This window comes from Hetaerina americana, unplaced genomic scaffold (assembly GCF_022747635.1).
Source record: "Hetaerina americana unplaced genomic scaffold, ioHetAmer1.1.p SCAF_6, whole genome shotgun sequence".
In the NCBI taxonomy this organism is placed as follows: domain Eukaryota; kingdom Metazoa; phylum Arthropoda; class Insecta; order Odonata; family Calopterygidae; genus Hetaerina; species Hetaerina americana.
Window position 1 is genome coordinate 16,744,176 of NW_027287205.1, and position 288,358 is coordinate 17,032,533.

At 40.0% G+C, this 288,358-nt stretch overlaps 9 protein-coding genes and 1 long non-coding RNA gene across 12 annotated transcripts in view; 5 read left to right on the plus strand and 5 right to left on the minus strand.

Moving 5' to 3' along the window:
- Positions 1-8,566, plus strand: part of LOC139695120 (lysophosphatidylserine lipase ABHD12) — a 19,468-nt gene extending 10,902 nt beyond the window's left edge. For all 3 annotated transcript variants that reach the window (XM_071593760.1, XM_071593761.1, XM_071593759.1), the window contains 3 exons: positions 687-848; positions 3,628-3,755; positions 7,764-8,566. In XM_071593760.1, the coding sequence (XP_071449861.1) occupies positions 687-848; positions 3,628-3,755; positions 7,764-7,803 (330 nt within the window). In that variant the 3' untranslated portion in view covers positions 7,804-8,566. The remainder of the gene's footprint in view (positions 1-686; positions 849-3,627; positions 3,756-7,763) is intronic.
- Positions 8,567-19,393: 10,827 nt separating this feature from the next.
- Positions 19,394-24,279, minus strand: LOC139695107 (RING finger and CHY zinc finger domain-containing protein 1-like). The gene is made up of 4 exons (XM_071593740.1): positions 23,893-24,279; positions 23,586-23,747; positions 23,348-23,503; positions 19,394-19,677 (listed from the first exon to the last, which is right to left on the minus strand). Exons 1-4 carry the CDS (start codon positions 24,046-24,048, stop codon positions 19,504-19,506), a joined length of 648 nt encoding a protein of 215 aa, XP_071449841.1. The 5' UTR covers positions 24,049-24,279; the 3' UTR covers positions 19,394-19,503.
- Positions 24,280-32,136: 7,857 nt separating this feature from the next.
- Positions 32,137-63,429, minus strand: LOC139695262 (tyrosine-protein kinase transmembrane receptor Ror-like). The gene is made up of 12 exons (XM_071593956.1): positions 63,363-63,429; positions 57,782-58,052; positions 54,620-54,867; positions 54,112-54,184; positions 53,208-53,489; positions 52,375-52,766; positions 48,979-49,353; positions 46,748-47,125; positions 42,934-43,151; positions 39,267-39,429; positions 37,737-38,005; positions 32,137-35,361 (listed from the first exon to the last, which is right to left on the minus strand). The coding sequence occupies exons 1-12, from the start codon at positions 63,427-63,429 to the stop codon at positions 34,846-34,848; spliced, it is 3,252 nt and encodes a 1,083-aa protein (XP_071450057.1). The 3' UTR covers positions 32,137-34,845.
- Positions 63,430-69,064: 5,635 nt separating this feature from the next.
- On the minus strand, positions 69,065-139,173 carry LOC139694909 (uncharacterized). The gene is made up of 3 exons (XR_011702246.1): positions 138,998-139,173; positions 69,320-69,440; positions 69,065-69,142 (listed from the first exon to the last, which is right to left on the minus strand). It is a non-coding gene; the product is annotated as an uncharacterized lncRNA (long non-coding RNA).
- On the plus strand, positions 85,890-92,849 carry LOC139694922 (uncharacterized). Its single transcript, XM_071593427.1, has 2 exons — positions 85,890-86,591; positions 91,265-92,849. Exons 1-2 carry the CDS (start codon positions 85,890-85,892, stop codon positions 92,072-92,074), a joined length of 1,512 nt encoding a protein of 503 aa, XP_071449528.1. The 3' UTR covers positions 92,075-92,849.
- A 6,374-nt stretch (positions 139,174-145,547) lies between the features above and the next one.
- Positions 145,548-154,502, minus strand: LOC139695263 (transcription initiation factor TFIID subunit 8-like). The gene is made up of 5 exons (XM_071593957.1): positions 154,467-154,502; positions 154,021-154,134; positions 151,037-151,344; positions 146,409-146,559; positions 145,548-145,999 (listed from the first exon to the last, which is right to left on the minus strand). The coding sequence occupies exons 2-5, from the start codon at positions 154,127-154,129 to the stop codon at positions 145,548-145,550; spliced, it is 1,020 nt and encodes a 339-aa protein (XP_071450058.1). The 5' UTR covers positions 154,130-154,134; positions 154,467-154,502.
- Positions 154,503-162,881: 8,379 nt separating this feature from the next.
- LOC139694972 (ninjurin-A-like) lies at positions 162,882-175,155 on the plus strand. Its single transcript, XM_071593524.1, has 6 exons — positions 162,882-163,110; positions 163,519-163,587; positions 165,107-165,248; positions 169,325-169,458; positions 170,857-171,054; positions 174,116-175,155. Exons 2-6 carry the CDS (start codon positions 163,534-163,536, stop codon positions 174,347-174,349), a joined length of 762 nt encoding a protein of 253 aa, XP_071449625.1. The 5' UTR covers positions 162,882-163,110; positions 163,519-163,533; the 3' UTR covers positions 174,350-175,155.
- Positions 175,156-187,350: 12,195 nt separating this feature from the next.
- On the minus strand, positions 187,351-225,970 carry LOC139694951 (protein zyg-11 homolog B-like). The gene is made up of 15 exons (XM_071593483.1): positions 225,347-225,970; positions 224,695-225,097; positions 220,063-220,327; positions 217,998-218,295; positions 215,806-215,966; positions 212,316-212,633; positions 210,964-211,101; positions 208,986-209,126; positions 204,108-204,284; positions 200,728-200,884; positions 200,202-200,351; positions 199,140-199,326; positions 196,199-196,328; positions 194,969-195,119; positions 187,351-191,112 (listed from the first exon to the last, which is right to left on the minus strand). Exons 2-15 carry the CDS (start codon positions 224,976-224,978, stop codon positions 190,934-190,936), a joined length of 2,736 nt encoding a protein of 911 aa, XP_071449584.1. The 5' UTR covers positions 224,979-225,097; positions 225,347-225,970; the 3' UTR covers positions 187,351-190,933.
- Positions 225,971-247,887: 21,917 nt separating this feature from the next.
- su(sable) (suppressor of sable) lies at positions 247,888-282,205 on the plus strand. Its single transcript, XM_071593958.1, has 15 exons — positions 247,888-248,255; positions 250,668-251,028; positions 257,940-258,390; positions 260,584-260,924; positions 263,263-263,484; positions 264,326-264,485; positions 264,603-265,094; positions 268,065-268,171; positions 269,759-269,881; positions 271,178-271,470; positions 275,281-275,794; positions 277,942-278,977; positions 280,530-280,704; positions 281,512-281,662; positions 282,167-282,205. The coding sequence occupies exons 1-15, from the start codon at positions 248,215-248,217 to the stop codon at positions 282,203-282,205; spliced, it is 4,506 nt and encodes a 1,501-aa protein (XP_071450059.1). The 5' UTR covers positions 247,888-248,214.
- A 2,639-nt stretch (positions 282,206-284,844) lies between these two features.
- Positions 284,845-285,858, plus strand: LOC139695058 (uncharacterized protein CG1161). The gene has a single exon (XM_071593665.1). It carries the CDS (start codon positions 285,000-285,002, stop codon positions 285,618-285,620), a length of 621 nt encoding a protein of 206 aa, XP_071449766.1. The 5' UTR covers positions 284,845-284,999; the 3' UTR covers positions 285,621-285,858.
- Positions 285,859-288,358: the final 2,500 nt, after the last annotated feature.

Genomic DNA, 288,358 nt, shown 5'->3' on the forward strand with positions numbered 1-288,358 from the left:
TGTTTTTATGAGAAGCAGATGGTGGAAAATGTTGGCACAAAGAGCTATGGGAGGGAATGAAGTGAGACTGGTAAATTGGAAGAAGAACACACAGGTTGGAGAGAGCTACCTTGAACCAATCTTCAGATTGATAACCCATCATGATGATAACAATTCATTCCACATTACATTTTGCCCTGACCTTTGCTTTAAATCTGTATGTAAGGTCCCTTTCTTTAACTGACTCCTCTTTGTAAGTGCTTCTTTACTAAGTGCATCTCTTCTCTTAACACCCCAACTGCATTGCCTATTTTCATCTAAAATACTTGCATTAAGATACGTGCCAGCCATACTTTATGACCTCAGATCTTAAACTAGGCCTTTTCGGGTTTTGAAAATCTCATAACCTTATCTATGAGTAAAGCACAAAGGAAACCTCTCACATTGATTCTGTAATGCGTTCAGCAATGACTGAGGACCTTTAGAGGAATGGCCTATTATTTATTGATTTTAAGCAAATCTAGCCAACTTAATTAACTTCTGTATATATTTTCTATTGTAATTACATATTTTGTTTATCATTTTCAGAAGTGTAGTTTCCATAATTCCATCGTCACTTCAATCTTTCAAAATATTAATGGGACCACCCTATCAATCGGATTACTTGCTCTCAATGTCATTTTTTCCCTTTCTCTCTCTCTGCCCAGTTCTTCTCCTGGATGCCATGGTTTGATTTCTTCTTCCTTGATCCAGTGCATCAGAACAACCTCCGTTTTGAGACAGACAGACATTTGAAGAGTGTCAAGGTGCCCATTATAATCTTGCATGCAGAGGATGATGCTGTCGTGCCATATAAGCTGGGACGCAAGGTGAGTTGCACATTGCACAACATCCTTTAATAGGTTGTCATGAGTCTGTCATCCTATAAATGTTCATAGACTACTGGAATTTGCTTGATGGAAGTCTTGAACATCACTTTGTACTTTGTATGCAATGGAAATTCTAGAACAATACAGAATGAACTGCTAGAATAAATTGTTTAATGTAGATCAGAAATAATAAAATTAGTGTATCTAAATTCTTGGCTCTAATGTATAATGGCAAAATGGATATTTCAGAAAATTTGTTGGAGGTACTAGTATTTCCACCATGAGAAATTTGAAGGTGCAGCTCAAGAGCATTCTGTAGGTTTTCTAATCATAAGTCCCAACCTGCTGAAGGCTTGTCAGAATATAATTTGGAATAGCTCAGCATCATTTTCAAAGGGTGATTTCAAAGTAGTAATTCACCAGATTTGACCCTCTGTGACTTTTTCATTTCTAAACTTGAAAAATGACTCAGTGGATAACTATGCATGTAAAATGAGAAGGCCACTATCAAAACTTATGCCCATTTTGAGGATATTCCAAAATCCTACTTTTTAGATGGCTCAACAAAGTTAGAGAAATGCTATATAAAAGTGTATGAAGCTAAAAGGAGATTATGTTGAAAATAAAAAAATATACCCAAAATAGTCGATATTTCTATTTTTTCCTAAGGAATTGTTGAATGGCTCACTTATTTTCCCTGCCTCAAAACCCATCCCAAAATTCCTCTCCATGACTTTCGCCTGCTTGCCATAAAAAAAACCCCTTCAGTCATCCGAATTCAGAACCCATCCCCATCTCACATTCTTATTCCAGTCTGCATTCTGTGCTGCTCTTGGATTATCTCATATTTACCCTGAGACAAGGACAACGTTATCAAAAGTCACAAATGAGCCAAACAAAGACAATCCATATTTAGGAAATCTTAAAAGAGTTGAGGGAAGATATTAAATGTTTTCCCTATGCTTGTGAGTGATGCACAACTATGCTTTGAGCCATGCTCTATATTGGAGCACCATAAAAATAATGTGATAGGTATCAAGTATGCATTTTTATAAAGCAATTTACATACTTATATATAATTGTTTGTATTCCTGATGTATTTTTGTAATTATTTATTGATTGGAAATATATTATTCAAGTACTTTAGAACTCTTAATGAGTTAGATACACTTGAGTGTACAAAACTCTATGAAAAATATTGAAATCTCTTGATGATTGAGAGAGGTGTCCTCAATATTCTATTCAGGGTCCTCTACTTTTTCATCATTACATAAACAACCTCCCAAATTATTGTATTTATGGGTCATTGTAGTGAGTGGTATCATGCAGATGATACCACTCACCTAACCTCATCCAATAACCTAAACCATGCAGTAATTCAAAGTAACATTGACTTTATGAGTAAATGGTGTGAAGATAATTTGGAATTCATGAACAATGAGGAAATTAGATTTATCCAATTTCACCCCTATCAAAGAAAAATTATAACCTCCCCAATTTTAAGGATTAATAAGTCCTTTCTCAAGTCTTATACTGTGAAAATATTGTTGGGAATGCATATCCACGCATGCATGTTGAGACCATCCTAAGAAAATCATGTTGATAAAATATGCTCTAAAGTTGCTATAGGGTGTTACCTCCTGAGAAAAATGATGACTCAGGTCGACGATAGTATGGCTCTCTCAGTTTCTCATGTATTCATTCATAGTCGACTGAAATATGGAATTGCCATGTGGAGGCACTCATATCATTCCATGCATCTCTTTAGGCTGCCAAAATGGGCAATGAGAATCCTTGGTAAAGTTTCAAGGATATGTCGTTGTAGACCTAAATTAAAAATGTTAACTATTCCCTGTAGGTATATTTTCCATAATATTATTATTGTTCAGCAAAACAAAGCCATGTTCAATTTGATAACCAGTGTTGATGTGCGTAGGCGCTGCTTTAAGTGGGTGTAACGACATGAGGATAACTGCTCATAACTTGACTATGTTTGCTAAGAACCCTTGTCATGCTGGTGTCAAATTCCTGAAAGTATTACCTAGAAAACTAAGGGAAATGGAAAATTTGTTGCCATTTAAATCTAAACTGTATCAGTTCCCATGTGAACATCAATTCTATACTGTAGATGAATTCATGTGTCTCTGTTGATAAATAATTTTATTCTCATGTATGATTTTACTGTTCCTTTTTACCGTTTTCTTTTTTAATTTTGACTGTCATTGTATTTTTGTCTGTCTGGAACATTTGCAAGCAATGTAAGTGTTCCATGTATGCCTATTAGAAACCAATAAACACCAACCAATCACTTTTATGTGCAATTTATATATGAGTTTATTAATGCTGACGCAAGCACACACAGGGCATGATTCCACATATAATATTTGATTGGTGAGAGGAGAAAAGGGATATTGACTTTCAGTGTAGGCGCCTTCAAGGGTACCTTGTTTCCCTCACAGAATATGCAATCACAACAGAAGAGAGCACTAATCATGAAAATTCATACTATTTAATAAATATTAAGATTCCACCGAATATGCTGATATGATAAAATCACTTATTGCTCCAATAAGCACTTGGTGACCTGATTATCCTGCCACATGGTCATGTGAAAACTTCACAATAATGATGATTATATTTGTTGGCTCTCCAAATGCAATGTCACTGCAAAAGAGTCTGGAGGCACTCTTATACTCTTGAGTGTTCATTGATGTGATCTAATCGCAAATGTTCACATAATTTGACAATTGACATAATTTGACATCCATTGTCATTTCAGCTGTATCACTCAGCCGTACAGGGGAGGAGTGCCGGTGACAGCCCTGTGCTATTTGCAAAATTTGATGCGGTTCACCGCTATGGGCACAAGTACATATGCCGCTCTCCAGAACTACCCTCCATCATATCGTGAGTATTGAGGTGGGGCAGTTGCATTACAACTACAAGCATTTGAGTGGAGGGGCCAGGGATATTAGGTCCGGGTCAGGGATTAAAACCCAGATACCATTTCTTCAGAGAAACAAGTGTGCTTGATTCTTAAATGTGTGGATTGGTTTGCAATATACTGAGATGTGGGAGGAATCAGCCCCCTACCAAGTGGTTACACAAGTGTTTTAAATGAATAACTTTCTCCTTCTTAAAGCACTTATGCACACAAATGTATGAAAAATACGCACATCCACGCACAGAAGAATATTTGTGTTGTCCAATTTTAATCAATACTTGATTTTACTTGAGTGCCTGAGTGGTAATAGTAAACTTCCTGTTTATTAATGGAATTATTTTTATTTAAGTTTTATTGAATTATTTTACCCAAGGCTTATGAGGAGGCATCATAATAGTTAAAATAAAATCCTAGAAGGGAGATTCATAGCATTTTAATTAGAACAAGCTGATTTCTTCCAAAATTAATTAATGATTTTTGTTTTGAAGTCATTAAATAAGCGTGTTCATTTGCTAAAAAGTCCAAGTTCATTTCATTATTTTGTGACAATTTGGCTTTGCAGGAAGAATTGCAACAGAATGCACAGTGTAAAAAGTTCAAAGCAATCGGTGGTACATGAGATATTTGCATGTGATGCACTTAACCACAGTTGTCCATGAGAATTTACTTTACTTGACCTCAGGGCAAGAACAGGATGCTATATATATAGTGTCTGACCCATGGGCACATGTCATTAGAGTGAGCTAATGCTAACACTAATGCTCTCTCCCTCCACCCATTCTTTCCCTACTAACTCTTAAATGCTGTATTGTTTGCCCCTTCCCAATGGTGCACCTCTTCTAATAACTAACAAAGCCTTTTTCATCGTGATCACTCACATTTGATCTATTCTTGGGCTGATGCCAGTTTTCCTGATACTTCGACCCTAGGGTTTGATACCAATAGTGTTATTTTGCCTGTAAAGTACTTAACTTTCTTATATTTCCTGATGAGTGCTTTCATTCTTGTGAACTAAACTGAACAGTCAGAAGCATGATATACGAGGGGACAATTGTTGAAATGATATTATTCTAAATTTTTTTTTAATGCACCACTATTGCCATTAATCTTTGGGTTTGCATTTCTTCCTCAAAGCCCTCTTGCTTAGTTTATAAATACTTGAAATTCTATTTAGGAAATAGGAGATGATGAACATGTTCAGCAGTCACATGGGTTCTTTTATTAGTAACCAAACACCAGTCTCAGAAAGCACTGACTCTGCAGTTATGCCCAAATAGCATGAGACAAGGTGTCTTTGATTTCTATGTGTAGTGCCATTATATCGACAGATAAGAGAATCACATTGAAAGAACAGTGTAGGTTCTGATAAGTGCATATCATTTCCTTTTCCCGAGCTATCTGTATTAAGTTGATGTTTTTTAGTATCTAATCTGAGTTTTGGTAACTTTCAAAAAAGAAAATGCAGGCTGCAAAATGCATATATAGTATAGTACAGTAGAACCTTGTTTAACTAGCACCTTGCATAAGAAGTAATTTGCATCATGAATAAATAATATTTTTTTAAATGACTCCCTTAACGAACAATATTTTGCATAATGAGTGACAATGTGAGAGGAAGTCCCAGAATAATTATGCATCTTCTGCGTTTAGCAGTCATTCCGCTAGCATCTTAGTGCTACTAGATGTCATCCATTTTTCTAAACTGGTGTTCAGACATATTATTTCTAATTATTTCATGCAAAGTTTCAAAATGCAAAATTTCATGCAAGCACCCTTCAAAAAATGTCACTGAAGAAAAAGCTGCGGGAAGACTGCCATAAGACAGTAAAAATAACCATGCAAATGAAAAGTAAAATCATTGAAAAGCCAGAATTGGGCTTGAGCATGGTTGATCTAGCATGTACATACAGACGGTCTACATAAACAGTTTGTACTATCCTTAAGAACAAGATTAAAGAGAAGGATGCTTCAAAGGGAGTGACAGAAATATGCATGCAATGGTTATGTTATGTCAATGGTGTTAAAATTTTACAGCCCATGTGGATAAGTGAAAAGCAATTGAAATTTGACACAATTAATGAGAATATCATTTGTGAGAAGGCAAAAGTGATTTTTGCTTACCTTGTTAAGAGGATACCAGTATCATCAACAGCTGAAGAAGAAGTATTTAAGGAAAGCCGTGGGTTATTTGGAGTTAAAGAGAAAAACCAGTATCCACAGCAATGTGAGGCATGGTGAAGCAGCAATCCTCAGCAAAAAGGCAGCAGAGAATGTCAAGACATCCTTGAAGTATTTAAATTCATTAATATCCAGTTTCTGCCTCCCAACACAAGTCCCTTACTCCAACTTATGGGCCAGCAGTTTGTTTCTAGCTTTAAGAAGCTCTACACTGAAGCAATCTTCAAGCATTGTTATGAGGTGACTGAAGAGACTAATGTCACTCTCGGAGAGTTTTTGGATATATCACTTCCACATCATTGCATGCCTCAAGAAGATTGTGGGAAGGGGTTATCCAAGAGAACCCTCCCTTCTACTTGGAAAAAGCTTTGGCGAGTGTGCCTTTGAGGAGTTCGAGACTGTACCAGTGGAGCCTTTAGTCCATGAGCTTAAGGAGTTGTATTGTGTTTCACTGCAATAAGTTGTGGAGGAGAGTTTGTCAGAGGAAAAGGAGGTAACAGCAATGTAGCAATCTTCTGGTCCATGCAGAGAAATACTGAAAGCATATGAAACTGTTATACAGTATGATACATTGAGAGGCATTACCCTAATAAGGTATTGGATATGCATGCTACAGATTTATTTAATGTTAATGCTGTTTTGCATTTTCATCAACTTTTGAAGAATTGGGATAAAATGTCGCTATGTACCTTTTTAGTTGAAAGAATTATGTATGTATCATAAATAATGAACTAATTATTTTGATTTTATGTTTTCTACAAATTGAATCCATATTCCAGTTCAGTTCATTCCATAAAAGAAAAAAATATTCAAAATGATTCATGATCCTAAACAATTTATATTTACGTACAATTTTCTTTGAATAAACCTATGCTTACATTTTTTTAGTACTTTCATCAGCATGGAGCACATAATCATGTTTTACTATAATTTACATGGGAAAATTGTTTTAATGAACGAGTGATTTGTGTTACAAGTTAGATTCTGGAATGAATTATGCTTGTTAAGCGAGGTGGGAAAGCTTGAAAAACTCTCACCCTGCTGACTGTTACCATTTTGGCAGAAAATGCCTATCACTACACCACACTTCACACGTGGCACATTTTTCACATAAATTGGCAAATGCATACATGAATGCAGGACTGCTGTAAACTACTTCCTTCACTGCCTTCCTCATTACATTTGCCTACTTTTTCTCTTTTTAAGAACTCCTGCATTTATTAATATGTTTTAATTAATTCAGTACATTAAACAATTTCTTGTCAACACCACCATATTGTAAAACTTCTTGAAGTGTATTCCCTCTTAAATTGGTATCAGAGACCAAGGTTACATCTCACTCTGTTGGAAAGAAAATACCTGGATCTAGTTTATATCCCTGTTTGATCATTTCAAAGAGAGGTTATATTGGTTTCCTTGATGTTGTGGACCAAATAATAAAAGTGCCAGATTGCCTCTTTTAGACAAGGTGCAACTTTGGACCTCAGTCAAATCTCAACTGCCCATTCAGACTCTACCACATTTTCAAACTATTTAGATAAGGAGGGTATGTTTTTGTTTTGCTCTCTTGCATAGTTGTTAGTATTAGTTGGTTTATTTTTCTTATTTTGTGATTGTAATTTAATATTGTCCATAGTTTAATCAATTTCCCTCCCCCTGCCCTGCCACATACCTTTTTGTTGGCTCGCAGGGTATTGATGTAGATGCAATTGATTTGCGCACAGCAAATTTTGTTACAGAGTCATCTAAACTCATAACTTATTATATATGTCATCTTTTCCTTTTATTTCCAGGAAATTTTTTAATGACTCCATGAGACCAACCAATGCTTAAGCAAAGTTAGCAGGACTACAGACTGATGAATTGTTTTTTGGAAATTTTACTTCCTTAATTTTTTAATGCTTTGGACACATGTAGGAGTAATCCTTGTTACCATTAAGACTCTTTATAAAAAGTAGATTAGGCTGAGAATGTGATAATCTGGAACAATATGTTATATTTGTATTTATTGTACAAGATTTGATGTCTAAGGTAATGTTAATGTGGTTCCAGATAAAATTTGGTTAACTCTGAGGTGTTCGCAACAGATGTGTTGCTGCCTTACACAAGTCATTTTCACAGTATTTTGTATATAACTTTTTCTTCCATGAAGCAACGTCCATTGCGTGTGTGTGTTTGTGTGTGAGGTGCAGGGAGGGTAAGGATGGACATGGAGAAAGAGCACCACACCACTGTAACTTAATCTCAGGGCTTAAAAAAAAAAGGGAGCACAGTCGCTCCTGTTTTGCTGGAATGCCCTGTGGGGAAAAGAGTGGTGAGACAAAGAGTTCAGAGCAGCCAGTTGAACATCTAACAGTGTGTTTTCAAGTGGTTCAATTGCATTTATGTACGTATATTTTAAACCACAAGCCAGTTTTTCATTTTGAGTCACTTTTTCCTTTAGAGTCACAGGTTGATGCCGCAAATATGCATGATTTCACAAATCTGTATGTAACCTAGCTATTATACAGAAAAGATCCAGGTATTATGTCACAAATTCAATTTGTACCCATGAAATATTTATTGGTGAATAAATTGCCGAAGAAGGGTAATCATAGACGTGATGTTTTGGAAATAAACTTAGTCTAAAATACTATTATTCCCTCTTATGAACTGGAATCACCTCCACCCAATTCATATTATAAGGTTTATTGGTGCTGAAAAACTTCTCATTAACAAACTTCTTCTGGGTAAAAAACCTCATCAGCTGAACAAACCGTGCTGGTCCTGCTAAACTGGTATTAAAAATTATGCATTGTGACCTGTTTACAAATAGACTCATTAGTTTGTAACCCTTCAAGCAGTGGCTGCAAAATGATGCACAAATTGTTTATGAGTTGGGAATCCATGGCAATGGACTGATGATGTGAAAAGGGAAAAATCTCAAAAAGGCATAATGGATTCAATCAATATTAATTGTTTATTTGGTTTTCAATTGGCAACAAATGAAAATGTGAAATCTCAGTCACTCGGCTGAATCCAAATTAATATTCCCCTGAAATACTAGGAAGTATTCTTTGCACTATTAATGTATTTTAATATTACATGTATGTCAAATTATTTATCTAGATATTAATTCAATCAGAGTTTGGCAATAGTGTAACTCATGCATGTTTTGGTTCCAATTAACTGGCATAATATTAGGAAACCATAGGCATGTTTGGCATATGGAAGGATTAAATTTAGTTTCAAAAGTGACATTAACTTGACATAGACCAGGAGTAGTTGAATTTTTCCTCTGGTAGTGTAGAAATTCACTGCATTTAGCACATTAGTGGTCACTTATCTTGGATTCATAGTTCACTTAAATTAGACAATCATAAAATACTTCCAGTCCCTTGTAATAAAAATACATGGGGCATAAACAGGGTGCAGCAACATAACTTCCTTTTTTTAAAATGGAATGAAACCCATTTTATGATACAAAATCTTTTTATTATTTTTTTGTGTAGGTACATTGGTCGTAGGATATGACCCATGTGAAAATTGATTTCCGGTCCGGGACAGGGCCAACGGGACTACATTGAAGGGATTTTTCAGAAGGCCAACTAGGTTGCAATCACAGAACATCCGTTTGAAAAGTAGGCCTCTGGAGCAAACACACACTCCTTACTGTTCCAATGTATGATGGCGACTGATCCTTAACGAGGGAAAAACTTAGAATCTCGGCTGTTGAATGAGACCACTCTTACCTAGCTACCACCTCTACAGCCTGATTGGCATGCATTTCAAGAAAGGAAGTTATGTTGCTGTACCCTGTGTTCATGACTGAAACAGGAGATGAAGGTTATTTGATGTATTTTCGATGATTTTCCTCAAAGACCTTGTGGCCTCAGTTAGATGTGGAGACTTCTTGCATTGAAACCAAGATTCCTTGTAGGTGTACAATCCAAAATACAATTCAAACAAGGAACCCCAGGTCAATGAATGTATAATTCTATATTTACCTGCCCCATTAGATGCAAATTTTTATTCCAAAATGCACTCTAAAATCAGTCTGCATCTTATGGGCTGGGGGTATATGGCTGATACTAACTAATCAACTACCAACTTTGACCTATAAGCACAAGCTGATTTGTCAGAAATATGCTATTAAAAATTTTTTTCCTGCATCAGACTTTGAAAATGATTGCCTTTATCACAAATTTTGATAAAATCACTGTTTTGAGTCAGTAGTGAACAACAGAGTTTTAATATTTTATTGAAAGTTTAAATTCCAAGGGTCGCGGGTTCGATTCCCGCCTGGGTGAGTTTCCCTCCATCTAGGGCTTGGGTGTTTGTAAATGTGACATTGTTATCGTTGTTAATAGTTCGATGTAAAGGCCTAAATGTGCTGTTTTCGGACTTATACTGAATAAATAAAAAATAAATAAATAAATTAAAAAAAAGTTTCCACATAAATTGTAAATGTAAACAATTTAGCACATTAAGTTTCATCTCACACATGATGAAATACGCGTTGGGCAGGGGGTCATCAGGGATGTCACCCCTGTGCTAATGCATGAATACATTGTATCTCTCCCAATAAACGAGGAGTCTAATGTCCACCACAAAAATATGTTAAATTGTGATGTTGTACAAACATGCATGCATTTTTGTTGTTGAAATAAAACCTCAGCAGGGAATACTGCAGCAGTATTGCCATGTTAAGGTGCTGATGAAATTGTGCGTAAATATTATTCAAGAAAGGAGCATGCAGGCATATTGCAGCATGAATCATACAAAGAATTGCATTAATAATTTGCCATTTACATTTTCACCATTGAGTGTCCTGAAGAAACTCATTCACTGAGAATATACTTGACCCACTAGAAATAGCTTCATCCTATGTTTTAAATATTCAATAGTCCTGACATCTTTTAAACCCGGTGAAAGTTTGCTATAAAGTCTAATACCTAGGTCCTTAGGGCCAGCTGCTGTCTTTTTGAGGTTGAATTAGATTAAGATGAAATTTTTTTCTTCTTGATGCATAATTAGAACAAAGTTTCTTGGCATAGAGTTCCTCTTTTCCTGGACAAGAACTATAGTACACAAAATGTAGATGCATGGGAGAGTCAGCAGATTGAGATGTGCCATAATAGGCCAACACAGGGTCCAAGGTAACTTGCCAGCCATAATTCTGAACACTTCTTTGAAGTTTAAAAATTCTTATGACATGCATAAGTGGATGCCCCCAGAATGGTATGCCATAGGTAGGTTGTGAATAAAATAAGACCACAGTGCAACATATTAAGGGCATCAGAATTAACAGCAAACATTAATCATCTAAAAAAAGCAAGTGGAATTTAGTTTATTTGCTAGAGATTGTATATGATTTCTCCGATTGAGATTTGTATCAAGTACCCCCACGGAATTGGTAAAGCTGGAGTTCTTGACGGACTACCAATTGTTTCCACATAAAAACCAAAAAAAGGATTTAGATTTCAATGAAAAATGTATTAGTTGCCAAATAATTGACTGGCCAATAGAATGCTAGTCATCAGCATTTACTGCCTGGAGACCCTCCACAGAGGAAATGTAGTTTGCCAGGTGGAATCCATATCAAACTCTCAAGATGACTTCACCACTATTGGACAAATATTACCGGCCATCGGAATGAATAACTACTTTTTGCAACCTGTTGTATAGAAAAGATTGGATCTAAGTCACCTCTGGCCCCCTTACTCCCAGTTTATTGAGTTTGGTAAATAGAACACCACGATTGATATCTTTAAAAGCTATAGATAGGGCTAAAAATAAACCCAGTTTCTAGTCCAATATCATGCGAGGAAAGAATATAGTTGATAGCATTTAACATGGCAGTAGATCTACCTGCTCTGAAACCAGGTTGACATTCCACTAAGGAATCAGTAGATTCAAGTATGTAGATGGACATAAAAAATATTACCAAATACCTAAGAAAAGAGATTCAGTAAGTTTGTTGGTCTATAAATGTTGACTTCCTTAGTATAACATTTTTTTATGGACTAGCACCTCTGTAGAGCCCTCGATATAGAAAAATTCCTAATATAAGAAATTTATCTATTAAATGTAATATGTAGTGGTTATTTTATATCATTATAAGAAATTAGAGACATTGCAGCCTGGGATGCCACCTGCATTTTCCTTAGTTTATAAATGATTAGTTTTAGTTCCAAATCGCCAAATGAATATGCCAGTTGACTAGTCAATGATTCATCACCATGCCCAGGTGAATAGATGACTGTCTTGGTTATGAGCTGGGTAGTTAGGCAGTAAGAATTCGAAATGTAAACAGTCTTTGTTGAGTCCATACTGCTATTTAACATGTTTATATTGCAGTCATTGGAGACAATGATCCAAGCAGTTTGGCAACAGTAGTCCTTGTCCAAGATGTAGTTGAAATAGTCTAACAAGGCATTTATTCTTCCCCGAGGAGACTTTCATAAAATCAGAGTGATCACAAGAGTATCAGAGGACATGAACCTGATTACAGAGCATTTCAATGGGACACCATCATTCAAATGAACACTGGGGTCAAATGCCTTTGCAGGCACCTCACTGAAGAACAGACCCTGTATGGACCATTCGTCTAGCTCCAAGCCTTCAACCTATCTTGCATGGGAGACCCTACCTGGAGGAAATATCATTGCTCCCACCAGCACAGTTCTAGGGGGTAATGAGAATACCCAAGCTCAAATAAATGCACAAAAATCAATAATTATTCTTAAAGTAATTAGCTTGGATTAAAGGCAGATTTTTCACTGTTTGAGTGAAGTAATAATTGTCAAACTCTAACTTTTCTGGGTACACTCATCATAACCAACCGTTTAACTGCTCCTCTACCATAGTGCTTCATAGCTGTCATCATAGTTTGCAGACTGCAGAAAGAACACTCCACTATACCTATGGGCGTGTCATGGCAAGCAGTTTCAGCAGAACCTTTTTCATCATCCGCGAGAAAGATTCAATCTCCTTGAAGACTTGGGAGACGACAAAGTCTCGTAGTTCTTTGCTACTCAATTTCTTTTGCTTCCACATTTTGTGCCAAAGTTACTACTCTACTTCTGGGTTTGCCAAATTGTAAAAGGTGTACAATTAAGCTGCCTTTCCTTTAATTATCAATTGTCAGGAGTAGCATGTGCAATATGTCAATGCAAATCGGGGGCATTTTCACTAGAAAACCAAATTTCTTAAGAAGGCATTATATAGCCAGGTGTGAAATTAACAAGGATTTTCTTCCAAACTTGATCGTATTTTCTGCCGAATGGTAGCTGTCGTAGAGTTGCCTACCAGCAGTCTGTGGTGACAATTCAGATCCAGTCCCATTTAATCGGTGGTTTTATTAACTTTTTTTCTTCTCTACTCAATTAACACTCTTAAATCAATCGCCTCTGTAGAAATAAAGCAACCTTATGGATAACCGTTCTTTTTCAGAAATACCAGTGGTTACAACTTGGCAAAACAGGGTAGAAATGAGGAAATTTTGCCTTTCAGTTCTCATGGGTACTTGGCGAGCACATTTTGTCATCTCAAGAAGTGGTAATAGATTAAACTTGCATGCTTAGCACAAAGGTGCAACACAAGTACAGTAAATGGAAATACAAATGAAATTGTAAGCAGATAAATATAAATTACTCATTTTCAATGCTTCCCCTTGATCTATGTTGTGACATGTCCATTAGTTTCAAATACTAAGTAAATGTATCATGTTTTAGTTTACCAAGTGTTTAGGTCAAAATATCAACAGTCATATTTTTGGAACTGTTCCAATTCCACTACATAGGGTTTCACAGCCTCTTTCATAAAATGGAGATAAATGCCATTATGTTTAGTTCTGCTATGAAAAATTTGATTGGGGTAAAACTTTCATCATTATACTAAACAACAGTGTCCTTCATTCCCAAAGCATTCCACATAATCTGCACTGGAACATACAGGAAATTTGGTAGTTTTTTGGATGCCTCTGAAAGGATCATTGGACAGGGTATTGGTTCTCTATTTTGTGCTCTTCCAGGAATTAGTAGCCCCTGCCATTTTTAATTCAAAACCCCTGTAGGATTTTTTATCATCAGCATTGACAAATGCAACATTTTCCCCAGTGGTTTTAATATATTACATAAATATTTAATTCATTGTGCCCTTGAAATACCCATGAACACACTTTTTTTCAGTGTTCTACTCCAAAAAATATTGACATGACAAATTACTTATGCCTTGATATAATTGCTTTAAATACCTTTCAAAATTATTTGCTCAACTTCATGGGAGTTCCCATCAAATATCATTCGTTTAATTTTAGCCAAAACATTTACACACCTTTCTTGGTCCAAGAGAGAATGCTACTATTCTTTTTGTATATCCTCATGCCCAAACATTGTTAGACATAAGTTTCTCCTTTAGCACATCTTTAACTTTCTTACAGCCACTGAAAATTAAAATGTTGTCCTCTTGTAATGGTGCAATCATGACAATTGATTTTTCAATCCTTTTGTAATAATGACAAGGTTCACACTCCAGTATTTTTAGCTGAATATCCAAAGAAAAAAGTTGGTTCTATCACACCAGGCCCTAGATGAATGCTTTAAACCATAAACCACCCTTGTTCACATTGTTTTCTTTTCCTTTAGTAATGTAGACTCTCGCTGGCCCATTTAAACTTTCTCCATTAAAATAGCTACAAAAACATCCATATAGTTGATTTGTATGCTTGTTTCCACCGCAAGGGTGATTAGAAAACTGTGTTGAATACCTTGCTGCAGGGAGAAAGTTACCAGGTAGTCAACACCAAATTTTTGGGTGAAGTCTTTAGCCACCAGGAGAGCTTTGCACTGAACAAGCCCATCTTCATTCTGAACACCCATTTACAGTTTTCTCAATTTTCAGCAAGCCCACCAGCCCCCAAAAACCATTTATTTGCAGGTATTCATATTCATCATCCATGACCTCCTACTAAGCAGAATCTGCTCCTATCAGAGCCTCCTCCTTCCATAGTCAAAGGCTTTTGCCCGGTGATGCACAATATAGCATTATTTTATAACTTGGCATGTAGCTCCCTCTTTGGATGCCTGGATTGTGGTTGCAGTGCACATCGGGCTCCAGTGGCTGCTTCTTATCTTCAATTATTTCCAGAGCACCCATTTTTCAGATTCAAAGGGGCAGCAAGGGCTACCTGTAATCAGTCTGTGCAGGTTCTCCTCGTGGGCATTTCTCAAATGACTGGCTCACATTATCTGGTTCCACCACCTACTTCTCTCTCAGCTAATGAAAAAGATGCAGTGGTCATCAGGCTGGCTGACACATGTCGAGGGAGAGACTTATCTCTCGCATAAAAACTCAACAATATCCAATGGGGCAATTTAAATTAAAGTCCTCCAAGAGAACTACATGACAATATCTGAACACATTTCTAGGGGTCAATGGATCAATTTATCTATAGCCTTTGGTCTTGGTGATTGGCCTCATCTTAAAATCTTAGCCTCGAAGAAGTTTCCAGCTTTTTGGGTCTTACTTTCCAAAACAAACCTTGGGGACATGATCATATGTAATGCATCTGAATATTTTAAGTTGTGCTTCATCCACTTTTTCACCATATAATTTTTCTTCTGGAGTAGTTCCCATCACAGCCTTCAAAGGGGGCTTATTATAGAGACATAATACAGTTTTCACCACTTCGGTGGTTTGTTTAATTCCACCATCTGATAGTAAATTTTGGAATATTTTATTTTTATATTCTGCCCTATTGTAAGTCTTGATTACTTAGATTCATAACATTTTCTCATTTTTTTACTTGTGATTCAAATTGCCAAAACCTTTCAAAAACATCATCTTTGGTCTGACTGAAGTACCTTACGGTCTTCCTGTTTTTGCCATTATGGAAAGCAAACAGGCACTATGCACCACCATTAGATGCCTCTTTACAGGTGCCACACAAATCTGAGACTCAACCACAGGCTAAGTCTCACTGATGCTCTTTTGGGCAAAGGATTTATTATTTGTTTTCTCTTTAGGCAAGGTGCACATAGCCCTCCTAAGCTGCTTGAGAACTTCACTCCTGAGGCCATACTCCTGACAATTGGTTCATACTACATCTGTATAGATGAAATAAGGCCAGTTAATGGCCATCTTCAGCTAACACGAGATAAACCATCTCTCACTTAGGTGCCACCCTTGAGTCCTCCAAATTGAATTTGTGAATTCCAGCTGTTTTTGTGGCAGTAGCTTCTACTTCCCCTTCAGTTATAAAGTCACTTTGAAGGAAAATATGGTAGTCTTTGTCTATTATCAGCCTGAGCCTCCTTTTCTACCATTTTACTCAATGAAAATAAGTTTGATGATAAATTTGGCATAAAAAACTGCAATAGATGGGGTATTAACTTTGCCATTCTGCCTGTGCAATTTCACTATAACACCACTGGCCACAACAGTGAACAATTAACCATTATTAGCAATAGTCACTTCCTTTTGCATTATATCACCGGCATAATTTGATAAAATGTTGCTCGTTCTTATCATACAAGTCCTAGCATTAGGGCCCACACACCAGTTCTCCAATTTTTACTAACAGGCCACAGAAAAAGAAAATAAACTTGCCCATTATGTGGTTCTCTTTGCCATGAGGGCTGCCATGTCCAAATCTCTCCTTTGAAGATTCTACCTGGGTGTAGCCTGGACAGTCTTCTGATCTTTTGGAATATGGCCAAACTGATGGCACTTAAAGCACTTCCCCATTGCGACCCTTGATGTCACATAAGATGCTTCTTCATTGAGTTTTTGCCCCTCACGCTCATATAAGATTCTCCTCAGGGAACTTTGACTATACAACTTCACTAATGATTTCAAATTTACTATCATAGTGAGAATTCCAAACAAAAATGAGTTAAATAAATTAATACCAGGATATTCAAGTCTACAAACCTTACTTTCATCCCTTAAACAAATTGTCCTGTTTCGCTTCCACCGAACACTGTTTTACAGTGGTACTGATTCTACATTTTTGGTAGGGACTAGAACCTAATGACATATTTGCATATCTTCCACTCTGTGAAAAATAAAGATATTGCAGTTTTAAATGTAGTGACTTTCTTACAGGTCCATCCACTACAAAGGCAACTAATCACTGTCTTAAGACTGGCTTCCTATGATGTGACGTTAAGATATGAATTTCCAGGCACTCCTCTCTCCCCTTCCACCTTACCTACCATCATGCTGTTCATCTTGGTTCCTTAATCATGACTCTTCTATTGCTGAGGCAAGGTTTCATTTGATTTCCATTGCTCCCCATTTAAACATGGGAAATCATTGTCATGCTCTCATGATGTAGGTACAAGCAGTGACCCCGAAGGAATGAGAGAAAATGCCAAAATACCAACACCAAAAATCTTGCTTTTTGCTTGGGAACAAATACATAGATAGCCAGTCTAGCATATGTTGCTTAACTTGACCTGACACCAACTAAAAGAAACGATAATACACATCAATGTGTTTTGACTTTTTAAATATAGGGTGGTTTTACACGAAAAGACCATTCAGTTTTAATGATTTTGCAGTATTGTGATTTTATAGAAAAATAATATCGAAATTTGAGAAAAGCAAATAAAGATCCAGAGACCAAATCTTTATATCCAGAAAATTTCAGGACAATACCTATTTTTTTAATATGTTATGATTAGGAGGCACATTGCAAAGGATCTAGTCAAGAACATGAGTTCTCTTAAGGTAATGAGAGTCCCGTTGGTGGCAGCCAAATACACTTGTGTCAGTTTACTGTTTATGCTCTACATGTCAGTGCTTTTTGCGCCCTCCTTACAGTTCGACTACTGATTTTAATGATTGACTGCAGATTTGTCTGACGCCTTTAATACAGCATCGGAAAAGTACCATTTTTACAAATTCTGAAAGATTAAATGTGCACCAATGCATTTTTTTCTATACCCCTCAAATTTTAATCTGACTTCTGAGCTTTCTCAAAATCACTGAATTTATTTTTTTTTCCAGTTTTGCTTTTGAAACTTTACAGATATGTTTTAAAAAAATATGAATCAACACCAAATTAAACAACATACACGTGGTCAGTGCAATAAATACGCGAACTGGTGCCATCTGGCAGCCATGATGCTGACTACAGCCCCACCCATTAGTGGCGCTAGTTGCCTGAGACCCGTCCGTGCTTGGCGGATTGTCGAGTTGTGCGAATGGTGCCAGTTAAGTTAGTTTCTGTTGTCCTTGTTTCTAGTGCTTCACGAAAATGAAAATTGACGAAATCATGGCACTACGAATCAACATTAAGTTTTTGGTGAAGTGCAGTAAAAGTTATCAAAAATTACTGAGATGTTGAAAGCTATTTACGGTGATCATGCTCAGAAGAAAACATCTGTTTTCAAGTGGATTAAGCATTTTAAAGATGGCTGGCAAGACACCATGGATGATGCAAGGCTGGAACGACCTTCAACCATGTTGACAACAACAATAATTGTGGTCGGTCCCTTGTCCTTACCAATCGTCAAAAAACTGTCCGAATGATAGATGATGAACTGAATTTAGGAAAATCAACAGTGCACACTATTTTAACCGAACATGATGGATGGATCCTTCACCATGACAATGCATCTGCACATCCAGCATTGATTGTTTGCCAGTTTCTGGCAAAATATTCAATCACCATCCTTGATCATCCTCCTTATTCGCTAGATCTCACCCCCTGCAAATTTTCCCTATTCTCAAAATGCAAAAATGTGATGAGGGGACATCACTGGGAGGATGGGCACACAATAAAGCAAGAAACAACGAATAAAATAAAAAGCCTAACTGCCGAGGAGGACTTCTAAGGATGCTTCAAACAGTGGAAAATACGATGGAATAAGCGCATAGCAACGAATGGAGAGTACTTTGAAGGGGACAAAATTGATGTAGACTAAATTTTGCAAAATAAAGTTTTTATGGCCTCAGTTCGCGTACTTAATGGACAGGGTAGTATGATGCCTATACATAGATCCTGCTGCATTTTTTACAAGTGCTTAAATTTCAACATTCTACCTCTTTTGCATTGATAGTAGTCACTTTAACTATCACAATATAGTAGTCTGCAGGATATCTATGAGAAGGCCACAAGCTGAAGTCAATTTTGTAGATTTTCTTGGGTTTTTTTCTCCTACTTTGAAATTATAAAACAATATGATTCTAAAGTAAGCTTGTTAAAAGATTAGAGAGAAACCAATACATTGACAGAAGACAACGAGAAATAATATGAGACCTTAATAACCTCTTCTATTACTCCCAAGAAACACTGTATACCATTCCATGGAAACGTAGCTTAAGAGTACGAAGTTGGATCCCATCTTTGGTGGCAAACAAATGCACTTGGATCTGTTTCCATGCTCTATTTCAGTTCCGACAAGGTGATCAACTCGAGCACAGTACAATGGCAGCACAAGAGATGGTTTTTTTATTTACCAGAAATTATGTTACAGGTTGGGCATATATAAAAGGGTGACAAGTTACATCACTTGGTGGAGGGAGATTTGAGCATAGTGGTGATCACTGAAAGGGACCAGCACAGAGGGGGCATGTGTAGAAGTGTGCTTTGAGAAGTTGAGAGTGGCAGGCTGAATGCATGAGGTGCCCACACTTGAAAACTTGGCACGGATCTCGTGATGTGTGAAGATCCTCAAGGCAAACAGGGCAATCAGACTGCGAAGCATTCTCCAAGCACTGTGAGGAGAAAGAATGGCATGTTTATGCTGCTACTGGCTGCAGAACTACAAATGAATTAATTATTTAGATTTTTTTGTTTCTTGCAAATCAAATTTGCTTACTAGATTGGTTCACTCTGTGAAAGAAGAGATGATGATTCAAGATCCCTAAACAATGCAAACTTCATTTTCTTTTAATAAACCTTGTCCATTAGTTATTTTTCTGGCATGGAATGCACTGACATATTTTACTTTAATTTGTATGGAAAAATTGTTTCCCTTTATGAGAGATTAGGATAACTAGAGGGATTTCAGAACGAATTTTACCTGTTATGTAAAAGTTCCACTGTATATATGTGCATATACAAAAGGAGAAGGTAAGATGAAAAGTTTATTGAAATGGGGAGAATATGGCGCACTGCACGTAAGTTGAACATGTTGTTTTTTACGGTTGGGGTGAAGAGCTCCAAGAAAGAATACTGTACATTAAATGGAAGTAGAAGACACCAAAATAGACTGACAAGAACACATTAATATTAATAGTAAGTCTAATAGATTTAACAAGGTAACATACAGAACTTAGTTTGTTCCATAAATTGTGAATATGACTATCCCAAGATAATCTACAAACAATATTAATAACCAGGAGGCATGTGGTATTGGTTCTAAAATAATTATTGGTTCAATATTGATCATGATGTTTCCTTGAGGCTTAATTTTGTTAGAAAAATAAATTGCATTTGATTTATCTATACTTCAACCAAGGGATTTTCAATGCAACAATGTCAGAGAGTAAAAATCATTCGCCTTGACTGGGTTGCGAACCCGAATCCCTCACTGTACGGTCGAGTGCTTTAGCCAGTTAAGCTATCGAGGCATCCTCTTTAACTCTGAAATTTTGGGGGATTTAAAGGAATAAAATGTTGTGACGAAATACCATATATAAAATGTCACAGGCATTCATAGTCGTGTGCAATGCGCCACAGTCCATGAGGTTAAAGCCAACTTATAAACACTTAGGCTGTTTCTACATTGACTAATTCCAAAGAAACAGCTGCAACAGTCACTTTTAACAGAGTAATCTGCTTATATGCATTTCAATGCAACAATTTTGGAGGGTAAAAATCATTCGCCTTGGCTGGGATTCGAACCCGGGTTAGAATCCCGGCCAAGGTCCGCTTCCTCCAACTAAATTACACTGCTCAACTAAGGTAAGGCAGCAAAGGGAAAGGAGGGCCATTGGTCTATAAATACGGTCGATTGGAATTGATTCTTGTGGGCAAGAGCAGTCAATGGTCATCAATTTAGTGAGAGAGTAGATATGATCAGCCGAAGTGCTGTGATGGACTTCAGTCTCCTAAGAAGATACAGCTTGAGATTCAGCAATATGCCCCTGCATCCAAAGTCCTCTGGGAGTAAGACACTATCACTGTTAAGCAATTTTCAACTTTATAAATAAAAATAGACGTTTTGTATTATTTTCAAATGATAAGGGATAGTTTTAGTTGGATTTTTGATAGTTAAAAGTACCAAAGTTACTTGTATCACAGACATTGTCATCAAAGACCCAATAAAGAATGGGGAAAATTTTTAGATGATTTATGAGTGAGCATAACAGAGCAAGTCTTCTAATTGAAAAGCTTCACACTGTGAAGAGTGTGTATCAAATGAAAGTCTGTGCAACAAAATAATACACATCCTTTGATATCATATCATCCTTTCACTGCCCATCAGCTCAGAGATGGGACTTCGAATGTGGCATCCACCTGCATTGCCTTGGAATGAATCAGAAGGTTTGGTTGAAACATGCATCATAATGAAATAAATGGGTGAGTTGCAGCAAAATGCTTCACCTCACCTAACATTGGTATTCCCACTATGAGTATTTTTGCATTTGCAGTCTAAATCCCTTCCAGGAGATCCACTGTGACTTTGGTACCTCGTGAAAAGGGCTGACACTTGAATAAGAGTGCTTTGCAAGTTCTCTGCATTGTATTTGGAAACTTTAGGGTCAATGCAAATTATCTCAGCTATCGACCACCTCCCTAATAATTACTCCAGGGTCAACAGAGCTCTCTTGCCTAAATACCCCCACTCCAACTAATCAGAAGTCCATGCGCTTATGTGATGTACAGGAGGTGAATAAGAAGAGTTCATGGCAGACCTGCATCAGATACATATGTATGTATCAGATGCATAAATACATGGTACCCTGCAAGACACCCCTAGGTTGTGTGGCAGGGGTGATTACAAACCAGCCTACTTTGGACAAAGAAAATTTCCCCTTAGCAGTTTAACTATTCAGATCCCTTATCATTCATGGAAAAATGGACATCATAAATCTATCAGTTCTTCGTTTAATCTCTCTAATGAAGAATGATGGTGCTAATAACTCATTTTCAACATCATCACTAAGGGACCTCCTTCAAATCTATGCAAGAGGTTTTATCCGCAATTTAACCTTCACTCTGTGAGTGATTCCAACTTCATGAGGATCCCATGCACTAGCAGCATATTTTAAGGGAGGCCGAACCAGTAAAAGGTTCTTTTACTCATCATTACATTTACCCAATACTCTTCCAATAAATCCTAATTTTTTGTCAGCTGGTCCACAATTAGCTTGCACCACAATTGACCATTCTCTACTTATTGCACTCCACCTACCTATCAGGCCTTCCCTACGCAACATTCTTCCCTCCACACAGATCACTCATTGAAGCTCATAGTCTTTAGACTTAAAGTCTTCACTCAAAAACATTTTTGTCTTAACTATTACCTAACTAAATGTTCTACTCGCTCGTATGCACTCCCCCATATTTTCATGTTTATAGTAAGAGAGTAACTTGCCATATGAATTCAATTTTAATAAAAAGCTCTCATACTTTGGTATTGGTACATGTGAAACACTGACTCCTGGAGTTTCTACTGCAACTTCAATAACTAAAAGATCTTACAAATTGCTAAGATTCATTTCATTCCTCCCCTCCACCTGATTTTGTCCTACAGTCAATCATGCTTAGAACTTTTAAAGAACTTTGAAAACTTAAGGGTATTACACAGTATTGGAATGCAAAACAGTGGGTACAAATACACCAAATACGAAGCAGTAATCGATAGGGATTTTTTTAAAGAAAGCAATTAACTAGAATTTCGGGATGCCAAAGAATCTTTTCAAGAAAACATGAAAAGCGATAGGGGATGCTCACGAATTAAAATTCCTTATGTAAAATAAGAGGTGCGAAAACATCAAGGAAAAAACTCACAAGTTTAAGACTATATGTCCTGTGTCGTAAATATACAAATGTTGGGACCGTAATATGGGGTTTAACAGTTGACAGATAGTCCACGTAGAAATATGTAATGAATGAAGACCATAGTGGTGAACTTTTGAGGAAAGCATGCGACAAGTTCTTATTTACACTTGTACTCGGGCAAAATCGTAACAAATGGCTAGGCCATTCGGCTATATAAGGCTAAAATAATTAACTGTACGCATACAACGAAACATTTTAAGTGGATTACTTCGTCAATTACTGAAATCTGTGTTGAATCAGTCACTAGTGATGATCATCTGCAGACAGTACTTTCAAATGAATACTGCAATACGATTACAGTCATTGGTGCAGTTTTACCACAAAAGCACACACCTCCCTAAATTAAGCAATGAGAACTAAATGTGGCTTACGTACTCGATGAGTATTGATGATACTGGCGGGCAAGCAGAAATTACATGTCTCGCAATGGAAAAAGTTATTTTTCCCTCCAACACGACACAATCCGCAACCTTCACAGTGGTATTGCCCCTTGTCTCTATCGTCAAAAATCCGACACTTTAAGCAGGCATACTGGAAAGATAAATGACAAGTAAATAAAAGTACCAAACATGGCCATGGGATAATTACGCACCAGAGGTAAACAACCACACACCTTGCCGAACACAACTGAACAGGATTCGCATGCAGTTTGAAGTCTTTGCCGCGTTTGACATTCGGAACACACCAGCTCAATTACCTCAAATCTATTCATAGAATGCTCTTCATTGTCATCATGGCAAAAGCGGCACGCATATACCTTGCCGCAGCATGGGGCCTGAAAGAAATTAGGCTATTAAATATGTTGTGGGCATAATATTAATACCCGAGCGACCACATACAAAGAGACAACAAAGATGAACAAAAGTCATGCCCAGAAATTCAACTTAGGCTTCGCAAAAGATACGTATTTTGGAACGTACAACAAACTTGCAATTCCTTTGGTAATGCTGGCATTCTGAATCCATAATCGACCGGATGCTGTCCCAGGCCTCTTGGCACAAGCGAAGAATGTTACTCAAGCCCAGTTTTAATACCAGCAGGATTAGCACAACAATAAATAAGAAGTACTGATTCATGAGTTAATTCCGTGCGTATTGCTATCCTGCGATTGTTGTAACGTAAGTTCGAAGTTCGGTGTTGAGATCAGTTGACTAACTAAGCCGCCCATTGAAATAACGAGTCGAAAAGAAATGGCCATGAGATAATACTTTGAATTTCAAAAGCATATCCATGAACTATGATAGAAAATAAGCATTACTTCCTAAACTTCAGACATCAGCAATGGACAATATTACAATTCCAGTTCCGTGACACCGACCGGCTCTTTTTTAGACCTTATTCCAGGCCACCTGCGAGAGAGTTTCTCAACTAAGAGAAGCCGACAAATTTTCTCCCTCCACAATATGTATTCTTCCCGGGAGGGATCCGTTTTCTGTTCAAAACGAATCTTCATACCTGTGGTAGCTTTACAAGAATTTTGAATTTCTCCGCTCTTGTCTTGGTGAAAATTGCGGAATACAGCGGTAGAATCTAGAAGATGTTGCCCCTTTGGGCTGCAAATAAAGGGGAGGGAAACATTTAATATTTTCGAGGGAAGTTGAGAGGTAGGTGAGTTGCGCAATAAGATTCATTTTTCACGAGCTCATTACCAATCAATCAATTCTGGAATCACTTTTAGATTAAGAAACGATCAAAAGTTATTTCATTTGTTGACTAATCATACGATAAACACAAGTTTATCGATTAGAGACATTTTGGAAGAGTGCGAGGAACATCGACATAAAAGAACACAATTTCAAGAATTCTAGACCTCCGGCTTCTCTCTCCAACCATTCCGACACCACCCAGACCCGCGACGACTGGGATCTCTCCAGTGCCCTCACCCCTTGCATCCCAACTCACCTTCAGCCTCAAACCCACGCCCTGTCACCCAGGGCCGTTATCGGGGATGTGTCGTGGGGGAGGCAACGACACGGCCGCGGACGAGAGGGAGTAGGCCCCATATTTCGCTCGGACCTCAGCCGCAGGACACATCCAAGAGTCCGATGAGCGGAGTGGAAGTGAAAAAGTGCGACCAATTGGAGACCCGCCTGATTTAAACTCAAACAACGTTATAAATCCCGCATCCCTCGCCTCCAGTACTACGTCATTGTCTTCACAAGATACCAGCAAAAAATTTTTTTAATTAAAAATTATTCACGATTTCATGATTTTTTTTAAGGCATCTTTTAAAGAAGAGTCAATTTTGATTTTGAGAAATTTTAAATAGCATGAGCTCATGGCGCCCACACTGATGAGGGCGCGCACCATCGGAAAAATATCAAGAGCGGAGCCAATTCGGAATAAGGTGACCTACGTGACCGAGGTTGGGATTCGAACCCGCGACCCTCAGACCGGAGCACAACGACATTACAAGGGCTCAAGAGCCTACGGAGCGACAGTTCACCGTCGGTTCACTCTCGGTGGAGCAAGCAGAGGAGATTGAATGGACTCCCTTGTGTCCCGATCCTGGGTGCGCGAGACAGCCCGGGCGACATCGGTGAGAAAATAATACAGCTCTTCGAGATGAGGTTGCGACTTGGAGGAAAGGGTCTTGTGGTCCCGCCACCGCCTTCAATGCCGGAAACGGAAAAGCAAACTCTCCATTACCGACAACTCCTCCGTGGAGGACAAGACCAACCCCCACCTTCCCACCCACCCACGTCACCCGTCCACAGAAAACAATCGTGAATTAACATATGAAAAATGATCGGCGGGCGGATTTCCGTTGGCAGCTTAATTAATCTGTTGCGCGCGCCGAATGATAAAAGAAATGTTTCGATGCTAGGGGGAATGGGCGGGAGGGTCTTAGTGAGTCGTGAAGGCGGGGGGCGTTGTTCTAGGACGTGGATGGGGGGCCGAAGAAGAAGCAATTGACGTGGTGAGGGCGTCAGGACAAACCGGCGAAGGAATTTGGAGACGTCTCATTAAACGCGTGTCACCGTGATTGAATTAGAGGTAGCGTATAAGGGACGGCGAGGCGGGGGCCGGGAGGCGATGGGGTAGTTGGAATAGGGAAGGGGAGGATACTGCAAGGTTCGGGACGGTTAAGGACCTATTGACGGAACCTCTGTTACCCACCCCTTCCTCCCCGTCACGCCTGTCGGCAGCCGCCTCCTCCCACACCCCCAACCTTGCAAACATGTAGCCCATTTTCTTCATCTCTCCCCAAACGGTACAAATCAGATTTGCCATGGCAAAAGCAAGAAAAAATCTCTTTCGACAAACATGAATCTGGATTCTCTTCACCCAAAATCAAATCAAAATTCGCTCCTAATCAAAAACAGATGTTCGCCCACGTTTAAATTCGTTGAACTAATATCTAACTGTGGTCTAAATGCGGCAAAGTGTCCCCATAAAGTGCATCCAACTTTACTTTAAACTCCTCGCATTTCTTCCCATTCAAAAACAAAACGCGAATTACCGCTCTTTTTCCATCTTAGCAAAAATCACGAAACACATCTTACTCGAATGGCTGCCAAATCCAAACTAACCTTTAAATCAGTCTGAAATTTGTTTCACCGTCGTTTCATAGATGGCAGCACACGATGATAACATAAACTTCCCTCAGGAATTCCCTTATTAGGTACATATTGAACCGCCCTCGTAAACCCTGAGTGTGTGTGTAAATGCAACTCACAAAGGTCTAGCACACCGGAGTGATTGCTTGTTTATGTAAATATGTTCTGTTTCACTACATTTGTTTTATAATTTGGCTTGCATCTGTGTGACTGGCAGGTCACTGTCATAGGAGAGATCCTTTAAACCCTGAGTGTGTGTGTGAATGCGATTTATGGGAGCGCTGTTATTCCTGAACACACCTTAATGATTGAGAGGCTGTAAGTTTTTTTTAATGTTTCTTATTTATTTAGTGTGTAATTCAAGTATGAGCGGGTCACTGTTTCTTAAACACACCCAAGTGACCTAGGGTGTGCTCCCTGTCCCACCCCTTATTTGTAACTTTGTTTTTTCCCTGCCTCCTTTCAACTTTGTGTCAATAAAGTTTACGGTCTCGGCTATCCCATTTTCAAGATCAGTAAAACATACCAATATTACAAATTAGGAATAATAATTTACAAACATAAATATTTTAAATGTGATTTGCATCCACCTAAAATGTATATAATAATCATTTTCATGATATTTTTGAAAATGATTTTTGAGTGAAATATTTTCATCCCCAAAATTTTGGAGATCCATTCTTTTTCCATGCATTCAGGGATAGATATAGGAGAAGATATCCTATCATTCCCATATCCAGGATAGCCTGCCCCTGCAAAAAATTGTCATGCATTGTCTAACCAGTGATGGCTGGTTTAAGTAATCCAACTAGCTATCACTGAATGAATACACTTAATGAAATCAGATGTCCTGTACACCAAAGATGAAATAAAAAACTCTCCATCCACAACAAAATATAAGAGAGCACTTCACAAGTTCATTTTCCTCAGGTACAAAATTTAACCAGTATACCTTCCCTCATTTCACTCAGCTGCTAAGAGCACTGTTTCTACTTTTTCTTTTGTCATCTCAAGCATAAAGATTTTGCATCATTATTTTTAGTTAATGTTATGTTTCTCATTACTCTTCATGTATTGTTAATGTAATTAATTTCTTCATTTCAATGTCAGCAACTTAATTATATATATATATATATATATATATATATATATATATATATATATATATATATATATATATATATATATATATATACCATGTAAAAAATAATTCTTACTAAGTATATGTATTCTTTCCTCAAATTCATAGGGTTTACGCAGGTATTTCACATCCCCCTTCTCTTTGTGGGTTTTTACTAGGTGAGCAATGCCACCCTCTCCCTAACTTTTCCCACAAACTGCATACTTTGCTTAGACTTTCCCTATTTTATTGTTCTCTTTCTTTTTTGTCATTTACTTTGAGTATCTGTAAATGTGTTGGTGTATACTTAATTTATATATAGTATGTACAGGTATCTGTATGTACGTACACATGGATGTGTGTGTGTGTATATATATATAAATATATATATAAATATACACACACATTAAAGATGGCTCTCTCTCTCTCTCTCTCTCTCTCTATATATATATATATATATATATATATATATATATATATATATATATATATATATATATATATATATATATATATATAGAGAGAGAGAGAGAGAGAGCTTTCTTTAATTTCCCTCCCAGCATTCCCTGCTCCACACCTCCCCTCTCCGCCCATACCCCTTTCCCCTCTCCAGCATATTTTCAGTCTCACTTGAAGAAGGCCTCTGAGAGGGCCGAAAGCTCGGACAATTTACTCTGTGAGTGTCCTTTTAAATGTTGCTATTCTATTTGTGTTCTATTGTGCCGTCCCATTATTGTGCTGCTCGTGTGAGTTTTTCCGTAGAATCTTTATATATATATTTTCAATATGCAAATCTGTGCATAATGTATTTCTGTCTGTCATATGTATTTATGTGTTTGCATGTAAATATAAATTTTATGGCTAATATAATAAGTATGAGACGATGGGTTAAATGGAAGGAGAGACCACTTGGTCACAATTTCACCCAAATAATGTGATAACCTTTACGAGGGTGGCCCCATAACTATCCGGCTTGACCTAGAGATAGTGGTAATTATTTGAAAAATATCACTGTATTTAGTTGCAAGTTTGAAGATGCTAAATTGTTTATTATTTGTTTGGCAGCCATCAATAGTGAACATTTTCAGTGAATTTGTGAAAATGGAGAAAATGGTCATTGTTATATGATACAGTACTTTTATTTGCAAGGTCTCAGCCCAACCAATATAAAATATGAACTGGACTCTACTCTGGGTGAGTCTCCTCCTTTGTTTACAGAAGTAAAATATTGGGTAGCAGAGTTTAAACTAGGCCGTACCAGCTGTCAAAATGAGAATCGCATTGGTCGACCAAATGAGTTGACGATTCCAGAAACGGCGAATAAAATCCACAAAGTGATACTGGATGATCATGGACTGAAAGTGATCTAGCAAGCTAGCAGACATAGTAGGCATTTCAAAAAGTGTGGTACATTGCATATTAACTGAAAATTTCTACATGAGAAAGCTGGGTGCAAGATGGGTGCTGTGTTTGCTTACACTCGAGCATAGTTTCTTGTTGTAGCAAAGTTTCACAGCAACAAACCAGAATATTTGTGCCATTTCATAACCATGGATGAAATATGGGTCCATTACTTCACACCCGAGATCAAAGAAAAATCAAAACAATGGATTAAAAAGGGAGAACCGGCTCAAACGAAGGCAAAGACCATTTCATCTGCAGGCAAGGTCATGGTGTCGTTTTTTGGGATGCACATGGGATACTTTTCATTGACTATCTTGAAAAAGGAGAAACTATCGACAAAGAGTATTATGTAAACTTATGGCAATGTTTGAGCGAAGAAATTAAGCAAAATCGGCCGCATTTGGCTAAGAAGAAAGTGTTGTTTCGTCAAGGCAATGCAACCGTTCACAAATCCGTTATTGCAATGGCCAAAATTCATGAATTAAAGTTTTAATTGCTACCTCATGCACTCGATTCGCCAGATTTAGCCCCCTTGGATTATTTTCTGCTTGCAAACTTGAAAAAATAGCTCGGTGGTCAAAGGTTTTCCAACCGAGAAGAAGTGATGTAGGCAGTTAATGGCTATTTTGAGGAGCAAGACAGTTCTTATTATAAAAAGGGTATCGAACTTGAAAGATCTGGTGCTTTCCCGGCGTATTAGTTGGGTGAATTCTTCTCGGGTCTTCCACCGGGTCAATGGCTCCATAGCTGCCGACGTTTCGATTCGCGACTCGGTCATCATCATCAGGGCTGATTGCCGTTCCGCCGAAAAGTTTTCGGCGGAACGGCAATCAGCCCTGATGATGATGACCGAGTCGCGAATCGAAACGTCGGCAGCTATGGAGCCATTGACCCGGTGGAAGACCCGAGAAGAATTCACCCGGTATCGAACATATTGAACATCGCTGGGATAAGTGTAAAGAGCTGAAAGGAGAGTATGTTGAAAAATAAATACATTTTTTTTTCAAAATTTTTGTGTTTCCTTTGTCGGGTCATGCACTTCCGGGACCACACTCGTATCTACAGGCCTGTATCTATCTATCTAAAGATACTATGTAATGAATGACTCTGTGATAGAATAAAATATTTATTATCATGCTTATAATCAAGATTCCAGGTCATGACTGTGGAAGAAGACATCAATGACCTCTTGAACTAAACATTTACATATCTGAAGCAGTCCCTTCCTAAGGGTTTCAAATAGAGCCATCCTTTCAATCCTTTCGCAGATGCCAAGTACTCTTCCTCCCATGAGCCTTTTAGTACACTCTGCAAGGTCCCTCCAACATTGCCAGATTTACTCCTGGTCTTGAGAGACTAAGACTTGATTTTGGTCACCAAGTGACCCAATCGGGCAATTGCAATTTCCTATTTTACTAAAACAAGCTCTTTTAGCACTTCAATTAGAATTTTTTTAAATTGGCTTTAAAAACTAATTCTAATAACACCATATTAAAAATCAGATTCATAATTTCTGTTAACCACCAAATTTAATCCATGGAATCCATGGAAGAAAAAACATGCACACACACAAATAATTTCCAGTCAACAAAGTTAACTGCATTTTCATTGAATATGAAAATATTTTATCAGTATCCACTACCTTATTTGTTTGCTATATTACCATATGTTCCACAAAAAATATCTTCCATAAAACACAATAATACTGAATGAAATCATTATAGGGAACATATATTTGAGTAACATGCATATACAATGGTAAACATTTGGCATAACAATGAAAATTTTTTTTGAAAGTGTAACTTATCGATTGTTACATTGTCATACTTCGCTAACAAGGAGAAACTAAATATCCCTGTGTTTGCAGATGTGTTACATTTACAAATTTGCGATTATATGATTATAATCACAGTGCGAAGTACACACAAAACCATCAAGTGAATACTGTACTGCCAAAACAATTTGAGCAGTACCAAAATCTGCTTTTCTTGTCCATTGCTTACAGAATCAGCTCTTTTAAAGTTTTCTTGGACATAAAAAGCAAAAATTATAATCAGCTGCAAAACAAATTTTTAGGCACTATAAAATGCATGTTTTCAGGGTCAGTTATTCATGAAATGTTTCCATAAACTAAACTGACCTATTCACAGGATTATTTTCACTGTAAAAAGGTTAAATAAATTAAATAAAAGTGTCTTAACACAATTTTAAAGTACAATTTCTCATAGAGAAAAAAGATTCACATTAAATTGTGACAAAAGATCACACAATCTGCCACGATGTATGTCATAGCTAATGCTTTTTGACCAATGAATTTCTTCTTCATTCAAAGGAAATAGGGATTTAATGAAGGCAGTATTCTTAGTCTGATGACCTCCGACAACAACCTCTCCAACTTTATGGCCCCACCTTTTCTCTTAAAATTAGATCCACACTTATAAAATATGCATAAAATAGTTTTAATATTATATGTTATTGTATTTTGAATGAATTTTAAACTGTATATCAAAATGATCAAAGTTTAATTGTATATAGCAGTATTGTACAAATAGTATTATTGCATTAGAAGTTATAAAGACAACATAAATTATTCAATGATTTACTGTACTGAAGTAAAATGCGATGAATGGGCATTCAACTACTTCACCTCATCAACTACAGTAAATTTTTATGAACATTCCTTTGCCAATTTTTTTTATCAACCCTCCCTCTACCGCCCATTTTAATGAAGCAGTTTGTGTCATGAACTCTTCTGCCCCCACCAATTTCCATCATCCTGTTCTAGCTATTCTTGGAGCTTGCCCTTTTTTATCTCGTGCTCAGATTTGGAATATGAATTTTTATTTTCCAATCAAGCTCCCTGCATTTGTGTCAAATGCATACAACCTCCAGTCTTCATTTAAATTTTAATTTTTACGTTTCATTGCATTTTGAAGCAAAATAACTCTCTACTAAAGCCAAACACTGTTAAAAAAATGTCACTCAATAGATATGATTTTATTCCAATTATACTAGGAAAAAAACTGCTTGTACTGAGAAATAAAAACAGAATTTCTTACAGGCATGTCTTCATTGCTGAATACATGCTGGGAGTTTATTTTATTAATGGTCATAAAATTGATAAAACGCATCTCAACAACCAATTTATATTTCAGATAAGCAATACACAAAATATTAAATGTAAAAACCTGCAGAGATGCACAAAAATATAGAAAAAAATGCGTTAAAAATCAGAGTATAATCTCTTGAGCGTTTGACAGTGAGCATCTATCTGTTATTTCTGGGTTCAGAAACTTAAATTTGAGGTATTCACTCCAATGATTTACATGAAAATCAATCTGAAGCACATCAAAATTACATCAATTCCCATACTATATAAATTCTCAAATGTTATATAAAATTCGTGGCACACAACTTTGAAGTTTCACTGTCCTCAGTTTATAACTGTGTGCATGACCTTCGTGGCCAAGTAGAAGTAACACGCTGTCACCACCTGCGAAATGTGGTGCAGAACTATTAATTACATTAAATGGCACATGATTTTTTAGTACAAATGTTTACATAAAAACGAATTCCTTTATGGAAAATAAAAATCATGTACAGATAATCTGCTCACATTATGTCAAGAGTTCACTTTATTTGGTTTGTTTTTACCGTTAATTATTCCCATTGCATATATTTATGGTAATGAACATTACATTTATTTCAGCTCACATTGCACTTTAATGAATGGGTGAAGTTCTGAGGCTGTGGTCCCATCCAAAACTTTACAAAATGATATCGGCTGACTTTTAACAGGCGTCTTGGTCCCTATAAGCTCGGAAGTTGGAGACTCTGCACTTCCAATACTTTATTGATGAATAATATTTCAAAAGAACACTGCAGTTATGGAAACATGATATAAAGATGATTAAATAATATTTACCTTGGCATCATGGGTATATATTTATATATCTCCACTATTTCACATTTTTGACCTTTTCAAAGTGACAGGTTTTGTATATATGATCAAGATGAAAGTAATGTTGAATTGGTGACCAACAGCAGATGTTGCTATTCTCTTATTCTTCAGAATCACAATGCACATTTCAATGTGTAGCCATTTTCATAATGTGTACCACAATATTTCCTGCTCTCTAAAAACCTTTATGAAACACTCATGCACAGTGTTTGAAAAAGGAAGGGCTAGAATAGCATTCAATCACAACATGGTAAGCTGCTCTGTTATCCCTTCTTTCACTGATTTCCCAGTGTTCCAATGCGTTGAGGCAGAAGCTTAGGACAATGGAGAATACTAACACTGACACAGCCTTGCCTAATGATGATGTCCTCTTGCAACACTTTAAAGATAAGGTATTCCATCTCCATTTGTCATTAGTTTTATATCACATTGCTCGACTACATCATGCCTAACATAGTTCCAATAACAAATGATGATCATGACTTCTCTGTTGTAATGCCCAAGGTTGTGATGCCTAATACTTAGTGGTAACATGCCAAACTTATAGTGAACTGCCAATGACTACCAACTGCTCTGCAAGGGTCCAAATCATAAAACCAACTGCAGTCATATGCCCACACACTTCACACTAGAGGGCCCTGTGGTGACACATATGGCACTAACAACAATTGACATATCCTCCTCATGACATTCACCATACATACATAAGATGGATGTTGTCAGGTGAAATAGTTTAGTCGGCAGAGTTGGTGAATGAAACTTGGGCAAGTATGTGGCAAACATCCCCTCGTCCCATCTGAGAGCAAGAACTTTGCTTTTTTTTCAGAGTCGCACGTATCAATGAAAGTCAGAGTAGTTATTTTTCAGCTGCCTTCCCACTCTACATTCCACGCAACAATGCAGAGGAATGGGATAAAATGCACCAATGTACAGAGGGAAGCAACATTCCCACTTAAATAGCTAGGACCACTGTGATCACCATCTTTTGGAAGAAAGTTCACTCTGTATGCACCCAATAGAACATCCACTTCCTACACTCAACTGTTGGCCACCAATGCACACAATCACACACATAGATATATACATACATACACACACACAAACATCCAGAAACACAAGAAAATCTAATAACTTACACAGGATATTAAGATGTTTGCTTATGAAGTTCACAACCTGTAAGCTGAATAAACAACACTGGATTTGATTGTGCCATCCGTATTTGAGTACTAAGCATTCAATGCACTACCTTCCCATCATGCCCAATTAAAAACACAGTTGCTGGCATTCTTATGTGTATGTTAGTTAGGGTAAGGATCACCAATATGTTGATAGTAGTCCATTATTATATTTTTTAAATGGCAAATACTGCTGATCTTCATGAGTGGTGAAAATCTTCAGGGAGGTGAATGTCTGCGAGGTGTGATTGTTCAAAGTCGCACAAACTTTGGCAAGATGTCCCCATTGGAGAATGACTCAAAGAGTCAACTGGCCACATGTCTCACGAGAGGGGAATTGTGGTGGAGGCAATGTTTCACACCTCTGCCCAACAATCTTTTTCTCTTCAATAGACATCGTTAAAGTAAACCTCCTCGCAGAGTTGATACATCTTTCCTAAATATGCAATTTCTTCATTGAAGATGTAGGCTGAAATACCATTAGGTGCTTGAGTGTTTTCTCTTCACAATTTCATTGATTAAGGAATGGGTTCACTTAAATCAATATCAGCTAATTGTTTACTCACATCGCTGGGCCACCAACATGTTACAGACTGCCGCCCATCATGATGCTTTCAAACGACTCACAAACATCCTTTCATTTTCAAACTCACTCAGATGTTGGCAATCTTCTTCCGGCTGCTGTTATGGTGGTGGTGGTGGTGGTTGTTGACTGGCAGGGGGGCTGGGGACAGCCCTGGCATGGTGGGACCTGCCATAGCATTGGTAGTGATGCTTGTCATGGCATTGGCAGCTGACTTCCCTGATGAACTGACCCTTGTGGAGCTTGTGTTGTTGCTAGGGCCTGTGCTTGAACGCTGGCTTCCGGATGATGAGGAGCATGACCCACCGAGTGCTGCCACGCCCCTCTTGGGTGCATCCTTGCTTGATGGAGCACTGCCATGGTGCCCCCCAACGGTCACCTGCTGGTGCTTTTGGTGCTGATGCTGGAGTAGCCAGGAGCGTAGGCTGGCATGGAGCAGGGGGAAGGGGGGTCGGCGGGATGGCACTTGGTTCCAGCAGTCGAGCATGAGGCCATAAACATTGGAGGGGCAGTCCTCGGGCCGTGGGAGCAGCTGGCGTGAGCGAATCATCTCAATCACCTCCTGGTTGCTGTAGCCATAATATGGCTAAGGTGGGGAGAGAATGGGCACCAGATGAGCATACCCTTGAGATAGACAAGTTATTCTGTCCAATACGAGTGCCATTACATGATATCAAATTAAATTGAATAAAATATGGACAAAGCTGGCAGTCACAGGCTCTGCTACGGCTCTATAGTTAGAGTCATGCTGCAGCATGACTGTAACTATAGAGCCATATATAGCATGTCATAACTATGAGAGTGAGCTAGGGCTTTCTTTTCTGCCATTTATTTCTAACACAGATACTTCGGGTGTTTTTCTGCAGTTTAAACCATTAACCACAGAGACTGAACACATAGCTACTTGCGACGAATATTTTAATTTGCATCTGAAGGATGGGCTGTGTGACAGTTTTGGAATCCCATAACCTTCTGTCCTCAGCCAAGATGGTTTTTGTCAAATAAGTCCAAAATTTTCACAATATATTATGTCCTTAACCATATTTTGTACACTTTGGACAGCATATTGGAATTTGTTGCTATGTTATATGATTTCAGCAAAGCTTTAGATTGTGTGAACAATACATTTCTTTTGTTGAAACTTCGTGAAATTAGAATTTGTGGCAATGCAATCAGCATGATTCAGTCTTATTAAAAGAAATAAGGCATGAAGTCACCATTATTTTTAGGTGAATATCCCTTCCCTCTAAAAATATCTAAAATCATACCAGTTTTCAAAAACAGTGGCAGCCACTTAGTGACTTAAGTCACTACAGGCCAAGGCAAAATGATTTTTCAAAAGTTTTTGAAAAAGTAATGCAATCCCAAATAATGCTATATCTGGAGAAGTTCTATACGTTTTCTGTTACTCAACATGGGTTCAGGAAAGGGAAGTCCACCTTTTCTGCAATATATAAAACAACAGATAAAAATCTGAATTCTTTGGATAATAAACAATAGACATAAGGTCTCTTGCAAATAATCATTGCAGCTTCTGGCAAAAATGGAACAATTAGGATTAATAGGATTCCCAGGTGAGGATAAATAAAAATAATTAGGATCAATAGCAATGTTACTCTTCTCACCACAATCTCATCACTCAGGATTTTCTCCAAGTTCTTGAACCCATTTTTAATTTAATTTTAAGTTTTTTAACACAAATGACCTCCCTGGTACTTCTCTTGATATTCCAGGGGCTCAGCCAGAATCATATGCAGATAGTATCAATATCATTGTCCCACCCCTTAATTTTGAATATATTTTTGATCAATGAACCTGTGCCAGCCAAGCTAAGTAATGGGTTCAAAGAAAGTGCAGCAGATGCCATGACAATAGTGTTTAACAGAGCCATCCACTAATGAACATTACAATGCAATAATTTCAAAGTGTAAAAATCATTCCCCATGACTGAGATTTGAACCAGGATCAGAGTGTAAGAGGTTGCCTTGGAGTATCAGAGGGAATTTCAGAGCGTAAGAGAATGCCTCAGTAGCTAACTGGCAAAAGAACTCAGACGGACATCAAGGAATTCAGGCTCGAATCTTGGTCAAGGTGAATGATTTCACACTTTGAAATTGTTGCATTGTTAGTAATTATTGTTCTTATAGTATTTAAAACTTGAATGCCTAGAGTTCCTAGGTTATGTTTTAAATTCAAGCATAAATCATGATACCCAACTAATCCTGAGAACAAGTTAACTCCTCATGCATCCAGGGTGAAATTTCAAGGATTACATCTCAATGCCTAGCCAAATTAGGAACCTCACAGTACTTCGGCATCCCAGATGAATGCTCCATACTTTTCATTAAGAATAATAGAATCTTCTGTACCTTTGAATATTATTCTTTTGCTGTTGTATGGTGTGTTCTACTAACATATGTCAATCTGCACTGGAACTCCTCACCTCATTAATCTGCCATACAAGGGCTAAAATGCTTGTTTTGAAACCGAAAAAAGGGCTATCCGATTGATTACAAATGTGCATTTTCTGGTACTTCCTCATTCATTTTTTTTTAAATTGAGCTCCTTAACTTTTCCCTGCACTGACATTTTATATCTCTAGTTATGCACATACCCATTTAAAAATGTTATCATTAAAATAAATGATGTTCACAGTCACTTTACTGAAGGTCAAAATACCTGTCTGTTCCTTTGTACATAGGAGAACATCACTGCTCGCCCTAATACAATAAGAAATCAGCCAATCAGTGCTTCGACTCATGAATTGAAGGCATTCGCAGTTCTTCTGTTTCTAAGTAAAAATCAAGCACTGTCTGCTTGATAAGCTGCACTATAATATCAGTGCATTTAATAAAAACTATACTACCGGGTCAAATCAATTATTATTATTATTATTATTATTATAAAATTAATCGTAGAGTTCATTAAATGACAGTGAAACTGCAAAAAGCAACAAATCACCTGGAGGCCAAATGTATAAACCTCCCACAGCAATACCCCAAAGCTCCAAACATCTGAGTCCGTTGTGAACTTCCCATACAATATGGACTCTGAGGGCATCCAGCGAACAGGCAGCAGTGACTTGGACTGTACACGGTAGTAGTCTGATGAGTAAACATCTCGAGAGAGGCCAAAATCTGATATCTTGACACAGAGGCCATCACCAACAAGGCAGTTGCGAGCCGCAAGGTCTCGGTGGACATAGTGCTGTGCAGAGAGGTATTCCATGCCTGCAAGTATGGCATACAAGAAGGCCCTTGAGGAAAGAAACATTTGCAACAACCACCTTCCTCACAGTGGCTTGCAGAATAGGCTCAGGATTTTTAACTAATTCCACATCCCAGATCCTTCAGATAACTCCAAAATGTTAAGGGGTATAATAAGCATATTCAACTTGATTCTGTGCAGAATTTGTAGAAAATTAATGAAAGGAAAAAGGGTGAGACAAGCTTAATGGATAGATAGAAAGTATCACAGACCAAAGAAAGATTTTATACTGAGTAAACAAGAGTGCATGACCAGGGTGAAAGTCCACATGATAAGTAATATGTTGTTTGTAGTGATTCAGTTCCACTAGCTCTTAGGATGAGAATCAGAATCAACATGAAAGACATCTGTTCTGTATGAGTTTGGACTCTGATTAATGTAGCTGGCAATGTAATGTCATGGTCAGTGCAGACTATTGAACAACAAGAACTAACAGGGAAGACAGCATGAGAGGAAATTTAAAATGATTTCCAGACATTACATGATAGAAGAGTTCATATGTCTTGTAATTAACCCTAATGGTGTTGTTTTGAGAGAAATTGAAAACATAATTGAAAACATGATTTACACAGCAAAACTGGTTACACTTCAAGTTAGGCACAGTCAGTTAATTTCATCCCATTCAGCTAAATAATAGAGTCAATAGCCTTACATTTTCATTATCGCCATCAATAGCCTCACAAATACACATTTTCATTCAAATTTTCAAAGCGAACTGAAAATGTACATATACCTGAGGATAAGAGCTCACAAAATTCTAACCATACTATTAAGGTGCACTGTTTTAAACTTATTGGATCACATAAATCAATTTTTGCAACAAAAAAATCCAAAATTACTATATTTCTACTTCTGGATACGATAAATTTCATTACTCATAGAGTGGATTTTATTATATATCAATTAAAGGGTGGTGAATTAATTCTCTTATTATCAGAGATGGATTCAGCCATTTCTAAATTTCATTACAAAGAAAAGAAATCACTCGATCACCTGTAAGAAGTTATTTAAAACATTGCCTCTGGGTCGTTATCAGCACTATCTCATTCTTTACCGGATGGACTTAATAGTTAAAAAAACAAGATGGAATTCAAATTGAATAGGTCTTCAAAGAGTGAAACCTATAGATTATCTCACTGATGTGACACTTCACCTGAAATCCACATCATTCATCAGCAGAGATTTCAAATTTATTTCATGGGGCAACGAGATTGTCTTTCTCACCAGCTGCAACCTGTGTGGCAATGTGCAGAAGGTCATACTGCCCAAGGGCACAGCTTCCCAACATGGCCCTCTCCTCAGCCACCAAGCCCTTTCTTGACACATCCACAACACCCTCTGACTCAACACGTGGAGAGTGGGTCATCAGGTACTCATGGAGGTCACCCTGCAACAGAAGGAACATAAGATTAGCATTTCAATACTTGCCCAGCATTAGCTTACTCAAAAATGTGTTGTTAAGAGATCATCACCACAAAACACATGTCATTTTGTATTACACAAACCATCATCTTAACTAATTGTAAAACTAGTGTAAGCGATTCTTCCAACTAGGGACATTTTTATTGTGATTCCTGCTATTAAAAGTAGTTAATAGGATGGACTGGCTGCCAAGGTCAAGTGCACCATTGGGGGAGGATGGGGTTGAAACGGAAACAAATTGGATGGGGAGGGGTATGTGGTTAGGGGAAGGATGGGTGGAGGGAGAGAGGAACTCGGCATTAGTCCACTCTAATAACAATTTGTGTCCAGGGGTCAGATGCCATATGTAACGTTCCGTCTGATGGATGGCAAACCCTACTCGGAAGTGCTTCCCATGTGGCAACCTAAAAAGGATGGACCGCTGGTAAATCCTGCTGCCATCAGGATTTGAACCATGACCACCACTGCCCCCTGGGATGGATGCACTAGCTATGACCCCAAATATATCTCTGTCATTAAATCAGTAATTCATTTAAAAGTATGATCAAGGGTCACTAAGGTGAAATTATTTCAACTGTGAGGAAGATAGACTGCTGAGTATAAACTCGATGGTGAAAATGGCATATGTATTGGGAGGACTTGAGAGGATGACTGAACTTCACGATTCTAAAACTAATGTACAAAAATAATCCCAATTAGAATGCAAGAGTTAAACATTAAGTGCTCTTAAAGGAGAAGCAATCATCAGATATGAAGATGCTGCCGGCATTGCATTATCACTGACAAAAGGTCAAAAAATGGACTGTCTGACATTGTTGCTCAAGCCACTATCACGTAATGACAAACTGCGTAATGATATTATGGACTCAGAGAACAGAAAGGAGACATAGAAAATTACTGATAGTGTGTAATGATAACTCTTTTTACTCTGTCATATTGAAGCTATAGGAACTTTCAAGTTTGATTAAAACAAGGGAAATGAGTGTATAGGATTACTGTAGCAAAATAGTGGACATGTATGTAGTCCTTATTAAAAATGACATAGGTTTCAATGATGGCAAATCCAACAAAAGTGATTCATGAACGAAGCACATCGAAGCAAATGATTGCCTGTTTCTTCGGAGTATCTGGACATGTGGCAAGCGTATCGTCAGAGCAACATAGAACCATGAATTCTGAATGCCGTACATGAGCATTTGTTGGCCAAAAGTGCTTGGTGAAATATGGGAAAAGAAACGGCAACAAAGGATCATTCTTCATCCTGACAATGCAAGCTCTCACAGATTGGCTGAAACAACTACCTATTTGACTGGCCAAAACGTCGAATGATGGGTCATCCTCCGTACAGCCCTGATTTAGCGACAAATGACTTCTTTTTATTCTTGTTTATCTAGAAAAAATTGCGTGGCCAATGTTTTGAGGCGCCTGAAGAAGTTGTTGATGCATTCAAAAACCATGTTTTGGAGGTACCTCAATCAGAGTGGGAAAAGAGTAACAAAAGTTGGTTCAAGCGCATGCAAAAGTGTTTTGATTATCGTGGAGAATACTTCGAAAAACAGTTAGGCCATTTTCAACAATAAATTACTGTCTTAAAAATATAAATAGCAACCCTCGTATCAAACTGAGGTTCACATACATGTGTGTGTTTCATGGTTCCTTGATTATATTTTTTCAGAGGCAGGGTCAAAAAGTACCATCATTAGTGGTAAGTTTTAATTCATTTATGCTGGAATCAGTAAAAGGGATGTTTTTCTAAAATGAGTGAAACCTTAAATGCTAACCCTTCCCATCCACATGAGCAACAGATGGTGAAATTAATGACTTTGCCATATCCTGTCTCTTTTTTGCATGCACAAGTAAGAGCAACAGTTAGTGCAACATCAGATGGAAGTAGGCTGCAACATGACAAGCATTCAAATATATGTTTGCCTCACTTTGGATAAAGAACAAGTACCATATTTGCCCGCATATAGGATACAACCTCATTCCTCTCTTTTTATACCTGTTTCTATGAAAAAATGTTTTTTTGAATTTCTAATACAATTTATTGTACTAATTATATAGTAATTTATATTTATAAAAATGTAACCAGGGAAAATTGTGACTAGGTGCCTTACTATAATCATTCTCAAAACCCAGAAATCATTGTAGTTCCTCTTCCAATTTTCACCAAGTTCACGTCACATTTTCACTGGGCGGTGATCCAAACGATTCTCTGTGCTGCCATGTTCTTTGTCTTTAATAATCATTCAGGGCTTGAATGCAATATCATAACAGAATCTGAATTGTTTCTGAGTCATGCTCTGGCATGAAATACCAGAATAAAAATAATTTTAATCAAATGTAAAAAAAGTTTGATTTGAATCTCTTCTGATATTTGTAAATGAAGTAATACTATGCGGTCTGTATATGCTTTAGTTGCCCCCCCCCAATATTTTGACAAATTAACTTTTCCTTAAAGTTGGACATGGCCAATAGTGCTTTACTAGAACTCATAAAGTAATGAAGAATGTGGATTTACAGCCAGCACACCTTTCCCCCCCATCCCTCCCAAGGGAGCTGAGCTAAAATTTGGGAGTTTCACCATTCAAAAAATAAAGAAACTATCATTATTATTACAACCTCCTGCAGCTCCATGCATTCATCTAAGTTGAAGATAATTCTCAGTCATCCAGTATAAGAGGGAAAACTGACATAACAGTATTTTGCAGCCCAATAGATACACCCTGATTTTTCAAGCCAGACTTAACAAAAAATACTTGGATCAGAGAGAAAAGATTAAATCATTTTTATGTCAACACAATATGAAGAATAATGAATTGTTGCATTAAAAAATTAGCAGCTACACGCACATGTATCAACATGTATTTATCGTAGAATCCTCAAAATTCCTCATTCGTTCATGGCAGCACCATATGTTAGATGTCCCTAAATGTGCTACAGTGTATTGATTTAAGATTTATTTGGGAATTTTTTTAGGAAGTACTTTCAATGAAATGTTAAAACTGTAGCTAATTACAGACTCAAAACATTGATATTATCGACATTTATAATAATGGTAACCATTTTCCACACTGGATGCTGGAAAAAATATGTAATAATAAGCACCTTTCTGACAAATGGGCTTGGTGCTTGTAGATCAAAATTTTACTCCTATTTGTATTCTTAGTCCAAAAGACGCAGACTGGTTTAAGAGCACATTTTTGAGTAAAAAAGGTAAATTGAGTAAATTTCCCTTATGGGCCAGGAAATATGGTAATTTGCAGTCTGGCCATCCATAACACATAGCAGGATCTATATATGAGTAGCTAAATCATATCAACCACAATGTCCCGTCCCTCAGACACAAAATGCCATCAAATTTTTATGCTAAAACATTATCCTACAACAGAAGATAATTGAGCCTGTGACAGGAGTTCCATGAAGCAGAGGCCCAGAGAGTGGAGAGAGGGGGTGAGGAGAGAGAGACCTGTGCCATGTACTCGAACAGCATGCAAAGTGGCTCCCCCCTCGGCACCACGCCCACCAGGCACACAATGTTTGGGTGCCGCAGCTCTGACATGAGCTCCACCTCTCGCCGGAAGTCCGCCACTGTCTTGGGGCTGGCATTCTCCTTCAGAGCCTTTACAGCCACCGGGAGGGGGGCCTCTGCCTCCGAACACCACACTTCCCCCTTATACACCTTGCCTGCCAAGAGAGAGAGAGGGGAGGAGAGAAAGAGGGGTTAAAGCCATCATTTGACAGAGAGGCCTGGTGGAAGGAAGATGTTTGTTTTCATCATTTGCAACAGCAGCCTTGCGGCAATGAGATGAGAGGGGGGAGGAAAGCCACCCTCCAGGCTATCACTCTCACTCTGGGATTGAGAGAGGACCCTTAAATGGCAGAAGTGCATAAACATGTATCGATTTCCCTGTGGAATCGCCATAGTCCCCTAGGACAAGAATGTGGAAGATGTTGGTTTGTAATACAGGATTGGGCTACCCTAGAGCCAATTTCTGTATAAACTCATGTACCACACATACACGCAAGATGTACATCCTCTTGTTGCAAAATTAAATAAGGAAAATCTGGAAAATATTATCACAATGACATACATGAAGAACACTGATGTGAAGAACATTTGTAGCACATAACATCAAAGTTTCTAAAATATTGTTACATTATGAACAGCATAATTATGTCAAAAAAAGCCAGGGAATATAGACATCACTGTCATATTCCAGTGAATTTTGAAATTAACCAAGGGTAGAATTTATGCCCTTTGTAAATCAAAAAAAGAGAGATTAATGGAGAAAGGAGCATCAATGAAAAAAAGGATGAACTAATTTGGTGTCCTTTAAATCATCATCGCTATGCTATCCCTTGCTCGTAAAACAAAAATTTAAATATAAAAATCTAACTTATATGTCCATTAGCATGAATTGCAGATTCCAATGACTTTAAGAATATTAAAGCCATTGCTGTGGGCATTGCATGATATGGTTATAAGGATATCAACTATGATACTAGTAATAAAACCATAAACGCAGTAATCAACTCGAAAGTCGGTTTAGTAGGTGAATCACCCAGTACTAAGCCCTATACAGCATGTGAAAATTCACACATGAGGGTAGGGGGGCCAGTTCCTTTCCCTGTGCCGGTTATGGTTTCCCAGGAAGACCTGGTACCCAAAAAATTACTTTAGCTTGGGTGGTGCTGCAGGTGCCCAGAGTGCCTTGCCCGGGAATCGAACCCAGGACCCTCTGGTCAGTAGTCCAACGCTCTACCCACTGCACTACCGCGACCCACACTAGTGATATTGATTAATCAAATATTTTTAAGGCTTTAAATGGGTCTTAAAGCACGCACTATCATATTTTAATAAAATGATAACAAGCAAAACAAGTTTTCCACTTACTATAGCTTTTATGATTAATATTTCCATGTACAACCAAATCAATTTCAGGTCTGATGCACTATGAAAGACATTCAGTGCACATTGAAACTACTCTCGATTAAACCTCAAAACCACAGGAGTTTTGTTTCTGTTGTCATGGACGAATTCCACAACATCTTGCTCAAATCTGTATTTCATACAGTAATAAAATGTACCAACTTTTTTTAGCAGTCGAATTTATTTACTTCATGTACTAGTTTGATCCCACAAACAAGGCTATAGAGTATACACCATGCCTTGGAACAGATTGAGAATGTTATCTACTAATTATAAGATTAAAATTTTCCTTTTTGGAATTTAAGATAAAACTGTGAAAAAAAAACTTTTATGCATCATTTACCGCAAAGGAGGTGTTCCAAAGAACTTATTTTGCTGATTGCACAAGAGCTTGTTCGTATTAAGTGAGATCATTTTAAAAGGGGTAAGATCCATAAACACTATAAAGTCATTCGTTTAATTCCACTTATACCAAAAAGTCATAGTAAAACCAATATAAACTAAACCTAAACAATTTTAAAGCTTTATATGGTATTTTTCTATCATATTTAGCGTTCTGGGTATTTGTCAAGGCAAATAATAACTACATGCCAATTAGTAACTTCACTCTGAGGCCAAAATCTCGCACAACCTCAAATTCCCTCCTGGAAGTAGTTTCCATTTCAGCCATTCAGTGCCAGTACATGTTATATGAAAAGTTTTATTTTAGCAAGCCTCATCTTCCTCTAGACTGCCGTTGAATTTTCAGCTATACTCATCACATGGTTTAATTTGCATAGAGGGATTGAAGAATAAATTTTTTGCTTACTTAGAAATAAGGAAAAAAAGAGTTCCATGCGGTGATTAAACACTTCTATTTTAAAAAACTGAACATCAAACGCGATCAAAGCAGAGATGAATGAAGTTCATAGCACATCTGCTCCCATATTTGGGTACTGTTTACAATTGGATAAATGGGTTTAAATGTGGCGGTACATTCATATATGATGAACATTGTTCAGGACGTCCAGTGGAGGAGAAATTGTTAACACCCACAGAAGAGGGGAGTAAGCAACAAACACTGTTTACAATGCTTAAGAGTCCAAAACATTTGGAGAGAAACCAACTGAAATGCTTCCAAATGGGGCTGCAACTTAGGGTCTGCATCGCCTGGGCCACTCATGGCCCTCTCCCACCGGCACAATCCTCTAACAGTACCCACAAAAGGAAAGGAAAAAGAAAAATACAATCACTCAGCAATTGTGACACATTCATGGTCTAAACTATGACCCTACCAAGGATTTGACAAGACAAGGGCACTGGCAAGAGAATGCCACTATTTCACGAGATCCATTAGGAAAGTACTAGGAATAATTAAGGAATCTGGGGCACTTCTACTGGGAGAATGGGTAAACTTTCAATTTACAAGTGTAATTCGACTTCACCCAAGAATACCCAATCAAAGTTCTCAAGGTATGTTGGTCTCCAGAACAGTCGATTAGGGAGAGCTCAATGACTGCCATCAAATGCTGCATAGAGCTGCCAAAATGCAACAAAATTCAGTTTGATCTGATGACAACTCAAAGACCGTGGGACAAAACTTTTGTTGCCCTAATAACTCACATGATGCAAATCCCAAAAGAAGAATTCAACTTTCACCAACTACAGAAGCCTTTAGAATAATTTTATACAATTTTTACAGGGTGCGACACTTAAATCCGGACAAGCACGCATTTCCCCAAATTAGATTTCCTCGCCGGGTTAGCGAAGCCTTCCCCAGACTTCTCCGAAGCATCATACTTAGCCACAATATCGTAAACAGTTGATCTGGGGTAGCAGAGGAATCGAACTATTTCGAAATATAACGCCCAGCACGAACACTTTCGATAATAGCGGCTCTTCGATTGTACTCTGCACTTGTATGTAACATCTCGGCTATAGCAACTAGATGCCTATACCTTTCAAGAACACAAATCGCAACCTCCAGTGGAACAACTGGAGGTTGTGATTGCGGCAGGAAATTCAAATTGAAATTTGTCCGGATATAAGCACCGCACCCTGTACTCCTTCAGCTGGAATCATTTCATGAATTTCAGAATAGACGTTATCAATTGGACAGACAGAGTATAAACAGAGAGATATATCAAATACTAAACTAGTAAAATGAATATATCACTATTACAATGATCAAGGTCTCATTTTGTGCATCGCAGATCTTCAATGAATATAAACTGCCTAGCTTGAACTAAAATTCAATTTGTTAAAAATAATTACTTGATGAATAAAGAAATTAATCAAAAAGTTTTCAAGAGCTGTCAGTTGGAAATGAACAGATATTTAAAAAAGAACCAATGAGGGGGGAGTGACTCACCAAATGCACCCTCTCCCAGCTCCTGTAGGAAGCGCACACTTGAGAGGGGATACTCCCTCGCCCTGGTACCTCCCCCGGACCCCTTGGGGCCTCTGATCACGACCCCTACCCCTGCACCACCTCCCTCTGCCCCCTTGGGCAGCAGGGCATTCATCTCCAACACACCCCCTCCTTCCATGTCCAGTGCCTTTCCTCCCTTGCCCAGGGTGCACAACGCGGGGTCCAGGCCGCCACCCTGTGTTGAGGCGTGTGTGTTCGTATTGCCTTGCAGGGTGCCGTTGCGATGGCGCCTCCGGGAGCACAGCACTGCAAGGCACACCACGAGCAGGAAGAGGGCACCACCACATGCACCCACCATGTACAGCCACGAGTGGTCAGCTGTGGAGCAAGGGGGCAATGACTGGCACCTTATTCCTCATAATAATTTCCCAAGCCACGTCTTAATCTTTTTAGTTTCCATTCAATGCACAATATATTTATGAACTTATTAATTTTAATACTATCTTCAAAATACAAGGGAAAATATTTCACACTAAAAAAAGAGAATTCAATTAATACCATATTAAATTTAACTTTTACAATTTACAATATGATTTTATTCAACAGGTAAATGAATCAAACATTTTCATTCAAACACATATATTTCTAGTTTTTGCTCAATCTGGTGAACTTATTTTCACTCAAAAAATGCCAAAGAAATCAGGGGCAGCACTATATGCACAAAGGGAAGAGCTGAGACTATATTTATTAGCGGGAAAGAAAATGTCCACCATATCCCCTTACAAAGATAACTTATTTCAAAGAGTAGCCTCAAAATAGGAGTTCTGTTTCCAATGGACTGAGGGGGCTTGCCACACACTTGAAACACACTTGAACACATGAAATACAATTAACCATTCTTCAACTCTACATACTCCCTTCTTCCCTTTCAGTAGTGGTCAAGGGGTACAAGTATTCACAAAAAATAAGATCTAATGCTATCCTATAAAAATTAGGTATTATGTTAAAACTGACCATTTTTGACCTTTAATTATTGTTTGATTGTCTACCATATAAGGTAGGTTTTGGGTGGATGCAAACTTAACACCCCTACATTTTTAGCTTCATCTAATATGACATGATTGGACACCCCATGTGACAACAAGCCCTTCATCAATTCCGCATACTTACTTCCTTTTACCTCTATTCCATCCAACATGCAAATTATATTCCTACTCCTCTTGCATTTGCCTAGCATTCTCTCCTCTATCAGACTATTCAGCATTCTCAATCCTAATTTGAGCATAATAAATGACTTCATACATTTTTGTACGTATGTACCAATTGGGAAAAGAAGAAATAAGAGGGAATGTGAGCCTTGACATAAAAATAGAAATGGATATTAACTTAAATTTCAGTACTTTTACTTGTATTGTATATTATTACTTACTATTATACCATTACAGTTCTCTCATTACTTTCATCAAGGAAAATATTCAGAAAAAACAATTTATAAACGGTGATGATTTTTCATTTATATTATTATTCCATTTCATTTCAATTTCAATGTTACAATAACTGTCAATCAATAAGACAATAATTGTTCAAAGAAACCTTAAAAATACAATACTATCTTTGCTCCCTCGCGAAACTTCTAATGCTTCACCACATTCTGCACATTAAAATATTGTCTCTATCATGTTTTCTTAGATAAAAATGGCAACAAATCGTGCTATTTTTTCTGATATCACTGATTATTCCATGTTAATCACTTCTTCACAAAGAGTTCTCTCAATAAAATGTGCCGTCTCATCTTGGCAGACAAATGATAGTTATACATTTTCATTTTAATCTCAGTAATACATTATTTTGAGCAAGTCCAATAGACAATTCCCTTACAATAATAACAATAATTGTTTGTTTCTCTAGAGATTAAAGCATTTCATACATAATGTTAGACTCATCAAAATTATGTAGTTAAAAACTACACCAAATTATTCTAAAAAAATTGTCAATCTGTGGCAATGTAGGGTTACATGGAGATCAAAACAAGCAGAGAAATATGATGATGGCATACAGACAAATGATCAGGAGACCAATTGATCACAAGCCAACCTCCTCTCACTCTGAAGACTATGAGCTCCAAAATAAGAGACGTCTGTGGTCTTTGCCTGACATCTTCCTTGGACCAGATATGCCCTCTACAACTCAGACTCATTCAAACAAATGGGAGAGGAAAATTAAGCACTCACTGCATTGGGGGATCATACAGAACTCCATGCGTACGCGATGTGAGGTCTTGGATGCCCCCTCTCCTCCCCCTCCCACCCAGTCCACATCCAGTGATGCTGGAGAACCAAGGGCAGCATCATCATCTTCCTGGACAAAGCACCATGGTGCAGACTGGAGGCCCCCAGGGTTGCGGCAGTATGAATGCCCCCCGACCAACTCCAGTGAGAAGGCAGGGAGGAGCTGTTCCTGGAGGGTCCTCGAGGGGTCAATGCCCTCAGTGGTGGATGAGGGGGAGGAGGAGAGGGTTCCAGCCCACGAGAGGCAGGGCCTCCCAGATGAGGAAGTGGAGACTGGGCCCCGGTATGATTCACCACGCCCCCAGTAGCACGCCTCCCCTGTATGATATTCATAGGGAGAGAGAGAGAGTGAGATGCAATAAAGAAGATGCAAGGGCTTCACACTGGCTGGGCCCAAATTGTTAAACCACATGCAAAGTTAAAATACCTACTACTGCTCAGAGGCAGTGCTAATTGTACTGACTCCATTCCACCACCTAAGGAAGTAAGATTATGATAAAAGAAATTTTAAAATATTGAGCCCGAGCATAGTCGCCAAATTGGCAATTTCCTGCTCATTTTAGTAACTAACATAATTTATATGCTTTTTTTCTCTTACATCTATATCTTACCAACTTGGAAATTTTCACAAAATCTAGGTAAATTATAGCTATTCCTTATAAAAAAAACCATAAACACAGTGATCAATCTGTAGGTCAGTTTGGTAGGTGATTGTACTTCACCCAATACTAAGCCCGATGATGTGTGAAATTCACACATGAGCATAGGGGGGTCATTTCCTTTCCCTGTGCCGGTTATAGTTTCCAAGGAAGATCTGATACCCTAGCTTGGGTGGAGCTAAGGGCGTCCAGAGAGGCTTGCCATGGAATCGAACTCAGACCCTATAGTCAGCAGTCCAATGCTTTACCCCTGGACTACCTTGACCCCCTTGACCCAAAATTTTGAACTTCCACTGTTAGGCAAGATGAGATCCCACTGACATTTGATGTACCCTCAAATTAAGCATAGATTCTAAAAGTGTACAAAATGCAACTCTTAAAACTTATGGACATGAGAAAACACATCATGTAGCCATATGGTCATGCTGTGCTGATGGGACAAAAATGCTGCCTCTTTTAATTAAAAAAAAAATGGCCAAGGACAAACGGCCAATAGGTGTGCTTGTGCATATGCATCCCAAGGGCTGGATAGATAAAATGGGGATGAAATGATGGATAGACAATATGTGGTTTAGGCATAGATGAGTATATTATATCCTGATATATAAACCTGAAAAGTAATTTATTTGTTTTTTTGTTTGGGGACACATCACACCAAGATGGTACGGAGTAAGTAAGGGCTTCTAACTTTTTGCATATTATTAGTATAGGTAATCTACTGTTTAAGGTAAGTTTTGGCATGGACGCGAGCTGCCAAACAGTACTCTGACAATTCCCTTGTCTCTCACACAATCTGACATCCATCTTTACAACAAGCCCCTCTTCAAATCTGCATAGTTCCTCCCTCCCTTCATTTCATTCAATATCCCTATCCTATTCCTAATATTTTGAAGAAAGCACACAACAAAAAATCAATAATGGGACCAACACAGCACAGGTTTTAACTCCTTTTGAGTATTAGTTTTCCAATTTTGAGAAAAATAATTTGTTTTCTACCTCAATGGCATCACAGTCACATTTCCCTCTGCTGCCAACTTACTTCTTGCTTTCAAAACCGACCTGGAATATTTTTTTCTCCTACTAGGGCATGAGTGTCTTCATTAATTCTTTTGTGTTTCATTATGACATTTATGTACATTTACTACAAAAAAGGCATAAAATATCATAGGAAATATGCATAGATAATTTCAGGGAGAATCTCCAACATATATGGAGGCTTTTTGTACGTGCATGAAATAAATTATTAGTTTAAATTTTTCCATGGCAAAAAAATGCCACTAAAAGAAGCCTTTCAGCTATTTCTCAGTATGAACATGACCATGGATATTAGTGACTGTACAAATTGTGAGGGCCAAATCACCTAAGCTGCAGGGTGATTTACCCGTTTCACCCAGGAATGCTGATCTTCCAAGGAAAGAAAAGCTATGGTGAGAGGTGACTGAGAGTGAACTATAAGCATTTATAGCTGTATTGATCACTTCAGGAAAAATCAATTGGCGAAAGACCATTAAACTTGCAAGTAGACTGAAAACGAACTGTTTAGAGATCCTTCGTACATTGAAGTGACAAACGTAAAGTCCTCTTTCAACACACAAGATTTGAAGATAGGCCTAAAAGTGTATACCAAATTAAAAACTCAAACAACAAATCAGAAGAGATGCTCAGTGGAGCAATTTGCAGCACATTTTGATAGATGTTATTCACATTCATTACAGCAGATTAATGACTTTCTATACTTAGAGGAAAATTCTCAATCCAAGTAAAAAATAAACCCAAGCGTCAGGGAATCACAATATGGGTTTTCCTCTTATTCAAAATAATCATATGTACTTTCATCTTAAGTTATTTAATGACCTTATTGGAATGAGATTGAGACTTCATAGTCCCTTCTTCCACCTAGCCCTTGTATGTTACATTGAAGACAATGACAAACATCCAAGCCCTAGGTGGAGGAAAACCCACCTAGGCGGAAATCAAGCCTATGACAACTGGGTTGGCAAACAAGTTACCCCGCAGCCACCAGGGCCAGCAAGATAATATAAGGGCGAAGGGTTTTTTGTGATTCGCTTCAACCCGCATGTAGGGTATGGCATATGGAGTTACATAGGTGATGTCTTTTTCACTTCCACACCACTAGTTTAAAAACTGCATGAGAAAAAACTGAAAATCACCACTGTACTCTAATGGAAGATTAAGTAGAAACTGAAACAAAATTCCTCATCTATCCTTCTTAGGAAGCCTTTTCAAGTTCATTCCAATTTGTGGATAGTATGTTTAGATTACATCCATTCATTCTTTCCATGCGGCCCAACGATGCTAGAAGAGGTGAATTGGAGAACCTAACTATATCTTCTCCTCCCAATTACTCATTTACCTCCCCGTTCATTTATTTTCTCCACATCTGTCCTCCTAAAACCATTTGTTCTCATTATTTTCCTTCCAAACCTCTGGAGAGTTTTTTCATCACCTTGCCTACATGTATTAAATATATTTTTGCAATGACTGGATTGCAACATACATGGCAACTTAAATGTAGGCTAGTACTCAATTTTCCCTATCCTCCCAATAGGTGGGGAGGCAATACATGCCAGACATTCAGAGTGTATACCAAACTTATTTCAAAGAATAACTGATCCCCATATCATATAATATACGACATAATCAGACAGGGAGACCTTACCGTGCTTGATTAGACCGTGGACTTGAGGCATGCCGAGCCTCAGGCATGTCCGTGCAGCATCCGATTCCATGGGCGGGAGACTGGGGCAGTTAGGGTCTCCAAGGCTCTCTCCGATGAGTGGATGGCGCTTGGCAATGGCATATTCCATGCGGCACACATCCGCCACGAGAATCTCACACTCCTCTCGGCACAAGAGTCGGGGGTAGCCAGGGTGGCGGCCCTCAACCCCCACTCCCAAGGGTGTGAAGACCAGGGGGAGGGGGCTGGCACTTTCAAGGGGAGCAGGGGAGCGAGCAAAGTTGAAGGGGGTAGAGTCGTGTTCTTGGCAGATGGGGAAGGCAAGGTAGCATATTGAAGGAAGGGCAAAGGGGCCACAGCGTGCCGTGAGGTCACTACAAGAGAAGAGAGAAATATGATGGTCCAAATGTCAGCATTGACCATGCTGTTGCTCAGCATCAAGGAGACAGAAGGTCCTTCCTTCAAATAGGACTGTAGATGAACACAATGAAACTAATGTAATGGTTTTACCATTTTGGCAGTGAAATCACCTTTGCAGAATGAACTACGATATCTTAAAATTGAATAAATAATGGATAAATGAAAGAATGGAGAAATAAAATCAACCAATACCTTAGAATAATGTGGGTGCATAAATTCAATCCTTAAATTTCATTTTTTATCTAATTAAATAAAATATTTGGAGGAACACAAACTCTTGGATCCAAACATAGTCTTGAAACCCAAAGTCACTGCCAATTCACAGTTAAGCATTGTACAGCAGCAACCCTATATGAGTAGAATAAAGGAAAGATGGAGATTGAATGTTTACATACCGAGACTGGTCAATGACAGTGAGAGCTCTCTGGACCTTCTGCTCAATCAGTTCTTGCGTGAGCGAAGCTGGCACAAATATGCTTCGATTTCCAATGATCTGTTCACAAGTTGTTCCCAAGTACATCTGGCAGTAGCCACTCACAGTGCCATCAACAGGAGCTACAGGGGAGTGCTTCTTGACCGAACTATCCAATGCATCATCATAGGGGGCGGGCAATCTGTTCTTCTTGCGACTCACGTCAGGGCTGACAGGGAGGTTGCCAGGGTTTGGAATGAGGCTGCTGGCATGGTAAGGAGGATCACCATTTTAGTCACTGTATTATAGTACTAGTGAGTAAGCCTGGCTTTGCCAGGCCAATATATCTATACAGCTGTAACTGGCCTCTTTATATAAATGGACAGTTTCTTAATCAAGGTGTAATCTGCAGGCATGCGATTTTGCAGAGGTTTTGAATAAATGTGATTTGATTTAGCCAGAGGCACAATGAAGTTTGAATTAAAAAATATGAACCAATGCACTTTTGAAGTAATTTTTAAAGAAATAATTCAAGAGTGTCAAATTTCATAGCAGCTGTTTACAATGTACGAAGCATCAGCCCAACTGTCGGCATACGTAAATCAAAGCATATGTTTGTAAATGATAAGAATAATAGCTAGTGAAATAATGCAACAGCTTAACTGTTACTCCTCATTGAAATGAATGAAGAGTAATCTTCATTCTGAGTCAAACATGTACCACCACCTATGCGTGAAAACCTTTTTTCAATAAACAATTTTTTTAATCTAAAAATTTCCACAAAAATTTCTTCAAATCAGACCTAGCCTATGTTTCTTTGTGTACATACATACATAAGTAGCGTATATCAATACACTTAAAGAAAGGGATCCATAGCAATCACTTACTTTCCACTGAGTGCTGGGAAGTCCGGAAGAATTGGTGAAAAATTTGGGATGGTCACTGGAACACCCATGTGGCCTTTAAAAAAATTGAAACAAAAAGATCAGAGCCATTCTTCAAATTCTACTTTTACATGATTCCTTTCACTAAAAACCACCATCAGGTTTACCTGCTAGTGGATACCTTGTTCATATACAGTAAAGCAGAGTAATTTACTAAAAAGGGAGGTTTTATGTTCAATACTCAAATTGTATACAGAACCATATATTGTGGCTGACATGAGACATTGGACTGGCCAAACGATGGAGGGAATTCATGGCTGGAAATTAAGAATTGCCTACACCTAATCACAGCTGGGAAATGGGAGGGTACTTTGGAGGAGATCGCCAGCATCAGATCAGATGCACCATGATGACCCTCAACACTCACAACCAGAGATTTGGGTGAAAGCTAAGGCTAAATTACATCCAGAAGAGACAGATGGAAGTATGCAAAAAACAACAGGAAACTCACCAAATCTACTGTTGGCATTGACATAGAGCACGGCCGTCGAGGAGATGTTGTTCTTGAGGTTGTCGCTGGCGACACAGGTGTAGAAACCCATGTCGTGGGTCTCCAGGTGGGAAATGCGCAGGCGGGAGCCAATGGTGGCAAGGGGGGAGGAGACATGGTGCCGACCCCTGGCTGGGTCCAAGAATGGTGCTGGGGTGAGTTCATCATCAGCAGCCTCACCCTCACTCCCTTGTTGCCATGGTAGGGTTCTGGAATCAAGAAACATGTTCAGACTGCAGTTTTTAGAATGGAGCAGCAAGCAGGTGAGTGTAGCAGAATAGTAGATATAGTAGAATAAAGAAGAATACATCTATTGTTTCAGGCATCACCATTGTCTATCAGCAATAAAGATGATGCCTCACACAACAAGCATTATCACCATTCTGGCAGTAATAAACGACCTTCAATATCCTGGTTCCTTGAAAGTGTTTATTGAACTAGCAAATATGAAAATGCTCATCAATGCCTTAATGTACTGTGCCATGCAGCCTTTTGTTGATCTAAATAATGATAATATGTATATAAGTGTACATAAATATGATAATATGAACTAAAAAATTATATTAGGTGCTGAGGAAAATAATTATACTAAATATTTAATAAAAAATTACTTTTTACTTGCAACAATACTTTTACCATTTAAATTGATTTGAAAAATTGTATACACCTTTCTTGAATTTTTTGCCAGAGTATTAGGCATTAACTCTAATTTCAATTTCATTTGATTAAATTTATAATCTGTCAACATATTTTTCTCTTGAATCTAACACTGTATTTTGTAATTCCATGCACAATTATTTTACTTCATGGTCTTCACTCTTACAGCATGAGTATCTGTGGAATAGAAATTCAGGGCAAGAGAGTGAAACCTGTAAAGTAGTATATATGTTTCCATATTTCCGTATTCAACCAAAAAAATCTAGAATGCACCAATCTATAACACCTTGCCCCAACCTCAAGAAAAGAATCTTGCTTACACAGCACTCACTATAGTCAACCAGAAAAAGAACACAAGTACATATATTTTTGCTGGGACAGCAGACGTATATCTCAATGGTTATTAAAGTTGCTATCCACTACTGAGAAGGAGAACACAATATTTAAAGTAAAGCAACAAGACGTAATACCATTATCATATAAGAAAACAGATAACAAATTATGAATTTCTCAAAATATTTTGTTTGACAGCTTTGGGTAATTATTGATTTTTTCCCCACATATTTATCAAACATTGCTTGTATTTGTAACATTTATCTATTGTACCTGTAACTGTGGTTTTTATAGAGCATTCATACCTTTAATAGAGCAATATACTATCCAGTTTCCAGTGATACATATGCTTGATGATGACATGTTTCTTTGGAAATATGCTCACCACGTTTTTTTGTGTTTTAGTAGATTTTCTGGGTACCTACATTTCTTGAGTGAGTTGTGTAAGAGGTCCACGTATTTATGCTGGGAGGAGGTGCTGTTACAAAGACAGAGGCCACTGACTAAAAATGAAAAAGGGAGGGAGCATTTTGTGTGTGAAGGGTGGCAGCTGTAAATTTGAAGTTATTTTTGGTAGTGGGTCACTTAATTATGGACTGCAATGTTAAATTATTATTTTGGGAATGAATGCCAATATTGAGTGTTTTACTTCTGACAGATTCCGCTAGAAGGCAATATCTCACTGATTGCGATGCATCAAGCAGTTTGCTCGTAGAAAGACCAGTATCATCTTTTATGCAACAGACCTAGTATGTTAAAGACTACATCATATTTCTTCATTTCATCATTTAACCCTAGAAAAAATAGCATCATGCCAGGAGATATTTCACCAAAGTAAACAATTTTTACGGACCTTTTGTGATAAGAGACAGGTATCACAGTAATAGTAATGAGTTTTAAAGGTTGAAATATATATTTAAAATTATTTGTCTGTTATAAATGATCTCTAAATGCCACCAATTTTGGGCCTTCGACTGGCACACAGCAAAATAAATATGCAAAGAAGTGAAGGGGCATCCATGTAAATAAAATGAACATTTTTTCCCAGGAAACCATCATCAAGAAATTTCTTAGGTCAGATTTCAGGCTGCCAAAGTCTTGGAATGCAATGCAATGGTAGAAGGGTATCATACACAAAATTGAATATTTTCAATCTACGATTACCATAATGATTCTAGGAAAAGATGCATCAGTTAGAAATGCATTTCTCTCCAACTACAGAGAGAAAACCCTTCCGGCCGATAAATGCTTGGGATATTTCTAGAGCATTTATCAGCCAGAAGAAATGATAAACAATAAACCTAGCTTTATTTATTATTCATTTTCTATTTGAAAGTTGGCAGTCCTTTCTATCTTCCTTCACTTTGCCGTCAAAGAATACAGCCTGAGGAGATATCATAATAGCATTTGTTCTGTCATAGTAAATGAACTTCAAATTATCCCTAGCTTAGGTTTTAACAGGATCAGAAAGCAATTAATTGATTCTGTTACCTTTTCAAGACAATGGATCAAATACACCTCAATTCAATAGATGAACCATGCTGACAACACTGGCCTTTTGGTAATCGAAAAATATGCTGCCTGCACCACATCAAGTCATTCTGATACACACACATGCCTCAACCACTTCAAAGCACCTTATGCATAACTCAGAAAGTGCCCCAAAAGTTGCACACTGCAAGTTCTTCTATTGTAGATACAACCACAATTAAGATTATGATTTTCTTTTAGCCACTTTCTCTTGTGTACACGTATATGGGCAGTTTTATATGCATGCCTTTGGCTGACTGGGTGATCGGATAGATTAACCATGTTGATGTTGAGGTCTGCAATCTGCATACATAAGACTTGAGATAATAAACTTAAAATTTATTGTCGTTCAGTATATTGGATGATGGATTGACAGCAAGATATGACCATAAATTTCCCCTAATTAGGATTGCCTAGGAATATGCCTCACCCTACAGCTATTTCTTTCATTTCTAATTGGGTGGGTCATTTGGGTTCATGCATGGAGTGAATATTTATTGCCCATCATCAACCCACCCACTGTTGGAGAGAAGCTCCCCGCGCGACAAGGAAGAAGAAAGTGAGAAGTGCGTAGGTGGTGTCGGGCATGTGGTGTGTGCTCACCCCGCGCGATCCCGGCCGGCCCTGGCTGCGGAGGACCCCGCCGCCGGCACGTAGGCTCGGACCGACACACGGCCCCTCTCCTCCAACACCGGCGCTTCATTCTTCAGCCACCGGATGCGCACGGCGCCACCCGCCACCTCGCACCGCAGCCTCGCCGTCTCGCCACTGTCCTTCGTCGCGTTAGTCAGCGCCACTGTAAACCACATGGAGCCCGGTGCAGTCTTGGAACCGCCGCCTGGCGAACCCTCCGGCGGCTCCTCGGGCGGGCCCCCTGCGACAGAAATGGATCACACTTAAGGCGGATGTGTAACCGCGGATCACCCGTAATTATCATACGACCAAAAGAACCACACTATAATACCGCCATTTTATTCATCTATTAATGCATTCTGATAGCCACCGCCAGGTTGTGTGGCAGGGGGTGATAACACACCAGACTAATTTTTACCCGAACATGACCCTAGCGCGGTGGGACAATGTTATTATGATCCCCTATCGTTCGTGGCAAAAATGACATCTTAAATCTATCTGTTCCACACTTAATCTCTCCTAAAATTGGACGATGGGGGTAATAATACATTTTCAACATCACTGCTAAAGAGACCGCCTTCCAATTTACGCAAGAGCTTCAATCTGTAATTTGACCTTCGCTCCGTAACTGATTTCCAGTCTAGCTGCTCTAATACTTTGGATACGCTACTAAGTTAACCATTACAACGTTTTACAAACCTAGCTCCTTTACGCTGCACGCGATCCGATTCGGCAATTAATCAAACTTCGTGAGGATCCAATATACTTGCAGCATATTCTAAATGAGGCCGAACCAGCGACATATAACATTTCTCTTTGACATTTTCGTCACATTTACGTACCTAGTACTCTTCTAATAAATCCTAATTTTTTGTTAGATTGTCCACATAATCCCCGTACGTGTTTCACCCAGGAGAGGTCGGGAGTGAGAGTAACGCCAAGGTATTTAATTGAGTTTACAAATTCCATTCCTGTGTTCTCAATGCGGTAGGCGTTCGGGTGGGAAATGCTCTTTTTCCAAAAATATATCACTGCGCACTTTTATAAGTTTAATACTAATTGCCAAGTGCCGCGCCAGCGCTGTATAGCATTAAGGTCATCTGACAAAGCTGATGTGTCCTCAGGATCGCGGATATCACGGTGACCCACTGCATCGTCGGCAAATAAACGTATCTTACTAGTGACTGCCGAGTCAATGTCGTTAACCCAAAGTAGGAATTAAGGAGGTCCGACGACACTTCCCAGGGGAACACCTGAAGTAACTTCTACTGCATTAGAACTAACTCCATCTATCACTACTCTTTGAGCCTGACCATTCAAAAAGTCTTTAATCCAACCCCGGATATTTTTATCTATGCCATATGCTTCTGGCTTTGCGAGTACTATGAGGTGCTTCGTCGAAGGCTTTCTTAAAATCTATAAAAATCGCGTCCGCTGGAATGTTTCTCTCTCCCGAAGTAGGAATATCATGAGCAAAAAGCGCAAGTTGTCTCTCGCAGGATCTATCTTTTCGGAAACCGTGCTGATTTTTCATTAATAACTTCTGATTATCGAGGTGTCTCACGATCGAACTAACAACTATATGTTCGATAACCTTCACGAAATGAATGTGAGGGAACATGTCCTGTAATTGCTCGGTTATTTCTACCCTCCGTTTTAAATTATTGGTGTTACGTTGGCCGTTTTCCAATCTCTGGGAACCTTGGTCTCCTAAAGACTTATTCAATATTATTTCTAGATATGGCGCAATTTCCAAAGCTAGATTCTTAAATATACGAGCGGGTATTTCATCTGGCCCGGAGGATTTATTAGGTTTAATATTTGTCACCAAACGTTTTATTCCATTATACGTATGAGATTTCAATTTTGGGTATCGGTTGACCGGCATGATTTGGTAAGCTATCGGAGTCATTCGGTGAGATATTGGCAAAGACGCTTTGAAAGATGAAATTTAATAATTGAGCATTTTCCAAACTGCTGGTTATCTTCGCCCTTATCATTTTTGAGTGAATTAACAGTAGACTTATTTCCCTAAACTTCTCTGACGTACGGCCAAAATGCTTTCGGATTCTCTTTCAAATTTTCCGCTGACCTTTTACTTTTGAATTCACTAAACGCTTTCCGAATTTCATTCTTGGCATTCACCCTATATATATATATATATATATATATATATATAAGGGTCGCGGTAGTCCAGGGGGTAGAGCGTTGGACTACTGACCGGAGGGTCCCGGGTCCCTATATATATATATATATATATATATATATATATATATATATATATATATATATATATATATATATATATATATATATATATATAAGTACTAAGAGATGAAGAGGGACCTGATTTAGAGTAGGATACTGGATTTTGTGTTTTGTTAGGAGTCACAAAATATTTAAAGGGAAGGAACAGGATAGGGATGTTGGACGGGATGAAGGGAGGAAGAAAGTACTCAGAGATGAAGAGGGACCTGATATAGAGTAGGATGATGGATTTTGTGTTTTGTAGGAGTAATAAAATATTTGTTTGGTAGTTGTGTCCATCCAAAAACCTACCTTAACCGGTATATTACCTTAAAAAAATACATATACATATATATATATATTTACATATATACATATATATACATATATATATATATTTACATATATACATATATATATACATATATATATATACACATATACATAAAGGTTACATATATATATATATATATATATACACACACACAAAATATTTCTGCGCTCGTGATCTGCTCGATTCCGCCTCCCCACCTCTCCGGTGTATATAAATTATCTGTAATAAGCTTCGAAATGCTCCACTCACGGAAGTAATTTTACAGTTTTGGGTTTCATACACTAAATTACTTTCTCATCCGCCTGCGACTGTATTTTTAGGCTTGAAAATGAGCACATGGGGTTCCATCTGGTAGTTTGATGAGTTCCCTCTACCGCTCGAATAAATATTTCAATTTTCCTCGTAAAAATTCGGGCGATGATCCATAGATGAAACCTGGCGTGTAAAAACTGATGAGTGGGGACTGTTCTGCATGTTACATACGCCATTGTTATATTCGAGGTGATTTAAAATGCTGGTCCGACAGCTGTGTTCGCCCATTAATTGATCAGTGCAAAAGATTTCAAGAAAGCGTCCTGTACTTCTCACCCAAGCAGTTAAAAATGGACGCATTAAAACACCTCACCTGTTTCCTCGAGCGCATCTTATTTCTTAATATACCACCCTTACAGCCACCGCTAGGGTGTGTGGCACGGGGTGAATACACACCAGGCTCTCACGCAATGGCCTATGTTACATACATACATGCAGAAGTCACCACATATCAGTTTGTACATATAGTATGAGATTTTCTGGGTAGATCATCACTCAAAGGTTAAAGATACGAGGCAAGAGATCATGTTGACCCTGGGAGCCCAGATATTTCTCCTCGTAAGAAACAATTGATCCCCACTTTCTCTCTCTCCTTCACCTTCCTTCCAACAACTTCCTTTCTCCGAAATACGAGGATAATTAGAAAAGTTCTCGGAATGAAATAGAAATAAAGAAATTACCTCGGTAAAACTTTTTTATTTTTCAATGCAGTCTCCCTGTACACTACTGCACTTGGTCCACTGATGTTTAAATGTATTGGAAGAAAATTAGGTTCCTTCAGTCCTGCAAAATACCCGTCTACTTTGGCTGTTAGTTCTTTGTTTGAAGGGAATCTCCACCCACCAAGGAAAATGCAGAACTTGGGGAAGGGATAGAAATCCGATGAAGCCAAATAAGGCGGGTGTGGCAACAATTTTTACCTTAATTCATGTACAGGGTTCGTCCGAAAAATAAGTGTACTGAGCTCAGGAAAAAAAATTTATTACACTTTTACATATCTTAAGCTAATATTCCTCAAAATAGGACCCTTGTGAGTCGATACACTTGTTCCAGCGGCGTTCCCATTCCTGGAACGCTCCCGCGAAGGCATCATCGGGAACCTCTCGAAGACTCGTCGTCGACCTCTTCTCTGCCCTCCACGAACATCTTGTGCCACCGAAAGATCATGTTTCTGGACATGGCTGACTCCCCGTAAGCCTGGTTAATCATACCGACAGTTTCGGTAGACGATTTCCCAAGCTTTACCGCAAAGTTGATGGAATAACGCTGCTCCAAAAACTTCGGCATCGCGTTCCGTGACGTGGGTCGAGCGTGGAGGTTCGCGTTAACAGAGCTCCTCACTACACCACAGCTCAGAGCCGACTGCCTTTTTCAGCGTCGCTTGCCAACATACCCCCCTCCAATCGCAGCCCGTCAGAGCGGTGCTGGGCGCGCCTGGAGCGGCGCGCCCAGCCCAGGAGTCAGTACACTTATTTTCCGGACGAACCCTGTATATTTGCCATGGCAATGACACGTAGGTGGGTATGCATTGTCTTAATGAAAGATGACTTTCTTCCGGGCCAAGCTTGGTCTTTTTTCGTGTATCTTTTCCAGTAGTTGGCCCAGTAGGTTAGCGTAATATTGTCCAGTAATTGTTTGACCGGTGGGAAGATAATCTATCAGCAGAATCCCCTTCGCGTCCCAGAAAACTGAAGCCATCATCTTTCCAGCCGACCGAACTGCTTTTGTTTTCTTTGGTGTTGATAAAATCGACGTGTTTTCACTGCTTTGACTGCTGTTTTGTCTCTGGGGTATAGTGATGGACCCAAGTTTCATGTGTGGTCACAAACCGGCACAAAAATTCTTGTTGGTTGCTCTTAAAATGGGTCAAACGTTGTTCGGAAATTTCCATTCTGATACATTTGTGATCCTGCTTCAAGAGTTACGGCACCCATCTAGAAGATAATTTTCTCATTTCCAAATCACGGTTAAAATACGATACGCCTGTTCATATGACATCCCCACAGCTTCAGTAATTTCTCGTACTTTCAGTCGGTGATCCTACATCACCATTTTATGCACTTTTTCAATAATGTCTGGGGTAATGGTACACTTTGGCCGACCACTACATGGATCATCTCTAAGCTCTCCCGGCCCAACTTAAATTCGTTTGCCCACTTGGCAACAATTGAATATGAAGGAGCGGATTCCCCCAGTGTTCTGAAAGTCGATAGGAATTTCCTTTGCTTTCATTCCTTTCTCTACGAAGTATTCAATCACTACTCGAATCTCAACTTTTTCAATCTCAACAAATCACTACACAGAAACAATAACAGAGGCGTCCGCACCACATATCCCATTCTAGAGCACTGACACGTTACTTGTTTACTCATAAAGGATTACCTATTACTACACGGGAAACTCGCTGCGCTAGCGCTGACAACTAGTGGTGATTCCGAGAGCCTTTCCAACTACCCTCGTAGTTCGCTCCCTCAGCAACCTTACCTCTCCTACACGTTCCCACTCTGTTTGCCCCCTCCTAAATACCAGGGGACCAAGGCAGGGGTCAAGTATCTGTGTCCCACGAACCGCCCAGGGATTTGCCTCTTCCAACCACCCCCCCTCTCCCCCGGAGAGTTTGCCAATGGCCGCCAGTCGTCGCTCCCCTACTAGACCTACACGTTTCTTCCCGAAGGGCACCCTCTCCTTGGGCCTCCATTCTCTTGCTGAACATCCCGTAGGCCATGTAGAATACGCATCAGGGCGCAGACTTTATACTAAAAAGCACTGCATTTCCGTTTGGTCACCAGTTATAGTGTTTAGCAAATGATTCACTATGCGGTTTAAACGTCTTTAGTACCATAATTTGCTGAGAGGAACCTCGGACAATGCCTCCAAGGGAAATTTGACCATGGTGGTGGAGTTCATTTGACCTAGGTGTGCCCTATTACATTGCAACAATAAACATCAAGATAAGATGCATATTGTGGGCATTTTATTCTACTGCGAGTGTAAAATATAAAGCGAGTAAAAACAATAGCATCTATACCCATAACGCAGTTTCATCTTGCCTTATAAAACACACAAGTATTTCCTAATTTAAAATGGTCGGTGTTCCGGTGGAAACGAATATACCGGTCGATTGGCCTCTGAGGTCTTCAAGTGGCCTAAAAAATGCATTTTGCTTTCGTCTATCGATTATAGATACTGGCAGGTACGAGTATATGCACAATATGTATAATATGTACATGTATAATATATAATATACACTCTTCGGTATTCACGAAAGTTTTTCAAGGGACAAGGGTGAGCCAAAGCACACTTATAAATTGTGTGTCTCTTCTTCATTGTCGTCGCAGAGGAAGGGTGTCGCGGCGACGACTTGTGGAGAGTGCAGCGCAGCGAACGCGGGCGAGGGGGAGGAGAGCAGACAACTCAAGCTGACGAGGCGAATTGACGAGGGTCGACTAGCTTGTGTATATTTCACCGCACAGCCATGGGGTCCCCTTCGAAATTAATCAACTGAATGGGGAAGGGGGAGAAGGGTTTCATAATCTTGGGTCATCGGATACCTACCCGCCCCATTGCACTAATTGGTAACAGGGTAAGGAAATACGCGCCTCTACTAGGGGGATGGTACCCTTTCATCCGCGCATAAAATCATCATCTTGATAGTTTCACCTGTACCTTTTACGAAGAGACTATTATTATTACCAAATAAATATTTTTTTAACGTAAAAGGTTACCTATAAGCATTTATTCCGAAAAAATATACACATGTGTTTGTTACATCTTAAAAAACAGATGGCTTTTAGGTTTCAATTCCCCAAAAGCATCATTGATTCATTAGCGTGGTCATGTTTCTCCTCATCCCCCCCCCCCATAGCTTAGACCGGGGGTGGCTAACGCATGGCACGCGTGCCACTTTGGGCACGTGCCATAGGCTCGCCACCTCCGGTACCCAAAATGGCACGCAAATATATTTTTGGCACGCAGAGCTGGGAGGGCGTTACGGGCAATCTCACGGTGAATTTAGATTACAGGGTCGATATAGCAGCCACGTAAAATTGATCAGACTAAGCGGAAGAGATGGGAAAGAAATAAGAGCGCAGTATACGTTAGTGGCCTCAGCCATTGGAACAATCCCTTCGACTTCCGAGTGGTCAAACATTTTCAGTGCCTAATACTTTGTTTCCATTCACATCAAAGCACTCTATCATCTAAGACAGTTTTATTACTTTTAAGATATGAGTTCTCTTAGGGAATAATTGATTTATTTTTCTCTAAACTCGGGGAGAATCAACAACATTGACTGGAAATATTAATTTATTCCTCCAACTAAAATCAATTTGATATCCTGAGAAGAAGTTCTAATAAATGACTTAGAGAGATTTTCTATGATATTTAATTCATCTAATTACCTTTGTTTAAAGCTATAATAAAACATTTCAACCGCAAAACAAATTATTATGACGGGGAGCCGGCGCCAAGGAGCCAGATACATGCCGAATCGATGGTTTTTAGTTTTAGCGGTGCCTCTGAAGGGGGAAGGGAGGCAATAATGGACTCGTTGAAACAATTTTTGAATGAAACATTATGGAGAGAGGTATACGTAGTAGTAATAGTTAGGCATTGGTAGATAGGATAATGAGGAAGAAGTTTCGCCTGAAGCGCGGTGATTGTTGACGCGGATTTTAAGGGGTGTGGTGCACTGCCCAAATAGACAGAGGGACAGTGTTTGCAGTGAAGCTGATAGATTATATTGCGGGAGGTGCGGGATATGGCCGTCATCGCAAGAAAATCTCGCGAATGGACAACTGAAAACGAAAACTTCCTTTGCCTTTGAAGTGCAACAAAAGAGACAGAGAGACCTTTATTCTACGACAGTAGAAATATATAGTTTGGAGTTCGGAGGCGACGCTCATTGCCTCCCCTTTCGTCACTCCGCCCTCCAACTTCCCCACCTGACTCCCTCCTACTCCTTCCTCGCACCGCACGTCTCCAATCCCATCTTTCTTCCTCCGCTCTCTCGCTCACACACACACAAATCACCCACGCACGAAGCCCTCACCTCTCCGTACTCCTCGACAGATGGGACACATGTTAAGCTACTATGAAGTAAAATTAAATTTCACTCATTAAATTACAAGGTTTGCATGAAAAGTATCGGGAACAATTTTTTCCCTGACGTGTGCGTAAAGTGCTGAATCCAGACCAGTTAAGTGTGCGCATGATCGCAGATCGTATTGGCATTGATGAGATCACAGTGCACACTATTATCACTGGAAATTTGGCGATGGGAAAGATTTGCGCTAAACTCGTCTAGAACGGTCTTGAAGGATAACCAAAAGGAGAGTCGAGTGTCTGCTTGCGAAGACCTTCTGCAACGTAATCGCGACGATTCCCCAACCTCCTTATAGTCCAGAATTGGCACCAGCAGACTATTTCCTATTCCCAAAAGGGAAATCCTCCCTCATAAGGACCCCACCATGGTACCCTAAGTGCCGTCAAAGAAGCGCGAACGCGTACCCTTGAGGACCTTCCGGAATCCGCCTACCAGGGAGCCTTTGAGTGTAGGAAAAGCTGCTGGCAAAGTGTGTCGACGCTCAATGGATGTAATCCGAAGAATTTTTAGACATTGTAGCAATATCTAAATTAAATATATTTTACCAAAACTTTTTCCGATACATTTAATTCAAACCAAGTATGCGAATAAAAAGTATATGATCCTTCTTCTTCGATCATTTTACGTAAATTAGTTCTAAAAATGGTTATCGGAGGAAAATGCTTACAAGGTATCAACGTTTCGTATTATGCTAATAATCTTTGTTCATAACTCGATCGATTTTTTTAAACAGTATATTCGAACGTGGTTTATGCACGATTTTTTCACTTCCTCGGCATTGGTCTTTATGGGTAAGGTTTTTTTCCATATTAGTATTATTCCGTCGTGAAATTGGAGCAACGACTTTGAACACTTCGCCATCAAGACTTGGCAAAAAATACCGTACAGCGAATTATGAAAGTGAACATCGCTCTGCATTGCGTGATTTTGAGTTTCACGGCTGCAGCAATAGTCGTGTGCACACACATGGGGTGGAGACACGCACATCCACACATAGGCGTTTCTTCGACAGACATACTTACACACACGGACATGCCAATTTTTTAAATATTCAATAACAGGAATCATATAATGGTTTTCAGATTTCAAGCTGTTTCAGGGGCGAGGAGATAGGAAGTTGCTGCACTTCGCAGGGCACTGACTCACTCGGGGAGGAGGACAACCAGCGGAGCGGGGGAGCCCTAGTAACCGACTCGTCGGCCTGCGTCGCCTCGCGAGACGGGCGCGAGGGAAGGGACCGGGCGGTTTTAGGCAACCAGCGGCACCGCCACGCACGCCGGATGGTTACACTCCACGGCGCAGTCCACAATTTTCTTTATCTCTCTCTCGTCGCAAGTCCTGAACAGGGGCGGAAGTGAAAATACGTAGTGGGACTGTTAGCCATAATTCAGTACCGCCGGAAAAATGTCAGGTCCAAATCTACAAGATTTAAAGTTCGGATGGCTCAATTCCGGTGAAACAATAAAACAATCAATGTCGCCATCCACAGAAGATGCATTTAAATTATTGCCGATCATCAGGATGCATGATCAACCGTCAAACGAAAGTAGTCCACCAAAACTCACAATAATACGTGCGTATTCCCTGGAAAATTCCCATTTGACTGTAGTTTTTGGTAGAACCCTCGGATCCTAAAGAGGCTTACTAGATATATCCACAAGTTCCTCCTCTCCTCAAGTACGCTGTTAAAAAAAACGTCCCTCCAACGCCTTATGACTGCCTCATATTCATTTCCCCCTCGCTCTCGGTCTAAACGTGCATAAGAGCTACTCTACGATTACCCTCCCTGCATCTATTTTCCTTCCCCCCTTCGGACGCCTCGTACTATTCCTACGGTACCCTCTTCTGCTTAAGCTGAGATTGCATCATAGTCATCTATCGCAGACATGTAATGTAAATGATTCTTTGTTTATCACGTAATTTTCACGAGGACTGGGCAAAAATAAGTGATATCACCGTCAATACACTAATTTCACAATACAAAAATCGTTAAAATTCAAATCATAAATCTCTGAACACTGTGCGTGACCAGTGCCTTACAGGAATATACCTTTAAAAAAGCTTTTATACACACGTAATCCAGCTCTATGCACAATTAATTAACATAAAGGTGTAGCCAGCGTTCGCAGTTTTGGTCTCTCGGGAGTATTATTTCTTCGTACCATATTCTTTATCGCCCCCTAAAGGGAGAATGTGGTGACAGCCCAAAGAATATAAGGAATCAATCAATCAAAGTTCCATCAAAATCGGTCCACATATTTTTTGGGACCCCGAACACAAACAATCCAACGACACCGCATCTTACAATATTACTATCGGCATGTATTTCAAGCTGGTTTAAAAGATTACTTCTGCATAATATCCAGTTAAAAACGAATACAAAAAACTAAGGCTAAAAAATTTATACCATTTAGCATTATTTGACTCCAATCGTATTCCGGTTGATAGAGGAGAGAATTTATATAATCCACTGTTAAATGCAATAAGACGAAAAACTGTTAAAAAACCGATTTCACAAGTTGGAAATGGATGGTAATTGAGCGTTCACACGAGAATACATGAAGTAAGAAGGTTAGGTTCCGAATACAGAAGCTGGTGTAGAGTCACGAAAGGTGCTCAGAAGTGAACGGCTATTATGTAGAAAAGTGAAGTACGTTTGTAGGAAACTAAAACCGTCAATAAAAACTTTTTCTACCAAATACACATTTTTTATAACCAAAACGGACTTAACTTGAAAAAATGGCCATCGTATCTTAATAAGAACCTAACTTATAAAAAATAACCCTCGTATCTTTACAAAAAGATTTTCCAAGATTAAAGGAAAAAAATTCCAATCGACTATTTATTTAAGGAAATTACTGATTTAGTAATCGTATTCCTCCATAAAGGCTTACCGACGATTCGATTGACTGTCGTTCAAACAGTAGTTAGTATCCGTGTACGTATTCCTAGCTTGGAAAGCTTCAATCTACGAATCAGGGAATGAGAATAACTGAGATAACTAACCGTTTTGCAACGGGTAGAAGAAGCTGATTGTCAACATCTACGAGGCAGTGACTCGATGCTATCATAATGCCACTACTGATAACTATTGCTTAACGAAAAATCAAAAATATGTACATCATTCTTTAGTTTAATTCTGTTTTTCCTATTTTGTCCAACTAATATTAATCATTCCATCGATTAATTTTGTGATAAAACCATTTCACAACTAAGAAAACCTTCCAAACAAGAAGAGAGTAAAGAAGTTGACTTGCCATCTGAAGGTACCGGAGACGGAGGCGAAGATGTGGCAGACTGACGCGTCGGAAATGCGGTGACGCCATCCGTCGTGCTGGAACAAGGGAGAAAAGAGTCAGTATATAACGCCCGTTCGTTAAATTATTTTAATATTACAAAATTCCGTCGCCACAAGTGAATGTAGGCGAATGGGCAGGCCAAAAGTTACACATTTAGGTCAAATGACCGTGCAGGCGCCGACCCACACACACCTGTTGATAAAGAAACTTACCCGTTGCTAGGCAACCCATCGCTTGCACCATATTCGTAGTCCTCGTAATCGTTAGGATTGTAGTCCGCGGTTTCCACGCCAGACACACCGGTAGCGCTGCCATCCTCTCCCTTCGCGAGAACTGGAACAAAAAGAAAACGAGAGAGTTGGATAATTCTGTTCATTCTGTTTAGGCGAGATTGAGATCTCGTATCTCGAGTTTGTCTGAATTTGAGAAATTTTGGGAAAATTACGTCCAGAAAGAGAAAATAATATACAGGGTGTTAGAGAAGTACAGTAAATACTTCGAGGGGTATTTTACCAGACTCTACTAATACTCTACTTTCTTCTTTCCGCCACCTCTGTCTCATCCTTGCTAAGGGCAATACTATCCACTCTTCTAAAGGAAGACAGCTCATGCCCTCGAAATATCAAGCAATGAGTAAGTTTACATTTTGATTTCTATGTAAAATGCTAGTCACTGTCATGTACACACTATGAATGCAAGTGGTTTTATACGGTTTATAAAATTTATTAAACTCCGATCAAAGGAATATAATCGGAGCAGTAATAAACACCATAGAGAATCAAGAAAATGAACACAGGTTATTAATCCCAAGATGATCCAATAGGAAGTGGCCAGGTCCATTTGTATGCCTTACTACAAGTAGTTCAGTCAGACTGGAGAAGGAATTTTACGGATGAGGCGGGGTGGTTTCAAAATGGAAATAAAATGAGGAGGTCAGCGGCGCCTCGCGAGCCACAGGTGTGCGCCGAGGCATTGCCGCGGGTGTATCCCGAGCGGCAATAAATAGGGGGGCTCAAGAAGATCATTAGCCTTTCCCCTCGGCCCCGTTCTCTCCGACCCACTCAACGGCGTTTTAAAGTGATATGGTAACAGGAACTGGCGCTAGGTACAAAACAGAATGTCACATTAATACGATATCAATTAATTATCCCGTATCTGTTTTTCTTGTGAACGCAGATATTAATTATGGCCATCACCATTGCTGTTTTGTTAATCCTGAAACTTCTTGAAATTGAATTCTTCGTAATGGCTTTTAAGTAACGTTTCGTGCATGTACTTCGTGGATAATTTCCCCAGACACGCCATTAATCAGTCGGCTTTCCGTCCGAACCCCCCCCCCCCTTCCACTGTGGGAGCATGAGATGCAATTTCAGGCCAAGCGCGCACTCCTCGTTATCTTTCCATCAGAGCGAGATAATGCCTCCCCCAATGCCAGCCCACCAACACTACGTGCGTGCCAAATTGGCACGCACACTCGCTGGCTGAGGCGAGTGACTCCTAAAACTCTGCACTTCAAAGTAAGGTTGCTCTGTTGACACGGCCGTAGACACGGCCAAGGCTGCCCTAGCGTTAAATCGTTATTCTTAGCATTAAACTCTATTTCATTCTTAAATGTTTGCCCTGTCCAGGCACAAAGTAATCGTGATCACTTAATAAACTGTCAGGAAAATAACTTAAGCGATTTAATAAAAGAGGTCGTTAGCCTTCAACTATTTTGATACCCACTATTGGGTCGCGCGCAGCCATGATCATACTAGGTCATACTAAGCTTCGGTGACGACACACAAATAAGACGTCCACCGCTGAGGTGTTCGAACGTTAATGAGATGAAACTCGGAGGTCAAGTGGTGGCAAGCATCTGTGCTGGTCGTCGCAAGGTGAGGCGGGACCACCTCTAACCACCGCTCTGGAGGAGGAACATCAAACTGACGCACCGGAAGTATCTGCGGGAGCAACGCGATCGCCAACGAATGGGGCGGAGGGGAGCGCGCTGAATGCTCGGCAACAATGGAGGGAGGGGCCGCGCGACCGTGGCTCCACTCCGCGAGGCGACGGCGGGCCCTGATTGGGGGCCAGAGCGGCGGAGGGCGGCGCTCGGCGAGTCTGCAGCCGCGGCGCTCGCTCCAGGGTGCGGCGTCGCCCGCTCTCGGAGGGGGCGGCCGATCGGCGCTCCAGTGCACCGCGGGACGAGTGCCGCCGGGGTCGAGCATCGCGGACGGGACGCAATTAAGGTTCGTTCCACCAACCGTGGCCCGTAGGGATCAGTCACGCTGCCCTCATGCGCAGCTTCCACTTGCAGATATTCCTGGCGTCCCGATTACACCTAAGAGACTTACAACATATTATCATTTCAAACCTGTGACGAACAGGCAGCATGGCGTCTAGTTCAAGGTATTTGCCACACAGCAATTTGATTCCCTTTAAGTCAACCGCAGGGCATGCTCTCAGTCGGAAAAGGAGCTTTTGACCTCTTCTATAGTCTCCTATCCAAGTCTCGTGGAACTCGCATCCGAAATTGCAAAACATATACTGCTACGGCTATTGAGAATCCAACCTGCGCAATGAGGATATTAATTCGACCTGGGCGGCAGAAAATATGCCTTGAGATCAATTCGGGTCTGTGCAGTGTTTTTCGTGCAATTTTATGGCTTCATATCAACTAGCAACCCTCCCGATCATGCACGGTTTGCAATGATTTCGACTGGGATACTAAATTTCCAGTCAGCCGTCGGAGATATTAATTATTGATTTTCAGTAACCACGAGTGAATATATAAGTAAATAAAATTTATCTTAGTATGTCATGCTGGGTAAGCGTGGATGGAAAGAGTAATGAAGATATCATTCGATTATAGACAGTGACTGTATGTATGTTATATTGGCTTTACTACGAGTACTGCAGGCAATGCCCGGACTCAGGGAATTTTATAGTGCATTTCTGAATTTAAAGAGGGCATGCGTCAACATGTGATTCGAGGGACGTTGAGGAAGGTTTTTTTGGAAAAAAACGGAGTGAATACTCAGTTATTGTAAACTGTGCAAGTGAGGAATTAAAACAGGTGAGTTTTGACTTGAGAGACTGACTGACTTAAATTAAAGCATTTTATGGAACAAGGACGCGCAATATCACCTTGGTTGTTCAATGTTTGTGGATAAACGCGTGAGAGATGCATTATAGGAATAGCCAGGTGCAACCGTTGGATGTACGATCGTATAAATTTTAAATACTTCCAGTGTGTCGACGATGCAATACTGCCGGCTGAGAGGCGAACAGATGCGCAAGGAGTCCTGGATAACCTCATTGAGGGTAAACAGAATAAATTTGAGGCCAATGCATCACAAAACGAAGACTGTCTGTCGTGTTTGATAAGGAGTCTGGGAAGAATGATGGTTGTATGGAGAGTGCTATTATCAAAGTGGGCGATATAGTGCGCGTGCAGTGTGTGTGTGGATATATATGTATGTATGTATGTATGTATATGTATGTATGTATATATATAGACGTTTTGACGGCACGGCAATCATCCGATGATGATGGCTGTGCCGTCGAAACGTCAAAACTACATATGTAAGTGTCCTTTCTATGTGTTTATGTTTTTAACATCTCAATCAGTGTTTTTATATATTTGTGCGTCACTGAAGGGCGTTCTATTTCGAATATATATATATATATATATATATATATATATATATATATATGCACACGCACATAAACAAATACATACATATGTATACATGTGCATACATACAGTATATGCACAAACACAACCTAATGTGTGAATTTTACACGCCGTTGGGCTTAGCATTGGGTGAATTCTATCATCATCTCTCAAACCGACCTTCGGCTTGATAACTCTGTTAATGGTTTGTTTAAATATATATGTATATATATATATATATATATATATATATTATATTGATCAGCAAAATGTTTGCAAAAGATAGCTAGATATGAGATATTAAAAGGCGCACGGAAAGTGATTGCGTGCGTGAAAAATAGATTACGTAATGAGTGTTCATCCACGCCAGCAAAAAGATTAGAAGAGCACTCCCCCCCTATATTGCATCATTGTGCGGCACCGGCAAAACGAGGGTAAGTGCTCATCTGTACGAGGAACAGTGCAAATGTGGACTAAACTCGGGGATTGCGCCGGTCGGTTTCCAGAGGATGGATCGCGGAGAAATTTGGAGAAGCGGACAAGGACGCGTGGAGAATGAACGACTACGCGGGGGGGGAAGGGGGGGGGGGCGTGTGAACGCCGTGGTATGGGAATGGCCGAAGGGGCAGAGTGCGAGGGGGAGGGAAAGGGAGAGGGAAGGAGGTAATGGGGGCGGCGGATGCAACGGTCAAGGGGCCGCGCTCCAACTCACAATGCGCCCCTTGGCCGACACAAGGCAAGCGGGAGTGACGGGGGAAGAGCGTCGGGGGCGGGGAGGAGGGCAAGGGCCAAGGCAACGCGGATTGGGGGCGCCAACTGAAGCGCGGGCGCCACGGTTAGCGAAGAGTAAACTCCTCCGAGAACTCCGATTGAATCCATTATATATCCGATTTAAGTTTTGCCGTATTAATACCTGATATTTATTTTCGGTGCTCCGCATTTGGTCGCGGCTGAAAGCATTGGAAAACGAAAAAAACCTTCACGCATTGGGGTAATTAACCAATTTGTCGTCGATATTCACTAAAACATTCGTAGCTACTCAATCTAATTTTAATTTTAGAAATTTAATTTATTTTATTTCGATTGCCGGTGGTTGGTACTATTAAATATATTCCTATGGATATAATGAATAGCCGCATATTTTTAACATATCAAGAAGTGTGTCGCGATGTGCATTTGCGACTAGTGATATTGCCCAAGCGCATACGTGTACTAACGGAGAAATTTATAAATGCTACTTAAAACTATTTTTGATCTAATGCAACATACGGGAACGAGCATATTAAGTCATAAATGTGAAAATCGAGATCTTTTAAAAACTTCATAGGCAGGCACTCGTTCGAGCATTGAAGCGCTTACGTGAGGACTGCGAAGAAGACACAGGAGAGCATAGAACAATGTAAGATTAGCGACTAGGAATGTTAACGCTGAAAACTAAGGAATGAGAAAATATAAAGCAGAAGATGGAGTAAAGAAACACAGATATCTTAAGGCTGTGCGATATAAGGATAGTTGGGATTACGGGAGAGATATTTATAGAGTAATATACAGTGGAGGGGAAGAGAGCCAGCGAGGAGTGGAAATAGTATTGAACAAAAAGTTGGGAAGAAGTTTAGTAAACATGGAAAAGTTGAGCAACTACTTTTTTAACTGAGATATCAGCTGTAACAATAAACTTAACCATTTTCCAAGTCTCTCTGCTGACAAGCAATCAAATGCAGGTGGACATAAGACAGCGTAAACGAACAATTATAGGGAATTATTGCGGGTGTTCCTAGAAGGAAAAATCTGATAGTGATGCGGCATTGGAACGCGTTTGTAGATGAAGAAAGAGATAGGTAGGGTAATACGGTTTTACGGAATGACCACAGGGAGAAAGCAATTGAGTTACACACGAGAGAAATGGTTTTACTGTAACTTACATCCAGTTAAAACACCGAAATAGGCGTAAATTTATGTAGTGACTTCTTGGGGATCAGAGTGGACAAAAAAAATTCTTTTTTTTGTTTTTTCCACAGACTAAGGAACAACGTAGTCAACCTGCCCAGTTTCCTGGGAGGGGATGCGGATACAGAAGGTACTGAGTATAAAGAAGTCAAATCTGTGAGATAAGGTAGATTTAATCAACATATATTGCAGAAGATAGTAGTATTTCGCAGGGATAGGAGATATCCGCAACATGTACATGTCTCAGACTGTTTGGGTGCGAGTGGCGGAAGGGAGTGTCGGAATGGGCAGTGTTAGGAAGAGAGGTGAGACAGGGTTGTCCGATATCACCCGTACCTTTCTATGCATATGTGGAGGAAATGATAAAAGTGACATGGGAAACACTGGCGACAGAAATTAAAGTAAGGGAGTTTTACACACAATACAATATTTAAGTTCGCGGATGCTTTAGTTAGCAAGGACGCCAAGAGATTGCAACCATAGCTCTGAGAATCAGAAAATCAATGTAACAGGCATGAGATGAGATATACAAAACGAAGTTAAATTGATTTTTGAGAAAAAGGAAGGGGCGGAATATTATCATACGATCATAATTACTACAAGGTGTAACTTTGCAACCTTCCGGAAATTACGCAAGTCTTGCGTGTGACACTGTGATCACCGTTACTCGGTGGAATATCTTAATTGTATAGATAATGGAAATACAGCAATTCCACAATTAATATTTATTGTGTTTCTATTACCTACACTACGTAAGTCTTGACACAAAACTTATACCAATAGCATTCTTATTGGGGAAAACTTATCGTGCATACAATCATTGCCACAAGCATTAGGAATTCAGTATGATAGGCATAGGATAATATTCAATATGGGACAAATGAAGGTTAAAAAGTTATTGAAAATAGGATGGCCAAATTAAAAGTTAACATTACAGCAATGAAGGGCCACTAAGAATTTGAAAACACTGTTCCTATGAAACGAGAAGAAACTCTTCTTTTTTGCCACAAAACTATGATGGTATTTATCGGACTAAAACATAGGTTCGTTATCCGGTAGGCATGCAATAGACTGATGAATAAGGCCAATTGTACAAGACACCCTAATATGTGAAAGTAACAACAAAGTCCCTTGGAAGTCATTCACGGTGCCGATTGAACATTCTAATCTTTTTACGTCTACTATCCCTCCAATCTACTCCTATTTCCTTTTATGTGCATTAAATCCACTCAATTTACCCTATCGAATGCCTCCTCGAAGTGTACGAAAAAAATACATCTTGTTAGGCGTTATATGTTCCTTTCTATTAGTTACCTCATTAATGCCATAGCACCACGAAAGCATGGCCTCTTTCTGATTCCCAACTGACCACTCCGTTAAGCAATCTTTTACCCTGCTCTCCATACTCATACGAATGATCCTCAGTGCCACGTTATCTTAATGCGAATTGAAACTTATCTTTCTACGGTCCTAAGATATGGCTGCCTTTCCTTTATTGGAATAAGGTCAAACACTGATTAGGCGAACTCTTCCGGCCAAATTCATCTCTCATGAGTACTACGGATTGGTCAATAAAATCTCTTCCTCCCGCGTTTTCCTAAACCTTGAAGTAGTTTCGCGGGAATGTTGTTTACCCCCACAGCCTCATCTGATTTCAATTCCCTTAGTGCCCTTACTATATCGCCATCGAGTATTCCTGGACCTAAGCTATCCTCATCTATACTTTACACTTTTAGGATTCCCTCAGTGGAATTGTGTGATGTCCATATCGAAGGAGTTTGTAATTTTCCACAGAGTTTATTTTAAGGTACAACGCGTTTCAGAGAAATGAATTTTCCTGGTACACCGTGTTTCGGTGAAACGCGTTGTACCTGGAAAATTACGAACTCCTTTAACATGGATATCCTCACTACGCCTTATTCTCTTTTTTTAACTAAGCTTAATGGTCTAATATCTTTGCCATATCATTTAAATTCCTTCAATCTCTCTTGAATCTTTCCTGGTCCAATTAATAATTTTACAGACTTATCTTCAATTTTATGCACGGATTTTATGTTCTTATTTCGTGAGTGTGCTTTCGCCTTCTTTTATGAGCGCATCAACTTCACCCTTCCTTATAAAAACTTCCATTTCCTCGCAATGCGTCTTCCTCCACTCTTCTATCACTCACTATCTGTTTCCCACCTCGACTTATTATTTAACGCTTTACATTTCCTTCTACTTAACCCGTATATACATCCATTTCCTTTTCTCGCCTATTTTACAAATCAACCTCGCATTGAATCGTGCGCCACAAGCCAGAGAGTGCATGCGCCGCTGCAGTGTATTTTTTTCCTTTTTCATTTAATTTCATGCCATTCACGGGTCCCTGGCGGGGCAACAAAAAGCCCCTGAAGGCCCGTCACTCAACGGGTCTCAATGCTGATTCACAAACCTGTGATGGTGTGCGAGCACGTGTTTAGACTGGCCTTGCCTCCTTTTAACCACATCTTTCGTAATACTCCAATCTCTTCACCACTGTGAGCCACAAACGAGTGCTCACTTTGATTACCTCTTCACCATATTTCAACGGCTGTAGACACGTCCTATTAATCATAGACATTTCACCTTTAAATATTCATATAAAATGTTTAAGCTATATAATGTATAATATTTACATAAATAATAATTATGTTTATATAAATGTGAGTCTTTTCATAGGCGTCATCCCAAATGGACTAAAAACACTTTCGTAAGGCATACACACGCTTGATGGTGTTATTCATGGAAATTAAGAATAAACAATTTCACTCTTTCCAAATAAATAACTCATTATGATTATCATTGTTAGTAAACCAGTTTAGGTAGCTTTTGTCTTACTTCTCTGTTTTCCTCTCTGTCCACTTGACCTTCTCCATCCTTCTTCACACCCATATTTCAAAAGCCTCAAATCAACGCCTACCATCCTGCTTCAATAACCATGTTTCCGCGCCGCACAAAACCACACTCAATATTAGGGTTTTGACGAGCAATTTATAAACACCCTTACCCAACGCCCATGGCATCAATTTCACCCTCCTTGTGAAAAAACCTCACCGCCTAACGCGATTCTTATCCTTACGTCCCTACCATTCGTTGAATGTCGATTTATTTTTGGCTGAATTTTTGGCAATGGCGTAATGGCGATGTTCAACTGAAGTTGTAGTTAGATTCATGAAGATTTCGTGCGACATGGTACATCGGAGCTTGTCGCAACTGAATTCCTTAAAAAGTCAACATTGGATTTTGCTCACTCCAAAGCGTGACAGCGGATACTTTACGGGCAAAACCAAGATTAAAGAAGCCATAAAATGATTATTTGTCATTAAACCTGTTTAAGGGGTTCTCGAAAATTGATCAGACGGTATCTAAAGAGGTTAATTCTAGTCAGAGTGTTCTTTATGTTACTAGGCGCAAAAAATATATGTATATACTTCAAGAGTGTACTTATTCCTGTTTCTTCTCCAAGGTTATGGTCGATAATGGAAGCAATATAACCGTTGGCAATAGCAATTGTTACAGGGTCCGTAAAATAAGTATCGGGGCTGGTTAAAAAAATCAAAATTTATTGCAGTTATCATTACAATTACTTAATAATCTTCAAAATACATTCCTCCTGCTTCGATACACCTGTAGTTCGGCGCGTCTGCCACTCGTCAAAAGCCCGCTGGAAGCCGGTTTCCGGAATACTGTAGAGAGCCTTGGTCGTCGCCGCTTGAACCGCCTCGATGGAGTCGAACCGATAACCTTTGAGCTCCTTTTAAGCTAACCTTTGAGGTAATAACGTTGTCGAGAAAATCTTCATCTTACTGGACGCAGTCCAAAATTTCTTGAGAAATTTCCACCCGCGACACTTTTTGTTCCTTTCTTTGAGACTTTCGGCACCAGCTTCGCGCACACTTTCCTCATCGCAAGATTCTCTGTTACAATGCAGGTGACGGCTTAAGGCTTCATCCCCAGAAGCCTGTTTAATGAGTTCAAAGGCCTCTGACGCGGATTTCTCGAGTTTAACGCAAAACTTCACAGCGTTGCGTTGCTCGACGTTGCGCTCCATGCTGGGGGAACGACACCGAAAACAATCACACGTCACAAAAATCCACCTCCTGTCTCAACGCATGCCCGGATGCGACTGAACTAAAGTGCGCCTGAGTGGTGGGGGACCCATCTACCGAGCCAACCGGTCGGACCCATATCCACCGCTCCGTTGAGGCTACAGCGAACCAGTCACAATACTTACTTATTGTACAGAACCTGCATATCCACTGCGTGTCTTCGTTCTGCGACTGCTGCCTTTCCGTTTTTCGCATTTTTCACTTTTCTGACGCAATCTCGCAGGCAATTACACTAACAACCTGGAATCGTTTTCACTCTCTACTCCCACATTCTGGTGACTTTCATCATCTACGTCAAAATCGAATGTATCCTCACAATACTAGCCCATCTAACAATCAACGATTTCGTATTCATCCCAGCCAACATCACTCTTCACTGCATCCATCCCTTCTCCCTCACCTTGCTTCGTTCCTTTCACCCATTCCCCAAAATAGATCCTTAGATCCTTCCTTTTCCTTCGAAATCAGAGGCCATTTTATCGACCCCGGACGCGGTGGTTTTCCCTTGCTCCATTTATCGACATTTTGGATCCCTTCGCGAGCATTTCATGCTTCCCTAATCTGCCGAGCAACCAGTCTTCCTCTCGTCCACGAACGCTCCTTTCAAACCCACTCTCCCATGTTCCATCGACTTGTATTGATCCCAACCTGCCTGATTTAATTTCAGTTTATTCTCACACTAACATTCATTATGTCCTCTTGCATTTATGTCGAGCAGCTTCCCAATTTTACTCTCCCAACAACTTTGATGCTCTTAACTTCCTTGTCAGTAACCTTTCCTTCAGATAACATTTGACACGACCAAATGGTAAGCATCCGTCCCACGCCCAGCACCTCTCCCATTGCTATTCACCTCCCGCTCTCATTCTCTAATCATTAGTGTACTTGTATTAGACCCACCCCTTTCCCACGATTACAAATGAATTTCTTGAACCACCAATCAAGGTAAATACGGTTACCCTCCATATTGCCCGTCATTCACTCGACCCGGCAGCCCTCTCTCCGCCAACCCTTGCCAATTCCAGTCTCTCGGATTGTTGATTTTCATCTTCCTCTTTCCGTCTCGCAATCACGCCAAAACGACCCTAAATTTCCAGACGGAACTCATTTTCCACACTCCCATTGCCCATAGCGTGTTCAATTTATATCAAAATTGAGCAACCATAGAGGACAAAAGGTCTAACTTTCTCATATACATCTTAGAATCTATTTATTCAGAATCAAGCCTCTGGGCCCTGAATCTGCAGAGCACGCAATCCTCAACTCCCGGCTAAGATGCTCAGTCATTCCCGCGGACATCATCACAGACCTTGCGCTTCGTTTCACGAACACACACGACGAACATCCATTTTTCGAGCAACCATTGCATTTCCTCCAGTTCCTTCCCGAGCACGCCTCTAGCATTCCAATTATCTCCAGCCCTGCTTCCTGACGGGCCATTCTCAAACGATGCTTAAGTAATTATGTGCAAGTGAATATTCATGCATAAATGACTCATGCCCTAACACGCCCACGCGGCGGGATGTTACGCACGAGGGGAAACAACCTCCGCCGCACGTTGTGGCTTCCCGAGCCTTCCGACTAAGGTTGGAAAGTTATGAATGTCAAGGTCACGCAAGGTAACGCCAGTCTCCGTACGTTCCCCGTAATTCTTGTGGCACTCTTTCGTCATTTTGTAAGTTTTTACATATTTCTGCGACACCAAGCGACACTACGGACAACTCAATAATCCCCCAGGGACTCCTCTTTCACCCCACTAAAAAAAAGGAAGGGTTTCTCTTTCAAGGGGTTGACCATCTGGATGGCGCCGGCGTTGGTCGCTACCTTTCAACTAGGGGGTGAGTACATGATGTACAGGAGGTGGCGAAACACACACCAGGGCATGCACCAAGCAATTTCATGGATTTCTCGAAAGTGCAATCATAAATACAGGGATGCATGTAAACCATCGTAAATAAGTTCAAGCCCTCTTCTAAATGTATTGACAATCTCTAATACGTGGTATAACATAATATGTGGTGGGTTGAAGTCGAAATAAACAAGAAAGCTTTCGAATGATATGAGGAAAAGACGTTTCAACACGTAGAAGAGTTTGCTTTAAAGGCAACACGGACAAAAACAATGGCAGAAGCAAAAGGGACGTATTAAACAGAAACGTGGGTGTCGACGATATCCTGTCGGAAGAAACAACCACTACCGCAAATAGTGCTGGTCTAATGATAACGCTGAGTAAACACAATTTCATTCAAATTCAATGCTAATAATATATGTAGTCCATCTTCTTCTATGGCTGTGTGACATTGGGTGACGAACCCAAAGTCCGTCCGTATCTCAGAGCTGCAAGTCATTTTACAACACTGACAAGTCCTAACAATTTTTTTTAATTTGCCTGAACGAAAACAAAAGTTTTTCTTGATATTGTCTCCCTGAGTCTCCTGTCTCACTATGTCACATAATGTAGGCCAACCATTGCCGTGAAATGGTCAATCATATTTCTATTTTGGTAAAGCATATCCAATAGTGCGAATCAATCCCCTTCTGTTTCATCCTATTTATCTAAGTATTTACTATTTCCATTTGAGAAACAAGCAATACAAAGACACATCATGAACTCATGTCGAAATTGAGAGTTTAGGGAGTATTTAATCGCATTAAAAAACTGAAGATCAATAAATTATGAACCGAGCAACTACTCTCATCTGACTCTGGATGCGCCCTCACCTGAAGTTCCAATACTTTTCAATCCCGCCCAAAATAATAAAATCTTCCACGAGTCAGTTAACAAACCTTAATTCTCGTGGGCACCCGTCGCTATGGCCTTGGTGTCATTAGTCACGCTACGGGTCCGACAAAGACCGTGGGAAACCACCTACTATTATATCAAGCAAGCTAGGCATCCTCCTCCCGATTGGTCGATGGGTGATTCCGGAAACTCCAACCTCAGACTCTCTTCACGTCCCCTCCAACTCCGCACTTACCATAAGGCTTCTAACCCCCTCCCACTCACACAAAAAGCTCAACTTCAAAGGACTCGAAATATATTCCTCAACCGAAATTAATTATATAGCTGCAAACTCTCCAGTTTCAGAATGGTGTAATCTCAACTCGTGTTTTGGTCCTTGATGGGCGGAAAATTATTGTTTTGTAGATAGATTCGACTTTGTTTGTAGTCGATGAATGCCTGAAATTTCCGACAATATTTCTTTTTACTTTTGCGGAGGTATGAATCTGGTTTAGCGGCGCCTCCCGCACAACTGACCGTCGTGTTTATGAGCAGCATAATTACCATTGGGAATTCAACACATTCTGATTGCCCCTACTTTATTGACTGCATGATCTTTATTGGATAAATGCAGATTCTCTCTCTTGATATTCCACGAATTAAGGGTTTCAACTAGAAAGCCAGAATTTTATCCACTATTTTCATAAATGGGACTAAATAAAGAACAACTTTTAAGAAAATTTTGTTAAACCACGAATTATTTCGTGATAAAACACTTCTTTAATGACAAAAACGAGTAGTCTTCACACCATTTTGACGACCAAATATCTTTGTGTGGGAGACAAATAGCTTTCAGCTCCGTCCTCCGACTCCCGCTTGACAACGCCCTTTGCTTTGCCATAAAAATCTAGGATTATGCATCTGGAGAACGTCCGGCATTATAGCTTAGCTCGGCAGCGAGGCTCCAAGCCGTTATCTATGTCCATGAAAGCTAAAAAAACGGATAGAGAGAGAGGTGGTACATTCGCCCATGTAGAAGCGAGAGCAGATTTTTGCAGGAAAAGGGGTCAATGACATTTTTTTACATGCAGATTGATGCAAATTATTTCGGGATGAGGGCAGGCGTGGATTACAAGATTGTTGGGCGGAGTATGGGGTAGCATTTGAATCGTAGGCAGTCGGAATTTTAATGAGTCGGAAGAAATATAAGGCCATGATAAGGGCCTCGTTGATTACAAAAGATTTCTTAGGCTTGAGGGACGTCTGAAGGACACGAAAGGGCACTTAAGCAAAAGTCCTGACGTGTATTTCTCATTATTTATGCCGGGGTAGAGTTTCTTTATTATTTTTTTTTATTTTATGGGTGCAAGGAAAAAGTTAGTAATGAAATAAACTGTTCATTTATCAAGATTTTACGATGCATTGGTTTTATTCCGAATGTTTTCTGGTGGTGTCTTAATTTTTTCTGAAAAATTTAACTCCATCCACGCATGAAATCCATCGATGAATCGAAAAAATATCGGTTATCGGGAAAATATTTGGTCCACGTTCTTTCAAAAAGTTATACATGTATTTTGAGGGTTCAGGGTTTCGTTCGTGAGAAGCTGTAGAAGGAGGTGCAATTTAGTTTTGGCTATCAGTTTCCGTTCTGTAATCAAATTTGCTGAGTTCGCCGGCGTTTCCCTTTGTCGCCACATCGTGTTGAGGAAGTGTGTTCCGAGGCAAGTAATTGAGATTAGAGGTTTGGGCTCGCGTTGGGACGCGGAGTGAAACTTGGGTGAGAGTGCGGAAGGGGTGGGACTGTTGGGTGCAAAGGAAAGCTCTTGACCGACTCCCGCCAGCCCCCACAAATACTTAGGCAATAATCGAGGCTCTTCAGAAAACTGCAAGTAGCGCTGAGGCGAGAAACCGGGAGATGGCCCACATCTGGAGCCTTCGTGTATTTGAAACCACCAGGCTGAACCCGCTGATACCCTATCCGTAGCCCTTCCAAATTGTGTCGGCGGGAACAGCTGAATTATCTCATTGTCAATCATTTCAAGCTAGGTTACCTTCATTTGTCGGATTTATTACGGGGAAAAATAAGAAATCGATAGAATACATAATTAAATGAGGACGCTAATGCGGAATCATTGACGTGAAATCTATTTTAAAACAAACTGCAATTTAAATGACAGCTTACTTCGATCTTAAATCTACAGTTTATAGTGAAAATATTCAATCCCGAATATCTCCCGAGCGCCATCTCTGGGTCAGAGACTCAACCATTTCTTCGCATTAACTATGTCATCCTGGGTAGCGAGAAGCTCTGTGCATCTGCTCGACAAGTAGAAGTCCCACGGGTCGAGGCCCGGTCAAAGAAACTTCCTTCAGCATGAAACCAACTTCGTTCCACAATTCTCACACTGATAAAGATGGCATGACCACCAAAACATATAAATGGTGGTACTTTCTTGTTTCTTTTCGTGTTTGTATAGTATTTCGGGTTAGGGCGAAGTGATCATTATGAGTATGCCTAGCAAAATCTATTTATCTACTCGTATCTACCTGCTACCCACAAGCCATAGCTATGATATGTGGCAAATGTTTACGCACCAGTCATGCAACATCGTAAATTACGTTTTTCTTAACTTTTAATTAAAATAGAGTTCTACAAAATAGTTCAAGTAATGTATGTCTTTCATGTTGACAACAATTGCATGCACTACGGTATCTGAGTAATGGCTTAGAGCTGTAGTGGTCAAGAGAACGCACAAGCCCTTCCAGGACGCCAAGGTCAATTTCTGTCACATATTCTTCAAAACATGTGTTTTGGTCTTAATGACGTTAAGATATCTCCCACAAAAAAAGAAACTTTTTAATTTAACTATGCGTAACTAATGCAAAGAAAAAGGAAATACAAAAAAAAATTGATGATTAGGGTTGTCAGAATGGTTCCAGGAATTTCCAAAACTTTTACGTATAATTATACCATTGGTGTAAATACTTCTCGGAGAAAGTTTTTTTCTATTAGACTATCGAGAATCTGTCCATTCGAGTTTGTTTTTAAATTCCAATAATTCATTGACATCCATTGAGTTTGAATGTTTAATGTTGATGGCTAGGATTCCATATCCCCCGCCGAGGTCCCGCGGATGTTGATTACAAATGTGTCACGAATTACGATCACGTGAGAGATTTCGTGACTTCGCGAGGGCCTCACAGAAAAGCCATGGAATGTGCGAATAACTTATAAGCGTTAGAAAGCTTGCAACACCCTTCTTCTATGCGCAGTTATTACTCGCATATGTGGGTCGCGGTAGTCAAGGGGTAGAATGTTGGACTACTGACTGGAGGGCCCGGGTTCGATTTCCGGGCAAGCCTCTCTGGGCACCTGCAACTACACCCAAACTATGTGACTTTTCGGTCACCAGGTTTTCCTGGGAAATCATAACCGGCAGAGGGAAAGGAACTGGCCCCCCGCCACCCTGATGTGTGAATATTCACACGCCGTCGGGCTTAGTACTGGGTGAACTCTACCATCGCCCACCAAATTAACCTTCGGGTTGATTACTGTGTTTATGGTTATATATATATATATATATATATATATATATATATATATATATATATATGTATACATACACGAGCACACACACCTGTATACATACAAATATGTATATACACACTCATATTGTTGACTTCCCAAGCAAAACTGTGTGTGTGTATACACATAGAGGAGCTAACAAATATATAGAGTGGGCGATGCTGCACACACGCCCCCCCCAAGAGTGTGGTCTCACGCGCTTGTGCATCTGCGGCCGGCCACCATCGGGTGGGAGGGGGGTGCCTCACAGAGGCGATCCCCAGTTTGTGTACACCCCTCTGCACCCGGACCAGAGATCACAGGCGTGCCGCCGCCCAGGAGGAGGCATCCCCACCCCCGCGAGTAGTAATGTAAACCGACAATGGCGGGCGGGCGGCCGTCTGGGCGGGGGGAGGGGGAGAGGTAAGCTTCCTCCATTTCCGAATCTCGTCCTCTTTCTCTCTCTCCTCCATGATCGCACATCAGCCAGGGCCGGCGGCGATAAACAGCGACGGCGGAGAGACCAGGAGGACGGCGAGCGGAGAGAGGAGGAAGACCTCCAGTTCGAGGGCTGTTCAACCTGTTTGTGTGTTTATCGAGGAATCGAAGCGAGGGTGGAGATCCCAGGAGGGGGCGAGGGGACCGGGCTAAACACACACACGCGAGCGGTCGTGTGGGTGTTCGTGTCAGGAGGTGGGGGAAGGCCAGTGGAAGGGGTAATAGATTCGAGTTATCGAGAGAGAAAGGGAGGCTGTCCAAGATGCTGCGATCTCGAAAGAAGGATGCGAACATCAAGCCGAACCGGAAGCTGGACAAGAGGTCGTCCCGGGGGATGCTGTTCGAGAACGAGGAGCTACGGTTGCGGACGATCGAGATCAACGCGGAGGTGGAGAGGGGGCAGTGCGACCTCAAGAAGCTGCGCCGCGAGAACCAACGCCTGCGGAGGGACATGTGGGCACTGCGGGAGGAGTACGAGCGGCTGGAAGCGCGGGTGGCGGCGACGACGGCCACCGCGGCGGGAGGCGGCGGTGGACACTGGAGGAGTCGCCGCGAGGAGGATGTGGGCGCCGGTGGGGGAGAGGAGGAGGAAGGGTACGAGGAGGAATACGGGGAGGCGGAAGAGGAGGAGGAGTACGAGGAGGAGGAAGAGGAGGAGTTGGGGGAGGAGGAGGAGGGTGAGGAGGCGGAGAACGAGGAGAACCAGCACAAGGCGGAGCTGAGGGTTCAACACCAGCAGCACCTCTTGACCCCTCTGGCGGAGGAGGACCCGCCCCCGCCCGCCGCCCCCACGCCGCCGCCCGGGGCAGACGCACCCGCCTTCCCGCCCGGGGGGAACCTGGAACAGCTTGTCAGAGAAGTAAACGGGGGCGCGGCGGCCCCTTCTGTCGAGTTCGAAGGTGCCGTGGCGGTGGCGCAGGAGGACCCGCGGGGGGCGCAACCCCCGCAGCCGGAGATCCAGCAGGTGAGCGGGTGGAAGGCGGCGGAGATGTCACACCCCCAATACCCAACCAACAGATACCCCCGGTCCAACTTGGACCTCGACGCCGTTAGTCAAACGCGCAGGGGGCGCAAAGTGGAAATCCCCTCGCTTTTCCACCCCCGTTCGATTTCCCCAGACCACAATAATTACCTGTAAGATAAGTATAACGCGAAAATAAGCCGAGATGTATCGTAACGTTTTGGGACTTCCCCATGACCAATTCCGTGGTATCGATCGCATTGGAATGGACGCGCGGTATGAGAATGACGACGCACATGGTACATGGCAGCACTTAATTATTTTTGTATAACCAATAGGGTTAAGAATGCTTCAAGTCAACTGTTTAAAATATAAACCTTTGGATCCCGTAGCTTCCCGCCACGGCCGGGGGAAATTTAAGGTGTGAGCGAGACCCCTCTGGTGAATTCTGTTTCTAGAAGTTGAATAAACCCCGCGGTCTTAACTTTTAGGATAGCTCCGACAAATCGCAAGAGGGTGTCTTTTCCAGACAACCTCGCCTTCCCAGCCTAAAACCAAACTGGGAATGAGTTTTCAAGTTCAATTGAATTTTTGGAATGACACATTGTGTTTCATTTTTTCTTCACATCTTATGACGAAATTTCCGTAAATGAAAAGAACCTACGGCGTTGCGCCGATAAATTAGGGAGTATTTTTTCTTGGAAAATGGAATTTTTAGGGATCAAGGAGAGGGACATACTTTCAGTGAATAATAACGATTCTAATAAAAAATAGACCGCTCAAGGGATTATCGTCGTCGAGGACACGCGATTTCCTCCCTGAAAAACACTCGAACACCACAAGGAAGAGTGAGTACGGAGTAAGAGAGAAGGCATGAAAGGTGAAAACATAACCGATTAGTGTGCAAAGGAAAATCTCGGCGAATAACAACAAAGAAGGAGAGGCACAAATTTACCGCCATTCGTATGGAAAAATAGAATTCATCTAGAATTGAAAAAAAACGCTTTTTATAGCCTCATTAATAGCGTTTGTTTAGGAGGAATCTAGCCGGAAGATTTGAGCAGATTAGTCTATGTTCCTAATCTAAAAAAGGGAAAGTCAGCCATACGTGTATGTGAGAACTATAGAACAATAACTTTGATTTCGCACGCAGTTAAAGTGGTTCTCAGGATTATTAATACAAGGTTGGAGAGCAGGACAAATTATTACTTTAAATTAGGTATGCTCGGTTTGCGGAGGGGCATGCGTGATGCCATAGCAGTAAATATTCATTAGGGTAATTTACTCGTAGTAGTTTTTAGGGGAGGCGACCGACAGCTAAGACCATTTACGCCGTAGGGGATGGACAGGAAAGGATGAAGGGTGGAGAGAAACCCGGCGTCGGCATTAGCCTACTCTTTACGAAAGGCGCCAAGGGGTCCGCAGTTTAAAGTCCCATCCGATGGACGGCGTACTCACTCAAAGTGCCCTCCACAAAGCACCTCAAGTAGCGATCGAGATACCTCTGCAAAATATTCAACACCACCGGGATTTGAACCCGCGCCCTCAGGGTGGGAAGCCCGTACGTTAGCCCCCGCACCATCTCGATCCCCGTAATATACTCGTATGTAACAGTAAAGAGAGGTAACCATTATCGAATTTGCTGATCAACTGCATATATGTATTTGGAGGAAATGGTGAAAAGGCATGGGAAAACTGGAAAGAGGAATGAAAGTCGGTGGGGAATTCATAAAATCAAGTATTCGGATGAGCAAACCTTAGTGTATCAGTCAGCCATCGAGTTGCAAGCATTGCTGAGTGTATTTGATGGTCAGGGCGATAGGTATCGGATGAGAATGAATGTAACGTATGCAAAACGAAAGGCATGCAGTTTTCGAGAATAAGAAAGAGTAAGCCAAATACTAAAATAGGTATTCATAAACTAGAGCAGGCGGAACAGTTTACCTATGTCGTAAGTACTTTGGACCAAAATTATCAAGGTAGTCGAGCCATAAAACCAAGAAAAAGGTCTCTCATGCCTCTTGTCTCGCTTTGAAGCACCTCTCTGCTGCAACAAAGTGTACTTCGTCGCACTTCATTTATACGCTCCACTTTTGTTTCCCCCTTCAATTTTATTCTTGCCGTGTAACTTAATATTTTGGGATGTGTCCTCGGAGTATAGAATACTATTTTAAATTCATCACCAGGGGAAATGGTTAGCCATTGAGTAAGGAACTATCCACAGGAAAGGTAGTTTACACCAACTGGTCACGTTTCTTCTCGGTGATGGGGAAATGGTTGTATTGTCGTAAGTTTTCCTCGCTAATGTATCACGGATAATTCTGTCTATAAGGGAAAAATTGTAGACATCTACCGCCGCTAAATTTTTATTTAATCGTAATTCTCTGTTGTTGGCATTTTCTTGTAGTGGATTCATCACTAACTTAGTGACTAAAGCGTGGAAGACAGCGTATTTTTGACGACAAGCGTGATTGGACTCTGCTGAAATTATTGGAACCGTGGCCGGAAGTTTTCTGCAGTGAAGGGCAAACACAAGTTTTTTTTCCTTCCCTGGTGATGAGTTCGAGTACGAAAACTCGTAGCTCTCTAAGTTAATTTTAGACCCAAGCAGTTATTACCAGGTTTGTGTGCCACTGAAGGTGGGGCAGTAACGACGAAACGCGTTGTACTTTGTAATTAAAGCGTGGTGAAACAGTACACACAAAAAAACTTGTCTATTGAGTAAAGACGGGTAAATTAACAATAAACAGGTAATCATTTGATCACTGGAGATTCTCAAATTTCATCAAACAGCTAAAGTATATCAAGCTATCAGTTTGTAATATGGCCTACGCAGCATTTAATAATTTCAAAACGCAACAAATTGTGTTGTAAAGGGAACAAAAAAAGTCAAGAACCAGTTTTCCCAGGGTGAAAAGAAAACTCTTCATCTCCAATCCTCTGGTTCAATCTCACATTCAAAGAAATACTGCGACTACAGCTCTTAGTATTCCTTTAGTTATTCTTCCCGAGGAATAATACTCTTAGGATATCAAATTATATACAGTTCTAACCTCGAGAGAAAGGGGCTGTCACACCCCCCTCCATCCTTCCACTCTCACTCCACCCGCCCATTCTTCTGCCCCATTGAAAACATTAGATTGGGCTTCGTGAAATTTTTCGCAGATTAAAACCTTGTTTTTCAACGTGAAGCAGGTAATGTTTCTCGAAGACATCATTCAATATACAAGTGCAGCTTTGCAAGGCAGAGTTCCGCAAATAGCTCCGTGCAAAAATATACGTGTTTTCTTTGCTACTACAATCACCCCACTGAATTTCATATGAACGAAAACGAAATGCAGTAAAACATACAATACAATATGAAGTAGATATAATACATGTATAAAGAAATGAAAAGAATGATCAATAATGAAAAAGCAGAAGAAGAGAAGCTCAAACGTAAAGTCTGAAATGTGGAAAAAATAGAACGAAAACTGCGACCAATAATAAAAATGCTTCACAAAAAAGTTAGTAAAAATAAAACCGTAAAAATATAACATGAGGCAGCTTAACTTTATGATGGTAGCTAAGAACGTTACCATTACGTTAAAAATATAAGTTCATATGCTGTTACATGACTTATCAATCATCTGAATACTTTTTTGTAATATTCAAATGCATTTATCTCATAAATATTTGGCCAACCACGCCAATATGGAAATGCTTGTGATCAGGGAGTGGAAACGGCCCATGGATCATAGTTAATACGCAAAGCGTATTAAAATCAAATTTCAGAGGCATCGGTTATGCTTAGGACCTGGTCCTCCCTCGTCAAATAAAATCACATTCAGAGATAACTAACAAGGGTTCGCTGAAATTGAAGGTACTGAAGGTACGAGATCCTTTATCTTTATTGTTGGTTTAAAATGGCAAGAACAGATTTCCCCCTTCTACTTAGGGGATTAAACATTCCAACAAAGTCTTTCATTAATTAGTTTTCAACTGTTAATACACTAGTGCGGTATTCACCATTACTCCCGCCATTCCACGCGGCTATTCATTTTTTATTAACAATCATGCCACACACCTCTAAAAGTGTTTGCATCAGTCCACAGCTCGACGGAGAAAATAGCTTCTGCCCCTCAAACCTTTCCTCGCATTACACCTCACCGATTTCCATTCGATTTCGTCAAAATTCCGTGCATCCGAGCCATTATTTGTTCATCGTGGCGCGGAATCAAACTGCGATCCCGTTGCGGCACAAATACCTCGGTATTTTTCACGAAAGGTGAGAATACAGGATATAACAATATGAGCCGAATACTCGTACCGATGACAATGTTTATTCACACTTTTCACACGCCAGCGCAATCACGAGACGCGCGTCATATCTCCTGCAATGAAGATCTACTCGTAAAAACATTGTGAGTGACATTACGGTCCCCCTACTGAAATCCACATGATTCCCAGCCTCTTAGTTTATAAACACTCCCCAAAAAAAATTACTATTCTGAGTTCAACATTCTGCTATTTCCTTTAAAATCTTTTATTTTCCATGCATGAGATGGGACGGCGTTCATGAGCGATGGGAAATTTCTTTACCGTCGCTATAATAGAAAGGAGCTGAACGACTGGAGCTCGATTCTCTACGTTTTGTAAATTCTCAGGAGTTTTTGTACCCGTCAATTTCATTCCAGCATCAACTACCCCATTCCCTTCCGTCTCCACACGCACATGACCCTGATTCGACGCAGGCGGGAGGCGTGGCTGCCCTCTCGCTGCTCCTCGAGGTGCTCCCGGGGGCGCAGGGAGGGCCCCTGTGCATGGGAGAGCTGCTGGGAGCCCTGGGGCCCGCCCGCATCGACGCCATCGTCGCCGTGAGCCTCCGACCAGCGGGCGACGGCGCCGTTCTGGAGTTCAGGACCCGGGAGGACTTCGATGCCATGCTCAGGGACGCCGTGGACATCGGGGGCCGGCCCTGCAGGCTGTCCGCCCTGCCCCCCGACCCCGGTGGATCGCGGTGGGGATCTCTCTGCCTCCCCGTGCCCCCCCAGCCATCGAGAATGCATGGTCACTGCAGGTCAGCCTCCGCGGCGTCGGATTCGAGGGTGATCTTCGGACCGCGGGGGGATGCAGTCGGGGGCGGAGCGGCGACGACCGTCGGCGGCGGCCTACGGGTGGAGGAGGTCGTCGACGCTGGGGCAGGCGGGAGGGGTAGTGCCCTCAAGAGGAGTGTATCCCTCGACCCCAGGGGGGGGTCACCACCCGTGCACCCCCCTCCTTTCCTTCCTCAGCATAGGCGCAGGGGGGTGGCCCACGGTAAGGCGTGCGCGGGAGGTGGTAGCGGGGTGGAGGCGGACTCGGAGGCCTCCGGGAAAGGCGGAACGCCGCACACCGGCCGCCACTCGACCGGGGACCACCGCGCTGGGCGCCGGTGCACCACGGAGGGACCGTGCACCTCCAAGGAGCTGCCTTGGTGCGGTTGCTGGGGCAACGGGTGTTTCTGACATCGCGGGACGCACGAGCGCCCCATGTTTTCGCGTTGTGGTCGAAACCACCACCCTGGCAATGCTCAGGAGAGAGTGAGAGAGGAGGCCTTGGGCACACCGCGACTTTCTCGTGTTCCCCGGAAGTGATCATAAGCTATCGAGTGTTTTTCTTCAAAGAGATGTTTCTCCATGCACTACCTCCATCCGACGCGGAAAGGAGCAAAGGCGAACTAATCAGTCCACCATGAAGGGAAGCGTCAAAGTGCATAAAAACCGTGGTCGTCTCATGAGTGTACAGGTGATTGGCTTACCTTCGAGAGATCTGGAGTGCCCATTACGACATAGCACTTTCAAACTCGTATTGTGATCATTCCTCATGTGTGTGTGTGCGTGTGTGTACAGTCAGCTGCTAGCTCAGGGATTCGAACCAAGGTGCTATCATCGTCTGCTTCCGAATGTCTTCGCATTTACCTCTGCCATAAAAAACATTAACTTCCTCCATCATTAAAGTTCATCAATAATAATTGCAGCTGAATCATTCCGGGTGGATTCCAATTAAAGACGTTACCTATCTAATTTGAAGATAGAGCATATTTGAATCCCAATATGATATTTGTGGCGATGGCAACGAAGTGATATTTCGAAATTGATACCGTTGTCGTAATGGCCGAAAATATTCAACTTCAGTGCAGTTAACAAATTTCGGAAAGAGATACTTAACAGTTCAGAACTGTACACGTTCCTGACTGTATGCAGAAATAAAAGGAAATTCTTTTCATGGTAAAAACGATTATTTTATCTCTGAAGGCAATCAATTAAAATGCAATTCAATGCTTATATACATATATTTATTGTAGTTTTAACTCTTCAGATTAACACAAACCCAATAGAGTCGACACTTCAATGAGGGATTTTAATCCAATCGAATTCCGTAATCAACTGAACAAATCGGAAAGTGGACCTTATATGTGCATTATTAAACCATTATTATTAGCAAAATTGTAGTTATGACAACGGTGAAACCATTCTAAACAAATTTCGAGCAATAAATTGAGTATCAACAGTATTATACCATATTGGTCATAATAAAGTTAAGTACTAATTTATTTAATTATTTGATCGAATAATGACTTTTCGATATTTCTGCTGCCTTACAAGCAACCCGCACGATCTCATCTAAAAAACGTACGAATACTCTAATTCGCTATTTATGATGGCTATTGCCCTCCTTTATAGTCGAGAGGCTAAAACGTCGAAAATTACGACGTTTTAGCCGCGGCAGCAGCCGTTACAACATTTTCACTGTACTGAAGCCTGACGAGTGACCGATAGTGAACTGGTAAAGTTACATGTACGAGAGGAATTTCTCGTAGGATATATAGGACGTTTGTAAAGACAAGCACGTTCTAAAAATCGACCTTTCAAGGCTGGAAATCTACAGTCCGCAATCTCCTCCATATGATACCTTCTTGACTATTCGCGAAAATTACCGTAAACTGAAATTACCGGTGACTTGAGTCCAACCATTTGACAATTGCACAATTTTGACAATTTTAGGGAGTGATTTTTGTGTGTGAAACCATGAATGTGACAGAGCAGTGCTATTTGCATGAAGATGAAACATTTCGTAATATATGGGTCGCGGTAGTCCAGTGGGTAGAGCGTTGGACTGCTGACAGAAGGGTCCCGGGTTCAATTCCCGGGCACCTGCAACTCCAACCAAGCTAAAGTGATTTTTCGGGTCCAGGTCTTCCTGAAGAAGTATAACCGGCACAGGGAAAGGAACTCGCCCCCCTACCCTGCTGTGTGCATTTTCACACGCCGTATAGGGCTTAATACTGGGTGATCTCTACCACCACCTACTAAACCGACCTTCGGGTTGATTATGGATTATGGTACAAAATAGACCATTCAAAATAACCTTTATTTTATTTTTCGTTCATTTTCTAATATCCTTAAAAAATATTTTCAATAAATACTAATTTTTTTTCTGGAGCATAATTGAATATCCCCTCCCAATGGACGTGGTGGAAGGTCTTGAGAGCTCTGATAACCTCTAGAGCAGTGTTGGCGGGAGCAGGCTCCAGGTAGATTAAACCACTCTCAATTATTTTCCAAAAACTAATACGATGAACGCAATAATGAAAATCGGTCCGGTGAACTAAGGCACTCGGCCCAATTGGCCTTGTGTCGTGTTCGGCGTCGGGGGAGGATAGGCTGTCCCAATCGTAATCACACGGAATCCTAGCAAAACAGAACTGACAGCAGCGACACAGAAGATGCAGAAAACGACCGCATTAGTTAGAATAGGGATACCGAATTAGTTTGAATAGGGATAAAATGTTAGGTTGACGTTGAGGACGAGAAAATATAAAGTGAGAGACGAAGAGAGGAAATATAGATGTTTTAGGGCTGTCCGAGGTCAGATGGAAGAATAGCAGGGATTACTGGAGAGACATTTATGGTGTAAAATACAGCAGATGGTAAGAGACCCAGATAGTGCTGCCAATCATAGAGAACAAAGGAAGAAGCGAAGTTGAGAAAGAGTAAACAACGGACAGAATGATATTAGTAAAAATCAAAGCGGAACCAGGTAACTTGGCCACTGTTCAGGTATAAATGTCACCAAGCAGTCATAGGGAGGAAGAAATCGAGAGGGTACCCGATGGCGGACTTAGACCACAATTGAGTAAGAATGAAGTTTCGCGCCTGATTCAATAATATACGAGGGTCATCCGGAAAGTAGTACCCGTTCGTGAAATAAAGAGACAAAAGTAAATATTAACAAACATAAAAAATTTTATTTGAAAGAGGATACTTTAAACTACTTCTCAACATAATCTCCAAGCAAATTAAGGCATTTGTCATAACGTGTGACAAGTTTCTGTATTCCTGCTGCATAGTCCTTCGCCGCCAGCTCATTGAGATACGCGAGGGACCCATCTTGCACAAATTTTTGCATAATGCAGATGGTGTTTAACAATTTCATGAACAATTGTTCGAGAAACATTGGGAAAATGCTCACAGATGTCATCAATTGTGACGCGCCGATCGTTCCTCACGAATTCGTCAACTGAGCTCACCAGTTGGTCTGTAATGACAGACGGTCTCCCCGAACGCTCATCGTCGTGTGTGTTCCCCCTCCCCATGTTGAAGTTGCGACACCACCGCCGAACAGACGACTCGTCCATTACATTGTCTCCATACACCTCCTTTAATTGGCGATGAATATCACATGGGCGAACGTTTCTTGCATTGAGGAATTTAATCACTGCCCTCACTTCACAACTGGCGGCGTTCTCAATTTTTTTAAACATTGTAAACAATCACAGAAACAACACAGGCAATGCTAGCGTCACGCAACTTGGCTCAGAGAAGGCAGACAAGCCACTGAAGCTATCTGACCTCGTCCAGCGGCTACTCGCGTCGTCAGCACTTCATGCGGCACGAACGGGTACTACTTTCCGGATGACCCTCGTAGAACAGGGATTAAGGATTAGGAAATTGGAATTTAGAACCAATAACAGGAACGACAACAAATTATTATCAGCAGGCCATGGTGGAAATTATGAACGACTGGGAGCTGGGTACTATAGATGAAAAATGACAACACATAAAAAAAGGGGCTGACAAAAGCCACAAACGAAACTACAAGAACTGTTAATAGGAAAAGGACAAGGAAACATAGATTACAGTCGAAATGATTAGAAAGACAGACTATAGAAGGAAATGGAAGAATATGAATACAGAGTTAGGCGGAAGGAAGTATGAAGATATAAGTAATAAATTGAGATGGTATCGTATAGAGAAAAAGAAGCGCGGTGGAAGACGCCGTGTAAGGATATGGTAAGTTTACAGAGGAGGGGTGAAATTGGTACGCTACACAGGAAAGTTAAAACACTGTCGGGAAGAAGAAGAGAAAATCTGTGTTAACAGTTAGAGATAAGTCGGAAAAAATACTAACCGAACCAGAAAATATCCAAGGGAGATTAAAGAAATATATGGAAGAACTGTATGGTAAAAACAATAGACATGCGAGGTTAGACATAGAAAGAGAATATGACGTTGATGAGGATAGCTTAGGTACAGCCTTACTCGAAGGAGAGATAGAAACGGCATAGAGGGAATTGAAATCAATTATATCCGAGCGGATCAATGACATTCCCTCAGAACTACTAAAGATTTATGGACTAGTTCGTAGTATTTATTATGGAGGACATTGGCCGGAATACATTGTCAGATCATTGTTAGTCCCAATTCCAAAAAAGGACAGACAGCGATATTTGAAGGCCACAGGACAATATCCTTGATTAAGAAGCCTGTTAAAGTAGTATCATTATCATTAACAAGAGGACGAAGAGAAGGGCAAATGATTCCCTAGGGGATGATCAATTTGGGTTCAGGAAAGGGAGGGGCACGCGCGACGCCACTGCAGAAATGAGGTCACTAATAGATAGGGACGTAGAATACAATCACGTTATATTTGCCTGTTTCGTAGACTAATAGAAAGTTTTCGATAAAGTGAATTGAGAAATATTAATGAATGTATTGCAGAAGATAAAAGTAGATATATATTTATTTAGGGTCTTTCTTTGACCTAGATAGGAAGGATAGGAGATTTATCCGAAACCTGTGCATGTAACGGAATGCTCCGGTGCGAGTGGCGGATGGAAAGCCCAGATAGGCCGTGTCGGGAAGAGTACGTATGACAGGGGAGTCCATAATCACCTTTGCTGTGCAACGTATATTTGGAGGAAATTTTAAAGAGGCATGGAAAGAACTGAATAGAGGCATATAGTAGGTCGGTCGGGAATTCATAAAATCTGTTAGGTTTGCGGACAATTAAGCTTTAGTTTGACAGCCAGCCAAGGTTTGAAAACACTGCTGAGTGCATTGGAAAAGCCTGTTCGATTGGTGAGAATAAATGTAAAGAAAAGAGAGGCTACGCGGTTTTCTAGAAAGAGAAAGGCTAAGGAAAAGGTTAAACTAGGAGGGCAAAAACTAAAGCAGGTGGAACAGTTTACCTATCTCGGAATTGTTTCGGACCAAACTGGTCAAAGTTTTAGGAACGTAAAGAGAAGAATTGCGTTGTGCTTTCACAAGCAGGATGGAACTGTTGACAGGGACGTTGGGTAAGGATGTTAAGAAAAGGCTCATGAAAACGTTGATATAGAGCGTGGTTATGTACGGCACGGAAACAAGGTAATTGAAGCAGAATGAAAGACGTAAAGTCTTTTGAAATGTGAGCGTACAGAAGGATGGAAAAGGTGAAATGGAAAGAAAGTAAAACAAACGAAGTTGTGCTAAGCATGGTGAGAAAGGAGAGGGGATTGTCTTGGGATATCCAAAGGAGGCAGGAAACATGTATGAAGAATATTTTGATTGGCAATGGGATGTTGAAGATTGTGATAGAGGGGAGGATTTTAGGCCAGCGATAAAGGGGAAGGAATCGGATAGGGATGTTGGACGGAATGAAGGGAGGAAGGAAGTATCCGAAATTGATGAGGGGTTTATTGTGGTGCTAGATGTTGGGTGGTGTTTTTTTAAGATAGGCGAGGATATACAGGGTCGCACCCAAAAGTGGTAGGACTGATTTTTTCACAAGAATTTTATTGACAATATACTTACATCGACTTAATAATCTTCAAAGTATGCTCCTTGAGCTGCTACACAGTATAACGTTGCTCCCATTCCCCGTACGCCCGCTGGAAATTTTCTTTGGGGATGCCGTTGATGACCCTCGTCGAAGCCTCTTGAACGGCCTTTATCGAGTCAAAACGTCGTCCCTTGAGCTGTCTTTTCATCAGGGGGAAGAAGAAGTCCGGTGGTGCCAGATCGGGAGAATAGGGCGGGTGCGGCGACGTGGCAACGCCGTATTTGGCCAGGAGCTGTCTGACGACGAGCGCGCCATGGCAGAATTTTCGGCAGCATCTTGGCGCACACCTTGCGCATGGCCAAATCCTGTGAAATAATGCGTTGGACGTTGGATGCAGACAGACCCAACTGGTCTGCAATTTCTTCACTGGTTAAGCGTCGGTCTGTGTTCAGCAGTGTCCTCACTCTGTCCACATTCGTGTCGGTTCTTGCCGTCGACGGCCGTCCGGAGCGATGGTCGTCTTCAACGAGCTCCCTACCCTCTTTCAACAACTTGTGCCACTCAAATACTGTGGAACGGCTTGAGGCAGTGTCCCAATAAGCCTGCTTGATCATATCGAGGGTCTCAGTTGACGTCTTCCCGAGTTTCGCACAAAACTTCACGGAATAACGTTGCTCTAAATTCAGATTCATTTTGTTTTTCGACGCGGACAAAAAACTTGCTTCACTAAAAACGGTGTCCTCACTCAACGACAGCCCGCAGGCGACTGAGGTCGGTGTCGGTCTGTTGCTAAGAGCCCCCTCCACCTTACCCTGCCAGGCAGACCCCCCTCCACCGCTCCGTTCGTGCCAGAGAAAATCAGTCCTTCCACTTTTGGGTGCGACCCTGTAGCTGCACCGCTTGGTTTATATACATAAACCAAGTTAAAAAACTACCTTTACCCATATTTTACCAATAATAATATACAATGAATTAGGTAGTTTGTTGAATCATGAAATGATATTACATTCGAGAGAACGACCGATGATGCCAAACCAATGGACCCCACATACGGTATTTTACTTATTTATGTGGGAAGTTACATCGTTTATGAGGATTAGAAAAACTAGGAGGTCTATAAGACTTCCCTCGTTCATCCCGGCCGCTACAACTGCCTCTCCCGAGATCATGAAATGTACTATAACATTTTGTTTACGACGCAGGATGATTTCTCTAATGTAGCTGGATAGCTTCTCGTTTATATCGAAATGCATGAATACTGTTTCTTCATCAGAGTCGTGCGGGGCCTTCTCGAAGGCTTTCTTGAAGCCTAAGAACATCCACTCGAGTATTCTGATCTCCTGATTTTAGAACGTCGGGAAAGAAATAGCCCAGCTGTGTTTCGCACGGTCTACTCTTTCTAAACCAACTCTGGCTGCGGCAAAGTGTAACCCTATTGTCTAGAAATGCCATAGCGTCACTAACTAACTTATGCTATATTATTTTGTGGCGTATTGACGTTTGAGATGTCGGCTTGTAATTACTCGGAAGTCTTGGAGAATATGCTTTGCAAGTGAGGTGCGACTTCATGCGGCCACGTTCCTCGAAATTCTTCCAGAAGAGTGGCCTAATTTGCCTTTAGGCTTCGAAACTATTTGGATCTGCCTTTCTGTGAAATTATGCCCAGCAAACGGTCGCCCGTTGTACCAGATGACGCCGTTTCGCAACTTTCGAATGTATAGATGCTCTAAAAATACTTATTTAGGATCCTGACCTTATTTACACTCCCTGTTAAGATTCTGCCATTCGCTCATCACAGAGAACGTACACGAGGCCTTTTCCCCTGATTGTCTTCAACGAAGTGTTAAATTTAATTAGGGTTTTCACCAAAATATTCACCCAGCAATCTACTACTGAAGTTCCTCATGGCTTTACGTATTGACTCCGTTTGTAATCGATGCTATTTGTGCTAGTCCTCGGAATTTTCTGTCGGTCAGTGTCTCTGCTTATCTATACTATTTCTAAATGTAGATTCAATTGATTATAATGAAATTACCAATTTTTAATTAATAACGACCACCGCCATCACGTGTGTTACGTGTTCACACTCCGCGCAGCTCGTATGGACTGGATTGTTACGCGACTTAAATAGCGCACTTTTACTCATCGTCTCCTTCACTAATTATGACTTCACACTCTATCAATAATTAGGTTAACGAGTGACAATTTTTTTAATTGCCCAAAACTGTTTCCCAATCGCCGGTGGCGTCAATTACAGGCGCGCATTGAACTCGATTATGAGATCTGATGAGGAGCCAAACGGCTCAACCCTGGTGCTTAGGATCCGGGGGGGAGGGTGTGAGGGAACCAGGAAGGGGGGGGCCGCAAGAACACAGGGGCTTCCTCCCCCTGGGCACGCACGCACCCACGAGCAAATAAATAAATAAATAAATGGGAAAACATTCGAACGCTCGAAGGGCGCACATGCGGGCCGCCCGCTTAGGAGTGCGGCCTCCGCGGGGGGGTAGCGTAAACAACAACGCCGTACACTCCCTCACCCGGCGCACCAAATAAATACCCTCGTGGTGTCCATCACTGGCGATGTGGGGAGCGGAAGAGGAGGAGTGCTCCTTCAATGCCCCCTGATTTCCTTCTCGCCCAAGAAAGAAATTCCTCCTACGTGAGTGGAGAGGATGAGGAAGAGAAGCATTCATTCCTTCCAGTTTTAAACGATATAAAATACATACATGGTACCCTGCAAGCCATCGCTAGGGTGTGTAGCAGGGGGTGATCTACAATGGACTACTTTTAACCCAAAATACTTTTCCCCCTTTGCGCGGTCGGACAACGTTCTTCTGATCCCTTATCATAAATATGCTTAGCTTTGCAGCCATTCTGTTCCCTTATCCTTTGTGAGAAAATGGTATCTTAAATGTATCTGCTTTAAATTTAATCTCTCAAATTTTATTTAGATTGTAACTCCTACCGTAGTATGATGAGGTTAATAATATTGCACACTGCCAAAATCATGGCTAATGAGATATCCTTCCAAGTTATGCAAAATGATCTGTAATTTAACCTTTGCTCCGTGATTCCAAAACTAGCTCCTTCAATAATTTTTATACGATACTCAGTTTGTTATAACAACGTTTTACGAATCTAGCTTCTCTGCGCTTCACGCGATCTAATTCGGAAGTTAATCCAAAGTCATAAGGATTACATAATCAAGCAGCATATTCTAAATGAGATCAAACGAGAATAGAAAGCATTTCCCTTTAAATTTTCATCACATTTTTCCATTAAATTTCTAACAAACCGTAATTTTTTGTTAATTTGTCCACATATTCCTCGTATATGTTTCACCCAGGAGAGGTTGCGAGTGAGAGTAACGCCCAAGTATATAATGGAGTCTACACTTTCTATTTCGGTATTCCTGATGCAGTAGGCGTTCCGAAGGTAACTACACTTATTCCAAAAAAAATCATCACTACGCTTTTGTTAAGTTTAATTCTAACTGCCAAGTATCGCAGCAGCGTTGTAACGCATTGTACACCATCATTAAAAGAGTCTTTAATCCATCTCAGGATATTTTATCTATGCCATAGGCTTCTAGCTTTGTGAGTAGTTTACTATGATATAAAGGTACTATGACATACAGGTATATTGTCGAAAGCTCACTAAAATCTATAAAAATCGTCCACTGGAACATAGTTTCTTCCAAGCCCAAAATATCATGAACAAACCGCGAACGTTGTGCCTCGATGAAATTACCCTTTCGGAAACTGTGCTGGGTTTTCGTTAATAACTCTTGACTCACGAGGTGTCTCCCCATCGAACTAACAATTACACGTAAGCTCATGACTTGGCATGATATGGCTGAGAGGGAAATAGGTCTCTAATTGCTCGCTTCCTTCCGGCCTCCGTTTCTAAATATTGATGTAATGTTAGCCGTTTTCCAGTCATTTGGAGCTTTGTGATCTACTAGGGACTCCTTAAATATAATATCTTACGCAACTACAGATGCCTTTAATATACGAACTGGTATTTGATCGGGCCCGGAAGATTTGTTAAGTAAAATATCTTTTACGAAACGTTCGATTCCATTACATACTCTTTCAATTTTGGGCATCGGTTGACGGGAAGTATTTGGTAAGCTATCGGGGAAATTTGGTGTGAATCTGGTCTTCGATCCTCAGCTCAGACACGATATCCTCTAAACGACAAGGCAACGACACGAGCCTTTAGAATCAACCATAAACGGGGCAGGCGTGCATCGTGATAAAAAAACCCCGTCGAAGGCATCCTAGTTCTATCGAATGAGTCCAATTTATAAAAAAACCGCGACTAAAACAGGGAAACTTACAAATTTAATACATGATATTTTTCTTAACCTCAATTAATGCTACTTTAACGTTTTTTCAAGAGTGGTTTGATGTAATTGACCTACCTAATTAATAAATAAATCCACCTGTTACCTAATACTAACGATGAGAACACTAAATTTGACGCTTTTTAAAAAAAGATCAATTTACGTGCACAACGATGCGAAAATTATACGATCGACACACTTGGGCACAAAGTAACACACGAAGACAAAAGTGTTAAAAAGACCCGGGTGTTACGCAGGGCAAACTATGTTGTAACGTAGTTTTAATACGGCGTAATTTATTCGTCATGGACCGTCCTAAACCTCAACTTTTATGGGTAGATTGCCTATGCTGTTTATGATACCTTGAACAGTTCAAATTGCAAATGACAAAAATAACTGCGATTGCAGTATTGTCCAATATTAAAATGATGACAAAAGAGCTATCCTTTGCGTCAAGTAGAAAACCTCACGCGGCAGGTTAATGAGGTATAAATTATCCAAGAGACATAACTAAACAACAGCAACAATTAGTCGTTAGTATTCAATTAGAGCAATCTACCTCGTTTAAGGCAGTTAGGTTTTGGATGGGCAGAGATAGAACATCTATACATATCTTAGTGTCGTATATATAGACAATTTAACATCCAACACTACTTTAAGCCCCTCTTTAATTCCGAATACTTCCTTCCACCCTTCATTCGGTACAATGTGTCTATCCTATTCCTACTCCTTCCTCGTATGCATAACATTCTCCCCCCTCTTACAGCCTTAAACGTCTCATTGCCAGTCAAATTTCTCGTAAATCCATCTTTACGGCCTCCTTTTGATTTCTCCCAACAATCCCCTCCAACACCATGCTCAGCATTTCCTCGTTTGTTTTCCCTTCTGCCCATTTCACCTTTTTCGTACTTCTCCACACCCGCCTTTCAACAGCAGCCAATCTATGCCTATCATTTTGCTTCAATGACTATGTTTTCACGCTGCACATAACCACGCCGCATGTAAAGATTGGACGACCCTATTCTAAATCTGGCCGTCATCTAATCTTGTGAATGCTTCTTCACCTTACGCAATCCTTCCTCTTACGTCCTTAATACTTTGACCATTTTGGTCAAAAAACTTCCGAAATAAGTAAAGTGGAACACCTGCTATAGGTTTACCACTCATATTTTACATCTACACTATACACTACCCATCAGACCGTCTCAAGGACGTGTGGCCGAGGACACTAGGTCGCCAGCCATTATACTTCTACTACGCTATTTCCAAAAACACATGACACCATATGTGCAGTATTTCATCCAACATAAAAGATGCATATTTAAGCCCCCAAATTACACAGACAGAGAAGACATTTGTCGCAAAATAAGAGAGATAAGACTGCTGAACGGATAGATAAATATTTTTTCTCTCGTGTACTATCCCCGTAAACATCTAAAGGGGAATACAATAAAACGGAAGTGGGTAGGCACTGGCGAAAATAGTTAGGAACATACGACTTAAATTTCCCCTCAACTCAATGGATAACCGTCTAATGCCCCCCGCCTCGCGCCCTTGGGCCGAGTGGTGGATTGTAATGTAAATAAATAAAGACATTCGTAGATGTGGCTCATCTGTATATTCTCCGCCCTACATGAGTGGAATACTACTTGTTAACTAGTGGCTCTGTTAACTGCTACCCCTTCCTTTTTAACGGGATTTCTTATTCAAGTTCGTGTTGTACGAGTCGTACATAGTGAGTAGTAACTAGCAGTATGGCAGTTGTAGTGTGCTTTTCCCCACCCACTCGTGCCTGATGCCGCATTTATTATGCCCAGTCACCCCCCTTCCACTTGCTTTTTCGCTGGCTATGTTCAATGTGTAAGTGGAAGTATTGGATGAGATACAGAATGACTGGTGACCTAACAAACTCGTGACATGGGCAACATGGCTCGTGACCTAACAGTCTATTGCATAAATAAGAAGGATGTCTCTTTAACAGTAATGTTGAAAATGTATTATTACCCCCACCGTACCATGGTAGGAGAGATATTGTCGATAAAATTAGAGAGATTAAGAGTAGAACAGGTAGATTTAAGATGTCATTTTTTCCACGAACGATTAGGGATCAGACTAGCAATGTCCAACCGCGGGAGGGGTCTGATTCGGGTTACAATTAGTCTGGTGTGTATTCACCCCCTGCCATACACCCTTGCGGTGCCTTGTAGAGTACTCAAATATCTTTTAAAAAACACCCTTATCACACGACCTTACGACGGCTTTCGGAGTAAAGTGTAGATGTAGACGCAATCCATATGGAAGGAATGTTACACACAAGCATTAGACGCATTCTTTGTAACTTAACGCAAGAAATTATACCTTATAGCCTCCACCTCTTCCTTTTATTTCAAAACTTCAATATTATACATTTTCCAATCTTAGTTCCAAAACACCACTTCGATTATCGGGTCTTAGTCACTTAAGATTATCCAGCAATCGGTCGGTATCCTTATCTCTCAACCAATAAATGGGTCGTCCGCAAATACTGCAAGGTTACTGCTAACGTGAGAAGTGAAGAGGTCGTTATGGATTGTAGAGAGGAGTTCGGGTGTTGTAGCACTTACCCCTCGGCCCCAATGAAACTTCTCTCACGGGAGGTTTACGGGTCCAGTCCCGTACACTTCACTCGCTTGAAACACTGCTAGGATTAATGACACTCGCGTATCGAGATTTACGGCAAGATTGATTTTCAGTATAAAATGCATAATCATTTGAGAGTATGTATATTAGAAAGGTATTGACAACGAAAGAAAATAATAACTCTCAACTCTAGCTTTTCTTATGAATTGAAAACAAAGCAGTGAAAATCTACGACGGCTTGACATAATAAGCCTTCTTCTACCATAAGAAATTATAAGAAATGTCCGACCAAATGATACCATTAAAAGCGATTAGGGGAATGTTTCCAGCCAATATTTGAAGCCACATCATATCAGACGGGATGTGCGTAGAAATTCACGTGTGTACACGTAGTGGCACACGATTACATAGCTACGTACATACACATAACGTAAGAAATATCATCACATAAAGGGATTTTGATTAAATGTGTGACACGAACGAACCAAGTGGATGTGCACACACGATTCGCACCATTTCCGGGGCCAACATTAATGTTTCGGGACTCATACTCCACCGCGACACGCGCGTTTATGGCTGTTTTGAAAAACATATAGTTTCGTTTGTTGACTTTTCCCAATGGTAAATATTGTTTGTGTGGCATATATATGGGGGTGGTCTCTCTCTCCTTTGGCCTCAATGGTTTACCTTCCTTTAATTGCATTTCTTCTCGGCCGACGCCCCCTCCGATCTCCCCCAAACGAGCAGGGGCTATTTTAAAAGCGTCCCGAGGCACCATTTCGCGAGTGGTCAGGAGGATGGGGGGAGGGCGAGGCGTGTTATTTCCGTTTCCGTGGAGACGAGGGGGTGTGTGATGCGTCCCCCCTTATTTCCAGTGTTGCCGAATCTCCGGCGCACACACCCGCAATACTCTCACACGCCGAGGGAAATCGAGCGCTTTTTCTTGGAACTCGTGAAGTGGTGGTCATTTTCTCGGGAGCAGAAGACAACCACACCTGGGGGACTTATAAATCATCATCGTAGGTGGACTCTGTTAAAATGCGTATCCGATGGAAAGTACTAATCTTGACAGCATCCACGTCACGGCCAATCGATCAGCGGAAGAGCCAATCAGCCCATGCCAGTCTCCCGCGCAACCGCCGGCCTCCCCCGCCCCTCGGCTGCACCACTCACGCTCACACTCCATGCATCATCTCCCCCGAGCCTCTCTCCGCAAGTGTTCCACTCCGTCCCTCAATAGCCACCCGCCCACTTGTGCCTCCCTTCCCTCTCTCTTCGCCTCTTCTCGTGCTATCTCTCGACAGTCTCTAACCCACAGCGTGCTCTCGCCCCCTTCGTTCCCCCCAAAGCAACAGGACGGCCCCTCGTCCCGTATCACAAGTTAGCGAGGACATTTCTCCTCTCCCGAGAGCGGAAAGAAAGGGAAAGGCGGAAATGGAAGAAAACAGGGAATCTAAGAATTATTAAAACCACAGCAATCCATCCAAAGATGAGTTTCGGTAGGCAAGAGGGCAAAACTCACTCAACACCAAGCACTAAACGCTGCGAGTGAAATCCGCACGTCGGTAGGGTATTCATAAGGGAAGGGGGGGGCAGTTCCTGATTCCCCAACGGTCCCTGGGTCAGTATCCCAGCACTCTACTCACTGGACTACCACGGCCACTCAAAATTAAAATTTGAAGACGGCAAATTCCTAGGATAACGTACCAAACAGAGGTGAAATGTTTGTGGCATTTTCTAGCATTTAATACTATGCATTGCATAAACCATGTCCACTTCCTCCTCCTGCCGCCAGAGATCACGTCACCACTCGTGGCCTCCACATCTCGGCACGCGCGCACACTGCCCCCAACATCTTGCCCCTCTATTCTCCCCCACGCATACACACATGGGAAACACCTACGTGTTTGTTTTTACATTAAATGAAGTTCATCGTCATAATAACGTGATACACAGAAGCACACAAAAGAAAAAGAAGACAGAAAATTTCAATATTTCGGTGACCCCCGTCAACGTCAGCGAGAGTGGAGTCACTTCTCCCCCTTTGCCTCAGGTCAATTCCTATCCTCCCCCCCTCTCAATACACCCCTGGGAATCCTAGAAAATATCAGTGTTGCCCCCCCCTTCGACCCCGGACCATTTTAGCGCATGGGGCAGGCAGACACACACACAGCTGTCTTGAAGATGGGTTAGAAGCCAGAATTTTCGTGTGAATGTGCGTAGCGTTGTTTTTTTCCTTGGGCCTCGACTGGGTCTCCTGTCCGCAACCCACCATTTATAACGACAAACGGCCGCTTTCATCAATTGAGTCCCGGCATTGATGGGATACTGCCTTAAAATTCATCGTGGTGGGCGATTTGTGGTCTTGTAAATTACAATTAAATTGCCTGCGAGATATTGCCTACTTTAGTCAATAATTAAGTTACAAAATATGCCTCTTTTAAGCATCGAAAATGCGTCGGGCAAAACGCCCAACCATTGGCTCATCGCTGCGTGACGTCATCTCCCATTCTGTTGGAGCCGCGCCATGAGCGTACGCCTTCATTTGAGGATTAAAAGCGAGATCTCGAAGACGTTATTTTCTCCTTGAATTTCAATGCAATTTCAAACTTTGGTAGAACTGTCTTCACTATGGAGCCGGTATACAACAAGGCTTGTTCCAAAAATCTTGCGGTTATACACGATTTAAAGATCGTATATTAAGGATGTGAACGAAGGCGCTCAATGCTGAAACCACATAGAAATACTTTTCAGATTTCATTAGACACGGTATAAAGACATATATTCCAAGCATAACAAACACGAAAGCAACGAACCACGATGGTACAACGGTGAGGTTAAAAGAGCTTTAAGGCAACAGAGGAAATTGCATTCGAAGTAAAAAACACATAAGAAATCGGTGTAGGCAGACGTTTTGAAAAAACACGGGAAATATACCCAACACGTCGTAAGGAAACAAAAAGAATCATGCAAAGCGCCCAATAAAACTTTAAAAGAACACCTCCCTGCAATTACTTGGAAGATAAACTTAAGGCTCTCCGATCATACGATTGGGAATTACAGGAAAAAGATCCGAGCATAGAATCCCTTAAAAAGCACAATGGTAATATACATACAGTTATTTACAGACAGCACCTAAAAAGCGAATGTTCTCAATAATTTATTTAAAAACATCTATACTCACAACACAAATATCCCCAGCGAACGACCAGGAGGACCGATTACTAGAATGGCATTAAAATTTACATGCAAATATAAGCCTGCAACTCCTCCAAGTTAAAACAAACAAATCCCTGGACGAAAGGACATTCAGAGAGGTGCATAGGTAAATGCTGAGGGCACGTGGAATCACTTCGTTGACATCACAGGCCCAGCAGTCAAAAGATTCATTCCAGGTAAATTTATAGAAGATCACAAGGAACGTAGTCGGTACAACAGGGATGTTATAATATCTTTAAGACATCAAAATTAATGTCATGCCAATACGAAAAGCATAAGGAACGATATGCTGCTGACATATGGGAAATAATTTGTGAAACTCCCCCAGTTATTAGTTTAGCCATGTAAACGATATTTTAGTTCTATCAGGTGTTGATCGGAATTGGACAATTTTACGAAGCTTCTGAACAATATTTCCCTAGAACGTCATTTGCCTGCGACTGAGACTGACCGCTCAGTATATTTTTCCTCAATTACCCATTTGGAGGACAGGCATGTCTTCTCCATATTTCGAAAGTCTACCTGTACTGTTTACGTAATCCCTGCAGACTCGACACACTGTTATAATGTTAAAATTCCATCCTTTTATTCATTCAGTCATCGAATTTACCAATGTGTATAGAGCAATTTAATGGAGCAGTTCATATAATTAAGAAAATTGCCTGTAATCATGGTTATCCACCTAGTTGAATAGAGTTAATCGTGGATAAAAAAGAAAGAGAGCTGCAGTAGCGCCAATTCATTCTAGTGATCACGCCCCACGGATAAAAATCAACGGTGCTCAATCCCGTGTTTAGGAAATAACACCAATCATATTGTTAAAAGAATACCCAACGAAGAATCCTTATCAGCCATTTTAGACCCGATTAAAGTGAAGTAGACTTTTTTATTTTTAAAATGCCGTGGACTTCAAGAAGAAAAGAGGAAGTAATACACTGAAGCGTGGTAACGGGGTATATGTTAGACAAACTACCTGAAATTTGGAAGAAAGGACTATAGCATTTACAAAATAACTGTGAACTGGGAAAGATCAATTTAAGCGCCACCCAACACTTTCTACCTGCACATGTATATATTAAAAATAATAATTATTCTGGCAAACATCTTTAAAACTGTGACCACATCACTGCTTTTAGTGGTAACATTTAACATTTGACTTTAAACCAACGTGTGCTTAACGCTCCGGAGCCACTAGATGCTTTATAAGACACTTGGTGACCTTGAAGTGGCCGTTGTCAATTAATACTTGTACCCCACCGTTTTCCTTACCCTTTCAGTAGTGACATACCGGTGCCCCTCATCTCTCTCTCTCTCCATATTTGCCACCCCTCTTCCTTCCCCCTCTCATTTACCTCCCCTTCATGTTGAGCATAGTAGGGGGTTGCTGTATTCTTTACTTCATCAGATGGTGATCATGCCAATACACAGAAACCCGGTTCTTGTGACTTTTTAACTGTAGTTTTGCGAAAGCTTCCCCTAAAAAAATTGTAGACGACATGTTTGGAGAGGCAGTCACTGTGGGAGTGGAGCGAACAATTGACGTGAGGACGAAGGGCATTTGGGTGGGGAGGGGAACGGACGAGAAGGCATGTCTTACAGCGGGGGCGGTTGCAGGCAAAAAGTGTGTCGAGGCTCAAGGGATGCACTTAGAAGAATTTTGAGGCATTTTAGCAATATCTAAAATAAATCTATCTTCCCAAAATTTTTCCCAATACTTCTTGTAAAACCTAGATACAAACCTTGAATGGTCGACGGAGGAAGGTGACAACGGCTTGGTGGATTCTAAGATATACGAGTTTTACGTAGTTTAAATATGCGGATTGTTTGTACGATACAGATGGGCACTGGGGGGAATAGGGAGGATGTAGATTCCCTAATTTTTAATACTGGATTCCCATTTTCAGTGAGAATATTAATGTGTGTGCCTCAGAGAAGCAGGTGGTACTAAGTTGATTGTGTCGAGTGTCGGACTTAAGGGCTGTGGAGATTAGTGGGTGGAAAGAGGAAGATTTTTAATTTTGAGAGGCGGTCCGAGTAGCCAAGTTTACGGCGCGCTGAGTATGTTGTCAAGGTAACTGCTTAAGGCATGGCCGTGGCTGCAAATAATTGCAACACTCCACGCCACGTCAGCGCATGACCACCGACTAACCACGGTGTCCAGCTGGGTTCTCTGTTCCGCCACCGCCATCTTGGACCGAAGCGGTGAAACGATGCGTCGTTTCACAGGAAAGAGCACGCCTACACGCCTAAAGAGAAATAAATATACGGCATCTCTGGAGAGTAGCCAAAATGGCCGATATGTTACCATCGCCTACGATATCACACCCTCTGCGCGATTAACTATTTAAGATCTTATGAACCTTAAATTACTGAAATACACTTCGTAATTCTCATTCAATACTCGTACAAATAAGTTTATAAGACTCAGGGCCATCCTCAGGTGCCCACCTGGAGTTTACTCACCCGTTGTACGGTCTAAGTGTAGCAAGAATAAAATTAGCTGAAGATGGCAAAGTGTATTTGAGTCATTTAAGTCAGTTAACCACATATTAAAACCTTAAACAATATAATTCATTTTGTGCACCACCCAAAATACGCCCACGAACAATACAACTTGGAAAGTTCAAAAAAGGACTAAAATATTCAGAAATAAAAATAAAATTTCATAAAAATATCTAATTTGTAACAATATTCCATATAATGCTCTGTCACCGTTTCCCGACGCCCTTGGGAGGCGGGAGAAGGGGTATGAATGGAGGGGTAGGAGTTCCTGCTCTTAGCAGAGGAAGGAAACTCACTCGAGAGGAAGAGTAGAGCACCAGGGAAGCGGGTGAGCCCGAGAACCCTACTTGTCGATTCGCGACGCCTTGTTTATAATTCGCAGTTCAGTCGCGGCGGGAGAAAGCACCAACACCAGCCCTGTCCGCACGTGAATCCCAAGGTGATTTCAACGCGTGGTCTCGAACGAAGACACTAATTCTTACGTGTACACCTTTCACCGTAAATCGCCCCGAGTTTATCTTCTCAGCCACGCTCCCGAGACACCCGGAGGCGCGGCGCACTAGTCGTAAAGCCCGGGGACTAACAGCTTCCCAAGCAAGGGAGATAATGCATGATGCAGCCATGTATTTCGCCAAGCGCCATAGGAACCGGCGCCTAGTGCCCCGGACCAGGGCGCAATGGGACATCGAATTAGCAAATGAAACCCGGGTCAGATCCGTTTCCTTTCGACCCACAAATTGTAGTGGAAAGAGTCGAGCCAAGAGATTTTTTTAGTGACGAAAACTATTACAATTTTCCACTTAATAAAATTTTAATTAATTGGTTATCAAGGGGAAAATTGTAATAGTTCTCGTCTCTTATGGAACAGTTCCACCACATCACACTTGCATCTGTAATTTAGATTTCTTCAGGGTATCTGTACTAGCAATCCTCACAAACGAGTGAGTACCTTGACTCGGCTGTTTAAATCCCATCTTCTGGGGTTTACTTGCCAAAGCCGAAATCAGCACCATATTTATGTTTCAAAAGACACAGGAAGACCCCCAGAAGCAGCATCTTATCTTTATATGTAAGACAATAGTGTAATCAATGAAGAAAACCCTAAGGCCCGCATTCAGACGATTTCTCATCCCTAAGCCTGATAACTCGGCTTGGTCAAATATGGCCTGCGGCTGTGGGCAGACTCATTTATTTTCCAAAAACGTCATTTTTTTTACCAGCGGAAACTACCCGGAATACACAAATTAACTCGAATATGATCAACATTGACCTCAAAAAAGGGTTTTTCCACCGCTGGATGGAACTCGAATGAGCTCCGAAATAGATATATTCCCGGTTAACCGACTCCTCGTATGGGAACCTCCCTCGGAACTGCCTCGGATTCACCGAACAACGCCATCGAATGGAATCAGGTCTAAGGCCAGGCGAGGCGCACCTGTTGATATGCACCACCGATGCGGAACTGCCGGCAGTCAAAAGATTTAAAGACTTCCAACTTCATCGAACATGTTCTTCTTACTGAGAATCGTCCATAGGCCTCATTTGTGTTTGCGGTGAGGAGAACTTTGACGATAGGGTGTAATTTATTAAACGAAACTGGGTATTCCAAATAGCCTCCCTCGCAACGAGTATCCACTGTCCTCCACAATCCCTCGATTACATTCAAAGAATTGGTCCAAATCCGCGATTAGGTCGTGCGGGACAAGGATCGCAGGAAGCAGTGATGCTCGCATGTTTTTCCATTCGATATTCTCGAGGGAGACTCCTCCCATCCCACCAAAAATCAAACAGCGACACCCTTCCCTCCTCTGCCAGGTCGCCTTCAGCTGAAACGCGCTTTAGGGGCGAATCAAATTCAGGGTGAATCAAAGATTGCTTACTAAAGGTAATCGGAGTCCCGTGGTTCATCCGTGATATCAATACCCTGAATGGGCTCCACGTAGCCCACATTGGCCACGCAATGAAATGCACAGTCAAGGATTTAGGGATGAAGCAGACCATACGGGAAACATCCCCTTGGACTACCTATGGAACTACTCGTACTCATGTGCCGGACGTCTTCATTAAATAGTATTCGAGTAACCGACTGAAAACACGGGCACTCATGATTACTTAACTGCTACCGCACCCTTGAGTGAATATTCGCGCGAATGCAAGGATGGAAATGGGATGAATTCCCAAGTGTTCTCGGAGTATCCAATTGAATACAACAAACGAACGTGATACTGAAAGTGATACTACATCAGGCCAAAGTATCCGCGTTAATTCTGGACAACTCTGATGTATAATGGGTAACTTAACCCTCCAATCATAGGGGTAACCAATCCAACGGCGCAGAGTAGCTAACTTCCAACAGCTAAAGGTGATGTAATCGATTGAATCCCTCGAGAACGACGATGCTTAAGTAACTGAGAAGCACAGCATTATTGGGGAGTTATAAGTGATATCCCTCCCCATGGACTACAATCTTGGCGTAATGGAAGGGACTGTGCGTTCTAATAACACCTAAACCTGTGCTGTCGGATGTAATGATTTTCCCCCTTGAGTCACCCATGCTAGATAGGTCGAAGGGTGGGAACTAGACAAAAGGTGATCCGTGCAGCGCCTGTTTCTTGGTGCTGCGGTTGAAAAGAAGTCTGAGGCCATTAGTTATGGTGTCACGTTAACAACACTATTGAGAAAGGTAACGGGAGGCCACCTTAATTACTAGTCCCTAGAATTGAATGATGGGCACTATGGAGAAAATGAGTCCTGGAGCAACGGGAAATCAGCTCAATTACTCATCCCAAGAATGCCATGATGGACAATATAGAGAGAGTGGCTAAAGAACTTGGCCCAATCAGCCGCGTGTCGTGCCCGGCAACGGGAGAGGTAAGGCTTCTGCGGTCTTCATCTCACGAAACCCTTACAAAGCAAAACCGACAGCAGCAGCGGAGAAGACGCAGAAACGGATCGTATTAATTAGAAGTGAAACTTGAAATGCTAGGACAAAGATGAGAGGAGGAAAATTAGAAAATATAATTTGAGAGATGGAGGTATAGATATTTTATGAATGAACGAGGTAAAATGGAAGGGTAGCGGGGATTACAGGAGTGATAGTTAAAGAGTTATATACTTATACAGCGGAGAGGACGAGAGCCAGCAAGGGTTGGGAATAATATTGAAAAGAAACGGGAAAAGGCTTAGTAAACATATAGCTGGCGACTGATACTCTAGAATGTTAGTAGGATGTTAAAATGGTAGAAATAAAAGCGGAACCATCGAACTTAATCATTGTTCAGGTACACATACCACCCAGCAATAATGGGGAAATGAGTCGAAAGGGTATACGATCAGTTAGAGGAATAATTGCAGGTATTTCTGGGATGAAATATTTGATAGTGATATCGGGGATCGGAACCCGGCGGTATGCGAATGAAAGATAATGAAAAGTAAGCAACAAATAAGACTTGGCGTTTCAACACAATAGATTGAGAATGGAAATTTTGCAGAAGATTTAAATGGATAGATATGTAACCGAATACCGAAATTCAATGGCCAGGTTAGCTGACCAATCGGCGCGCCGCCGAATCGATTGAAACGACAACGGCTGCGTATAACTCCCAGAAACAGTCAGAGCGATCTTCCACGAGTCATGCCCGCTTGAGCCTATCGTGGAGGCTGGCGAGCAAGCTGACCGAGACCATGCGATGGCGACAGTGCATCCCGGGGGCGGCCCGGGCTCGAAACCCGGCAGTTTCAGGATTTATGTGAGGGATCTAGATCCCTTCGTACGTGCTACGTGGGGAGAGAGAACACGCAGTGCAAATCGAGCAAGTCGCATCCCCTCGTCGGACGAGACGGTCGGCGTACTCCGAGTGATTAATTATTAAGGACTAAATGCTCCAGGAAAATTGAAAAGGGAATTAACTATCTGTGCCCCAGAAAATACATACAGGGATTAACTTTTGCAAATTTTAAGGAACGTCGAGCAATGCCGCGAAAGTAACTTTTCACGGAGTCATCCGCTAATATACATTCAAATTGAACTAGTTCAGAGAGTAAAAATCATTCGCCCACACTGGGAATCAGGTCAAGGCGAATTATTTCTACACTTTGAAATTGTTGTACTTCAACAACAATGCACACTAGAGGATGACTCAGCTTTATTTACTGCCGCAGCATCTTTCGCAGTTTCTTTGAATTTATCGAAGTTAAGAAATGTTGGAATGTTCAGTCTGAGTCCATCCATAACCTCGCTCAAACGGAAGACAACCTATCGATCAAACTAAAGTTTCGTTTAAATTCAGGTACTCGTGAATTCCATGAACTCAGATATTCAATAATTCATTCAAGTAGATAAGGGTTCATCAATTTATTAGATCATTCCGTTACTCGAATTTCATGTAATTAATTCCATTGACACTATTCTATGTGGAACTATGACCCCACTCTCCACGTATCTCACTGTATGCCATACACTGCGCTCCCGCAAATTCACACGTCTTCCCAAATTGAACTACATGAAAATTCCTTCATCATGACAGTGCGAGTTGAACACAGAATGCTAACAAAAGCCGGAGGTCAACGACAACCACTCTCATACTCCAAAAGAAAGCGATAGGACGGCGACGGCCCTGGAGCAACGAGAGCGGCACCACGGATCCACCCGCGTACTCATGGACTGCACTGCGATCACAAATGAAGAACGAGAGACGCTAAAACTATATATATATATATATATATATATATATATATATATATATATATATATATATATATATATATATATAATATATATATATATATATATCTTAGAAAATCACGGATCGGTAAATCACCCACCGATGGCCGGCGCAACCACGCACCCATGCGATGGACGAAAAACGAGGGATGGAGCCAAGGGGCGGGGGTAGGCGGGGGGGGTGACGGAAGGGTGCGAGACTGAGGGTGGGGCTGCAGTCCGAGGGGAGTGTGTTTGTGGCGGGAGACGACAGGGGGGGAAGAAGGATGAATGGATGCGACGGGGGGTGGGGGGGGGAGAGAGAAGCGGGGGGAAATGGAGAATGAAATGGGAAGGGTCGCTGGGAGGCTGCCGAGCCATGAGGGGGGAAGGGGTGAAATCCCGAACGGGGATCCGAGATTCTATTTTCGTGCGAGGGCGATACTTCGCACCTGCCCCACCCTCTGGCGGCTAAAAGTAGAATCAGTCGAGACGTTGACACACGCTGGCCTCGGAGTGGACCCCTGAGGCGGGGGACGCGCACCCCCCCCCCCCCCCGGATGCGGCGACTTCACTCCCGGAAGAGGGGACACTCTTGGCGCGCGCACGCATACATAGTCGGGAGTCGATTTCCACCGAACCAACGATCGTAATTCCGATGCCGTATCCCTTTCCTAGAAGGCTTGATCAACTATAAAAGCGGATACATCTCAAGCTGAATAAAAGGACGCGGATCCGACTTTGATCTACAGAAATACCCGGATACATCGGTTCCTCAGTACGATTCATTCGACCACACGAAAGCAATTTACGTGAGTCCTAGAAACAACGGGACTCGGTCCACTGGGCTGCTTGTTGCGCCTGGCAGCGGAGGGGGGCAAGGTATCCACAGTCTTCATCTCAAAAAATCCTCTCACAGCCGAGCGAATGGCAGCTGAAAAGAAGAGGACTGTAACGGAATGATAGGGGCACGGTATGTTTGGGCAACAATGAGGCCAGAGAAGCTAGAAATCATTCAGAGAGAAATAGAGAAAGGGTGTTTAGATGAGTTAGGTTTGTGGAGTTGAGATTACTGGAATGTTAATACTGGTATTATATAAATATTTAAGGTGGAGAAATAACGTGGAGAGGCTAAGGTACCGAATAAGAAAATGGAGAGAAGATTAGGAACAAAGAGCAGGTGAGTGACCCGACCGATTAAGTCGTAATCCACGTGAATACGCCAACAAGTTGTCAACACTTGGTAAGATAAATTTGAAGAAATAATTGGGAGTGTACTAGGAAGGAAGCGGCTATTAATAATGGGGGATTGGAATGCAGAGGTTGGCAGAGGGAGGAATGGGAGAGAGGGTGGTATGATTTAGGAATTAGAAACTATCGCGGAGATAAAGACGTCGAGCTCTGCAGAAGAAGGGATTTAATGATAACTAACAACTGGTTCAAACGTCATCAAAATTAGAAGGGGCACGTGGAAGATGCTGGGAGAAACACGTACGAGCCTATCAGTTAATATCATCGTTCGGCATAAATTTACAACAGTTTCAACTCACACAACATCCCGGGCGCGAATAAACTTCCGATCAAAATTTAGCTGCCCAGAAATGAAGTGTTAAATTCATCTACATCCACCCCGAAAATGGCGCAAGGGTGTATGGTTAGAGGTTGAAATAGAGCAATATACATGTATTACCATTAGTTCATACATACATTTGAATATATTATTATTATTAAAAATCCACATGTGCTGATAGACAGTGTCAGGTGGCACACAAGTCCCAAATAATTACAAAGGTAATATATTAGCTCATATACATAAACATTATAACGCATACACGTATGTATATCTATATACATGTACATTCTGAAATAGACTAAACCTTTAATGTTTTTCTTTCAATTAGATTAATCGAATGTTTGGGCTAGATTGTCTCATGATGGTGCATCGTACGATAGAGGACGAGTGCTCTATCCTGTCGGCGTTACCTCTCTTATTTTTTATCTTAGCGGTATCGAATCCACCAATATAAATTGGAACATTAATAATAGTTCCTCGCATGGTGTCACAAGTAAACTCAAAGTGTTATGTGCCTTCTTAAAGGTCTAAGTCGTGACAGCTATCTTGGTGAAGCGAGGAGATTCCAACCTAATTCCTCCCACATTCCTGCCACGCTTACTGTTTTCTCGTAGAAATGTTTAACAAATCTACTAGAATTTTCTCTGTACCTTTTCCAAATCAATCATTGATGTTTTCTTCCATGGATCCCAAATACTGCCGCGTATTCAGAATGAGACCAAACCGAAGTGTTATAACACCACTCTCTCTTACCTCTCATTATATTTTCCTGCAAATCGCCAAATGAAACCCAGCTTCTTAAAGGCCCTCCCGCTTATTCTTCTGACGTGTGTGTCCTGTGAAAGGATTGATGTGAGAGTAACACCCAAGTGCTTCACCTGATCTGAAATGCTTACCTCGATTCAATCTATTTTATAGTTTCCGTAATATTTATCTTTTCCGTTATTCCAAAAGTTTAGCGCTTCTGAATTTAATCCTAACTTCCATTTCTTACTAGATCTCTGGCCTAAATTGTTACTGAGTAGCACGCAAGCTATCGGTATTCTTAGTTCTCTTTAAATCACTGTGTTGCCTGTAAATAAGCTGAGGTCACCGCCAACTAGAGGACTCAGATCTTTAATGTATTTCAATAAGTTCAAGGACATTAAGAAGACTTCCCTGTGGTACTCCTGAATTTACCCACCTCTGCTAATAATTGGCCCGACCCATTGACCACCACTGTTAGTTTATAGTTAGATAAGAGGTTCATAATTCATTGGTCACTTCCCCTTTAACACTATAATATATTAGTTTGTGTACTCATTGCTGGAGGGGCCTCGTCCCAGGATCCTTTGATATATACAAATACAACATCTGCTGGGGCATTCCTTTCCTCCGATTTCAGGGTATTATAAATAAAAACAACCAGTTGTGTTTCGCATGATCTGCTTTTTATAAAACAGTGCTGCTTAAGACAGAGTATCACCCAACTGTCGAGAACGGCCACTGCATTGCTAACATCAATGAGTTCTAAAATATAGAAGGGTATACACGCTTAAGAAATAAGCCTGTAATTTCTGGGGCCCTCCTTTGTGGGGAGGAGTTATGTGAGCAAGCTCCCAGTTTCGAGGTACTTCTATCGGCTCGTAAAAAGGTTTTTAAATAAGTTGCTAAGCCTTCATCATCTTCCTTCCGTATTCTATTTCTTCCCAACCATGAGTTTTTATTTTTATACATTTCATATAATTTTTAATTTGGAGCTGTGTTTCCCTTCACTCTGGGGCAACAATACGAATAAAATACAAATAATAATAATCGTATGTAGCTCATGAGATCTTCAGGTATGTGAGGGGACTTTGTTTCGTGTTTACTTTAGACATTCCTAAGGAAATTAATCAGGATGTTGGTCTTGCTTACGCTTTCCGTAACAATGCCGAAATTTTCTTCCTTGACTGAAGAATGTCCAGTTGGATGTTATGCTTTTTTTCACTGACGTAAGAAGAAAATGATTTTAGTTTATTCCCTAAACATTCATAACATTTTGCTTTTCAAGGTACATTTGTGAGTTTGGGCATAATCTTTTTTCGTTTTTACAGGATGTAATGAGTTTCCCTTGTGAGGTCCTCTTTAGAATTTCGCCATCACTTTTCAAAGAAAAATTAAAATTAGAGTGAATTTCCCTTGGCCTTGCTTTGGTTTATTTGTTTTATCGTCTTGGGACCTTATTGCTACGTTTTCGTCTGTATGGAATAAACTTCACTATCCCGTCACGTATATTATTCACAAACATTTTCCAAATGTGTTCTGTTAGTGCCTCGCTTGAATGATTACAGTCTGTTATAACATTTTTCCCTAACCCCATTCCATTTTCCTTAATTAAATAGATACACTAAACGCTTTTCCTAATTCACTTCCGCGAATTAAGCTTTCTCTACGAATATAACGTGGTGGTCTTTCATGTCCAAAAGTATATCTACGTTTTAAATAATCTTTGACGCATCGACGCAAGTCGAGAATGAGTACTTGGCTAATATATTGGAATTTTTTTCCGGGAATCGTGATTTTCGCCGGTTTTCCTACTCAGCAGTAGTCCTATGTAAATGTCGGTATATTGAATTCGCCAACGGCGAACACGGCATTCTGCAAGAAACCCGGGGAACGTTCAACAGAGAGATGCCGTTTCCGACGATAGAACAAGAACAAACAGAGGAACAGACTACCAGAGGGACCCGGTGAGCGTGAATTTCCTCTGCTTCCCGGTAGAGACCAGTATGGGCGACATCAGCAAAGAAAAAAAACACGACGAAAAGATCCATCGGACGAGGGACAATGGTTCAATGTTTCCCTGGAGAACGACAGGGAGGAACATGCGTTTCAATACACAGCTATCGTAATTTACGATGGACAAAAACGCACCCCCCCCCAGCCACACACCCTAGCTGTGGCTTGCAGCGTACTGAAATAAGGATTAAATTAATGAATAAATCACGAAGAGGGTTGGAGGAGCATGAGAGGCGATCCTGTCGGAGAAGCAACCATTTTAGTTGAGACGACGTCACAAGTTCCCAGGACAGCGGTGTAGCGTCCGATGCCATCGCTCGTTCAAGGAGCGAGCGATGGCATCGGACGTATCACGGGAAGAGGGTCCGGAAGTGGGGGGCGAATGGGCCTCGGACTCCGAATTTGTGCCCCAAACTACGTCTTAGGAGGGTCACATGCAGGAGGAAACGACGAAGCCATAGAGCATGAGACAAGGAAAAAATCCGAGTGTGGAAGTGCTGGAGAGGAGTGCATCATCCCCCTTCCCTGCCTCGGCCACTGGAGTGAAGGACGACGTAACCCCTTCTCTCGGGGCGCAAGAGCGGTTTTGCAGAAGAGGCGCCGGCATCTCTAAGGTTTCCCAAGCAAGGACCCCGGCGACAGGTGGAGGAGCTGGCGGGGATACTGGCGACTGACGACGTCGGCAGCGAGGGAACTGAGGTCGGACGAGCCGCGGAGGAGGAGTCGGCAGACGAAAAGCAAACGTCATGGAACTAGAAGGTAAGCGTCCTTGAGGGAATACTTCGGTGAAATGTGCTGTCGAGGACTACCTCAGGAGCCAGGACGAAACCCAATGAGTTTGTCGGAAGAAAAAAGTCCTCTACATCGGTATCGAGTTTTATCCAGAACATGAGTTCAGGGGTTCTCTCCCTTCATTTCAGAAGACAGCCACAACAAATCATCGGTCGATGGCACTGCCCGTCTTCTGCGGATGAATGAGTACAACGTCGAAAGCAGGGATAAAGACGCTAAGAACAGCGTAGTGGCTGAAGACGGGACGCGTCCAGGGTTCAAGGCGACATCAGATGATGATGGATGGTGCCATCAGAGTAAAGTCACATCCTGGCTTTACGTCATTGGCATTCAGCACATCATTACCTCAAATAGTCGATGCATTGGGGGATCTGAAAGCTATATATTGGAGAAAAACGGTTGTGATAAGGAATTCTTAATTGACTTGATATCGATAGACGCCGAATTCATGATTGATGTGACCAATTTCAGACAGAATTAGAAGATGAATTAAGCAAACACCGACCATTTATCACATCTATGTATCACGCAAGAACAAGCCCCAGTGCCTGGGAAACGAAAAAAAAACCCTCGGCACATGATAAGCATTATAAATTTGAACTGTAAATATTGCTTGAACAGGTGATAACACCTGACCATCGTATATTGCCTCTTGACTGATAACCAGAGATTGAACGTAACTCAAATGGGTTTTAAAGCGCTCGGCCGGAGATTTTCGAGGAATTCGGGTTCGAATGCCAGTCAATACGAATGACATTTACGCAGTGGAATACCTCGCATTTGTGCGCGCATAAGTGGTAGACTCCTTTATACCTACAGTCGCGGAATGTCCAGCAGTTTCATTGAGGTCGTTCTTTTTGCTTATAAAGACTGCACTGTTTAAGAAAATCCACAGTCGTTATGCACAAACTTGGAGAGATTAAAAAGACAATCAATGAAACGAAGACAGGTTGGGGCGTTGATAAAGGAATGGCAAACTTCACTGTGAGGATCTCATGTGTGCGACCAACAAGGCGACATAAGGTGCTGCCAATAAGGATATTCAGATCTAAGGGAACAGAGATGATTGTGAGCGATCGAGGAAATTGCGTGTTGCGCGAAAGAGTGCACGGGATGGAATTAAAAACTATAGGCAGTGGTTTACGAAAACGGATATTCTTTATGCGAACGGAAATAAAACTGGGCACAATGGGGCGTCCGGACTAGACTGCGAATGTCGTGAGCATCGTGGGAGGAAAGGAAAGGTGGAAGGGGGAGAGCCCTTCGTCATAGACGAATTCGGGGGAGAACGAACATAATGTGGATCGAGATGGTGCGGGGGCTAACGTACTGGCTTCCCACCCTGAGGGTGCGGGTTCAAATGCCGGCGGTGTTGAATATTTTTCAGTGGTATCTCGATCCCTACTTGAGGTGCTTTGTGGAGGGCACTTTGAGTAAGTACGCCGTCCGTCGGATGGGACGTTAAACTGCGGACCCATTGGCGCCTTTCGTAAAGAGTAGGCTAATGCCGACGCCGGGTTTCTCTCCACCCTTCATCCTTTCCTGTCTATCCCCTATGGCGCAAATGACCTTAGCTGTCGGTCGCCTCCCGTAGAAACTACTACTACGAACATAATTCTTTCTTAAACCCACCGCTCGGATTGTGGATGCCTATTGAGTACATGGAGGAATTATCATTAAATTAGGAAGGTTTTTGTCACTCTCCAACTCATTGCGTTTACAACCATTATCGAGGAATCTTGCTTGAAGTTGTGACAATCAGGTCTGGTTCGGTTTATAGCTTTCTGAGGTCGCTGCGTTCCTGGCGAGATAACTGATTTCGCCGACACCAAACCTTACCCACACCTCAAAAGCTGCCACCACCTAATTCCCACCAAGCACTCGGTTCCCAACTTTCTCCCTCCAGCGGAGCACACCGTGTCTCCCCTACCTTTATCAAGCACGTAAACAATACACATCATACTCTTTGAAGACGGGCGCAGAGAAACTCACGCCAAAAACAAAATACTCCACTCTTCGGCCCAGTACCCACCCGCCCCAAATATTTCCACTCCAGGGGCCACAATATCCTCATTGCATAAGGACACATTAACGTAATTTCAAATTAAATTGTCTTGAAACAATTTAAAAATATTTTGCGAACTCACCCTCTCTTTCTCCAATGTCCTTCTACATCCTACCACCATCAGGGAAACTTAATGGCGTCTTCGAATCGAGAAATCGCGTGGCACGCCCCCCCACCATCCCCCCCCGGATAGCTCCATCAATCGCCCCTTGTCACGCAGACATCGTCTTTGCCTTCCTCGCATACTTATTTATTCGTGCCTCAGTCCACACAACTCCTCCCTGCACTACCGCTACGCCCCTTGTTCAACTCGCTCTCACGCCAATTAACTCCCTCTCCAGAGAACAAGTCCAGAGAAGAGTTCAACCATGCTTACAAATCCGCCTCTCCTTAGCATTAACAATCGCCGAACTCCCACCAACTGATCCTCTCTTTCCCAACACTCCCTATATACGCCGAGCAGGCTTCAAAACCGCCCTTCGACATATACGTTCCAATAACTACACCAGAATACTTCCCTCGTGAGGACTACGACCTTATAATGCTAGTAATACTTCAATCCCGCATACTTCGTTCAACTCCTCATTCCGTCAAATATGCCTATCCTATTCCTACCAATTCCTCGCTGTCCCAACGTTTTCCCCTTTATCACAATCTTCCACATCCCATTCCCAATCAAAGCGCTCTGAACCCACCTTTCCTGCCTCCTTTGTATTTCTCCCAACAGTTTCCTCTCCTCCTCCAACATGCCTTGCACTTCCTAGTTTGTTTTCCTCTCCGTTCACATCACCTTCTCTATCCTTCTCCACACCCACGTTTCCAAAGCCTCCAATCTACGTCCTTCATCTTGCTTCAATGGCCATGTTTACTCACCTTACAAAACTATGGTACATATTCAAATGCTGACCAGCCAGTTGTTAACATCCTTACTAAGCGTCCCTGTCATCAATCACCTCCTCCTCGCGAAAGATTATTTGCAACGCAATATATATCCTTCCCATCACTTCCCACTCTCTCCTCCTTCGTCTTATCCCACTAAGACCATTTTCGTCCAAAACACTACCGAGATAGGTAAACTTCCACTTGCTTCAGTGTATGTACTCCTATCTTGATATTTAACTTGGCCTTTCCCTTCCTGGAAAACGTATAACCTTCATTTTTTCAACATTTATTTTTAGCCCATATCTATCTTCAGTGACTTTCCAATGCACTCAGCAATGCTTGCAACTCCTTGGTTGACTGATTAACTAAAGCTTGATCATTCACAAACCCAATTGATTTCATGAATTACTCACTGACTGTCATTCCTATCTCGAGTTACTCCCATGTCTCTTTTACCATATCCTCAGAATACACATTGAAAAGCACGGGTTGAAATGATCACCCCTTTCGAACTCATTTAGCTAACATTGCCCATCCCCACCGTTCATCCGCCACTCCCACCTGTTCAGTCCGAGACATATCCACTGTACAATGTACAGGTTGCAGATAAATCTCATACACCTACAATCTACTCCTATTTTCTGCAATAAATTCATTAAATCCACCCGATTCACTTAATCGAACGCCTTCCCGAAATATACGGCATGTAAGCTGGAATGTGCATGCATTAATTTGACATGGTTGACCCTACCAGGAGCTAATATCACTGCTTCCGCCAACTCAGTGCGCACATGTCCTTTCCGCCAAATGAAAGGTCTAGTCCTCGGGGATGGCGTCCAAAAACTTGAGGCGAGCAAAAGAATCGGCAAGGCTGAAGGGAAATGTAAGAAGAGGACAAAATGAGTGAATTGTTTTCTTATTCGGAATAGATTTAGACAGGAAGAACGATTTACATTTTTCTCCACACTTAATTCGCTCTGATTTGATTTCGCAGTACCTGTTTGTATCACGCGTAATTTATTGGATATCTAAATGTACAATCCAGTCAAATTCTTCAGCAATCGATACTTAAAACTTCTTTGCCCTGAGAAGAAAGATCTTCACTTTTAAGGATCGATACAGGCTGAAAGTTTCGTCTGCATATTTTAACAGATAACCTGTCAGATGGAAATGTATCATTGGCTATTTCATAATTGCATCTGTTCCTAGAGCGCCAAAGATAAGCGCCACTTCCATTACTCTTCCATTATTTTTCAGTGTCAGGACCACGTTTCAATCCTTGTCTTCAACAGTGTATTTATAGAGAAGGGAATGTGGACATTTGTTTCCAAAACATAGTGCATGCTGATGTAACTTGATATGTTTGTGGATGTAGTTTTCAAATGTAACTTCGTTCCTCCAATGCAATGTGGAAGAAATATATAACGATAGAATTGAAAGATATAAAATAATTTATATTCTTACCTTTACCTCGGGTAATTTGCGAAAACATTCGGACTTAACGAATGTTTCCCATTGGTTAACGGTGGAGACATTATTGCAATCAAAATGACATCACGTATTGCCGGCGGATTACTAACAAAATGATTACGAATCATTACCATTTTTGCGTCAGGTAGCTGTTACGTTAGTCATGTTAACTCTGAGGTATGCTAACGATATCGTCTTATAAACTTAGAGGTTTAAATTTGGACAAAAAGAACATTATGTTGATTCGGATTTGCTCTCAGAAACGTTTTTCCAAGACGGGTTAGTTCCTTCAGCCTAATAAAACAGGTCACACCAGATCTCATATGGAGCGTCGCGTGAGTGAAGTGGTGCGATAAGCGTTTATCATGGAACCACCAAAGACAGGAATGGGTAGTAACAGCTTCCTTGCAGATGCTTTGGAGGTCTAATTCACCATTCCAATTGCATTTGGACACTTCATGATTCAATTTTAGGTAGCCCTACATGGAATCCTGATTTTCAATTGGGCAACAATTTGAGGGAGCCTGTGTTTTCATGTGCTGGGCGCATCAGGGCGCTTAACTTGAACGCTTGGTGGGGCATCACGATTCCTTTCAAGGGCTCGCAAGTAGCATCAATGGGAGGGAGCAAGTGCATGGCGAATCGCGGAGGCGCAGCAGGGTAGCGGACGGGATCGAATGGATCGCCAGGGCATACAAAGCGAGGGCGACCCTCGGCTCCCTCATTCCATTCCGCGTTAGCAGACGGCCGAACTGAATTCAGCCCTTAAGATGTTCCATAGGATGATTGCGATTTCATTGCTGCCACTGGAATTGCAATGCTCGCCGAGATAACATGGTATGCTCAGCTGAAATACCCAAGAAGAGGCTCGACTTCGTATCTTCATCATGGTATTGTTAATTTTTTATCTTTTGTACATTTTTACGGATACATCTTCTATCTGATACGTAAAATATGGGTGTAAAAGAGAATGGAAAAAATAAAATAGACATACAGGAAGACAAACGAATATTTTGAATGCATGATAAGGAACGAGAGGATGCTGTAGGAAGAAATCCACAAGAGGCAAGAGAAGTGAAGACAGAGCATATGATGAGAGGAAATGGGAGTCTGAAAACGAGAACTAAACGGGGAGAATGTCTGGTGCGCGAGGGAGAGGAAGTATTAGAGGATACGCATTATGGGTGGAATCAAGGGCGACAGAGTGTGCGGATGTAGAAAAACGAGTAATTGTAACATGCAATACGTAGTTTGAGATTGCCGTCACCTTGACAACCAACACTAAACGCCGTGGACTAAGGCCCATAAATAAACCTCTCCCATTCTCGGTCGTTCCAATGATTCTCCCGATCCAACGTAACGTGAACAAATTGCGAATGGTAGCCTCGATTAATCCCTGGCTCTGTTCCCGCGGGGATAACACCTCCCAGGTGGGACGGCGAAACACCCCTTCGCGCGCAAACGGCACCCCCCACCACACTCCCCCGAGATGGGGGCGGTGGCGCCATCTCTCGACGGCGGCTTGGAGGCGCGGCCTCCAACCGACTCCCATCTGGCGGCAGGAAGCCCAACGAAATAACTTCGCGCGACGCCGTGCCAACCCCTCAAGCACTCACTCCGTACCGCGCGCGAGTGAGGGGTCGCAGGAGAATCTCACGCTGTCAGCACCTTCCGATCGCTAGATGTGATTTGGGTTCACAAGAAGAACACTATCGAATGGCGGTCCGGCATTCGGCAAACTTAGCTACTTTGGTGCCAAGTCCTGCTCCATGCGACGACTACGAAACTTGAAAGGACTGTCTACATCGGCCCCGGAGTCCGTCATAATCCGTCAATTATTTTGCCTCTTACCTAGGGATTTACCTCTTGCGTGCAAGTGAATCATTATCACTCCCTCTCCCCGGCATCAAGAGTAAACGGATAAAACTAGGGTGGCTACCTCTAGAGGAACAAAGGCAATCTCCCGGAAATAGGTCGATTGGGTCGTCAATTTCGGTAATAAGTCAATATCCACGAATATATAACTTAAATGATACTCTACTGATATCCTACCAGCTAGGCTAGGTTCTGGATGGACGAATATTATACACGGTACAAAGACACATTTCCTTGCCTCTACTAACAAAACACAAACTGAAATCAGAACGCACAATAAACCCTTCTTCAAATCCGTCTAATTCCTTCTATCCTTCGTAAAGTCCAACCTGCCAATTCTTTGCCTACCTCAAGAGGAAAGACGGTTGAAAAAATGAACACAATGTGTCTACTTGCCTCTCCTAACGAAAAAACCTGAATTCGAACCCTGCAGGAAGTCCAACTTCAAATCCGCACACTTTTTTCCCCATTATATCCTCCCGTGCCCCGTATGCCCAATGTACTCCTCTCTACCACTACGAGTATCTTCAACATTACATTCCCAATCAAAACTCTCTGAATGCATATATCCTGCCTCCTTTTACTTCTCTCAACAATCGTCCCTTCTTCCCCCACCATACCAAGCACCTTCTCATTTGTTTTCCTTTATGTCCACTTTACCTTTTCCATCCTTCTTCACACCCACATTACAAAATCCCTAAATACATTTATATGGCAATCATTCTGCTTGAATGACCATATCTCCGCGCCGTACATAACTACGCTCCATATAAAAGTTTTCATGGGCCTTTTCTTCCCATCCTTACTCAACGTCGCCGTCATGAATTCCTTCCTCCTTTGGAAAACTTCCTTGCCTAATGCAATTCTTCGTCTGATGCTCGGACTGCTTGGAACATTTTGGTTCAAAATACTTACGAGATAGGTCAATTGTTCCACCAGCTCCAGTTTTTGCCCTACAATCATTCTCGTCCCATGCTTATTATTGCACTAACTTTCCCATGCGCTCGGCAATGTGGACAAACCCTTAGTTGACAGCCAAGCTAAAGCTTGACCATCAGAAAAATCTAACCGACTACATGAATTTCCCACCAACTTTCATTCCTGTATTCACCCCTTCTCATGCCTCTGTTGTCATTTCCTCCACATACGTATACGTTGAAAAGAACAGGAGATAATGTATACCCTTGCCTTATTCTCCGTCCTAGCACTGCCCATCCGGACACCCCATCCACCACTCGCACCTTAACGGTCTGTGACATGTACAGGTTGCGGATAATTCCCACAATTTACTCAAATATTCGAAAATAAATTCACTAAGCCTAACCAATTCTATCAAACGCCCTTTTGAAATCTACGAATGACAGATATAATCCTGTTTATATTCTACGCTCTTTATATTAGTGGCATCATTACTGCTATGGCATCACGTACGCGTCTCCTCTTCCTAAACCTACATAACTCCGGGAAATGCAGCGACAGTGAACTTTAACAGTCATCCGCTAATATGCATTTTCCTGAACCCTAACTGATCATCCCTAAAGCTTTTATCGTACCCGCTCTCCGCCCTCTTATTGATGATTCTTAGAACCACTTTCAATGTCTCACTTTTTTTGCCAAATGCCTTTAACATACCAGTACAAGCACCTCTTCGTTTATTCCTTCCATCTCTCATGGATCTTTTCTGGTTCAAACATTTTCCCTGACCTATCTTTGATTGTTTGCTTCGATTTACCCTTTTTACTTCCATAAGGTGCTGTCACCTTGCTGTATAACCAACCAATTTCACCCTTTCTCCGAGGACTTTCAATTTCCTCGCACTCTGGCTTCCACCACGCTCCTTTCTTCCTATTTGTTTTGCACCAATTTCCAACCTAACTCTCTATGCTGCCTTCTACCTAACTAAGCGTTTATGTCCTTCCATTACCTTCTCTCGCCCATCCTTTTGATCAATTCGCTTTAAATCGTGCGCCACAAGTCCAAGAGTCCGTACGCCGTTGTTGATTTTTCCTTTGATTTCAAGCTAGTTACTGCGATTCACATGTCCTTGGCCGGGAGGGTCACTCAATGGGTCTCAAGACATCACATACCGGAGTGCGTGCGCATCTTCAAATCAATATTTCTAATCATCTCCTCCATAACCCAAAGTTCTCTTGTCCTTATCCAATAATTTCTTTTGTGGATGTCGATATCCCTTTTTTTACATGTTCTGGTTTTTCTTCTATTGTGCCCAGCTCCTTTATAACTTCATCAGAATGCCGTTATAGGGGGAAGAGCGGAGAGAATATGTGTGGAGAGATGAGGGGGGAGAGGTAAGGAAGGAATATGAAATGGACAAGGAGGTGATAGGAGATGTACAGACGGCTATTACATATATATTCAGTGGGGCTGAGTTCAGCCCGGGAGGTTTGAATTACTGATGCACCCAGATATGCGCAATCTCGTGGGTTCTCACCGCTATACTACTTGCGGATTCGGGAAGGGTTTCAATCACCGCAACAGAGAAGCAGTCATCATAAGATTGGTCGTGGGAAGTATTGTGGGAATGGATGGAATAATGAAGGAAGATGGATATGTGGTGGGAGATTTAGCAGAGTAGCGGTAGTTATTCATGCGGAGGAAAAGGGTGGTGGTGCATTCACCCACGTAGAAGGCAGGATAGAAGTTACAGGAGAGGCGGTATATAATGTTTTTGAAGTGCATGTGGCTAAGGAATAACCCTTGGGTTGGAATTGGCACTGTGCGGAGATGGGCGGCGAAGAGATAGGGGGCCCGCAGGTGGTATTGTGGACTTGAAGATGTCTCACGTTTAAACGAAACAGAGGGACAATATAGGATTAAAGGTGGTGTGGACAGACTGCTATGAATGATTGGGAATAGTTCACGAATTATATGTTTTATTTTGTAGGTTCTGAGGAAGATGGTGGTGATTAGGTTAGGGCGGTTTGGATTGGGAAGAGGAGTGTATTGGGTTGAAGGTTTGAGGATATTATTATTCAATAGTTTTTCCAGGTACCCAAGTTTCCTGAGAGAGTCGTGTTGAGCTGGTCCATGTATTTCTGCTGGGAGGGGAGGAGAGATGGAGACCACGGACTGAGAGTGAAAAAGATGTGGAGCGTTTTGTTTTTAAGTGGCAGCTCTTGAAGTGACGGTAGGTATGGGTGTTTTTATTCGCTAGTGCTATCTTGGTGTACGCTTTTATTCACATACGTGAGACTTTCACTCATGTATTATAGATATTTTTTTAAGATAATCTACCGGTTAAGGCAGATTTTGGATGGACACAAATGCCAAATAAATACCTTCTAACAAAACAAAATACAGCAACCTACTCTACAAGAAGTTCCTCTTCATCTCTACGTACTTCCTACCACCATCCCGTCCAACATCCCTACCCTATCTATGCCCTTTCCTCGTTTGCCTAGCATTCTCTCTTCTATTACAGTCTTCAAAATTCCATTACCGATCAATATGGTTTTCATCTATTTTGCTTCCCCCTTATGTCGTCTCCCAACAATCCCATCTCCTCGCCCACCACACCAAGTACTTCCTCATATGTTTTCTTCTCTGTCCATTTCACCTTCTCCATTCTTCTCCACACCCACATTTCAAAAGCCTCCAGTCTAAGTCTATCCTCCTGCTTCAGTGACCATGTTTCTACGCCGTATATAGCTACGCTTCATATAAAAGTTTTGACGAGTCTTTCCTTAACATCCTTACTCAATGTGTGCCTTCATGTGAAAGCCCCTTTCCCAAGTGCAATTCTTCTCCTTATGTCCCTACTACTTCGACCATTTTGGTCAAAACACTTATGAAATACGTAAATTGCTCCACCTGCTCAAATATTTGCCCTCTATCCCCAGTTTTTCCCATGCCTTATTAACTATTTCCTCCTCATATACGTTGAACAGCACCGGTGATAATAAGCAACCCTGCCTTAAACCTCTTCCTAACACTGGTCATCTGGACTCACCATTCTCCACTCGCACCTGAGCAGTCTGAGACATGTACAGGTTGCGGGTTAGCCTCCTGTCCCTCCAATCTATTCCTATTTTCTGCAATATATTAATTAATTTTTACCAAGTCACTCTATTAAATGCTTCCTCCATATCTATGAAACAGGCAAATACGTCCTGATTGTACGAAGCCTGTTCAACAAGTATCGCGAATTTTGAATTTTCGCGGGTTATGTATTTTTGATTTTCGATTTTCTGTGGAGTTATGTTGGTACTTATATCTCTCAATTATGCCGAATATTTCGGCCATGTTGAATGTTCAGGAAATTGTTTACAGCTGTTTTGCTGGGACGTGTTTTGGCTTGTCTTCGATCTCGCGGACGCATTCCGAATGTTGACTGTGGCATATGGAGAAGCTACCTTGGACCGAAGCAACGTTTATCGGTGGTACGAAATGTTCTCAGAGGGCCGAGAAGATGTGAACGACGAAGAGCGTGCCGGACGCCCGAGCACGTCAACAACAGACGAAAACATTGATGAAGTGACGAAAATAGTATTGGCCAATCGTCGAATTACCGTCAGAGAAGTTGCTGAGGGCCTAAACATATCGATTGGCTCGTGCCATTACCAATGATTTGGGCATAGCACGGGTCGCCCGCGAAATTAGTACCAAAATTGCTCAATTTCGACCGAAAACAGCAACGCATTAACATTGCTACTGAGGCGTTGGAATCTGTCCGCGACGACCCAAATTTGCTCCAGAGGGTCATAACTGGTGACGAGTCGTGGGTTTTTGGTTATGGCGTGCTAAATCATCCCAATGGAAGCTGCAGCACGAGCCAAGACCGAAAAAAGCGCGCAAAGTTCGGTCGAATGTGAAAGTTTTGCTTACAGTTTTCTTCGATTTCAGGGGTGTGGTGCATCATCAGTTCTTGCCATAGGGTAGAACGACAAATAAGGAATATGACCTGCAAGTTATACGCAATTTGCACGAAGCAATCCGCCAGAAACGCCCACATTTGTGGAAGACCAAGAATTGACTTTTGCACCAAGACAACGCCCCTGCTCACACATCGTTACTTGTGCGCGAACTTTTGGCCCAAAACAACCCACTAATGATGCCGCAGCCACCGTATTCCCCAGATATGGCCCCCAGTGACTTTTTCTTGTTCCCGAAACTGAAGAGGCCCATGAAACGACGACGCTACGCTACAATTGACGAGATAAAAACTGCTTTAAAGGAGGAGCTGAACAAGATCACAAAAAATGATTTTTTGAAGTGCATCGAGGATTGGAGAAAACGTTGGCACAAGTGTACAATATCTAATGGGGATTACTTTGAAGGAGACAAAATAGATATTCATGAATAAATAATTAATTTTTGAAAAAACACCAAAGTCGTGATACGTTTTGAACAGACTTCGTATTCTATATTCCTCTCGATTAGTGATCTCATCACTGCAATGGCATCACGCGTGCCTCTCCATTTCCAAAATCCAAACTGATCATCCCCTAAGTAATCATTTGCCCTACTCTCTATCTTTCTTGATGGTCCGGAGAACCACTTTAGCTGCGTGGGAAATAAAACTTATTGTTCCGCAGTCCTCACACGATGTAGCCTTTACCTTTTTCGAAATAGGAACTAACACTGATCTGATTAAGTCTTACGGCCAGATTCCTTCCTCATAGGTCCTACGAATCAGTGCATACGAGTATATTCTCTTCCTACCTAATTTTCCGTATTTTATTTCAACTCTCTTAATGCCCTTTCTATGTCATCGTCGTGTATGCCTGGACCTAAGCTGCCTTCATCTACATCATATTCTCTTTCCAAGTCTAAGCTTGTTGGCCTAAGTTCTTTACCATTTAGTTCTTCTATATATTCCTCCTATCTCTCTTGAATATTTTCTGTTTCAAATATTATTTTACCCCACTTACCTCTAACTATAAACACAGATTTTCCTGTCTAAATTCCCGATAGTGTTTTAAACCCTCTTGCATAGCACACCAATTTCACCCTTCCTCTGCAAACTTCCCATACCCTCGCACTGCGTCTTCCACCATGCTACGTTTTCTTTATTCGTTGCCCGTACAAAATTATTTAACGATTTGTACTTCCTTTTGCCAAACTCTGTATTATATTCTTCTCTCATCAATCTTTCTAATGATTTCATCCTGTTTCCTTGTCCTTTCCCCATCAACGGTTCCTATAGTTTCTTTTGCGGCTTTAGATATCCCTTTCTAGATACATTCCCATTTTTCCTCAATAGTACTCAGCTCTTTTCCCTCATTCATGATTTTCTCTGAAGCCTACTGATACACCTTACTTTTCAATCCATTTAATGCTTCTACATTCCATTTCCTAACCCGCCGCCCCTCCCTTATCCTTTTGAAACGAACGCTATACTTCATAACTACTAAATTGTGGTCCTAGTCTGCATCCGCTCCCGGGAAGCTGTTGGTTTGATCACATTGTTCCCAAATCTTAGCCTAACCATAATACAATCTAATTGATACTTTTCTGAGTCACCTGCCATTGTCCATGTAGTAATTATGCATGCATTTCTTTCATAAAAATATATTTTTGATGAAAAGGCGTCCCGCAACTTTTTACCTGTTAAATGGAGGTCTCCTATGGTTCTAGTGCGCTTTGAGATCTCAATAAGCCCTTGGGTTGTCATCAAGTTTCCCAGGGTCTGCATCATCAAAGTGGCACAGCCCTTATGACTAAGGTGGGACTGAAATCCACGTCCTTTGAGTTAGTAGGGAAGACCATTACCCAGCTGACTAACCCCGTGGGGTGGGTAATGTATACCTACGCATTTTGTGGCGTCTAAACCAAGTGTTGGTGATGACTAACCCCTGTCTCCTGCAGAACTCAATTGCTTTCTCCCCGAGGTCATACCTTGTGCCTAAACCGTAGTCCCCCACCTCATCACCATCTCTTCCTACCGACTATCAAATGTTTCCCTGCAGGAATGTATCCAATGGACTTCTTCCTTTTTATTATTGCTTGGTGGCATTTATACCTGAACAATGACCAAGTTCGTCGGTTCTGCTTTTATCTCTACCAGTAATATTCTATCCGTTGCTTGTTCTATGTTGACTACGCTCCATCCTACCTTTTTATTCAAAATTATGGCAACCCTTCGTTGGCTCTCGTCCCCTCCGCTGTATATTACTATTTAACTATCACTCCAACACAATATAAGATGTGAATTACTTTTTAGGAATACCTTTACGTCATTTACTAAAACGGTGGATTTAAATCTGGGGAGGAAAGACTATATGTCGAGACAGAAGAAACTAGAAAGTAAACAGGAGAAAGAGTGAGAGAGGGAGTGGCGAGTAGCTTTGAAGGGACACTCAGACACCTCAGCGACAGATGAACCAACGCCTGGAGGAAACATGAACACCCTTCCGGGAAACACGGCAATAACGCCATGGGGGTGGATGCACGTGGGACGAGGCAACTCCTCCCTCTCCCAGAAGGATACCTCGTGCACACCAGCTTGAAAGTGAAACAACGGCGGAAATGCTGTGCATCAAGAGAGAGAGAGGGAGCACACACATAAACAAGGGAAAGCACCTGGTAACGCGCGAACCAACTATTTCAGATGCGCCCTTGGGAAATATAACACGGAACCACCACAGATCTCCTTGAAAGCCATAAATGAGAATTTATGAGGTGATAACAACTCTCAGTCCCTAAAAGCCTACATCATTTACATTCCCATGCTGCTGACTTGCATCCCTTAACATTTATACTGAATTATTGGATAACAATTAAACAATATTAATTTATCATTCCCATAACGGGAAGAACGCGACTTGGTTTTTCCATCGTTTAGTTAACATTTTGTGAGGGGCAGAGGCGGGGCCTCATTTAGAGAAGTATTTTTTATCCTCACTGGAAATACACTATCTGATTGGATTTAAATTAGGGTCGAAACTTATGCCAATAAGTTTCAACTATAGTATTCTTTAAGAATGCGTGATTATGAAAGCTAAAAACGACTTGGAGGGAAGAAAACCCTTCAAGTAAATGCGAACATGTAAAACTTATTTTTTTAAACACTCATGGGGATGTGTTAGTTCAGCATAACAACAGTGAAATATATTCTGTAAATTTAGTTATGAACAGAATATTATGGGAATGCGTCAGATGAAAAACATAAAAAGCAGTCACATTCGACACTTGTGACACTCTCATCTTAGATAATACACACACATACATACACATAAAAAGATAATTATAGTAAATTCGAGATAATTTGTACACAATTTCAATTTTTCTGTGAACGATTATAACTAACATTGAAATTGTTTCTCATAATTTTCGTCTTTGTGAGGAAAATAGAGAGGATCTATATGGTAAATACATTAATCCCGCAACGTTAGATTAAGAAAGAAAATATGACGATATGATAGGAAACATGAGGATAGCTTAAGTTCAGGTTCACTCGATATTGAGACAAACAGGCCATTATGGGTATTGAAATAAAATGAGGCCGCGGGGGTAGACAACATTCCAGAAAAATTACTTAAAGGTTTAGGATAACGTGGGAGGCAGAGTTTTTGTGGACTAATTCATAGCATTTTGAGGGAGAAATTCGCGTGTTAGTGCCTGTTTCAAAAAAGGGAAAGGCAACCATATGTGAGGAATAATAAGTTTAGTTATGCACGGAGCTAAAATGGTTTTAAGAATCGTGAACAAGAGAATGGAGAGCAGGTGAATGAATCTAAGGGATGATCAGTTTGGGTTCAGGAAGGAGAGAGGCACACATGATGCCATTGCAGTAATAAGGTCACTAATAGAGGGTAATCCATCAGAATGTATACCAGTTTCGTAGATTTTGAAAAGGCGACGGGTAAGATTGAACTGGATGGAATAAATTAATGTGTAGCAAAGAAGATTCAAGGGATATAAAACCTACCCGCAACCTGTGCATGTCTCAGACTACTCAGGTGCCGCTAGGGGAAGGAGAGTCCGGATGGGCAGTGTTAGGAAGAGGAGAGAAGCAGGGTTGTCCATTATCACCTGTGCTTTTCAACGTATATGAGGAGGAAATATGAGGACAGGAGGCTAACCCGCAACCTGTACATGTCTCAGACTGCTCAGGTGCGAGTGGAGAATGGTGAGTCCAGATGACCAGTGTTAGGAAGAGGTTTAAGGCAGGGTTGCTTATTATCACCGTTGCTGTTCAACGTATATGAGGAGGAAATACTTAATGAGGCATGGGAAAAACTGGGGATAGGAAAGAAAATTGTTGGACAATTCACAAAATCAGGTATGTGGATAAGCAAGCTTTACTTCGTCAGACAATCAAGAAATTGCAAGCACTGCTTAGCGCTTGGGAAAGACAATGCGATATGAATGGGATGCGAATAGTTGTTATTAAAATGAAGGTTACGCGGCTTTCTAGAACGAGAAAAGATAAGCTAAACGTTAAAGTAGCAGGGCAAAATCTGCAGTAGGTGTAACAGGTTACCTATTTCGGAAAAACGCCGTTAGATGCACATCCAAATAGCATAATTTACAAGGTTACATTATTATTCAGAGTAAACAATCAGCCAATTTTAGTTGTTGATGGCGCTAATACCTAAGCTCTGCTACACATCTAAGCTTCACCTAGCACTACATTAAATAAATACTCAAAAACTCACATTGCAATTAGCCATTCTTCAAAACTACATATTTCCTACCTGCCTTCCACCGTCATGCCTTTTCTTTCCCTGTCTCTACCTCATCTACCACAGTCTTCTACAGTCCATTATCACTCAATATCCTCGGTATCTAACAATCCACCCTGCGTCGGGTTGCTCCCAAAAACCCTCTCTCCTACCCCACCATGCCTAGCATTTCTTCCCTTACCGTCCATTTCACCTCATTTAGGTAGGAGGACTATTCTTAATAAATGTAATGTGCAGAACAGTTTTGCCTAGAAGGATGCCGACGCTAGCTTGGGCTATGAACCTATCCGCCCGAAAGGAATGTTTGGCTGGCCAAATCTCATCCGACATTCATCAAGCCCACAAACATTGTCCTTATGCATGATGTCAGCCGTTTGAAATGACCGGGATGAGATAAAACCGTTAATTTAAAATACCGAAGCATTCGACAAGAGGCAGTGAATGCATGATGTAACCTTTAATCCCAAAAAATTGCATCACCTTATATTTATGATCCGGTGTTAATGGAATTATTCAGAAATGTCATTTTAGTGGGTCAGTAATTCGTGTTTATATTTATAAATAAAATTTGATAAAAACTAAAACTTTCTAAAAAAGAAACACAAAGAAAGCACTCACGGACATACTATATTTGACATTTCGACGGTAAGGCCGCCATCTTCAGAATCTTAATATTATATATATATATATATATAAAATATATGTATAGAAAAATATATATATACATATATATACATACATATACACATATATATATATATATAGTATATAATCAATCAATTATTATGTATTTATAAATATTATGAACTCATACATTTATTATTATACATAATATAATTAATAAATATATTTAATATATATTAATAAATATAATATTATATATGTATACCTGTTATTCGCTAGGAGGAGTATTAAAAATACTTGTTCCGTTGTCAAATACATGTGTAACACAGCATTATCTTACTTCATATATTTTGTGGGCAAAACTTAAGAACTGTGAGGAAGAATTATTTAGGTAACCCTAGACTCTTATAACATGGGATATTATAGTAAACAATAGTTTAAGTACACCAGACAGAAAATCCAAGTATCGCCGTTATTTTATTCATGATAATTCAACTAAAAATGTTGATATCGAATTCGCATTTTTCAGAAGCGCATCACAGTTGAATTCCTTTCTTTTCCTTTTGCGAGAAATAAGTACCCTCTACGACTCGAAGAATGAGTATCAATGCATAATACAATGTTTGAATAAATTACTTTAGGCTTTATGAGGCATCAGCGATGTCCCTTATTATACGAAATGTGAAGAAATATTATCGGGTGAGCATCTCCGAGATTTTCCATTAGATACTCATCAAAGTGGTATTGTCTAATCTTTCAGAAGGCATACCACTTAAAATTATGTTATGGGGCGTCCGTCCCTCCCTAACGTCGCATTTCCGAGGATGAGACCTCGGCCACCGACCTCAAAGGTTAAGCGTCAGAATAATCTGGACCTTTTTTGACGCGCTCAGCGCTTTCTTATTAGTCTTTATCATACTATATGGCCTTTGATTGACTATATGTCGCCTTTCTGAAGCGCAATGACTGTCTCCGGTCACTCGACGGATCGACACGGCGCACGAGGCGGCTGCCCGCCAGAGAATCGAAGTCCCACGGCAGACGGGGATACATCCATAATTCCCGACGCCGCCGCTGCCAAAACAAACCTCTCGATACCAAAACAATCCCCTTTAGTAAGATGGGCTTTCTTGAATTTTATCAGATCATTTGGATATCCTGAGAGATAACCGTCATTCTAATTTCCTGGTCAGAAAATATCAATTCATATACTCAATGTGCCAATTTTCCCTTTAAATGTCAATTTTTACTTTAAATGTCAATTTTCCCTTTAAATCAAACAAATATTATAAATTCGCCAATGAAGCCTTCACAACACCTTCCCAAAGGAAAGAATTATAATTTTTAAAATTACCAATATACGGTACGAGTAGTATCTAATGGGCTCAATGAGCAGTTTAAAAATACTACAGACATTATAACAACTGTTGTTTTTGCCTTCACAAGGTAGACGAAGGAGGACAGTGAAATAAAATAACGCTAGTAGCCATAAGAACATATTTTGGAAGTATTGAGGATAAATATATTTCCATGGGGATTTCTGGTCAAGAAATCGCCTTCAATTTTGGTGACTAAAAATAAAACAGCTAAGAGGATAACAAAAACATGATCACAGGGTTCAATAACTTATATGACGACAAACAATGTCATGGCAGGGTCCGAGAAAATTTGTTCTGTACCGAAATTGGGGTACATTAGCTATTACAGTCGCGAGTTTCTAAAAAATTTAACCTCTAGAGAAAAATAACAATCGTAGTTTAGAAGCCAAAACAGTGCTTGAACATTACGGGAAATTGATAGTCGTCCATCATTAATGAAAGGTCCATGTAATTAAAACTCCGGTTACCCAAAACTTCAGGATTTTAACCTTCAAATAATATTTAATTCAAGCACAAAAGTAACCGAGGACATCGTTATAACAATTTTACGTCGCGAATTGCATCTAGTTGTGACGACCAAATATCCGAAAGAATAGGAGAACATAAACATTTGGAACAACGGATATGATTATGTTCTTTTGTCGAAGAGTTTTTCTACAAATGCCTCGATTTAAAACGTATCTATCTAGAATCATCTAGGTAGAGAACTTCAGAATTTATTGAGTACGTACTAAATCTTCATCATCAATAGTAACACCATGTTGGTGCATTAAAACTCGACGTAAGCAGAAATGTACACAAGCATTCCACACCTCATGCTACACGCTTGACTAGACTCTTCCCATAGAAGTTTATTTGTTTGTTTGTTGATATTTAATCACGGCTTACCTGACAACAGAAGGCAGCAACAGGGCAGGAGTCCCAAGGCAGTTGACGACCATCGCCGTTGTCGAACGAACAAGTACCTCCTTCCATGTGAATGGAGAACGCGAGGCTGTTGCATGTCGGTAGAAGGCGACAAATCACACACCACGGAACACACCCACCCTTCGTGGAACACACACTGTCACAGAAACCACACGCGCAAGGCGACACAAATCGATGCGTGCCACTCAATCACCCCACACGCACAATCGGGTAAGCACATACCAGACGACGATGTTTACTTAAAAGGGCAGAAAGCGAAATTAATAGGGAAGGATAATGATTGGGTATCCAAGGATTTCGCTTACATTTGTAAACAGGGAGAGAAAACGCGATGACTTCTTCGAGGGACGGACAGATTACATCGTGCGAGGTGTCCGAGACTCATTTAAGAAGTGTGGGGTTGATGCCCCGTCGTCTCGACGAGTCGACGTCTCTTCAGATTCAGTCGCGGTGTGGTTCACTAGAAATGCGTCGGTGGACGAGGCAAACAGTTTGAGGACGCCTAGAGGGTCACCCTGGCCTCGCATTTTCGCGTGTAGGCGTTCTGCCCCCGCTCGCCGTGATGACCATCATCATCGTCGTACCCCCATCTCGCACCCAAGAACGGCGCTGAGACACGAAAAGGATCCCGCCGCCCGATCACCACGTCCCGCACAGATGCACGGCCATACAGACGGATGGGCTACTCTATCTCACACGCCCCCACTCTCACGAGGTCGACGATCTATCCGCCAGTCAGTGCTCAGCAGTGAACGGCGACTCTCTCCCACCCCACCCACAACATGATCAACCTTCGTGCTTGCTCTTTCCTTCCTCTCTCGTGGAGCGTGAATGGCGGCCGTTTGACGAACCCAGTTCCCCAATGCCCCGCTGGCTCCGCCTGTGGCAGATGCACGTCACTGCTGCCATCTTCTGGGTAGTCGGGAAAGGAAGCAGTGAATGACGTGATGTTAAATTCGAACCCCGCATTCGTCAGGACAGGGATTAAGCGAACGCATCCGACTAAGTTAGCAAGCTTTCTGCCCCAAATAGGGTTGTTGCAAGAGTAATATAAATCTGAAATCGTAAAACTGTATAATTATCTCACAATCATACAGAAACTAATTGTTGCATAAAGAGTTTGAAATATACTATTTACCTCATAGGATTTTAAGAGAGATGATTGTCATACAGTATTACATTTATACTTGAAGTCATGAATCATAATTCATGGAAACAAAGTAGCTGAAAGGTATTTTAGCCCACCTCTGACTGAGAAGATGATACGAAAATTGACGATTTGTGGTCAAATTTTTACTTTGTCGTAACCCTCTATTCCTTACCATATGAACAAAGAGCCCTTTTGAAAGCTCAACGTATTTTGCAAATCATTGTGCTGCATGCTGTTTTTCACTTTTTTTGTTTTTTATCTTCACTTCTCGCTTTTGCAAGCCAACGAATGCAAGAAATGTAATCACATTTATTTTTCATGCTAATAAGTTGAATTCGAAATGAAGCCGTTGCTCAATTCCAATTAATATTTAATTCTTAGACATCATTTCGATGTATTCCCCAATGGGTAGGCTTAAGTACTCCTAGAATATTGATCATAATTTTTCCAGATAAATATGGTAATCACCCAACCTTTTGGTGGATTAATTGTAAATATTTAATGATGATGAGAACAAAACTATGGTGGCAAAGATTTAACTGTTCACTTTGTATGGATAATTTATTTTAAAATTTTGAATGGGGAGCACTGATATTGATAATAAAAGTTATAATTTTTAAGTATTAAAACCTGAATATCAGATAATAATAATTACATGAAATATTTCTTTATGCATTGCAGATTGACTACTGGTGTATACAGGGTTAATTCCAAAAGTAATGCAATTATTTCTTGCAACACTCAAAATTCTTCAAAGTACTGTCCTTGGGCTTCTACACATTTTTTTCAGCGACTCTACCTAGACCGGTACGTGCCCTGAAAGGCATCTTCGCGTACCTCTCGCAATGGCTTCTTCATGACTGATTGGATCTCTTCTATGGACTAAAAACGGATTCCTTTCAGGGCTGCCTTAATTCAGGCCCTCCTTTAAGGTCTTTAACCACCTCAAAACTTGTGAGTAGGACAGAGCAGAGTCCCTGTAAGCCTCACGAATCATTTTGTCAGTCTCCTCTACAGATTTTTTCAGTTTAGCACAAAACTTGGTAATCACATAGCGTTGCTTGATTGTCAAATCCATTTTTTTCGTGACACGGTCGGCGCACAGAGGCTTACAATAACTGACGTCCTGCCACTTTCACAGCTTTGAGAGCACTTAGGCCAATTTTGTGAAAAGCTTAGTCCCCCCCCACCTACTCCAAGTGGTTCTATTCTGTGGGAAATGCAATTGAATTACTTATGTAATGCACCCTGTATATAAAGCATACCTCATGAAAAAATGAGTAAAATGTTATTATGCAAGGAAATCAACTTTAAAATTATATTTTGAGTACTGAACCTGGCTCAATGAGTAGTCTTCAGTTAAATTCATTTTTGCAAACTTAGAAGACCTCTCCAAAAACATGAATAGATGTTAAATGGAAGATGCCAGATACTTCAATGAATTGGCTTAAAAAGAGTCAAAACTAAAAAAAAAAGTCCACAGTGACAGGAGGGGTGAAGTTCTGAAACGTACGGAATGATGAAAATACAAGAAAAACTTTAGCCATATATTTCACTGTATTGAATAAAATGCAAAGCATGGGTATTTCAGTTTTACCTTGACATCACTGCAACAAATTTTGAAAATTTAAGGCCTATTTTGCTATATCATGAATCACTAGAATAGACTTTACTGTACATATGTCTTAATCATTGCATACTTTCCCCTGATGATTTTAAAAAAATTGATTTCAATAATGAAGTAAAATGAGTTGGCAATCCAAGACACATAAATGTTTTTGATGGTTTGTGAACTGTGATTCAGGGTGGAGATGAAAATTGATGATGAAAATTACCACTCCCCTTAATACACCTCTCACAGCATGGGGGCTAAGTATATTTTTTGTTACTTACCATATTTTCTGGCCCAAAAGATGCACGTTTTTTACTAAAAAATGTGTTATTAAATCAGCCTGCATGTAATGGGTTGGGGGTATTACTTGCCCCTATGAGTGCAAGCCGATTTGCTGTAAAAACTTACCAACTGTATTAAGTATTTTTTCCCACATCAGGCATAGAATATGGTTTCCTCTATAACAAATTTCGATGATATCACTGTTTGGCATCAGTAGTAAGCAAGAGAGTTGTAACATTTCATTTAGAGAACTTCCTAAAAAATTCCTGCATAAATTGTCAACGTCCATAATGTAGTTCATTTAGTTTCATTTCGCGTGAGGAGCTGCTGGAAAACTTAAAACACGTTGGGCTAATGGGGATGCCACCCCTTTGCTAGCACAAACATATTTTATTTCTCCTGGTAAACTTGGAGTCTATAGGCATTCAACTATAAAAATTATGAGGTTGTCGTGATGGCATAGAAAATGGTTGATCTGAATACAGATTTGGATACTATCAAAATAATAAAAAGAAGCTAAGCTTCACATAAAAAGTTAAAATGATAAAAACTTCATGTGATCTTAAGGGAGAAGATTGTCGTACAATATTGCATTTAAACTTGAATTCACAAATTATGGTTCAGGATACAGTAAAAGACACACGAAAGGTATTTTGGCCCAGTGATGACAAATTTCTGGGATTCTACGATGAATAAATGCTGATATACAAGCAGCTGCTAATTTATTTGAGTAAAAATTCAATTTTCTTCATTTAAAGGGTTGATCAATGCAACAATTTCAGAGCGTAAAAATCATTCGCCTTGACTGGGACTCGAACCCAGATCCCTCAATATCCGGTCGAGTGCTTTAGCCACTTAAGCTACCGAGGCGTCCTCTTAAACTCTGAATTTTTTTTTTTTTTTGGGGCTTTTAAAGGAACTAGATGTTATGACGAAATACCGTACATACAATGTCACATGTATTCGTAGTCGTGCGCGAGGCGCCACTGTCCACGAGGTTAAAGCCAACTTTAAACACGTATGGTGTTTTCCCTTTGACAAATTCCAAAGAAACATCTAGTTCCTTTAAAAGCCCCAAAAATTTCAGAGTTTAAGAGGACGCCTCGGTAGCTTAAGTGGCTAAAGCACTCGACCGGATATTGAGGGATCTGGGTTCGAGTCCCAGTCAAGGCGAATGATTTTTACGCTCTGAAATTGTTGCATTGAAATGCACATTAGCGGATGACTCCGTTAAAACTCCCGCAGTTTCTTTGGAATTTGTTAAAGGGTTGATATTAAAATACTTTGAGCTAACCTGACTGATCCATGTATTTTTTGTAAATTCTGACCCAAAAAACAACAGTGTATTTCATGGGCCGGGAAATGCAGTAAGTTATGACTAATATTTTGAACTTACTGTTTGCTCTATCAACTTAGTCTTCACTTAATTTGTTCCTATGCTTGCAAATACCATTTTTTTGAAGCACACAAATGAAGTATATAGTTACCTATTACTAATTATTTCCATATCTTTAACATGGTTTAAGCATTTTCCTCTCCTACTGCCTCAGTATTTAACACCATAACTCTGCTGCAAATCGTGATTAAAGGTTTATAAGGATTTTTTTCGATTGCTGGATTTAAAATGTACCTCTTAAGTGACTCTTTACATTTACAAGAATAGTTTGAAGTCAGTGAAAAATGAGAACTTTTTTTCTGGTTGCCCATTTTTTTTTCAGCATAATCTCTTTCAGGCAAATAAAATTCGTCCAATGCTGCTCCAGTTTGTTGATCCAAAATTATGCAATTGGTATAAAATTGCCAAATAGGCAATTGTTTCTGCAATCATCTCCTCATTTGAATTAAATCTCCTTCCTCCCTGCTATTTCTTCATTCTAGAGGACATATAATATTCCAATGAAGTCAAAGCTGAAGAATAGGGGTAAAAGGAATGACATAAAATAAAGCAAATCCAACAATTTTTTAACCACAACTGCAGAGGAGTGAGCAGGTGCATTGCCATGACGGTGCATAGTATGCACCAGTAATAGTTCAGCCTTTTCCAAATATTCAAAGAAAAGTATTCCTGACAGATCATAAAAATAGTCACCACAGCTGAAGGACTCTTTGGTGCAGAATACCCACTGGCAACCCATCCATTGCTTGGACTGCTCCTTGCTTTCGGGCATGCAGTGTTAAATCCATGTTTCATTCAGAGTGATAGAATGACACCTTAAGTTTGAATTTTGCTCACACAGCTGAAAACTGGCATAGGGACATCACACATTATTGGTCAACTTTGGTCAACTATGAGTAAACAAGGCACTCATCTGGTCGATAGCTCTCTCATACCCTAATGTTGATGCACCCACCCATTGATGCCCTAATGTTATGCATCCATTCACTCAAGATGCCTTTGTCACATTAGCAATCCCACACACCTTTATTCTTCCTCTCCATTCCATGGATTTTAACAATGATTCCTGAAGTAGGGACCTGAAAAGGGCATGAAGATTCTTCAGCGTCACTCTGAAATTTTGAAACCAGTAATAAACCATTGTAATTAGATGTGCTGATTCGCCATTAACCTTTATCAACTTTCTCTACAGTCTCCTTAGGCAATCTGCCTTCTGTAAAATAATTTTTGATCAATGCACAAAAATCTCTGTAATCCATATTTTGGAAATCACTCAACTTGCCCAATTCAAACACCAACAGCAAGTGATGGAATGATCCGGCTTAAATGTTGTGTGTGTTCCTCCAAGAGAGGCTATTACATGATAACCGATGCACAAGTGGCATCATATCTCTGAAATTGCCCTCCCATTAATAGCTCTATGAAGCCTCACACACTATTGCCTTCTATCGGCCTCATAAGATTCTCTATCGGTTTGATCGGAACTTGTGCTATGGTGAGAGCACACCTTTGTTTTTCAATGGGTGAGATCAGTGACCTCTCAGGGGGAATATCAGGGAGGCCAAAGGGTAAGAAATCAAAAATAAATCAGTTATGTTAGCCACGGAAAATTAATTCACTTTAATATGTATTTCCAATCAATCAATTTTTAGCCAAATCCTGCTGCCATTTGATGCACATTCTCATTCATTGATACAATGTCTCCGGAGAAAGTTGATGGCATGAACTAATTCAAGTCAGTGATATATATATACATATTTCATTTCTATTCCTGGAGATTTGCATAGCCAAATAATGCAGAAGAGAAGGGGAATGTGTACTGCCCCATTTTTGGTACCACAACCACGAGGGGATACAGCCATTCAGCTGAACACCATATTATGGTGCAATTTGGGGGGTGGCAAGAGATTGAAACAGCTTGACAGCTAGCATGGCAACCTCTTGCCTACAAAATTACAATGCTGCATCTGAGGCAAAAGCAAGGAGGTATGCATACATTTACAAAGACCACTTGGTTCCTGCAAATGTGCCACGGCTCATAGTCAATTGGCCTCAAGAAAGGCAAGGATCCTCAGAGTGCACACTTAGCTTTTTTCTTTTTTGGGAGTTTCACAGGGCGGAGGTATGGACTGTCAATGATGTCACCTTCATTGGATGACCCCTCCCCTGCCGCAAAGGCCCCCGCTCCCTTGGCTCCCCCAACCCCCACTTCCTCCCCCCCCTTCACATTAGCCTGCTGTGGCTGCTGCCCCAATGGGGGCACTGACCCCACACCCTGCTGCTGCTGCTGCACAGGGCCAGAGGGCGAAGGGGCAGGCGACAGGATCCCCTCAACCACCGACCTCTTCACCGAGCCACTGCCACCGCCACTTGTGGTGCTACCACCACTGCTACTTGTGGTGCCACCATTACCATTTCTGCGCACTTGCCTCTGGTCGTCCTCATCCTCGTCCTCCTCAAACACCTGGTCCTTGGGCAGGAGGGCACTCAGGTAAGGGTTGGCCGTGCCCTTGCATGCAATGACTGTGGATGGAAGGAGATCATATTCATTGGAGACAGAAGAGAGAAGCTGTACCCAAATCATGACAAGAATGAACATACACATACATGTCTGACCTGATTGAAATGCACTAGGACTTCCTGTAAAAAAACTACTGTGCATCAACAGGTATTAAAAAAACTATAGTAATCAGTCTGAAGGTTGGTTTGGAGAAGGTAAAGCCCACCTTGTACAACTGCCAACTGAGGGACGTCTTCCACTTTGAACCAACTGCTACTATGTGCCACACGTAAGCACAAGCATATTTGGTGCCATATTTGACAATGTTCCCCGCGAAACAGTTTAGGAAACTAACTCAATTTAGTTTCCCACTTTAAGTAGGGCAGAGAGCCTGCCATGGATTTCCTTACTAGTGCTAACACACACACTCACGTGGGAAGGCACAGGTGTCCTCAGAGAGGAAGAGAGAGTGGGTGTCACCGGTCTTGGCCACAAATCGCGTCAGTGCTCTCTCCACATCCCTCTTCTGGCATGCAGAGCGGTCACGGATTGCCTCATACTCCGTCACCGGCTGCTTGTGTGTCTGCAATCAGAAGATAATAGGATGAAGTTAATGGATTCCCAGAAATATACAAAAATATGCAAACCTTAAGTAGGATGAGGTGAACAGTGGATATGAAACTTTTAACTAAATCACTCATTTACATCCAATATACCAATTTTTTCACAAATACCATGGATCACTAATTTCCTGGTGCTCCTCTCACTCTTTGAGTCTTATGCCATGCATCCCATTGACTAAATGGTCCCCAGAGGTTGGTTGACGTTTCTTTGGTCAAACAGAAAATTCACCTTAAATGTTTACAGGGATTCACTGTATCGTATGTTACCAAATTAGGCTTTTGACAAACAAGAAAATGACTCTGTATTAGGATTGAAAGAAGAATACCGTTGGACATTTTTTCCAATGACTACTACCTTGTCACACCCAAATACTATTAAATACCAACTAAGAGAGCTTCAGGGCAGCTTTATGGAGGACTCCAATGTTATAACCAACTGACCTCATTTTTTCACTCTTATTTTCTAAGCAGAAAATTTGTGTTTCATCTTTGTGGAAAATAATTTTATAGTTATGAATTAAAGAACCATCATATCTCAGACAAACTTAGCAAACTGACACACTAGGATGGCTAGTGATTATAATCAGAGCCAAAAGAGTATTTCCTAGTTTGTGTATTTTCAGAGTAGCTCCCTGTGACTTTTGGATGAAAATGACACTCAAAGGAAAGCAGTTCGACGACATCGAGACAATTCAGAGTAATGTGACGCGCAAACTGAAGGCCATTCCAAAATCTGCATTTGAGGACTGCTTTACGATGTGGAAGCACCGCAGGGAGCAAGTTCAATCAAATGGAGACTACCTCAAAGAATGCCACAGCCCGGATGACGAAGATCAGCATCAATGCGGAGATATGAACACAGGTTGCATAGTCTTCGGACACACCTCGTATCTCTAATGTAAACCTAATACTTTCACACCAAATCCTATTCCATTCAAACCTAGGTATTCCATTTCAAGTACCTAATTTATATTTTCCCTGGATATTGTATTTCATATCCTCCTTGTTTTAGGCTTGCATCATGAAATTACTATCTAATTACATAAAGAGTAGAATTTAGGCTGCCACACAAGACAAAATATGCCATATTTACAAGTGTTAATGACATTTCTTTCAATCCACTCGAGTTTACCCCAACTCTAAAATTACTTCCATTAATATTTGAATAAACACACATTAATAACCGTTTCATTTATGGAGAGCATTCGATTAATATCACCCTTAAAATATGTGCAGAGACAACAGTTGGGGGCAACAATGGTGGGGTGCCATTACTCATTAATGGCATTGTACAAAAAATAACCGCCTCTGTTTCCATCTACAGCCAATAATTTCACCAAATACTTAGTCCACTTGACACAGAAAGAATACATCAGAGGATCTATAAGGTAAAGAAATTAGGTCAGTATGCTTAGGCATAGAAAGAAAACACAACTAAATCAGGGTAGCTTTACACTTGATGTCAAGATAGAAAAGGCATTAAGGGTATTGAAATTATAGGAACCATGTAGAACGTAATTTTTTCATTACATTCAAAATTCATTCCATTACACACCAGCTCTTGATCCCTATTAAGCCATAAGCAATATGATTCACATACCTACTATTTGCTGTGATAAATCAATCAAAAAACCAGAACGCAGAGCAGGTGAAACTACATCAATGGGACTATCTTTTGTACATTGTTTTTCAGTGGCCACCTTCCCCATTCAAAATTTCTTACATAAACTTAATGATTGTGATTGGCCTTTGCTCAATAACTTTTCAGGGGCCACCTTCCCAAATCCAAATTATATATGAAGTCCAAGAGATGTTTCAATGCATATTGTACAATACATATACAATGTGAAGCATGTTACTTCATTCATTGTATCTTCACCACAAAAAGAGTAAATGAAACTACATGCACACAATTGGCTTTTGTGATTTTTTTCCAGGGATCACCTTCTCCAATCCAAATGATTAAAAAGTTTTGTGAATTAAGCTTTTGGGCACACCCTAATTGTTGAGAATCTAATTTAGTCAGGAAGGCCCTGACCTAGAGATGGCGGTAGTTGTTTGAAAAATATCACTGTATTAGAAAGTACGCAATCTCTAAGCTTATGTTTCAAGTTTGAAGATGCTACATTGTTTAGTATTTGTTTGGCAGCCATCAATTGTGAACATTTTCCAGTGATTTTGCGAAAATGGAGAAAATTGCTCATCATTTGGTGATACAATGCTTTCATTTGAAAGACCTCAGCTGAAACAATATGAAACCTGAACTGCTCTACTCTGGGTGAGTCTGCTCCTTTGTTGACAATAGTAAAATATTGGGTAGCAGAGTTTTAACCAGGCCATATGAGCTGTCAAGATGGGCATCGCATTGGTTGAACAAATGAGGTGACGACTCCAGAACGGGTGAAGAAAATCCACAAAAAGAGGCTGGATGATTGTCGACTGAAGGTGCGTGAGCTAGCAGACATGGTAGGCACTTCAATACATGCGGTACAGTGCATATTAACTGAAAATTTGGACATGAGAAAGCTGTGTGCAAGATGGGTGCCGTGTTTGCTCACACTCGAGCAAAACCAGTGCCGTGAAGATGTTTCAATTGAGTGTTTAGCAATGTTTCACAGCAACAAAGTAGAATTTTTGCGCCGTTTCATAACGATGGATGAAACATGAGTCCATTACTTCACATCCAAGACAAAAGAACAATCTAAACAATGGATCAATATGTAGGCAAGGTCATGGCGTCGGTCGGTTTTTTGGGATGCGCATGGGATAATTTTCATTGACTATCATGAAAAAGAAAAACTATCAACGGTGAGTTTTATGCGAGCTTATTGCAACGTTTGAGCAAAGAAATCAAGGAAAAGCGGACGCATTTGGCTAAGAAGAGAGTGTTGTTTCATCAAGACCATTGTTTACCAGCTCACAAACCCGTTATTGTAGTAGTTGTAGTAGTAGTAGTTTTTAGGGGAGGCGACCGACAGCTAAGGTCATTTGCGCCATAGGGGATGGACAGGAAAGGATGAAGGGTGGAGAGAAACCCGGCGTCGGCATTAGCCTACTCTTTACGAAAGGCGCCAAGGGGTCCGCAGCTTAACGTCCCATCCGACGGACGCCGTACTCACTCAAAGTGCCCTCCACAAAGCACCTCAAGTAGGGATCGAGATACCTCTGAAAAATATTCAACACCGCCGGGATTTGAACCCGCGCCCTCAGGGTGGGAAGCCAGTACGTTAGCCCCCGCACCATCTCGATCCCCCCCCGTTATTGCAAAGGCCAAAATTCATGAATTGATTTGAATTGCTACCTCATGCACCATATTTGCCAGATTTAGCCCCCTTGGATTATTTTCTGCTTGCAAACTTTAAAAAAATGGCTCAGTGGTCAATGATTTTCCAACTGCGAAGAAGTGATGTCAGCAGTTAATGGCTATTATGAGGAGCAATACAGTTCTCATAATAAAAAGGCTATCGAACTTATTGAACATCACCGGGAAAAGTGTATAGAGCTGAAAGGAGATTATGTTGAAAATAAATTATTTTTTTTCAAAATTTTTGTGTTTTCTTTGTTGAGCCGGGTACTTCTGGGATTACCCTCATATAGAGCAACACAGTATTATAATTTGATGTAAAAAAGTTTCATGAGATTGCCGACAGTCAGTGGCGTTTATTTCAATCTCACAAGAGATTTTAATGTGTGAAAACAACCTAAGATAGCACAGATATCAGTTTTTAAACTAATGCTTTTCTCTATGATTCTGCTTTTAGGCTATATTTATGCACAGATTATTTGATGGGAAAAGCCACACACATTGGACTTTGTGTCCCACAGGAAATATATTTATTATTCAACTATTTCCACTTCAAAGTAGCATGTTCAGAAGTCCTGATACTAAACCCCAAAAGATTATCCTGATCTATACTACTCATCTACTTGAAGATTCTAAAGAGTAGTGAAACTAGTATGATAAAATAATACATAGAAACAAAACAAACTGGAATCATAAATATTATTCCTCTAGAATGCAATATCTAAGTTATGCTACTTTCTTATTATCATAATGGAATTCCACTCAGCATCAACGATCTCTGTCCTGCTGATTATTTCATCACATTTTTGCCAACAAAAGTGAATGTATGTGAACCCATACAATTAAGCATATATATATAGGATTTTAAAAATGGAAGCCATTCACGCCCTGCACCAAATAAGTTGGCAAGTATTCGCATCCACTGGGTATACATCTAAACAGGGACTGTCAGGGACCAAATGAGAACTGGCGAATGTTGTGAATGAACCCATCATCAACCTGCTGTCCCAATTTCCATGGCACAGCCCCAAGGGGCACTCGGCACACCTGAGCACACACCACAAGTGTGAGTGAATGCATTGGGGGGGGAGGGAGAGGGTGGAGCATGCATAGGTACATAACTTAATACTCACGGGGGTGCGAATGTAGGCATGAGGGTCGGGAAAAAAGGGGAGGTGTGGAGGCACGTGTGGGGGGTGTGGGCGCTTGGTGCCAGCCTGAAGGATGGTGGGCTGCTTGGGTGCTGTTCCAACAGTTGGGGGGGCAAGGGTACTGCGGTTACTGCGGCGTGAGTATGCATGGAGGCCATCACAGCCACCATTGGTATCCCAGCAAGGCACTCCCATCTCCAACAACGCCATCACCACGTCCCCCAATAACACCTCCGTGCGACCTGCCAGCTCACAGTATGACTTGGAACTGCCGCCCACCTCCGTGATGACTGCAGAGGAGAGAGGCAATAGGGTGGGTGATGCACTTCAGGGGTTCCACTTGATAATGCTTACTTTTGAATCAGGGATGTGCAATGAAGATCCATTTCCCAATATCAAAAGCAGATATACTGAGGTGAAAACTGTTTACTTACTCAAATATTATCAGGCTCATTGAGTTTTATCAACAATATCAGCTACATCATGATATCTAACTACATAATAAACATGGAACATTGACAACATTGTATATCAACCCTCACTACATTATCCCCATAAAATTATCATTATTTATCAGGTGAATATACATTAAAAAATATCAACAGGGTACAACAATTAATACATAGTAGTCATTGTGTTCATCATTAGTTATGGGAGGGCCACTCAAATATAGTGAAGATATGTACCAACTGACCCCATACATAAGAGAATCACATATGCTGTCACCAAATGAAAAAGTGAGAACTTTTGTTAAATAATAACTAAAGTATAATCATCCTTTTATATTAATGGTGTTTATTTCCTGTGTCTATCTGCAATCTTATGCGTCTAATATTTACTTAAGTAATACGACTAATTAGTATTTTCATGTAGAGAAAAAAGGAATGCCCTGAATTTGAAATTAACGTCTGTATTGCTGAGAAAAACAAACCAATACCACCATTTGGTATGTAATTCTATAAAGTTAAATTAGGGTCCTCAAGTTTATGAAGTAATTGAATATGTATATAAAATCGCTACAACAAAACATTTATACAAGAACAGTTAATGATCACAGTAATATAAATGGAGTGAATAAGAATAACACTTGTGAGAAGGATATAGAGTATACAGGTATGAATCAGTTCTCCATGCTGGTGAAGAGAAATCAACATCCTGACGGTTGATGGGCAATCTTGAGACACAATCTACATTCTCCTCAACATATAGCTTGAACTTTGATGACTAATAAAAAACGAAATATCATTTCAAATGCTGTACAAGGAAACACAATTTTCCTGTGCTCACACATAGTAGATAGATCCAGCAAGTTTATGGAACTATTCACATCGCTGACAATAAGTATAAAATTGGCAGCTGACATACAGGATTAGAGTGTATCAATATGGAATTTGCAGTGCATAATTGAAAGAGCATAATTAAATTGATGAGCCCAGAGTTCAAATCTAGGGTAAGCCAGTCTTGGGTAGTCTCATCTGAATATCCAAGTGGTGCGATTTCTTGGTAACTAGAACTTTTGTGATAGATCACACAGGAAAATGAACTGGGTCATCCTACCCTGAAATGTGTAAATTTCACATGCCCTGAGGTTTTTGAAGAGGAGCTTAATTAAGAAGATAAAGGTTAACTTTTTCCAGAAAGCTTCGGCCTTCTTCTTGTTCTACAGTACTACAATCCTGGGTGGCTCACCTCTACCATACTTCTCAGTCCTGTCACACACCTGCCCTCTCAATCTTCCGGTTTTCATCTTAATCACTTTGGTATCTTTCCTCCTTCAGTCACCTGCTCTGCCCTCTTCCTACCTGTCCCTGGCACTCTTTTCATGGATATTCATTTGAAATGACCCAAACCTCATATAAATGTATTGTGATTTGATGAATTTCACAATATCTTCACCATCTGTTAGTTTAAGAATTTTATGATTGATTCTAACAAACAACATGCTACCTTCTCTCCCAGGAGTACACACGTTTCTTAGAATATGTCTCTCAAAACTCTGTGCCTTCTCATTTGATACTTCCATCCTTCTGCCCTGAATGTAACAACAGATCCATCAATTGATTTATATTTTTTGACCAGGTGATATAGGTTAGTGTAGTAACTTGTTTCCTGCACTTGTTTAGCACTGCAAGTCTGATTGAGTGAAACCTTAATGCCATAGCCTAAGTACTGCAAGTTGCTCACTCTTTGAATGTGTCTTCGCCAAATGCTGTTTAGTGCAATCCAACTAAATGAGAACCATGTACATGCATCAGACTTTACCTTCCTTCACATTGAGTCAATATTTGTTCGCTTCTTTTTCCAGTTTAATGAGCGTTTCTTGTACTGTTCATACATTCCTAGAAATCAAAACGATACCTTCAGCATAAGTGCAAATTCGGAACGCCTCACAAAATGTTCCCTTTCCAATCATTATCTTACATGCAGCCAGTAGTATGCTTATTTAGCCACATTTTTACACTTTTAAAATGGTTTTTTTACCTTTAGAAATGTTGCTTTTTCCCAACTTTTGATTGTTAATTCATGGAGGAAATCACGGGACAGCCGTAAAGTTATTAGCACGACTAGTCAAACATTAACAAGTTCACCTGATTCAATCCAGCTGTAAAACTTAAAAGAATTCAAAACAGAAAATTCTATCCAGAAACTAATTTTAGGCTGTCTGAAAATTATATTGGAATGTCAACGTAGCAAATATATAAAGTACACTACAAGAGCTTAAAAATAAAAAATATTTAGTCTCTATCCTTAATAGTTCTCAAGAATTGAAAATTCAACTTCTCGTTTCCACTCATCTTTGGCAAATGGTACCATTTTAAGTGATATTCAGAATCCCGAAAATTGGTTTAAAATGTTTTCAACAACACCCTTTAGAGATAATTTACCTCTCCAGCGGTGGTAACCACCAAATCTATTTTCGAAACATTGGAGATGATGACCTGAGTGTCATATGCAAGCATACTTACAACTTTGAAGCATTTCAACCAACGTTTCTAAAGCTTGCTTTTCGGCTGATTCGAATCCAGTTTCTGCCAGAAGGTTGGAAATGATGATCACCAGAGCTTTCCTCCGCATGTTGACTACGATTAAAAATAAATTTAGTAGATTAGGACCTTGATAACGTCCAACAAGAGCAAAATTATTCTAACAAATCTCTCCATATGCCGCGTATACATAGGGCGAAACATACGTTTAATTTTATTACACACCTGCCACTAGGTTATCTTAACATAAAAAAGTCCTTGCACCAAAGCAATGAGATTATAAAGGAAATAAAGTTAACATTCGAAATTTAACCTTTAAAATGTCTAATGAAAAATTCGCGTAAAACTACCAACTTCACTGCTTAATACTCAAAACGATACTATTGAGGAAGATCAATACAACTGATAACAAAGACCGCACTGCATACCGAAATCAACATTCTACCGTGATACTAACGTCCATAATAAACACACCCGCTACAATATCGAGTAGCAAATGTTTTGTCTGTGACAGTGACGCATGATGACATATGATGCCATGTCTTGAATCTTAGCGGTCATTTTCGAATGAAGGAGTAAGTAGGATAGATTAAAACCATGAATAGAAAGAGAGAGAGCTATCTAGTCATGATTAAAAACTGAACCCATTCCGTTGATTTACATGAATTCAACCCTTTCTATAATATTATGAATAACTCGACCCCCCGCAATAATATATTTACCCCTAATTTCTTTTTAATATTTTCCACAATATTCATGGGTCGATGTATTTTTTTGAAATCATGATATTAAATGAAAATCTTTTATCTCTATAGTTGATATTTTTTGTCTCCTTTTAAATTTAATTATTCTTATATATATAAATATAAGATAATCACAGTACTAAGCCCTATACGGCGTGTGAAAATTCACACATCAGGGTAGGGGGGCCAGTTCCTTTCCCTGTGCCGGTTTTGGTTTCTCAGGAAGACTTGGTACCCGAAAAACCACTTCAACTCGGGTGGAGCTGCAGGTGCCCAGAGTGCCTTCACCGGGAATGGAACCCGGTCATCCGTTGTCGTGCTAAACAAAGTAGACTATAACGCCGAGGCATTGCGCCAATTAAATGACATTTCCTGCTATGCCCCCCTGCCCCAAGACCCAAACCCTTCTTATCAAAAGGATATTCTCTCTTTTCTTTCCAATTTCGGTCCCAAAGAAGATCTCTCCCCCAAAGACATATCCATTCTTTCACCACCTAATCCTAAGACTCCCCATTTCTATTTGCTACCCAAAATCCACAAAACCAATAATCCCGGACGCCCTATTGTCTCCAGCATCAACTCATCCACAGAGCGAATCTCCGCATTAATAGACCACCACCTTCAACCAATAGCCACTTCACTCCCTTCTTACATTAAAGACTCGCACCACTTTCTGGAATGTCTACACTCAATCCCAATTCCGCACAACACGACCATTCTCATGGCCACGATAGACGTCACATCTCTGTACACCTCCATTCCCCACAAAGAAGGCTTAGAAGCCCTGAAACATTACCTCTCCCTACGATCCACACCACACACCCCATCCACAGATTTCCTCATCGAATTGAGCCAAATCGTTCTTACCAAAAATGCTTTTCAATTCAATGACAAAATATATTTACAAATAAAAGGCACTGCAATGGGCACGCGTATGGCTCCTGCATACGCCAATCTTTTTATGGGTAAACTAGAACACGACTTTCTCCAACAACAAACCCTAAAACCACTTCTCTGGGCCCGCTATATCGATGATATTTTCCTCCTTTGGTCCCACGGACGCGAAACTTTATCCTCTTTCATTTCCTCTCTCAACTCCTCCTCCTCAGTATCATTCACTTCTTCTATATCCGACTCGAATATTACCTTCCTAGATATCGACATTCACCTCCAAAACAATACGTTTCACACTTCAGTCCACATTAAACCAACCAATAAGCAACAATATCTTCATTTCGACAGCTGCCATCCTCCTCACACAAAGCGCTCCATCCCATTCTCACTCTCTATCCGTGGCTTCCGTCTCTGCAACAACACCCCCTCCCAACAGAAATACTTGGACCAGCTGCATGAATCCCTCAGAAAATGTGGGTACCCTGAAAAACTGCTAAATAGTAAAATCCTCAAACCGTCAACCCAATACACTTCCCTCCCCAAACCAAACCGCCCAAAATGCCCTAATCTTATCACCACTTTCTTCCCCGGAACACACAAAATTAAACAACTAATCCGTGACCTCTACCCAATTACCAATAACACTCAGTCCACATCACTTTTATTCCCACACTGTCCCTCTGTTTCGTTTAAACGCCCGTCGAACTTGCGAGACATCTTTAAGTCCACAAATCCAACTTCAAGCACCTCCATCTCTCCCCCGCCCCTATCCGCACCATGCAACTGCCCACGCTGCAAATGCTGTCATCTTTTAAGACCCTCCCCCTCACTCAGTACCAACTCCCAACCACTCGCCACCTGTACCTCAAAAAATATTATATATCGCCTCTCCTGTAACTTCTGCCCTGCCTTCTACGTGGGTGAATGCACGACTGCACTTTCCCTCCGCATGAATAACCACCGATATTCCACCAAATCTCCCAACTTTCTTAATTATCCCATCCCTACTCACACCGCTTCCCACAACCAATCTTTTGACGACTGCTTCTCCGTTTCGGTGATTGAAATCCTTCCCAAATCTGCGAGTATAATAGGGGTGAGAACCCGCGAGATGGCGCATATTTGGGTGGCCCAATCATTCAAACCGCCCGGGCTGAACCAAGCCCACTGAATGCATCAATTGGCTGCCTACATATCCCCCCCACCCCCTTTATCATTTACTATTGGTCCCTTTACCTCTCCTTCCCCCACCTCTCCCCCGCACATCCTCTCCGGTCTTCCCCGAGAACGCCATTCTGAAGACGACAGCCGTGCTGTCGAAACGTCAAATAACAAATTGTGAGTGTCCTTCCTTTGTGTCTCTATATTCTAAAAATCTACATCTGTGTTTATATATATATATATATATATATATATATATATATATATATATATATATATATATATATATATATATATATACATGGTGTACATGTATGTGTCTTCGAAAGGTTTGGAAGTTGAAGAAGGTATATGGCTTCTTCTCCATAAAAAATCCTTTGACTTGTTCACCTTCCAAACCTTTCGAAGACACAAACGTGCACACCTTCTCCACAACACCCTCTCCTCTGCACAGCATACTTACCGGAATCCAGCACCTCAGACAATTTCTCAAAGGCCTCTCCCCAACTTGACTAACCAAAAAGCAATGGCAAACTTATAATGCAAATGTGCCTCTGTTACTTATAAATGACCCAACAATTTATTGGGCACATTAAAATCCATCAAGGCTTTATCCAAAGCCTCTACCATCCACAAATTAGCACCAATACCCTGCAGTAGACCCAAAAGAACAATGTCCCATCTTCGCCACTTCTTACTGCCCCTCTAACCTTTCAAATTCTCTCCCATCCCTTGGCACTCCCTCATTCACATCCCACAGTAAAATCTATCTTCTTAATTGTATATTCTGTCCCTCCTTATTCCAGTGCACTACACCCCTTAACATCTGCATCAACAATCACTATGCCTCATGTAAACTTTCTTCCCCATTAGCCCCTCCACAAAACATGCACCCTCAAGTTGGCATGCATCTGGCTCCTTAGCACCGACTAGGATTTTATCCTCTATCTTGTCCACAAGGGGGTACACCGTTCTAACCATTACCCCTACTCCTCCGAATTAGCTCCAAAACCCTCCCTCTCCCTTCCCGCTTCTTTTAACCTGTCCAGTCCATCACCCATATCCTGTGTTTTCATCCTTCTGCTGAGAAAGATGGTCGAGTCACCAAAATAGTAAAAAATAAAAATTTATTATTAATGGTAATCTACCAGCTTAGGTAGATTTCGGATTAACAAAAGCTACCAAACGGTACAATGCATCTGCCTAACAATCTCCCCTCTATTTCATTCTTCAATGTCCCCCTGCCAATCAATATACTTTTCTTCCATTTTTCCGGTTTTCTTTGGATTTCTCCCAACAATCCTCCCTCATCCCCCACCATAATTAGCACTTCCTCATCTGTTTTTCTTTCTCTTCACTTCACTTTCTCTGTCCTTCTTCAAACCCATATATCAAAAGCCTCCAACCTTATCATCCCGGTTCAATGACCATATTTCCGGGCTGTACCAAACTGCACTTTATGTTAAAGCCTTTTCATAACATCCCTACCCAAAGCCCCCATCATCAATTCACTTCTCCCTGTGAAAGCTTCTTTGCTTAGTGAAATTCTTCTTCTTCATATATCCATACAACTTTAACCATTTTGATCCAAACACTTCCAATATACATCAACTGTGCCATTTGCTCAAGGAATGCCTTCTTATTTTAATGTTTCATTTAGCCTTCCTCATTCTGGAAAACCACGTAACCTTTGTAATATTTACATTTATTCTCATTCCATATTTATTGCGTTGACTCTCCAATGCACTCAGAAAAGTTTGCAACCCCTTGGCTGACTGGCTAACTTAAGCTATACCATTCACAAACCTAACATATGTTATGAATTCCCCAACAACTTTCATTCCGGTCTCCAGTTCTTCTCATACCTTTTTAACCATTTCCTCCAAATATATGTCAAACAGCAGAGATGATATTCAACATTCCTGTCTTACTCCTCCTAACATTGCCCATCTGGACTCTCCATCCCTCCCCTACTTGCACCTGAGCAATCTGTGACATGCACAGGTTGCTGAGATATATAAGCTGTTCCACCTGCTTCTTTTTTTGCCCACATATTTTAACAATTAGCATAAACATACATATAATTTCTTTTAAAATCTGAGTGCCCGCATTTTTTGTGTATTTACATCAGCATTTTGCATTAATTTTGAAGGGTAGATTTTGTTTCGCGTTAAGATTTTAAAAAGCATTATACTTGGCAAGCAAGGTTCCAGTGTAATATTTTACTTTTAGAAGTACTATGCTTAATATCTGCCAATATTGAGTGCTCATTTACCCCATTCTTTATAATCATTTCAGATCCTTGTACTCGTTCCGTTCTTTTTACACCATGTTCCAAAATTCAGTGATAAATTATTTTATTTCCTTCTTTCATCTTACTTCATATGTGTTTAAATATTATAATATGAATATTGATTTTTATCTAAAAGTGCTGTCCTCAGTAATGAAATGTGCAGTTTTGAAATTTTGGAACGAAGGAAGTGGCGAACAAGACATAAACTATGAAATGAAGGGTTCAGTGCTGATTATGGCTGATCAAGTTAAGTATTTGGGGGTAATTCTAACACCACGCCTTTAATGGAGAGCACAGATCAGGACAATTTTCAGATTTGCTTTGAAGAAACTCAGCTATATTGAATGGGAGGCGTGGAAATGTAATGAGAAAGTTTGAGGAGTTATTTTGTTTTAGTTAGACCTCATTTGGAATATACCGCAAGTATGTGGGATCCTTGGGAGAAAATTTGGCAAAAAGAATTACATAGAGCCCGGAGAAAATCCGCCAGATTCGTTAAAAATTATTATAATAGGAACACAAGTGTGACAGGTGTCTTAGTGGATTTAGGCTGGGAGCCACTTGAAATACGAAGAGAACAAGCGAGACATAGACTTTCAGAGACATAGAAATATTCAGAACAAACGCGTTTAACTATAACACTAAAGGAATTATGATTACCCCACACTACTTAGGTAGATCAGGTCACAAAGATAAAATAAGGGATATAAATTCCAGAATAGATAGATAAAAATACTCATTCTTTCCTCGAGCAATCAGAAATCATAACAGCAAGAAACCGAAGTCACTTTAGAAATATTAAATACATTGAATTTACAAATCGGAACAAAATTAAATATTGTAAATATGTCAGGAATATTTGTAGGTGTAAGTGTATGTTAATTGGTAGTTTGTGTGTTTGCATGTGTGTGGGGTGTAAGGATTTTTTCATGAATGTATACCAGGTTTTGTTTGTGGATTTTATACATTTGTGGCTTTTGCATGGGGTATATTTTTCCCAATTATGGGTGGAGCCCCAATGTCCCCTGCCACATGCATACATCTACTTCATACCCCGCCCCTTGTGGAGTATTAAGTAGATGTATATGTAATGAATTATATTAATGATGTAAATACAGATTAGGAAAAATGAAGTACAAAGAATTAAACAATAAATTGAGGCGGGCAACAAATAAAGCAAAATAAGCATGGTGGAAGATGCAGTGCGAGGATAGGGAAATCTGCAGAGGAAGGGTGAAATCGGTGCGCTGTTCAGCAAAGTTAAATCTTTATCGGGAAGTAAGAAAGGAAGATCAACGATAGCAGTTAGAGATAAGGCGGGTAAGGTAATAGTTGACGCAGGGAAGATCCAAGAGAGATGGAAGGAGTATATAGAAGAATTGTATAGTAAAGAACTCAGACCAACAAAGTTAGACATTGAAAAAGAAAATGACGTAGAGGAAGACAGCTTAGGTCCAGGCATACTAGACAATGAGATAGAAAGGGCATTAAGGGAGATGAAACTAAATAAGGCCGTGGGGGTAGATAACATTCCCGTGGAACTTTTAAAATGCTTAGGAAAATGTGGGAAGGAAGAGGCTATATGGGCTGATCCGTAGTATTTATGAGGAGGGAATCTGGCCGGGAGACTTGGTGAGATCAGTTTTAGTTCCTATTCTGAAAAAGGTAAAGGCCACGTCATGTGAGGACTATAGGACAATTAGTTTGATATCCCACGCAGCTAAAGTTGTTCTCAGGATCATAAACAAAAGGATAGATAGTAGGGCAAATGATTACTTAGGGGATGATCAGTTTGGGTTTAGGAAGGGGAGAGGTATGCGTGATGCCATTGCAGTAATGATATTATTAATCAAGAGGAATATAGAATACAACCAGGAGGTATTTGCCTGTTTCGTAGATTTCGAAAAAGCGTTTGATAGAGTGAATTGGGAAAAACTAATGAGTATATTGCAGAAAATAGGAATAGATTGGAGGGAAAGGAGGCTAATCCGCAACCTGTACATGTCTCAGACTGCTCAGGTGCGGGTGGGAAACGGGGAGTCAGGATGGGCAGTGTTAGGAAGGGGTGTAAGGCAGGGTTGACCATTATCACCGTTGCTGTTCAACCTGTATGCAGAGGAAATGATCAAAGAGGCATGGGAAGAACTCGAGGTAGGAATGAAAGTGGGCGGGGAATTCGTAAAATCAGTTAGGTTTGCTGATGACCAAGCTTTAGTTTGTCAGTCAGCCAAGGGGCTGCAAGCATTGCTTAGTGAATTGGAAATTCAGTGCGACAGGTATGGGATGAGAATCAATATTAATAAAACAAAGGTTATGTGATTTTCTCGAATGAAAAAGGCTAAACTTAACATTAAAATAGGAGGGCAAAAACTAGAGCAGGTAGAACAGTTTACGTATCTCAGTAGTGTTTTGGACCAACATGGTCAAAGTAGTAGGGACGAAAGGAGAAGAATTGCGCTAGGCAAAGAGGCTTTCACAAGGAGGAGGGAGTTAATGACGGGGACGTTGAGTAAGGATGTTAAGAAAAGACTCGTAAAAACACTGATATGGAGCGTAGCTATGTACAGCGCGGAAACGTGGTCATTGAAGCAGGAGGATAGACGTAGACTGGAGGCTTTTGAAATGTGGGTGTGGAGAAGAATGGAGAAGGTGAAATGGGCAGAGAAGAAAACAAACGAGGAAGTGCTTGGTATGGTGGGCGAGGAGAGGGGTTTGTTGGGAGCAATCCTGTGGAGGCAGGAAAAGTGGATGAAGGGGGTATTGACCGGCAGCGGGATGTTGAAGACTGTAATTGAGGGGAGAATGTTAGGCAAACGAGGAAAGGGAAGGAACAGGATAGGGATGTTGGACGGGATGAAGGGAGGAAGAAAGTACTCAGAGCTGAAGAGGGACCTAATATAGAGTAGGATGTTGTGTGTTGCTAGGGGCCACAAATTATTTAATTAGTAATCACGTCCATCCAAAAACCTACCTTAACCGGTAGATTACCTAATAATTATAATAATATTAATGATGATTAATACTATTACCACCCGTTTTGTTTTGAAATTTGCGCAACCGTTGATGATATAGTCAACCCGCCAAACAAATACCGAAACAACTCGAAATGACTGACGGAAAGCGAAATAATAATAATGGTGCAGGAGTTATGCGCTCCGAAGCAAAGGCTTCGTTCATTTCTATATACAGTGCATCGGTTGCATTTATCGATCTCAGTATGAACATAAAACATAATGTGCGTGTGACAATTGTTGCGTGCAAGCAGAAATGTATAATGTAAAATCTCAGAATGTGGTACCGTTACTTTATAGGGAAATAGGGGCAACTACAGAAATCGTACTCAGCGAGAAATGGATCTAAATGAAGGTTCTGGGGTTGTAATGCTGAATTGAAACTGGCCCACCGGCCATATCACTGATACGAGAAAACGACAGAAACTTTCATTCCCTCTTGCTACCCTACTTCTCAAAATAAGACATTAATAAAGCATGAAATCACTATCCTCAATGCCCTCACGTGAATTATGAGTCAAGTTTCATCACTTTTTAAATGACTTCGTCACGACTCCGACATTTATTGCGACCATTGAAGTTTCTAAAAACGCAAATATTTTCGCCCTTCAAGTTACAGATCACAGTTTTTATAAATGATTAAATACAGTTATAATTCAATACGGGATTGAGGGCTGAAGCCGGAAAGAATGACGAGTGTCCTTGGCGACATTCTTTCTTAGTGACTGGTATGGACATACATATGAATGTATGTCCGTGTCGACTGCTTGTATGTTAAGCGCAGTCATTACTGTGAGAAGCTGGCGAATCAATTAAAAAATAAGGCGACGACGAAGCTATGTTAAATTCATAAGCTGTTACATTTATTGCGGGAAACTGGATAGATTGTGGGGCCATTTTTTGCTCACTCGGTCGTTTTGAAGCCGCTTTTTGCCTTCCGCTAAAATTGAGAACATATCATCATCAATTGGTAAGAAGTTTCAAGTAACTTCTTATTAGAAATAAACTGACGTTGTCATTTGTGACCAACGTTCGAAATTATTATTTATTTTAATGACTTGCTGCGCTTCCAAAATACGGGAACCCACTATTTGGTTTACAAATGATTTGTTGAATAGCTTAATTCGTGTTTTGGCATAATTTTGATTCCCGAAGCGTGCCTCTGTGTAATTTTATGTTAGTAATTATCTTAAATTTTTAATTGAAAAACCGCAATATTTTTGGTAAAGCAAATGGTTAACTTGTTAACATGTTACATGTAACTTGTTAATGTTAACATGTCAATGATGTTACTTTTTGCAGTGCTTTCTTGCATTCCTATTTTGGTACGCAACTCAAGGAACCTGAAGTATGTTTAAAATGGATTCTCTCTCTGTAGGGACGGTGTACTGCAATGGGAACTATATTAAATGATGTAGAAAAGAATCGTCCTACGGATACGGAAAAAGTAAGGATGTATTAATTGCCATTTAACTTGTCTTCGACATCTTCGTAGATTCTTCTGCAGAAGATTTAATATTAGATGTTTGCACGAGATACTTAAAAGCAATATGGATATATTTAGTTCATGCTTTATTGTTCCTGTTTGTTACTGGGTCAGATGCTTATCGGGTCAGGTCCTGGCCTTAGAGGAATTTCCGAATAAACAGCGGCATGTTTACTCACATTAATCCCAAATATAGCTACTGATGCCGGATAGCATAAACTTTGAGAGGCTCAGCAATACTATGGTTGGTTTGTTTTCTGTGTCATGCGCTTTCTTGCCAGGTTATCTTGAAATCCCTGGATTAAACTAGGATATGACTGGTGAGTTGAGTTAATTGTGAGTGGTACAAAGGTGCGGATGCTTACGATTGCAGGAATAGCTTCCTTAATTTCGCATAGGCTTTAGGAGACGATTCAATTGCAAAGACTATTGGACTGATGTAAACCGATTTAGAATTTTTACGGTGCATTTAAGTCCAATTGTGGAGCTAGGAATATTAATCAGTAGCGAGCAGCCCATTTAGTTGTAGAGAGGTAGGTACCAAGATAGGTAGGTATGCTATATGCGTTTAACGGGGGAGATTTACATTTTAAAACGAAATAATCGAATAATTTTGTGATTGCAAGAATGAGCAGATTGACTTTCATTTTTCGGCAAATAATTTAAAATGAAGCATTATACCCATATAACCCATTCTACCCATATTATTATTTGTAAACCAAGAATCTTGATAGTAGGTAATAATAAAACTTTTATCCCTGAACACCTTTACATATTAGGATGGGATTGGCCAATTATAGATAATAAATAAGTAAGTGCCCTGAATAAATTCACTTCATTTACGTGCACGATCAAATTACTTGCATAACATTTTGCCAATTGTAAGCAAAAATATTTACGGATATAAAATAGAAAGGGATTTGCATGTAAATCATTACAGATAAAATTATTTAATTTATCTCATAAACTGATTCCATGGAGTCTCATGGTACTGGAATTTTTTTCTGAATTACTTTTGTAACTAATTAATCTCTTGAAGCCCATCTAAGACTCTCCACAAATTACTAGATGCTAATTGAAAAGGTAGATGAGCTCTGAATTTTCAGCCGAGTTTGATACGCTTAACACATAACAATAATTTGTTTGGAGCCAAATTTTAATTGTCGCTGTTGTGGCTTGTGTGAAGTATAGGCATCAAAATATATAGGTGTATTTATATATAGGCATATAAAATTTATAGGTGTGCTGTCAGGTGATATCTGATGTTTTTACTGCTATGGTTTTTATATGATTATCCAAATTAAAGTTCAATGGAAATAAGAACATCTTCATTCTTATGCTGGCTCATTAGGAAGATGGTTTCTCTCTCTTTTCCTTAACATGATACCTAAATCTTATTGATTGCTTCACCTCACAAAAATATCTACAGCTATTCATAATTCAGATCTAATTCCCACAATCATATTTTCTTCTGTTGCAGCCAAGGCCTGAATCTCCAGAGTTGCATCCCCTGATGGCATTCAACAGTGCAGGCATTGCCATGGAAACAAACAATGGTGTTCGTGAGAGAACAGACAAGGAGAAGCATCCAGAGGTTTTCACAAATTTACCTCTTGCTACAGGTTTGATTAGAATCTAATACCTCTTATTTAAGAATGTACTATTATCATCATATTTTTTCAGAACTCCAGGACTAAGACCTACAATGAGTAATCACTTTGGCATAAATCGCCATTTAAATTGAAAAATATAATTTCAAGTGAAATTCAAGCAAGTTCATGTATATGTTATGCATTAAAACATAAAGAAGGAATAAATTACCAACCATGGTAGTACACCTGAAGGTTGGAGCTCATCTTATCCACTAATTCCTTGGACCCAAGTGAGGAGCATGATCAAGAATTGAAAAAAACATATATAGAGAGTTGCTACCCAGCCATTGTTTTGAAAACTGCCCTAAACATAGCTGTCGAAAAACATTCATCGACAATTGTTGCAAAGTTTCCATACTGACCTCCCTCACCCTCGCAGATGCCCACATTAAAGTTGAAACATTAGCGTCTGAGTACAGTTGGGTTGTTGAATCATATTTATCCATAACTTAAGTGTTGCTCACTTCCCCTTCACTCACCTGCAACTTGCTGACTAAAATGCCTCTTCCCTCCTTAGTCCTCTACTCCCTTCCACAGGAAGGGATAGTTGCATGGCAGGGAATTTCACTAGTTTATTTGGTCACACCAGTGTAACTTACTTTTGATAGTGCTTGTTTCTGTGAACCTATTCTGCTAATGCATTCATAAATATACATGGGTATGTGCATGTATATGCACATACAATTATGCCTGCAGTTATGCGGGCATACACACCATCCATTTAAAAAAAGTATTGGTCAAACACACTGTTAACAACATAATAACAAGTAAAAATGAGGCCTCATGAAGAATTTTGTTATATTTTGGCAGTGATACTGATAAGACCACACATCTAAGTCCTATCCCCCTCTTAGTGCCAATCTCATCAGCTTTCAGCCTTCATGATTGAAGAATGATTGAATGGAGAGTGATTCAAAACATTACTTTTCCCCCAAGCTTGTAGCCACCACATATGTATCAATGTTCTCTCTCCGCAGAAATATGGAAATGGCGTCCACTGCCCGTTATTGTCTAAACCCATTGAAGGTGTCACATTATTTGAACAGGAACCATAATAAGGGTAATGGGGGCTAAAATTACTTGCATTCCCTGTGCCTCCTCTATGGTTTCATTATTCATGCAATATAATGCCACCCACCCAAATGGCTGGCTCTAGGCATGTGTGCAGTCAGAGACATTGCAGATGATAGTTGAATCCAACAAGCCACCCTTTTCTTATTGTGATTGCCCTGAAGGCTCTCATTGCTACACATTAGGGGCTGCCGTGCCCCCTATTGCCTGTAGACTCTGCTGGGCCTAAGGCCTCCAGTTATATGGTGGGTCCTCTACGAGTTACGAGAGAAGACCCAATTTCTGACTGCCTTATTGTTCCCTTTCTCTCTCTCCACCTCTTGAGCGCTAATTACATCAGTATGAAGGCACCCTCAACTTTCTCTCACTTCAGTCCATGGGATGGGACTTGCTAGGGATACTAGCCTCTCATTCAGCCTAAGAGTTCTGATGTAATCGCTACCTTTATTAAAAGACTGCCTCTCATCCCATCATTGTCCACTGCTAGATCAATAAATATGTGGACTGTTCAGTAATTCTTTAAAAATCCTAGAAATGGTGTCATAGAATTGGAAAAAGTTGATTTCAGTAAGCCTCATCTCTCACTAGACCGCTGAAACAGCGAGAGTGAGTGATGACATTTGGAGATAGGAATGAAATTTTCAGCTATATCCATTGCATGGTTTCATTTTCATTGTCAATTTAATTGATAAACTCTTGTTTATTAAGAAAAATAGAAGAAAGTGAGTTTCGTGTGGTGGTTAAGCACTTCAATTTAAAAGGCTTAACACCTAAAGAGATCAAAACTGAGTTGAACAAAGTTCATGGCACATCTGCACTTAATATGATTGTGTAAATGAAGTTTAAAGAAGAAAAAAGTATAAACGTGGCTGTACATCCACAAATAATGAACATCTTTAGTAACGTTCAGTGGAAGTGACTTCCTCTGGAATGATTGACAAAACCACAATATGGTTGTGAGGGATTGATGAGTCAAATTTTGTGCAATAGTTGAGGCCACAGGCATATCACAAGGCAGGTAAAGTGTTTTCAATTTCGCACAAAAAATGGGCGTGAAAAAAATGTTGGCAAGATGGGTGATGTGTTTGCCCTCAGTGGATAATAACACAATCATGTGTTCGATTCGGAGGCTAGTGTGCTGTTTTCTGTTGCAATCCTGACAAGTTTCTGAGTCAATAAATAAATGTGAAGGAAACAAGTATACATGACTACACTCCAGAGACAAAGGAGCAGTTGAAACAATAGGTTTCTAATGGAGATCCATAGCTGGAAAAGGTAAAGATGGTGAAATCGGCCAACATGGTAATGGCCACGGGTTTTTCGAATGCATGCAGAGTCATCTACATCAATATTTGCTAAAAGGAAAAAAATGAAAAATAGAGAGTACAAGGTATTATTAGAGAGTGCAGTATTATGCATTGTTATAGTTCTTGTTAAGTGAAAAAATCAAGAAAAAAAGTCCTCATTTGGAGAAGAAAAAAATTATCTTCCATCAGGTGAACACCTGCACAGTTCTGATGGCAAAAATTATGGGATAAAAGCTTGAATTATTACAACTACCACAGTATTCACCAGAATTTGCATACAGTGCCTTTTTTTTCAATTTCCAAACTTGCTCAGTAGAAAACAATTCATGATGAACAAGGAGCTGATTGCCAACAAAGATGCCCAGTTTTAGGATCTTCTGAAATCCTACTTTTTGAATAGCTTAGAAAAGTTGGAAAAATGTTGGAAAAGGTGCATTGAGCGAAAAGGATAATGTTTATGAATAAAAAATTATTCAAAATGATGTTTTTCTATTTTTTCCCATGAATATATTGGAAGACCACGTGACTTTTCCAGCAGCCAAAAATGATCGTTAATGTTTCTCTGTCCTCTGAGCATCAGAGTATTGTCACGTATTGGAAACATCCTTGTCAAATGCTATGTGTTTGCGGGAGGAGCCTCCTCTCCACCACCTCCCCTCTGACATGGCGCAGGTACCATTTCTACTATCTCTCTTTTTCTTTCAAGTTCCTACCAAAGTGGTGGAATACCTTTCAAGAATAAGGTCACAGTTATCTCTAAATTCCCTCCTAAAGTTAGTATTAGTAATATAGTGTAATGGTAACAGCTAATAATGGCACTATGTTTATCCATTATTGAAATAGAAATATTTTCTATTTCAATAATGGATATCAATTACTTCCACGAAGTGAAGCCTGAAACAATAGAGCACTATGTTTACTTTGAATTAAATTTCTTGGCATCAATTTGGGCTTGTGTTGGCTCAATATGGCCATGTAACTTACAAAATATTGTGAGCATTTTGTGGTTTATGTAAATATAAAAATGCCATGGATTCAGAAGTTAGTGAATATTTTTATGAATACCTCTGCACAACTGAAATCCAAATCTTGAAGAAAGCATACCTACAATCAGTCACCCTCCTCCAAATTACAATGATCATCCCTCTCTCAACCACCATTTTGCAGTGGAACCATGTGTGGTCTCTCTGATATATATTTCATTCAATAATGTAACCAGTAGTATGACATCTTAAAAACTACTAACTGAAAAAAGCAATATGTATCTTAGCTTTGGAAATATTTTCATTGCACAGTAAATTGAAACACTTAACCCTTGTGTGGGGATGTAGTAGTCCAGGGGCAGAGCATTTGACTACTGACTGGATGGCCCGGGTGGCACAAGGAATGGCACCCCTACCCTAATGTTTGAATTGTACATGTTGTTGGGCTTAGTACTGGGTGAACTCTGCAATCACCTATCAGCCCGACCTTCGGGTTGATGACCATGTTAATGGTTTTTTTTACCCTTTTGTGATATTATGGATTAATATACCTTAGACAGATGAAATCTGTGACGTGTTGAAATTGGATGGGTAAGGTGGCTGACCCTAGGCTTGGCCATTGTCATTGCATGCCCCTGTTTTGTTTTGCCTGCTGTCTTATCACTGCCCACTCTCCTCATTTCAGGTGGCATTGATGATGGATTCCTGACGCCAGGGCTGGACCGGGAGGGGCCATCCAACCCACACAACCCTGAGAGAGAGGAGGGAGGGGGACTCCACCCTGGTGCATTCCCTCAAGCACCAGGTTTCCCTCATGAGGTATGCAGCTGGAATAACCTTGCATTTCATAAATGAATAATGATGTATCATAAACATCATCCACTGATGTAGGCACTTAAAAACAATGATTCTCTTGGTACATATATGGAACAAAATTATGAATTCTAACAATTACAATTTTACAAATGCATGCCAATTCCATTTCCTTACCTTTCAACTAAGTCAGGTAGCAAGTATTTCAACTATTTAACGGCAGTTATTGGACTCTTTGAATACAACTTATGAGAGAATTGTTAGGAAAAATTTATTTGTACTTGCATCCTAGATGAGGTATAATTACAGGTTTTGGCATTCAATAGTCTTCAGAAAGCCTCCATACTACCACTCTCTGAAAAGCAGATGCTATTTCTGGGAGAGAATGGTTGTTTAAGAGAGGGGGTCAGGCCAGTAGTTCCCAGAGACTAGAGTCCTTTTATGGATGACCTCTCAATGGAGGAGGCCCTTGCAGTCCCAGCCTCTAATTCACTCTACCACCATCTCCCACACACATCGAGGCCACCAGTGTGTTCTAAATAATTTGTGCATCTGAATTTTGCCACTGACTCCTCTTAATTTGTAAATTCTCAGGGAAACTAAAATAAGATTATTGATCAAATAAGTGCACACAATTTCTCCCTAAGGTCGCATTGGTAGCAGTTTTAGAACCCTTGTCATATTACAGTAGTACAATAATAAGTTCTTGAATGAATGACCTCAGTGTGGAAGAAAAAAAAATTTAATGCATTAAATGTCATCAGTTGTCACCATTGAGGTGATAGGCAAAGTAACAGAATGAAGATTTCATGTTTATCATTGTCAAATAAAAAAAAATTTAATTTTAATCCATCTTTGCTCAAAGAATTGACATTTGTAACTAACAACATACATTTAATCTTTTCTTGTGCTTTTTCTTGTTCCTGAAAGAGATTGGTTTTTAAAAGATATCTAATGCATATGCTCAAGTGTGCTTATTATAGATAACAATTCAAATCTTTCATTTTGATCTGTTTTTGATCTTTCGTTTTGTTTTTATCATTGGAAATATATCGAGTTGTATCATTAAAATAATTGAGAATGTCATGCATCTTTTCTTAATTGTGGGTTACTCTATGTTTTTCACACTATGTACATTGCATTAAATCCTTTGTCTCTCTGTCTTTTTAATAAGAATGATATTCAAAGATCAGTGTATCAGTGATGTTGCTGTGAGAATAAGTTATTCAGCTCTTCTGCAATAAGACAAAAAGTGAATTGGAAATACCAAGCAATTGAGTCTTGCTAGTGAAAGTGTTGACTTGAGATATTCAGAGACACTTTAAAAGGTTTTAGTGCAGCATTGGTGTCATTGTTAGGTGTCCTCCTTCCACTCCCCTCACCCCCTCTTCCTTCTATTCGCAGCCCGAGAAGATACCACGAGGTAGAGGAGGAGTTGACATCAACGTGTATGCACACAAGAAGACCCTTGCGCAGGGCATGATGGACTTGGCACTCCTGTCAGCCAATGCCAATCAACTGCGCTATGTCCTTGACACTGGCCCCAACCACCCATACTACTATGTCGGGTTGGTGCTCATCTCGACCAGCATCTTGCTGCAGGTACGTGACTTGCTCATACTTTTGCTCATGTGCTGCAACACAGTCCCTTTTTGTTTCTGATGAACATTAATGACAATATTCTACAGAGAAATACTCATGAGTATGTATTTCACTTGTGAGAGCAAACAAGCCTGCATCAGCCACACTTGCGATTCGTGGCCATTTCATGTGAGCTGGCTCTCTTGGGCACTCTTATGAATCCATTGTAATCGTGAGTGTGGTTGTGTATAAAAATGCTGTTGTATTTCAAATGCCAGTGTGGAGAAATAAATTGCCCTCTCTATTATGTTTTATTAAGTTTATAACTAACTTTTAACTTTAATTCACATTTCCATTTTTTCTGTTTTTCTACTTTTCCTAGTATTGTTAAAATAATAATATGAACAATTGATTTGATGATGTACATTTGAATTGATTGAAGAACAAATATGGCAGTTATGTTCCTCTTAACATCCTGATCTTGAAAATTTTTGGGTTAGTGTAGGTGGCCAAAGGTTAATGATGTAATCATGTTTAAATGATACAAAAAATTGCGCAGTGGGCTGATAACTCAGATTATCCTGTTGAAGAAAAGAAAAATGTGATGCAGTGGTAACATTCTGGAGTATCATCACAAAGATAGCTAGTTCAGTACTGGCTTTTTTATGTTTTATTTTGCTGATTTATATGTGAAGCCTTATTGTCATTGGTCGCAATTTTACTTTTAAATTTTCTAACTTTTGGTTGGTACACTTGAGCTCCATGTTTTTGTTTTCTATTGGCATTTTGGACTTTTCTCATTTCTTTATCTATTTATAATAAAGTGAAAGGTTCACGAAAGTGAATGTAACAGGCATGGCAATGGCAAAGGCAGGCTCCCAGGAGGCAAATGCATACATTCAGGGTTTTGAGCTGTAATGGTTCGTCTGAGGGGGAAGGGAGATAATAATTAATATGTTACAACGGTCATTGAAGGAAATATTGTAGATGGAGGTATGGTAGAGGAATTTTTGGGAACTCAGATTTCAAAACCCCCAGAACCCCTCTTGCACTCTATACTCATTCTCATAGCAGAAATACTAGTACAGTAAAGTCTCATAATATGAACATTGTCTGTTCTGTGATCTTTCTCATAAAGTGAAACACTCATTTAATGTTTTCTTCAAACATATTTCAATGTTTTACTTTTTCAGTATCAGTTAAATATGATAATGTGGACTATACTGAAAAATATTATGTACAAGGTTTATTTAAAGAAAATCATGTATACATTCTTTAGGATCATGGATCACGTTCACCTTTTCTTCTATCGTGGAATGAGGCAACCAGGAATGCAAACTCGATTTGTGAAAGCATAAAAGATTCAAGATATATTGTTAGTAATTTAAGATGCATACCTAATTCCTTGTAACTAGAAGGCTGTCTAGAGATATTTGTTTTCTCCGAACCTGCAAAATTTGGTGAAAATGCAACTCAGAATGATCGTTAAATAAATGTATAGCGTGTATCACCACTTCCTTATTGTTACGATGCAAAAGTTTTCTGTGACCTCCCCATGACATTTAGCCGGCTGTGTTGGACTTTACACATCTTGAAGGTTTGTGTACTTTCTGGATGGTGAACATGAAGAGAAGGAAGGAGTTTTTTCCTTCTCTTCCTTGAGAAGGGTGGTGTAGACCACCAAAAATTCGAAACCGAGTGAGTTTCTTTTCTTTTTTTTTTTTTTGGGTTTCTTCTGCTGTGCTGACTTCATATACATTATTATTCACATCCGTGAGACTTTCACAAAAGTGTTCATAAATAAATAAATTAATTAATATATATATATATATATATATATATATATATATATATATATATATATATATATATATATATATATGTATATATATATATGTAAATTATATATGTATATATATATAATATATATATATATATACATATATAAAAACACAGATGTAGAGTTTTAGAATATAGAGGCACAAATAAAGGACACTCACAATTTGTTATTTGACGTTTCGACAGCCCGGCTGTCGTCTCTGACAGCCTCTGAGACGACAGCCGGGCTGTCGAAACGTCAAATAACAAATTGTGAGTGTCCTTTATTTGTGTCTCTATATTCTAAAACTCTACATCTGTGTTTTTATATATTTGTGCGTCGCGAAGAGCATTCCATTTCTGTGACCTCCCCATGACATTTAGCCGGCTGTGTTGGACTTTACACATCTTGAAGGTTTGTGTACTTTCTGGATGGTGAACATGAAGAGAAGGAAGGAGTTTTTTCCTTCTCTTCCTTGAGAAGGGTGGTGTAGACCACCAAAAATTCGAAACCGAGTGAGTTTCTTTTCTTTTTTTTTTTTTGGGTTTCTTCTGCTGTGCTGACTTCATATACATTATTATTCACATCCGTGAGACTTTCACAAAAGTGTTCATAAATAAATAAATTAATTAATATATATATATATATATATATATATATATATATATATATATATATATATATATATATATATATATATATATATATATATGTATATATATATGTAAATTATATATGTATATATATATAATATATATATATATACATATATAAAAACACAGATGTAGAGTTTTAGAATATAGAGGCACAAATAAAGGACACTCACAATTTGTTATTTGACGTTTCGACAGCCCGGCTGTCGTCTCTGACAGCCTCTGAGACGACAGCCGGGCTGTCGAAACGTCAAATAACAAATTGTGAGTGTCCTTTATTTGTGTCTCTATATTCTAAAACTCTACATCTGTGTTTTTATATATTTGTGCGTCGCGAAGAGCATTCCATTTCGAAGATATATATATATATGTGTGTGTGTGTGTGTATGTATATATATATATATATATATATATATATATATATATATATATATATATATATATATATATATATATATATTGATACACACACATCCTTCCAGAGTCTTTATTTGTGTGAAGGTGAATACATTGTTAAACCCAAAAATAAATTACTGTGCAATTTTGTCTGATGAGGTGGAGTCCCATTCCAAATAAAAAGACCTAATAATTTATGTATGTGTATGAACAGGTGGCTGTTGGGATTGGTCTCATCTTGAACAGCCGCTACAACATCCGTCACATTCGAGACATCTCAACGGCCAATAAGATAAACAACTTCACTGTCCTTGGCATCTTCCTCGTCACCATGATGAATGTGTTCATCTCTGCCTTTGGTGTCGGGGACAGCCCATCAATTCCTGATGCTGGCAAGATCCCTCCCGAGAGATTGTTGGAGTTGATGGCTACCAATAGCACTGAGTGACAATGGCATTAACAATCCTGCCCTCTTTCTCCTGTCTACCCTCTTGATAATCCCTGAGTGGATGGTTGAGATTCAAATACTCCTTTGTCAACAAAGCGTGAGCCACAGCTCAGAGTTTTATGACATATTGTAGCTTTACCTCTGATCTCGCTACTCAGAAAAACTAAAAATATTGACGCAATTGTAAATTTGAGGGGAAAATGAGATATAGTTATAGCTTTCAGTTGGGAGCTGTATTTTGTGAAAGCACAGAAAAAGAGGTTCCATTATACAGAAAGGAGTTATGCTCCTATCATGCATAAATGATTTTTAACTAAAGATGACTTGGTTGAAAGGTTACATAAAGATGAAAGTGATATTTAAATGAAGAATTCTTGAATCAGGAAATTTTCAAAATGAATTAAATAGTGAAATTGTAGGATTATCTTATGTCACTGTTTTATATCCTCTCTCAAAATGTGAGCTATGGTGACCAAGTATCCAGTGGGAAGTTGAGCCTTATCCAATCAAATACATTTGTGTAACAACACTGATGTAGCATTTTTAGTTGGCAATTGGATGTATTAACTTTACTGGTTGCATTTCAATTGTTTAGATATTGTCAAGGGATTTAATCCATTTTTATGATGCTATTTATGAATGCTTTTAGAACACAAAGGGACAAGCTGTGTTCCATTGTCTCTATTATTCTTGTTTATTCTGGTTTATTATAGAATGCAAAGTATCCAAGTGCTGGAACCCTTTCCCGGTGAATAAGTGTACTAAAATTTCTTAAATTGAAGCTGCCTTTTTGTCGCTTTGAGTTGACACTATTGTTGTCCCAAGGGCTTCAGCTATAAAGGATGCTGTTGCTGTGATCATATGTCACTCCTGTCTCTGCACTGCTCAGATATCCCTCTTATAGTGATAGCAGCACTTGAGGTTGCAGAACTTGTTTGATATTTATTGCTTCATTTTGAATGAACTCCTAACATTAAGTGGAGCTTTAAAAAAAAAAAATTTTTTGGTGTTCATCTATTGAATGGGTTCCATTAAGCACTAAGTGAATGACTATGAAAGAGTTGCTCTCTCAGTATGCAATTTACCAGGTTTCTTTTTTATTTGCTCTCTGGTGGTCCATGTACCTCTTAGTATCTGTCCTGTTATGATAAGTCTTTGGCTCGCCATCGTCAGGTGTATCTGAGGGGCCAAAGCACCAAAGTGGACACATTACCTGCAACCATCAGGGGAGTGGCACTCGAGCTCACAGCCTTTGGGTTAGCACGTGAGGAGTGCATTACTCACATGACTTACCTGTCCGGCTGTATGTAAATGTAGTTTCATTTATGATGCTCTCAAATTCCCCAACTATACACCTCAATGCATCAAGTCCTCACTGTCATACTGTGAGACCTAATTGTGGGGGCACTCCCCAGATTTTTGTGGATATCCCTATTTAATACTTAAAAATATATTGAAACCTTGGGTTAATGTTACTTAGGGGACCAATGAAGAAATTTGTATAATTGAACTCAGGGGGAAAATATTATAATAGTAATTTTGATGTATTACAAATTAAATTTCTCACATGAGTCCAAAAAAAGGCACATTCACACCAACAATATATGCATAGGGGTTGTAACTTAAAATAAAAAAGTCATAGGTGATACTGAAATATGAAGTACAACTTCTCATATAGGTTCAAAGAAACTGTTGGGAATGATGCTGGCTGTCAACATTGGTCGAATACCTCCGCTACATTTGTATACTCAGAAATGCAAGAAATTTTGCTGTGAAAAAAATTAATTGCCTCAATTTCCAATTAAATGCTTCATTCAGTCAATATCACTGAGGTATTCTCTTCCTGTAGCTTAGTTGGCTGAGGTTCTTGGCTGGAAGTTGAGGGATCTGGATTCAAATCTTGAATAGGCAAACGATTTTTCCATTGTGATATTTATTGTGTTCGCTAATGGGAATAAGGTATTTATATAGGTACTTTACCACAGACATGCAAGCTATCTCCTAACAGTTTCCAAAAAATTGATTGTCCAAGGAAAAGAAGGAAGAAATGTTACTTTTTCTTATTACTTTCATTGCTATGCATCAATGAGGATCTGAGAGATTAGAAATATTTTAAATGACTTACTACTTTCTAATTTTAGAAAAATAATAGCTTGTGATATAATGTGAAGCCTAGTGTCCCTACCTATTGCTCACCTAGAGAGCATCTTTTCTATTATGTACAGATTTGAATTGTGAATATTAAGTTCATATCAAGTTCTCCATCTCTGCGTATAAGTTTTGCAAAATACCTAGTTTCTACTTTGTTTTTAATGAATATTTTATGTCCCTGCTAACTTTTAAAAGCAGCCTTAAAGTGAAGTAATATGCCAACTAAGGTCATGTAAGAGCTGTAATGTAATCCTGCCAGAAAACAAATAACATAGCATTTTGCACATTCTAGATTGATGCAATGGGTTAATAGCTTCTCCAGTGATCGCTTCAAAAACGATAACTTTGTGTACAAATAAATTTATTTGCATTGACTAATATTAACAAACCCAATTGCATAATGTAAATATAAAAACTTAGCACTTTATGAATGTGACCTGAAGAATATATGATAAAAATCAGTTAGATCTCATTTCATGGCCTGTGATATTTAACAATATCCAGGTTTAGAAATGTTTTTGAGATTGTTACTGCTTAGATTTTTACAGAGAGGGGCCAGCCCATGAAGTAGTTACAAAAGATTGAGGATTACGTACATTCAGGATGGGTAAACTCACTTCATCTTTACTATACTTAATGAATATTTCAGAGCTGACATCCTTAGAGGTGTACCTCTAGAAGAATCTTAGAATCAATGTTAAATGAGGGAATATGAGCTTCACTTTCTTCTTAGGATGTGATGCAAGTATACTGACTTTCAGTTGAAAGGAAAATTACCAGATTAAGGCAGGTTTGGACCGTCCCTAACCAGTAATATGTTCTCTGTATCACCTGTACTTCCTCTATTTGGGCCTACATTATTATCTCCCCCAATCATGGCAGCACCAGCCTTCCTTTATTTGAACCAAAAAACTTATTGTCTTCCTTACCTGTCTTATATTCTCCCTTCTATTGTGCCCTTCAGTATCCTACTCTACCCATCTCCAAAGGTATTATATATCTCTTGACCCCTTTCTCTGTCATTGGATTCATGAGCAGGATCTCCTCTCTTCTCCCACTATATTTAAAACTATGATGTCAATCTAACTCTCTTTCCAACTTTGTCCTTGGAATTCTTTTCTATAGCCACATCCCAAAATCCTCCTATCTACACTTATCATCATAAGTCTCAAAAACCGTGTTTCAGATCCATACCGCCCCAGTTTCCTTATTACACACCTGTACTAATTGTTTCCATTGTCTTTGAGTAGCCCCTTCTTCCTCTTGCAAAAGATTCTATTTCCAGTTTCATTCTTCTCCTCATTCCTCTCCCTTCACTGCTGTGCCCATTTCTTCCAAAAGACAACATGTACGCATGTGTAAAATGCTGCACCTGCAGTTTAGTCTATGCCTGCCTACTTTATTAGTCAATGATGTAGGTCTCGGTGTAGGAATGTAGTAAGATCAGTCAAATGAATTCTTAGTTGGGAACTTGGAGAAAATCAGTGTCCATCCCATCCTTATAGAATAGATGCTGCGTGTCAGAGAGCTAATGCTGTCTCCCGCACTCACTTTTCTGCTCAGGATGTACAGTCAATTTGTGACCAATCCATTCTACAGGTGGCATTTGCTTGCTTGGATCACATGGCTTAGAATAATATACGAGAGTGCAACTTGATTGCCCCATTATATTATTGGCTTATTTTTTTCCGAATGAATCTCATTTGATGTTGAAATGAGGAAGGAAAAGATTTTTGAAGACCTATTGTTGTCATTGTGTGCAATAATCAAGCTATTTTTTAGCATGTAAATTTTTTTCATTATTTGGAGCGTATTTACTCTGTAATTTTTTATATGCCTTTACACCAATGCTGTCACACATATATCTGGAACTTGATTTTAAAAAAGACAGTATTAAACATTTTCTGGAAAAAATTTTTCCATAATTTTTTTTCAGGTTTCATATCTTGTGAAGTGAAACTAGAAATACGTAGACCTATAGGCAAAAAGTTCATGGTAAAAACTGAACTATTTTGCTCTTGGTGGAATTTAACAGACAATATTGACAAAAATGCCTCAGTTTTTTTGCGGTTGGTTCAATTTGGAATCAAGCTCTATTTATATGCTTACATGTAGTGGTAATGTAGTCAAACTATTGGGTCTGAGTGCACTTCTTTTTAGCAGGGATAGCTTAGGCGCATATGTGCACGATTTGTTTTTTTTTAATGGGGTCTCACATTTAATAGGGAAAGACACCCACTGGATGCAACTTATGCTGGCAGAGCATTCATTTCTTGCATGCAGAATCTTTTCTAAGTTCTATTTTGGTAAATTATTGCTGTTGTGCCTATGCGGAGGATATAAGAGTCGAAGTAAAAATATGCAAATATTATATGAACAGTTGTGTGCCTATATTTTATATGTGCAATTTTTTTAGTGTTTTTGTCTAAGTGCACTGGTGTTTAATGAGGACAGTAAATCTCTATTCTTGAAAAAATACTCAAGATTTCATGTATATTTTATTGAATAGAAGTGATATTTTAGAATGGATTAGTTTATTTCAAACCAGAATGCCTTGTCTAAACACTTAGTTTGGAAATATAATCACAGTGCCTAGACCATCTTGTGTTAGCTGAGTTTATCTGCAAATTTGAACTTGCTTTGTACCTCTGAGGATATACTTTGGCAACAAATTTTTATAGCATGTGCCTACTAATTTTTCCCATGGTATAATTGGTTTTGATACTATGACTTTTTAATGACAGATGTTCCGGGAATGTAGTATACAATTTCTGGAAAGCAACTTTTTGTAAAATTTTATATGACTTCGCTGACTGCTGGGATTGTTTTAAGAATATGATACATGGACCTAAAATTTTACTATTGAGAAGGATCCCAAATGATGGTTGTGCTGCTAGTAGGCAAGAAAATGATGCATGCTTTCATTAAGATAAAAGGACAGCAAGTTTACAGGAATGGTTGGGCAGACATAAGAGCTTTTCGTGAGGGCAATTTTTTGTCATCATTGTGTTTAAAACTATGTACCTGTTTCTAATGTCTTATGAAAAGCCTACCACTTTGGTAACCTTTGCAATAAAGCTATTTTTAAATGAGACAGTGATCAACTTCTACACACACACACACACCCACACATATATACACACACACACATTGATTGATATAGTATACTTTTGATCAAAACAAGGAATTCCAATTTTAATCGTTATGTATAAAAGTAATTGATATTATACAGGGATTTGACATCATTATTGGATATGCAAAAAAAAACATAGCATCTAAAATTTACATAGATACACCATATGTCATCAATGTTTAAGGCCTCGCATGGCAAAAAATTTGTCCATTACTGATTATTTTTATTATTTATTGTTTATTTTGTAATTGGAAGCCTTTTATCTGCATAAAGTTATATTTATCATTATGCTATGCATTTTATAATTTTTACGAGTCACCTTATGGGCTTGACATCAAATTTATTAAAAATTTGGCTTTAATAGAGACAAGTGACTTTTGTATCTATATTCATGTGATAAGTATTGATTATGTGCTCATCTTGAGGTTATCAAAGAGTTATCTTTGAGCCTTCTGCCAATTGAGATGGCCAGAGAGAGTGCTCTGATCCAGAGACCCACTCAAATCCCATCAATCAGTTTAGATTGACGATATTTGAGCAGATTGAGGGCAGTAGCAGCCTCTTTATCATTTAGAGAAATTGGTTTGAATGTGATTGGTGAGTTATTATTATGAACAATTACTATCACCAACTAGTGTTGCCTTTACCGCACATGATCTTGTCAGTGTTACATACTCATGTGTGAAAGTACCTTCTAACAGATGGGGGAGAGAACTGTCTTTGTGGATGTTGTGATCTGAAGTTGACAGTGGTGTTAGGCTAGTCATCATCGTTGATAGTAGAACCAATGCATTGGGGTATGGACTGTCACCAAGTGTAATCTGGGATTATGATTCTGTAATGAAATAACCCAAGCTTATTGACTGCAATCTCAGTGACTGAGAGAAATCAATGGCAAAAACTGAAACTGCAGAATTAGTGTTCCTTCTGTTGTCAGTTTTTCTTTCAGGTTTTCACCTTTCTTGATGATTCAATAGAACTATGATATTTTATGCAAAAACAAAGAATTGAATAATGTGAGTTCAAATTTTTTTCATTAATATATGAGTTAATAAGAAGTCAAGTACTACTATCAACAAATTAAAATTGATCATGTTTGAAAGAAATAAGTTTAGAATTTGTTGAAAGGGTAGCTGTTAAATCACAGATTAATTGATAGTTTAGACTGTCTTGGAAGTAAGACCTCCTAGAATGGACTTGGGAACATGAATCTCATCTCCCTGGGGATAGATGAAGGCATTCAATGAGTCCTCTCTATGTGAATGAGATGGTGTGACACATGCTCATGTTTTTTGCTTTAACTGGGGAAAAAAGTGCAATTGCTGCTATTTTGTGACATTGGCTTTCTTGGGCTTGAGTGGATCAAATCACTTGCTTACCACTCTAACTGAAATTTATGTACACATACACACATATAATATATACATATATATGTATCACATTGTTGTCATATGTTGTGAGAATGTTTCATATTATATCTTATAGCAATTTATATGCAAATATTTTTCCCTGTGCAATAATGTAACAAGTACATGTTTAAGGGCAATAAAGTTTTCATAAAAGAGATTTCTTTCTTATTAAGGACTGCAATCCTGAAGAAAATTCACACCAAGATGAATTTAGAGCTATAATTTCATCATTCTTTCTCTTAGGAATCGGGGTTCACCCTTTGGTAACTCAGACTGATGAAAACTGAAGGTTCCATTTGTGTGGTCGGATTAGATATATAATTTCGGGATAATCCAAATAATTGTCAAATAAAGGAAATTAAAAAAAATCAACACTTGCTGAAATGGATTCCTGTTTTGTTATTAATTTTAGAACAGGATTGAGAAAAATGCTATTCACAGACTAAATAATAATCATTTTCATTGGTTTTTGGAGCATCAACAATGCTCTAGACTTGCAAAAAAATATGCATGCATATATTTTTTGAAAAATGCACAAGCAAATATGGAAATATCTATGGAAGAAGATTTTTTTCATTCCTTTTGCGTTTCTATATTTATTTGTGCATGTCCTCAATTTTCAACACCTTAATGATGTAGTTTCTTCAAACAATATATTTAGTTTATTGTACAATTTTATTCCCAGTAAATGGTAGTGGTTCACTGTTTTCTTGAGTCTGCAGTAAGGTGTATCAAAATAATGAGTATTTCTTGTTTGTTAGACATATACTGTACTCCAGGCATTAGAGCTGTCAATGTTTGACCTAATTTGATCCATGAATTCTAGCATATACAAATTCATTGTTCAATATTTTGTCCCTAATGAAATGAGGTTTACAGTTATCATCAGCCTTCTAAATAAATAGACAATTTTCAGCAGGTTATTACAAATTGCTGCAATGTGTACATTCCTAGTCAATTTATTATAGAGGTGCAAACCCAGCAGATTTACTGATTGAGTATCTTAACATTTTTTTTAAGACTATATAGTGGTGATTTGAGTTTTATTCTCATTCATTAAAAAAATGGTTGCAGCAAACCAAATGGCTGCAGTCTGAATTGCATGCAGAGAAAGACTTTTTTAAACATCTTATCTCCCAACTTAATTTTGTAGTGCTGTATCATCTGCATGCATTTTAACATTACTTCTTATATTCCTGTCAAAATCATTCACCATTATTAAGAGTAGTAATTACCCTAAGTCTGTAATCCCTGAGGGATACCATTTAGGACCTCTCCTCATTTACATTACTCAAATATGACTTTTAATGACTCAGTTCATTACCTGTCATCCCACAGTACTCCAATTTACCTACAAGAATTTCATGCTTGGCATAATAAAAGCTTTGAACAGATCACATAAAGATGATGCAGTATCTTCCCCTTTTCAAAGGCATCAATGATGTGGGATAATTCATCCACACCATCAGCCCTAGATTTCTTTTTCTTGAAGAAAATTTGTGCTGCTAAAATGATGTTCGTTGACTCAAGAATTTGTATAGCTACTTTTTCATTACTTTTTGATAATTTAGAAAAAATAGTACTAGATACAGGGATAGAGACATAAGTTATTAACATTAATCCTGTTGTCTTTTTAATACTGAGTGATTTTTCCGGTACCAGATCTTCCTGGGAAACCATAACCAGCCCAGGATTAGGAACTGGCCACCCTACCTTGATGTGTGAATTTCACTTACAATCAGGCTCAGTATTGGGGTGAACTCTACCATCACATACCAAGCAGACCTTTGGGTTGATTACTGTGTTCATGGTTTTAGAGAACTTAGTAAGAAAGTTTTAGAAAACTATGTAAGAAAAGGTAAAAGTTGATATACACGTGGTTCAGTAAAATAAACAATTATGCATTTAATAATGTTATTGTGTAAGTCATAGATGTCCTTACTCTTAAAACATTTCGTGTTTTTCACTATTTGAATGTTATCTTAGTCGGCAACAAATTCCCAAGGAAAGTTATTAATACTGTCAGTCACTTTCTTTACAAGATCATTTGGCTTGATGTTGGTGTTCCCCATGTTAGCCACAATATAAACAATTGATTACCACAATAGAAACCAAAACCATTAGATAAGAATGGGTATTTGGTTGTATTGCTGCCCTCACCTGTATCAGTTTTCATCATTTTCCATGCTGATAAATATTCATTATCAGAGCTATGAAAGTACTCAGCATTAGCCTTCTGTTTTGTTCCATGTATTGCATTCCTATACTTAAATTTGATAGACTAGTGACCCATTTTTAATCAATGCCTTATGAAGATCTATTGTATCCATTTTCACGTACACCAGTATACAGTTTCCTCTGCCAATTAACCTCTTAATGAGTCAACTTTTTGAATAAAATAAGACAAGATTGTTCGTTACAGCCCACAAGCAAAGTCAGAAATTAATTAAAATTTAATGGTGATTTAAAACAATCATATCAGACCACACTGCATAGAATATTAATAAAATCCTCAAACTCTTGAAGTGGGGGCCTGACTCCTTGAACTCATGAAGTGGGGGCCTGATTGTGATCCACCTATTCTGAAACTACGGACCCTTACAATGATGTTCCAATATTAAATCTCCATGGTGTACTCTATTTAGCAAAAATACTAAGCCAAATGCCATTATCCTAAAAGGTTCTGAGATCTATTCTCCAATTTCCACTGTCTCACATATCAGTCATAGGATATAAAATCTGTATATAGCCATCACCTTATCTTCTTAAAATTGTGATCCTTACTGAACACTGCCTGCTATGACAGTTGAATCCTTGGTGTTCCTTTGGAGGATTGCTCTGCAATGTTCTTTCGCCTTGAAAGATCCATGGTCTCAATACGTCTAAATTATATTTTTACAAGTGCAAGGAATCTCACATACTCCCTCCATGTTCAATAGGTGAAAATGGTCTTTTCCATATCTTTCATCTTGGCCAATATGCTGAACCACATCTCAATGTTAGCCTTTTGCTGGATGTTGGGCACACTCACTGAAGTTGGGGCATGCAAGAAATATGGCTGTGGGGGACTGACTTGAGCCGATCTTCCTCTGATTGTTTCTCTACAACCATTTACCTTCAATGCCACCGGGATATATCCCTCATTCACTTCAACAAAGCTTAGATTTGACAAAATTCTCATGCAGAGCATGAGAGTCTAAGTGAATGAAGCCTTCTGTGGTGATTTGAAGAGGCATGCTGGTGGCCAGTTAGTAAGAGCTCCCTTGCACTAAAACAGAATGCAGATATTTTCCATTCAACCCTTTCTCCACCAAAACATCCAAATGTAGCAAGTAGCCTTCTTTCTTGGTAATTGGGGGTACATAATTGTAATATTGTTGTCATTGTTTTAAAGTCTGATGTGCTGTTTTTGGACTAATGCAAAATAAATTGGATGGAAGAGTTAAGATTGCTTGGCTTGTTCTTAAAAATCTTGCCCTCCTCTCTTTCATGTGGCCAGATGATGAAGGTATCACCAATGATGCGAAGCCACCAGGTTGGTCACCAGGAACATAACATGGGAGTGCCTTCCTCAAAATATTCCATAAAAAGGATAGTACCCACGGGGTGCCCATTGCCATTTCATCATTTAGTTGGCACATAGCAGTCCCCATTTCAAGGAAAAAGTTGCTTCTTAAGCTAATATCCCACAAACACTTGGTGAGGTCCATTGGTACCTCAAAAATGATCAGTTTCCTTATTGTTGGCTGATTTTGAGCAGAGAAAAGAACACAACAGATGAACACTGTAACAAGATAAGGGAGAGTTTTCCACAGCATTTATTTTTTTTAATGCATTCCAATTTTCAACAATTACAATAATGCAATGAAACAACTCCTGCTAATATATGTTAACTGGAGTATAAAAATACATCTTGACTTGTTGCTTATGGGAAATTGCTATATTGCACCCACATTTTTTCTTACTTGTGTATGAAAAAAACAAAATTCTGTATTTTCCAAAAAGACCAGATGCATTTGTGGAAAAAATGAGTCAAATAACCTTTGATTTTCATTTAAATCTTAAGACATGGGATGGGTGCCTCAATTCTAGGAACCGAACAGAGTAGATAAAATGAATTTGAAAAACTGGCTGGTAGTGCTATCTAAGGTAGCCTCCCTAACTGACAGTTAACTTTGCCTTGGTAAAACAGAGACATCTTATTAGGTTCATTCTATTTTTAATTCCTTCACAAACAAAAGAAAAATTAAATTTTTCAAATGAATGCAGATTTATATTATTTTACTTGTTACAACATTCCACTTAAATCTGCTCATGGTCAGTAATAACCCATGCCCTTCAATGCACAAATCCCATTACAAAAATGCTGGCCAATGATGAGAGTTCAGGAGGGCATATAGCATGTACTGAGGCTTGATGAAAATACAGACACCCATGTGTTCGTCAGCTGCAATCTATGAAGCAAGATGGAAGCAATAGTGTGTGGTATGGTCGGCACCTTACTCGATACACAATTCATGTTCCCTCATCAATCCATGTCTACTCAACATTTTACAGTACATATATTTCATGAACAAATAAACATTTCTCCTCATATAACAATAACACGGAGTTAACAGGGTGAATCTTAATCTCGTAATCTGTGATGCTTGGCATACTCCTCTTTACTGTTCATCCAGACCTTTGCAAATCTAACCCAATCTATCCTCAAGAACCAAGTCTCAGGACTAGTTTACTGAAAATGTACAAGGCTTTCCATAATATTCACTTGAGGATTAAAATCAATGCTACAGCCAACATCTCCTTCCGCAATACAAATTCTTCTTTGTTTATCTAATAGCAAGTGGCAGAGCATCAGTTGAAAAAATTCTGCCAGAGCTAATAAAAATCTTGCTTGTAATTATGGTATGCAAGTACATATACATTGTAGAGTCAAATGGGAATGGCAATTAAAATTGGGTCATGTATAGAAACTTGTTTTCTGAAAAAACATGAGTAAATATAATTGACTGTTTTAGCCGTTACTCTGTGGAATTTTTCCATCGTATAGAAAGAAAGAAAACACAGCAATTCCACATTTACACTTTATTCAGACGACCATGGTTTCACCACTGCGTGGCATCTTCAGGTGAAGGCATATATAGTAGAGGGCGGGTATATATACACAGTCAGGGAGGGGGGGTGGATTGGGGAGAACGGAGGGGGGAGGGGTCTGGGTAATGGGCATGAGTGGGAGAGGTCTTAGGCCACTCAGCGGGGGTTTGAAGGCTTTGCGAGGTTAGAGGGGAATGGTTTGGTAATGGGAGGCATAAGAGAGGGGAACGGGAAGGGTACAAAATCTCATTGACCAGGTGGGTTTCTTTAGAATTCTTGCAGGTGATTATTTCCAACTCTTCCCGTGCATCTAACCTTGGACCTTTTTTCTCTATGTGTAAGATGTTGGGGATAAATTTACTGTGGTGTTTGTGTGTTAGTAGATGATTTGCGAATTGGGATGTATGTTTGTTGTTTGTGAAGCAAGCTAAGTGTTCTTTGGTTCTGATGTTGAATGTTCTCCCAGTCTGTCCAATATATATTGCGTTAGTCATCGCAGCGGAGCTCGTAAACTCCGCTTTGTTCCATTTTGTCTTTGTTGGATCCCAGGATGTCTTTTAGTGTCTGTCTGTTGTAGAAGGCGGCTTTGATTTTTTCCCGGGGGAGTAATCTTTGGATTTTGTGTGATATATTCCCAAGGAAAGGTAGTCTCCGCCACTTGGATCCGTCTTCCTTCTCGTTTCCTTGGGGTTTATTGTTATATATCCCCTTCATGGCTATTTGTGTCTGCTTTCTTTTGTAAAGTGTGTCTATTAATTTCGTGGTGTATCCGTTGTTGGTTGCTATCTGCTTTATTGTCTGGAGTTCTAAGTGTATGTTTGCGTCGGACATGGGTAAACTGCACAGTCTGTGTATCATGTAGTGAAAAGCTGATAATTTTTGTGAGATGTGGTGCCTCGATTGGGCGTGTATTACTTGGTCTGTGTAACATTGTTTTCTATAGATTGAGAGGTCGAGTTTCCAGTTGGTGATTTTGATGGACAAGTCTAGGAAATTCAGAGTCCCTTCATTTTCTAGTTCGCTGTTAAACTGGATATGAAATGAAGAGGTCAGCAGTCAAGGGTGAATGGTTGAAGAGAGGGGACTATTGACGGGAACTGTTCATCAAATTCTCAGGCAGATTGAGACAATTATCAAAAGAATGAGTAAGTCTAATTGCCTGTAATAGGTTAACTGTACCTACCTTGAAAAGAACTGGGTGGAGGTTATGTAAGATGCAAAAAAGCTATCAGCTTCTTTTAACATTCACACAATACTTCTTTATTTATTTTCAAGCATTCAGAACAAAGTCATTTTAATGGCCCTGGAATATTATATACTTACATATTATATATATATATTTATTTATATAATTTACATAACAAAAATGAAGCTCTTCTGGCAACTATGAACTGCTCAAACACACACACAACCACACAATCATGTAAACATACAGTATTTGGCGGAAAGAAATTCCGATAACTGGGGATCCACAGGAAACAGGACATTAACGATGACCACATACATAGAAATTAAACATGAAAAACCAACATGTTAAACATGCATAAACAAACATTTTATGGTATTATCCTTCTGGAGGTCTTCATGGAGAAATCCTTCATACAATTTGGCATTATTTGCTTGTTTCTGTGAAGGCATTGACACTGGCTGTCATAGGATTTTGAGAAGTGAAGAAATAAGAGCGGAATAGATCTGGATTCAGAGGAATTGGAACTCTGAGGCAAAACTTAACAGAGAATAACCTGCCTTTCCAGACTTTTGAAAACATGCAGAACATGGGTGTGCAATGTGAAAGAAACATGCTTGGTGCATGTGATTGAGAATGCACAAACACACATTTTCCCCTGTGCACAAGCAAGACCACACAGCAGCCATCAAATCCCTCACCAATGATGACACTTATCCTCAGTTTTCAGGGGAAAAATATACTGCCGCAATGCGAGTAAATTATCATAATAAGTTTTGAGACCTGTGCACAGAGAGGCGAGGGGCCAATCAGCTTGCTACTGCTCATGCACAATTTGACACATGGTGAAGCTTTTGATGGAGAAGGAAGAGGTGAATACCAGCTCCAATACTTCACTGTTTTGGATGCAATGTCTTCATCGCAAAAAAATGACAGGAGAGTAATATTTCAACTTTTAAGTAAATCACAGATGGCCAACATGGAAGTATTCCTGAGGAAATAATTTAACATTCAGTTCTAAGAACCCTTCCAGTTAATCTGACAATTGTAATATCATAGTTATTGCTAACCCTGTTGGATGTTTGTTAAGATGACAAAGAACAGTAATGATGCAAGGCCATTTGGAATGGGAATAAAGAGTTCTCTTGGCAGAGACCACCCAATTGGCATGCAACTCACACATCCACCAACTTGCCTATCTACTAAAATGCTTCAAAAGGCTTTTAAGTACACTTTTGTGATTGGAGCAGCCACCTCCATGAATACAATTCCTTTCATACATGGTGATGCATTCAAAACAATTAGCAGAGAACAGTGTGCACCACTTCAAACAACCAGACCAACAAATTTTTGCATTTACATCTTAAATTTTCCATTAGAGGGCTTAAGGATTTCAGCAGATATTCATAATGTACCTTCTTCCATAAGATTTCAATCAACTTACTCACTTGTAATTATTTTCAAAGGAATAGCAGTATATCCAAAGAAAAAATAACACTTGATTCACTTACATAACCATAATCGATCCCTAAAGGTAACTCGTATGCCATTTCATTCATGTTACACAGCCCATTTCCCGCAAAGGGCAGCAGCTGTCTTCATCTCTTTGAATAATGGACAAATTATTCCTGCTCTTGAAAAAATTTTCTTTTTTAAACATAAACGTGAAAAGTGCATAAAAAAAAATTGCTTTAAGGGTGTAGAATGGATCAATTGAATGACCTCCAGGAACATATACGCAGTGATCGGATATCTCCAACTGGCTGGAAATGGTGTTTTTTCATCAATTGAAAACAAACCCACAACAATTTCACTCTTGCAACTCTCCTGAAGGCAAATAAATAATATCTTCCAATACATAAGCAACACAATAATCATTTAAATGGATAGAGCCGTCATAAATCTTTTGGTTTCCCATTAGACAAACTTTAATTATCAGCGGTGGAACTGAGTGAATATCTAGCAACAAGTTTGAAACAATTTTAAGTCCAACATGTACTGTGACATTTGACAAATGCTGTGACTCATTTCATTACTATGACTTCTCATGTGATATTCTATGAGAGAAAATGTATTCATTATGGTTACATTTCATGCCTCACTGGCATTAGGAAACATGACAAAAATGCACACCAATATATGTAAGTCAAAAATTTCCACAAGAGATGATCTAGACGACAATGAAATCTTTTTGTTTCCACGTAACAATTCAATATGATTTTCTCAAGTAAGAAACGCCTGCCTTTTCATGGGATTTGCTAATTTCTACTTGCAAAATATGGATAGAATATTTGCTCGTCTGCCAGCAGGAAATTTACTTGGTCATTGTGTACATAACTGTCAAGCATCACATCATAAGAACAGTGCTTAAAATGTACAATGGAGGTGAAAATATATGTATGCTCCATCTGAATTTAAGCTTCCATGGCTTCTCTAATTATGTGAAATTGTCAAAATACATAAAATCAAATCCTGAGATAAAGAGCTAGGGTGAAATGGAATAGTGTCTCGTCAGAGACCGAGTAGTGCTTATGAGGAGGTTATAAACAATTCACCTTCTAATGAGCATTACACTGCGAACTCTATCAAAATCATCAATTTGGTTAAAGAATCACTTGATACATGTAGCTTAATATGCACAAAAGCATACACTCTGCAAGAAGGAGAAATTTGGGGCATATGCATTTAGCAGCAGCTGCTTTAGGTACAGACCAATACTCAGGCTTGCTGTATGATTTTATAAAATGGAATACATTAAGAAAATATTAACAAGGGATACGATTCGATTAAAATGTGGGTGCTTAGGTCACTTCTATGATCCTATTATTCAATGCATCCTTTGGTCCAATCAAAGCACTTCTCCGGCATTGCTTGAAGACACCAAATTCAGGCCTACGCTCAATTGCTTTGCAGGCTTTCCATCATACTTGCAGGTTTCCGAGGCAAACCTAAATGTATTGACTACTATTCAAACCCCTGCTACACCAGAATAATCAAAATGTGGGCTATGTTGGTGGATTGACTGTTTGGGATTAATTTCACATTCATGCCAATCACCACAGTTGACATGAGTCAATCAATTGCTGTAAAGCAGTCCTATGTAAATAAAAAAAAACCTTTCACAGAAATCCCTCATGCTTGTAAACCAACCTGCGGAAATGAGGACTTGAAAAAAAAAATCTTTTGTTCTGAAGGGACGGTGTCACTAAATGGGACACAAAAAATAGAAAATGATCAATTATTCAACAAGCTGTCATCTAATCAATTGAATCCATTACATTTTTTATTACTAACCGAATCTGAAAGGATTTGGATTTGAATGCAATGCTAGGGTAAGAGAATAAAAAATTATTTGACCTCAATATCATGAAATTAAAAAAAACTTTAAAATCTATTTTTATGACGAAGTACTCGCTAATGAGGGCCATTCCTGAAATAAGTGTTTCAATGGAAAATTGGTGGGAGGGGAGAAGGGCAAGGGTTGGGAGGCAGAGCACTACAAGGTGCACAAAAGGCATCAGCATTGTTGTCGTGCAAGCACCACTAGTCCGTGCATGTTTGTTGAAGGTGCTCCACTGGTGGGGAATATGGCACTGTGCATCACATCCTCTTCATGGGGTGCTATCGGGAGGAGCAGTGCTGGGCTTGCAGAAGAATCCCTCGGCAGCCAATACCCGCAGGATCGATTGGCAGATGCCCCGCACACTCGGATCCACTTGCTCGTCCTCCACCAAGAGCCCTAGGATGGCATCCCCACCCTCCTCCACAAGCATGGGGCAGTAGCGTTTGGCTGTACCATTCCATAGCACAGGGCAAAGTGGAGGAGAGAGAGAGAGAGAGATGACTATATTTCGCACAAAAATTCAACATTCCCATCTTTTCCACAAATACTTTCAATCACTGCATTGTCATCAGATCATAAAATAATCGCTAAATGAGGCATATGCATGCACATTTCTTACTTTTTGTTAGCTTTTTTTAATGTTGTTACAATAATATAATTTCCAATACCTGCATATGTTTTTGTTTCCTAAATTGTGCTCTCATTCCTATTTCCAAGAATCTTTATTCATTTGCATTACACATTTGCCTAATTGCATAATAAATTTTCTGCGAAATATTTTATACTTCCACTCCAAAGATGAAATTTTTGCATACCTAATAAAGTGCATTACTTTTGGATAAAGGTAAATGCTACCTTTACTTTCATCCTACTTATGTTCCCTGATGAGCACAGCAAGAGCATTTAGATATAGGTGGCTTTAGCATCTTCATTTTCTGGGAAATGACTGGAGTTTCCTCCTCATGAGAATATGACAATTCGTTCATAATTCAGACATGGAAACATAACAATCTTTATTGCTTAGCCTTTGGATTGAATTCTCAAGAGAGAGCGAGGCATGTGTGTCATTTAAAGCGTGCCCTTGAGCACAACCAACCACTGCCTGCACACATTCCAGCTCAAATTTACCCTAAATCAGCCCACAAACAATTGTTGTACAATTTTTTAGGCAGTATCCATCCAAAACCTACTTCAACCGGTAGAATACCTATGATAATTATAGAGAGAGAACTAAAATGGAATTGAAGAAGATTTTATTGTAGCAAGGGATCAGGTTGTGTCTTGTTGGATGAGGCTAAGACATGTATGGGCATTACAGTTGCGTCCACTGAAAACCTAACTATACATTAGACTACCAAATACGAGGGTCATTAAATAAGTTATTTATTTATTTTATTTATTTATTTATTCAGTATAAGTCCGAAAACAGCACATTCTGGCCTTTACATCGAACTATTAACAACGATAACAATGGTCACATTTACAAACACCCAAGCCCTAGGTGGAGGAAAACTCACCCAGGCGGGAATCGAACCCGCGACCCTTGGAATAGCAGCCGAGGACGTTACCCCGCCGCCACCGGGGTTGGCAAGTTAAAAGAAAATGCTCTCATTTTTAAATTATTCAATGAATATTTATCATTTTTTTAGGGGTATTAGCTGGCAACCTTGGAATGAGCTCTGACAGTTGCCGTTTCATTGTCCTTGAGCTGTTTGATTATTTTACACCAACATAGCCTCAAAATCTTCAATCCACTAGAAGAATTGCAACTAAGAAGAGTAGCACTCCGTCATTAGATTTTTAGTCAGAGATGATGTAAGACCAAGTAGAATACTTTATACAATGTTGGTAGAATACGGGAAAAGTTGTACAAGGCATGTGAATGTTTACAAGGGGGTTGATCGGTTTAAAAGTGGCCGAACAAGTGTGGGTGATGAACCCTGAAGTGGATGTCTAGTCAAACTTTCTGGTCCCTCAAGGAATTGAGGATCAATGGACTTATTCGCAATAACAGAAGAATTACTGATGAAATGATAGCTAAGGAAGTTCAAGTAAGTGTTGGAACTGATCACAATATCATTCATAGTCATTTAAAGTACAGAAAAATGTGTGCGAGATGGTTTCCCAGACAGATTAGAGATGCTCATCAAGACTTTCCATTAGTCTAGACTTAAAGCAACAAAGTTTGATTGAAGGAGACACTTTTTTTGAAAGAACTGTAACTTGCGACAAGGTCTGAATCGACCACTATAATACTGAGACCAAAAGACTGGTATGGAGTGTAAACACACCAGCTCTCCTAGTAAAATCTTCAAGTGGACTTGCCATGGTGAACTTCAGATTTTGAGATTATGTTGAAATAATCAAACAGCTGATCAGAGCTCATCCCCAGGTTTCCAATTAACACCCCAGAAAAATCGTAAAGATTTATTGAATAATTTTGAAATGTGCGCATTTGTCTCTCTACTTATTGAATGGCCCTAGTAATAAATGTCAACCAATGCTAGAATCAGCGCTAAGAATGGCTTATTAAAATCCAGGATTTCACAATGGGTAGCTATTCATGGTGAAAACTTTCATATTGTAAAAAAAGTCATACCTTGGTTAAATTTTTTCAAGATAGTAAAGCAGGGTTTTACATTAGATGGACACCCACTGTTTCAATATCTTAATATCTTCAGAGATATGATTGATGATATGTTATATCTTTGATATTAGATGTAGAAAATACAGGCATCTTATATTTCTACAGGTTCCTTATAGAAAGAGCTCGGGGAAGCAAAACAGTATATAATTAGGAACTTCCACTGATAACCTTTGACCAGCTGACATGAATGGGGAAAAACTCAAAATACATACAGAACAAATTTCATAGAAGAGCCACAATGATAAAAATTGACACCAATACTGTACAAAATGGGAGCATAGCAACCACATCACCATATTGCTGAGCATCTGTATTCTCGGGGGCTAAAGGATTGCGCAAGAAAACCTGACATGAGTGCTTTATAATGCCCACTGTAGAAGCTGCTCGGACTCTACTTTGACCAACACCTGCAGGATCATCTTCTTCCTCAAACATCCTTCAAAGCATGAGGTCTATGAGAGGTTGCCATCTGAAGCTTTTTCTCACATATTTAACTATTCTCCAGGGGGAGTTTCCTTATACACAATAGTGGTTGCCCTTCATGCCATGTGCATAACTGTTGATACATTGCATCACTTTTATGCATTGAAATAGATCAAGTTCCATATTTGAAATACATTTTACTTGCTTCTAATAGTTAAAATACCATGTTTTTACAAGAAAGAGAGAAAAGTGTGACTTTCTGGAAGAGCTGTTAGATGATGCCAGATCCTAAGAGACCATCACGTATACTGATGCAGATCTCTAGTGTGAAATATCAGATGACAACAATGATATTCAAAATTGTACTAATTTTGAAAAAACAAAATTCTTTAATTCTTTGTTTGCAATAATCCCAGACAGAGTGAAGGATTGAACATTGAAGATAGACCTGGAGCAGTACAGTTACAATCAAAGGAGGCATCTACATTAACCACATGTAATAACATCACGTACAACAAAAATGAAAACTATGGCACCTAGGATGGGTCAGACTGCCAACACAGTACTTGGATGGGCTCCAACTGACTCCATGCCTATCCCACCTGTATTTAACGTGGTGCACCAGGTGTCACGGCTGCTCAAACTGGAGTTTCTATTCCCTATGACTGTGGGATTACAGTTCAACAAGTGATTGGCATGAGGGAGCCTTGGGATATGCACCAGTAAAACTTCTTAATTGCTCATGCTAACATATCCTGATCCTTGTTCCCATCTATTCCACCATACCCAGATATACCATATTGCAGTTATTATGATTAAGTTAAACTCTTCGGGAAAAATCAAGACTGCAATGAATTGTGATTGAAAAATTAAGCTTCTAAAGATTATAATTTAGGTTTTTAACTACAATCATTAATAAAAGGCATTAATTAAATGATGTAGGCTAGTGATACAAATGTTAAGCAAGTGTGCGTTTCTGTATTTTCTTATTAACTTAAATTTTTGGATATGTATGTACCAACTAATATTTTAATTCCAATTTGGCAGCTTCAGATTCATTCCTAATTGCCAATAGTTGCATCCAATTTAATGCCAATCACAGCCTTGCATAAAATAATAAAATAAAAAAATTATCATGTCAATTTCACTAAGGTGTTACTAGCTTGGTTTAAATTATCAACCAAGAGAAGCAATGCAGCACCCATACCGCATGGGTGACCATTTACAACATACCATTCTTGGTGCACACATGCTGGATGGCCCACACAGCCCATAACTGCACCTGGCATGCCACGTTGCGTGACAGCAGGGGCAGGAAGGGATGGAACGAGCGGTAGGCCACCATTTCCCCCTCTGGTGTCTCCCACTTGAGAACCACGGTCCCCTGCAAGAAAGAGGGAAGGGGGAGGAAGGATGCCATGAGATGCAGTAGAACAGTATCAGATGATAGAAGAAATATTCACAGGCCTGTAAAACAAGTTTTGCTCCTCCATCTTCAACAACTCATCACTTGGATAGGGGAAGATGAATAAATTATAAAAAATACAGGAAATTGCAGCAAATAAAACCATCTTTCAACACTTTTATTATTAATTTTAATTTTATATCCCATTTAAAAGGGAGAACATAGTAGTCCAGGGGGTACAGCTTAAATATTTTCCCCTGGTGGACCACCACCAATCGTAAAGAGACTTCCCCTCCAGTATGACCGCTAGAAAAATCTACTTGGTCACAGACATTGTTTTAAATCTACCAATTGGTAGAAATCAGCTATTATAAAAGAAAATATTGGTCCAATATGCAAATCAATAAAAGATTTATTGATAAAATACTGACTAATTTCAAGTAGTAGACTAGTACTACACCATTTTCAAGTCTTAAAAATGGTGTACATAGTACACCGAAACTAGTCCATCTTAAAGTACCTATAAAGTGGAAAATTGCAAGTGTTTTTCTCTCTTTCGGTCATTATGGAACAATTCCACCAAATCACTCCTTAATCTCTATTGTACATACGAAAATTTTGGTGAGTCAATTGAAAATTTTAGCCCTAAGAAAATAAACAATGAACTTCAAATCTTGTATCATTGCTCTCAGTTAATTAACATTTGACGAGAACTAACATTCACTCAGACAAATACATTTAATATGACATATTGGAGTGAACTTCGCATAGAGGTTCAAATCTCCTTGCTTATTCCTTTTGAATCCAACAACAAATGCGATTAGATAGATGAACTTTCAAATACATGCATCCAACATTTTGAATCAGACATTAGGTCATGCTTAATTCTCAAGAATAATCAATAGTTAGTAAATAAACACTGTACTTTTTCACGAAGTTACAAATCCACAAAGGTAATGAACTTGTTAATATCACAGAGCAGAGGTACTGTTGTTAAATTTACCAGCACTCTCTGCCTAGTATGCATGCCACTAAATTTTTGCACATATGCCACTCACCAGCTCGCTAAGCAGCTCTTCTCGGTGGAATGCTGACAGTGTCCATTGATCCTCCCCTCCACTTGCCAAGTGAGCAATGATGCCGGCTGCAAAGTAACTCACGTCTATGTGCTTTGAGTGGAGTAGCTGCCTGCAAGAAGACAAGCAGAGGGACAATCAGTTAACTCGGAGGGAGCACTTGGGCCCTCAGGAATTATTCATTAAGAGCCCATGCAGAAAAGAGAATGCATGGAAATATTCTTACCAGGTTATGAAGACCAGATTTTCCCAGTTTTGCCCAGTTTCACACAAAATTTGATAGCATAGCACTGTTCCAATAACCTGTTCACCACAGAGTGTAACGAGGTCACGTTATAGAGGTTTTGCAAACGAACAATTCGCACTCTGCAAAGGCTGGGCGCCAACTGCCACTGGCCTCCAGCCTTTCCTGAGACTTCCCTCCCTCGAACCCAGCCACAGAAGCTTGCACTTCACTCAATTGTATCAGTCGGAGGGTCACCGCTGTCAATGGGAGGGAGAGTAGCATGGTTTCCTCACAAAACACATGAATTTCATGAGATTTCAGAGAGCAAAACCGAAAGCAAAGCAGAGGATGGTGATGAAGAAGAAGGCGATACTATACAATCACACTCCAGCATCAGCGTTGAAAGAAGAACTCCAATTTAATTTTGATTTAGGTGACGAAATTCTTGGATTTGAGTGAACTACCTATCCTATCATATATTTATACGTATTTGTATATAATACAACATACTCAACGTAAACATGAAGTGCTATGTATTAGAATAAAGAAGTGCCACGTATTAGAATAAATGAAGAATAGAAATTATATGCTTCTCCTTTTCCTCATGGATTTATGAGATGAAATAACTGTAAAAGTAGCAGATCATATCATGCAATTAGAAAGGCATGCTTCCACACTAATTTATTTTTGCGAAACTCTTCTATAAATTATCATGTACATAGGTATGTAAATGTTTGGATTTTTTCAATTTTCATTACATAACGCCCATTGTCATTATATTGTCCCAAGTATAACAAGCTAAAGGATTTTATGCTTAAAATAAAAAAATCTACCCAAAATAATTATTCTATTTTTTCCAAAGAACTTATTAAATGACCCATGCAGCATTTTAAATTCAAAAGGGGGTTTTAATGCTAATGTGTGATGCATCTACCTTAGCTTCATGCTGTCCTCTCTTCAAAAACTTAGTATCTCATCTCACCCTTGCTGTAATTGTAGCTCTAATTGTATAGGGTGGGGCAGAATGGACTCCCTCATAATAAAAAATCAATGAAAAGCACGCAGGCGAATAAGTGGAATGGGAGTACTGGCATTAGGTGGGGGGAAACAAAGCTATTTTTAGCAGTTACCATTCAGTAGTCTGGTGAGCATCGAGGCTTTGTCGTAGAAATGTTATCTAAGAAATATAATAGAGTTGTGGTGGCGCCGAGGGTGCTGTGACCTAGTGATGAAGTGCATTTTCACCTCTCCAGCTCGATAAATAAGCAAAATTTTGCTACTGGGCGACTGCGACCCTTGCGAACTTCACCCAAGACCTCTTCATAGCCCCAAAGTGACATGTTTGACTTACTGTGTCCTCCATTGGCATTATAGGGCTTTTTTTTTTGAATCTCGAGTTTCAACTGTCACTGTGAACTCTGTGCACTGTTGTGAGATGCTAGAGGACTTTTTACTCCCCAAAATGGAAGAGTATGGTGATGAATATGACACAGAAGCCTTTTGGTTTCAACAGGATGGTGCCATGGCTCATACCGTCTAATGTTCACGCCAAATCCTGTAAGTACAATTTCCCAGCCACCTGATCTCCTTATGAGGGGATGTTCCATAGCCCCCTCGCTCCCCGGATTTGAGCTTGTGTGATTTTTTCTTTGGGGATATCTCAAAGCCGAGGTTTACAAAGTTCAACCAAGGACCTTGGAAGCTCTCAAGGAGGCAATTACAGATGTCATCGCTGGATTAACACAATATATGCCAAGAAGAGTTTTCGAAAACCTTTTTGAACAACTCAACATGTGCATCACTCACCAAGGTCATCACCTGGATGAAATAATTTTCAAAACCAAATGAAAAAAAATGGCATTGGATGCAGTTTTCAGTAATAAAAACCCTTTTTTAATTATCTTGATTGGGTTTTTTACAATTCACCTGTAAAATCAGGGATTCCATTTATCTCACCCTGCACATGTTTAGCACAATATTTTGAATTATATAATACATCATTGCCACAACACAATAAGTTCTGCTGACCTCCATCAAATGTAGGAAAGAACTAGAAATTCTTCTTGTGAGCCTCAACAAATGGTCTTAATTCTATGTAACAAGCTTCCTCATAAAGTTAAAAATGTAAATAAAATGGCAGAGTTTTAACTCAAACTCTGAGACTATTTTCAAAGCAAATTATTCTAATCAGTGGATGGATTTATTTATCTATAACTTTAATATACATAAAGTCTACTTTTGATGTGCCCTACACTCATGCATTCACATTGTCAAACGAATGCATAATAATTATTTTTAGCATAATCGGAAAAGACCTAAATAAAATACATTTAATTAATTGAATAATTTTTAATCAATTTAATAAATTAAATCTACAAGGAAGAAAAGTATCTCATGACATAATGAAGAATTTCTCCATATGTTTTGCATCTAGTAGGATGAGTTGTTCAAGTGGAATTGTGTTTCATGGCATTTCATTCAAACTATAGCCTACACTGATCAGTGGTCAAGGCTAAAATAAAAATGCCAGAATGGGAAAGATTAAGGTGAATCCATTACACTTGAGTAACTGTAAAGAGATAGGGTGGGGTGAGCATGTGACCATTGTACCTTAGTACACCACAGGTATGAGTAGACATTCAAGTGAACTTGACAAACATCTGCAATGAGGGATGAACATATTTCGATTCCTCTCACCTAAGGATTTCCATGAATTGGTTGACCATCAGCTTCCCACGCAAGTGTGCCACCTCTGCTATGTTGTTCACGAGGCCCAACACTTTGGTTTCCACAGCAGACTCCCCATGAAATACCTCCAGGACTTCCAGGAAGAGGGGCATGCCTCCAGCTGACAGGAACACCTGGCATGTAGTTGGAGACTCATCTATGGCAGATATGGAAAATCGATAAGATGAGAAACTGGATACTCCATTGATAATTGATAACTCTATTACATAAAAATGTCTGTATAAATTCCATTTTAGGCAGGAGAATTTCATGTCACAGTCTACATTTAGACTTTACACTCTTCAGTCATAGTTAAAGAGGCTCACAGTAGGGATATATGGCATTTACATATGAAAGGACCAAGACTGATACAAAATTTGTTTCATGGAGGTCTATACTGGAAGAAGGAATGGAAGATACAGGTTTCACCATCTATCTCACTGTGATCCACAACCAATTACACAAGCATTACCTTATTCTCCTTCCTTACTTGTGTTTAGTTATATAACAACATTTTTATCAAAGAGAGAGGGATTGTTGGAATTTGGTGGCGAACGATGGGAAAGATGGGATTGAGATATAGTGTTACAGTTTAGGAACAAGGATGGATGCTGGGGAGAAAGCAATTGAGTAGTGCAGGGGACAAGGTTTAAGCATTATTAAAACTTGATTTAAAACTGCAATACGCATAGGCATCCATGGAAAATGCTCCTGGGATTCAGGATGACATCAGATTATATTATAATTAGGTATAGATTTAGGAATAGTGCAATCGATTTGTGTAGTATCCTGGAAGCTGATGCAAATCTAGATTATAATTTAGCCCTAATGAAGGGTAATGTCATATCCAAGAGGACCACACAGGGAAGATGGATGGAGAAATGGAATATAGAGGCTTTAATCAGGACAAAAAGGAACATTATACATTATTGTTTCCTCAGTGATGTTACAATGTTAACAGGAATGAATGAATCTCTTAGAAAAGGAGGGTAGTGAAGGCTTCAACTCGGATGTTCCCATGTGACTAATTACCTGTCAGGTTCCACAATGCACTCAGCGTAAACTTCATTGTGATATCCACACACTTGTCATCCACCTTGCTCTTGACTATCTCCAGCAGCTTTTGCATGTACTTGGCCTCCGCACCCAATAATGATGTCTCATGAGTCGAAATCTTGGCGGCTATGGAGAGAACAAAAAGAAGACCACTCCACTTTCAAGGGATTTGAGGAGAGACAGCTTCCCTGTATCCATCTTATACATGTTGACAACATTCTCAAATGACTAATGCACAATAAACTGCTTTGCACATTTTGCATGAGTACATGCTCAAGTGAAAGGAATTGATCTGCACATACCCTTCCCTGACAGTTCAATCACATTCCCCAGGTTTTATCATGTTAATATGTAAATAATTGCAAATGATAAAATTAATGCAACTGATTACATGGTGTGATAAAATATTCATCATTATTTCATTAGCATTCCAGACTTTCTACATGATTAAAGTTTAATGCCACTGAATAGATGAGTAAGCAAAGGCAGACAGAATACACACCCAGTATGGAGCAGATGGCCACCGACATCCTGTTCATTGAAGGGTCGTCAACTGTGCAGAGACAATCCATGACAAGGCGAGCACATCGGAACTTGTCAAATCCCACATCCTGAAGTATGCGATCACTGCACAATGTCAGAAGGGTATTTTTCTGGAGCTATAAGGAGATATCAGTAGGTGTAAGTGCCATGATTGTGATGTGTCAAGCTCTAAAGTAATGCATTTTTTCCCAATAATGACAGCATAAGAGAGAGGGGGCAGACAGGGTAAATGAAGAAAAAAGGACAAAAGAGTATTTGGGAGGAATTATCACCCGCATTGGTAACCATTGCGACAATGGGCATAGATAAGAGCAAAAAGGAACAAGCTGTAGAACAAAAGTCAATACAAATACAGAAATAAGATTCATAGTTATGATAGGGTGCCAATTTTAAAATAATAACAATGTTTATTAGCAGGCCTTTTTCCAAAACAAAAAATGCATTACAACACATGGGTACCATTAGAATTCATTATATATACACAGTCACACGTACTATATACGCGTAAGTAAGTGTTTGTGTATATATACAACCCCTCACATGGTGGCTTAGTCCCGAGCCAACGCTGAGGGGCACCATCCTCTCACTCCCTCCGACCGTGAAGTGAATAAAATGTCGGCACCCAGAAGATCCCTAACAGTGGGGTTCAATCGGCCAACGGACCTGAGTCAATGCCACAGGACACCATCCTCCTCCCCTGCACACCATGGGGCAATGGATGCCACAAGGGATCCCAGATAAGAGTGGAAGGCCATCTCATTGCAACTGACCGGACTCTCTGTGTTCCTTTGTCTATCTTTCTTCCTCTACAAACCTTCAATATCCACCCCCCTCCCCATTTACCTGGCTTTCCTCTCATCTTCAATAGCTTTGGTTTTTCTACTCACCTCTCTCTCACAACCCCTCCCAGCTCATGGGGGCACCCTGGTTTCCGATGTTTAGTATATATATTTGACTCTGTAAACTGAAAGCTACATTTGAAAATGATGCAGTAAAAACTAATCAAAAATAAATCTTAATCAAGTGGAAAATTGCAAGAGGTTTTGTCTCTATTATTATTGAACGGTTCCACCACATCACACCTGAATCTGTAATTTACAAAAAGAAGATGGTTCCATTGGCCAGTAAGGTGATGACAACTATTTCTGAGGAAAGTCATGAAATGTTGTTCACTGATTATCTTCAAAAAAGTAAAAAAATAATGGGAGAATATTATGCATAATATCTTGACAAGCTGAGGGCAGAAATTCCAAAAAAATAAACTACAATTGAAGAAGAATCAAGTGCTTTTCCATTAGGACAATGCACCTGCTCACACTTCAGCGGGTGCCAAGGCTAAAATTCAAATTGTTTGAACACTCAGCGTATTCACTAGATTTGACCCCCAGGGACTTCTTCCTGTTTCTTAACCTTAAAGTTTCACTTGGAGGACAAGTTTCTCTTCAAAATGGAGATTATTGAATTTCTAACTGCTTATTATGCAAAGAAAGATCTCAACTACTATTTGGAAGAATTACTTTTTTGTTAGAGCATGGCTGGGAAGTGTGTCGACTTAAAAGGAAACTATGTTGAAAAATACAAAAATAATTTAAATATAAATTCTCATTTATTTGTTATTTCAGAAACTTCTCAGCCAACCCTCATATGCAAGAATGATAACTCAAGGACCTCTCTCCTCTGGAGTAAGGTAGTTAAATTTATCCTATCATATGGTATATCATATCATATGATAAACCATATGGTATATCATAAGAACAATGGCAAAGTTCTTTCCACACTCAACTAATAAGGATACATCATTCATCCACTGAATTTTATTTAAGGATAACTAGTTTCAATGCTTCATTATCATCATCATCCTCATCAGGTACCTCGACGATGATGCTTAAATGCTGAATCTAGTCGTCCCTTAAAAAAATTCAGTAGGCGATTGCAGGGTGTTTCTCATTTCCATGAACATGAACCTACACAGATAGTAAACTCTTTATTATCTGTACTATTCTACCTTTCCAGCACCTCAAAATTTTGATAAAATTACAATCATAAAGATGATATGAATGCCTTGTAACTTTGATATATTTTTGTACTATCCACACTTTCCCATCACTGTTTCCCCTCGCATTCATTAGCGCTGAGAATTCCATTTTCTCCTTTAAGGTGAGCAAAAATATGGGCTTACAATGAAACAAAGAAGTCATGAACTATCTACACTGCATCATTTTAATCTGCATCATATAAAAAATGAATCCATATCACCAATCTTTCTTTAAAATTCAACCTTCACGAACCAATTGTTATTTCCTGGCTGCACGTATTGGTTTAGCCTACTGGCAATATGTTCTGCTATTCACTTGATAGTTGCGTTCTTGGTAAACCATAATTCCACCATAACAAAATGGTTGAAAAATACGAGGGTCATCCGGAAAGTAGTACCCGTTCGTGCCGCATGAAGTGCTGACGACGCGAGTAGCCGCTGGACGAGGTCAGATAGCTTCAGTGGCTTGTCTGCCTTCTCTGAGCCAAGTTGCGTGACGCCAGCATTGCCTGTGTTGTTTCTGTGATTGTTTACAATGTTTAAAAAAATTGAGAACGCCGCCAGTTGTGAAGTGAGGGCAGTGATTAAATTCCTCAATGCAAGAAACGTTCGCCCATGTGATATTCATCGCCAATTAAAGGAGGTGTATGGAGACAATGTAATGGACGAGTCGTCTGTTCGGCGGTGGTGTCGCAACTTCAACATGGGGAGGGGGAACACACACGACGATGAGCGTTCGGGGAGACCGTCTGTCATTACAGACCAACTGGTGAGCTCAGTTGACGAATTCGTGAGGAACGATCGGCGCGTCACAATTGATGACATCTGTGAGCATTTTCCCAATGTTTCTCGAACAATTGTTCATGAAATTGTTAAACACCATCTGCATTATGCAAAAATTTGTGCAAGATGGGTCCCTCGCGTATCTCAATGAGCTGGCGGCGAAGGACTATGCAGCAGGAATACAGAAACTTGTCACACGTTATGACAAATGCCTTAATTTGCTTGGAGATTATGTTGAGAAGTAGTTTAAAGTATCCTCTTTCAAATAAAATTTTTTATGTTTGTTAATATTTACTTTTGTCTTTTTATTTCACGAACGGGTACTACTTTCCGGATGACCCTCGTAGAAAATACTGTACTTTCCACTGTAAAAAAACTCAAATTAATTAAGAGGAAAGATGAAGGAGAGTCCCCGTATATAATAGTAAAAGACTAGGAAAAATTGGATTACAAACAAAGTTAGGGATATCATCCCAAAAGAAGCGAATGAAGTTTGCTCCAGTTTCTGACAGTGTACCCACCTGAAAATGGTTAGGGTACGTCTCCATTGCATTGAGTGTAAGATGCACAACTTGGCGCAAGACGCTTGGGTGCACCCTCTGGGCTAAGTCACCCTTGGTCAGGTTGTACAGGCAGGCTGTTGCTGCCATCTGCACACCAAATTGCTCACGGTGCTCACTCATCCCAGGAAGCACCAGCTGCACCAACAGAATATAAGACAATCAATATTGATTCTCCATGAGGACCAAGCATACAGAGTACAACCTCCTAATAATAATACCAATTTGAATCATTGATGGAACCAACTCAGTGGTTGCAAAGCATGCACCTGTTCCTCATTTAGGTTTGCAGGTATGGCCGTATGGTTATGGGGTGGAAGTTTAACAAAGTTAAAGTCAACCTCAGCTTCAACAGTTTCTCATTTCTACCACACCTGATTCAACCAAATGTACAGACACTTCAATTAGTCAAATAATTAAACCATTTGTTAGTTCAGTGCTTGATATGCTTTTCCATGAAAAATAGCCATAGGCTAAATGGCAAATTCAGAATTGATGAAAAATGTGCGTAAAACATTATTATTCATCATAATTTGCTGAAAATATTACAAGTTATAGTTAACTACATATAATTTTACCAAATAAGATACCAAATGCTTATTGAACAATTTCCTTGCCTCTCCTAACACAAAATGACATCAAACACTACTATGAGCAACTGTTCAATTCTACATACTTCCTTCCTCCCTTTATTCTTTCCAGCATCCTTATCATATTCCTGCCTCTTCCTCGCTTGCCTAGCATTCTCCCCTCTTTCGCAATCTCCAACTTCCTATTGCCTGCTGCTCCAAAATTATCTGAATCCAAGTTTCCTGCCTACTTTGGATTTCTCCTCACAATCACCTCTCCATCCTCACCATACCTTGCACTTCCTCGATTACTTTCCTTTCTGCCCACTTCATCTTCTCTATCCTTCTCCACACCAACATTTCTAAGGCCTCCAATCTATGCCTATCATCCTGCTTGGCCATGACCATGTTTCACCACCATACATAACTACGCTCCACATAAAAATTTTAATGAGCCTTTTCTTAATATCCTTACTAAACGTCCCTGTCAACAACTCCCTCCACCTAGTGAAAGCATCTTTGCCTAACGCAATTCTTCTCCTTATGCCCCTACTACTTTGACCATTTTGGTCCAAAACACTTCTGAGATACATAGATAAACTCTTCAACTGGGTCAAGTTCATGGGACCTATTTTAATATTTAACAACATTAGCTTGATTAATTACAAATAGCAATTTTCCACAAATATAAAATTTAATGCAACCGGTTTCAATGTTACTACATCATCATCAGGTGGTGATGTCACCACCTGATGATGATGTAGTAACATTGAAACCGGTCGCATTAAATTTTATTTTTGTGGAAAATTGCTATTTGTAATTAATCATGATATTCCACCATATCATGCCTGAAACGTTTTTTTTTTTTTTTTTTTTTTTTTTTAAACATTAGCTTGGTTTTGTTAATATTTATTCTCTCACATTTCACACTGACTTTCCCATGCATCAGCACTGTTTGTCAACGGGTCAAGCCTAATTGATTTTATGTATTCTCCACAGACTTTCATTCCAATCTTCAGTTCTTCCCATGCTTCTTTAATAACTTTTTCCACATACACCCTGTAGAGCACAAGTTATAATGGAAACCCTGGTCTTTACCCTCTCCCTAACACTGCCTATTCTGACTTTCTATTCACCACTTGTACCTGAGCAATCTCAGGCATGTACAGGTTGTGGATAAACCTACCTCCTGCAATCAAATTTCTAGTTCTGTAGTCCTTACATATGGCTTCATTTCCCTGTTTATGAATATGAGCTTACACTAACTAAACAGTCATCAAACAATATTACTCCCCCATAATTCAGGAATGAGTCCATAAAAACTTTACCTAAAACACTAACCTAACAAAGCCATCTGACAAATTTACTCCCTCATATATGCTAAAAATTAGTCCATAAAAACTCTTCCTCCCATTTTCTCCTAGCCTTTAAACAGTTACACAGGAACTTCCTCTAACCTCACAGCCTTATTTGATTTAAATTCCCTCATAACCATTTCTATCTCATCATCAAGTATGCCTGAACCTAAACTATCTTCATCTACATCATGTTCTCTTTTTATGTTCAAGCTTGCTGGTCTGATTTTTTTACCATTAACTTCTTCTGTATATTCCTTCTCTCTCTCGAGGATATTTTCTGTTTCAATCATTATTTTACCTGACTTACCTCTAACTATCAACGCAGACTTGCCTTTCTTAATTCCTGATAGTGTTTTAACGCTCTTGATTAGTGCACCAGTTTCACCATTTCTCTGCAGACTTTCAATTTCTTCGAATGTCTATCTGAAAGTCCTAGGGTAAGTAATTGAAGTGGTTTCCCATTGTCTCCCTCAATATCGTTTTTAATGTGACACCATCACACTATGGCCACCCCACAGGGATCAGACCAGATGCCTTTGTAGCCGCCTCACTGAGGAACAGATGCTGCAAGGACTACCTTTCGTAACAGAATTGTTAAGGTAGCTATAAATAAGCATTTGAATTTGAAAATTGTATCAATTATAGAAAAAGTTGTTTAAACTTATAAAATGAGGTACAAAAAAGAGAATAAAGCATAAAAATAGGAATTATTCAACTTTTATTTACATTTATAGCTATCGAGAAAAGGGTAGCCTAGAGTTAAGCTTACTTTTTTTGGAAAGGTAGTCAATGTCACTGACAGCTGCTTTGGCACTTAAAGGATGAAAGTTACACCACTAAAAACGATTACATATTTCCTGCTCTCCAGAATTTACTCATAAAGGAAATGACAATATCTACCCTCGAAGGTGCAATAATTACGAGGGTCATCCGGAAAGTAGTACCCGTTCGTGCCGCATGAAGTGCTGACGACGCGAGTAGCCGCTGCACGAGGTCAGATAGCTTCAGTGGCTTGTCTGCCTTCTCTGAGCCAAGTTGCGTGACGCTAGCATTGCCTGTGTTGTTTCTGTGATTGTTTACAATGTTTAAAAAAATTGAGAACGCCGCCAGTTGTGAAGTGAGGGCAGTGATTAAATTCCTCAATGCAAGAAACGTTCGCCCATGTGATATTCATCGCCAATTAAAGGAGGTGTATGGAGACAATGTAATGGACGAGTCGTCTGTTCGGCGGTGGTGTCGCAACTTCAACATGGGGAGGGGGAACACACACGACGATGAGCGTTCGGGGAGACCGTCTGTCATTACAGACCAACTGGTGAGCTCAGTTGACGAATTCGTGAGGAACGATCGGCGCGTCACAATTGATGACATCTGTGAGCATTTTCCCAATGTTTCTCGAACAATTGTTCATGAAATTGTTAAACACCATCTGCATTATGCAAAAATTTGTGCAAGATGGGTCCCTCGCGTATCTCAATGAGCTGGCGGCGAAGGACTATGCAGCAGGAATACAGAAACTTGTCACACGTTATGACAAATGCCTTAATTTGCTTGGAGATTATGTTGAGAAGTAGTTTAAAGTATCCTCTTTCAAATAAAATTTTTTATGTTTGTTAATATTTACTTTTGTGTCTTTATTTCACGAACGGGTACTACTTTCCGGATGACCCTCGTATAATGACTTGTGATGCCCACTTTTTCCATTACTTGGCATGCTGCAACTGACTTTACTGCTGTCTTCACTCCACTCACTCAACATAGAGTAAAAACATATATTCTAGGGAATATTTCAGTTTACTCAGGCATTCAACAGCTGAAAAAATATAATCTATGGGCTAATATTGTCCATTTTGTAATAATTATTGATTTCAAGTATCAGAAATTATGAGGAACAGTTGGGTGTGTCATTGTCATATTGGATGAATAAAATAATGTCTGCCTGTTCACTGGAAATGGATGAAGACTATGGATAATGGAATGAGAACACCATTCCAATCAGAAATTCTCATATGATTGAAAGTTGTATTCAGTAGTCCCTTTCTCAGAAAAACACAGATTTCTTGTAAAATATAAAAAAAACATCTCTATGTAGTAGTAAAAATAAATAAATAAGTTCAGCTTAAATGGCACACTTGAAAAAAACACAAACAGTAGCATCATCCATATCATTTCCGTCACAGTAAAAATAAATTTTCCTCATCAATCAACAGGAAGCCTGCAAATTATTCGAGAACAAAAGAAAAAACTACTTGATGACTAGATGGTCAAGGAAGAAAATAACGAATTACATCTAAAATAAGTAACAAAAATCAAAGATTGACAGACACAATCTTAAGAATGAATATAAAATAAAACTATGAAAAATTTTCTCACAGAATAAAAATATTGTCCACCACAAGTTGTGAAATCTCAAAAAAGAGGTAAAAAATTTCATTTCAGTATTGTCAACTGGGGCACGGCTCCAAAAGAGAGCAAAGAGATCAAGGCAGGGATTAATCCCATCCTTTGAACACATCTCATAAGGAATGACAACAGGGGACATTTCCTAGGTGAAATAAGTCAAACGCCAATTTTTTTCAGTACATCTATGAAATCCCTGAGTTTTTCAGAAGAGTGAAATGCCCTAAATTTTCCATGATTCCTTCTTGTCCCAGATTGGCTGACACAATCTGAATTCGATATCAACAAACAAGAAATTTAGGTTTAGGAAAGTCACTGAAGTACTTAAACCCCATATGAGTGATCTTTATAGAAAAGAGAAATTATTGAGGGCACATAGGCATGGAAGAGACCCTAAAAACAAAATGGTCCAAACACCTTATCTCACATGTCCCCACCTTCCCCACAGCCAAATAGGGTGCCACAGAACAATATATCTTTGACCATTAGAGGGGATAAGAATGCACAATCACCTGAATGACATCCACCCGAGCATCAGTGAAGGTCGGCGTGAGTCGGAATAGGTTGTAGAGGCACTTCTGGACGTAGAGGGGGCGGGACGAGTATCGCCGGAGGGCCTCCAGGATTTGTGACTCACAAGCTGTGCCACTCACCTGAAGAGATTCGAGAGATGTATGGAAGAGAGGGGAGGGAAGATTAACATTAGTATACATACACACACACACACACATACATATTTATTTATTATTTTGTCCTGCCCAACAGGCATGTGACATAGAGCATAAGTCATACATATATACAAGGGAACCTCATAATACAAGCATAATTCATTCCACAATCTTTCTTCTATAGCAAAACACTCTTCTAGTGAAACAACCTTTTGCATATAAATTAATATTAAGTACAATATATGTTCCATGCCAAAAAAATTATTCACAAGGTTTATTCAAAGAAAAGTATGTACACATTGTCTTGGATCGTGGGTCACGTTCACCTTTCCTTCTACCATGGAATGAAGCAACCGGGTATGCAAACTTGAATTGTAAAAGCAAAAAAGAGTCAAGGTGAATTGTTGATTATTTAGAAAACATGCCTAATTCCTTTTTCCTAAAAGGCCGTCTACAGACATTTGTTTTTGCCGATGCTTCAAAATTCGGTAAAAATGCAACTCAGAATGATCGTTATTTATGAATTTATGGCATGCATCGCCACTTCCTTATTAGGCCAATGCCTTGTACGCATGATATGATGCAAAAGTTTCCCATGATCTCCACATTACACTTCACCTGCTGTTTTGGACTTTGGAACTAGGATTTTCAAATTGCCACTTGCATTTGTGCAAAATAGCAGCGTGAGACAGCCTTTCATTGCCTTGTGCTCATTCCCAGGCATTTTCTTCTACTGTTATGTGTATAAATAAAGGTTTGCTTCAGCATCTTCTTCCCAAAGAGAACCATTTTGTCAAAATAAAGGACATACTGTGGCAGGTAACCCTCAACATCTACAGGCTTTTTGAAGTCACTGATGAAGCACTCAGCCACCTTTGACTCTTTGAGTTTGCTGCTTCACTGTGCCTCACAACCCTGTGGATTATGGTTCAGAAAATCGCTTTCCCTTCTTGCAAAATATATTCTTGTTAATGGTGTTGCTTTGGAATTGCTTTTTGTTTATGCATATGAGAGGCAACTGTCAACATCGTCGAGAATACGTAACCGTTGCGTAGATACTCTTGACATTCTATTTGAGGTATCTATCTCCTTAGTCTTGTCTGTGTTCTTAAAGAAAAGAAGAAAAGCCCCATTGTTGATGTCGACTAATTGTCATTGTGTGTACTATATCAGCCATGCTCACACCTTGATCCTGATTTTCAATGATTTCACTTTTCATTTATACAGTTATTTTTTATTTTTATTCTCCTATGGCTTTCTTCTTAAAGCCTTTTCTTCAGGGCTAATTTTCAAACTATGCATAAAATATCATTTAACTTTACACTAAAAAATCACTGATAATATGTTTGAACACAAGTTTGGAAAAATGTATAACCACTAACAATGCTAAGATGCTCGTGGAACGAGTGCTAGAGACATACTACAATAGAAGGCATGCAATAAATCCAGAAATTGCCCTCTCCTTGTCACTTATTCCATTCATTTCATATCAGTTTGATTTACATTACAATTTTATTAATTCAACACTACAATTTATCTTAAAATTTTAAGTCATAGAGTTATAACTAGTCACTAGTAATGAGTCATGAACTTAAAAAAAGCATAATTTTCATTTATCATCACACTGACGTCAAGTGGGTTACTTTCTGAATGAATAGTCTAGATGTATTTGAATCACTGAGAAAATGAATTTTGATTGATAAAGCTAGCTCTGCATGCATGGATTTGGATGGGATTGGCAGTCCACAAGCATGCATGCACTACTGTCACCATGAGGTGGACGCTCAGTCCATGATGGGACGTTAACCATGAGGGATTTTACCGCAAGATTTGGACGGAATGTGGGCAGTGTGGGATCCGTGAATGTCTCATCATAGCACGCCTCTGTCTGCACCAATCCAATGAAGCGCAGCTGTGGATGGGCATCTATCCAGGCACACAATGCAGGACCCCCCTCCACCTTTGAACAGAAGAATACCAGAGAGATTAAATAAATGGGTGACTTTTATTAGAAATGGATTTAGGCAGGTGCCCTGGAAAATCAGCAAAATCCAGACAGGAAAGACCAATGGAAGTTAATTGACTTTACAAAAAAAACTATAAAAAATTATATTACCCAAAACATTCAGAAATTGCAGACAACTGCAGTCACATAATTTGGAGTAAATTATTTTTAATATACAAAATATATAGTACTAACTAAGAGATTTTTCAATCATATAAGCCTTTAAAACTTAGATGCATGTACAGTCAAACCTTCCTTAATGAGAATGATTTATTCCTGAATCTTTCTCAACCCATACATATACCATATGAGAAATGTGAAGGAATAGTGGCAGAGTAAATAATTTTTAAGGTGATGATGGAGATAATTTGTGCTTCCTTACCATGTAACAAACTTGTAGAGAGTTTGGTAATAAATAAATAGCATAAAAAATAAATAAATAGAAGGGACACCAGGATTGATCCCTGTGGGACACCACAACTGATTTTAAGAGGCCACTGATCTGATGGTAATTGTTCCTATGTGAGATGTGCATCAAAACTGAACAATTTGTCAATGATTTGAAAGATGAGAATAAAGTCATTAATGGGCTGTGCACAAGATTCCGATACATAACAATATTTTGGGCAATATTGAGTGATCAATTTCATCAAAGACTTTGCTAAGATCGTAGAATGTGTCAATGGTGTGCTATTGATTGTTTACTGACTAGCATATGTGTTTAATTAGATGATAGGTAGCTGAAGTAGTAGATGGGACATTCTCTGCCTGATTGACTGACTAAAGATGACAAGATATGTGGAAAAAAATGTTTTGTATCCTTGAATCAATTTTTTATCACGCTTTAGCCTTTGAACATAATTACTTCAACATTTTACAGAAAATAAGCACTAGGTGGAACAATGGCACAATTTCTCAAAAAAATCACACTTATTTGCATGATATTAGGGCATCTTCAGGCCTTCATCTGAATGATAGGTTATGTAATTAAAATTGACAACCTTTGAACAGAGGAGAGAATTAGCAAGTGTGCATGCCAAAAAGCAGTACCTAGAAGTAAATGGCTGAAAAGTCAAGAGTCCCCTTCATTCCCTAGGCCAACAATAAAGATAAAACCAAAAGTAAAATCTTCCAGAAATCAAAAAGAATGTCCCTGCCTCTGTCCTTACCTCCTCTCTCCCTGACACATCCAGGCTCTCCAGCAGGGGTAACACTTGTGGGTTTGACAAGATCTCACCAGCCAACCTCCGAATAGGCCCACCCACTGATGCACCCCCATTGTTTCCTGCCCCATGGTTGTCCCCACCTCTCCCAACCCCCACTCCAATCGGCTGCCTCCCATTGGCTGCGGCCGCCGCGGCTGCGGCAGCAGCTGCTGCTGCTGCAAACACCTCAAATGGATGGTTGTCCTGCTCATCTGATAGGTCCAGGTGGCGCAGCTGCCCCAGCTCTGATATGATGGATGCTGCACCACCAGGGTTGCACACCTGGGCGATGGCAACAGAGGGAGAGGGGGTTAATTAGCAAACATCACCCAAAATCATCACTGTTTAACCAAACAACACATTGTGCAGTAGTCTGTCATTTGCACAACCCCAGAAAACTTGACATAATTTGCACTCCCCTAGGCATGAGCTGCAAGTGGTATATGATAAACACAGAAAATTCACCCTTTCCGGAGCTTTGCGAAATGCACAATAGATGCAAAAATAAGAGAAGGGAAACTCATATCCGCGAAATATACAGGGGAAAATGATAATTTACTGAATGAATAAACTGCAGTGGAAGGTCAAGGATGGAATGTCATGAGAAGTATATGATAAAAGAATTAGCTCAAAAAAATAAACTGGAGTGATGAGATTGGAAGTCTTAACAGAATGTCAATTCGATAGTGGTAACTGAAGCCAATTTTTCAGACTGGTAACACATGATAATAATTAATTAACAGCAAAGAATAACAACAATTCCAAGTAACTATTTAATTTGAAGCCAACAAGAGTAAAAATAATTTGCATGAATTACTTATTCCACATCATTTTTCATGTAAATTATGTTAATTCTGTTTGATTCTCTTGTATTATAAACATGAAACAATAGTGTATTGTTTAAAATACTTCTAAGTTGACTGTATAAATATATGAGAGACTGCAAACTAAACACATTTTCATTTTAGATTCAGGGGAGAAATATTTTTCATTACTCACCACTGACGCATTCCACAACGATATTATCAAAAGAACTTCTCTGTTCCTCCTTTTCTACGAGGGTCATCCGGAAAGTAGTACCCGTTCGTGCCGCATGAAGTGCTGACGACGCGAGTAGCCGCTGGACGAGGTCAGATAGCTTCAGTGGCTTGTCTGCCTTCTCTGAGCCAAGTTGCGTGACGCTAGCATTGCCTGTGTTGTTTCTGTGATTGTTTACAATGTTTAAAAAAATTGAGAACGCCGCCAGTTGTGAAGTGAGGGCAGTGATTAAATTCCTCAATGCAAGAAACGTTCGCCCATGTGATATTCATCGCCAATTAAAGGAGGTGTATGGAGACAATGTAATGGACGAGTCGTCTGTTCGGCGGTGGTGTCGCAACTTCAACATGGGGAGGGGGAACACACACGACGATGAGCGTTCGGGGAGACCGTCTGTCATTACAGACCAACTGGTGAGCTCAGTTGACGAATTCGTGAGGAACGATCGGCGCGTCACAATTGATGACATCTGTGAGCATTTTCCCAATGTTTCTCGAACAATTGTTCATGAAATTGTTAAACACCATCTGCATTATGCAAAAATTTGTGCAAGATGGGTCCCTCGCGTATCTCAATGAGCTGGCGGCGAAGGACTATGCAGCAGGAATACAGAAACTTGTCACACGTTATGACAAATGCCTTAATTTGCTTGGAGATTATGTTGAGAAGTAGTTTAAAGTATCCTCTTTCAAATAAAATTTTTTATGTTTGTTAATATTTACTTTTGTGTCTTTATTTCACGAACGGGTACTACTTTCCGGATGACCCTCGTATAACCATGTGTCATGAAACATGTATTCTCTATTTCTGTACTTTAGTATGCAAAACACAAAACTATCTAAATATCTGAAATGATGATAAGGTTACTACTAGCAGAAATAATTCACCAAAAATAATAAGTAGGTGCCAAAATAATCAAACATAACTTCTTGCTTAAAGCTCATTTATGAAAAAATGGAGGTGGATGCAACATTGCAGGGGTAGAAATTTGGCAAGTCAGAAAATGAAGGAGAAACCACCAAAAGGAGAAGGTCAGTGAAACAATTGAAAAATGTTTTGTTGGACATGTGATCCATTGCATATGAAACTCGAGTGAAATTACTTCTATAAAAAGTTTACTGCTCTCCCCCATTGTGGGAGTACCTAAATCAGACAGCGTGAGAGAAGAGAGGCAGCTGGATGAATGTAACGAAATATCTGGGATTTATTTTTAATGCATGCACACTCACAGGCACCTCAGAAGCAAAACCTCATCACTCATTGCGGGACACATTAAAAGCAAAATACATGAGGGCCAATAGGCTCAGACATGAACATGAGTCCCTAGGTGAGAGAGGTGGTGGCGTCTAGGCTATGACTAAGCATTGGGTCTGGTCTGGGGAAAATTAAAAACTCATTTAATATGGTCAACAAACAATTCCACAAAGTGAAGCCTGAAAGTGTGAAGTTCATATAGAACTTAATTTTTACCGTAAAAATAATGTAAAACACTTTAGTTTATTTATTAATTTAACCATAAGTGAATGTGAAAGTTATTTATGGGGTCTATTATAAATCTTCCAAATGGGAAACTTGGAAGAGTCATTTGGAAGATTTAAAATCGACACACTTGCCGGCTGAAAGGCATTTCGGCCCACAAACTCAGAAGATGATATGAGAATGGAGGAAACATAAAATTAATTCTAGGAACATGTTAAGAACTAGATATAATACAGGATGAATGGAATTACTGTTTCAACAAAAATGGTTTCAATTGAAGCGAGAAAATTAGCAATAGGTATGCCTATTGCCAATTTTTCTGGGACAATTTTAAGGTTCAAAGGATTCTAGAAGAAAACTTTTTATAAATCCTAACCTGAACAATCATGATGCAGCCTATGGACTAGAAAATATGGTAAATTTCTTTTCCAATGATTACAATACTATTCCTGTGACCTTTGTATGGGAATAGTGTATGGGAAATAGACACATTTCTGATTAATGTAGATTCCACTCCACCATAATCTCCGACTAGTTTGGAAGAGCACACAGTTGAGCTGACATTTTCAGGAACTCACATTTGTCTGCATTCATTTATTATGGAATTAATTTCATGGTTTAATTATAGAAACGATAAAGTATTTTCTTGAATACTAATTAATTTTTTGAGCCAATTTTGCAGTGTAATTAATAGATAATCAAGGAAAAGTAAAAGGAAAAACATACATAACAGGATAAACAAAAGTGGGAAAGGTGGAAAGAAGAGGATTCCAATAGCAGAATCAAAGTTACAAAACCATAAATTGAAGGAATGACCTTTAGTTTCCTGAGCTATGTCCTGAACCACTGGGCCATTCAGGAACCTAGTGCAATACACCCACAAATGTACACAATTACATTTGATTGTGCGCACATACATAGACATATCTGTGCTTACCCTCAAGTTGTACATGGCGAGAGATCGGAGGGTGGCTTTACGGCGCCGCAGAGGTGATACATCATTGACAAGAGTGCTGGAGATGTCAAGACTCTCGAGGAAAGGGAGGTCCTCACACACGACCTCCAGACCATGGCGGTTGAACTCAGTGCCGGACACATCTACGGGAGAAAGCAGCAAATAAATTAGGGGGGGGATGGTTGCATGTCTTGACCCCTTCCCCCTTGGAGAAGCCTTCTTCACCAAATAGCACAGATTAAAGGCTCTTGCTGACGATGATATCAACAGACAGTACACCAACACATACACTAAGGATATAAAATCCTAGTCTATTAATCCCTCCATCATAAGGACACCTCTGATCTGTCCGGACTGACTCTAAAGACACACTTCAGCACAGACTGTTAACTGATGAGTCACAAGACAGCAGCACTACTGCCCCGCATGTAAACATACTTTTCCATGCAAGGTTCTTGGAATTTGGTTGAATATAAACGCAATATTTCACATTAAAGTAATTTTCTGAGGTACATTAACAGGGAAATTTTGATATAGTAAGAACTCATAATCCCTAAAATATTTCCTGATATTACCTGAGGTAGTTTTATGATCACCTGGTTGATTCCTTTGACTTTCAGGATATAATAGCTGTTATTGTGGGTATTTCCCATAAGAGTGGGTATTTCCTATTTATTGATAGGCAAAAAAGTAGTAGAAATAACAAATCCACATGAGTAAATTAGAAAAATGAGACTGATAGCATTTTAGACACTTAGATCCCACCATTGCCAGATATTTTTGTCAATACTGTCATCTTAGATCAGACCCAATTTTAGATTGCTGCTCAGTGACTATCAAATATTTTATACAAAAATATTAATCCTACATGTTTGCCAACTTTCATTGGTACATTGTCCAGCAAGTGTTGCATCACGAAGGAAGTTTTAGAGCAGTCCTAGTTTATCTCCTTTGATTATATACTATGGATGTTTTCCCATAAACATTCTCTTGAGATGGCATTCTAAAAGGCAGCCTATAAATGTATACAATTTCTTTGATTCAAGTTATTTGAACATCGCCCTAAGAGGAGGCTTACCTTTGGTAATAATACTGCTGGTATTAGGCACATCATCCAGAAGCTGACCCCTACAGACAGAGTCAATCAAAAAAAGCAGATAGCGTGATATCTAGCTTTTTAATCCAAATCCATTTATGAGATAATGCCATAATCTTACTGAAATGATAAAGGTTCAAGCAAAGCAACTCAATTGCAAAAATCAGAAAAATGTATCACTAAAAAATTAAACGTTGGCTATTATGATATGTTTGTTAGTATGTACGCTTCACAATAAAATACTGATGAAATTCTATGATTGTCATATGCTGTTACTGAATTACTCATGATATCAAATATGACACCATTCGATACAAAATGTAGAACTCACTCATCATAACACACTGTTTATATAAAACTTTACATGTCAATTTAACAGGAGGGGATGGAGGGAGATGAGAAGTGTAAGAGGAGGTGGAGGGGGAGTGTGGGAGGTCAGAATGGAGGGAGAAGGGGTGCACGAGGTTGGGAAACACAGAAGAAACAAAGCAGCAAGCACTCCTAAACCTTTCTATCAGGTCCCATTTTAATTAGACACCAAGACTGAGGCATCCAAGGTAGACCCAGACCAGGCCATACATGTGATGATGAGGTTGGGGAAGGGGTGACGTTTGAGTAGAGGGGGAAGAGAGGAGTATTTAAGGAGAGGAGTACTCCAAAGGCATTATCATACAATCTTATCTCACGGAATCAAGTTTGAAGCAAATCATGTATTACACCAAGGGTAAAGTACAGAATTGGTTGCAGAGCATGGTTCAGAGAGCAAGTTGAAATTTTATGCACGTGGGTTGTTCAATAAAAGTTCTTTGAAAAAATTGAAATACATACTACTTTAGGCAGATTTATTTCCCAAGATAATCTCCTTATAGCTCGATATATTGACTTTTAAGCCACCTAAAATTAGTAATTCACAATATCCTCAAAACAGGCATCCGTGTATGCGATGGACTCCTCGTTCGTCATGAATTATTTTCCGCAGAGCCATTTTTTCAAATTTGGAAATTTAAAAAAGTCACTGGGGGAAAAATCTGGTGAATATGGTTCATGTTGTATATGGGTTGTATTGTCATCATCATACCTAGGTGCCGTAAGTGCCGCAGCCTTGAGAGGGAGACAACTACACAGCAACGACTTGTGGCAGGGGATGTGCCAGGAGATGAGGCCAGCAGCTGTTCTGTGGCAGATGACCTGTCTGCCTCCCTGGCGTTGGACGCCGGTGATCGGCCAAGGGCCAGGTAGGGTGCAGGTGGCACATCCGCAAAGGGAGTGCGGGAGACACCAAGAGAGCGTAGGTTCTGCACTGACCATTCACCCAGTGCTGACACCACATCCGACACCGTCGCAGAGCGAAGACCTGTAGCCTCCAGGTGGATTATCTGTTAGGGAAGGGGTGATTAGCTAAGCGAACATTTCAGTCAACATGCACAAGAAGAGACTAAAATGATGATTATATCAATTAAATATAAACAATATGGTATGATTGGCCATTTAGCTATCAATATCCAATAAAATTCAGATGGAAGACAGGTGTAAACGTAATCCTATCATTTAGAATTACACTACACGACAAAAAACTTGCATCCCAATTTTGGATAGGGTTTTCAAAAACTCAAGTCATCATTTATGACTCAACAATTATGCATTAGTGGGGAACAGGATGGTGCGGTAGCTAATGTACAGGCTGAATAACTGATTGAAGCACTATTCCACTTGATAAAATAAAATATTCCATAAAACAGTATTCCATAAATAATCAACACAATTACTTCACTATCCACTGTAAAGACCGTCAAAATTTTTCAGAGAGCCAGTGTAGAGATGGAAAGATATGCCAAACATTTCGCTCCTTTCATAGATGCCCTCATCCATTTTTGAATATTGTTGAAGGGTTGATTAGATAATCACTAGAAGGATATGGCAAAGGCATTCCAGCAACATTCTGCTATCACCAAAGGTCAATATGATTGCTGTCACTCTGATAGCCAGTATGCCTATTGGTACCTGTATGCTCTACAATCTCAAAGCCTGGACCGGCTCTAACGCTCAAATTGATCATATCAAATTATATAAATAAAAATTGAGTATATCAAGTTGATATTTGAAGAGATAAAAACTCGCCACAATGACACAGAACAAGTGGTCACAGAGTTTCCATATGGCTGCAAAATTGCTGAAGAATTTGTAGTGGAAGCGATGGTGTTGAGATTTATTAGAAGGCAACAAATTACAATTGAAAAATTCTTTGAAACTTAAACTACTTTTTAGTTTCACTAAATCAAAAGTTGTCAATAGTACTTAATGTTTTAATTTAAACAATTTTGTACAATCCATACTTTCCTATTATCGTTTCCCATCACCTTCATTAGCCCTGAGAATTCAATATTCTCCTTTAAGGTGAACAAATACATAAGTTTTACTATGCAACAAATAAGTCTTTAAGTATGCATTATTTTAATTGGCATCATATGGCGAAAATGAAACCACATTAGCAATACTTTTTTTTTAATTTGTCCTTTGCCAGTCCTTTGTTTTTCCTGGCTACGTGATTGATTTAGCTTTCAGAGGAGAATGCAGTCTGCTGTTCACTTGATGGTAGTTCTGTGTTCTTGTAAATCTATAATTCTACCCTTATACAATGACTGAAAAACAGAAAAATATTAACTTTCCACTTCAAAAAAAAATCTAATTGATCACATGGAATGGATATAGGATAGTTTCTGTACAAATTCATTTATACTACGAACATGTTAGCTGCAAATTTTGATTTTCTGTGTTTTTCTACATCCACGCTTCATTGTTCATCCATTAGCACAAATAATTGAAAGCTTATGGTAATTCAAAACAACTTCCGATGCAGCATTTCATTTCTAATTTTCTACATACTGCCAGACAGTATAATGACAGGTGGACACCCTGTCTTCCCCCCTGACATAAATCCTAGCATGTGCATGCTCAATGGTGACACAAAAAAATTCAGCAATCGAAAAATAAGCGACAGAGTGTTCATCCCGTGAGATTCTTTCAAATGAGGTGGGTGGTGCTGGAGTGGAACAGTCGGAACACCTCGGGTAGTGAACAGGATGTACTACCACAGGAAAGGAGGGGAGTGGCACCAACACCTAACCACCATATGGACACAATACCTTGTGGTTTCGGAGGAAACGGAGTCCTCGGGCGGTGATACCAGGAGGGGCATTGCGCATCCTCACTGTGCGTAGCCGTGTCTGCCTCCCGGAGAAGAGTGACAGCGTCTCATCTGTCAGGTGGCCTCGTTCACACAGACCAGACAAGAGCCGCTCTGAGATCTCAGATGGCAGGAAGGCATCACGGTCACGGAACACCAGGTGGGGGGTCTTGGTGGGAGGTTGGCGCGATGGTGTAGAGGGGGTGGAGAGCGCCGCTGCACGCCTGAGAATAAGACACATCCATCCAACTAAGTAAATAAAACAAACAAGAACACCAACCACCAAACCATCGACAGTGCACACTGTAACATGGAGAATGTCACGAGCCTCTGGTGTGCAGTGTGGTGCCGTGTAGGCTCTTGCAGCGTGCCAGATTGCGGCCTCTTGGGCCTATGGACTACCAAGGTTTGGATAGCGTGGGCTAGTGCCAGCTGGGAAAGTGGCCACGTCAGCAGCGAGGGTAGTGCCACCTGGGCTCGAGAAGAAGCCAGGCGCTAGCGCTGACAACAAGAGTTGGCGGCCACTAATCGAGGAGATTCCCTCATTGGAGCGGGTAGAGGAGACACACGCAAGCTCGCAAAAGCAGCCCTATGCGCATAGCCAGCGAGCCCGTAAAAGTAGCACCATGCCTGAACCAGCAAGCATGTGGGGCAGCACCACATCATCAAGACAGCGAGCACGTGGTGCAGCACCATGCTGCAAACTAGCAAACACGTGGGACAGTACCACGTCATTGAGACATCAAGCATGTGGAGCAGCACCATGCCGTGAACCAGCAGGCATGAGGAGCAGTACCACGCCATGAGCCAGCGAGAAGTTGAACAGTGTGCAGCGTGACAACCAGCACTCCATGGTCGAGAGTCTAGTGGGATTCCCTCTGGGAGTGGGCCGTGTACGAAGAGTCCAATGGCAGACGGTAGTATATGATGCATAGTTGTGAGCAGGTTGGGATAGTTGTGAAATAAATTAATTTGATATCAATCAGGTATTTATTTTACACTAGCACCTGTTGCCCGAATCGGCAACCATTGTCTCTTGCGAGAGGGGCAAAGGTCGTATCACAAATCCCCAGTGGCGCCAATGCACCACTAGCCATCTTATCAATAGATCAGAATAAAGTCTTTGATTAAGTAAATCACTTATATTTATATGTGGTGATGAAGAAAATGGGTTTCGGATGTACCTTCATTGGAGAGATTGAAGCCTTATAAAACAACTCTACATGTATGGTGAGAGTGGAGAATTCATTTAAGGCCCCTCCCTCATTTACAAAGGGGGTAAGGTAAGGCTGACCGCTCTCTGGGTAGCTATATTCCTTATAAATTGAACCCTTGCTTGAAAGTCTAATGACCTCAATGGATGGTGTTCTGCTTCCTGGAGAGACTGACTGAAGGCTGGTAGTTAGTGCCTATGCTGATAATGTCAACATTTTTGTGGAAAAGAAGAGGATTTTGTTAAGTAACATTGGGCTTTAATGAGTACTCTAATTTATCTGGGGCATTTTTTAATTCCATAAAAAGTGGCAGATTGTAGGCAGGTAGGTGGTCAGACAGAACTGATAAACTTCTAGGTTTCTGCTTGACTAACATCAAGATCATGAAGCATGATAGATGGGCTAATGGTTGATTCCTTGGGGCACCGGCATGCACCCAAAGGTCGACTGCCCATGGTGCTCTGGGATTGAAGGCTATGCCTGGCACCTTGCATTTACATGTATAGTCACAGGAGTCCAAGTTATGTGGTGGAAAATCATAAATATTATGAAAGCCTTAATAGGAACACAACCCCTTTACCTGTGCCAACTCTATAGTCTTATCCCTATCAGAAGATTAAATAGCCACAGTCATAAATTAATAAACTGTCTTATGACCATGACCAAAAGTGTCATCTACGAGGAGGATAACACTACTTCAAAGGAAATCTCAATGACATGAATTATATGGCGAAACTAGAGCAGAAACTGTAGAAAAGGACTGCAAAGAGAGAAGATATGTCATATTAGTCATGGTAGCCTTGATAAATTTGAGTCATTTTGGGGCTACATGAACATTTTCTGCAATAGTCAAGAAGCCAAATTGAATTTTTGCTTAACATAGTGTTATGCCTGCAAGCACCTAGTAAAAACTATTAATATAACCATGCATATTTTATTCCTAATTTATTTAATTATGCCTTGGTTTATTAATTACGGTACTTTGAAACAATTCACAAACCTACTCCCTTCCTCACTGCTCGACTCTCATCATTATCCCTCATCCACATGGCTTAATCTTTCTTTTAATCCTCCTTGTTTTAATTGCACCCACATGTTTTGGGTGGCAGCTTTGTGGTGCAATGCTCTGGACTCATGATTGCCTTTCACAAGTCCACAGAAGAGAGGGATGTAAGCTATGCTGCTAACCATCAGGCCAATGAGATTGTGGCCCAACCACTGCAAGTGTTATCAATGCATTGTGCTTTCCTTCACCATGGACAGAGTGGCAGGAGTGCAGTGGGAGAAGGGTGTCAGCAGGGGTCTCAACTCCCTGGGAGCAAACTATCCCTGCGGAGAGGCTACGGAAAACACAAGATCTCCTCCAAAATACTAGATGTTTTTAAAATAATTGGGTAAAATTGTTTTTTTTTTGCCAAAAAATAAATAATAATAGTAACACACACACACATATTTTCATACACACTTGAATTTTTGGAAGCTTTGAAAGAACAAGTCATTATGTTGAAGTACATGTAATCATTACCTTGCCTGTTGCTTACAGTCCAGGAGATTGAAACCCATTTTCATAAACAAATGTGCTCTATCTAATTTGCATTTAAATGCAGCAAATTTAAAGATTAAAAATGATTCGATTTAACCACAATTAGCTAAGGATGCCAAATTCAATATCTAAGCTACAGGTGTGGGAATGCCTAATTCTAATTTTTTTCCAATTTCACTGCTGCTGATTACACCCTTAACGTACATAACTAGGTCTTCAATTTTTATCAACCTATAAAAATGATAAGCAGGCACTAACTTGATAATAACACAGAGCAGTAATTAACCCAAATGTTTTTATTCAGAAAAAACTTGAGGAAACAATAGTGAGACCCATTTCTTATATTATGTGCAACTGTATAGACATTTAAAATTATGTCACTGGGCTATTGCCTGTGAGGCATAGCAGTATACTTGTGACCCTCATTTTCACCCAGGTTGTCAATTATATTAGCACCAGATCTTCCTGGAAGGCTGCATGTGGCATTCAGAAAAGGAGCTCCCTACCTCTGCCCTGATGCGAACATTCGAAATGCAATGCAATTGGGCTTATTCTTAGATGAGCTCTATCTACACTCAATTACCAATCTAACTTTCATATTGATCCATATAGCTGGCTGAACTACATATCATATGAAAGCCTCATTCACAGCTGGTCAGAATACAGTTCAGTATTACGGTAGCCGTATTTTCTATTGATGGCGATACAATAGCAATATTCCTCCAAAACACATTTCTTAGATACAAAGCATTTAAAGCAGAAATCCCAACTTCTGACATATCGTGTACAATTATGCACAATTTCCATATTCCGACCCTACAGTATTGTAGATCTGCTGTCAATATACGAAAATTGGTGACCAACATCAGGATGATTTGTTTTCTACAAGGATGGAGATTCAATAAACTGATCTATACCCCGTTACACTTTTTACAAGAAGTTTTATTGTGATTGATTACTTTATTCCTTGATAAAATCACTGCTATTAATCAACTATTTTATTTTGTTTCCATTTACACGTTCATTTTATTCAACAACTTGCCTGGCCATATGGTATTAATGAATCTTATTTGGGTAGTTTTCCCGTGAGATACACAATAAAATATAAAACGTTTATACATTTAACTATGAATAGAAAAGAGAAAGGAGCAGTGAACCAATCTTAGGATGGAATACTGATAATGATGATATTTAACTCAAAAGAATAGATTTCTGCCATACTTTCCTCCAAGAATCCATCCACCGCGGTGTTCCAATGTTTTAATCATTAAAAAACAACTTCAGGGTACCAAACTCAATTACCAAAGGGGGATCTAAATGGTGCGGTTGCTATCGTACTGGCTTCCCACCCAGAGGGCCCGGGTTCAAATCCCGGCGGTGTGGAATATTTATCAGTGGTATCTCGATCCCTACTTGAGGTGCTTTGTGGAGGGCACTTTGAGTGAATACGCCGTCCGTCGGATGGGACGTTCAACTCCGGACCCCTTGGCGCCTTTCGACAAGAGTAGGCTAATGCAGACGCCGGTTCTCCTCACCCTTCCTTTCCCAACCCTAATGGCGCAAATGACCTCAGCTGTCGGGCACCTCCCCTAAATACTAATACTACTCAACAACCAAACTGTGCTTGTTATGAACAATAGTTCAGTGACATTTCCCATTCAATAAGGTATTTTATTAATTAGCATTGCAACTGGCGAGTTATTTATTACCCATATACGGTCATTTATAAATCAGAAATGTTGAATTAGATGTACCGGCGCACACATAATCATTCATGTATTTATGCATTTACAATCTGATTACATTACTAGACACAAGAAAATAAAACCCATACCTTGCCACCCTGAAGGTCCCATATGCTGCTTCAGATGGAAACCCCATCCCGAGACCAATCCGTGCGATGGCTGTTCCAGACTCCAGATTTTCATTCTCTTCTCTCTCCAGATTTCCCGCGCTGAGAGATTTATCATCTGTCGTACTACCTTCTGCTTCAACTTCCAGTTGCCCAGGGCCGGATTCATTTTGATTATATTGATAGGTTGTTTCACACACGGCTTCTAAGTTGTCGCAAATGAAGTCTACACAAGCCTCTTGCAGTGAAACTGGAGAGTCGTACATGTCAACTGATTATAATTCCGAACTGTAACTTCCTCTATTTTCAGCCAACGATTGCCTAAGTCTCCTGTGACCGATATGTTCACTGAATTATTACAAAATACGCAACTGCCATAATGACCCTGGAATGCAGATGTTTAGAATTAGCGACCGTCACATGGACGGTTGGCGACTTACGAGCATATAAAGGGACACGTTTCGTCAAGCACTCCCATAAGAAGAAGGCAAGACATTTTCTCAAACACAATAACAAAATATAGTAAATGAACTGTAGTCTGCGTACAAATATGCTCATAAAACCACTTGATTAATTATTCATGTTATTGATCCCGTATTTCCATAAAATTATAAATATTATAATTTTAGCATACCTGCTTTTGAAGTCTCAAAATGTTTTATGCCAACAATTTGAGATATAACTATCACAAATTGACGTTACCTATTATGTACAATATAACCCATCAATGGGTGCATAGTAAGACAATTTTTAAGCGGTTTTTCCCAGACATATTTATTGATCGTTGTTCAGTAATTGATAATACTGATCCAAGTATTTTTTTCAAATTTAAATGTTACTTTTATGCAGACTGTGCCCACGATTTACACAAATGAATCCCTTCAGCCTCTTCAGTAATACATCGCCACCTTCACGGCTAAACGTGAAACTTAGTTGATCCAAAATTTTTGAATTCTTTAAACTAATCGCTTTTTAGCCAAATCAATCTTAACCCAACTTGTGTAAATGAGGATTTCAGTTTTCAAAAGAAAATCAAAGGTAATGATCCAAATTGCAACTTTCGTTCGCAATGGCAGGCACAATTTCCGAAATTCACTAGCAGAACACTTCCGTTTCTACTTCGAAGACATCTATTGTTCCACTTTATAACTAGATTTTACGCTGCGTCCAAACTGCTTGGGTGTGAGGAAGCATACTTAAGAGGTGCAAAGTTGCGTCCGAATTTATTGGACATTAGAGTTTAGGTGCCTAAATGAAAGGCGCCTAATGAAAAGGTGGCTATCGTTTTGACAACCTACGCAATAGTACTGCCATCTATGCAGCTAAGAATAAGGATTAAACAGATGATGTCCGAATTTAAAAACTTGGACATTTCAGATAGCTTGTGCTAACATTTGTGCGTTGTTGCAAAACTGCGTAATGGTTTTTGCGCAATTCCGAGTTAAACTTACAATTCATTCGGCAGTCTTCAATTGAAGTTTTCCATTTATTCCTTTTAATTTGTTAACTTCGGCGATTTTATAGTATTTCGCATTCATTTTCTCTCATCAGACTATATTTACTCTTAATAGTTCATCCGTCCTTTTATTTGGCTTTAATTATTAGGTCAGATAGAACTACTAGTATTTTATGATTCTTAACTTATCTTATTATATGGTATTTTACTCCTGGGTATTTGTCTGTCATTAATCCTTGCTGGTCATTGTTTTAACGTCCGCTTTGTCTCGTGTATGGTTGACATATATTTATGCGTATTTTCTTACTAAAGATTTCATATTGTTAAATTTAGCTTTTCTGTAATTAAATATTTATCCTATTATTAGTCTTAGTCGGTCACTTTTCATTTTTGTGGTGTTATTACTTTATGGGCTAACATATGAATCCTTACTCTCTTTACCAAGGTTTGATGAACGAGGTATTACCCAATTGAATTCATTCAGACGACTATATTTTTACAAACGGCATTACTGAAATCTAACACACTGAAGACACAACATTACGCTTGAAGATTATTTTCCGTAATGCTTACATAGCCTAATCAGATTTAACAAGCATGCAAACGCTGCATGGATACAAATGCGGTGTAATTCCGGGAAGCATGCGCGAATAAGAGTAAACAATAATTGGATAAGACAATGTTTTTCGTCATGACACTACATTCATGTCGGAGATGCTATATTTCTCTTGCCTAAGGAAAGCTCGGTTTTTTCCAACCTTGCGTTTCTAAAACCCATCTTCAGCTAGTAAAATTGTACTATCTCAAAGAAATAACCGATGTTATTGTGACCAACTTATATACATGTATATTTGACTCCCACCATGGTGATTATCTTCTGCTAGTTGTCTCGCTTCTTCCACTTGGAATTAAGGGGTCAATATGGCGTATTTAGGATACACTTCTTGTATCCGAAATAATTGAATCGACTGCTACTTTTCACCGTATCAATCTTGACAAAACTAATGCAAATTAGGATTTCAGGAGAAAGTGAAAGGGAATGACCCAGTAACTTTCGTTTGCAGTTCCAGGCACAATTTCCGAAGTCAACTAGCAGAACACTTTCGTTTCAACTTTGTAGACATCTATTGTTCCGATTTATAACTAGGTAAACTGTAATCGCTGTTTTTCAAAGCCACGGCGCCAAAATGCAAGCGAGCCAATTTTGTGCATCATTTTGAATGTTTTGAAAGCTCTTCGAACTTTGTTCCAAAACCATTTACTTTGAACGCCAAACAGTAATTTAATGCACCATATACCACCATTTTTTATAATAGTATTGATTAATTTTGATTTTTGAGATATGAGCACTATTTTGTATATATATTTGCATTTTACATCTGGGAACGTATGTAATGGTTGGTATTCTGATGGCTAGAGACCAAGTAAAGAGCTTATTTTAATTCAGCATTTTAAAAAACATATTCTTTTTCGGCAAACGTATTCAAAATTAAGTCCCTTAGTGGCTTTTGTTGGACTAAGTTATGTACATTTGTATGGCAGGCTTCCTCTCCACTAATGATCATAGGACTGCGGATTTCACATACCCTTTACCCTTACCCTTTTACTCCCCCAAGGTAAAAGTATCAACTATTGTCTGATCAGATTTAATCTTAATCCAATTCCTTTCCATTGGACTGCTATCTTTATTTTCATGTCCGTATTCTCTTTTACCCACTCTCCAATCATTCTTTTATTCACAATCTTTCTTTTGAATTTTCTTTCCCTCTGTCTATCCTCTCTTCTACTGTATACAATAGGATCTGCTTTTTTTATTTAGGCTATTATATCAGTTATATTTCATGTTGGGTCTACACATCTGACTGCAACTTCTAGCATAACTTAAACAGCAGTGTGGATAGTGCTTCATCCTGTCTAATGCCTATTTCAACTTTGAAAGGCTCTGGCGGCTCCAAATTTTCAATTTTTGGATAGCGGCATGTCTGATGATTATAAAAATCCATTTATAAATCCACAAACAAACAGTGTACGACAATATTATAGGTATTCATAGATTTTCTTAAATAGTTGTCTCGTTACAAAAATATGATCTATTATTGATCCGTCACTTGCAAAATGGTTATGATAATCCCTGCATATTCAGAGATTCTATCATAATGGAGATTTAAAACATTTCATGAGCTAGGTTCAGTAATGTTATGACCCTTCAATTGTTGTAAGTATTTTCCATCTAATTAATGAATTGGAATTATGGCACCTTCTTTCAATGATCGGGTGGTCTTTTGCCTTCCCATATTTTAATAATCAACTTACATGGTTTCGTCTCTTAACAAGTCACTCTGTATCTTAGTAATCCAGCTGTAATATACTCATAGACATTTCCAGTTTTTTTTTGTCAAAATAAATCGAGTCACACTGAAATAAAACGGTTCGGTTTTAAAGTGCAAGATTATGCCTTCAGACGGGTCTGCAACGAGATTATTGAGAGATCCTGCCTAAACGAGGCTGTTATGGCCCAGCACTTAACGAAGGCGGTACTTGATCTAAGCGATGAATTGGCCCCATCGACGATTCCGCAGCTTAATATCGACCACTATTCCGGTGAGGAAGGCGGCCTGCTGTAAGGAATCGTTGCCGCCGTAGCATGCGGCCGGTCGAGTCAAGCGAAGAACAGTGCACCCGGAGGGCGGGATAGTATTCATTGTAAATCATGGCGGAAAATCTATCCGGATGGTAAGAGTTGGCCGTCATATACCATAGGTGTCAAGAGACCCGGTATTGTGGAAACAATCTTAATATCGTCTTCCTGCACAAGATGGCGACTGGAATGAGATTGGCTCCTGGTGGTCAATCGCTTAAAGTCCGACAATCGGTAAGATCTTATCGGGGATTTTGGCTTTGGCTTATCGACCTGAGCCTACAAGGGGAAAAACGCTCTTTCCCTTAAACCAAAAAGGCTAAGTCCCCGCAACCGAGGGCTGCATCGAGCATAACTTCATGGCTCAAGCAGCCATAGACGCTGCCAAGGGGAAAGTGACAGAGAGCGCTGGTGTGACTGGTCTACATGGACGCCTTCAGCTCAATTCCTCATTCCTAATGGGAATGAGAATGCCGAAGCAGTGGCTGGACCTGATCGACGACCTATATAACGGAGCACGGCTTCCGTAGTTGTGGAGCAAGGCGATTCCCCCCTTCCCCATCAGGTGCTGAGTGCGGCAGGGAGACCCCTGTCCAACTTGCTCTTCAACATGTTTCTGTAGTTCCTGATAAGGTCGATTCTCGCACAGCGGGCCCTCGCCGACTATCCCCTCGGCCCCACGTCGGTGTATCTGCTGACCAGTGCCGACGAGCTGCTGCTCGTGGCATGAGACTCAGGGTCCCTGAAGGTACTCCTGCACACCTTGAGGCGAGCGGCAGATTAATGCGGCCACGAATACAATGCCAGAAATTGCGCTTCCTAGAAACTGGACTTTTGAAATGGACGCAAGAGTGCCCGGGATACGGTGTTCTCCGCCCAGGGAAGCGATATGAAACGGCTGGGAGAGGGAGCATCCTACAAATACCAGGGATCCTCAATTACCTTCACGGCGGGAGACACAGAGAAGGATTTCCTGGCCAAGATGAAAAAAGATCTCGTTACATTGAGGGGTAGCGAGCTGGTGCATTGGCAAAAGTTTAATACAAGGTCGGTCCCAAAAGTAGTAGGACCGAGTCGATTTGAAAGAATTATTATCTACACTCACTTAAAAGTCTTCGAAGTAGCACCCTTTGCGTCCACAAACCGCTGCCAGCGGTTTTTCCACGCCTCGCACGCTTTCTGAAAGGTGGTGCCCAGAAGCTCCCTCATCACGGCCTGTTGTAACGCTTCCACCAAGCCGCATTAACGTCCTTTCAGCACGGATTTGAGGCGGGGGAAGAGGAAGAAGTTTGGTGGGGCAACGTCTGGGGTGGATGTGGATTCTCACTCATATGGCCAAGAAGCTCTCGGCAGATCCACGCGCGAGTTTCAATTTGCTCATCCGAGAGCACTCGCGGGACCAACTTCGCACACACTTTTCTCATGTCCCTGTATTTGGTCACAGATCGATTCGCAACACTTTTAGTATTACCCAATTTATCAGAAACGATTCCAACACTTAATCTACGAGCCCTGTCCAACAAAGCGTCACTTTTGCAAGATTTACGTCACTTTTTGAGGCCGAAGGGGATCCTAAACGTTCGGTGTCTTATCTACCCTCCCGATAAAATTGCGCCACTCAAAAACACCTGATCTACTTAATGCGTTATCACCATAAGCAGCCTTGAGCAATAAATGACTCTTTCCTGGTTTTTCCCAGTTTCGAGTAAAATTTGTTGGCGAACTGATGTTCCAATTGCAGGTTCATAACGGAGCGTAACGAGGTTACACTATAGAGGTTTCGCAAACGAACGATCTGCACTCCGCAAAGGCTGGGAGACAACTGTCACCGGCCTCAAGCCTTTCCCGAGACTCCCCTGCCTCGAATCCGAGAAAAATTTGGTAATATTACTTTTGGGACAGACCTTGTACTCAGCACACTTTCCTATTTCCAAGACTCCACTTCCCACTACGGATCACGGCGATAAAGAAAGCATCGCTCGACCACACCGACGCCGCTATCTAAAAAGCGGTGAAGGAGTAGCTATACCTGTCACATAGAGCCTGCAGGGAAGCGATTGTCCTCCCCTCACACTAGGGCGGCGGAGGGTGCACTCCACTCCCAGTGCTCAAATTATGTCTTTTGGTTACGCAGGCCTTCCGAATTCAAATGGTGAGGGACACCTATATCCGCAAGATAGCCTGGTCCTTATTGCAGGAAGCACTCCACCAGAGGTTGAGCAGCATCGGACCGTCGTGTCGCCAGGGAAACAAACGCGTGCTGTCCGGAGACGTGGGCGTCAACGCCACGTCCACGGCCGGAAACACAGTATCTCTTTGGGCCCGTGTGAGGAGAGCCACCCGGGACCTGCAAAACAACCTATGCGCACTGTGGTGGGAGGGGAGCGCGATTCGGCACGGCGGAATCGCCCTGCGCATGAGCAAGATCTCATTGTTGTCGACACGGCCCGCTTATATAGTGCACGAAATGCAGAGTGAGTTAGCGGCGCCTTGACAATGAACAGCTATGCTTAATAAATCTGTGACATAGTATAGCGGAAGGAAGAAGAATCATCGAAATCGGTGACAAATATATTGCACTTATTCCGATTCCATCGTGAGTGAGGACAATTTTCAGTTCTCGCAGCTTTTCCTGCAATGGCATTGTAAAACCAAGTAGAATCTCAAAAACCCGGCATCTTTGGGAACAGACAAGAAGCAGGTAATTTTTTGAAAATTCGATGAAAGAAAGAGTTGCATATTGCGTGTCTGTCCAGGAGACGAAGTACATATGCACCGTTAAGTTTTAAAAAATTCGCACCGATGAAATATATGTTCCTAAGTAATACATAAACATTAGAAGTATGTGATGTACTACAGAATTTAAAAATTGTTAGAATGCCAGGTTAAGGAATATTTCAAGATCAAGGATGGCTATATAGGCTCCAGTTTACTTAGCATTCCATCTAGATAAACGTGTGCAATAAAATGACCTCAAGCTTACAGAGAGTTCAACCCTACCCCTTCAGAAAGGAAATTATCTATGGGCCTGAATGGTGCTCTGGAAAAGTAGGTGAGGAGAGATCTTAAATCTATGACGTCATCTTCGCACCGTCACTAGCCGCCGCTCCAACTTCCCATCGTATCCAACGGTAAAAGAAATCACGTCTTTCGCCACTACCTCTATGTCGGCAGTGGCATCTAGTGAGAGAAGGCTTAGTTCTCTCTTTTCATCTGAGCACTCTTCAACCATTTGTCATTCTGAAGGCATGCCACAAAACAAATTTTAGTTGAGAAGGCGCAAAAAATGACTGTTTAATTTCCTCAGTAGCAACTCAGGCCCATTAATCAGGCTTCCCTCAAGTTGAAAAAATCGGATCTGTCCATTATATTTAGTGCAATATTCTCAACAGCCTAGTTTTTACATTCGAACTGAGGATACCACTAATATAGCAATTTGGATCTCAAGCGTATTAAAATACGAAAATACGAACGATAATACTTATAGTTTCAATACGACCGAAGTATCAACAATTAAAATCTTAACGCTGTTAGCCGGACATCATACATATCCGCTGTGCGACATTTATGGTTACTTTAGCAATCGAAATAGATTAATATTAATTATTTCATCCTTAAAAATATCACCTGCTGAAAATAAACAATAAAATTATTTCTTGGATAGTTCATTTAAGTTAGAGCAAATTACTACAATTTTCAGATTAATATATTTCGGATATGTAAAAGTACAATCAATAGTAAGAGGATTATTATTATTTCCTCTATATTCTGGATTCTGAATTCCCCATAATTGATAATTTGCAATCTTTATTCATTAGTTTATTTCTTTGAATATGACTTGGGTACCACGGAATACAATTTAAAAACCATATTTTTGCATTCATTACAGTAATTTTCCTCCTTTAGAGTAATATAAAATTATGGCCTTTCCAGTTATAGGGTTGAAATAATAGCTCTGCTATAGATATTAATGCATTGAAAAAACCCTACGATTTTACTAAAGGTATGTGGAGGACATGGTAAAAGAGGCTGGGGAAGAACTCTTGAAAGGAATGAATGTCAGTGGAGAATTCACAAAATCAGATGCAATGATTACTGAGCGCATTGGAAAGTCAGTGCGATAGGTATGGGATGTAATAAATGTAAACAAAACAAAAATTATTCGGTTCACAGAAAGAAGAAGACTAAGTTAAGTATTAAAATAGAAGATCATAAACTAGAACTTGTGGAACAGTTTACCTATCCTGGAAGTGCTCTCGACCAAAATGGTCCAAGTAGAAGGGACCTAAGGCGAAGAATTGCGTTAGGGAAATCAGATTTTACAAGAAGGTGGGAATTGATGATACGGATGTTCAGAAAAGACTCATTAAAACCTATGATTTGGAGCGCGGTTTGGCATGGCGCGGAAAAATGGTTATTGAAGCAAGACGAAATGAATAGATTTGAGGTTTTTGAAATCTGGATGCGGATGAAAAGGGTGAAGCAGACTGAAAGGACCATCCCTCTTCCTCCTTTCCCATCCATCCCTAATGGAGAAAATGAGCTGTCCCTTAGCTGTCGGTCGCCTCCCTTAAATCTACAACAACTACTGTTGGTTCCAGACACTCCAAGATAAAAAGGAAAACAAACAAGGAAATGCTAAGCATAGTGGGGGATTATAAGGGATTGTTGAAAAAATCCAAAGGAGGTAGGAAAAAGGTTGATGCAGAGAATTTTTCTCGGCAATGGGATGTTGAAGGCTGCGAAAGAGGGGAGAATATTAGGCAAGCGAGGAAGGGAAAGAATGGAATTGGCATGTGAAACGGAGTGAAGGGAGGAAGGAAGTATGCGGAATTGAAGAATTGTGTATAGTACTGTGAGGTGCCTGGTTCTGCCTTGTTTACGGATAATGAATGCAGCAGTGTTCAGCTTTTGCCCCTCTAAACGCTACTTTAAATTGTATAATACCGAATAATAATGAAAATGTCCAACAGTCTTTCAAAATATTTATTTTGTATCTTCCTAGAATCTATAGAGGGAGGTTCCCTCGCGGAAATGTATCTCTATAAGAAGAGATCGTTTATTTGTGTCTCCAAAAGCGTTTGTCCTACTCGCAGTTAACCTAGAAAGTTGCCTATTGGGTATACCGGCAGTTTTACGTCGACTTCGGAAAATGATTGCGTAATCCCGCGTGGGGTCTCGCATTGCTTAGGATGGGGAATATTATAAAATAATTTCTTCGGACATTTTCAAGCAACGGATAGGGATAGCTCGTAAATTATACATGTATGCCTCTGTTTGGTAATTTAAGCATAAAAGTCCATGCCACGTCAGAGCGTTTCACAATCCCTATCAGCTGCGTATCCACTGAGATTCCATTAGTAATGCCTCTTGTGATTTTTTATAGCAAGGAAATTTCCACCAAATGATTGCTGCAAATAGGATTCATTTAGAATTGAAACTTTTGGAAGAAGGATGTACTACTATGTCCTAGTGATATATTTTAACTTAGTATTTTCATGTGTACCTTTGCGGACGTGATGTATATTCCTGTTACTTCTTTGCATACTTCCCTGGAATGACTCCATATTATGGAAGTATAACAATTCTAAAACTATTAAATAAAACGGTAGTAAAATTATGTTTCTAAAGGCACTTATTTTATTATGAAAAATGTAAACTAGAAATTCACTGGATACCATCAAAAAGTCTTTTAGATTTAGCAACTTTAAAAAAGAAACACTCAGCAATTTTTATTTAAACTGTAGTGTGAATGTACGAAATCTGTCCGGAAAGGATCTAGTCATGAAATGTTTTGGGATAAATAGCCTACCTAGAACAATGAGGGATTATACCCCTTCGATGTACTCCCCTTAGGACCTCACACACTTATCCCAACCAAATGTTGGGAAGACTGCGCTTGTGTTTCAGGACCATAGCCTCAGACCCATGACTCATCTCCAGTTATGACCTTATTTAGAAAATATGGGTCATCTTTTGCGGATTGGTGCAAGTCCCCTGTAACTGCAGCACGAAATTCTTGACATTGATGAGATAAAAGAGAATGCGACAATGCAGCTGATGACCATTCCGAAAAAGGACTTTACCGATTGTTTTGAAAAGTGAAAGAGACGCTAAGTGTGAGATCCCAAGGGGAGTGCTTCGAAGGGGGTTAAGGCCTCATTGTTCTGGGTAGGCTATTTTTCTCGAAAATGTTGCATGGCTGGATCCTTACCGGATAGACCTCGTATATCTTTTCGGGTATTTATACACGTACCATTTTCATTTGAAATACATATATGTACGTCATTTTCACGAGAGTTCCAGTCAGCTATTTGCCCAGGGGAAGGCAAATTTACCTCGGTTAAGCTATCGAGTTTGTTATGTGTAAAAATTATATCCGAATAAAAGTATAGGCATTCATGAAAACCATTCCGCGGAAGCCTTCATAATTATGTAAGATTTGGTGCTCTCCAAGCGCACGTTTCCAATGGTCTTCTCGGCTTTTCCACCGGGCGATGAGAGAATCAGCTGCCGATGTTTCGATGGCCAGGTCATTCAGGAGGGGAAGAGGGTGGGGGCGAAAGTCAACTGAAATTATTCAGACAAGCAGTGGGGATGTTTCGGTAGAGGTAAGATGTTGAGGTTGAGAGAAGACTTAGATCCGCTTGGAACAAACGGTGTGACCGAACGCCATCAACCAAGAGACCTCTTAACGCTCAAAAAGTAAAAGGTGGGTTTGAATGCTGCAGTTGCAAATAAAAATTTCCAAACGAAAAAGACCCATACCTATGGCATAGATAGTAAGCCTTAACTTTGCAAAACAAATACCAATGCCCAAGAATTTTCTCCTTTATCCATAAGACAAATTCTCTCCCATTCGGTAATTATTGTTGTTATGGGGGAAGCTACCCACAACTGAGGTAATTCGCGCAATTATGGGGATAGCTGGATACTTTGGCAGGGCTAGGGTGGTCAGGGAATTAAGGTAGGGTGTATGGAGAGAAACCCGGCGTCGGCATTAGCCTACTCTTAACGAAAGGCGCAAAGGGGTCCGCAGCTTAACATCCCGTCCGACGGACGGCCTACTTCACTCAAAGTTCTCTCTCCGCACAGCACCCCAAGTAGGAATCGGAATATTACTGAAAAGTGCTGCCACCGCGGGAAATCGGGCCCGGGCGGGTGGGGAGCCAGTAATCTAGCCACCGCGCTCACAATTTTCCGATCCCACAATGTTTCCGTTTCACGAGTAAACATTTCTGCGATACGATATACGTTGCTGAGAACGATAAGAATTTCACAGCCAAAACCCAACTGGTATCAAGTTAGGAGATCCGTAAATACATGATATGATTCTTCATACATGTAATACATATTTCGAGAGCTATCTTAGTTGCATCTTGTGAGTACGCATGTCAAAAACATCAAAATTTGGGACATTCAACGCACGGTGTGACTTGTTTATCTGGAGTTAAATATCTCGGGCCTGGATCCGAATAAGACCCCTCGCACACCAAGTGGGACGGCAATGAGGGCCATCTCTTCCCACACTCCAGACTAAAGAGAACTTAATGCACAATGGAGGGGCTGCTTCAAGACCGTAGCCGTCCGTTGCCTTCCCTAATCACAACAACAAGAGCCTCACATATTTCAATCACATGTAACTAAACTTAGGTAACATTTGCTGAGGGATTTCACTTTTCGTGCCTGTCAATCCGAGTACGCACGCAAATTATTCGCACTCCAACATACACCGGTCGTTTGGATCATGTATACGAAATTCGGGAAATAGATGCCAGAACCAGCAGACTCAAGGACTCCTTCCCACGGACGATACGGGATAGCAACTGCAGGGTTAAAGATAGTAAAAATTTCACTTGCCACCAACAGCGTTCAGGGAAGAGTTAGTTCTACTCAATTGCATGCGCTTTCACTAACCTCGTGTGTTTTGTTGTCAAAACCCTTCCTCATGACCTCATTAGAATTCCTTTTGGTAATGTCTCTTTGGTAATAACTCTTACTGTATTGTTTTGTTCTGCCTTTTATCTTGCCCATGTCGCATGTTGCATGGCCATGTGGTAATGGAATTTCGCCTTCCTACTTTTCTAATTGCGCGTTATTGGATAAATTTCTTACTGCATCCTAAGGTGCCATTATTTGTTAGGTGATAGTATATGTATTAGTATGTGTGTAGAATGAAAGGATTTTTGCATGAATGTATATGGCACTGTGGGTATAGTTTTGCATGTGTGTGTTGATTTTGCATGTGGTTGTGTTCCTTTTACGGATGGTGACCTAACACCCCCTGCCACACGCCCTTGCGGGATATTATGTAGATATAGATGTAAATGTAGATGTATGGCACACATTTCATTCCATTTTTGGTTTGGAAGCCTGCTATTCCTCAGCATCATATTGTTTAGGGCTTCTTGCCCTCTCACAGTTTCAATCAGCTTCTCGGGCCCCCTAGATCCATTCCGTCGCACAAGAAAAGTCGCAGTAAAAACCGCCTTTCGAGTCAATCTACTCTTACGATCAACTCCCGCAGCGATGGACAGCGATCTTGTATGCTGCCGGCTCGTCGCCGTCTTGACCGTCTTGAGCGGTCAGTTCGCGCGCTCACAAATATTCGCTCGCCAATCGAGCTCATGCTGGGCAGTTCATGCCCGCATTTGCGTCCGTCTTGATGCGTGGAGGACTTCATATTTTTTTTACTAGTAAACATTTCCTAGTGACCTTTATTTCTCCTTCTACCCCTAAAGTGCGGATGCACTTTCTTAAAACTTACAATTGTTAAGTGTTATGATTTTCCTCAAATTGTAGTTACACGGAAAGTATATATGGTGTAATGTCACTAAAAAGCAAGCAAGTAGAGCAAGTTTCTGCCCGTAGGTGTTTGTTGCTCATATCCGTATTATCGGTACTTTCGCTGCAGATATTCGTATTATCGGTACTTCACGAATCTCCAGATATTCGTGACGAGACTATCCGGATATCCCAAGTATGAAAATCCGTGAGAATCGAATACGTGGACATTTATAGTATTAAATAGGTTCGTCCGTTATCAGAATTATACATGTCAGTCTTCCCAAACTTAGTACATAGGTAGTTGAAAATATTGCCTATCGCTTGAAAATTTGAAAAAAGATACCTTCGCGTCCTCGTTTTCACAAGAAAATAGCTTTTTATGCATGGATGCACTCTTATGGAGAAATAAATTTAAAGTTAAGTAGTTCATCCAATAATAATGTCATATAGTTACATCAAACACGGAGATCATATTGAAATGTGTTTCGTTTGAAAATGGGAAAAAAGCTATCATATGGCCATCGACATAATTTATATAATTTTCCGCATATATTGTGAGAATTTTTAATTTTGGATTAGCTCAAGATCTACCAAATCCACCAAAAGAACTCCGAAATCTTCAATTCATAGCACAAAGAGCATCAAACCGAATGAATCATAACAACACCAGTGGGTTACTACCGTTATTACATAGTGAAAATCAATGAAAAAAAACAAATAAACAGCGTTATTTATATGTTTATATGTCATACGTTATTTTTATGTTTATACGTATGTATGTAATTAGAATAATGAGTAATGAAAGATGATAGGTTCACATGATGCCCCAGCAATTTGAGGTCTATAGTAGGGGAGGATTTACAACTTCATCTACTCACGATCCTCAAGCCGCTGCAAGGTTGTGTGGCATGGGAGGCTTGGTCACCCGCTGGATTGCATACATCTACCCCAATACTTCGACAAATACATGGCATCCACCGAAATTTCACGAGGAAGGGGGGCGACCGGACTCTATTCATGCAAAATACGTGAAACACATTACAAATATTACACTTTTAGTAACTACTACACTGAGATGACAAATAAGGAAACCCACAGAAAAGAGTGGGTTAACCTGCGACACAGTCACTAATTACGACGTAGCATGTTACGCAGTCACCAACAATAAGGTAGCATTCCAATCATGCAAGATGTGCAATTTACAAATGAAGTAGATGCACACATTTATTTACGCGACACCCCACCACCAAGTCCTAGAGCACGTAGCGGGGGGACGTGGGGGGGGGGCGGCGTTGGGAGACTCCAGCTAGAAGTCAGTTGTGAATGAAAGTTTTTTGTGTATGTGACTTGTTTAAACTATTTTTTACCCGTGTCTACCCATTTCCGTCTTCGTGTTTTTTCCCCCCTTAAGTTGTTGCCGCGAATAGTGCACGGGTAAAAAGAATATTTGAACCTATTTTTCAACAGCCTACCTAACTTATTGTGTGATCATTATCGGTCTGCTTATGCCACTGAGGGCCGAATATTATCTTCTGTGTCGGATGCAAAACCACGCGATTAGTATCTTTGCGATGGGCTTAATCTTGCTCTGCGCCTTCAAATTTCTAAAGGTTCCCATCCCAGATCTTGTGATAATGTCTGACGTTTTTTGTTATTTCTTACGAAGTTTTTTTTACGAATCTGGCGGCATCTTCCTGTACATTATTAAAATCTGTTGTCATTTTTTTAAAATTTCTTAACGAGTGCATAACTGTATATTTTTAATATTAAACCTAAACCTTATTTTGTACACCATTTTTGAATGTTAAGTTAATGTTTAGCATTTGACGATATTTGTCCTTCGCTATAACCCTGTAGAAGACAGTTTCATCGGCAAATAGTCTTATGTGGCTTTTTATATGTCATGTGTATCATTAATGTAAATAAGAGAGGGCAAATGGCAAATGACACTACCATGAGGGACGGCATTATTTACATCAACCATCTATTACTACAATTTGTTTGCAGTAATTAAGGAACCTAGAACCCAGTTTATTACATTATCATTTATTCCCCAAGCCCGCAACATGCATATCAGTTAGGCATGTGGGGCTTAACCAGATGCCTTTTAAAATCCAAGAAAATCGCATTTACTGTATAGTATCCGCCGTCACTTTGTGGAAACGATTCATAATGAATAAGAATTACTTAGTTTTTCCACACAACCTTTATTTTTACTTAAAATAAAGTTTGTAAAAATAAAGTAAAAATAAAGTTTGTGTGGAAAAACTAAGTAATTCTTATTCATTATTAAATCGCATTTACTTGTTAGTTCCTTTCCCCCGATCAGGATATCGTGTCTCCCCAACTGCGTTCCACTAGATCTCTCTTTTCTGAATCCATATTGATTGCTGGATATAAGGTTGAATCGTGGAATGCGATGACGTTGCTAACAGTAATATATCCTAGGATTTTACAGAAGAAGGAGTTTAAGGAGATTGGTCGGTAATTAATAAGATCTTGTGTATTTCCACTTTTAAATATATGCGTCACGCGTCACGTTAGCTCTTTTCTAGTCAAGGGGAACTGCGTCTCCGAAAATCGATTTGTTAAATGTGTATTCTAAGAAGGGCGCAATTTAGCGTGTGAACTCTTTTATTTCATTTGCAGGAATGGCCTCTGACCCGGAGGAGTTGCTGTAATTATAATGCTATCCATCTTTCCAACGGATCTGATTGGGCCTTCACCTGGTATATTTATGTCGTCATTATACGCAATTTGAAATAGCTATTCGCTTTTTGGGTGGTCTTTATTTATATTACCATTATGATCTTTTAGGGACTCTATCCTAGGACATTTTCCAAGCGATTTCCAAACGTATGACCCGACGGGCTTTGTTTATATGGTTTCGTTTGCGACTTTCGTAATCCCTTATTGATGCACTCCCATTTGCCTTGTATTAAACCCATCTCCCTTTCCTAATAATTTTCTCTACAGCCTGCTAGAAAATCCCGATAAACATTCCAGTTACTAAAACAACTTCCCTGTTTTGCACTCTTGGATCTGACGTGCACACCTTCCACATCCGCTCCCAGAAAATTGAGTGAATTGAACACGCTGCTCCTAAATCCACTCCTAATTATAAAATGGTCTAACTGATATATCTCTGAAACCCAATGCATTGTCCATGTATAGGTATATCTACTGTGATTTTTAAAACCAATTGTCTCTTATGGTTCTATTGCAGAAGAGGTCATTCTTTCTACTATGATCATTTCTTGTTCCCAAACTAATGAATTCTTTACCTCACTCCAATCTACCCCTCATCCATTACCACGTCCCATTCTCCGACAACTGTAAATATTTCCTTCCAGGGACACTCACAATAATTTCCTTTATTAACTCGCATATCCTATTTCTTCTTTCCTAAGTTTGCCTTTTGGCACGTAAGTCTGAATAACGGTCAGATTCTTTGGTTCAACTTTTACTTCTACTTTTAATATTCTATTGGCTGCTTGCTCTATGTTTCCCACGCATCTTCCTACTTTTTTGTGTAATACTACTGCCACCCGAAACAGACTCTCCTTCCCTCCACTGTAAATTACTCTGCCGCTATCCTTCCATCTCACGTTGCATCGACCAAAAACATAAATTTTCCCTCTCCATCTCTCGCTTTATATTATTATATTTTAGAACAATGATGAGCACAGGAAAATTAGAAAATATAACGCGAGAGAAGGAAAGGAGAAATATAGATATTTTAGGTCTATGCGAGGTGAGATGGAAGGATAGCGGGGATTACTGGAGTCATAGTTATAGATTGACATACAGCGGAGGGGACAAGAGCCAACGAGGGGTTGCCATAATATTGAATAAAAAGGTAGGAAGAAGCGTGGTCAACATAGAATAAGCAACGGATAAAATATTACAAATAGAAATAAAAGCAGAACCGACGAACTTGGTCATTCTCCAGATATACATGCCAACGAGAAATCATAAGGATTTATTTATTTATCGACTTAATTGGGCGTGGTTGAGACTTATATTCCCTTCTTCCACCTAAACCTTACAATACAGACATAACATTTAAGACAATCACATACAACCAAGCCCTAGATGGAGGATATTCCACCTAGGCGGAGATCGAACCTGCGACCTCTGGGTTGGCAGGCGAGGACATTACCCCGCCGCCACCGGGGCCGGCATGGCGAGGCAGGGATGAAGAAGTTGATAAGATATACGATTAGTTAGAGGACAATCGCGCGCGTTCCTGCAGGGAAACATTTAACGTTTTTACCTGGTTCTTAGATTTCAAAAAGACGTTTGATAGAGTGAATTGGGAAAAACTAATGGGTATATTGCAGAAAATAGGGATGGGAGGGACAGGAGGCTAATCCGCAACCTGTATATGTCTCAGACAGCTCAGGTGCGAGTGGGGAAAGGAGAATCCGGATGGGCAGTGTTAGGAAGAGGTGTAATGCAGGGTTTCCCATTACCACCGGTGCTGTTCAACCTTTATATATGTAGAGGGAATGATTAAAGAGGCATGAAGAACTGGAGGTACCGAATTCTAGTTTTTCAGTCAGCCAAGGGGTTGAAAGCATTGCTGGGTGATTGGAAATTCTATGCGATGGATGTGGGATGAGAATCAATATAAATTAATCATAGGTTATTATGCGATTTTCCAGAAAGAAAAAGGCTAAGCTAAACATTAAAATAGGAGGGCGAAAACTAGAGCAGGTGGAACAGTTTGCGTATCTCGGAAGTGCCTTGGACCAACACAGTCAAAGTAGTAGGGACGTAAGGAGAAGAATTGCGCTAGGCAAAGAGGCTTTCACAAGGAGGAGGGAGTTGATGACAGGTACCTTGGTACGGATGTTAAGAAAAGACTCGTAAAACTTTGATGTGGAGCGTAGTTATTTACAGCGCGGAAACTTGGTCACTAAAGCAGGAGGATAGAAATTGGAGGCTTTTGAAATGTGGGTGTGAAGAAGGATGGAGAAGGTGAATGAGGAAGTACTAGGTATGGTGGGCGAGGAGAGGGGTTCGTTGGGAGAAATCCAATGGAGGAAGGAAAAATGGATGAAGGGCGTTTCGATCGGCAGTGGGATGTTGGAGATTAATAGAGGGGAGAATGTTAGGCAAACGAGGAAAGGGAAGGAACAGGATAGGGATGTTGGACGGGATGAAGGGAGGAAGGAAGCACTCACAGATGAAGAGGGACCTGATGTAGACTAGGTTGCTGGATTTTGTGTTTTGTTAGGAGTCACAAAATATTTATTTGGTAGTTATATCCATGCAAAACCTACCTTAACCGGTAGATTACTAAATGATAATCATAAATTATTGGTCAGCGTTCCCTTCATAGTAGTCTCTTTCCCAACGTATACACTTATCCCAACGGTGTTTCCACTTTTAGAAACAGTCCTGGAACGCTTCTTCTGGAATAATCATAAGCTCTCCGTCGATTTTTTCTCAATCTCTTGAATGGTGGCAAATATTTTTCCTTTGAGCGGGGTGTTTAGTTTGGGGAGCAGAAAAGAGTCACATGGGGCCAGGTGTGGTGAGTAGAGTGGGTAAGGTAGCACAGCGGTCTTGGTTTTGGCTAAAAACTCACCAGTTCTGAGAGACGAATGAGCCGGCGTGTTGTCTTGGCGAAAAAAACACTCGCCGCTCCTCTAAGCTCGGGACGTTTTCACCTGATCCTCTCTCTTAAGCGTGTCATGACCCCCAGGTAGTAATCTGAGTTAATTGCCTGGCCTTTAGGAAAGCATTCGTGATGACTCTTTGCATCGAAAAATACAGTCAACATCACCTTGACATTTGAATGAACTTGTCGAGCTTTTTTGGGCCCGGGGGATGTTCCACCATTCCATTGTGAAGATTGCACTTTTGTTTCGATATCACATCCATAAACCCATGACTAAATACCTGTTATGATCCTGGATAAGAAGGTTTCATCGTCTTCAGCTCGGTTAAGCAGTTCCTAACAGACTTCAACTGGCTTTCGTTTCTGGTCTGCTGTCATCAGGCGAGGCATGAATTTGGCGTGGGCTCGATACATTCTCAATTTTTCAGTCAGGACTTCATATCACGAACTAATCGAGATTCCACATTCCTCTGCTTGTTCCCTGACGGTCAAACGTCGATTCGCACAAACTAAATAGCTCACTTTCTCGATGTGGGGTTATCAGTCGACGTTGATGGCCTTCCGGAACGTTCGACATTTTCCACTGATTGCTGCACCTTTTTGAATCGGGTAAACCACTCGTAACACGCAGTACGTTTCATAGCATCTTCACCATAAGCCTTGGCAATCAACCAAAAAGTTTCCGTGAGGGATTTGTCGAGTTTCATGCAGAATTTCACAGAGCACGCTGCTCTTTCAAATGGCTCATTAACGCGGATCCGATTTTTCGCCGCACTCCACGAACACCCCTTCACATACATAAACGGCCGTAACTAATCAACAAAACAGGATATCAACCAAGTGATTGAAGGCGGTTATTCGGGAAATTTCCGCGGACACAACGACTCGAAGCGGATTAAAAATAATCAACTTGAGGCGCGCGATTAAAAAGGTTCAGGGACCTTTGGAACAGGCCACGTAGGTACCGTCACAGACATATTCAAGTACTCCTTCCCCCCTCGCAAGATACACTTTCATAACAAGATCGCCTAACCCAAGGCTCAAATAACCAAAAAGCCTGAAAAAATTAACTAAATACTAAAATGAATTAAATTAGCCACGCTAAAAAATTATTGTATGAAGTTTAATAGCATTCATGCGGACAAGTATGCTGTTATACGAACTACCACGTAGTCATTTGTGCATTAACTAATATTTCTGTATGCACGGTTACTGCTCTAACAAGCTCCTGTGGCAGCTTGCGGCGAATTTTGTAGATGTGAGATGATCTTATCATGTGCACAGGAACCAATGTGAATGAAAAAGGTCTGCAGCGCAGGAGCATGAATAAAAAGCACACCTAATTGCGGTTTTTTAAAAGTGTATTTTCGAATCAGTTTTTTAAATGCAAATTGCTCCGTCAACCATGATAAGATAACGCGCCACAAAATATATGAAAACTTCCCAGGCGCCGTTGGAGAGCGAGGTGATCGCAAACTATACTGGATCGATAAAATCACGTTCCAAACGAAGCTGATGTCAGTTATAGCCAGCCCGTCACCACAAGTGACGTCACCTCACTCGCACGACATGCCATGTGGCGTCATTTTCGCCTCTCCCTAATTTTGCGTGACGTGCTCCGTTGGAAGAGACATGCGCCATCTAGGGGCGCGTGTGAGGTTGATTTCACAACCAAAGACTATGCATTACGTGCCCACTATGAACCAAACATTCGGAGAGAAGACAGTTTGTAATATTTTTGAAAAAACGAGAGCCAAACCGACGCTCAGGTCGTACCCTCTGCTCCTTCGACACAAGAAGGAACACTTAGAGCAGACGCATCCCAATCAATAGGTTGGAACGCGTGACAGGGAGTTACATTTCTTCTTAGGATTCACATTAGCTTGTTAATTCATTCAATATTCCCCCAAGGAGCATGGCCACCACGCTTCAATGCAGCAAACATCATACATGTACGAGGAAATATTTTAAATTTGTAATGGTAAATATAAAAAAAATCTGAACTTCCGCACTTAATTACCCAACCGATTATGGTTATGACTCAGGCGTGATATTGTCGTTATGGAGAGAATAAGTCTCAAATCTTCGAAAGTACATCTTGTGCATGGAAATATGTAGAATTGATACCCTACCAGTGTGAAAAGTAAATTATTGTAGTCCGCCCTCATGAAGAGACAACGACACGCGTACTGGTGGGTCTCGCGGACCCTTGTCGTGCCTGGGGTTCGTTTAACTTACCCCCTGCCACACACCCTAGTGGTCGTTCGTAGGGTACTGAATAAAACTAGAACTAACCCCGGATTGCACTCTTGGTACACTGCGTTGTTGGGAGAACCACGGTTAACTTTTCCCCGAAAGTGGCGAAAATTAATATCTGAGCGTAAATTAAAGCCTAGGAGTGGGGAAGGACTCTGAAATCGCTCTGGCCTGCATAAACCCACTGATAGAATCCAAAGACCTTGTAGCGGTCCCAAAAACATCCTCTCCCGCTATATGTGATAGCTAGAAGTTTTGTGTTAGCGGAAGTTTTCATCTGCTAAGTCATTCAAGGTCAATTCATGTCTATGGGTAGGTAAACCTTGGACAGCGGCGTTTGATGTGGCCATCGCGATGCAAAAGTTAACTCTTGTTAAGCTGAGTACCATATAAAACCTTTCTCAAACGAAATGGGCATATGGTGCACCTGCAGCGTGTTGAGAATATGCACGGAAACCGCGCATAAAATATGCGCCTGGGCAGCTGCTGCATCTTTCCTCCTCCGCAAACCTCCTTTCCTGAACGAACCGTTATGCTCAATGACAACGCAAAAATTACGACCTCCGGACTTGGAAATTTGCATTGGGATAATTTTTACAGCAAATAGTTACTTATCTGAGTGCATACACGTATCATAATGCACCCTCAGAAGTTTTATAAAATAAATCACTTCGGAGTTTTATGTTTCTGGGAACACCGGTGGCGTAAAGCTCTTCTGTTAACCCAGAGGTCGAGGGTTCGATTCCACCCTTAGGTAACCTTCTCTCCACATGGGGCTGGTCCAATTAGAATACCTATAGTTAAGTTTTTTCATGTTTTTCCATAAGAAAAACTTCTTCTCATTCCATACTTGTTCTTGTTATGGGGAAGGCGATCCACAGCTGAGGTCATTTGCGTCATTATGGGTGGTCAGGGAATGTAAGGGGGGTGGATGAAGAGAAACCCGGCGTCGGCATTAGCCAACTCAGAACGGAACTTCCCAACGGATGGCACCCAGGGGACAAATAATTTAACATCCTATCCGACGGACGGCCTAATCCTCTTGTAGTGCTCTCTTTACTAAGCACCCCAAGCAGGGACCGGTATAACACTTTAAAATCCTGCAAGCGCCGTGATTCGAACCCGGGCCCGGTCCGGTGGGGAGCGAGTTATCTAGCCACCGCACCAACACAAGCCTCTATAGTGACCTAATGCAAGCAACACAAGCAAACAGTAGATTTGTAAAATATTGTAATGATAAACTGAGTAGTGTATCGGATTTGTTTTACAGGAACTAGATTTGGAATCACTCAGGAGGGGAAGGTTCAATTACAGATTAAATGTATAGCATAAACTGGAAGCAGGTCTCTTGTGCGATGAGTGCAAAAATGTATTATTAGTCCTATCGTACTGCGGGAGGAGAGATGATGTCAATAAAATTAGAAAGATCATGAGTATGAAAATTGTCAGATGTCATTTTTTACAGGAACAATAAGGGATCAGATTAATAAAAATTATTTTCCTGTTTTCATTCTAAGTAGCTTAGTACAATTATGTTGTCATAATCTCATTTGCCCTTATTTTCCCTAAGCGCTCCTTTCTCAGGCATAGAGAAGTATTTCTCACTTTGGTACCATAGTCATGTAGTTGTAGTGGTCATGATTACATTTTTGAATTATTTTATAATTATACATTGTAACTAAAAATTAAAAAAAAAATCACTTAATTTTTTGATGTTAATGCCTGGTGCGTAATCACTCCTTGCCCCAGACCCTAATGATGGATACCATGTAGACAATTAGAAAATTTGAACCAATCGCATCTGTTGATGGCTAACCTTCCACTGTCACACGCGCTCGTGGTGGATTGCAGGATATGATATGGTATGAAAAACGTGTCTTAAAGAAATATTCATGCATCTATATTTGTTTTAAAACTGTAACTGTTCAAGCAAAAGGATATTTTCGCATCAGCGCGCTCGCATAGCATTCCACATATCTTTGTGTCAGATTACGATTTTTTTGCGCGATGCTCCTCAATCGATTTTCTTGGAGGCTATCTATCAATTCAAGAGCTAGAATATCGTAATAGCAGTGTCACAATCTCGGCCCATGCATTTAAAGATTTTCATACATTGCACGATCAATTGCATCGACAATTATTTTGCCCAAGAGAGTTAAATTATTAAAAAAATAAATGAAAAAAATGAAATATGCAACGAACCAGTTTCCAGTGTGAGACATGTAAAACCTGGCAGATATGTGCGAAAGAAAAAAGTATCACGCGACCGCCAAACGGGGGCGCTGTCTGCGCAACCGAAATCAAGAGGCGTTTTCGTTCTACGTGATTCTCGTATTCCACCTTTTCTCATAGGTATGCATGACGTCACACAAAGCGCGGATTGATATCTGCAAGCTCTCAAAGCGAGAATACGCCTAACAGAAGCATTACAGTTCGAGTCGTGGTAGTAAACGCACCCGAAGAAGGGTACTTTATAAGGAGAAATTGAAGCTGCCGAGCATCAAAACATCAAACCCACTCACTTGCGGCATTACTATCATCCAGTGAAATGATTAACTTCCGTCATTTTCCTTCCTCTGCCATCGCCTTCACTTTTACTCCGTCATGCTCTGCCATTCCCTTCGGCTGATATTGACGGAGAAAGAAAAGGGGGAGAGGTTAAAGGGGAGGAAAAGAGAGACTTAAGACAAATTTGTGACTGCAAAACAAGTGGTACAGCTGCTAAAGTGTGCTAAAATGGCCCTCGAAAGTGTCAGTCTGAAAGGAGATGATGAAAGGTTGAGTACTTCTTTTCACCAGCTTCCGTCAGGGAATATCAAAAAATTCAATATAAGTTTATAGCCAGTTCAAATGTTTAATATTAAACCGCACGATTATTATGTTTATTATGATACTGAGAGAAATGTTATGCTCTATCGGTATAATGTGTGAAGATGACGAACTACTTCCTTATCGTGGTCAAAATGGCGGATCGTAGTGTTATATAAATACCAGTCGATAAATACAAATGGTGTCGAATAATGCATGTGGGTTTCGTCTGTTCAAAATACGCTCTTAAATTCATGAATTAATAGTCTGTGTAAATTTTATAAATTGAACCAATTTTATTTTGGATATTTTCCATAGGTACGGCGGGCGTACTATTTCTACGAGTATTTTTTCGGGAGAAAGTACCCGTTTGTCTTTGCGATTTGTATTTCGCTTTCTTCTTACTTCAGCGGATTTGCCCCACGGTCAATTTTACAAAGAATACGTGAAGGATGTTAATCAATGAATTATGTCGTAATCAAACAAAAACGTCAATGTTGTTGCTATAGTTACGTGGCTATATGACCTCCGTGCCTTTTCTTTATCGGAAGCCAATGTCTGAGCACCAGAAAGTAGGACCTTTGACCCATTTTTGCTCGTAAAGACCCAATTGAAATGTATTACAATGTAGGGAAACATACTTTTCATAATCGTTGCGTCATGCTTTTACCGACAAGAAATACTATGACTACCGACCACCTTGTGAGTGGCCAAGGATGTTAGCGTAAATGATGATTCTTATGTTCTTTTGCAATGCAAATTCTCGACGAATTGTTGACTTGTGTGATTTCACAGTTCGTTCTGCTGACAGTGCGCAGGCGTTCGGTGGGTCGTAAGGGGGAAATATCAGACCTGATATGCGAGAGCCGTGAATGTGCGAATGGTGATAGAGGAGGGGCTGAAGGAGGAGAGGTGGGGTAGATGTTGCGTCACGTGGCCACCGGGCGAAGACGTAACCGTTGTAAAGCGTGCGAAACTGAACCGACTTCAATTATTGAATATTGTTTGATTCTCTACGTTCACTTCGGTATGCGACGGCCGTAGTGACCCTGAGTTGACATTTCACTCCACTAAAGAAAGAAGCGCGTCCAAAAAACAAGTTACTCGTTGCGATGACGAAAATAACCAAGGTTTTTGAAGAAAGGGGAAATCAGTATTTCCAGCTGTCGCCGCGTTGTTGACCCATAAGCGCAGTTGTTCGGGACATTTGCTTGGGAATTCTGTTATCCCCTTCAAAGGCCATTATCGTTATTTTGTCGCGTTCGGGAAATTACGCAACAAGGTTAACGGAATTAGAGGTCCAATAAAGCGAAGTTTACATGAGAATAAGTTCGTTAAAAATGTAGTTGAGGTGGGACCGTGTATTTCATAGTGATGACGTTGAAATTCAATGAAATACTTATGATGTTATGGTATAATTTTTAAATGGGATTTTAAAGGTTTTGTGGCCTCAATTACGCACCTTTACCACTATTTACGCCACATGCGCTTTGATAAAACTTGCTGGCATTGCTATGGTAACCAGGCCGTTTATTTTTTAAAGGGTTTCATACGAAACTCTGTGATTTATTATTTGGCCTAGAACGTTATAAAAATCATTTTACCGCAGATTGGAAATTATAATTACAAGTTATTTATAATGCCTTGGTCACCAATTAAATGGATGGGTTCCCATCAATAGCTAAAGTAATCGATTACCTTCAGTACATCTTTAATGTTATAAATATTTAGTAAAGTAAATATTTAATGTTGTCTGAGAATGGTCGGAACACTTAGGTGAACTGATGATGCTAGGTAAATGGCCGTAACTGATTTCCGAAATACGTCGGCTTGATCCCGATAGTAAACAACTTTCTCGCACATCTCGTTTGTAGGGCGTGACTCCGTCTGAGGAAATTGAAAATACTGAAAAGAAAAACGCTGTCGAGAAGAGGAAGTTAACCAATCTGCATTTACCTCGTCATAATTTTGTACCCTCCATTCGCCGGCGTAGTTGCCTTTTTTGATACATATTTTTCCTCGACTTTTTAACCTGCTTTCGCTCCACATTTATTGTAGCTAGTTGACATGATTTCATCCCATTTGAGTATCACATGTGAACAGGCCGAAGCATTTCCCGATGAGATGAAATAAAGTTACCTTTGTAAAGAGAGTGAGAGCGAACATTTATTCATGGATGTAAAAATAAATAATTAGCGTTTAAATTCATGACAAAAAATTACTGACAGTTTAGAATGGCACATTACATTTAAAAAATAAAAGTGAAAATGTTCGGCTGAAAGGTTTTCTGTAGATTTAAAGATGTTCATGCTCTGTAAAATAGGGTGAGAGGAACAGTTGGGCTAGAAAATGTATGTTAAAACCGGTTATTTCTTTCACAGCTTCATGGCTGATGATTTGGAGGATGGAGAGATTCTAGATGAGGATGATGAGGCAGTAGGGAACGTAAGCTCTTCTGGTGTTCCCACTGGAGTGGACACCAAGGCTGATGAGTCGGGTGGTGGGGTGGTTGGCATGGGACCCTCTGTATTTCAATTGGTAACACCTGGAGAGAAGTTGCAAAATGATGAGGACACAGTCCCACCTGATACCGGGAATGTTGACAAGGGGATGAGGAGGGAGTCCCGTGATGGGGTTGACAATCATATGCTCTCTGACGATGATGCTCACAGAAAGAGGAAAAAGAGAAAGAAAAGGCATAGAGAAAGTGATGATGAAGAGAGGCCCCCTAAGGAATCAAAGGTAAGGGTCTAAAATCAATCTGAGGAAATCCCCCAAGGGGATTGCACTTATTGGAGGTATTCTCTACCTAAAGAAAAAAATGACAGCTTCTACCTCTGAATCACTTGTTTCAGAAATTGTTGGTAGGTTTGGTTACATTTGGGGAGTCTCATCATTGCTGAAAAATAAATCAACCTAGTTAATAATCCACTTCTAATGCTGATAAACCTCAAATGGTTTCAGAATTTTGAAAACAATTATTATGTGTGTAAATGAAGGTATAAAATTCTAGATTATTAATATATTGGCTTTACTTCTAGGGAAATTCATGATCCAAAAATGTGAATTTATTTCAATGATTCCAAAATCATGAAAGTGAATTCAGTTTTGCTTGATGACCTACATTCCTTTGAATTTATTTTTGACAATGTTGGTAAAAGTTTTCAAGTGGTCATGCTCCTGTGTCTTAATTTATAAACCCCCACGCCCAACATTATATTTCAATTGGACATCAAATAGCCTTCCTCACCTTGTGATAATGGCATTAAAACATCAAAACCACACGGGAGTGGGGAGTATTTGGACCGAAAGCGCGAAGTGCTTCATTTTACAATTACCTCTGGTAAAGATATTTTAAATGAGGAACCATGCATTATCTGTTGAATTCTAAGGATGAAAATTATGTTGCATTGAAATTTCTTAAACTCAGTTGGATAGATGTTCCATCATGACCTGATGCATCCAAGATCATTCATCATTGAGTCATTTTGGTTGGAATGTTGAACATGTTTGAATTTCCTCATGTTGGTTGAAAAACCACTTAATTTTTCACACTTATTTATTGTTATACCTTACTGGTTTAGTCATTTTCACATCATTATCAAAAGCAAAATATTTGGGCCGTTGAAAATAATGTAAAAACATTAAAAGCGGTAAAGTATGATGATAAATAAGTGCAGAAAAATACCAGTGTTTTTCAATCAACCTTTCAGTCTATCGTACTTGTGAATTACACAATTCAATGAAACATTACATGCTACTCTGTTAAGGGATAAATACATACCCTTATTCTTGCCTGTCCTGTCCATTAATCCATGATTTCCAAATATTTTCACTTCTTTAATGATAATATCCTTAAGGAAATACTAGGTATGGTGGAGGAGGAGAGGATCGCTGGGAGAAATGAAAACGAGACGGGAGAGATGCAGGATGCAAGGAATTTTGAATGGGATGTTGAAGAGTGTGATAGAGGGGAGGATTTTAGGCAAGCAGGGAAGGGGCAGGAATAGGGTAGGCATGTTGGACAGAATGAAGGGAGAATAGAAGTTTGCGGAGTTGAGGAAGGGCCTAAGGTTGGATGTCGGGGTGTGTTTTGCTAAGAGAGACAAAGGGAATTTTTGCTCTACTGAGTGGTAGTGTGTCTATCAAGAATCTATCTTAACTGGTAGATTACTGATAATAATGATAATGTAGTAAACCTTGATTTAGTTTTCTGGTCTCCGATGGATTTTCTCATCTACATTTTTTGAGAGGTACTCCACCTGTGTTGTATAGCAGTACTGTTGATTTTATCTTTTTCACAACAATAGTTATTTCAAGCTCCTGTGTGTTCTCTCTGCAACAAATATAATCGGACTAACGAACAATACCACCATGAGAAGCTTTCAAATGCTTATCTTTTGATTCATCATATTATATATTAATTCAAATCTTTTTTAGCCCTGAGATTAAAGCAGAAGTAGGGAAAGGAGGGGAGAGAAGAAATGAATGATCAAACAATAGCTGGAAACTGAAGACACACTCAAACTATCCTGCTGGGCTACATCCATTCCTCACATTGGTGAAGTTCTCATCCTAATGTTAGGAACTCCCAATGCTCAGTTCCCTATTTTTTATACCCAGAAGAGGCCAAACAATGTTATCTCATGTTGGTCACATCAGGTTACTTTCCTAATTCCGGGACCTGTGAACTTAACCAGCCATCTATTTTTAGACATTTCAGGGACCGAGTCTCTCCATACCAAAATGGGATAACTGCCTCTGGATCACAAGCCTTATTGATTATAACTTCCCCACAATTGTGGTTATTGCAAGCTCTTATATATTTTTGTCCAGAAAAAACAAAAGACAAGGCAAGCAACACCATTATGGGATGGATTGAAAGGTGAATATTGAGGCGATCATATGGTCATTGGCAGTCACTCCATGAATGTGGTGGTGTGTATGTGTTTTCACGGTGGTAGGTGGGTGAAGAATCAGAGTGGATTAGAGGAAGAGATGCAGTATTACATCACATTGTCTTAGTTGGCACAAGTCATCAATGAGCACCTTATCAGGCGAACTTGGTTGTTTGGGAAAAGGGTATAATGACTTAAGAAAATGAGGAACTGGATGAAACGTAACTCGTTTTTGAGCCAATTCTTACATTGCACATGGATTATATCACAAAATCACAGTTATTGAGGTTCGTTTGGAATTATAGTTTCTGGGTAGGAGGCCGACAAGACTACAGGAATTACAGGACTATGGAGAGGGGGTGAAGATTTTCAGGTTCTCTCAAGTTAATACATTGTAAATGTACGAAACATGCTCTTCCCTCCTGGGTGAAGGAAATCAAGAAAAGTGTGATTTGAGATAAACTTGGGAAAAAACTCTTTTGCTAATTCCTTCCACCCTACCCTCTGCTCCAGCTTACTACTTATTTCACACATTTGCCCATAATTACTTGGTCTGCCTATTCCTCTCTCATTATTTGAGACCTCGATCATCGAGGTGCTTAGTTGGTGCCTAAACTCAAATCCATTCTCTGTCTTTCTCAGCATTGTCCACTCATTACTCCTCCTCACCCTCCCCTTTTCCCATCACTCTCGCACTCTGCCCAAGTACTCTACACCCACCACTTTCAATCCCAACAATTATGCCTGTCCTGGCACGCAAAGTTTTTTTCCATGCACTCATGTGGAGGGAGAATTAGTCAGATTTTATAGATCCCTCCACTTATGTCTACTTGCGGAAAACATTCATTTGGTGATATACTCCACGTTAATTTTATTGATTCAAATTTTGCACATAAGCTTTGATTGTATATTTAATCTTATTCCTCACTTCAGAATTCCTGGGTTATTTTTGGACTGACATATTCTCTATTTCATGGTATTCTCTTTGTTCAACCAATAAGTCATGATACCTCTTGGGGCCTAAGTTTTTTATGTGGGGAAATGTCACAATGGAAGGACCCAATATTGTCATGAATTTAAAGAATTTAAAACAAATTATTATTATATTTTGAATTCTTATTCTGAGGTAAATTTCAGTGGTACATTTTCTTGATTATTTGTTGCTATGGCTGCTCTTGTGCCCTGGCTTTTGAGAAGCAAAGGAGGTTGTCCTATGAAGGCAACTGCTGGTAAACATAAGGGCCAAGCCAAGAAGGTGCTAAATTGAAGAGCAGATATCTCAGGGAATATGTTAATTATCATTGTAGGAGGAAGGAATAATCTATCTAGCATCTCCCTGCATTTATTATGGTATTTGAGCCTAGTTTTAGATGTTAATAAACCTACTATATTGCTTTCTAATGTGGTTACAGTTCCTTACCTCACTTCCTTTTCTCCCTTCATTTACCATTGACATTCAAATTCTTCATCATCCTCGACTGTTTGCTTCAAGTTGTCATTTATTTTTCTGCATGATGTTCTAGCTGATACATTAGGTACCTACTCATTCATCCCCACCTCTCCTTGCCATCATTAAACCCCTGGTGCAGCAAAAGTTTTATTAATTTGCTGTCAACCAATCTTCAGATCAAAATACTGATCATGAGTCAGTGATAATGTGGTACTACCTCTATAATATGTTAACCAATTCAGTTTTTCTACTCTTTTTTTGTCCATGGAAAGGTGGTAGAGCATTGGTAACTGTGGGATCACCGTGGAAGATCACCTTTTTTAGCCAGGTATCGGTGATGTCCTCAAGGTGGTGGGGAGTGTGTGGGAGAGGCTGGTGCTGGGTATACCCTTAAATGATGAACCATAGAAACACTGTATTCTTACATGACCATTGGGGAGCCAACGAGACCATTCAATTAACATTATGGAGCCAGCCCAGACATGATGCTATTCCTCGTTCACCATTTGCCTTTGACCTAACACTAAAAACACATGAAGCATATAAATATAGTGCTGTATGACCGGGGACCCTTGTAATAAAATGTAATGGAAGAAATAATGTAGACACATTCGGAAATGGAAACAAATAGTAAAATATACATGTAGGAATTTATCTGCGAAGAGGTCTTAATGTGTGACATCCAAGATATGAAGCCATTAATGTGAGCTATTGCTCAAATTTTTAAGGAGAAAAATCATAAACCGCTATATTTAGATTGAAGAAAACTATTATTGAGCTTATTGTGTGTCAGGAGAAATTTTAAGGCAACTCTTTATAAATTTCTGCATTTGACATGTAAGGGGGGCTTAAGGTGAGCTGAATGCATGTATTAGCCTAGAAGTACTCATTGCAATTTGAATAGAAATTCAGGGTTATTATTAAAATTAAGTCAAAGTGTGTGATCTGGGTTGGCTTTATTTGATTTAATAGAATCAACAATGGTCTTGGATGAGTTCATTACGGCAAGCCCTTGCATTTTTTCAGAAATAGGAGCCAATTCATGAAGTATCTTCTTTGTTTAAATAATTTTAAACATGCCTTCAACAGAGACATGCCATAATGTTGCAGCATCATTTATACATTATTAATGAAATTGTCATTGGGGTTCATGCATGAAAAAAAGGATTCAAAGGGGCATATGTCGGGAGAAGAATTTCAAGGCGAGCCACATTGGGTAGGCAGTGGTCCTTTGCTCTATCCCTGGATCTAGTGGATGGATGGTGGCAATCATCCTCATCTCTCTTTCAATAGGTTTTTATCGAGACCCTCATTAAAGATTGTTCCCTCCTGAGTGATATTGAAAATCCTGGGATGGGAGCCAGGGAAAGCATAAATGCTACAGACATACATTAACCTATTGAAATTAAATCAAATTATGCGGGAGCTTGCTGACATAGCATATGAATCTCAGCACTCAACTTTTACACTATTAAATTAGAGGAAGAATACTACAACAAGAAGTTAGGGAATGGGTCTATAGCTAGATCATGCTTAATACAGAATACTTTTTATCCACTATACAACTTTTTTTGGAACTGCAGGAAACAGTACTTGCAGGTTTAAATGCTTGAAAGCCCATGTTGCCTAATCCTCCTATATGATAAAATCATCACTTATGCAAGTATATTGACCTATTGCCTCTTCCCTCATGTATTTCCTACTTTGCATGAGTCATGCACTATTTTGAAGGATTTCTTTCATTCTCTTTGCAATAATTTTAAGCGATCAATTACTGTTCTTGCATTTTCAATAGCATCTATACAATAGCTCATCCATGTACCCATTCTAATGACCAAAAACCTCATGCCCTACCACTAGCATTGCCACTTTATTTTTATTCAGTGTGGATCTTGTTTTTGGCTGCTACTCAGGGGCTCTAGTTTTCTGATAGGCTATTGTTTTTCCATCTAAATATGTTCTTTTGTTTCCTTTACTCATACTTTTCTTCTCTTCATTTATCTGTTACCTTATTTTTTACTTTCCTCTATTCTGCCATACCTTCCTTTGCTCTCAGCTTATTCCTCTTCTCAATTAGTGTTAGGTTATGCATTAAAAGTGCATCAATTTAAATTTTTCTCAACTGGAATTGGTGTTTATAACCAGTTTTCTGACTGTGCCATCAGGGTTGTGTTTCATTGTGTTACTTATGGATTGGCTGAAATTTCTGCAAACTTATGAATTGGCCCCAGGTCCACTTATAGCAATGCCTTCTCCACTCTTTGGGTATTCCTACTCCATGGACTCAATATAGTTGGAGCTGACCAACTTGTGAGATTTGTGAACAAAGATCACAAATGATACCAACAAAAATGGCTATGTCTTAAATGCAGCAACCCCCTTCACCTTGCGCCTCTGAACCTAATTATGGCTGACTGGGATTTGAATGAACTAGGCTGTAATTGAAATATGTGAAAGTAAAGAAATGCCTCCAAATTGCACCATTAATGAGTGAGTCCCAAGTTATATGGCAGCTTATGATATCCACCACATCACCCACCACCGCATGATACACCACAGGAAGCACAATATATCATCAATCCTATGTGCTGAGTGAACAGAGGAGACAGCTTGATTTTTTATTGTGGGTGGCCAACTCTGGAAGTTATGCAACCCTCAGTAGACCCTGTAATCAATGATTTCATTTCCCCTTCTAATGAACCAAAAATTCCCCTCCTTCTCAAACATGCACACTGTGTGACCTGAACCACAGCCTTTGTCTTGATGTTCCATTTTTCCTGGGATGTATCAAGAGATTAAGTATTTATGTTGACTGGAGATTGTGGTAATTTGAAGTTTGTGAGCATGATTGGATTCTACATGGCTATTTGATGGTTTTGCAAATTTGTTCTATATTCCTGAAGTTTGTTTGCTCTAACATCTTCAGCATGCATTGTTCAATGAAGCATTTTCAGTATTCAGCTACTTATTTGAACTTGGTCAGTTCAAGGAGGGCATTTTCTGAAAGCTTAGAAAAGAAAAATTTCTGGCTCTATTTTCACTTTCCCATTCACATCCACCTTTTCAGGAATGATCATTGTGTGCGTTATGAGGCAGTCTGTGCAGTGACTATCAATCTTCTTAATGGATTTTGACATTTTGATGGTGTATTTGTTTTCAGTTTACGCCTGGATCTTGTTAATAATCTGAAAGCATTCTCCTGTAGTAGTGAAGTGACATGTTTACCCATAGTAAAGTTTTGATTTATCCTCTGGTATGCCCTTTTGATTGAGTATGCTATTTCATTGAAACATATTGTAATGCAGCGCCAAAAAAGGAGCCACCACCGCAGTAGTAGCAGCAGCAAGAGGGTGGTTGGAGAGGAGGAAGGTGGCAAGAGAGGCCGAGGCCTGGCGGCACCAGAGGATGATGATGATGATGAGATGATGATGTTTGTGAGGGGGGCATCACCCACCACGGCAGGGCATCACCACCACCAGGGGATGGCATCCAGCCCTCACCAGCATCACCATGGCAACCCTGGGGGCCGTGTGTCCCTGGCCGGTAGGCGCGAAAGGAAAGTACGTTCCACCCGGAGGTCATCACCACTGTTGCAAACGCCTCCTGAATATGTGGCTGCATTTGGTGACCCCGCTTCCACCACTTCTTCCCCCGTCTCCTCCCGTCCTGTGCACCATTCGACGGCCAGTACGCGCCGCAACAGCCGATCGCCTCACAACCGATCCTTCCGGCGGTCACCCACAACTGGACATGATGGTAAGCACATAAATTGTAGTGAACATAGCCTGCGATTGATGCTTCCACATGTATCGAAGGACTTCTGATGAGAATAGTAATTACTGTTGGAATTTACTTCTACTACTAATATATGTTGGAATTCTTGAGAGGCTTGAGGGTAAACTCAATTTAAAACACAGGCCATATTTTGTTATATATGGTCAAAAGACCTTGGATAAGTTACTATTTTGTATTGGAAATTGAAAGAGACAAAACTCAACCTCCAATATTAAACACACAGGATTTTTAATATGCAGAGCAAGAAGTTCATTGTCGCAGAACAACAATTCTCACCAGTGAATAAATTTAGAGATCATATTATTTTTTCCTCTCCCAAAACGAAAAATAATTCTACAGATCAATTTGGTGCAGGCATAATTGGGCATATCCTCCAGCAAATATGCTAATCAGAATTTTAACTTTTGGAACACAAATAATATTTTGTCTTATAAATGATGTATAATGGATGAATGGAAGTCATTTTTATTTACCCATTAAAATGTGTATTACTTTAGCAGCAAGTATAAGTTTTGGCTGAAAATTCAAATCATACGTTGAACTTTCTAAATTCTTAAGCCTTTATTGAATCTCATGCGAATTCTGGAAAATATTTCATTCTAATGTGAATTAGTGACAATTTTCTTTCACTTTCTCGATGTTGGTCTCTATGGATATTGATTGATTTTCAAGGTGGATCAACTTGAATTGAAATTAGAGTGATCTTTTGTAGGTATAATTTATCATTGCAGTGAATTTTTAAGACTCCGCAAAATTTTTGATCAATTTCTCTGGACAAATATTTTTGTGAATAGGTAAAATTGATAGGGATATTTTTATGTTTTATTACTGGTGATGTAACGTATTTCAACCTTCCTTAACTTATCCTTTCCTTTTACATGTGTAAAGAAAAACGTTGTACTTTTTACCTGAATAGAGGGCTATAAAACCTTGATTTGGTATAGGATTGGAATGCTGCCAGGTTTGAAGGAAAAAGTGAGAGTGTGAGTGAGGTAGAGGAATATGTGTGTGAACATTTTTCAGATGCAATTCATAATCTTAATTTTGTTCTAAGAGACCATAAGACAGGGGCCCAACTTCTGTTGTTGCAAGGATCCTAGCTACAAATATTGACTGATATTCTTCAGGTTTTACAGGCATTACAGTGAACACAGTTACTTTTGGAGTATGGGTGTTGGTGAATTTGAGGAAATAATTTTTTCCACTTTGTTTAAAATATTTTTCAAAACATATTGTGGTATTGGAAATAGGGCCTTCTCAAGAACTCATAAATGCTATATGATTTCTAAATAAATTAAGAATATATTGCTGCAACCATTTGGTATTGAGAAATTATTGGTAAAAATTGAATTAAATATTGAGGCTGAACTTGGTGGTGTCTACCGGCCATCAGCAAAACTGTCCAGCATCGCCACTCCCCCTGGCAGGGTGGATGAATCATCCCTCTGCAACGGTTTGGTCGCCACCGTGGGAAGAGGCCATGGCTTCCCTCCTCTTACCTCATCCTCTTTTGAACACCCCATCTTTTCTCTCCTTAGTATGTGGTGTTGTCTTGTAAGATTTTCAAGTACTGTCAAGCCTCGGGGTGAATTTCTATGGACATGAATATTGCAGTGAGCACATGCAATGATCGGTCATTGCCAAGTTAATCGAATGTTGCTCATAATTCAATATGTAATATTATATAATACACTGAAGGGCTTGGTAGTCCAGTGGGTAGAGTACAGGACTGATAACTGAAGGGCCCCTGGTTTGATTCATGGATACTCCTCTGGGCACCCTCAGCTTTACCCAATCTGTTATGATTTTTGGGTCCCAAAATTTCCTGGGAAACCACAGGCAGCACAGAAGTAACTGGCCCTCCTTATTATCCTACTTATGTATGAATTTCACAACTCGTTGGACCTAGAACCAGGTGAGCTCTACCTTCACCTATCAAACCGACATTCAGTTGATAAATCATGCAGTTTCAGGCATAATGTGGTAGCATTCAAACGTAGAAATGAACAAATAGCCTGTTAACCTATTTGAGAGAAATAGAAGCCTTGCATTGAAATAGGCCAGTCGTTGCAGCCTTTTAATTCTAAACATGTAACTTTGATAGCCTTTGGTAACTTCTCAAAAAAATATTTTTATTCTATTGTAAATTGCCAGGAGGAGGGGGGCAGTACGACGAGCACTACGAGTCATACGAGAGTGACTATGAGCGTGAGGGAGGCGGTGGCCACTACAGGCGTGGTATGGGCCGTGCCGAGGAGGGCGGGACCACAAGGAGGGGCCTGGAGGAGAGAGGGCTGCGTAAGAGGAGAGGTGGTGGGGTGAGGGGGGGCAGGGGGTCATCATCTGTTGCAGGTGGACCTCTTGGCAAGCGGCTGGGGCGAAAAGAGAAGAGGGGGGGTAGGGGAGGGGGTGCCGGGGAAGGAGGTCCCAAGGGGAGGCAAGCTGAACGCTCAGGATCCATCTGCATGTTCTACATGCAGGGCAAGTGCCAAAAGGTGAGTGGATGGGAGCGGGCAGAGGGAGTCCCAAAGGACCTCAGCATGTCTATTGTCACGTTTTCTACAATGTCATGATTTGGTCTTCGAGAGATGGAAGGAGGCACTGCACCACTGATTATTACCGTATTTTCCCATCGATAATGCACGTTATCTATACAAAAATGTTCAGTTGATCGAAAAAATTGCGTTGATGCGCGTTATGTAATGAAAATTGAAAAAATCCCGACATAGATGTATTTTTATGCACACATCCAATATAGACGTATTTTTACATGCACTATATAATTTTTACATGCATATGTATACATATGTACATACAGATGCGCGAAATCTTTACACGTTCAAGATAACTATGAAGCCCTGGGTGCACGGTATCTATACAAATTCATGATAAGTACAAAGTTCTGGGTGCACATTTACGATGGGAAAATACGGTGAAAAGAAAGCCAGGGATTTTTTTTGCACCTGTATTTGTTGAGCATTCACTCTGGCAGTGGTGATTTTCTATAACCCTTACCTCTCCCTCTAATGCTTTTTATGATTACAAGAATTATCCATGTTTATAGTGATAGATAAGGCATGAAATGGCCTGGAGAAAACGTTGTCACCTTTTAGCATATTAGGTCACCCTAGGAATCATACAAACCATGTGAACAGTTACTTGGTTTTCTTTTAATGAATTGATTGAGTGCTTCTCATGAAGTAATGTGATGAAATGTGACGAAAAAGTGAAGGAACGATTTTTTCTTGCCCTTGTCAGGCCCCACCTAGAGTATGCTGCCAGTATATGGGATCCTCAAGAGATAAATTTAATTTTAGAATTGGAACGAGTTCAGCGGAGGGGGTCTAGATTTGTCAAAAATTGTTATGACCAACACAGTAGTAGTGTAACTACTTTGCTAGAAAATTTAGGCTGGGATTCCCTTACACCGCGGCGTTTACAATATAGATTAAACTTATTAAAAACATTTAAAGATGGGTCCTTTTCCGATGACATCAAGAACATAATACGAACCCCAACGTATTACGGGCGGAGGGATCACGAATATAAGATTAGAGAGATTGACTGCAGGACAGACAGATTTAAATGGTCATTTTTTCCAAGAACAATAAGAGACCAGAATGCTTGTAATCTATCGAAATCGCCGGCTCGACATAATAAGTATTTGCCTACAAGGTAGCGACTGCGTATGGTTTTACGATTATATTTACATATTTTTTTTGCAGGTTCCCATTACCTTTCCCCATCAATTTGAAAAACCCTAACCCCCTCATCCCTTACCCTTTCCTCCTGGTGCTGCACCCCCTGCCACACACCTTTTTGGTGTCTTGCAGGGTATTGGTGTAGATGTAGAAGTATTGAATTAAAGTCGTTTTGGAAATAAAATTTGCAACAGAGTTTGTTGGCAGTGTTTCACTACTCTTTTGGTTCAAACCAGTAACACCTTGAATCCAAAGTTGAAGGTTTTCTCTGAACCTCTTTCTGCGACAGTTTTGCTATTAATAGATGAAGGATTGTTAACTGGAAAATATTATTCAATTCTTTAATTATTCATTGATGCAGGGCTATTTAATATTGTTCTCATTTCACCATGCAGTACCCAAATGGTGACATACAAAGGGTACTCTAAACAAGATGTCCTCCGACATGGTGAAGTCAAGGAATTTAGTGGGTGCTCTGGAAAAATTATTTGGCATATTTTGATCAGGAAAACTTTTCCACCTCTAATTTTGAGATGTGTTAGAGAGTTACTACTAATCCATAACTATATGTCTCTGTTCAACTTTGTGGTCCTTGTCCAATATGACCCTTAATTGGGAAACACTGAATTGAGATTGAACTAATGGAGACCAGTTTATGCTTAACTTGAAAATAAAGACCCTAATATTTTGTCCTCAAATATTTTTATTTTAGCTGATAAGGCCGATTTTGCGATCATGCTTAACATATCATGCATGAAAGATAGCTCCATGAACTATTTTGGCAGTCCTAGAAAAAGCAGTGCAACTGCATTTTATGTCACTTCAAATTGGCACTTCAAATGAGTTACCCAATAAGTTAATGACATGGATTGAAGAGAACTTTCACTCACAAGAGGAATTCCAATAGTTACGATGAAATGACACTGTTGGATAAGAATGTCATTGTGGAGTATTCCAGGTCTCAGAGCCTTAGAAAATGTCACCATAGTTACAATAGTAAAGTGATTTGTTATGATCAATTATAAGGCAGTATTTAATGGCATATGTGTTTGGATGTTTTGTATCTTAAAGAAATCTTTGCCAGTTACAATGCCTGATTGTTCTCATTATTTGTATTTGTGGAAAATTTCAGGGTGAGCACTGTCCATATTCACATGATGCTGTCCCTCCAAGGAAGTTGGAGCTATGTAAGTTCTACTTGATGGACTGCTGTGCAAAGAAAGATAAGTGTTTATACATGCACAAGGACTTCCCTTGCAAGTACTTCCACACAGGAATGAAGTGTTTCTCTGGTGACAAGTGCAAGTTTTCCCATGGTCCACTCAACGACACCCTCAGGGCCATCCTTCTCAAGGTGTGTATTAATATTAAAATGATCAAATGACATAGGGAAGATATCCGTTAGCAAGCTGCAGAAAATGCAGCTGAAGTTCTGAATATTCAGTAAAATGTTAGCACTGCAATACAGTAATTGCCCTTATAATAACTTGTTGAAAGAATAAGTTTCATTTGCCTATATAAAAAATATTGTTCTAGAATTTATTCCGTTCATATTAGATGAAATCTATGACTTTTCCCTATTTGCTACTTCAACAAATTGCTTTTTACTTTTGCTAGCCTTTCCCCATCATAGATGGCATCTTTCTAAAGAAATTTTTCATAGAGATATTTTTTAAGAAAAATGTGGTTTTCATTAGAGGAAATCCAGACTGACATAAAATGAGATGCGTGCATCCTCATAGCAGATCTGAATGACTTAACCAATTAAAATCCCCACATTCATTCTCAGCCTATCCCCCTACCTTTCCAACACGTTAACATTTCATCTGGTTATGATTCAATCAGCACTCTAGATAGGGAAGTAATTCACAGCCCCAATTTCAGTCACCAATATGCATTATTTTGTTTTCAGAGTATATGAAGTGTGATTTTTTGGTGAAATGGAATTGACACGGGAGAAAGTAATTTTGGAGGGCTGGCTGGAATGGGCATAATGAAACCAAGGTGTATGGCATACTGGGGATATGGGAGAAGGGGTGGAAACGATTCTGACGGGTGATGGCACTTAGGCACCCCGCAGTGGATTTGCTCAGGGAGGGGATGGATTATGGTGCTGGTATATATGGGGAGGGGGGGACAGAGGGTGGTGAAGGTTGCCAGTTGAGCTATCATACTGACTACTCTCTTCCTTCCAGCACTTGGAGACAGCACCCAAGGAGATCCTGGGAGACTTCCCAAGGTTGACAAGGGAGGGTGCAGCTGCAATGGTGTTGCAGCAGAGTGCCAACAGCGGTGGTAATGCAAGGAACAAGGGGAGTGAGGGGGGCGAAAGGAGGACTGGGGAGGGTGTGGGGAGTGAGGAAGGGGAGGGAAGGAGGGGGGAGGAGAAAAACAGAGGGGGGGAGGGTGGCTCAGAAGGGTGCGAGGGCGACAATGGGTACAACAGTAAGATACCATCGCTGTTTGAGATAGACATCCCGATGCCAGATGATGTCAGGGAGGGTGGCTCGGAGGGTGAGGGTAAGGCTGAGGGGGGCAAGGAACAAGACAGTGGTGCAGTAGCACCTGCGGTGGTGCCCCGAGAGAAGAAGCGGCGCCATCACCATCACCACCACCATCATCACCACCACCACCACCGTGGTTCAGATGGTTCGGAGGATGTAATGGAGCATGAGAGGAGGGGGAAGAGGGGCAGAGGAGGGGGTGGGGAGGAGGCTGTAGCTGAGGGTGTGGTGGCGGAGGAGGGGGGGCAGGGTGCGGGAGGTGGCTGGAGGAATGTGAGCAGAGTGGGTGGAGAGGAGGAGGAAGAGGAGGAGGGTGGGGGTGACCTGTCGATCGTGTGCGAGGAGGAGGGAGAAGAGGAGGGTGGTGGCAGAGTGGCAGGAGGGAGCGGGGAGAGTGGAGGTGGAGAAATGGATGACAACTCACACATGGATGATGAGCACAAGATGAGAGACACGCAAGGTAATGCAAAAAAGAGTGTGTGCTTGCCAACACATTAGAGTGGAGATATAAATTGCCAGCCATGTGGGTGATGCACTCCTTGTGCACTAACCCAAAGGCCATGGGCTTGAGTTCCACCCCCTGGGGGGCATGAGTGATGTGTCCACTTTGGTGTTTTGGCCCTTAGGACACCCCTGATGTGGGATCAGGATGTTGCAGTAGCTAATGTACGGGCTACTCACCCTGAGGGCCCGGGTTTGAATCCCAGCAGTGGCTAGATTTTTCATTGTTTCCCTGGTTCTTAATTGGAGTGCTATGTTGAGAGCATTATACATGAGCGTGCCATCCTTCAGCTGGGATTTGAAACTGTGTTAAAAGAATTGCCTTAGGCAAAGAAACTTTCATGAAGAAGGGGGAATTGATGATTGACAATGATAAGGATGTTAAGAAACAGCTTGGCAAAACTTTGAAATCGAGCATCTTTTTGTAGGGCATGGAAACGTGATCATTACAGCAAGATAAAATGTGTATATTAGTGGCTTTTGAAATGAGGGCACGGGGAAGGATGGAAAAGATGAATTGAGCAGAAAGGAAAACAAACAAGGAGGTGGTGGGGAAGGAGAGAGGATTGTTAAGAGAACTCCAGAGGAGGCAGGAAAGATGGATGTGCGGAGCATATTGATTGTCAATGGGATGTTGAAGACTGTGATAAAGTGGAGGACATAAGGAAAACATGGAAGGATCAGGAATGAGATAGGAATGTTGGATGGAATGACGGGAGGAAGGAAGGATACAGAGATGAAGAGGGGCTAATTGTAGAATAAAATTTTGGGTTGTGTTTTTCAGGAGAGGCAAGGAAATTGCCTGTGTACATTTGGTATCTTGGTAGTTAGCTTCCAAAATCTACCTTAACCAGTAAATTACTGATTGTGATATTAATCACATTATGTTGCTGTAAATTGTTCTTAAATTTTAAATGGCAATTTCATTTACCTTTGCAATAATCATCAAATTTCTATGAAATTTGCATGATAAGGAAGCTTTTGCTAATGGACATTGACATAATTGTTTGAAATGGCTTAAGAATTTTTGCAGTCTCTCAGCAAAGTAGTATTGCTCTGACAACAGAAACGCAGAGAATCTTTGGCACATTTGACACCCCCATCTTGGGAGATAGAAAATTATTATAGATATGATAATAAGTATGGATCTTGTATCATCTTCCAATGAGCCAGTCTTTCCCATCAGGGGGCATTGTGTACCACCAAAATTCAAAGTGCTGCCTATTAGGTCCTTTGTTGTGATGATGGAACCATGGGGTCCTTGAAACATTTGACCCTTTCGTATGGAGAGAGATGAGCTCCTGACATTTTCTGAAAATGAGTCTGATGTTCTGATTCAGGGGGGCATTGTTTACTGCGGATGTGCTGAATGCTGCCTGGGCTCACAGGGTATCTCCCCTTGGGGGCTGTAAACACTACAAGAGTTCTTCTCTCTCTCTGCTTCAGAGCAGTATATTGATGATACTGTAATATTTGTTGTTTCATTGCTTACAAAAGGATAGTTTGTTTATAAAAATAGTAAAAATTTTTGCAAATTATTGTGGGTATTAATGTTTTTACAGATATTTTTCATAAATTCTGCAATTCTCATTGAAATAGCCTGGTAATTTTTGCACATTATTAAGCAGTTATGTGGGGCACTCAAAAGGAATAAGCTAACGTATGATGGACTAAACCTGTTTTGGCTTATAAAGTATATATATTTTAATGCCATATTAATGCTTATTCCCTCTGAACATATTGTCAATCAATTAGGTAGTCCGCCCCCGAGTAGCATGGATTCATCAATACACAGTCACCTTTCTTGGGAGACAACTTTCCTTATCACCATGTGGAAGCAGTCAAAAATAGGTCGATTTTTAGTGAAGTACAACACTGGAAGAATTCCGAGAAAATTATCTCTCACCACTCAGTTATGAAATATTCACAGATAGAAAATTTTGATGCTTTCCAATGATTTGATATTTGGATGGTTCTGATTATCCCCATGGGGAACAACATTGCCCATCACTCATTATCATTGGTTATTTTCAACGTGCATGCTGGGAAAATAAATGTTAGTAGTGGAGTGGAAAGGAGTTCAGCTGGGAATAGAAGTGAAAAAGTACAAAATTAACGGGATACTCAAGAAAGCTAAGTTGAATATTGAAATAGGATGGAATAAACTAGAGCATGTGTATCAGTTCTTGTATTTGGTCAGTAATTTAGAGGAAAAGGGGTATCGTAGCGGTACTTTAATTAATATGGAGAGTAATGCTTATTGGTGTGATATGTGGTCTTTGAGTTGAAAGGATGAGTGTTGATTGGAGGCTTTTTGGGATGTGGTTCCGGTGGAGAATGTGAGTAGGACAGGGAGGAGGACAAGTGCTGTGGTTTTTGTTCATGGTGGGCGAAGAGAGGAAACAGCTGAGGAAAATCAGAAAAAGGTAGAGAAAGTGGATGGAGGGAATTTTGAAAGGTGGCATAGGACTTAATGGAGACTTATAAGCTGTGAACCAATTTTGTTATTCTGCTTGACTCCAAAGTATCCTTTAGCTAAATCATTTCCAAAGAATTTCAAATGGGAATAACCATGATGCCACATGGAATATGTGGTTGGCTTACCCTAAATACTGTAACATAACTGACAGCAATCACCCCTATGCCTCTTTCACTCTTGATTCATATTCCCATGGCTCTCTAGACAGTTCTTACCACGTTCCCTTTTTTAGATTATGGGATATTTTTGTTGGATGTATTGATGAAATACTTTGGGCTGCCAAGAACCTAAATTTTCCCAGTCTCTTGTCATTACCAATCGTACTACTGAGTTACTTTCTTTTATCACTTAAGATAACTCAATTCAAACATTTATTCTCAATTGTCTAGAGAATAACTTGAAAATGCTTAGGTATGGACATGCTCTCATGGTGACTTTGATTCATTGCAGGTGAGAGCGGTAATGACTCTCCTGTCATCCCACTACATTTGCCTAAGAAGCAGAGGGAGCTGTTCATCCGCATTCAACAGCAACAGAGGGAGGCAGAGAGCAGTCAGGTACTGTTCATTTGTGAAGAAATTTGGAAGGAAATTTGCAGCTAATCACATTCTCATCTTTGCAATCAAATGCATGAAAAACTTCTTGTGATACCCCCATTTCATACATCTTGATTCATTCATCCTCAATTTTACTCAACTGCATTGCAATGGCAATATTTATTTTCATCGAAAGAATTGGTACATAGATCCAATATAGGATGCATCGCAAACGAAAATTATGTATCGTTCACCGAAGAAAAGATGATGAGTGACGGTACAGAACAGGTATAATATGAAACAGTGTACAGCAGGATTAAAATTACAAGTTACTCATTATTTACTACAAGAATCAATGCAAAGACAGAGTGTGTAGATATAAATAGAAATGCATGCACCTGAGGCATGATAATTTGTCAATAATAAACTCTGAAATGCTCTAGTAATTTTTCTCTGTGATTAGCAATGCCCTAATGGATTTGGGTCCAAGGCCTGCTGCTTTTGTCATAATATGTTGAATGTGTACTTCTGACTCTGTTCTAGTTAGGTGATTGTGGTATTGTTTCTGATATTTGGCATTTCACAAATGAAAATAGGAAGAAAGTATCTGTATTACAGTCATGGCATACTCATATGAGATGAGGTGAAATGTTCTTGGCCTGACAATGAAAGACCGATTTTCAAAAAAAATGATATTATTTTACTACATAATCTCCCTTGACTTAAACACACTTGGTCCAGCATTTCTCCAACATCAGTATTCATTTCCGGAAGTGAGAGTCTGGAAGGCATTGGAAATACCCATCTACTTCCCAGCCCAATATAATAATATCCAACCCTTTCAACTTCTTCATTGGACAGAAGCGCTTCCCAGAAACGAATTCTTCAAGTTAGGGAACAGATAGAAGTCTGAGGGTGCTAAATCAGGGGAGTAGGGGGAATGGCAGAGTAAATCTTACCCCAAATCCCGTAGTTTTCTCATTACCAACGTACCATTGTGAGCAGGTGCGTTTTCCTAGTGAAAGATGATTTTTTTCTTCAAGCCAAGCCTCTTCTTGCAAATTTCGGTGTCCAGCTGGTCAGGAAGGTTGGATTAATATCAACCTATAATTGTTCTGCCTTTTTCAAGGTAATCAATTAACAGGATCCCTTTCGCATCCCAAAACATACTGGCCCTGACCTTTACAGCTGATGCAATTGACTTTGCTTTCTTTGGCACTGAACCACTGGCTTCCACCAAATATGGTGTTAAGCATCCAAGGTTATGAAAAAGTCATTATAAAAGAATGCACAGTATCACACATTACAAATGGTAAGATTTGGCGTCTTAAAATACACAAATGCTATATAAAACTTATAGCAAAGCTGTACATTTAATATAGCATTTGATATTGCAATAACACAGTTTCTTGTGGCCTTGAGGAAGTACTCCTTCATGAACTTATATATGCATTGAAGGGTCCAACCTACTTGACATTCTTCTTAACCGTCTAATATCTCTGCTTTGTATTTTATTTATATGTGATATATTTTTTGTTTTTGAAGGAAAAAGTGTTGATATTTGGTCATCATTGCCAATGTTGAGTTTGTCCCTCTGTCTTAATTCAGAGCCCAAGTGCTGATGCCGAGGATGGAGACGAAAGTGCTCTCAAGGAGGAAAATTGGTATTCGAGCGATGAGGAAGCTGAAGATCGAAGTCTCACAGATGTCCTCAAAAATCTGTCAAAGCAGGTAGGTAATCTTGATGTGTTTTTGTTAATTGACTGATTTGGCATCCAATCAATTGCTTCAGTGTTTTGTAAGCCATTATTCCTCAAACTATGTTTATTGAAATTATCATTGTACAAAAAGGTAGCTTTTTAACTTACTCATGATATACTTTTCTTTAAACTACAAAAATTGTTCATTACAAAGAAATGGAGAAAAGCTTTTGAAAGGGCCTTTTTTAGTGCACAATTTCACATTGCCTGATATGGAATGGAAGGCAGTGCCAGGATTGTTATTAGTTGTGCCACATCCATCTCCCAGAGCCTCACATTGTGTTTCTTTGGAAATGAAAAAAGTTAACTCATGCAGTCAAACCTCAATATCCACAAGTAATGCATTCCAAGGCTGACTGAAACTGCAGACTGTAATGAAAACTGCCATCCATTGTGTCAACAACTATAGAGGACTAATACATAGCAAATGAACTAGTCTTTATCCATTTACATTTATATTGTGAGAATATCTTTCAAGGGCATCACCTTTTTTTAGATCTCCTCTTAGAACTTCCATCTTTGAACCGTTGAAATCAGCCTTCTGAGGATTTTCACGTAAAACTGTTCACATACTGTCCCTGAGGCACAAACTCTTGGTGGATAATGCCTTTTGAGTCATAAAAGATGACAATCTTATTTTTACTTCTTTTTGGGGCAGACCCTATATTTATGTTCCTTAAACAATATTTCAACATATTATGATTTGGATGATATTTGATGAAAATTATGTTCTTCGACCGTAATTCACCCTGGAAAATATTGTTTCACAAATTTTTAATTCATGCATTTTTTAAGTTATTTCACAAAGTTGCTGTCCCCTCTAAATATTCTCCCTCCACACTCGATAACAAATTAGAAATCATTTTAATTGTTTCTCAAAATGTAAATGAATTATGTTAATTAGAACGATGGCCAAATTGTTGTTTTTCCCTGATCAACAACTGCCAGTGAAGTGGGTGGACGGACTTCTGGTGCCTGAATAGCATTCTTGGGCTTGAATCCCAGGTGTAATGCCTCTGATGTTTGATACCATCAGCTCCACCCTAGTGATTGCGATTGTTCAATTGGATCGAGCATTTCTGGAAAAAAAACATTTGTGGCACATAGAAAAAGGCCATGGCTACCACTTACTCTGGTATCCTGTTAATAATGAGTATATTCCTGTATCTTTAGTGGGGCTTAGCATGAGATGATCTTTGCGCCCTCTGCTCTAAAAAACCTGACACTTGGATTTCTCCTATTTAAGCTGTAATTTTTGTCGTTTTAGCCACCGAGTCAGTTGGAGAAGTCATCATCATCAACACCAGGAGCCACTGAATCTCCCAAACAGCATGAGACTGAAACGTCAACTGATGGCAGCAGCAGTAAATTGAATTTAAGTGGAAGGGTATTGGAGGCCCTATCTCTGAGTGATCTCTCCAAAATTAAGATCACAGCTGATATCAGCAAGCTCCTCTCAACGATCCGAGAGAACACAACATCTGCCGTGAGTGAGGGCCAATCACCCACGACCACCAGTGCAATGGGGACATCATCACCCATCGCAGATGTGGATTCTAGGTAGGTATCAGCTCAAAAAAGGGGGAAAGAATGATTCTATTGGATCAGGGACCATTGTTGAAATTACTGTCACTCATAAGGAAGTATTTGTTATGAATGCCAAGAGTGATGTCATGCAAAAGGAGAATTATGATTGCACCCCAGGTACCTTGGTGCATATAATTCCCATCTCTTAGCTTCTTATGGTCCAAGTGGTTCCTGCCTCAATGAAAAAGATGAAACCCTGCAAATTCTGATGATAAGGCCGAGGTGAAATGCATGTACTTTGCTATTTCATTTCATGTAGTTAAGAATTCTTATTTTGACTTAATGTAGAAGAAGATCAATTACTTAACATAGGTTTTCGATATTCCTAGCCATGGAACATGTAGCTGTGTACTGGAATGTAACTAGGGTTCTTGGAATAAATATCAGTGACTAGGATTATTTATTCTCTTAGGTGCTGCTAGTTAGTTTTCTTAGCAGAAGTTTCAAACGTTATATTTTCTTCTTGGGGGCTAATGCGTGGGTAATGTGAAAACACTCCGCCTTCAACATGATGATGGCAGCACTCTTCAACAAAATTTGGGAATGTTTGCGCATTATTTGAAAGTTACTTATTAAAATTTCTGCCATTTAGGACCCTCAGCTACTGTTTGAAAATTATTTGAGTGAGTCCTTGTGAGTATTTTTGAAAAAGGAATAGGTTGAATATCAAGCTGTCATTAAATATTTGTTTTAGAAAGGCCATATGCTTATGAAAATCAAAGAGGAGTTGATTGCTAAAATTAATTTGAAGAAAAAATATCTCATTTATTTGTTAGATCAGAAACTTTTCTGACTACCCATGTATAAAGGGGAATGCTTTCCTTTTGTTTCTTGCCATTATGTTTTTGCTCACTTTGTTTTGAGTTATCCTGAACAAGGGTTAAAGTGAGAAATGAGAAGGTAGAGAGGAGAAGAAGAGAATATATGTAGTGCTTACCACCAAGTGGGGAAGCACTAGATGAATAGGGTACTCGATTGTTTAAACCATGGTTTCTTAATGGGGATATGTGAGAGAAGGGAAGGGGGAGTCTGAACTAATAGCAATATGGCTGAGGAGGGACACAAAGTAAGGCCAAGGGATGATGCTAGAACCCTGATGGGGGAGGCCTGACACTTCTGGCCACTCATTGCATACAAACTAAAGTGATTATACGTGCCAAAGAACATGGACATTACAGGAGGGAGGGATTTTTGATCCCTGCCAACTGAAAACATGATAAGAACTCGGTGGAGACAGGAAGAGGACTGCAAAAGCTATTCATAGTAAGCACAACCTGCAGCTTAGAATAGCAAGATGGTCAGAACTAGAGGAAGTATTGAAAACCTGGAAATAGACCACAAGAGATTAGGATTTTCAGTTTTCACAAATGTGACTATTCTACAAGCAATGGTGATTGCCACGAACAGAGATATAGCTGATTTTGAGGATAAATATCATGGTACCCCATATTCATAGAGAGAATTATCTCACTAATTAGGACTAAACCTAAAATAGCACAAAAGATGCTGACAGAATATAATGATAAGATTATTGAGTTGCATAATTTTTCATTTATGCAAGAAAAAGAGAAAAATTTGAACTTTCACGAATGGAAAAGATGGATGAGGTCATCGATGTTTGATGTATCCTTGATCAAAACAGTCAATGCCAAAGGTGTAAAAAGTGTAATTTGTTAAAGCTTGTGGACCCAAAATAATGCATTACATAGTCATGTGGTCTTGCCTACAATGGAACAAAATTTCCACATCTTTTGATATTCAAAAGGGAAACCTTGCACAATGAAAAATTGCCCAAAGGTATTTGTGCCCATTCATCCTAGGGGCTAAATGGATAGAAGAGGGATGAAGTTTCGGACAGAAAATGTTTGGTCTAGGCATACTGGTGGACTTGTCTTGCAAGTATGGAATCAGTTTTGTAGTCACAGAATGGAATCTGTGAAAAATAAAATCAACCAATGGTAAAACTCAAATAGCTGCTTCATTTGTAAATCATTTAAAGGATTAATGCAATAGGAGATAAACTGTTGAATACAGTCCACAGATTTTGAAGTGACAACTTCAGGAAGGAGGAAGATGCCTAACATTTCACATAATGGGTGAAAACTTGATGGAATGCTGTGAAATATGAGAGTTAGAAAATCATTTAAGAAATGTAGAATTATTAACATATTTGATGGTGCAGAGGATGATTTATCATGTAAAAACTCGTTCCTATAGAAAGAGGTTCCAAGTGATTCTTCATTTACTCTGAAGGCAAATTTCTGTGTTTTGAGATTGGCCATGAAAGGGCACCAAGCCACAATATTCACTAGTTACTTTTTTATAGGCATCAATTATTATACATTAGCAGAATCAATCATTATGGAAATTCCTAAAAAATGTAGACATTTTTCTTAATCATTAGGTATAAAAAAGGGGGTGTTGGCATCTTAACATCAGGGCATCCTAAATGCCAGCATGTGCATAGTGGGGATCTGGAAGAAGAGAGACAGAGGGAAGTGTGGAGGATGAAAGTGTAAGAGGTAGAGAGAAGAGTGAAAGTAGTTTTTTTCACAAAGACATGCATTGTGCCCTTGAACTGACCATTGCAGATCTTCCCCCCCCCTCCCCTCTCTGTCCCGCCTGAGAGAGGAGCAGTGGTAGCACCTGGGAGGGAGTGAGCCCTACTCTCTCTCTCTCTTAGTAGTTTCGTAGTTAGCTGACTGAATTTTCTTGACTCATGGAAAATTTATGGTAGAGTAAGGGGTTATTGTAAGTGGTGTGATCCAGCAGGAAACTATGTTCAGTTTCAGGCCAGAGATGGATGAAATTATCAATTTTGGTATTGTTTTAGACTGGAGAGGTATGAAACTAAAGCTTTAGTTTCAAACTGGTCCCAAACAAAACTGTGGCTTGTTAAGTTAAATCAACAGATAGGTCAGAATTTGTGAAAGTTCTTGCTCTGGTTTATATTCTTGTGGGGTAGGAGGAATTGGTGTAGAGAATAATTAATTTTTCCTAAATTTCGGGGAGGAAGCTGTTTTTGGTTGTCCCTTTTCAAAGAAAATTGACCCTTTGGTTTCTCCATGATGTAAGCAGAAGATTAATGTTTATTGTGGTGGGCCCTACTGCAAAAGGTTTGGAATGGTGGAGAGAGGGTGAATGCAGGAATCAGCAAAAACAATTCAGCAATTCTTCGGAAGAGCTAATTTATTTTTTACATAAGGTATTCTTTCCCATTTCCTCTGACTAACTTAAACTGATAGTCAGTAATGATGGTCTTGGGGATGGTAAACATGTCATACACTACTACCTTTCACATAATTGCTGGTGCTGAGTGACTGAGGTGCAGACTGTAAATAGGGTAAGATAAAATACATGGCTTGACAGTATTGTGCAGTTTTCATCAGAGTTCATACACCGAGGCTTGACAATATATGAATCTGCCATTAAGCAGGGATATGCTCTGCATTTTTGTGTGTGTACATACATACATATTCTTGGAGGAAAGACACAGTGACCGCTTGCATTGCTTATTGAAGACACTATTAACACATAGGCAATGAGGGAGAGATTCAGGAATCCTACCCAATTTTCAACCAACTCCCTCCCACCTTCAACCCTGAAAACACCATTCTTCTTGGTTTGATGACCATCAAAACGAAACTATATGTATTTGAGTGGCCTTTGTATTATGTCTCATGTTTAAATAAACTAATTTAAAAGTGATCTCATGGACAATGTGCTTCTTATTGGTATGCTTGTATTTGTATCTCTTTAAATTTCATTGTTCTTTTGTGAAAGGTCGCAGCTGGCACGAGACCCTCGCAGGGTCATCCCAAGAGACCCTAGGCAGCAACGTTCCACCCCTTCACAGCCTGGGCTCCTCCCAGAGGGTCCCCGAGACCCACGCACCAAGCCTGGGATGCGCTCTCCCCGGGCAGTACCAATAGCTTACCCCACGACTCCACTGCTTAGTGATCATGGGGACGTTGACCTTCGTCAGCTCCCAGAGGGTGATGTTGACTTGAGAGCACTGGTTGGTAAGCCCAGGGACACAGATCTTCGCAGTGCTCGTACTTTTGGTGATACTGACCTCAGAGCTCGGCCAGAGGAGGGCCTTGGCCTACCCTTCCGACCTGTGGCACCTCCTGAGCCAGCAACAGAAATTGATGCATCACTTAACTCCCACCCACCCATCCCCTTCAGACTGATCCCTGTGTCACCACGTGATACTGGCAGCAGTGTCTTATCATCACCCCGTGAGTCACTGTACTCACAGTTGCCGAGAGGACTGCTGCCTGTTCCTGACAGCAGGGTGAGTGCAGCCAGCCTCTAGATTCTCATTTGACTCAGTCCACTCGTATCCTTGGTTCTTTGGTGCTAGTCATTTGTTTCATATATGTTCAAGATGTCTGGCCAGGGTAAAATTGCATACTGAAAGCAAAAAATATATAGCCATTTCATGCAACAGAGATTGGTGACTCAATATTGATCGGAGATTCTCCAAAGTCAGTGAATGGATAGAGAAAAATCTTGGAATTAATTTAATGATCTCTGGAGTATCTTAAGTGAAGTAATGGCTGGGTGAATGGAAGTTACATTAACCTTAGGTCAGTGTTTGAACATGATTCGAGGCTGAACTACAAATATTACTGAACACTTATTTTTAGCATTTTGAAATTTTCTATCTCTTTTGAGAGAATCGTCAATTAATATCATTGTCACTTAATACTTTTCCTCCATGGGAATGGACTTGAACATAAAATGCCTTTCATAGGAAATCATAAATATGTAATTTATATAATATTTTGTATTTTTATGATATATATCTTGTTTTCACCATCAAAGGAATTATTATGAAACTAGAAGGTCTACAGTGAAAAATCAAATTGACAAATTCAGAAAAGATCCGTTAAAAAACCTGTAAAGTTCTAGTTGGATTGGAAAATTTTAAGAGTATTTTCATGTTTTATAAGCAAAATTTATGATAAAAGTAACTAACATAAATGTCAGCAATTTGTTTTAAGGATCAGGTACAATAATTGTAAATAAAAAGGGCCAACAAAGAAATATTTAAATATTTCCTATGCCCATGAGCACTTTATTATGACAAATTTCTGGCTTGATTAAATTAATTTTTAACCTTTAGAAAGCTATATTAATCAATAATAAAATAAGGGTTATGGTAAATGCAGAGTAGTGTTTATGGTTTTTATTTTGTATCATATTATTTAGTTTGCAAGTACATCAGTGTGTAGTCCCAGAGTCAATCAAAAACCTGCCGTAAACCAGTAGGTAAACTACTGATTATAATAATAATTGACATCTAATGACTAGGAAAAAATCAACACTGTTTCTGCTATTTTCTAGATGCATAGCAAATTGCTTCAATATATAACTTGGATAAAAACCTTAATGTCAGTTTTTTCTACTCCAACAAATTGAAATGAACAAATTTAACAGATTGTGGATTCTACCAACTTTCATATTAAAATTTAGATATTAGTACAGATCTATGAGGTTTTAAGATTAAAATATTATTTTTATATTATAGAGGAATTATAATTCTTTTATTGATGCCGCAGTTGCCTATGCCTATAAGCTTCTTACAATGTAAAAAGCCAATAATGATACCAATATGGTAATACTTCTTATTATTCTGTCAAGTTTGTGGGTAGTATTCTCATAGATTAAGGGTTTATGCGTGTAATGGCCTTGTGTTGGAGAGGAGTCATAGGTGTACGAGGACTGACTAACTCAAAGGCGGAGAAAAAATTCATTTATGCACATTAAGCCATCTCCTTGCACTGTGCAGTGGCACTGCCATAGCACCACTATGTGTGTTGGAAAATTCAAGGTTGGATACTTTTTCAGCATGCCTCGTATATCATGGTATCTTTGATACCCTCTGTAGGATATTATCATCTTATGTGAAGTTTAGTGTTTGAAATCCACCTCACTTTGTATGAATATTGGATCTGGAACTGAAGTAGCAAACTAACCCATTATAACTATTCTTCTGCTCCATCCACATTTCTGCAAGCTTTCTAATATTACCTGCTCTCTCTTCTTTGTACCTCATTCCTTGGTTTAATAACCATTACATTCCTCCCTCCTCTTGTGTCTCCCTCTCAACATCCTCTCTTTTTTTTAACCTAAACTCCTGCATCCACCTTCCTCGCTCAAATAATGCTTTCCATAAATGCATATACTCTTTTCCGTTGTATGCCTAACATTCTGAGAGCTGTGCATAAACTATGCCTTTGTAATTTCCTGCTTCAACTCTGTGCCTCTTAGTGGTACTTTGAAAAATATTACCTCAATTTTGCTCTCTATCATAACATGTGAAGTCTTCACTCTGCTCTCACTGATTCAAGCTGCCATTGCAGCACAGATCATGCATGGGAGTACCTGAGGCATACCAAGATGCCTTGGGCACTCAACCCTTCAAACTCTCCACAGGTTCAAAATGACCCACGGATGAGGAAGGCATTGAAGTCGGAAGACAGCACAAGCCAGGACGAGGGCATTCTCCCGGCGACCCCATCGACAGTGCCCAACCCAGCTGGGTCACCTGTGGCAGTGCGGGTCGACCCAAGGAGAGCAAGGCAGTCACATCAACAGAACCAAAGCAGTTCCAATCCTCCGTCTCCCCCCAAGACGACAGCCACGCAGCCCAAGGACCCCAGGAGCCAGCAGCCACCAGCAATGGGAGATGCTGCTTTGGCAGCAGCTGCATGCCCTCCTGCACAGGACCCAAGGCTTGCGACTCGTGCAGTAGTCCTTGAATCAGCAATAAATAAGGTCCCCCTTATTGCCCCAGCAGTAGCAGCAGCACCACATGCTACTATGTTTCATCCTGGTGCCATGAATCCTGTGGGAATGAATGCCATGGGCATGAGCCCAGGTCACATGAACCCTGCTGGCATGAGCCCTGGTCACATGAACCACATGAGTCCAGCAGGCTTGAACATGAACCCAGGGAACATGAACCCAGGGAACATGAACCCAGGGAACATGAACCCCGGGAACATGAACCCTGGCAACATGAACCCAGGGAACATGAACCCAGGGAACATGAACCCCATTGCCATGAATGCCATGGGCATCAGTGCTGTCAACATGAATGCCTTAGGTATGAACATGAATTCTGTGGCTATGAACAGTTTGAACCCAATGAACATGAGTGGTGTGGGAATGGCTCCAGTGAACATGATGGGGGCAGTGCAGGATGGGATGGGAAGTGGCATGATGCCAGTGGGGGGTGGGATGAGGGAGGACATGGGAGTGGTGCGTCGCTCTGGCCCCCTGCTCATGGACCCCCCCGGGATGCCAGACTATGGGGAGGAGGTGGATGATGAGGGGGGCATGTATGGAGAGGGTGGGGGCATGTATGGTGGGGGAATGTGTGTAGGAGGGGGAATGATGCGGGAGCAGCCAATGCCACCCAAAGGTCCAAGAGGGGGCTCTCGTGGCTTCTTCAGAGGTGGTGGCAGGGGTGGGGGCAGGGGTCGAGGGGGGGTGGGGGCGGGGGGGGATGGAGGGTGGCAGGGGGGGCTGGAGGGGAGGAGGTGAGAAGGGCAGGGGGCGGGGCCGGGGGGCAATCCGGTGCGATAGGGAGTAAGAGAGGAGCTGTGCTTCCTCGCCAACCCCACACACACAGTGGCAGGATGGAGAACCTTTCGAACTCTCCACATCTCTGCTAAGTTTGCGGCATGTGACCTCTTAGCCTATGCCAAAGCGAGTGAGAACATTTAGGAAGTGTGCTGACCCCTACATCTTGTATTTGGCATTAAAATTGGAAGAATGTGCACTATCTCAGCGAGTGTGTGAGTAAGTGTTGTGAAGGGACGGGAAAATCTGGTCTCACAAGAAATGAGTGCTTGCTTGCATGCATGCCTGTTAAATGGGGAAACCCATTTGGGAAACATTGTTCTGCCCAGGGTAAAATGTTGTGCTCCCAGTTTGTGCCTGTGTGCCAATGAGCAGTTACATCAGCGGCAACCATTTCCTTCATGGCATTCGCGTGCCATTCCTTGCTGTCTGTCCTGTCATGTTCAAATTCATATTCATTCACTTATACAAATACACACACATATCAGTTATTATGTATATGTGTGTGTGCACAAAAAACATTTTTCCATTGTACATATTGTTATCAGTTGATAAAAAAGTCATAGTGGGAATATTAAAAATGTCTGTGATTTTTTTGAGCAATAATTTTAATGAAAGTAGTCATAAAAGTTTTTGAATGAAAGTATTTCCTTGCTCTTTGAGTGGTCAAGTGATTTCTCTCCCATCCCTGAATCCCTCTCATCTCTGAAATCCAACCTCAAATGTATTTTAGTTCTTAACATTTTTTTATAATGTCTTACTTTATAACTTGAATGTAACAGTCATGCATCGTTATAAATACAAACAAATTTAGTAGTCGGGTGTACCAGTTGCATCTTAATTTCCATGATTCTCCGGAATTTCTGGCATTTTCCAAGTTTTTACCATAGTTAATAAAGCAAGGTATTTATGTGGAGGATGCCTGTGTGGTCAAGTGGTAGAGGAGGACACTAGTGTTTGTGGTGGCTGTGGCCTCATTTAGCCAAGGCAAGGAACTCCAGCATTCCCTTCCAGCTCTGCTCATCATATAGTTAAAATGCTTTCAATAGTGATTTGTTTCAAATGCTCATCCTTATACTAATTTATTCAAGACTCAAATGGTCATCTCTTATTCTTAAGGTCCATTCAATGCAAATACATAGATTTCATAATTATAATCAAATAATTTTTGCCTTCATTTTTTCAATGTATTTATTATCTCAGTTACAAGTTTTTGCATGAGTGAAGAGTTTTATACTGGTAGTAGTCAGCCTACACCAATGGACAACTTTTATCTCCTCCCAAGTTATGCTATCTAATGTGTGACTGCCATATTGGCCATGCCAAAAATGATTTTTCTATTTTAATATCCAGTGAAACTGTGCAATAAAAATATGACAATGTTCAGGGTCAATTCATTTTTACATAGTGTAATTTCCAGGAATCCTCAATTATAGCTAATATCATTAAAGGAAGCATTGGTTTCATTTGGGCAAATGTTGGTAGTGATGCCGTTTGCTTTACCTTTTGGATGGGTGATATTTTAGTGACAAAGGATTCATTTGAAGAACTAGACAATGCTGTAATATTCCCATGTATTTTGGGAACCAGCAGCCATATTCTATTACGCAAGTAAGCAGCCAATATTTACCTACTATGTACTAGAATTCTCGATCATCATGGTTGCCCTCATAGTGGAATTCCCTTTTTTATTTGGTATTGATGGTTTTGTCTGTTATGAATGAAAGGTGCGTGCAAATCAGGGATTTTTTTTATTTTAGTAGCATTATAGTCTTCCAACCTCCAGAATTCTTGAAGGAGAGGGTGCTGAGGGTGGGGTGGCTTCCTTGGCATGCACCAAATAGGAGAAGCATCCAGGGAAGGGGGTAGGCATCTAGAATGTTGAGGAATAGAGAAATGGGTTCCTAGAGTGAGTGGATGAGGGGGCAACTCCTGCTCAACTGTATAATGGCATGGTGAGTTTGTCCAAGTGAGCTGATGCATATGTGTCTTTTCCAATAATTCAGACGGAAAGTCATCATAAATGGCATTTGGGGTGAAAATATGACAACCACAACTGCTCCTGGGAAAATGAAAACTCCTTGTCTGAACTATTCAGGTCATAACCTCTTACGTTTAATTATTAATTTAAAATCAAATGAAAACACCTGTAAAGTGTGGATATTGTCCATTCCTAGACAATAAATGCTTGCCAAATGGAAACTTTAGCCATTATATAGGTGACAGATCAGATGCCTGAAAAAACATTTTTATCTTGATAATTATGGGTATGTATGTGTGTGTGTATATGTATGTACATACACACATATATATAGATACATACATACCAGTGAGATATATATATATATCTCTCAAAATGAAATTTGTTGGTTTTTTATATTCTCCATAATTCAAATTGTTGTAATTCTGTCCCTGAAGGACATTTGTGGGGGAAGATGATGAAATCTTCAGGGATGCTGAATTCGTTGAAGTGTTGGGAAACTGTGACATCATGGTTGATTATTATTATCCACTGGAGCTGCCTACTGCTGTGGGTGAAGTTGGTTGTGGGCCGAGGGATTCAGAGGGGGTAAGATAAAAATATGAAATGTTGTTACTTTTAAGTGATGGGCATCCTTGATAAACCAGTTAGTTCTCATGATCAAGAAGTATTAAAACAACTACATTACTGCAAGATGGTTCTACATAAATCTGTCAAATTGTTTCAACATAATTAACTATGGATAGGAAAGTATTTGTGTGCACCATCAGATTTTAGTCGCAGTCTCTTTGGAAAATTTAATTTCTAGTAGCTGGAGGACATTCGATATTTTTAATTGTGTGCCTCTGAATAGACTCAAATTATGTTATGGTGAGACAACGAATTGTGTATATAATTTCTAATGTACCTGAACAAAATGCGATAGTGGAGGTGCTAGAATTGTACCTGAGGCACAAAGGACTGGAAACAAAAAGGTTATGCTAAACTGTTTGATGGCACTGAGTGCAATGGTGATTCAGATTTCTTGGTGGAATGTTTTCCTTTTTACCATGTTTTTTTTTTTTTAATTATTGGCCATGATCACCCGGACAGGTTATCACGCTCTCGGACTCCATATGGGAAACATACTGACTGTAGATTTGCATTTCATTCGGAAAGACGTTATGGTGACATTATTTGTAAATTAAATTGATTTTTGGATGGCAAATATCTCTGCAACATGATCTCTGCAAATTTTATTGTGAAAGTATATACACCCAGTACCTGTAATGAATACTCTCCATTGAGCTTTATATTTTTTTAAATAAATCTTCACAAAAGCTTCAGTATTCTTGTTATTTCAATTGATCACTCCTATTACAATGAATATTTGCAACCTGGCAGTGAGAGGATTCTGTTTTGAGTTTTAGAAAGGTGGGCAGCAACCAAGGGTTGCGTTATTTAAATGAGAGAGCATTAGCACTAAATGGTTCTTCATGACTCTTTCAATTGATTGAAATGGAATTCAATACACGAATAACATAATATTACTTTAAAAAATAAAATATAAACAAATTATATTCGAGAGATAGTTGAGGCTGATACTATGTGGAATTCCATTATTATGGAAAGGAGGAAGCAAATAATTTTGTTTGTCCACAGAAAAGAAATTTTATTGCCAAATAGTTTTGCTACAATGCAGCATCATTGGGATTTAAACTGAGGTCTGATAATGCTGCAGTGTAGCAAAAGTAGTTGGCAATAAAAATTCTCATCTGTGGAAAGTAATTAATTCATTTACTTTTCATAATAAATTACAACTTGATGACTTTTAATACAAAAAGAAGGTAATAGAAGCTATTATTTTGGCTCGGCAAGTTGAAAGATCTGTGGTTCAAGTGCCCATCAAGGAAATATTTTTGCACTTTCAATCTGCTTGATTCCACCTTCCCCACCTCTGCTGTGTTTGTCTTTAACATGTGTTCCTATCTCTCTTCCTTATGTCTATATTGAATGAATACATACACACATACATATACCTATGTATAACCTCTTGTAGCATCACCCCAGATGATGCTCCAGCATAGAAAAACTAGTTAACACAAGATTTCTAATTTGTGGAAATGAAAAGTTATTTAATTCATGCGTGTGCACTACAATGGAATTCTACAGAGTAGAGGCCTCAACTATTTCTCTAATTGATTTATAATAATCCCTTTTGTATTTCATGCAAGCCTCATTGTCATACAGACTCCTACCGGTTCGTAACAGTGGTAGCAACAAAGTAAATCATTAATAAGAGGTAATACTTGGTAAACCACAGATTATTTGTCCTTTTAACAAGGTCTCCGTTCAGCAGTTTCTTTTCTGAGAGTTCAACAATGTCTAAAAAAAATAGGAAAACTAAGCTGCTCAACTGAGCCTGTGCAAATAGCTTGCCAATTGATATAAGTAATCTTAATCTCTCTGAAACTTCAACTGCAATGGGACTAATAGATATTGTTTCACTTCCATATTAAATTTTTTTTGTGTTATTGAAACGTAAAAGTCAAGCTTATACCTTAATGGTCAGCCAGGAGGTAATCAATAATACCGATCCTATACAGTTCAGGACTATAAATGGTAATTACGTTATCTAAGCAGGCAGAAAGTTGTGTAGGCTGTTTGTTTGCCCAGTATAAATTATAAGAAAGTAGAAGACTTTCAAAATGACAATCAATAGTTTTCAATGTTACATCAATTTTGACATTACCACAAGCCATGTTATATGCTTTCAAAGTCAAAAAAGGGATAACACTAATTCGAGTTAGTTAAAATGCCAATTGGGGAGCAATACACAGAAGCTATGATCAGATCCGGGTAATTTAACATGATCGCAAATATTTCCAAGTTAAATTCCACACAAAATTTGATAAAATCAATGACTTTAAAAGGCTTACTTTTAAAGACAAAAATCCATGAACCACCATTTATGGATACCGACTGACCGTATTATGATGTCAAGCTAAAATCGCTAATATTATGCTGAACTTCATTTTTTTTGTCTATGTTTGAGACAGAATACTGTAACCAGCATTTTTTTACCGCTGTTTCCGTCTCAGGATCCTTACTTCATCAAAATATCACAATTTGGCAACATTTATTTATGTCAATATCTAGTCAGAAGGACTAAGTTTTGAAATTCTCGATTAGAAGCAGGCAACATACTTATTCAATGAACACATTTCCGTAGCGTAGTCGCTATGGGCCCTTGTTGCTGTGGTGGATACCTGCGCTTCACGATTTTTAATTTTCTGAGCTCCACTCATTAATTACGCCGTCTGCACCTCACAGAATATACGCTCTCTTCCTTCCTTGAAGACAGTAAAGGTGGTTTGGAGGGGGAAACTTTTCCTACTTTCACCATAAATATAAACATGGGCATGTGTATACATTAATGGATGAAGGTATAAGGAGATGACTAGATTAATGCGCTTCTAGAGTAATCATTATACGCAGTTACTGCAGTACACACATTGCTAACGTCCATTGGCATTAAATTATGGGACGTTAGATAATATTAATACAGAGTTCTATACAATTACTCATTCCAAAAATTATAATGTATTTTAGTCGCCAAAAAAACTAATATTTACTGCTTGAATGTAACCACGTGTATACGTATGAACACACACGTACTAATATGAATACAACACTCAAAACATGCGGGGGAAATCGGTTGCGAGTTGGCATCGAGAATCGAGTCTTCGTTCGACATTTTCCTTTCGATCACATTCTACGACCTTCATGACATTTTTCGATAGTGCTTTACGTAATGTTGTTCTTAGTTGTCTGTACCGAAAATATTGTTAGCTAGGAGACAAGTTATTTTGTGTTGTTATCGTGCCTTGTGAATGCTTCAATTTACTGACTGTAATTCTCTCCTTTGCAAATTCTCGGCTTCACGATGAGGAGCATACCAATAGTTATTACGGTGATATACTTTTTGTTCGCATTTGTCGAGGCTCAATATGAAGATGCTCGTTGTAAATGCGTTTGTCCTAATCCGTCAGTCGTGAATGGAACTCAATCCAACAGAAAGCATTACATTGGAAATGTTCCCCCAAATAAGTGTAATTGTGACAATGTGGTTCTTCCCAAGGTGGCCGATGACATTAAGGGCAAGGAACAAGAATTTTGCCCTAGATGTGAATGTATTTATGAGAGCAGGAATACGACGACGATTAAAGTGGTGGTTATTATTGTGATATGGATCATCTCGCTATTGGTAATATATATGCTGTTTCTCATTTGCTTGGATCCTTTGCTCAATAAACGCGTTAAGGGAAGCTACCAAGAGCAAACGAATGAGGAGGAAGAATCTGCTGGTGTGGTCGAAGAAACTGCGGGAGGCAGAACTTCAGGTCAAGGTTCATCTGGAACAGGAGTGCCCCCCGCCGGTCAGTCGCATCCTATGCGAGTCCGTGGCAATGTCCTAAACAGGGTTGGCCATCAGCAGGACAAGTGGAAACGCCAAGTGAGGGAGCAGAGGAAACACATCTATGACCGACACACAATGTTGAACTAAAATTGGAGTGTATTATACTGTCTTAGATTGCTGCCGTCTCTTCTGCCCTTTACTATGTTAAGCTCGACCGTTCATTTTGTGTTGACGAAGCTTTCACCGTAATGTGTGCATTTGTGGACTGAACTAAGTGTATTTATTTCGAACTTGCAAATCCTAGGAATTTACGACCCCTTCGGTCGCTTTGGATCGCGTATGTTGTTATGTAAATCTAATAAAATTTTTCTTCTTGAATTTGAAATTTTGCCGTAATGATTGTAATGTAATTCATCCCATGACTTAAAAATGTAGCGGTAGTAATGCCATCCAAAACCCAACTTTAATGGTGGACTACCTTTACGTGTGAGCACACTACCGTTGTGTTTACATGTACTAACTCTTGACGCTACCCTACTTAAAGTCTTTGGATTGGTTAACTGATTCCGTCGAACAAATGGTTGGATTGCTCGTTACGTAATCCATCCGTCACCTCGAAATTCATGTGGAGTTACTCTGCCATTACTCATTTGATAGGGTAGTAGGAAATACAGGCTAACCATTCAGTCTATTCTGTGTTTGGCTCTGTTAGTGATCTCATTACTGCAATTGCATAATATGTGCCTCTCCCCTTCCTGAACCCCAACTGATTATCCTTTATGTAATCACTTGCCCTGCTCTCCATTCTCTTTGTTGATGATCCTGAGAACCACATTAGTTAACCTTATTGTTCTGTATTCTTCACTTATTACTGTCTTTCCCTTTTTTGGAATAGGAACTTCTGACAGTCTTCCAGCCAATTCCTCCCTCATAAATGTCCATAAAAATGCTTCCTCCCACATTTTCCTAAACCTTTGAGTACTTCTGCAGTCATGTTGTCTGCCCCAATATGATTTCAATTTCCTTAATGGCCTTTTTATCTCACCATCAAGTAAGCCTGGATCTCTATCCTCATAGGCATCAAATTCTCTCGCTGGTCTAATTTCTTTACTGTATTGTACTTCTTATTTGACTTTCCATATCCTTGCGCTGCATTTTGCACCACGTTAAATTTTTTGCCAAAATCATTTTATTATTTAACTCTTCATACTGCCCTTCGATCTATCTCTGTGCTTATATTATGTCATTTTCTTTTCTCATATGTCTTTCTAATCATCTCGTTTGTAATCCATGTTTTTCTTGTCTTTTCCCTATTGTATCATTTATGGATGTTGATATCCCTTCTTTGGATGTTCCTATTTTTTCCTCTTGAGTGTTCAGCTCCCTGTCCTCACTCAAAATGTTTGCGTAAGTCTACTGATGCTTCTTTATTGCCAATCATGTTAATGCTTCCAAATTATATTTACTAGGGCTGTCTTTCCAGTGCTATATATTTCAGTCAAATAGTACACTATTACTAAATTAGTCATCAATCATTATTACTAAATTATGGTCGGCATCTGCTCCCTGTAAACTGTGCATATTGATTACACTGTTCTCAACCATAATACCTTTCTGAGTCACCTGGCATTTCCGTGTATACCTAACCCTTTTTTGGTGTCCAAACTAAATGCTGATGATGAATAACCCGTCTCCTGCAGACTTCAATTGTTTTCTCCCCAAGGTCATTCCTCGTATCTAAACCATAGTCCCCAACCTCATCACTATCTCTTCCTTCACCTACTGTTGCATTCCAATCCCTCATTAATATCAAATATTTCCCTGCAGGAACACACGACTATGTCATATAATTGATTGAAATCCCTTTTGACTTCTTTCTCTCTATGATTGCATGGTGTTATACCTTTTTGAGTCAACAAAAATGTCCATATGGCATATAATCAAATCCGATGGAAGATCCAATTTCCTCAAGAAAATTAAACAAGTGTGGGCAGGTTGCTGGAGTGATGAAGAAAATGCCAATAGCTCTTTAGTTAACAGTTTGTGAACATTTATATCTTTTAAACTATTTTACGTCTCTTTCCTTTGCATTTCTATGGTAATTTATAATAGAGGTTTAGTCCTATTGACTTTGGTCCTAGGCTTAATATTGTACTCTAGCAAATTGTTCACATGGCAAAAGGCAAATCAAATGTTGAATGCCATGACGGGGGAGAGTTCCGCCTGGGTGGTATATACAAGGGGAGAAAACCGCAGGTTTCATTAGATACTTATTCACATTATGGGGTCACTAACCTTATTTTGAGGCAAGCAAATGATGTCAACACAGTTGCCTAAAAATATCTCCAATGCTCTTTCCAGTCCTGTGCAAAGCCAATCTTCTTTGGTGAGGCAAGACACAATCCTTTCCTGCCAAAAGTTAAATTTACCATACAGTAATAATCAATTCCTTATTTTATGAAGTGATTAGGGGTCATATAATGGCTGTTACAGGAGCTTCTATAAACTCCAGTTGGCGTCCAAATGTGCGAGAAGAAAAAGAAAAAAAAACAACTGATTCTGGAAAACTATAACAGGAAACATTTAGTTTATATCAAAAGCTGCTGAAATATTTTTTTCCCTTGATGGAAAAACTACTTTGTTTGTTGAAGGCTCTACTCAAGGGAAACCATATTGTTGGCCACTATGTCTGACTATTCAAAGTGTTCAGAGTACATAATCAAAATCAATGAGATGACAGTTGTGACATTCAACACTATAAGTCACTCTCCAATTCTGCAGACAATCCCTTCATTCTGTAAAAAATCCCTATTCTTACTCCTTCCTTGCTTGCCTCACGGTCTCCTTTCTATCACAGTCCTCAACATTCCATTTCCAATCAAAAT

What these genes read in the sequence shown, in the direction of transcription:
- LOC139695107 (XM_071593740.1), bottom strand. Translation starts at nt 24,048, where the DNA reads ATGAATCAGTACTTCTTATTTATTGTTGTGCTAATCCTGCTGGTATTA. An exon ending in AAAGGAATTGCAAGTTTGTT is followed by an intron (nt 23,748 to 23,892) that starts GTACGTTCCAAA and finishes AATTTCTTTCAG; the next exon opens with GCCCCATGCTGCGGCAAGGT. An exon ending in GTTCAGTTGTGTTCGGCAAG is followed by an intron (nt 23,504 to 23,585) that starts GTGTGTGGTTGT and finishes TTATCTTTCCAG; the next exon opens with TATGCCTGCTTAAAGTGTCG.
- LOC139695262 (XM_071593956.1), bottom strand. Translation starts at nt 63,429, where the DNA reads ATGGCCTACGGGATGTTCAGCAAGAGAATGGAGGCCCAAGGAGAGGGT. An exon ending in GCCGGCCGGGATCGCGCGGG is followed by an intron (nt 54,868 to 57,781) that starts GTGAGCACACAC and finishes TCTTGATTCCAG; the next exon opens with AACCCTACCATGGCAACAAG. An exon ending in ACTGTCATTGACCAGTCTCG is followed by an intron (nt 52,767 to 53,207) that starts GTATGTAAACAT and finishes CTTCTCTTGTAG; the next exon opens with TGACCTCACGGCACGCTGTG.
- LOC139694922 (XM_071593427.1), top strand. Translation starts at nt 85,890, where the DNA reads ATGCTGCGATCTCGAAAGAAGGATGCGAACATCAAGCCGAACCGGAAG. An exon ending in CGCAGCCGGAGATCCAGCAG is followed by an intron (nt 86,592 to 91,264) that starts GTGAGCGGGTGG and finishes ATTTCATTCCAG; the next exon opens with CATCAACTACCCCATTCCCT.
- LOC139695263 (XM_071593957.1), bottom strand. Translation starts at nt 154,129, where the DNA reads ATGCGGAGGAAAGCTCTGGTGATCATCATTTCCAACCTTCTGGCAGAA. An exon ending in GGTTGAAATGCTTCAAAGTT is followed by an intron (nt 151,345 to 154,020) that starts GTAAGTATGCTT and finishes TCTCCTCTGCAG; the next exon opens with TCATCACGGAGGTGGGCGGC. An exon ending in ATGCCTACATTCGCACCCCC is followed by an intron (nt 146,560 to 151,036) that starts GTGAGTATTAAG and finishes TTCTGATTGCAG; the next exon opens with ACACACAAGCAGCCGGTGAC.
- LOC139694972 (XM_071593524.1), top strand. Translation starts at nt 163,534, where the DNA reads ATGGGAACTATATTAAATGATGTAGAAAAGAATCGTCCTACGGATACG. An exon ending in AAATTTACCTCTTGCTACAG is followed by an intron (nt 165,249 to 169,324) that starts GTTTGATTAGAA and finishes TCCTCATTTCAG; the next exon opens with GTGGCATTGATGATGGATTC. An exon ending in CACCAGGTTTCCCTCATGAG is followed by an intron (nt 169,459 to 170,856) that starts GTATGCAGCTGG and finishes TTCTATTCGCAG; the next exon opens with CCCGAGAAGATACCACGAGG.
- LOC139694951 (XM_071593483.1), bottom strand. Translation starts at nt 224,978, where the DNA reads ATGTACGACTCTCCAGTTTCACTGCAAGAGGCTTGTGTAGACTTCATT. An exon ending in ATGTGTCAGGGAGAGAGGAG is followed by an intron (nt 211,102 to 212,315) that starts GTAAGGACAGAG and finishes TTCTGTTCAAAG; the next exon opens with GTGGAGGGGGGTCCTGCATT. An exon ending in GGCCATCTGCTCCATACTGG is followed by an intron (nt 200,352 to 200,727) that starts GTGTGTATTCTG and finishes TTCTCTCCATAG; the next exon opens with CCGCCAAGATTTCGACTCAT.
- LOC139695058 (XM_071593665.1), top strand. Translation starts at nt 285,000, where the DNA reads ATGAGGAGCATACCAATAGTTATTACGGTGATATACTTTTTGTTCGCA.